Below are 288,358 nucleotides of genomic sequence, written 5' to 3'. Positions count from 1 at the left end.
CAGCAGCTCCTGACCCACAATGATCGGAGGAACACACATTAGCGTGCTCCTGCTCACCTCCTACGGACCTCCTACGGATAAGTATTGCGAGCAACCCCCATATACCCTATACTTTAACTTGGGAGGTTTCTAATTTAGAAACCCAGGAAGTCTATAATACTACCACAGCAGACGATACTCCCCTAAATGCCTGGTGGCCTGATCTATATTTTAACCTAGAGGACGTAGCCATAACCATGGGGGTACTTCCCCCCAATGGAAGCCGCCAGCGTCCTAATCCGTCATGGACCGGAACCCCAGAAAATGAAAAAGAACGTATAAGATCTAGTGGGTTTTATGCATGTCCCGGGTTCAGAACAGGAGCAATGAAAAAAACCTGTGGAGGAATCGAATCCCTCTACTGTAAGGCTTGGAGTTGTGTCACTACCAATGATGGAAGCTGGAAATGGGAGGTAAAACCCCATTATATTGACATGAAATTTGCCAGCCCCTGTCCCAAGCAAACCCGTGCCTGTAACCTTATTCGTATCAAATTCCTAGAGGACGGAAAAAAGGAGACGAGATGAATTACGGGACTAAATTGGGGAATTTACCTGTATCGGGGACCGCCTTACTTTGCAACTGTTATTCAGATAAGATTAAAAATAAAACCCAAAGCCTCACCAACACTAATAGGGCCAAACCAGTCAGTATGGCCCACAAGTAAGCCTAATACTACCCCGCGGTCCACAAATAAGGGTACTAATCCTCCGGCCACTCAGGTGGTCACTGTAACCGGGACTACTCCAAGAAAACCCCCAAAAATTCAAACCCCATTCAAAGATGACCCCTTATGGGTAATGATGAATACCACTTATAAGGCCTTAAACCATACTAAACCCAATGAAACAGAAGCTTGTTGGCTGTGCTATTCCACAAAGCCTCCATTTTACGAGTCAGTAGCAATAGTAGGAAATTATAGCACTGCAAACAACTCAGACGCTTGCAGTTGGGGACAGAGAAGACCCGGCCTCACACTACCAGTGCTTACGGGAAATGGGACATGTATAGGAACAGTGCCAACAAAATATAGCCACTTATGCATAAGTAACAGAAATATAGTCAATACTTCAGAAAACTGGATTATTCCACCAAATAACTCATGGTGGCTTTGTTCTTATGCGGGATTAACCCCTTGCCTCTACAAGGATATGTTCGATCAGTCAGAGTTCTGTGTAATGGTAATTGTGTTCCCAAAAATCATATACCACACAACTGAGTATGTAGACCAGATGTGGATAGCACCCAAAAGAGTAACTAAGAGAGCACTCATTACTGCAGGGGCTCTAACTCTAGCCACCATATTCGGACTCGGGGCCATCAGAACAGGGACAGGGATCTCGGCCTTAACTATACAAAACAAGGGATTTAGTATACTTAGAGAAGCGGTTGACAAAGATATGGAAAGAATTGAAACTGCCATCACTTCGCTTGAAAAGTCCCTAACCTCCCTCTCGGAAGTAGTTTTACAAAATAGGAGAGGATTAGACCTGCTGTTCCTACAGCAAGGTGGTCTCTGTGCAGCACTAGGAGAAGAATGTTGTTTCTATGCTGACCACACAGGAATAGTAAGAGATTCTATGGCCAAGGTCCGAGAAGGGCTAAATAAACGGAAAAAGGAAAAAGAACAGGAGGCTGGATGGTTTGAATCCTGGTTCAGTGCGTCCCCATGGTTAACTACCCTGCTCTCCGCTTTACTCGGGCCTCTAGCCATCCTACTTCTCGCTCTCACATTAGGCCCCTGCATCATAAACAAAATTATTAATTTTGTCCAAGACAGGTTCAATGCTGTACAATTAATGGTCTTACGAACTCAGTACCTACCGCTCGAGACATTACAAACAGAGGCTTAAAAGACCCAAGATTGGCTCTTTAGGCACAAGAAAAAGGGGGGAATGAAAGGAACAATCCAAATGACAGCCCTGCCTTAGTTTAAAGCTAGGTTCTCTTTTCTGCTTCTTATGGATCTTTGATAAGAAATACAATTGCTGAGAAGTCTGTTTTGCTTGCTGTTTGTTACGAGCATTGTGAGGCCTTTCCTGCATGTAACCCGCTGTGTAGTAGAATGGGTTGTAAACCTCCCTAAATGTAGTCTGATATGTAATGGAATGAGTGATTATACATAAACTAACCGGCATTTCTCGCTTCTGTAAACCTGCTTGCTTAGCACATTCCCCACCTACCCTACCCCCTTCCCCCTTCCCCCTTTTTTTCCTCCCGCCACAAGTAACGGACAAAGCCTTCCCGCCAAAGGACAGACAAAGGACGCCCAATCAGAGAACAACAAATGTCCTTACTTTAAAATCAACTAATCAGGCCCCTCATAATTTGAAACCTCCCCTGTGCTATTTGTCTCTGTCTATAAAAACGCTGTACCAACCCTGATCGTGGCCTCTTGCGTCACCGGCGACGAGTGCGCAGAGGACCAGGTTCGAACCTGCAATAAACAACCCTTGCCGCTTGGCTTTGACTTACGACTCTGGTGGACTTTTGTGGGAGGTTTCGGAACTTCGGGCATTACAGTCTACCTTGGATCGGCTGCCTTTGCCTTCAATAACTCCTATGTATAAATTCCCCAACTGACCAATGGGGTAGGGACCTCTCTACGCCCCTATTCAGCAGGAAGAAGTTACAGAGGACATTCCACCCTCAATCACCTTAAAGATTTAAGGGTCAAAATTGTAGGGAGGGGGCATGAACTGGAGAACGAAGGCAAAAAGAAATGCAGATAACATTAAATTTCCTCATAATCTGCAGCCCATTGATAAATACTTGAGGCTGGCCGAGTACGACAGGACCCCAGAACTCCCAGCTGTTGAATGCTAATGCTTTCTTAGAGGGAAAAACTACCTTAGCTTGGCAATAGCTAGCCCTCCAGGATCCTGTGAGTCTTCTTTAGCATATGAAAGTCCTCTTGGAAACTTCCTTTGTCTTTACCTCCCTCCTCAACTGAGTATAGAATCGGTCACTCCTCACAACGCCTGTGCGGCTTTCTGCCCACTGGGTCCTGTTCCCGTGCGTTAATAGCAAAAACCTTTTTGCACCAAAAAGTCTCAAAAATTCTTTCTTGGCCTTGGCTCTGAACCCCAACATTTCCACATCAAAAGGACCTCGGGTGTGCAAGATCTCAGCATCCTCTGCAACGAAAGGCCACAATGGGTGTGTTGCTGGAGCTCCGTGAGGTGCAGAGGGTGGCCCCCCACAAGGTCTGTAAGGCTGGTCGGGCCCTGGTCACACAGGGTCTTGCGAACAGGGTGTGGAGCTCAGGTCTTATTCTGAAAGCACCAGGAAGCTGGGGAAGAGCTATAAGCAAGAGGGTTGATGGGATCCGGTTTATGTTTAAAGACCATGTGTTGCTCTGAATAAAGGGGGATGGGACAGGATGGGAGAGAGAGAGGCAGCAGGGTGACTGGTTAGGGGGCTGTAGGGGCCCGTGGTCAGGATGGGAGGTGATGCCATTTGCCTAGGGGCATGCACCTCGTGGAAGAGAGCTTTGGGTGGTAGAAATGACAGGGCTTGCTGAGGGGGCGGAGGACTGTGGGGACAGGGAGGCACAAGGATGGCTCCCAGGGGAAACGTAGTAAGACTGGGGAGGGGCAGATGAAATGCTCAGCTTCAGTTGAGTTAAGCAAGCGAAGCCGTTAAACATCCAAGGGGAGATGTTGAGGAAGCAGCTGAATGTTCACAGCAAGGACAATAATCGTGGGGATCCTATTTGATTCGTGCTCCTATTTTCCTGTGTGCCTGGTGTGCTCCGAGAGGCAGGGGCTGAGCCTGGTTTTTCTTCTAAACCTGCTCTCAGCCTTGAATCCAGTGCTGCCGGAGGTGGGAGCTCAATACCATTTGTCAAATAAACAACTGAATGGACAGAGGGCGCTGGGTATGCAGATGAGGCTGGAAACTGGGGCCCCGGGGACAGACCGTGCCTAAGCCACCATCCGGGCTGGCCCCCTGGGAAACTCAGTCCTGGGCTCCTGCTTTCCCAGCTCTCCCTTAGCTCCCCTCCTCTCCCTCCCCACCCCCGCTTCCGGGCAGGAAGCACAGCCCCCAGGCATAAATCATTAACTACAATCACCTCTTACATTGGAGCTGCACTTAGTTCTCAAAACACTTTGCCTTCCATTATCTTGAATGATCCTTGAAGCTAGACTTGGAGGGGGGCAGACACAGCCCCTGCCCACCCTCCGCTGCCCCTGACAGGAAATGAGGGAAGAAGCTTTCAGCATGGGGCTGGCAAAATCAGAAAGGGAGCATAGACCTCTGTCTCGCTGCTTTCACAAGAATCCTCCAGGAGTCTTGCACTTAGGAGAGCAGAGAAGCCCTTCAAAGGAGGGAGTGTTAATGGTGGCCTTGTAGGTCTTGTGACATCCGGCCAGGGAGAGGGCAAGGCAGGGGAAAGTCTTGGGCACCAGCGGGCCAAGCCCAGGGACCTCTCCACACACAGCCCCTACATGCTTTTGAATAGGATTCCGTGGGAAAGCCAGCCTCCCTCACATTGTTTTCTGTTCCACAGCGTTCCATGATCCAGGCTCACCCTCTACCCGACAACAACTCCCACTAGCTCTGGCAGAGGGGGTTCTGTGGAGGACTGGAAAGAACTTGCTGTGCTGCCTTGGCCAACTCCCTTTCTCTCCCTGGGCCTCAGTTTCCCCATCTGACAAATAGGGAGTTGCAAGTAATTGGACAGGTCCCCCTTCCCTCTGTGCAGTTCTCTGAGTCTCTCTAATTTGAAGGCCCCTGGACCCCAGCTCTAAGCCTCTCCCAGGAGTTTCTAAAGGCTGTGGATCTGAATGCCCACCCCCAGCCCTCTCTCTGGTGGCTACAGGGGCCCTTGGTCATTTCCCAGCAGTCACTGCTCAGTCTAGCAGACGCTCACCACCTGCTCTTCACATCTGAGTCCTGTGGGCCCAGGCTTGGAGAAATCACCCTCTGTTGGGCAAGGCTGTGACAGGAAAGGGACAGGACCTGACCTCTGCTTGGAAAACCAATTGTGCAACCCAGCCCTGTGAAGGAGAGGCACGTGGCCGACGGGAAAGGCCGCCCGAAGGAGCCAGGGCCTTCTTTGAAATGAATATCTTGGCAAGATACACACAGAAATGTCCTTTTGGACACCAATAACTCTGGGTCACTGCTAATTTATTCAGAGCCTGGCTGCAGTGTCGTGTCCCGGCAGCATCCCTAAATACAGAGGCTTGCTGGGTCATTGTCAAGGACGGGTGGCATTTCAGTGGCCTCACTTCTGGCTTCTGTGCTCCCAAACCTCTTGCTTGTACTTAGAGGAGGTCTAAGCCTACATACAGTACACTCATCTGGGCATCCTCTCCCGAGGCAAGCAAGTGACGTAGTTTCAGTCACAAGTAAAAAGTCATTTTCTATCAAGTCTAATAAATAAAGCAGATAATGTTTTTTGGGGGAGGGGCGGTAGGGGCAGAGGTGGAGGAGAGATTTTAATGGCAAGGCTCTACAGAGCATTTTTTTTCTTAGACTGTTATGTGGTTCTGAAGATGACGAAATATTTTCATTGTTGTTTAGAATAGTGCATAATAATAGTCATGTGTGGGGGCGCCTGGGTGGCACAGTCGGTTAAGCGTCCGACTTCAGCCAGGTCACGATCTCGCGGTCCGGGAGTTCGAGCCCCGCGTCAGGCTCTGGGCTGATGGCTCAGAGCCTGGAGCCTGTTTCCCATTCTGTGTCTCCCTCTCTCTCTGGCCCTCCCCCGTTCATGCTCTGTCTCTCTCTCTGTCCCAAAAATAAATAAACGTTGAAAAAAATAATAGTCATGTGTGTTAGATACCTGCCATGTGCCAGAAACAGGGCTGGGAATTTTATACATGTTCTGTCTCTTTCCCTCAACTTCTCAGTAAGGCAGATTTTTTAAAGAAATCTCTTTAATTGCTTTAAGACTACTAAAGTGTTCTATCTCTTCTTAAATCTTCTTGAGAAACAATTTATGTCTCCCACAGAATTTTTTGTATCCAAAATTCCAGTTGTACTGGCATTACATTCCCTCTCTCATCAATGTCTGTAGGGTCTCTAGTTATGTCCACTCCTTCAGTCCTGATATTGGTGATTTGCGTTCTCCCTTCCCCTCAGTGCCACGGAAGAGACGATGGAGGTTCTGCATGATTATAGAAACCGTGAAGCCACGGTTAGTGGTGCAGGGGCTGCCATCCGCCCAGGTCTGTCTGACGCTCCCTGCCCCGACCAGCCCCCCACGATTATTTTTAAGATCAACAACATTTCAGGCGTGATTCACCGAAGTGACCCTGGCAGAGTACCTCCATCTCTCAGTGTGTTCTTTCAAAAGTTACTCGTGTTCCTTCATGACCTCAGTCAACAGCATTCTCCGTGTATTCCCTCCCACCTGGCCGCCCTCAGCACCTGCCTGGCCCCTGCACATGGGCCCCTCCCACCTCCCCCAAGCCTGGCTCCTCTCTCCCTGCACTTGGGTCTCCTCAGAGAGACCTCCCTGCCCCCATCTGACAGAACTCCCCAGCCCCTGTCACACTCGTCTGTGCTTCCCTTCCCTTCTTCACAGTGGTGATCAACACCTAAAGGGATCCTCGTGTGTGTTTGGTGGTCATCTGTCTTCCCACTAGAAGGTACAGGAATGAAGGCAAGGACTAAGTCCCGCATACCGGGCACACAGTAGGTGCTCAATGGGTATTTATAGAAGCATTGATAAATAAAAGCAATGAACTTCTTTTTTTCTTAACAATGTTCTTAACTCAAACTTGGCCTTCTGCTTCTCTTTAATTAATTCCAAGTAATTGGAATTAATTTTGTTTTGCCAGGAGCACCTTTATTTACAACCCCTTAACCAAAGCTCTTCTATCTGCCTTCTCAAGCAAGTCCCTTGAGAGCCTGGAGGAGAGGACATAAGATCACTTCCATGGAGGGATGGAGGGATGGAGGGATGGCGAGCAAGAGACTGTGGGTGGAGGCCGCACTGCTAGCTCAGACCCCCTTAACGCAGAGGGCCTGCCCCCTCACCCTCCGCGGCCAGCCTCCTGTGGCAGAGAATGCCTTGGAAGAGAACCTCCTCCCAGCATCCCATCCCCTCCTGGGTAGCATCCCGTCCCCTCTTGGGTCCCCTCCTGGGCTGACAAAGGAAAGGCCTGCCCTGGGCCCCACTTGGAACAGCACTGCAAGGCCATCCCATCCTCAGAGTGACCTGGGCTCTGGGCGAGAGGTCAGCTGTGCTGCAACCCACTGCTCCCTCTCTTCTCTTCCTCCCATGGCATGGGTCCCCAAGGCCCCCTTTAATTATGGCCCTGTATACATATCTCCTTGTGAGAGCTGACTCCCGGGCACCTAGCCCACAACAGGAGGAAGGACTTCCAGGACCCCTGGCTCCCAGGTCCCCATGAGAGCGTTGGGCTACGGGGTGAATGTTGGGGACTTTCTGCTCAGAGGATGCATCTTTATTTCCTCCCCCACGTGAGAGTCACACACACACACACACACACACACACACACACACACCAATAAAGAAAGTGGATAAAGTGGCAATAAGTTGTATGAAGAAAAGTTTAGCAATGGGCAGAAGTGGTCAGGAGGGTCTGGGGTGGGGAGGTAGGTTAGACTGGGGGCCCTGGGAAGGCATCCGGGAGGGAGATGAAAGGCAAGGACAAGGTGAGCTGAAGGTCCGGCGCAGTGCACAGCCCTCCACAGCTCAGGCTCTGTCACCCTGCAAACTAGGAAGGGGGCATGTTGGCATGCCCTGCAGGCCCCCCAACCCTCCCCACCATGCTCTAGTGAGCTATGTCACCAAAGCCTTGTCAGCAAGTGGGTTCTGCCTACTCCACACCCTTAAAGTCACAAACAGACCAAACCCCAACGCCTGCCTCTCCCCTTGCAGGTCTTTCCAGGGGATGTTTGGAATGGAATTGGAAAAAGAAAAGCAGACTGTGAAGATCCCCCCGCCCCCACCACAGGGAGAGGGTGCAGCAGAAGGGGATGGGCAGAAGGAAGCCAGCCTGGCCTCAGAATCCCACCCCAGACTGCTAGCGAGCACAGGCACCAGCCACCCTTCCCCATCCAGGCATTCTGCCAAGATGTCCCGGGAGGAGGCTCGTGAGCAGAGGGTCTCTAGGGTTTAGCTTTCTGGGCTGGCCTCCCGGAGCTCAGAAGCCAAACTACCCAGCATAAGAGCCAGACAGATGAATGGCTTCCTACGAAACACCCAGGGATGCTGGGGTGGTAGGAAGGAGTCGTTGACTAAAATTGGGAGGGGCATATATAACGTTGTGCTGGGAGAAAGTGGTTTTCCTTTAATGTATAAGCATTGATCAAAAATGCCCCTATAAGCAGGATTATTTTAAGTGATGAAAGCTCACAAAAATAGTACCTGCACCATAAGGTGAGGGTATGAAACTGTTACTATCAAGGAAGAACAGAAAGTACAAAGATTAACAGGGGTGGTACACAGGTGACTTTCTCTTTTTGTTCTTTTCTACTTTTTTCGGTATTTTGTATTTCTCATATTTTTTATGATGAGCAAATATTTCTCTTTTTTTTTAATGTTTTACTTATTTTTGAGAGAGAGAGAGAGAGAGCAGGAGAGAGGCCAGAGAGAGAGACACAGAATCCAAAGCAGGTCTAGCTCTGATCTGTCAGCACAGAGCCCAACGCAGGGCTCAAACTCATGAACTGTGAGATCATGACCTAAGGCAAAGTCAGACACCTAACCCACTGAGCCACCCAGGAGCTCTGCAGATACTTCTTTTATTATTAGACCCAAAGCATGTGGATTTTAAAAGAGATGGCAGTAAGTGGGGTGGTCTCAACTGGTCGTGCCAAAAGCTTCCTTTTCAGGGAGTTAGGGTTAGTCATGTGAGAACATTCTAAGAAACGGCTTCTTTGTACCAACCAGCGTATAGAACATAGATCAAATACAGGACACACAAGGTGAGTCTAAAGCTTCTCTGAGTAACTGCAGCTTTTTTCCCTGGGATAAAAGGCCAGGATTGCCACATCCAGGACCCCTGCCCCAGCCCCCCCAGAAGATGTGTTAGGCTTGAATGTGATAGAAACCCTGAGCAATTTTACTTTGGCCAGCTATAAACCACCCAGAACCTGTGTGTGAGGGTCCTCCTTGGTCCTTTATCCAGATTTAAGGGAAAGCAATTGGAAAGATTCCTTACCTGGAAACCATAACAACAATAATTAGTACCAAAAGGCTTTCCTAATGAAACCCCAGATCACAGTGTCCCCCACTGAGGGTTAAAGCGGGGCCAGATAGTTAAAAGAATGAAAACTTCTTACCAGACCAGCTGACCTTGGAGAACAGGAGGGGCTCAGAGCTGGCAGAAGAGCAGTCCTTCCTTTTATTGGTGAAAACCCCACCTTCTCCACCAGGAAGTTATATTCATTCTAGGTTTCGGGATTTTTTTTTTGGTTTTTTTTAGGCATTAAGTGGACAGTGTTTCATCAACCCCAGTGAGCACTGTCTCAAGCACAAAGAAAAAAACAAGTTTCCCCACCTCAAAAGGATGGGGTGGTGAGAGATAAGGTGACTCCCTGTCCAGGTGGGAACAAAATACATCTGTAGGTACGGGCAAAGGTACCTTGGCAGTGGGGAGGCTGAGGAGGGAGCTTCTGGGCCCCTTGCCCCCACCACCCTGCCAGGACCTCAGAAGAGCCTCTGTTACACAGCGATCTGTGTGAGCTTATAGTATCAATTCAAGATTTTTCTTCTAACCATATTTCATGAGTGCCTTACAAAAACACTTGACAAAATGGCAGTCCAAGGACAGATCTCGATCGTCTCGGGCTGGACCTTCCTAGAGGCAAGTAAAGGAGAGATCCTTCCATCCAGTGACACGTGCATCGTTATTATTGCCATCAGGATGGGGCATATGCTACATGTTGTATGCAAATGATGTCATTTGTTACCCAGAACAACCCTAAGAACATTATCCTCCCCATCTTACAACGGAGGAAAATGAAGCTCAGAGACATGAAGTGACTTGCCTAAGGTCACACAGCTGGTGAGCGGTGAGGTCAAGATTCAAACCCAGTCAATTTGGCTACACAACTGCAGACTGCTGTTATATTGAGAGAGACAGAGATGTCTCCAGACAATCCTGGTAAGTTCCTTAGGCAGGATACCCAGTATATTCCTTCCCGATTGTTGCTGCAAAAAATCACACCAACTTGGTGGCTTGAAACAACACAAATGTATCATCTTAGAATTTGGAAGGAGGTCAGAAGTCTACAATAGGTCTCACTGGGCTAAAGTCAAGGTGCTGGCACAGCTGCCTTCCTTTCAGGAGGCTTAAGGGAAAATCCACTTCCTAATCCTTTCTGCCTTCCAGAGCTGCCCTGTCCTGGGCTGGTGGCCTCCACCAGCATCTACAAAGCGAGCAAAGGCCAATGGTGTCTTTACACGATGCCTGTTCCTTGGTTCTCATTCTTCTGCTCCCCTTTTCCCATGTCAAGACCCTGCCGTTACATTGGGCTATTTAGGTAATCCAGGATAATCTCTTTATTTTGAAGTCATCTGATTAGCATCCTTACTCCCATCTGCAGCCTTAATTCCCCTTTGTCATGGAACAGAACATATTCTTCACAGGCTCTGGGGATAAGGTCCTGGACATTTGGTTGAAGGGGGTACATTACTCTGCCTACCACGCTTAGGGAGGCAGTGACTTCAAGGAGCCACCAAACTCGGGGTCTGGTTTTCACCCACCCAGTGGAGAAACTGACTCATCCTGACGAAAATGCCCAAGAGACTGATTCCTAGGCCAGGAACATCAATGATCTGTCACAGTTGGAAGCATGCCTGTCCTGGTCCTGATAGGTCAGAAAGACCCAGCATGAGGATTATTTACCCAAAGCTATTTATGGTTACTCTACAAAAGTAGTATCTGCTCACGCAAAATAAACATTATAGAAGCATGTGACTGCAATGCACCGTAATGCATTCATTGGAACAAGCCTCACAGTCTCAGCAGGCACACAGCTGGTCCTCTTTTCCCAATCTTCCCTGTAGTCCTGTGTGGCCATGTGACATGTTCTGGCCAATGAGGACACACAGGGGTGAAGGCCACTGCTTGCAAGCCTGGCCCCGGGAAGCCTCCTCCTGGGACACCCTATACGGAAAATGGCAGCACTCGGGATGCATCTGGAATTCTGCATCACTGCTTGGAGGAGAGAAGTGCATGGGTCAGGACACCTGCTTTTGACTCGGAGCCAGAGATGAAGTTCTACTGTGTAGACTTTGCCAGACCTGCCAGTTTTTCATACTAGCTACTATTAACAAATACTCAGACATTTAAGTTTCGTTAAATCTTTCAGAATGACTTATACTGGGCAAATATAAAGCATATACCTTTGGGACAAATACTGAAATCGTACCTTGATATAAATGCTATTTTGTAACCTGTTCTTTTCACTTAGCAGTACACCGAGGGCATCTTTCAGTACATGTAGATCTACTTAGTTGTGTGTGTGTGTGTTTTTTAACAGCTTTATTACAGTAAAATTGATATACAAAGAACTGCACATATTTAAAGTGTACAATTTGAGGAGTTTGGAAACATGCAAACACCTGTGTAACAATCAAAGTAATAGACATACCCAGCACCTCCCAGAGTTCCCTTTGTCGCGCGCACGCGCGCGCGCGTGTGTGTGTGTGTGTGTGTGTGTACCTGACATGAGATCTACCCTGTTAACAAATTGTGAAGTGGACAAAGCTGTGCTGTTAATTCTAGACACTATTGCTTCTCAGACGTTTGGTTAAGAATAAGTGTATCTACTTAGTTTTTTTTAATGGCATCAAATTTCTTGGTGTAGGGCTGCCCTGGAATGTACTTTGCCAATCCCCCACCCATGGATATTTCAAATGATTATAGCTATTTGATATTATGAATAACACACTACAGACTTTGCTGCACATACATCTTTGCACAGCCTCGTGCGGCTCTCCGGAGGCGATGTTCCTACAAGGAGAGCTGCCAGGATCAAAGACCGGCTCATATACCCATTGTGAAGGGTTATCATCAAATTGCCTTCCCCCAAGTTTGTACCAGCGTCAACTCTAATGAATAGTGAATGGAGGTGCCTGTTTTATCAAACCCTTGCCAATACTATGTGCCATCAAGCAGTTTCACCTCTGCCAACTTGTCAGATAAGAAATGGCAGCTTATTTCTCTTGGCATGCCTTACAGTGCCTCGTTTGAAATAAGATGTATTGGTGGTTTGTATTTCTGCTTTCCTCATGAGGCATTTTGGTGAGCACAGTATCAATGTGGGGAATGGGGTGGCCCTGAGGGACATCCATGCCATGAAACACTCAAAGGACTATTCCTAACACAGCATGGAGCCCACATCTGGTGGCAACATGTTCATGGATGCTTACAGAAGGGTAAAGAATGCCACATCCTCCCTTTGGGCTTGTGACACCAATTAACGAATAATTATTAAATGCCTATCATATACTTAGCACTGGTTATGCGCTGGGGATACAGAGGAGACTAAGAAATAGCCATTTCTTCACTCCTTCCTTTCTTACATGATGATTTTGTTCATCCTTCATGCAGCACTGTGCTGGGTCCTTCCCCATCCCGCAGGGGGTGGGTCCCTGACTGTTCTGTGTATTCAGCATAATCTCATTCCCCAGGCCACGTGACTAGCTGGGGTATGAACACGTGATGTAATTCCAGCCAATGGAACGTCTGGGGATATCTGATAGGGGGCTTTTGAGGAGGTTTTCTTTGTGCCTAAAAAGACACCTAAGGCTCCATCCTGCCTGGAGCTGCTGCAAGCATCTTGGCACCATGAGGGGAGCGAGGCCAAAAGGATGAGCTGACTGCCCGAATATAGCGGAGGGGAAAGAGGAAGGTTTTTTGGGACTTAGATGCCATTCCTGAGTCACTGAATTAACCAGTCCTCAACATCTGTGATGAGACAATAAACAGTCCCTCCTAATCAATCACTGTGTATTGATTCTTCTGTTACTTGCAACTGAAAACAAACTTTATAGCAGTTAAACCCTCATGCAGTGAGCCAAGGATTCAAAGGGCAGACTTGGACTCTGAAGGATGAGTTGGAATCCGCCCCAAGAAGAGGGTTCCAGCACACAGAGTTGTAGGCACCTGTGCATGATGTGTTTCACGACTCAGAAGAGGCTGAATCCAGCTGGCAAGAGGATTGCTAAGAGATGGGAGTGGAGGTAGGATAGGGTTGGCATGAAGGGTTGTGTGAACCGTCGTAAAAAGCTTGAATTTTATTAGGGGTGCCTGGGTGGCTCAGTCGGTTGAGTGTCCGACTTCAGCTCAGGTCATGATCTCACAGTTTGTGGGTTCAAGCCCCGCATTAGGCTCTGTGCTGACCGCTTGCTCAGAGCCTGGAGCCTGCTTCAGATTCTGTGTCTCCCTCTCTCTGCCCCTCCCCTGCTCATGCTTTGTCTCACTCTGTTTCTCAAAAATAAATAAATGTAAAAAAAAAATTTTTTTTAAAGCTTGAACTTTATCCTGAGGATACTAGGGAGCTGTTGAAGGTTCTGACGTGGCCATCTTTGCATTCGCTACAGCTGGAAGGAGGGATGGGAGGACTAAGGGTAGAAGCCGTGGGGGCCAGTCAAAAAGCTGCTTTCACCCACTTTGCCTTGGATTTCCCTGGCTTCCTTCTCAGCGTGGTGGTGGCCTCTCTCGCCTTCTGCGCTCATGTTGCTGGAGAAAAGCTCTCCAACTCAGAAGGACTGACATTGCCTCCTGGGTGCCAGGCTCTGCCAGGAGACCCAATCTTGCTCCTCCAGACATTCAAAGACCAGTAGATGCAACCCAAGTGTCTGTCCACCAACAGACGAATGGATAAACAAAACGTGGTGAACACATACAGTGAGAAAGGGCATTCTGACACCGGCTACAGCCTGGATGAATCCTGAAGGCATTACGCTAACTGAAGCCAGTCACAAAAGGACAAATACTGTATGAATCCTCTAGTATAAAGTTCCTAGAGTTGTCAAATTTATGAAAATAGAATAGTGGCTGCTAGAGGCTGAAGGGAGAGGAGGGAATGGAGAGTTAGTGTTTAATAGGTACAGAGTTTCAATTTGGGGACATGAAAAAATTCTAGAGATGGCTGGTGGTGATGAATGCACAATGTGAATACACTTAATGCCATTGAATGGTATACTTAAAAGAGTTAAAGGGTAACTTTCATGTTATGTATATTTTACCACAATAAAAAATGATTTTTAAAGCCAATAGAGTAGGCTAAATCAAGTAGCAACGGCTACCACATAAATGATGACAGAGAAGAAAGGAAAGTTTCCAGTGAGAAAAATACCAACAAGGAAAAGGAAACAATGGTCGATAAGTGTAGATTTTGAAAGGAGAAATGGTTCAGCAGATGTGGGGAAGGTGAACTCATGTTGACTGAACAACTGCACACCAGGCTCTGGGCTGTTCCCAGATGTTCTCTAGATGTTCTCTAGATGTCCCTAGATGTTCTCTCATGGATAACATGGATTCCTCACCAAGAAGTTTCGGTTCTATTTTATTCCCATTTTACAGATGAGGACACAGAGGTTCAGAGACTTGAAGTGGCTTTCCCAAGATCCTCCTGTGAACAGACAGTGGCCTTGGCATTGGAATTCAGGAGGCAGAAGGCATGCCTCTACGCCAGCCTCTAGAGAGCCAGTGGTCTGGCTTGGTGAGAGCACAGAGCTGTGGTAGAAAGTAGCGAAGAGGCTGGAAAGGCAGATTCGGAGTCTTGAATGCCAGGGTAGGTGTCTGTACCGAATTCGGCAGACAATTTGGGAATGGTTGAAGGTTTGGATCCAGAAAGCTGCACTGAATTAATTAGGACTTACATCATTTTTATTTTTAATTTTTTAATTTTTTTTAGGACTTGCATCTTTAGGTTAAGTGCTGATCTTCCCTATTAAATACAGGGAAGCTGGCTGAAAAGGTAAGCTTTTTAAGAACTGGCACTCTACCGACCTGTTGCTAAAGATGCACGTATTTAAACTATTATTTATTATTAGAGTGGGGGGGGGGAGGGGAGAGGGGCAGAAGGAGAGAGAGTACTAAGCAGGCTCCACGCTCAGCACAACCCTGGGATCATGACCTGAGCCGAAATCACGAGTTGGACCCTCAACCGACTATGCCACCCAGGCGCTCCTAGAGATGCACGCATTTAGAAGACCCTTTGAGGGGCTCAGCCAGTGGCTGCTTTACGTTTTGTCTGCAGCACTTGGCCCCCTTCCTCTCCAATACCGCTTTTGTGCCTCCTCCCCGCACTCCTTGTTTCTCTTGGCAGGCAAAGCAAGCCCAATGAAGCAGAGCTGGCCCAGGCAAGCCTTGGCCTTAGAGGCCCTTAAACCGTAGGCTGATGCTGAAAGGGAGGAGGAAGCTGAGAGAAGGTATGGAGCCCAGCTCTGCTTAATGCACTAAGGCCTGGCTTGGGTTGGAACAGGTCAAAACAGCCTTTTGGGATGACAGCCCCTGCCCTCTGCCAAAGCCTGCCGAAACAAGTTAGGTGTGACCAAGGGACTTCGAAATACCACCCATCATCTATAGCTAAGGCAGGATTGACACACACAAAAGGCATCTCCCTGCTGTCCGTGCAATTCATGCTGCCTTCCCACCCAGACACACGCCCGCCTTACTTAAAAGCAGCCACCAGCTTGAGAATGACTCACTGGAGTATAACAACCTTCCCTTTGGAGGTGACTCAAGGAGATCCACGAGATTAGTAACCTGAGCCAGAGTTGATACCAAATACCGCCTGTGAACTGGAAGCACATCTGGGCATTGCAGTATCTACCAGATCATTTTGTTCCTTTAAAAAAAAAAAAAATGACTTCTGACTCTTAATTCTGCATCATTTCAAAGATACAGAAAATAGGAAAAACAGCAACCTCCACACCCCACCACCTGGATGAAACAGATTGAACATTTTTATTATAGGAAGAAAGCAGTATAAATACAGTTAAAAGCTCACCCCTACTTTGACCTCTCGCACCTCCATCTGGTGCCAAGACACATACCCACACATAAATTAGTCTTTCACTTCCAGTGTGCAGACACATACTAATAAATAGCATCCTCTGCGATTCTGTGGATCTACGTGTGCTGGAGGCATCCATTTGTGTCTCAATCACTCCATGTAATGTATTTGCAGTGTATCCATGTGGAAATGTACATCCAGCTCGAACTCATTCACTTTTGACTACTGATTAGCTCTTTGTTCTGTGATTGTGATGATAGTCATGTTACATGATGCAACCTTTGACAAAGGTTTGAGCCACTGAAGGGTGACAGGGTTGTCTTCATCTTGTTTTGTTTTGTTTTGTTTTGTTCCCTTACTTCTATAGCATGCAATCCACATCTTGTATGTGTTTCTTTACGTACTGGTGAGCAAGTTTCTCCACGGACACCGAAGAATAGAATTGTTAGGTCATAGTGCAACAACCATTTTCAATTTTAGCAGGTATTACAAAATTCTCTCTGAAATGAGTGCACCCATTTATAGACTCACCTGCAACTGTTATTAGAATATTTTGGCTACCCTGATGGATGTGAAATTTCATTGTTGTTGTAATTTGCCTGTTTTGATTTCTAGTGAGGTCAAGCATCTTTTCAGTAAAGTTGCCAGATAAAACACAGGAAGCCCAGGACATATGCGGTGCATCTTTTAACTTGATATATGAGATATCTTTTGGGTTTTTAAAAATTTCAATATAGTCATAAAGACATAAAGACATTTCTTCTATGTTTTCTGCTAAAAAAAGGTCTTAAATCTGTCTGAAATTTATAACTACATGTGGTGTGAGTTAGTAACTTAGCTTTATGTTTTTCCATATGGATAGCCATTTTCTCCAACAGAATATATTAAATTGCCCATACTTTCCTCACTGATTTGTAATGTCTCCCTACTGATTCTCTACTCCCATACTTATGTGGGTCTGTTTCTAGGTCCTCAATTCCATTCCCCTAAAAGACAGTGCTTAGCAATTTTTGCTTTAATAAATACTAGTATAGGATTATTTCTCCATTTTTCTCCAAAATTATCTTTGCTCTTCTAAGCCAGTTACTCTTCAATATGAGTTTTTCTCCAACCTGATAGCAAAGATTCATTTACAGATATAAAAATATTATCAGTGCACCCGAAAGCCTCTTTCTTTTGTTTCCAGAGTGTGGTAAGGACCACGAAGTGCCCTTCTGGCACAGAGGCTCAGAAACTAGACTGTATGTTTCAGTTCTCGCCTCTGTCCCTTTCTAGTCTCTGACTTTGAACTTAATGTGTTTGCCCTGTTTCCACATCTTAAAATGGGGATGAAAAATGGAATCTATCTCATAGGGTCATTATGAGGGTTAAATAAGTTAACACATCTACAGAGCTTTACTTATCATTAGGTAATTAGTAAGCACAGAATTAATGTAACTAAAGGCTTAGGCTTTGATGGCAGGCTGCCTGGGATGGAATCACTCTCATCATTCATTCATCAACAAAACAAAAACTAACTCTTGGGTGCAATACAACACAGAGAGGAATTAAAGCAAAGGTACATTGTGTCCTATGTACAACAGTTATAAAGCAAACACCCATAAGATCACTATTCAGCAGAGAGATTGACCACTGTTGGCAACCGTTAAGTCCCCCGACCAGTCCTTATGGCAGCCCCTCTTTTCATCTATCCCAGAAATGAGCACCTGCGGCCTGCTACTGTAATCAAGATGGTGATCCTTCTTTTTTTTAAAAAAAAAAATCTTATTTTAGTTTTGAGAGAGAGCGAGAGCGAGCGCGTGCGTGGGGGAGGGGCAGAGAGAGAGGGAAATACAGGATCTGACGTGCACTCGGCATGCTGAGAGGAGCCCCATGTGGAGCTTCAACCCACCAACCGGGAGATCATGATCTGAGCCCAGGAGCCGAAGTGGTTGCTCAATAGACTGAGCCACCCAGGTGCCCCAAGATGGTGATCCTTCTTTTAACTGCCATCTGGATTTCTATTAGTTAGTCTCTGCTTTTTGTTTTAAAACCTACTTTAGGGGCGCCTGGGTGGCGCAGTCGGTTGAGCGTCCGACTTCAGCCAGGTCACGATCTTGCGGTCCGTGAGTTCGAGCCCCGCGTCAGGCTCTGGGCTGATGGCTCAGAGCCTGGAGCCTGTTTCCCATTCTGTGTCTCCCTCTCTCTCTGCCCCTCCCCCCGTTCATGCTCTGTCTCTCTCTGTCCCAAAAATAAATAAAAAACGTTGAAAAAAAAATTTTTTTTTAAAAACCTACTTTATCTGATAGTCATATAACCATGCCCACTATTCTTTATCTTTTAGTTCTTTACATGGGATTGTTTTTTATTCTTTTAGTTTCAAAGGATACATTAAATATTTGGTATTAGAGGTTTCTCATGCCAGGGCATATCATGTAGTCTTTTCTCTATGACACTGGGCTTCAACGACTAGTGTGAGTCAGTGTTCCTTTGGGTGGATGGACACTTGTGAAAGAGAAAAACTCATTTTAGAGGTTGTGACTTAGCATTATTGAGGTAGAGCCCACGAGTCTGCATTAACCAGCTCCCTCAGTGATTCTGCTCCAGAGAAACCCCCCTCATGGGTATTCTCCTCCTGGTCCTGACTCATTGCTTGGGTTTTAATTGACTTTTTTCTTTGAATTGATATTCACCCTTTATTTGGCCCTGTTGGTAAACCTGATACAGAAACTCCTTTCTTGTGCCCGTCAGTGACAGCACATCACCTGTGCCCTAGGGTATGTCTCCTCCTCTGCTGGGTTTAGTCTCAATCTTCTATTACCAGCTGGGTCTGGACTTCATGGGAGGCATAAGACAGTCTTCCCAGAAAGGTCTCTTGTGGTCACCTGCAGAATTGCGCAGCCAAGGATAGCTGTCAATTTTAGATGGCTTCTAAGGCCCCTCCTGGTATCACCATGACTCACCAGAAACACCTCAATTATGTAAATTTCAAAACCAAGTATTAGAAATATAAATAGCTCCATTTTCCTGAGAACGAAATACTACCCAGAGTCCTTCTGTGTGGGTTTCCAGAAGCCCAGAGCTACTTCCTTGGGACTGGGAATCTGAACACTGAGGTAAAGGGCAGTGGGGGACACAAGTCACAAAGGTGGAATGGGCCTGGGTCCTAGCTCTGTTCCTTGCCTGGTGTGGGCTTCTGGAAACAGGTCCTTTCTTTCTCTGAACCATCAAAAGTGCCCTCATTCTTTCTTTATTTTATTTTTTATTTGAGAGAGAGAGAGAAGAGAGAGGGTGCAAGTTGGGGAGGGGCAGAGGGCGAGAGAGAGCCGATCTTAAGCAGGCTCCCTGCCCAGCACAGAACCCAACTCGGGGCTCAATCCTATGCCTGGGATCATGACCTGAGCTGAAATCAAGAGTCAGCTGTTCAACAGACTAAGCTCCCCAGGTGCACCCCCACTTTTTTTAATGTTAGAAGAGTACCTTCATTCTCTATAGCTGAGGACATTCTCTATTGCAGGACTCTGGGGGAGAGTCAGGAGAAGAGTAGATGAGAGAGGAAAAGGCTGTAGTCATTCATACCTTTGACATGTATTTACTGAGCATCTACTATCTGTCAGATTGGCCCAGCAGACACAATGACAACCCTTGTTTTCAGGGGGCTTACAGTTTATCAGGGTAGACAGACATGAACTGACTAATCAAATAAATAACTGAGGCTGTGACAGTGATCGGTGCTAAGAAGCAGAAGGTCCAGCAGTCAAAGTCATGGACGCATGTAGGCACAGGGAGCTCACTGTCCAGGAGCACTGGCGAGGGCTAGGACCCAGAGCTGCTGCCTGTGAGGCGCTGCCTGGTTGGGGGAAGGCAGCGGTAGCAGGATTGGAGGAAGGCAGTACAGAGGCTGGAAGGGTGAGGATAGAAAAGGACCGCTCGGGTCCACAAGGTGACGCCCAGGGAGCCAGGTGGGAAGGACTCCTCAGGGTCTGGACCTTCACACCTTGCACGATGCCATCAGTGTGACATCCCTTTTCATCCTCGATCTGTTGCAACCCTTTCCGTTATGACTTCATCAGTGTACCTGCCTCACTCTCATGACAGGTGTAAGGGGGCAACACGTCACAGTGGTCGGAGCTCAGGCTCTGGAGCAAACTGACTCAGTTTCAGTCTTGCATCTATTGCGTATCGCCTGTGCGACCTTGGGCAAGATGCTCTGTCTCTCTCAGCCTTGGTTTCCTCTTTTGTGGAATAAGGAAAGAGTACTCCTTACCTCACAGGATCAGTATAATGAATTAACGCGTGTCAAAGTTTGTAGAACGGGGTAAGTGGGGAACAAATATCAGCTATTAATGTTAATGGTGCTCTAAGCACTTCGTGTGCAATAGCTCAACTTACTTCTTGCAAAAACCCTACAATAGTTACTATTATTACTGACACTTTATACATAAGCGTTCTATCATTCGTTAAAAAAATGTTAAGTTTAGAGAACAGATGGTTCCAGGGGAGATGGGTGAAATATGTGAAGAGGCTTAAGAGTCCACTTACCACAGCGAGCACTGAGCAGTGTAGACACTTGTTGAATCACTATGTTGTACACCTAAAGCTAATATAACACTGCCTGTTAACTATACTAGAATCAAAATAAGAGAACAAAAATATGTTAGGTGCTGTGCTAGGAGCTAGGATTGGCAATGAGCAAAACAAACAGAGGCCCTGCTCTTTGATGCCAGAAGAACAGTTAATATGCCAGTGGGCTCCCGCGGACCAGGCCTGGGACAGTTTGAGCCCCCACATAAATGACAGTAACAATTATAAGAAGTTGAATAAAACAGAGATTCATGAGTGCATACTGATACAAATGCATGCGTGCACAAATAAAGGTGTGTGGGGGGGATTCTTTGTTATGTTAGAATAGCAACTAATGAATGCAGAGGAAATGGCGGAGTTTTTGTTTTTTGTCTTTGTTTTTGTCTTTTTTTTTTTTTTGGCAAATATCATAGTAGAAACTGATTCAGGTAAGAATTGTTAATGAATGCTAAAACCACAGGGTGAAGTTTGATGAGGAATGAGGTATTTACCTGCTCTCAAAATAGTTATTAATTACAATGAAGAACATTCTTTTCTTTCTAAGTAAACTGAAGCTTTATTTTATTTTTTTAGTTTTTATGTAAATTCCAGTTAGCGGGACGTCTGGCTGGCTCCCTCGGTCGGTAGAGCATGTGACTCTTAATCTTGGGGTTGTGGGTTCCAGACCCCCCATGTTGGGTGTACAGATTACTTAAAAATAAAATCTCGGGCGCCTGGGTGGCTCAGTTGGTTAAGCGTCCAGTTCTTGATTTCGGCTCGGGTCATGATCTCACAGTTTGTGAGATCGAGACCTGCTTGGGATTCTCTCCCTCCCTCTCTCTATCTGCCCCACCCCCACTCGCACTTTCGCATGCTCTCACGTGCTCTCTCTCACAAAATAAATAAACTCTAAAAAAAAAAAAAAAATCTTTGAAAACATTTAATTCCAGTTACTTCACATACAGTGTAATATTAGTTTCAGGTGTACAATGTAGTGATTCAACACTCTCTTTTTTCCTCCCATGCTCATTTGTCTTCAAATCTTGTCTTTATAGTAGAAAATCCTGGCTGACGCCACCTTAACCAAGAGATTAAAGTTAACATCACCAGTGAGGGACAAACCGCCACCGCGTGCCTCCTGGTGTGATGTGCTGAGAAGGACACAGTATCTCCTTTGTGGTATTCCCGCCACATATGCATAACTGGGAATTTAATCATGAAGGAACCGCAGACAAACTCGGATTTAGGGACATTCTACAACATAACCGGTTTATACTCTTCAAAGATGTTAAGATCATGAAAGACAAAGGCAGACTGAAGAACTTATTCCATCCAGGTAAGAAACCTGACAACTAAGTGCTACGTGCAATTCTGGATCTGGGACAAAAAAAAAAAAAAAGTTTCTCTTTTTTGCTATAAAGGACATTATTGGGACAACTGGAAAAAATATGAATGTCTATCAATTACATCATAGTATCACATTTATATTAATTTCCTGAATTTGAGAACTGCATGGGAGTCATGAAAGACAATGTCCTTGTTTTTAGGTACACACACAAAAAGGCACTATAGGGTGAAGGAACTCCATATTTGCATCTCTCATACGGTCCAGAAAATAATAATAGTAATGTGTGTGTGTGCGTGTGTGTGTGTGTGTGTGTGTGTACAGATAGATAGATAAATCAATTGATAAAGTGATAAAGGAAATGTAAAATGTGGACACTTGGGGAATCTGGGTTAAGGACATACAGAAGTTCTTTGTACTATTTTTACATCCTTTTTCCCCCAAATATGAAATTATTCAAAAATGAAAAGCTATCAAAAAATCAAGGAAAACTTCACCCCTGCCCCATGTCTGTTTTGGGGAGGGGTGAGGGGGTGGAGGGGAGGGGAGGGAGATGAGACCCAGTGGGCAGAACAGGCTAATCTGCCCAGGTGGCTGTGCCCCTCTGTAGACAGAGCTGTTTCCGGCTGGCTGGGGAAGGTGCTGACAGCCAGAAACATTATTCCTGGCTCTTGTCCAGTGCGGGGAGGAAAAAGTGAGAGGAAACAGTGAAAGCTCCGGAGGGCTGAGGGGCTGGCGCCAGGAGCAGAGGCGTGGGGCAGGAGGTGGGGTCCTGGCGGGATCTGTGAGCCAGCAGGGCTTGCTGGGGACCAGGGATTTGCTGCCCCAGGGCTCTCTCCCACCGCAGGGGAAGGGTAAGGAGGGACTGGAAAGAAGAGAAACAACTAACCTTCTCGAGGCAACCAACCTACTATCTGCCAAGCACTGTTCTGGGTGGTTTACGTTTATTACCTCACTAATCCTCGCGGAAAGTTTTAACATAACCTTTGTTATTATTCCCATGTTAGAGATGAGGAAATAGAGGCTCAGAGAGGTAAGGACAGAGATTCTGTTTAGGGTAGGACGGTGGCATAGAGATGGTTTCTGATTTTTGTGCTGAGCAACAACAACAACAACAACAACAAAGCTGGTTAAAATAAGACTTTAAAAAATTAAATGGGTGCCTGGGTAGCTCAGTCGGTTAAGTGCCAACTTTGGCTCAGGTCATGATCTCGTGGTCGGTGAGTTTAGAGAGCCCCACACTGGGCTCTCTGCTGTCAGCACAAGAGCCTGCTTTGGATCTTTTGTCTCCCTTTCTCTTTGCTCCTTCCCTGCTGGTTCTCTCTCTCTCCCTCTCTCTCTCTCTCTCTTCTAAATAATGAAATAAACTTAAAAAATTGTTAAAAAAATTAATCAATGATCTGGCAAGAAAGTATAGAACACTCAGAAGCCAAAATACAGGTGAAATCAGGCACCCAGAGAGGTGGGCAGGGAAGGAGGTCGCCTTTCACCTTGAGAGCATTTGTCTGATCATGTGAACCTTGGCTTTGTTTCTTACGGGCTGATAAAGATGAGAAACAGGGGCCAGTCCAAGGTGGAAGACTAATGGAAGACCCAGCCCCACACAAAGCTGACCTCCATCCGGAGAAGGGGAACCAGGAGCAAACTGCACCCTTCCCCCATCATCACCACCAAAACCTACAAAGGGATCTTAGCACTGAGTTAAGGGAAAAAGCATTTTCCTTAAGAATTCATAACCCCTTGGGGCACCTGGGTGGCTCAGTTGGTTAATCGACCGACTTCGACTCAGGTCACGATCACTGTTCATGAATTCGAGCCCCGTGTTGCTCTATGCTGACAGCTCCGAGTCTGGAGCCTGTTTCAGATTCTGTGTCTCCCTCTCTCTCTCTGCCCCTCCCTTGTTCACACACACACACACACTCTCTCTCTGTCTCAAAATAAACAGTAGAAAATTAAAAAAAAAAAAAAAGAATTCAATACCCCAAATGGGCTATCGGTGGTTTTGAAGCCTGAATTCACATTCCCCGGTTAAACTAAAACATCTCAAGCTCAAATTCTAGATATAAGTATCCCCCCCTCCAGGGATTTTGGGATGGACTTAACAGCAGGAAGCATCAAATTTCCTCTTCTTTCCCGGACGTTCAACAAGCGAAAAGGTAAACAGAAAAAATAATGCCATCTCCATTATATAAACCACATATTCAAAAATACACAAAGACTGGCGAAAATAAAGATTTCACACCCAAGCCATGAGAGTGAAGTACAACAGGAATTGGTTGGTGGGGACTGGGGGGGAGGTGAATAAATAGCAGGTTAGCCCAGGAGTGGTCAATTTCAAAGAACTCTGGCCAAAATACTTTACCTTTAGCCAAAGGCTCAGTCTAAAAGATGAGTCACTCAACCTCAGCACTGCTGGCACTTGGGGTCCATAATTCTTTGTTGTAGGGTGTTCAGCAGCATCCCTGGGTTCTACCCACTAGAGGCCAGTACCATCAAGACCCACTCTAGACTGTGGAACCAAAAATGTCTTCAGACATTGCTAAATGTCCCTTAAGGGGGGAAATTGCCCTTAGTTGAGGACCAGTGACCTAAAAAAATGAACCCAGGTCCCCTGTATACAGCATGGGCTACAGATCTGAGAAGCAAGGGTAGAGATGGAAAAGCCTCACTGTAGGCGGTGGGAGGTGGGGTGAGGCAACTAGCGTGCAGAGCAAATAGTACAATAGCCCAATGGCGGCAGATGTCAGAAAGAGCCAGCAAAATTACACTCCCTGGAAGAACCTTCCACAAATATCTGGGGCATGAAAATCCAACTCATTTCATGGCACATGATTTTTTAAATGGAGTTAGCCCAAAATCAATGCAAAGGTGCTAAGAAAAAGGGTGGGAAAGGTCAGCAAAGCTTAGCAGATGGAGTTACCACAGACCAGATGAAAGTCTGAGGGCCCCTGGGGGGCTCAGTTGGTTGCGTGTTTGACTTCGGCGCAGGTCACGATCTCACGGTTCATGAGCTCAAGCCCTGCTCTGTGCTGACAGCCTGGTTCGAATTCTGTATCTTCCTCTCTCTCTGCCCCTCCCCCACTTGTGCTCTGTCTCTGTCTCTCTCTCAAAAATAAAAAAATATTTAAAAAATAATAAAAAAAAAGAATAGATGAAAAGTCTGACCAAAGTCTTCTATGAATGAACAAATTTTACTAAAACGATTACCTCTGAGGGAAGATCAGGAAGCAGAAATAGAACGACTCAAGGAAGAGACAGCTATGCAGTGGGAGGAGACGAAATGAGAACTGGAAGAAGGGAGAGATAAGAGAAAACAAAATAATTTCAGAAATGAGGATGCAGATGGGAGGAGGGCTTAGACACAACACGATAAAAATGGAGGACAGACCTAGGAACGTGAATAAAATGAGACAAAATGGAAAAAAGTGTGTGTTTTAAATTAGAGAGAAAATGATAGATATTATAAAAAGACAAAAGAGAGCCAATATATGCATAATTGGAGCCTCTGGACATGAAAAACAAAGCAATGAAATACAATGAATACTTAATAGAAATGAGGGAAACGTTCTTGAAATAAAATATTTGAATCTAGGTGAAGGATACTATGTGTGTTAGAGAAACTGGACTGAGGACAGTCAATTCCAAGACTCTCCTGGTAAAATTATCAGACTTTAGAGATAAAGAAAATAGCCTTTGAGCAGCCAGGCCAAACAAACAAACAAAAATCAAAAACCAAATCTGGTCACTCACACAGGGATAAAATTGGGCCAGCCCCACCAATACTCAAGGGCAAACACTCATGGGATATAAGGAAAAAAAGTGTCAGCCAAAGGATTTGCTATGCCATTAAGCTGTCCCTCAAGTATAAAAGCTACAAACAAACATTGTTAGACATGCAAGAACTCAGGGAGTAATGTGTGCACGGACCCTTCTTGAGAAAACTACCAGAGAACCAATTTAGATCACCAAGAGGTGACTGGGGAACCCACAGCAAAAGGAGGGCCAGGAGAAAGCGCTGAAGATACTAAAATGTAGAGCAAAGACAAAAGCAGATGTGGACATCTGAGTGTAAATTTGTACAGGCTGGGATCATGTAAACACATCTAATACAAAGTGAGAGGGTAAAGTAGAAAGAAGACGACACAAGAGAACGTCCCTAGACAGCCCTGTCTGTCTGTGGTAGTTAGGAGTTAAAGAACACCATCAAAAGCTGAGAAATAAAACAATAGAAGTATATTTAATATAGCATATTTAATAATACAAAGTTAAACATGTGTAGAGCTCATTTTGCATCGTGTTGAAGAAAGGGATGGGGGGATGGGAAAACGTGTGCCAATTTTTCATTGCTCGTTCCTGGACGTTATTAGAGACTGTCTAGTCAAGTAGGGAACTGAGGTCGCTATACAATGTTATAATTATAATGGTAAACACGAGAAAAATAGAAAGAAGCCTTTCTACATAAGAATCTTCATTGCTCTGGCTAGGACTTTCAGTGCAATGTTGAATGGAAGTGGCGGGAGGAGGCACTCCTGTCTTGTTCCTGATCTCAGGGTAAACTTCCATTCTAGACCGTTAGGTATGGTGTTAGCTGTGGGTTTTCCATAAATGTCTCATATCATGTTGAGGAAGTTCCTTTTATTCCTAGTTGCTAAGTGTTCTTAGCATGAAAATACGTAGGATTGGTTGAACCACCCTTGCATTCCTGAGATATATTTCATTTGGTCATGGTGTATAATTCTTTCAATATGCCGCTGGATTCTGTTTGCTAGCATTTTGTTGAGGATTTTTGCATCTATATTCATAAGGGATACTGGTATGTAGTCTTCTTTTCTCATGGTTTCTTTGTCTGGCTTTAGTAGCAAAGTAATACAGGCCTCATCAAATGAGTTAGGAAGTGTTCTTTTGTCTTCTAATTTTTGGAAGATTTTGAGCAGTATTGGTGTTAACTCTTTAAATGTTTGGTAGAATTCACCAGTGAAGCCATCTGGCCCGAGACTTTTCTTTGTTGGACAGTTTCTGATTAGTGATTCAATCTCTTTATTTGTTATAGGTCTGTATTTAACTAATTTTAAATAAATAAATATATATATATATATATATATATATATATATATTTCTTCAGATTAAATCTCAAAATAAAATCCAACTCTCCATGGTGTGCAAGAGGCATACCTAATACAAACTCAAGAGGCTGAAACTGGAAGACAAGCAAAGGCAAACCAGGCAAATAAAAAATAATAATAATGATTAGCAGAAGTCATGATTTAAGTAGCCAGCAGGTGCAATTCAGTCTAAAGAGAATTAAGCACAGTGAAAAGCAGCTGTTATGTGCCACTCAAATGCAGCTATAACTACGAATATCTGTGTAGCAGACAACCCAGTAGCTACATTCACCAGAATTAATCACAGCACGGCAAGGAAAATCAGAGCACGTGAGTAGCAGGAGATTTGAACTCATCTCTCACGGCGGATCAATGGACCAAAGAGCAAGGGTAGTGTGATAAGTAAGAGAGCTCTGCTGTAATACAAAAGACCTACAGCACGGTACCTGAGAGAAGAAAGAACTTTATTTTCTCTCCTGGAACAGTCCAGGATGGTAAATAGCTCTGCTCATGCAGTGGTTCAGGGACCTAAGTTCCTTCCCAGCTGTGGCTCCATCATCCCCGAAGATCATGCCATCTTTTGCTTGCTGGACGCTAACCACCACTATGGACCCAGTTTGATCCTAGCGGGAGGAAGGAGAGATTATAGAGCTAGTACACCCATAATCTCAGGCCTGGGTTCTGAAGCGGCAAATATTACTCGCACTCACGTTTTATTGGAGAAAATCTGTCACTGGACAAAACTAAATCCAAGGAATGAGGTGGGCTGGGAGTGACCTAGCCTCATGCCTAGGACAGAGGATGGAACGGCTCCTAGGGCATCACTGCCAATGTATGGCCACTAAACACCTGAGTGTGCTCATTCCCTCACGGGTGGGACACACTCAACCTGTCTCCATGAGGGACACTCAAAGTTACTGTACCTTTGAGTGATGCACAGACCTCTCTGCCGGGTTCAGATGTGGTTCCTTGTGGTCTAATGACCTGTAGGCTAAAAGACAATTCACTTGTTCCACCGACCTGACCAATAGACAAGAGTGGAGCAGAGAAAAATAAGACTGCAATACATACTGGCTACAGAAGACAGAGCATGGGCAATACACAGCAGTCCTGGGCAGGAACTGTGATGACCCTGCCCTGGGAGTGGAAGTGCAAGCCGCTCTGGTTTTGTCCTCTGGAAGATTCTCCCTTGTCTTCCATCCTCATCGGAAGTGGGTGTCAGAAAATACATCTTCCGTGGGGTTGTTTTGGGGCCTAAGCAATTATGGGCTTTTAAAAAGATATTTATTGGGGCGCCTGGGTGGCTCAGTCGGTTGGGCGGCCGACTTCGGCTCAGGTCATGATCTCGCGGTCCGTGAGTTCAAGCCCCGCGTCAGGCTCTGTGCTGACCGCTCAGAGCCTGGAGCCTGTTTCAGATTCTGTGTCTCCCTCTCTCTCTGACCCTCCCCCGTTCATGCTCTGTCTCTCTCTGTCTCAAAAATAAATAAACGTTAAAAAAAAAAAAAGAATTAAAAAGATATTTATTTTTGAAGATGGGAGAAGGGCAGAGAGAGAGGGCGTGAGAGAGAATCTCAAGCAGGCTCCACACCATCAGCACAGAGCCCAACATGGGGCTCAAACCCACAAAGTGTGAGATCATGACTTGAGCCGAAACCAAGAGTCCAACGCTTAAGTGACTGAGCTACCCAGGCGCCTCAACGATTATGGGCTTTTGTGATTTCTTTGGAAAAACAATTCCCTGGATGATTTATTAGGGATCAAAGTTTATTTGCTTCCTGTCCCGTTCCTGAGCCACTCCCATCCTCCCCCACCCCCACTGCTGGAACACATTTGGGGTGGGAAGCTGATGTCCCCACCCCAGTCAGGAGAATGGAACATTTTTCTGGGTCCGATTAGTGAAGAACACCCTCTTACTCTGCTGCGGGTTGAGAGTGAGGCCTCGCTGATACGAAGAGACCCAGCAGGAATGCAACGGTTTAAGGAAGACAGGAGTTCCTTTCTCTCTCAGCTAACGGTCCTTCTTGAGTCTACATTTCACCTCCACGGGCAGCTCAGTGTCATGAGGTTCCCAGGCCTTATGCTCATGCGTGGTCAACGGCGGCCTGCAGGCATGCCTACATTCTTCTGGGAAGAACAAGAGGGCCATGCCCACAGTCCGAAAGCCTAGGCCTAGCATGGTATGCATTGCTTGTCTGCTTATTCCAGAAAACTTGGGCACGTGGCCACACTCATTGCAAAGGAGGACAAGAGATTTGTCTCTTGTCCTCCTTTGCAATGAGTGTGTTCCCACAATAGAACACACTGCCCCCTTTCCAAGGAGGTCAATTCCAAACTCCAAACTCCATCTGGCTACACTCCAGGTCAAAGTGCAGTTTATCTTGGAGAAGGGAAGTCCTCTCCAGAGTGACATATGGTTCCTCATGGCCCAGGGAGATGTAAACTGCAAGATAGCTCCCCTGTCCCCCCAACTACCACCCCAGCTGCCCCCTCCCCACACACCCAAATACAGTGGTGGACAGGAATGGGGAAACCACAATAAAAACTCCCACGTGGAGGCACCTGGGTGGCTCAGTCGGTTAAGCGTCCGACTTTGGCTCAGGTCATGATCTCAGGGTTTGTGGGTTTGAGCCCCACGTTAGGCTCTGTGCTGACCGCTGAGAGCAAGGAGGCTGCTTCAGATTCTGTGTCTCCCCCTCTCTCTGTTCCTCCCCTGTTCACACTCTCTTTCTCGCGCGCGCGCAAAAATAAATAAACATTAAAAAAAAACCTTCCATGTAGAAAAAGGAAGAGAAACACTCAAAAGTCATTAGTCCATACATGAAGATGCTCAATATCACTCATCATCAGGGGAATGCAAATTAAAAATCAAAAATCAAAATCACATCTGTCAGAATGGCTAAAATCAAAACACAAGAAACAGTAAGTATTGGCGAGGATATGGAGTAAAAGGAATCCTCTCGCACAGCTGGTGGGAATGCAAACTGCTGCAGCCAATGTGGAAAACAGTATGGAGGTTCCCTAAAAAATTAAAAATAGAACTACCCTAGGATCCAGTAATTGCACTACTGAACATTTACTTAAAAAATGCAAAAACGCTAATTCAAAGGGATACACATATCCCTACCTTTATAGCAGCATTATTTACAATAGCCAAGATAAGGAAGCAGTCCTAGTGTCCATCAACTGATGAACGGATAAAGGAGAGGTGGTACATGTAGACAATGGAATATTACTCAGTCGTTAAAAAAAGAATGAAATCTGGCCATTTGCAAGAAAATGGAGAGAGCTAGAAAGTATAATGCTAAGTGAAATAAGTCAGTCAGAGAAAGACAAATACCATACGATTTCACTCATATGTGCAATTTAAGAAACAAAACAAATAAGCAAAGGAAAAAGAGAGAGAAACCAAGAAACAGACTCTTTTTTTTTTTAATGTTTATTCTTTTTTCGAGAAACAGAGAGAGGGGCAGAGAGAGGGAGACACCGAATCCAAAGCAGGCTCCAGGCTCTGAGCTGTCAGCACAGATCCTGATGCGGGGCTCGAACCCACAAACCGTGAGATCGTGACCTGAGCCGAAGTCAGACGCTTAACTGACTGAGCCACTCAGGCCCCCCAAGAAACAGACTCTTAACTATAGAAGAACACACTGGTGGTTACAGAGGGGAGGTGGGGGGATGAGTGAAATAGGTGATGGGGTTAAGGAGTGCACTTGTGATGATCCCCGGGTGATGTATGGAATTGCTGAATCACTACATTGTATGCTTGAATCCAACATAACACTGTATGTTAACTCTACTGGAATTAAAATTAAAAAAAAGAAGTCACTGGTTCACTGCAAATTGTTTTGACAACTGGTGAGGACTTGCTCTGACAGATGAAGCTAATCTGGTCAACCCAGTTCTGGAAAATTCTCCTTTCCCCATCATCCTCTGTGGCCACTTCTGAAGTGAGGATTAAAAGGTCTGACATCCTTGGGGCTCAAACAATCCTAATCACCAGTCAAATCCTACTTTCCTTGGCAATTTCCTCAAAAGATTTCTGGTCTAGGTGCTTCTAGCTAGTTCCAGGTGCCAATAACCACACCCCAAGATGTTTTCTCAGCAGTGTTCTGAAGGCTGCTTTATTACTTTGTTTCCTGCTCTGCCCCAGCTCACTTTCATTTGGGCTACACAGGGGGATTCTAAAACAATAAGTCTGAGTGGGAAGACAATACCCTTAACCTAACCTCGCTTCAGGGCTGGATCCTGTTCTGGGGCTCCTGGGTAGTGTTCCAGAAAGACTCTGAGCTACAACAACTTATCTCCTTTTATGAAGGTTACAGAGGGTGGTGGATTTCACCTCTCAGGCACCACGTTTTTAGATACTCTCTATTCCTTTCCATTCTCCTGTGTCTTTCTTTTCTTTCTTTCTTTCTTTCTTTCTTTCTTTCTTTCTTTCTTTCTCTCTTTCTTTCTATGTTTATTTTTGAAGGAGAGAGAGACAGAGTGTGAGGGGGGAAGTGACAGAGAGAGAGGGAGACACAGAATCCTAAGCAGGCTCCAAGCTCTGAGCTGTCAGCACAGAGCCAAATGTGGGGCTTGAACTCACGGGCTATGAGATCATGATCTGAGCTGAAGTCGGACGCTTAACCGACTGAGCCACCCAGGTGCCCCTCTCACGTCTTTCTTTAATAATTTGCTGAAAGCCACAAAGAACAACAACCAACATCTACTAATATTCCACTTCTTTCCAACCACCTTCTCTAGAGCTGTGGGCTCAGCCAATATATGTCCAAAGCATCATAAAAACTATTTTATCAGATGCTTTCCCAAGGTATAACAAGAGTCTCCAACTTTCCAGCGTGCAATACCTGTACCCTTCCCACCTGCAGCAAAACCATGAGGTCAATGACTCATATTTTAGGGCTTCTGTTAAAACAGTAATAATAAACTGCCAGTAATGTTTTTTGTTTTTGTTTTTGTTTTTTTTATTCAGGGTAAGGGAAGGCTGCTATAATAATGAGATCCAATAATCATTTAGTGGCTCAAAGAAGAGAGAAATGTGTTTCTTTCACACGTAATAGTCTATGATGACCATTCCAGATTGGCAGGCTGTTGGTTTCCACAAGGTCATCCAGGAGCCTGGGGTGTTTCTCTGCCATCCTGTAGGCCATTGGCCTTGGCAACTTGATCACCACTGGGTTACAGACACATCCATGTCCCTACTTGTGGGAAGGGGAAGGGAAGGCACGGGGGTGGTGGGAGAATACGTCTTAAGGCCAAGGCCTGGGAGAAACACACTTCTGCTCCCAATATACGCCATTGGCAAAAACGGAATCACATGGAGAGACCTATGTGCACGAGCGTCTGGGACAAGGAGTTTGGCCGTGTGTCCTGGAGGAAGGGGAAAATCAGTATTGGTGGACACTTAGCAGTCTCTGCCAGGGGCCTGGGAGTTGAATGGGCAGGTGGTCATTATGAGTCACGTGGCCTTAAGTATAAGCTGAGAGGACATTTGTCTCTGTGGGAGGCCCTGGCCCTCCTGCCCCGGGCACAGGCCACAACATGCCCATTGCCAATCCAGAACACTGGGCCAGCAGACCACCATGACGCACGTTTGCTTGGGAAATTTGGCCATATCTAAAATGTACTCTACGCTACTCTCTAAAATGACGCCCACCATCCTGTGCCAGTAGGTGCCTGAGAGACGCATGGCAGCCTCAGGAACCTGCTGGGGGATGGAAGGGTGTGCTAGCCTGGGGGTCTCCAAGAAGCAGACATCAAGGTGTGAGATTGAGTGTGCAATGATGTCATTAGGAGACACGCATGTGTGAAATGGACTGGAGAGGGAGACAGAGAAGGCCTGGGGGAGTCAGCAGGGCAGGCAGAGGACGTATGGAAAGGTAACTATGGCCATCTAAGAAAGCCTCAGTAGAGCCACTGGGAAATCATTGAGCCAAAGTCGGCCAACAAAGAGATCGTGTCTGCTGGGAACCATTCTGCCCCAGTGCCCAGGTGCACACGGTCATTGGTGGGGAGCCGCTCGTGGGGGGCATGGGATGGATTTCAAAGCCAGGGCTGCCCTGCACAGGTCATTTACACCCCCTGTCATAGGATGTCTGACAAGGCCCATTCTCAGGGATGCCACAGGGGAGTGGGGGCTACAGAAAGAACTAGGATTCACATTCTAGTCAGAGCACAACATTTAAAAATTCTGGAATGAAAAAAAATATATGTACATACACACATATCTATCTATCTATCTATCCCGGATTGAAACCATGCTCACCACTGATAAGCTGTGTGGCATTGGGCAAGAAACTTAATTCCTCTGATCCTTATTAGTTTCCTCATCTGTAACATGCCTGGGAAATGTTATCAGCATGAGAGTAGAGAACCCACAGGAGATGCTCACTAAATGGTGGCCTTTATCCCCTCCCCATTTGCCCAGAGCTCAGCGGATCTAGGGGCTATTCCACATGCACTCCCTGAGGGAGGAATCCCAAGTCCCGATGCTGACCTTGATTCCCTGGGACAGAAGACAGCCCTTCCCTCCAAACCCCATACCGAATGGGCCCAGAGTTAGCACGGAGTGGGCTGCAGAGGCCAAGCTGGCTTATAAACCAATCCAAGAAGCACTCTGATAGGTATCTCCCCCAAGGCCAAAGAGAAATATCTAGAAGAGACTGAGGGCCAGGGCTGGGATGGCCACTTGTTACCTCCTCGGGGCTCTGGCTTGTTTGAAAACTCATCCCTCAGGCTAGGACTGTGGGCTGAGGCCCAGGTGGGGAAGGGAAGGAAGGAGGCGGCTCCTTGGACAGGCCTGTAAATCCCAGCGGTAGACGGCAGGCACATGCCTGCTCTGCAGGTCCGGAAAGGCTCCCGCTCTCTGGTTTCTCTCCTTCAGTGCCCGCTCTCCAGAGCACTTTCTCTCTTGCCTTCCCTCCCTCCTACTCTCTGTGGTGCCCCTCTCCTGCTTTCTTCTCCCTGTCCAGTGGTGGCTCTGATTCTTCTCCATCTCTTGACACCTTCGGGGTCCTGAGTTTATACCTCTCTGTACATCCCCCTCTCTCTGGGTCTCTGAGTTTCCCTGTCTCCCCCAGGGGCCTCATTCCTCTCTTTCTGTTTCTCATGCTCTCTTGTTCCCTCAGCCCTGGTCTCTCCCTCTCTTTCCTCCTCTTCCACCCTTTGGCCTCCCAGCCCAGCCACTTCCTTGGAGCTGTGTGCTGCCTTGGAATGCCTTCAAGGCACAAGGAGCAGCTGAGCTCCCGAAGTTCCATAGGGACCTTGGAATCGGACCCCTATCTCCCATCTGCCCTCTTTCTTCCTCTGTGCAGGGTAGACATGTTCAGAACGAGACAGTGCCCCCAGTGCAGCCCAGGGGCCACGGCACCCCAGACCCAGCCTGCTCCCTCTAATAACACAGCATCTCAACCTCCCCCTCCCTCACCCACCCCTCTCTGTATCACTGCCTCTTCCAAACTTCTCTCTATATTCAACCCTTAGAGCTCACTGCTAGTTACAGGCAATACTAAGAAACTGGGACAAACAGGACATCATTTTTATACCAGAGTGAGAAATTGGCTTAATTAAATGTGGAGTATCTATTCAACAGAACTTTATAAAAACCATGATGTAGACCCATATATACTGATATTATTATTATTATTATTATTATTATTATTATTTTAATTTAGGGTTTAAAGCATTTTTAAATTTTATTTTTATTTTTTAGAGAGGGAGAGAGAGTATGAGCCAGTGGGGGAGAGGGACAGAGGGACAGAGGGAGGGAGAGAGAGAGAAAGAGACAGAGAAAAAGAGAGAGAGAGAGAGAGAGAGAGAGAATCTCAAGCAGGCTCCACGCTCAGCATGGAGCCCCACACCGGGGGCTAGATCTCAAGACTGTGGGATCATGACCTGGGCCAAAATCAAGAGTCAGTGGCTCAACCAAGCCACCGAGGCACCACATACATACATACTGATATTAAATACAAATCCAGGTAAGCCAAAAGCAGATTTAAAATAGTATTTAGGGGGCACCTGGGTGACTCAGTTGGGTAAGCGTCCAACTTGGACTCAGGTCATGATCTCACGGTTTGTGAGTTCGAGCCCCACAATGGGCTCTGTGCTGACAGCTCAGAGCCGGAAGCCTGCTTGGGACTCTGCGTCTCCCTTTCTCTCTGCCCCTCCCCGGCTCATGCTGGCTCTTTCTCTCTCTCTCTCTCAAAAACAAATAAACATTAACAAAAATAGTATTTAGGACATAAACTCATTTTGTAGAAGAAAATACATATGCATAATGTCCAAAATAACATATTTATTTCAGGGTGGTGGCAGTGGCTTGTTTTGTATTGTAATGAACAAATAAAACGAACCGGGATTTAGGCAAGATGGGTGCCAATCTTCCTCACTGCCTCTTCATTGGTTTTAAGCCAACAAATATTTCTGAAGAGCAGAGACTAGGGCGATCCGATATGCAACAGATCCTACAACAACCCCACACATTGACCAGGGTGACCCAAGGAGACCCTTCAGGTAGGTCTTCAGCTCAGGCAGGGGTTGAAGGCGAACAGAAGAGGCTCCCTGTGGCAAAGTTACTGGAGCTGCCTAGCTAGGATCTCAAGCCTGAAGGGTATGAACCGCACCCAGGAAGGCTTGGGGCACTCACCACTGGAAGAGCAAAACAGGACCTACTGCTAAACACCTAAGATAAGATGGGGGAGGAGGATGAGGACACAGAATAGGGTCCCGTGTGGGTGTGGTTCTAAGCTTCAGCCACCCTCCCCCCACCCCAAGGAGCTCAAACCAGCTTAGCCATGACAGCTGCAGCGACTGGAATAAAAGCCTGGCTACCTCCCCAGGTTGAGGCCTTTGAAGTTAAGGAACCCCAGCACAGTGAAACTGTGGCTGAGGACTGCAATAGGCCATGTGTTCCCATGGGTCAGGCACCTCCAAAGACCCCAGCCCCCAACGTCCTGAGCAGGCTTCCTCCCTCTGAGCCAGATGGGAGGGCATTCTTCCAGGCCCTTTGGGTTCTATTTTTGTTTGTTTCATTTCCTCTTTTCTTTTCTTTTCTTTTCTTCTCTTTTCTTCTCTTTTCTTTTCTTTTCCTCCCTCCCTCTCTCCCCCCCTCCCCCCCTTCCTCCCTTCCTCCCTTCCTTCCTCTCTCATTTTCTGCAGAGTTCAATGCTAGGGAGAGATACGCACTTCAAAATGCCCTGCGGGGCCGAGCTGAGCATCAGCCCCCACCACCAGAGGGCCCCCGAGCACAGAAACTGGCAATCTCCAGAGAGAGGGGTAGGAACAGCACTCAAACTCTCTGCGTGTCTCTGAACTGCTCTGCCTAGGGTTTGGCCATGGTGGGTCAGCTCTGAAGTAACCCTGGAGGGGTTGACTGGGTGGGGGCCCCAAGCGTGGGGGCCTGCCCTTCTCAACTGAATGTTGTTTATTACACAGATCGCCACCTACTGCCAGGTGATAGTGTTATATGCTGCTAACCCAGAGGGTTCAGGGTGTACACAGAAGCGCAGGGCAGCTGCTGGAGAGCACTGGAAAGGGACTCAGTGTGATAGAAAGAGCACCGGACGCGGAGCCCAGACAGAGGACTGCGACGCCACTACTTTCCATGTGACCTCTCCCTCTCCGCTAAGTTTGTTTTCTCTTCTGTAGACAGAGCGGGTGCGGTGGTACCCAAGCGCCCTTCAGACTCGGACCAAAGCCATGCCCCACCCTCCTTGAGGAACGCTGAAGAGGGCATAGGACGCTGGAGAAAGGGACCAAGGAACCGAAACGGCCGCGGGTGGCTGGGACAGTGCTGGGGTGCCCGGCACTGCGCTGAATCAGCGCGGGGGACGCGAGGCCTCCCCTGGGCGCTCTCGCCCAGCCCCGGCGTTACGCGCAGCACTCTGTCGGTCCCACCACCCAAATATCCCAGCCTAGGTCTCCCACTGATGGCTCGGGCATGTCCCCACCCGTCGCCCGGAAGGGGAACCGAGTGAGCGGGGTCTCCTTCGGTGAATGCGGGCCGATGACCCTTGCCCCCGGCCTCGCTGAGTGGTCAACTGCACCAAGGAAGGTTCTCTCTGTCCTCACAGCGCTGACCTTCGCCGAGCCAGCGGCTACACTCCATCCCGGACGCCGGCGACCGAGAACAGACCAGGGAGGCAGCGGCGCTCTGGGCCAGGTGTGGATCGACTTGGGGAGGCGGGTAACGGCCCGAGGCACCGTGGGCGAGACCTCGTTCCGGCGACTGAAGCTTGTGGGGCTACCTCCACCGGGGATCCCTGCCCCCCCCCATTCCAGCCACATCCTTCTCCCACCTCCCCCAGTCTTGGGAGCCTGGTCCCCGAAGGTTCAAGAAGTCAAGAGCCTGGAGAAATGCACTGTGCAAATATATTGACTTTATTTGTCTCCGTTCGGGAGCCTCACAGACATATCCAAGTAAAAAGATCGTTAAATAAACGCCGTCAGCCATCGCAATGCAAAAATAAATATCCATCCTCCGGCCGCAGCAGCAGCTGCGCTGCGCCCCAAGTCCCATCGGCCGCGCCTAACAATTATAAAAGTGTTCAGCGAGAGTGTGTTGGCGTGAGTGTGAACGGGTGTGCGCTGGGGGGCACGGTGGAGCGGCGTGCAAAATCGGAGTTGCAAACCATCGGACAAGGGCGTGGAGCGGCCCTCCGGGAAGCCCTGGCGACCCGGGGTCGACTCAGCGCGGGCGCGCCTCCCGCACACACTCACAGCAGAGTCCGTACTGGGAAGAGTTAAAAAATAAACATTTACAAGGGCAAAGAAAGCAGCCCCCCTCCCCGGCACCCCCGCGTGCTCGGGCCCCGGACGAGCGCAGCGCGGGGCGCACCGAGCAGTTCGCGGCCGCGCGAGAGGTCCCGGTCCTCGCGGGTCCCCGGAGTGCGGGGCCCCGGTCCTCTGGGGCTTCGCTCTCGGTCCCCGGGCGGGCGGCGCCCCTCACAGGGCCGAGTCGGAGTCGCTGGAGTCCAGGCTGTTCCTCAGTTTGCAGCTGCTGAGCTGCTCCCTCTGCAGCGACAGGCTCTGCGTGCTGCGGCGCAGGCACTCCAGGCTCTGCAGGAACGACTTCTTGGCCTTTTCCTCCTCCATGGGGGACACCCCTTCCTCCTCCACCTCCTGGATCTCGTCGAAGGTCACCGGCTGCGTCTTGAAGCGGGACTGGCGCGGCCGCCGCAGCCGGCCCTTGCCCTTGGACAGCTTGGCGGGCCGCACGGGCTGCGGGAACTCGTCCGCCAGGCACACGAAGTGCGGCATCACCGCCTGGTAGCTGGAGCAGATGCCCATCAGCTCGCCGGGCTTGGCGGCCGCCATGGCGCCGCCCGCGTCTCCGGGGCCGGGCGGCGGCGGGGCGCCGGGGCTCTCGGGGGGCGGCCGCTGCGCCGGGGCCCCCCGGGAGGCAGCAGCCTGGGGCTCGCCGGGCGGGGGATCCAAATCTGCTGCGGGGTGGCGGCGGCCCTCGCGGGCCCGGGTCAGCGTTCCTCGGGAGGGCGGGCGGGCGGGCCCGTCGGGGGGCGCGGGGCTCGGCGCGCGCTGCTGGGCTGCGCTCCCGGGCGCTCGCCGCCGCGGCTGTCACCGTCTGCCCCGCGGCGGCCCGGCCCGCCGCTTATATAGCCCGCTCCTGCCCACACGGCCGCGAGCTCGGATGACAGCGAATGCCATTTAAAGCGTGCGCGCCCCGCGCCCTTCCGCCTGACGTCGCCCCGCCGCTCTGGGAAAGTAACGGCCCTTTCCCCGGCGCCGCCCGCCCCCAGCCAACCCGGCTCCGGAAGGCAGGCCCCGCCCGCGGGGTTCCGGGAGCATCCGAGGCCCCGGGAGCACGCGGCTGGGCGGGGTGGCCGGAGAGCAGGCAGGAGCCCTCGGATCGGCCCCGCTGGGCTGCCACTGGCCGTCCCGGGATCCCCAAGTTCGTGCCGACAGTGGTGGCCGCGGCGGCGCAGGTGCCCATCCCCCTCTGTGATCCCAAACGCACACACTCAGAGACGCTAATGATTCCGCCGCGGGTTCTGTGTTGGGCGCATGGTGGAGGCAGTTCCCAGCCCTCCTCGCAGCTGGGAGAGAGCCGGGCGCAGAGAGCCGGGCGCGGGGAGCGCCCGGGCGCCTGGTTCCCCAGAACTGAGTTCGGAAAACGGGTTGGGTTTCTTCTCTGGATCCTTGCCACCCCCTGCCCAGACAGACACAAATGCATACACACACAAACACGCAGGGAGGCATTCACGTAGAAAAGTACACCCTGATGATCCCATTCCAGTTCTTCCCTTCCCTAGCTGTCTTCTGTCTCCTCACAACCCCACCCCCAAGTCCCTCGGGCACCAGCCCCCTATTCATGCTCAGAAGAATGACACTTGCATAGGCACTAATAACAGCGATAATAACTACAATCCGGAGAGCTTCACTCCAAGCCAGCCAGTGAGCTTCGTTTTACATATATTATCCTATTTAATCTTCATAATAGCCCTGTGCGGTAATTGGTATTCTCCCAACTTTACATATGAGATAGTGGAGGCACAGAGAGGGTAAGTAACTGGTCCTCTAGTAACTGATGGAACCAGGCAGCACGGACTGCACAGTCCATACTAATATAGACCCTTGCTAAAGGAGAGTACCCACCTGTGCCCCCTAGGGCTTCTGAGAGCAAGTCCCCTAGTTTTCCTGACTCCCAAGAAGAAACTGAGCACTGCCCCAGACTACATGGGCCTCAAGTATGGCAGGCACAGAGCAGAGCTCCCCATCACCATCTTCCCCACAGGCGCCCAGCAAGGCTCACAGGGCCGCTGGGAAAGGAGGGAACCCATGGCGTTGGTCTCCATTCCTTCTACAGCCATTCAACAAAGATTCACTAAGGACCTCCTGTGTACCAGCTCAGGGTAGTCCGTGTCCTCACGAAAGTTACATTCCAGGGGGAGGGACAGACAATAAACACCTCAACCGGAACATGTACTTGGGTGGTGTGATAGGGACGCAGATGGAGAAATGTGCAGAAGGGGTGGCCAGGAAAGGCTTCTCAGAGTGGGTGATATTTAAGGTGACCCTAAGGGACAATAATAACACTGCTAATGTGCTTAATATGTGCCGTGCTCTGAGTACTTTTTACGCATTAACACATTTAATGTGTTTAAGTACTGTATTTAATCCTCTCAACAACCTTGGATAACAAGCACTTTTCTTATTGCCATTTACAGATAGAAAAACTTACCCAAGGTCACGCAGCTAGTAAGCAGCAGATTTGAGATTCAAACTCAGGTGACTTAGCTCCTAAGCCCTCACTCCTATCTTACACGGAAGCCCTTTGCCCTGTGGCATACGAAGAAGGAACCAGAGTGTGACCAAGTGAGAGGAGAGCGTTTCAGGCAAAGGGACCCCTAGTGCAAAGGCACTAACTAGGGCAGGAAAGAGCTTGGCTTATTCAGGGAACAGTGAGAAAGCCCCACGTGGCTAAAGCAGAGTGGGTGAGGGCAATGAGAAGAAGGGATGGTCACAGAAGGCCTGGACAGCCATGTTAAGGTTAAGGAGACAACATTTTCTTCTTCTTTTTTTTTTTTTTTTTTAAACAGCATTTTATTCTAAGGGTAATGGTAAGGCACTGAAGAGTTTGGGGCAGGCAAGCTACATACTCCATGTTTTTTTTTTAATTTCACGTTTATTTGTTTTTAAGGGAGAGAGAGACAGAGTGTGAGTGGGGGAAGGACAGAGAGACAGGGAGACACAGAATCCCAAGCAGGCTCCAGGGTCTGAGCTGCCGGCACAGAGCCCGACACAGGGCTCGAACCCACAAACCGCAAGATCATGACCTGAGCCAAAGTCGGACACTCAACCCAATGAGCCACCCAGGTGCCCCTCCAATTCATGTTATTAAAAGCTCATTCTGGCTGCCATGTAAAGTGTGGACTGGAGAGGGGTGGGGAAGAAGCAGGGAGCCCACTTACAAGATTGTTACATCACCCCCAGATACAGACACCGAAGACATGGATTGGGTGAAGACAGTGGACATGTAGGGAACCGGTCAGATTGGGGATTTGTCTGAGGAGAGGATGAGAGTACTTGCTGATGGATTAGATGGGACAGTGGGAGGGATCAAGGTTGACTTTAATGGATTTGGCCTGAGCAATGCTCATATCAGAACTGTATTATGTGAGAGAAAAGTCAATTTATATAATCTTAAGGCCACTATATCTGGGATTTGCTTTTAACAGCAACTTAGCAGTATACTCTAATACAGAAACTAGTAACAGGAATGCAAAGCTGCCGTGTGTGAAAACCCTAAAATATGTGGCACTGGCTCAGCCAACAGGTGGTAAGCAATACGGAAACAATTAGTGAGGATGGAACGTTGGTGACCCTTTTTACACTATGACAAAACATTTATTGAACACATTACCTGTGCTAATTTGGAAGACGGACCACATGCCTGCTGAGCCTGTATTTCTAGAAAAATAGTTGGAAAGAGCTAAAAACATTGGCACATGTTGGCTGCCCAGTGATGCTTTGAGCAAGATGCTACAGGAAAGAGATGGGCTCATTTGCGAGAAGAGATGAACAGAGGAGCAAATAATACAGAAAACTTCTGTTGTCAGGGTTGGGAAAACCAGCTGTTGTTGTCCAAGGAGCAGGAGATCAGACTGTTGTGGCTTGCAGCCTCTCTTAAAGCCTGTCTGTTAGGCCGAACGCTAGGCCCGGCAAAGGGATCAGCCCTGTAGCGAAGTATTACGTTAGCACTGTTGCCTTGTCATTCAAGTCTATTACTTCAGATGCCCTTAGGATAACTTTCATTTAAAATGAGAAAGAGATGAGTTGGGCAAGGCAGACAGACTTAATAACTCTGACAAGAAAGGAGCTCTAAGGTGTGGTTGCTGGCCCATGGAACTGACTAGAAGCAGACAGACGTCCTAAGTTTTTGAAGGAATTATTATTACCAACAAAGTTACAAGGCTGGACTTCAAAAGCCCTTGATTGTTACAGCCCAGATATGTGCTCAAAGAAAACAGACTTTCAATACTGTCGGGTGGTAGTGAAGAGTAATAAACAAGAAGGAACTTGCTAGGGGCAAAGCCAAGGACCAGGGAGACACTGGACTTGGGTATTGCCCCAGAGAACCTCCTCCACCACCAAGACAGGGAAGTGCTCACAGTTCTAGAAGGGACTGTGGCAGAGACTGCTAGCTGTCCACCCGGCTGGGTCACATTTCCCAGCTTCCCTTCCAGCTGAGGCGGGGCCAAGTGTCTAAACTCTCAAGTGTGGAATGTGAGCAGAAGTCAACTTCTGCCCCAATTTGCGTAAGAGGAGAATCCTGCCCCGCGCTTCCATGTTTTTCCGCACACAGACTGGAAGACTAATCACCAGACAGACCCTGGATGCTTCGTGTTAGTCTAGATCCCTAATGACCCTGTCAGGCACAGCTATCTACCAACCTGAAACACTTCCCTTGGAGCTATTATATGAGAAAGCAGTCAACTGAATATTTTTAAACTTCTCTAATTTCAGGTCTCTATTATATCGACTCAGCATTGTCTTAACCAAGACAGCCATTAGACATCCAAGTGGAGAGGTCAAGCGGGACACTGGGAGAACTCAGGGGAGAGGTGAGGGATGGAGGGGACAGTTTGGGAGTCTTCAGGGGACAGATGGGAAAGTGTGGGAAAGCCCACTTTCCAGAGAAAGAAGGGTTGGGACCAGTCAAGGGCTCAGAGAAGCAATGTCCAGCAGTGTAAAAGGGAAACCAGGAGAACATGTCAAAATGCAAGAGAAGGATGTTTCTAGAAGGAGGGAGAAGATTACAATGGGAGTCCAGAGACAGGTCCTAGCCTGGCTCTACCTGAACTTCCTGTGTGGCCTTGGGCAAGCCACTGTGTGCTCTGCACTGCAGAGGCCTCAGCTCAAAGCTGCCTCGTCAGAGCAGCCTTCCCTGGCCACCCTATTTAAGGTTGTCCCTCAGTCACTCTACACCACTAACTAAAAGGCCTTCTCACTTGTTTGTCCCCCTCATCAGCATGGTCTGCCTTCCCCGCTGGACTAGACTGCCAGTCTCTGTCTTTCCCCAGCAGCCAGGCCAGTGCTCCAGGTTCCTCCTGAGTGGACCACCACCCTGTTCCTCTTCTCCTCATGACCTCTGCTCCCACGGCTCCTGGCAATCAGCAAGGGGGCAACGTCATCTCCACCAGGGCTTCTTCCCAACACACACACAGTTCCTCCAGACCCCAAATTCCCATGCCAGGGACTGGGGTACCCTAGGTCACTCCTCTCAGCTTCCCTGGATAGAAGACTCCCCTAGCCCCAGCCCCAGGGAGGTTAAAGTAGGAAAGGAGGCCTGTGCTTCACAGCAATGGTCCCGGGTTAACAACGACATCAGCCCTCTTTGCTTCCACTCTGTCTGGCAGTCTGGCTTTGGGCCCTGCTCACAGGGGGCTTCCAGGAAGAGAAAGGAGGGTGGAGAGATGGTCCTCCCCCCAAGGATGGAATCTGGGCTCCCACATGACCTAGATTCCTCTGTTCTACCACTGAACCCCTGCCTCCCCCATCCACCGCTCTCTACCTCTCAGGATGTCTTGAGGACCAACCCCAGGCCTCGGTGGCCTTTTCAGATGTTCTGTGTCCTTCTAGATCCATAGGAGTCAGCCAAGGGCCACTGTCAGGTCAGGAGAACACAAAACTAGATACTAACCCCACTCCGCCCTGAGCTCCTTCTGTGACCTTGAGCAGGTCACACTCTCTGAGACGCCTTTATTTGCACCTCGACGCATAAGCAACGCTGCTGGGAGTCCACAATTAGTGTATGGAAAGCACCTAGCACAGTGCCCACCCATCCTGTCTTAAGCATGAAATACAAGTTGCTTTTGTTTTCATTATCTCACACTCAAACCTCCCCAGCCCCCAACATGATTGAGAAGAGGAGGGAAAGACACCACGGAGCTCCTGCTCCAGAGGGCATGTGAGGGTTTGAGTGACTTATGCTCTCTGCCTGACTCACAATGTCAAGGGGAAAGCCAGACAGAGCAATGGCAAGCTCTATGTAACTAAGCAACGTCTCCACTGTCAGGTGTTACTGCCAGTGCCCAAAGGTGGCCCTAGGGTGTTATCTGGGGATATCGGCCTCTTTCAACAGAACCTCCACCCCCTATCCACCTTCCTCCAATGATGCATGGGGTGCATGGGGTGCACGGGGTGAGAGAACCAGTGAGACCTGCATGTGTGAAGGAGGGGTGTGCAGATCTGGGGGTCCTGGAGGCCTGCCCAGGAATCAGGGCCTGGGGTCTGTTGCCCTCTGGGCCTTGCTGAGTTTGCTGAGTCAGTGTTGGCTTTCCAGGACAATCTAAATTACCTCCCCCTGGCTCAGTGGGGCAGAGGGTAGTCATTAAAGGGGATGAAGGATGGTTCCTCTTCTTGGTAGGCCTGTAGACCTGGGATTACAGAGGGACATAGAAATGTCACCTGTTGAACATTTACAGATGTGTAATTTACAGAACGTGTCTGGCATTCTGTCAATGGTGCTTTGCAAGAGCCTTACCTAAATCATGCCCATGGCGTCCTTTAAGGGGGAGCCTAGTTATCATCCCCATTTTACAGATGAGGACTCAGGGTGCTTTGTAGCTTGCCAGGGTCCCGCTCAGCGCTAAGTCGGGTCGACTCAAAGTCGGGTCTGCCTGACCTAGAAATCAGCGCTCATCATTTGGACCACCGCATCTCACTGTCCCCCTGATGTGATGTGAGCAGCACTGGACCAGTCAGACGCGTGGGATGTGGTATCAGCTCCATCACCCATGTACTGTGGCCTTGAACCAGTTGCTTCCCACCTCCCACCTTAATTTCCCTATCTGTGAAGTGAGGAAGCAGACTCATTGACGGGGGGGCCCGTCCAGTTGTGACATTTTAGAATCCTCCAGGGGATCAGGGATGAGGTGACCCATTCAGAAGAAGGAGATGCTTCCTCTTGAGCCAGAGAGTGGCAAACGGCCCAGGCTAAGGCTGCGGGGGAAGGCTCTCTTCCATGGTGGGGGTTGCCGGGGGAGCAGATGGGGCAGGAAGATGGTAGCAGACGGGGGAGGGGCTTCTGCCACCACCTCCTCCACCATCCCCGCCCACACTTTGGCTTTTGGGCAGAGCCCGGGTTTAAAAAAAGCAACCACCAGTTCTTCAGCTATTAACAGGGCTTTGTTTCCAAGGGAGCCTGCAGTACCCCAGCCCGGGTCAGATGGGAGCAGGGATGCCAAGTCTGGCTGGGGATGCAGAGAGGCAGAGCAAAGCGGAAAGAACCAGCTTGGGGCAGTTCTGTTCACAGATGCTCCTCTGCTTCCTGGGGTTCAGGGGACAAGAGGGTCAGGCCCCTTCCTGTGACTGGTTTGCCACCCTGGCACAGACCGATTGCCAGCTAGAAGCCTCGGTCAGGTGGCTCTCCCCCTACACTCACACAGAAGTCTGCCCAGAGTTGATCTCAGTCCTCCAAGGGCTGAATGAGGTGATATTATCTCAGATGTTGCTGTTTGGGTCAATCTGCGCTATGGGTGTATTCGGCCCAGCCACTCTGTGTGTGTGTGTGTGTACAAACGTGTGTGCGTGCATCCAGGTGTGGGTAGGTGGGGGAAGGGTCAACAAAAACACAACCTCTGTGGCAGGGCCTTTCTTGCCTCCTGACCCCACCCCTCACCTCTAGCTAGTGCCCATTCTGCCCCCCAGCAAGCCTTCCATACAAAGCGTGTGACTTCAGCATCCTACCAACTGCTTCTGCCTCACTCAGAATTAGCACTTCGTCTGGTACGAGTGTGAGCATAAAAGTGTTTTGATAATTTTGCTGGAGGGTTGCCATGACAATCCCCAGCGAGCTCCAAGAGGGGGTGTCAGTGTGCACGGGAGGGAGGGAGAGAGAGAGGGAGAGAAAGAGAGCCTGAGAGACACGGAGAGGGAGAGACAGAGAGAGCAGGGAGAGGATCCAGGGAGACCCCCCAGTGAGATCCCCAAGTCAGACCTTCAGCCTTCAGCACCCACACCCCAGTGGCCCCCTTCATGCCACAATGAGCTCACGATCTAAATCTGGGCCTCACTGTAGACAGTGCAATGGGATACCAGCTGCCGGCAGGCAGGCTGCCAGAGCTGGCAGGGCAGGGCTGGTCCCACTGGTCCCACCGCGCGAGGCACCCCGGCACCCTCCACTCCCGGGATGAGCCCCCGGGAATAGCAGGTTGGAGTGGAGGCAGGGAGACACTGCCTCAGGGACTCAGAGCCCAGGGAAGTCTCCCAAGAATCACGGCCAGCCTGTGGGCCTGGCTCTGCTGAGATGGGTAATGGGAGCACACTTCCCTGCCAGGGCCTGCTTCCTGGCACAGCTTGGACGGTCCAGAGTCTGTGGCTCTTTCTCGTGTGCTTTCTCGGAGGCCTGAGTGTCCCTCTCCAAGGACCACTGGTCTGAGAACCACTACATGGGTAAGGATGAAATCCCACACAATCTGTGGCCCTTTAGCTTTGCAGAGCAGTTTTTTCCTCCCTGTGGCTAAGGCAGGGATATTTCTGCTATCTCTTGAGATGAGGTCATAGAGACCCAGAAAGGGGCGGGAACTAGACCAAGTGCACATAGCAAGTAGCAACGTGGAGGCAGAGTCAGGACGGAACCCAGTCCTGGACTTTACCTAGCCTCACCGTCCTCAGGGAAGACAGGTTTTCTGGAATGGGTCTCTTTGGCATTATCCCTTCACATATGGACTGGGAAACTGAGGCCCAGAGACATCCCCAGCTAGTAAGCATAAAGCCAGAGCTTGCAGCCTCAGATCCTAGGAAGTTTCACTGCCTCTAGTGAACCACGAGCCAGCCCCATGCACTGTCTAAAATAAGCCTCAGGGACTCACTTATGTTCCAAGGTTAAAGTGCCAGCCTCTGCCTTGGAAGGAGAGTCTTCTGGTTATTGCCAAAACAGAGCAGAGGGCAGCGGGAGCTGGCCAGGAACACAGAGGCCAGGAGGTCAGAGGTTCTCCCAGGCACCATCAAGACCCAGCTGCATAAGGAAGTCTTGCGAAGGGCCTCCCATCCTCTGCTGTTGGAGCCGTGCAGCCTTGGGCAAGTCACTTTGGCTGTCGGAGCCCCAGTTTCTGTAGCTATCGAGAGCCAAGGTGCACAGGAGCCCTCAAAGGAACTGCTTTCCAAGCTCTGGGAACTGCAGTCTCAGATGACAGAGGTATCCTGATGCCTGTCTCCAGCCTGGCTTAAAGCTACTTTTCAATTATTTACCAGCATGGAGGGAGGGGTTGGGCACCAAGAAAGTGCTGTGGGCTCTGAAGACACCCTGCAAAGATGACTTTCCTGCAGCCTTGGTAATAGGCAACAGCATGCAAATAAGCCAACAGCTTCTCAAGACTTCTCAAAACTACCCTCGTTCTGCTATTTGCTAGCAAGTTCTTCTCACTACTCTGTGATAGTGGAAGCCTCGTGCCTGCCCCATCCTTCTCCCTGACCAAACTAGATGATTTATTAAAACATACTGAGGTTAAACTAGCCCTGTAGGAGGGTGAATTTTTAAACAGATTCCAAGAAATCAGTGTTGAAAAGATGCCCTTCCGTGTAATGTGTTTTGAGCCTGGCCTTGAGACAGGGCACACCATCAGCCTTGTAAACAGCTGCTGGCCCATTCTGGGGGCCCAGAGAGTCTGTTGTCCTCAAGCCCTGCCTATCTTCTTCTTCAGACACTGCCTCAGGCTTCCCAGTGGACACGAGATGCCTGCGGGGCGCCAGTCTCTTTGCATACTTTGAACATGTCACAAACACAAACCTCATGCTTATCCTCTGAGATAGGTGTTATTATCTCCAAGCTTCAGATGAGGCAACAGGCTCAGAGATGTTCAGGAACTTTCCCAAGGCCACACAGCCAGGCAGAGATAGAGCTGGGATTTGCTCCCAGGTCTATCAGTTGCTAAAGCTCTTCTCATCTATCAGTCATTCCCATGACAGTGGCTCCTGAACGTGACCAGGGAGGGGCTCAGTGGGAGGAGGGCCAGGGTGAAGAGGGTTGGGCCCAGAGAAGAGCCTGGTACTCTAACTGGGACAGGCTCTACTCCCCAACATTTGGTGTCCTGTGGGCCAAGCAGTAGAGCTGGGTGGGGGAAGGAGGGGAGGGTGGGTGACATCCAAACCCCCTCCTTTCCTGTGGAGATGCAGAAGGCCTGGGAGCCCCTCCCCACTCACGATGCCCCAGCATGTGAGACAGAGCGGTGGTGCACAGGCAGACAGCGGATGAGCCAGGACCTCACGCGGTGAACTCAGGTGGGAGGCTGCCCAGAGCAGCACACTCCAGCACCACAGCCTCACGACGACGCCTGCAAAGATGACTTTCCTGCATCTCTTGATGACGCCAGTCAAGAGTCTCTGGCACCCGAGACTTGAAACCACTGTTCGCAGATACAGAGAAGAAAACCACAAAGGCTCGGCTGATGAGGGTCGTGAGGCCAGAGGAAATGGAACAGAACTGCAGGCTGCCAGAGGAGAAAGGAATCTTCCAGATGAACTGGGGCAGTGTTTTGAGACCAAGAGGCGTGACTCATTGGTGGGCCATGCCAACAGCTAGAGGGCCATGACCAGTATTTAAAAAAAAAATTTTTTTTAATGTTTTTACTTACTTACTTACTTACTTACTTACTTTATTTATTTATTTACTTACTTACTTACTTACTTACTTTATTTATTTATTTATTTATTTATTTATTTATTTATTTATTTATTTTTTAAAGTTTATTTTTGACACAGAGAGCAAGCGAGCGTGAGCTAGGGAGGGGCAGAGAGAGAGGGAGACACAGAATCTGAAGCAGGCTCCAAACTCCGAGCTGTCAGCACAGAGCCTGATGCAGGGCTTGCACTCACGAGACGTGAGATCATGACCTGGGCTGAAGTTGGACGCTTAACCAACCAACTGAGCCACACAGGCACCCCTGTTTTTATTTATTTTTGAGAGACAGAGAGAGAAAGAGGCAGACATAGAATCCAAAGCAGGCTCCCAGGCTCCAAGCTGTCAGCACAGAGCCCAATGCGGGGCTCAAACCCATAAACCATAAGATCATGACCTGAGCCAAAGTTGGACGCTTACCCGACTGAGCCACCAAGGTGCCCCCAAGACCAGCATTTTTTAATGATATACAACAGAACAAAAAACATCAGAGTAAACACATGTAATAAAGTACTGTTTCATGAAGCTTTAGTTTTTAAACAGGGAGTGTGTGTGTGTGTGTGTGTGTGTGTGTGTGTGTGTGTGTGTGTGCGCGCGCGCACTTTTTTTTTTTTACCATGGGCTTTGGTCAAAAAGCTATAAAAAACATTGTTGGTTCAATCCCTGTATTCTGCAGATGGGAAAGTGGGGCCAAGGGTAGGAAAAGGCTTGGCCCAGGGGCCAGAGACAGGACGGGAACCCAGTCTCCTGACAGTTGGACGCTACTTGCCCAGTACCCACAGGCTGTCTGTCCAAGGCCTGATTCCTTGCTCGTCTTTCAACCTTAGACACCCTCTGCCTTGGCCACTCTTATCCTATGTTGTTCCCAGGCTAGAGTAGGAAGAATCCGTGGCTTCATGTGGGAGTGCTGTGACAGGACATCCTCAGGCTCTCCTTCCTCTAGGCTGGTCCTACTCTGGCTCTTTCCCTGCCTCCTTTCATCCCCCAACTATCCCTCTGTGGGAACACTCCAGAACCAGGGCCCTTTCCACACTCTCTCTCACCTGCCTCCACAGAGACCCCTAAGCAGCCGTCACCCCAGTCTCTCTTGGCCATGCTGGGCCTGTCGCCCCCGAGGCCTTGTCCTAGACCCGTCTACACGTAAGTCATTCTACCTCCACTGGCAGTGAGATCTGCCCCAAGCCCACTGCGAGCCCCTGCCCACCCCACCCCCGGGGTGAAGGACTCTCCTTCACATCTATACACTATTTGGGAATAGTTGCCCTAGAGATACACATCACACTCAGTTCTTACAACAATCCTGTTTTATAGGTGGAAAAACTCAGGCCAAGAGACTTGCCGAAGATCACACAGCTGTCTGTGGAGGAGCCTGCTCTAGAAGCAGGTCTGTATGACACCAAAATGTACACCTTTGGCACTACCCTGCCTGGCTGATTCCTGGCGGACTGTCCCCCAGAGCATCCCGGGTTGAGGGGAAGACGGCAGCAAGGGGATACGGGAAGTATCTCTCACCTCACACTGCAATGAGGAAAGGCAGCATCCACGCTTCTCCTGACCCCCTTCCTTTCCCCAGGAGGGTGGCAGGGACTTCTCTGATAGGGAAGCTCAGAGGAAGGAAATGGGGAATCTCCTTCCTTGCAGGCTTGGGGAGGGTGGGGGGAGGTGGCAGCTGGCAGGGACAGCCTGATGTACTGTTTCCCGAACAGGGTGCCCCAAGTGCCCAGGGTGCCCCTAGACTTGGTGAAGGAGTAGCAAGAAGTCTGCCCATCAAGGTCTCCCATCTAGCTTTCTCAGTTAAGAATGCTGCTATTTTGACCTCACAGCTGAGTCCTCTGTTTCTCTTTTGCTTCAGCACTCATGGCGAGAAAGGGTGTTATCAGCACCAGAAAACCCAACGTCTTTTCTCCTCACCACTCCCAGGGGTACCCACCAGGCCACACACGTCAATCTCTCTGCTTGGGCTCCTGCCCCACAGGTCTTCCCACCTCCGGCCCCATGCTCTCACTCCCTCCTGGTAAATGCAATTTTTCCCAGCCCTCCATGGCTCCCAGGCCTCTCTCACTGTCTCTCCTCCAGCTCACACTCCAGCTAGATAAGCCCTGGACACAAGCTACCTAGGAACCCTAGGGCACCCCCACCCCTGCTCAAGAGCCTTCAGGCTGTCAATTCACAGTCCTCCTTCCCATCCTGCAAGTGCTCCCCCTCCACTGGGCAGCCCTTCCTGACCACCACCCCAAATTACATCTCGTGCTCCTCCAAGCCCTGCAGTACTCATTGTCAGGGCCCCTTGTTTTGCACTGTCACTGAGGTTTTCCAGGTGTGTGTCATGTTTTCTCAACAAACGACACAAAATATAACCTTGATGCTAATGCTGGCTACGATGTACTGAGTGCTCGCTTGCTCTGTGCAGGGCACAGACGGCTTCTCTTTCGGGGAGAGAAGCTCTATAGGATACTGAGTGCAGGGCCTGGCACATTACTGGTGCTCAAAGCAAAGCATGAGCTCAGATATGCTCCAACACCAATGGCAGGAGGAGAAGTTGGTGTAACCTTTGTGGAAAGCCATTTACATTATAGATTCAAGGCCTTAAAAATATGCACAGCCTTCCAAATCCCAGCCAGGACGCCACTTTTAGGAATGTATTCTAAGAAACAATAATAGATGTGCACAAAGGTTTAGCCACAGGACAGAAGCGTAAGTGGAGGGGTGGTGCTTCTGTTTCCTGAATTGTTAAATGGGGATAAAAATAGTTCCTAGTCCATGGGCTGCTGTGAGGGTTAATAAATCATGAGTTAATATACATAAAGCATTTAATACAGTGCCTGGCACCATACTTAGGCTCTATAAAAATGTTACCTGTTCTTTTTTATTTGAATTGAGGTCTGAATGAGGCCAAATCCTGGGCTCTTAGCTACACCACCACCCTGCCTCCCACCATCCACTCTCCTGATTTCCAAAACCAATAGAACAGTTACTAATACTAGCAAAAACCACCCCAACACCAACAACAATCTAAATATCCAACATAGTGGGTCTGGTTACATAATACCACAAGCACATACAATACTATGCAGCCATTCAAAACCATGTTATGGAACAGTAATTAATGTCATGCACTAATGTTCATCTTAGATAGGGGAAGGCTAATGGTGAGTTCGGTATGAAGCTTTTTTTCTTAAAGTATACAAATATGTGGAAAAAATACACTGCAAAACGTGAAGAGCTGTTCTCTCTGGTCGTAAAGTTAATAATGATTTTCCTTTTTCTTTTTATCTTTTCTTTTCAATTTCTTGCAAACAACACATATTCCTTCAGGAATAAAAACTAATTCTGAGGAAGAAATTCAAAGCCCTGCCGGCTTACTTCTATCTGGAATGGAAGGGATTGTGTCCTCCTTTTATATACTCCCCACTGCATCTAATACACAATCTGTGGACATAAAAGCCCTAGTCTTGAACAGAATCCCAAACTGGCAATCTTGTTTAATCTTCCAGGCCGAGGCGTTCTGTACGGAATTTAGAAACTGCCAGCGAGGACAAGATAACAATGTGACCGGCGGGGTGCGTCTGGGCCTGGTTGGTGACCCGCTCGCTGGGCTGGGAAAGCTCAAACGCTGCCCCAGGGGGAAGAGGTGGTGGAATCGGGCTGGGGGCCGGGGACGGTGCATTAGGAGACCAGTCACCCGGGGAGCATGTGGTGGGGCTGCAGAGAGTGAGCAGAGCCTTGATGGGAGGCCACTCTGGCATCTGGGAGCTCTCGTCAGCTTGGTCTAAAGAACTTCCCAGGAGACACTTAAGTGCAGCTGCCTCGCTCACAGACCATTTCACGTCGCCACTCCTCCCAAGCAGGGCCTCTGGGCCTCCCCTGGCTGACTGCAACAGAGGTGTGGGCACCCAGGGAGCCTGCTGAGAGGAAGGGAGGGACCACAGGGCCACTGGGCAGCCACCCCACGCCAGGGTCAGGGCTGGGCTGAACGTTCTACTTAAGACAATTACATTACTGAGCACACTACTGTCAGGAGTGTTGCATTCATGATCTCGGCCCTCACGAGACCTGGCAGAGGTGGTCTTCTGTGTCTGCTGCGCCACTGAGGGAACTGAGGCTTGGGGGCTCACTGACTGGTCCGAGGCGTCTCAGCTATAAAGGGGAGAGTGACACTCAAGCGGAGGCTCTCTGGCGGCAATTCCGACAGATGTGGAGGCTGCGGCAGGAGTGGGGGTGTCGCGGCTGCTCTCTAATTCCCCCCACCCCTGCAGGCAGCGCTGTAAGTGGAGGCACACCCCTTTGCAAGGCCAGATCCAGGCCGGTCTCACTGGAAGTTGCCCTCAGCACTTGGTGCAGAGCTCGGCTCGCAGTATTTTCGGCAGGAGGAGGCTCCCTGAAGCTGCAGCAGGGATCCTTGCCACGAACCGAGCCACCTGGCTGGTGCGGCACCGACACCGCCAGGACCACTCCTCGGAGGGCTGAGCCCAACGGGCACTGTGACTTTCTGGGCTGTCTGTGCCCATGTTCCCTCTTGTCACCAGGTGCTGCTTTTAGCTAGAAATCTCAGAGAAGGCCACAGAACCTCTGAGTGGTAGAAAAACAACGGCCTACGCACTTGATACGTCTTCGTGCCTGTTCTGCCTCACTCCCTGGGTGCCTCTGGGATGAGCACCTCTGCAACTTAGTTTCCTCATCTGTCCAACGGGGAGAGCAGCTCCTAACTTACAGCCTCGGAGTACTCTGGGAGACGGAGGGCAAGGCGTGCATGTGAGCTCACTTGCTCTCCTCTCTGGCCACCTGCACCCAGCGCAGGGCAGGAGGCTGCAGGCAGAGGCAGACTGGGGGAGAGGGAGGGCAGTGAGAGGGAAGCCACACACCCACACTCCCCCGTGATTTCTACCTCTAGGCTAGCTGTCTTCCTTTCCCCTTCACTGCAGGTGAATGGAGACTAAAAGCTATCAGAGAGAGGGTGCAGGGAAGAAACTGGGGGTTAATCTCTTAGACAAGTTCAGAGGAAACATTCCAGGAGAGTTTTCTCTAACCAACAAGGGTGCAGGAAGACACTTCTGAGTCCTGCCTGGGTGGTCTGCAGCCTGAATACCCCTGGGCCAGAATTTGCGAAGCACCCCCCATCCCCATGGCATCCTTCATCCACCCATACCAGAAACATTCTTTAGGCAGGGAGGATACAGCCCTCAAACCACAATTGTTTTTGGAGGGTGTGGATTCCCATCCTAGGGCCCCACCCATGCCCATTCTCAAGTACAGACAAGAAAGGCAGGACAAGAGCCACTGTTGTGGACAAACTTGGTCATCACAGCACCTGCAGAAGGGCCTGGGGCATGCCTTCTCAGGGCGAGGCAGCCCTACAGTCTCTGCCACTTGCTGCAGCAGGAAACCTTCGGGCCACATCTAGCAGGAGGGTGCGTGCATCCTGATGGCCTTTCCAGGGGCATCTGGATCATCACAGAGGCGCTGTGTGGCAGGTGCTTGTCACAGTGCGTTTGCCCACGCCTTTCCTGCCGTAGGCGGCTAATTGCAACCTGATCACCCAGCCCCTCTTGAGAGCCCCATGCTGGCCCACACTTCCTCCTGGCATCTCTACAGTGCTTCCAGGTGAAGGCACCAAGAAAGCCCCAGCCCCAGGAGACATTGACTGCGGCTCTTCCCCCCATGCCTGGAGCCAGGGTCGAGGTGGAGGAAGCCCAAAGACAACACAGAAGGCTAGCTGACAATTAGCCCTGCAGGCCTTTTCCAGCCCACCCTGGGACACCAGGTATCAGGATCTGACCAATCTTCTAGGTACACTTTTCCCTATCTGGTTAAAAAACAAAACCACCACCTCATTAGGATTGCATTTAGGAAGAAATCAGAATTAGGGACGTAGTAGGCCCAACACAGTATATACACATACACGCACACATACACATACAGTCTGCACACTCCCTTCTGGGTTTCACCTTTCAACTTTCCTTCCCATTCAGAAACTTATAATTTGTGTCCAGAGTTAAAAGCTAGTGGGGTCAGAGGCCAGGGTCCTGCCTGAACATGCCCACAAATTCTGGAGGCCCACGAGAAGAGGGACCGTCCCTGGTGTTCAGGGGGTGTGACATCACCCGTACGATGAGGGGGAGTGACAGCACAGACATAACTGTAATGACAACGCTGTCACACATACGTTGGTCGGCTCTGAGTCGGCTTATCTAAGAAAGCAATCTTTCTGGTGATGCAGGCTACAAATGTCCTGCCTAACTTGTCCTGTTTTCCTACACGGCTCTCTGACACTGGGCTCCTCGCCCAGCTCTAACACTAAAAAAATAGCCCAACATGGGGCTCTGTTCGTTCACAGGCTGGAAGTGCAGTTCTAAATGGGCGTAGCAACTAAGCCAGCTGGAAAAGGCACCCTCAGTCTGTGTTCTGCTCTAATAAACAAACATCGATGCCATTTCCCCAATGACCCTCAGATACGGGAATCACCATATTTAAGAATGGATTCCAGGAGCACAAAACTGACAGGGATCTCCTGTGAGAGTTCTTTCCAAAGAGATAATGGGGAGGAACGATGGGGACAGCTGCAGACTAAGTCCTCCTGAGGAGAGCATGTGGGTGGAACCAGGTAGAGGTTACGATTTAAACAAACAGAATGCATCACTATTGAAACATCCGGCTTTTTCGAAGGCATTGTTAAGAAAAATAAAGCCATGGAGACTTTAGATTCAACAGTTTACAAGTACTATGACCAGAAAAGGCAAAGCGGGTCTTAGATAATCTGCAGCCAAGTAAAAGCTGCCAAAATTCAAAAAAGAAATATTCCCAGCAGGGCAGGCACCCATCATGTGTCAGGGACTTCTCTCAAGTCCCCCAACCGGGGCATTCTGCTCAGTGCAGAACCCACTCAGCTCTTGAGGGGTTTGCCATGACACAGTTCAGGAGACGGTGCCACACACTGACCAGGCCCAGAGAGACCTGCCACGCACGAGGACAAGGTCATATCAGCCATGGAGGCCGCAGAATGCGAGCACCACGAGGAAATGTCAGGTTTGTGAGCCGTGATCCGAACTTACGAGCAACAGTCAATGCCGTTTGAGTTAGTGGCTTAGTCAACAATGCGGATAGCGATTTCAGTACTAAGGATACCATCTGAGGCTGGGGGTACAGTGTTCTGAGGCAAGTTCTGTGCTCTGAGGCAAGCTGCCTGTTGTGAAGACATCTTTATATTTTATTTTTATTTTTTGAAGTTTATTTATTTTGAGAGAGAGAGAGAGCGAGCATGAGCAGGGGAGGGGCAGAGAGAGAGAGAGAGAGAGAGCGTGAGCATGAGCAGGGGAGGGGCAGAGAGAAAGAGAGAGAGAGAGAGAGAGAGGATCCTAAGCAGGCTCCACACTGCCAGCGCAGAGCCCAGCAAGGGCTTTGAACTCACAAACCATGAGATAACAACCTGAGCCGAAACCAAGAGTCGGCCACTTAATTGACTGAACCACCCAGGCGGGAGCCCCCTGTCAAGACATTTTTAGTGTACAACCCGACCCGTTTCTTTGGGCTGTCTGCTGACTGGAGTACGGCTGTCGGGAAGCATCATGAAGAAGCCTGATGCTGAGTTTGGGCATCATTCAGAGCCCTCAGCTGGACTCACAGGTTAGAGTGAAGAGTGGAAGGGACCATGCATCTACCTCAAGAGAGTTTCCTGGGATACGACCAAGAAACATTGTTCTGGGTCACTTGGCAGGAAGGCTGGATGAGAATTTACCTAAATTGCCAGAAATTGGGTTCTGTCCCCCCAAAAAGAGCTTCCCTAGTTAAATGGCCAATCATTAGTCCAGTTGGCAGGACGGTTTCTGACCAGGAGCTGCTAGTAGTGAAGAGAGATGAGCTACAGATGCCTGCCTTCACGTACCGGAATGCCAGAGGACAAACAGGGTGGCCTGGCAGTCAGCTCTGCCAGCAGGGGACCAGGGCGAGCTGGGTGGCCAGCTGTGCAGGGGCAAGCCCTGAGGCTCCGGCTCCCAGGGATGCACAGTAAACTATTCAGCCTAAGTTCATGACGGCACAGGAAGAAGCACACAGTTTAAGGATTCACCTGTGGTTGGAATTCTGCTTCTGCTGCTTACAAGTCCTATTAAATCACTTAACCCTTCTTGGGGGCTCAGCTGCCTGGTCTCTACAATGGAAATAGTGTGTCTTTCTTGCAGGGCCGTGGGGAGGATTAGGGATTATGTATAAAAAGCTCCCAGGACAGTGCCTAGCAGGTTATTAAAGCTCAAAAAAAGGGAAGCAAAAAACTCAAGCTGTTTTTCTTCATGCCATGTTGTTACATTTGCTTCCTCTTGCTTTATAAGTAATGTCGGCAAAGTAGTTTTCCCCCTAATTCCTAGTTAAGATCTACGGCCAGGAAAATACAGCAACAAGTTGGTACAGTGACTGAGCAACCTTTGCCAGGTTCTGGAATTCCCGTCCCAGTCCTAAACCCTATACTTTAACTCTACGGCAAGTACCTACCTTCTCATTTCAAAAGGGACATTATCTTAGTGGTAAAAAAAAAAACAAAAAACAAAAAACAAAAGGCAGTTCTAGCACTCTAGCACTGGACAGCAAGCAAAAGTTAAGGCTGCTGCTCTCAGATGAAGAAGCCCAGGTGGTGGCCCAGGCTGTCAGCTGTCGAGTAGGAATTCATTTCCCTGACAGACATGGCAGCGATGAGTGAAGAGATCAAATCTGCAGCTGACGCAAGGGGAGATCATGACCCATTAGGAGGGATGCCGTAAGGCTGGGAACCATCTGCCAGTTCTTTCGTTTGTGGGAATGGAAGAGGAATTTCCCAATGTCATGCATCAAACTCAAAACCAAAGCTGGCTGTACCACCCTGGCCAGATTTTGTTTAATAAGAAAAAAGGTAGGAGGGGCGCCTGGGTGGCTCAGTCGGTTGAGTGTCCGACTTCGGCTCAGGTCATGATCTCTCGGTCTGTGAGTTTGAGCCTCGCGTCGGGCTCTGTGCTGACAGCTGAGCCTGGAGCCTGCTTCAGATTCTGTGTCTCCCTCTCTCTCTGCCCCTCCCCTGCTCATGCTCTTTCTCTCTGTTCAAAATAAATAAACATTAAAAAAAAATTTTTTTTTAAGAAAAAAGCTAGGGGGGCGCCTGGGTGGCGCAGTCGGTTAAGCGTCCGACTTCAGCCAGGTCATGATCTCGCGGTCCATGAGTTCGAGCCCCGCGTCGGGCTCTGGGCTGATGGCTCAGAGCCTGGAGCCTGTTTCCGATTCTGTGTCTCCCTCTCTCTCTACCCCTCCCCCGTTCATGCTCTGTCTCTCTCTGTCCCAAAAATAAATAAAAAAAAAGTTGAAAAAAAATTTTTTTAAAAAAAGAAAAAAGCTAGGGATCAGAGGTTTTATTTTATTTTTAAGGTGATTTGTATTTCCCTCACTGAAAAGTGCGTTATAATGCCCAGATTTTATAAAGCACTTAGTGTTTTTTACAAAAAGGAGCCATCCACATGTGAAACATTTAAAAAATGGGGTGGGGAGAACCCCAACGCAAGAAGCCAGAAAGACTGTCAAAGAACAGGGCCTGGCCAGGCCCGGTATTACATCTGAGTTCGGGGGAAGAGCCTGCCCAGCCTTTGGCACTTCACCAAAATCACAGAGGCCATAAATCTTGGAAACAAGATCAAAAGCAAGAAGGCTCTGTAAATTTTCCCCACAGGCAGCTAGGGAAACTCTAATTCTCTTGCCCTGTTTTCATCCATTTTCTTTCTCTCAAGTATCTCTCCATATCTTGGTTTGGAATCAGTCTGGCACAGTGCTCCTAAGTCAACAGGTCAAGAAGACATGTGACTTTATGATGCAATAAAGGGCAGCCACTCTGTTCTGTTTGGGGAACCTGGTGACATCATGGACTAAGCGCTGAATCTCGGGAACTTGTGTCTAAGACAGCACTGAGTCAGAAGAAAATTTTCATCACAGGGCCCCTGGAACTCAAAGTAAAGACAACTATTAGGTAACTGAGTCTATCCCCGTAGGACGGCTCCCGCTTCTATCTGGCTTCAAATGACTCAAGTTATTCTCTAGGGGAAATTCATCTATGTGGGACAGCTGTCACCAGCAGGACATTTGCTGTTCTTCAGCCTAAATTTCTCATGACATCACTCACCTACTTCCGCCTTTGAGGGACAGTTTTCTCTCATGTGACAAGTACCCAGGCGGCTGCCTGAAGATGGCTGGGCGAGAGAACATGGCCTCCACTCTTTGTTCAGAGGCCAGTAACCTGTCTGTGTCCCAGGAAAGAGACTCAACTAAATAAAGTGCTCCCAGAGCAGGCAGCTTTCCATGACAAAAGCACACAAGCCAAGATGCTGAGGAGTCAGGGCAGCCTTCCACAAAGCTCTGAGAAGCCACCTCTGCTCGGGTCTCAGCAGCTGTGGGCCTGCGGGGGCTCCGGAGTCGCTGACACATATTTGTGGCTCTATTTCACCAAGTCACAAGGAATGAACACGTGCGGATTTACTCTGGAGGCAAAGCACATTCACGTTTCTTCCAGTGAAGCAGGGAGGGCAAGAGAAAAACTGCTTATGGACAAAATCACTCGTGAGCACAGCCACAGCAGTTTTTAATTTGCCTAAAGAACATATCATGTACGATTTCAGGATGTGAGCAGGGAGCACTGTCCCCACAGTATGCATACTGTGAATGGGAGAGGCCAGCTGTCGTTTAACAGGACTCCAAGCTGGGAAGCAACCCACACCCTCACCCTCCAAGCAGCTGCACCACGAGATCAGCTGGACCAGCCTCTGGAAGTCTCTTCAGGGTGGGAGTCTCAGCTCAGTCTCAGCAGAGCTCCTCACAAAGACCGCCCGTCACCAGCGCGCCCCTCTGGGGTCTGGATAAACTGTCCGAAAGGTCAGGTTTATTCTCGGTTCTCTGGAGTGGTATTCTTTGGGCACTCGATGCTAAATGGAAACACAGACAACTCTGACATAAACACATTTATGAGGAGACGGACCCCCGTCCCGCGACCCCCGTAAGTACCAATGAGCTCTTGGAAGTCTTGTGGAGAAAGGTTTTCTTCTTTGAAGAACACTTCCCCCACCACCATTGCTCTGATTGGCCAGCGCCCTCGCAGTGAAGTATTTTCACCTCTTCTACCTGTTCTTCCTCTCAGCTTCCTGCCATTTCCCCCAACCTCCTAAAACAGCATGTAAACGGCTGAGACCAAAGACAGGCGTGAAATTCCACTCTTGTGCCAAGTGCTCTTACGTGAACCTGCACACCTTAAACATGACCTTGCTTTACGGTCTGGCCTGAGCCGTGGAGCTGTGCGGCCCAAGGTGATGTGCTAGCCACTGGCTACCTGATGCTATTCAAACTTAAGTCCTTCCACACACTAGCCACATTTCAAGAGATGAAGAATAGTCGTGTGTGTCTAGAGGCTACTACATGGGGACTTAAGAGATGCAGAACTTTTCTGCTGTCACAGAAGTTCTGCTGCACGTTGCTGCCGCAGAGGTCCGTTCTGATTGTCAGTAGCATCAAAACTCCTTGATAATGACATCACTCTACCGCCTCTCGCTCACAATAAAAGCACCTTGCTTTTCACCACATCTGTTACAGAAATTAACAATCACAAGCTGTCAGGACACTGCCTCCATAGGAGTGAATCCAAGTCACTTGCATGTTCTCACCTGCCAGTCAGCTTGTGTAGCTCCTTCCATGATTAACAAGGTCCCATGATCCAAGGGTATCTTCACTCTTTCCACATAGGTGTAGTCTCCATTCTCTTCCTAGAAAACAGCATTCATTGCACTACATTTTTTGTGGTGTGATCAAGACGCAACAGAAGCTGACGATGGTCAAGAAATGCAAACCTCTACTCAGCTAGACTATAGGGGCTCGTATACTGGTTCTGTCACTTGGCAGCTGTTTGGCCTTAGGCAAGCTGCGTCACCGTCGGTACCTTAATTTACTCATCTGTAGAATGGGGATGATGACAGGACCTGCCACACAGGGCTGTTATGAGCCTCCACCGATCGAATACGTGTAAATTCCTTGAAGACTGGCACATATTAAGTACAGTATAAGTGCCAGCTATTATTATCAGCATCTAAAATGCAGAACAGCCCATTCTGACCTGTGAAGAAATTAAGTCATTCATACGAGAACTCCTTACATCTGCTTTATGCCATGCTCTGTGTTCTGACATAGTGTGGAAAACAAGGCTTTTAAACAAGAGGTGGTGTGATGAGTTCTCACTGCTTTTTCAGAAGTTATGATAATTCATTAATTGGTACCTATGTTAAACTAGTCACAACTCTTCCTATAGCTCCTCTGGTGTCTTGGAGATCCGTTCTTGTTTCTTTCCAGAATAGTCAGCAGCAGGATTTTCTTAAAGAAGGGAGCTCTGGCTTGACCAGAACAGTGTTGCAAACTGAGACTGGCTATTTAAGCCTGAGAGCATAGATCACAACACTTCGGATACAAATGCCTTGTATTCACATTGCCCCTCTCTTCCAGAGAGCTCAAAGTCCATTCATGTCCAGTCCTCTGATGGAAGCTTCACAGAGTGGCCTGTGAAACAGCCAACAGGTGGGGGTCACTCTTCCTTCGCAGCCGACAAAGGGGTGCGTTTAACAACTTCCGTGCTCACAGCAACGAAGAGCTATCAAGAGCTGAGACCCAACCTTCCTGATCTTTCCACTTCCGTTCTGGGCAGATCCACCCATTCATCTGCTTCACTTCGGATGCAAGGGACTGCATTTAGGTTACTGCAGGATTGATTTCACTGCAATACTGTGTTTATGTTTATTATTGCAGGAGTGCTTCGGAGAATGTAACTATTTACAATGATTTCCTTCAGGAAAATCAAAATCAAAACAATAATGAACTTGCATAAACAGTTTAAGTTCTAGGTCCCAACCCTTGGCAGTGACTTTGTCGAGCACAGTCATAACTTTTCCAGGCAGAAGATAAAAGCAATGTTTAAACATAACTTTTGGTTTCAGTGATTGATTTTAATTGTGCCTGCCACCTTTTCTTTTTCAGTAGCAAGTAAGCGTGAAGCATTAACCTCTGACCCGTCAGCCAATCAGAGAGCAGTGGGAAGGTGACCCTGTTCTCGGGTGGCCCAGCTGCATCTCAGAAAAGCTGAGCGGCTCTCTATAAAAAAGGATTCCAACCACAAATGTATGTCCTACTGGAGAAAAGGTATCAGAAGGGAGTGCATCGGCCATGAGATTAGAGGGCTCAGGGCTCCTTCACTGGGGCTGTAAAGTCAGTTGCCAAATCAAGATTCAACACAGCTAGGAGCAGACCTCTTGCCCTGTACAGGAGGAGTGCCCTACACTCAGGGAGTGCAGCAGCATCTTCGTCTATAACTCAAGCACAGACACAAGGACAGGGCAGAAAAATGAAGTAGAGAGGAAAGACACTGAGCCAGACACAAAGACAATTCTGAGACGAAGATCTCTTAGAACAGTAAAAACATTATTAGGGAAGAGGGAGTACCAAGGCCAATGGAAGAGACGGGGTGAGCACTGTAATTCTGCCTGGAAACATGCACCAGGAATAGACGTAACAAGTGAGAGAGAATTCCGGATGCAAGGGGAAAATACCAGCACTGATAGAAAGTGATATTCAACAGAGCCACGTTTCACTTAATGTTCCTAAGATCTGAATTTTTCAAATGAGAAAAAGCCTCAAGTTGATTTTAAATACACTACCTCCAATATAACCTTTAGTTGTACATAAAAGCAGAAGGGGGTGATCCTTCACTTGCGATGGAGCTACTCTTTTTTTTTGTAATGTTTGTTTATTTTGAGAGATTGAGAGTGCGAGCAGTGGAGGGGCAGAGAGAGAGAGAGAGAGAGAGAGAGAGAGAGAGAGAGAGAGAGAGGGAGACAGAGAATCCCAAGCAGGCTCTGCACTGTCTGTACTGAGCCTGACACAGGGCTTGATCTCAAGACCGTGAGATCAGGACCCAAACCGACATCAACGACATCAAGAGTCAGCTGCTTAACCGACTGAGTCACCCAGGTGTCCCGGGGATGGAGTTACTCTTTTTTTTTTTTTAATGTTTACTTTTTGAGAGAGACAGACAGAGTGTGAGTGGGGGAGGGGCAGAGAGAGAGGGAGACACAGAATCTGAAGCAGGCTCCAGGCTCTGAGCCGTCAGCACAGAGCCCGACACGGGGCTCGAACTCACAGACCGCGAGATCACGACCTGAGCTGAAGTCGGACGCTCAACCAACTGAGCCACCCAGGCGCCCCATGGAGCTACTCTTAATCAGTCTCTGAAAGAGACAATGATACCCAGTGCACCCAGTGAAAGAGGTGATGTCATTACTTTGCTGGTTGTTATTTATTCCTTCCAATCCCTTGGCTCAGAAAACACATTCCTAATTTGCGGAAGGAGATAGAAAAAAGGGCAAGGGGTTCTACCAAAGCAACACAGAGCTCACAAATGCTTTCTTCTTTTCTTGAGGCCAGAGTGCCAACAGACCCCAGAGCCACTCTTTAACTTAACCAAGACACGCAGAGACTTCTTCCAGTCAGGAAGCACGTAAAAGGCCAGTGGAGCTCACGTGGCAGTGAATAAAGGCACAAAGTGATAAATGGATGAGCAATACTGGAAGCACCAGTCAGACTGTTTAGACCATTAGGCATGGTAAAGTTACCAAAACAATGGTTCTGTAACCCGTTTGATTTACTTAGGTCTTTTTTCGAGACAAAAGAAAAAAAAAAAAAAAAAAGAAAACACCCCTAAAAAAACCATGGCATAGGATAAAATTTTCCATCCCTGACCCTGGTGAAAAGAGGCTTTTTAGAGGCGCTGGCTGGCTCAGTCAGTAGAGTATGCGACTCTTGAACTCAGGGTTGTGAGTTCAAGCCCCACATTGGACACAGAGCTTACTTAAAAAAAGAGGCGTTTAGGGTTATAATCAGTCTACAAGGTGGGTTTTGTTGTTGATGATTTGGTTTTCCACACACTCAAAACTTCACAAGCAGATAAAGCAAAAAATATATACTTCTATATTAATTATGATCAACACTCTCCCTCCATCCTTGCCAAGCACAGCCAGTTTATCTGAACACTTGATTAGGATTCCCAAGGTCTTCTGGGCCCTCCCAAAGTTCTACAATCTCACCTCCACCTCCTGACACAAGCCTCCCTAGTTTCCTTTAGAAAAATGGTATTTAGGGGAAAAAATCTGGGTGTATTGATCATTCTATCATTACTAACTATCCAACAGACAGGAAACCGCAACATTTTTTTTTCCACTGGAAAGGTTAAGTTCACATTTTACAAGCTCTATATAGAGTTTTCATGGAATCGCTCCTTTCTCATCCTAATTAGAAATTATAAGCAACCATCAATGCTTGAAAATCAGCAGCAGCATAGTTTTTCTTCCTATTGTAAGAGTAACACAAGTTCACTGAAGTAAACGACACACTTGTGAATTACTGGTTCAATGTCTGCCTTCCTACTCTCTGATAAGTTCTATAAGGAGGATTATGTGGTCTTGCCCTTTTGAAATATATTATCACACATATCAATAAATATGGGAATGACTGAGGAAAAGTACCAGGAAAACATAATCCTATTATCCAGAATTCATGCAATGAATGCCCAGGAATCACTGTATAAATATAATTACGCACTTTACATTTTTATCATTATATTGTGAGCATGTGTTTACATCTTAAAGGTACAGTATTCGCAAATGTGGTTCTATAATATTCCTTTATATGAACATATCTTTCCTTCTTCAAACTCACAAATATTTTTTGACCACCTATATTATGTCAGGCACTGTGCCTAATGCTAAGAATATAGCAGTAAGGAACATACTATTAGACACTGAGATTTTAATATGCCGGTACTGATAAGAAAAAAAAAAAGAGAAAAGAAAGGGAGAGAAAGAAAGGAAAGAAGGATGGATGGATGGATGGATGGAAGGAAGGAAGGGAGGAAGGAAGGAAGGGAGGGAGGGAGGAAGGAAAGAAGGAAGGAAGGAAAGAAGGGAGGGAAGAAGGGAGGGAAGGAGGTAGGCAGGAAGGCAGGCTACTGCAAGTAGATCCTGGGCAAAACACTTCTGGGTGTTTTTCTAAGGATATATTGCCAAAAGTGGAATTACTGGATCCTTAAAGCAGTTTGATTTGTTGTACCAAAATGCTTTCTTAAGAAGGTTGTGGAAATTTCTAATTCCATCAGGAAAATACGGCAGTACTTATCCTCCCCTAAAAAATTTAGGGGGAAAATGACAACTCATTATTCAAACAGAGAGTTCTTTAATTACTAACCTAGTCCAACACTTTTTCACATGTCTATTTGCTGTTTGCATTTATTCTGTTGTGAACTCTCTGCTCATGTTCTTTGTCCATTGTTCTACAGGATGTTGTATTTTTCTTACTGATCTGTAACCACAGATAGTGAGATATTTACCCTTTGTCATAGTTTCTGCAAATATTTTTTTCATTTGCTATTTGTCCCTTAACTGTGTTTATGATATTTAACGTAGAGTAGCTCAAAAACTTTTAGAGTCAACTCTGACCTTTCTTTGGCTCTCCTTCATGGTTTTTATGCTTAGAAAGTCTTTTCTCATCCTGAGGGAAGTTAAACATACAACTACATTTCCTTTTTGGTTAATAAAAAAAAAAAAAAGTCTACATTTTTTTAGATTTAACTCTTTAATCTATCTGGAATTTGGTGCTTTTATTTCCCCCAGGCTTCTTTTTATAAGTTTCCAAATACTTTTGGATAGGATCAACCACAGTGTATGCTGCCCAGGGGCCAGGCATGTCAGGAACTATGTGTACGTCATTGCTAACGCTCATTACAGCCCTGTGAAGGAGGTGATATTGCCCATTTTATCGTAAGCAAAAGGAGCTAGAGGGAAAGCACATCTCTAAGGCAGAAGACTGACAGGAGGCAGGCAGGGCTAGTATTTGAATTTAGATCTGCTGGACTCTAAAGCTTCTATTCCTTCCACTGTGCTCTCCGAAGTGATCTCTACTCCTTTTGGAATTCTGTAATATCTCCCGTTCTAATTACAAGGCACGGGACTGAACCGCAAGGGTCACAAACAGCAGCAGGCAGCATAAATGAGGAGTGGCGGTAGGACACAAGACAGTGGGGAGTGGGGAGCGGGGGCCACGGAGAACCGGAGAGCACGGGCCTGCACACAGGTGTAGCCACTCCGCAGCTCCAGCTCACCATTGCCTCAGGGTTGTCTGATTTTCTGGGTTTTCCAGGGAAGATGAGAAATGGGATTTTTTATGAAAAATCTCCCGAGTTATAAATTTTGGCAAGTAATACAATTTCTTTTCAAACGCTGGGCAGCATAAGCAAGTCTGAGAACCAGATTCACCTCAGGAGCGGCCCAGCCGTGCTGCTGGTGGGACCCATCGCCTGACCCCTTTTATGCCCACATCTCGTCATTCTACCTAGCCTGGAAGCTCCCGAGCAAGGCCAGTTATGATCTGCTGGGCTTCTTTGATCCTGCTTCGCCATTCCACACGGTAGTGCTTGACAGAAAGCTCAGGACACACATGTCACTTCAGGCACACATTCTTAATTTCAGCGACCCAACTCAAGGAGAAAAGGCCCTTGAAAGCAGAATATAGTTCCGAGTTAGTGGTCTGAGTCTACAGTGAGACCCCTTTGATTCTTCAAGTGATCCCGATCCTGGTAAGTCGATGAGCTACTTATGTGAAAATTTTCCATCATTTTACCAAGAAGATGCTGATAAAACCAAACGCAAATGAGCAGAAAGGACAAAGTGGGGGCCCGCAACCTGTTTCTCATTTTCCGAGCTCTCAGGAAGCCCTTGACATGCAGTAACTATGATTAGTTTCTGCACTGGAGGCTTCAAGGCTACAGTGGGCCCTTGAATCCTGGAGAGGAGCACATTAATGAGAAGGCAGAGAGCGAGCGCAAGGGAGAGCAGAGAGATGACCTCGCACAATGGGGCGATCACACAGGGAACAGCAAGACACCAGGGCAGACTGGGCACAGATTATGTAAAGATTTGACAGTCTGGCTAAGGAACTGACATTTTATCTTTTGTTCCAGTAGGAGCAAATAAAGGCTTCTGAGTTGGAAAACAAAGCGATGAAAGCAGTGAGCTCAATCTTGGCTCTCTGCTCTCCTTTTGCTCTGAATGATGACGTGCAATTCCATAGTTTTCCATATTATCTACATTACTAGTTCTAACTCAATTCAACGGTTGTCTGAGCCACACTGACTAAGTGATTTAACAGGATGCTTCAGCCACCTCATCTGTACAACAGGGATAATAGTGGTATCGACTCCATGGGATTCCTGGAAGATTGACTATAAAGCACTTAGAACAGGGCCAGGCACAGAGTCAACCCTACACATTTGTTATTTATCATCATCACTTTCCTGTTGTTATTCTGACAATTTCCAGATGACGTCTCCAGCACAGGCCTGTCATCTGAACCACAGACCTATACAGCCAATGGCCTACTTCCCACTGGAAGTCTCAGGCTTCTTCAACCTAGCATGTAGAAGAAGAACTCTTAACTCCATTTATGAATCCTCCTTCAACAAGACCACAATCAAATGCAAAAGTCCCTGCTCCTCCTCCTCCGAGGAGCTACCCACCAACTGCTCAAGCCATGAACCTGGGAGTCACTCTCGATTCTTACCCTTACCTCTAAAGTAGAAATGCAAGTTTTATTGGTTCACCTTCAAAATCATGCCTCAAGTTCATCCTCTTCTCTTCATCCCCACTGCCACCACCTTAGTCCAAACCAGCAGTACCACAGAGTCTCCCACCTTCTATTTAAGTTGTGATCGTTGCTCTTTGTTCATTTGATTGTAGTCTAGCTCCTATGACCTCCATGAGAAAGGCCCCATACTTGTCATATTCACTGCTATATCCCCAGATTTGAGCATAGCACCTGACACATAGTAGGTGCTCAGTTAGTAATTGTGGGACAGAGAAGAGAGGAGATAGAGAGAGAGAGTGACCTATTCCTGAAAATAGCTGTCATCTGGGCATCAAATAGAACTGGGAGAGAAAAGATTGAAATTAAAAGACATTTCAGTACCCTAGGTATGTGGTAAAAAGAGCCTGGGATAAAGATGGCCACTAGGAGAGGGATTCAAGAACAAATTAAGAAGATCTGGGAATTAAAACAATTAAGAGAACAGGAAAGAACTAAAAATAACTTACACGTGAACCTGACCAAGAGAACAGTGATATCGTGAACATAAATGAACTTATTAGCAGATGGAACTGTGGAGTTTTCTGAGAGAACAATAAATCTGATTTTACATTTTCAGGTCAAGTCACATGTGCTATTATAGGTGGCAATGTCCTGTGAATATGTACATGTGATCCCTAAGTGAGATAAAAGTCAAAGCTGGAGATAAGAGATTCAGAAGTCACTCCACCAAAGAAGGAACAGTTGAAGCCATAAGAGCAAGTGAAATCTTGTTTATTAACTTATATAACCAACACACACACAATGCTAAATCCTGGAGACATAATAAGACAGAAACTGACCTTGCCCATATGGCATTTACAATCTATTGCCAGTTTATAATCTCCTAAAAACTCATATAAACAAAGATAACAGAATCAAAGATAATCTTGAATATCCACACTTTAGAGGCTGAATGTAAAGGAAAAACCTTTAAAAAGGTATGGAAATAGCAATGAGAAAAGTGTGAGATTAGGAAAGGAAAAGGGAGCTAAGAAATGGCCGAGTTTCCAGCAGTGAGGTGATGGATACGGTATTACAAGGAAGAACAGAATGACAATCGGGAAAAGGCTTTTTTGGACAATGGTATCTGTATATTAGCAAAGTGGTGGGGTGGATCTATAGAACAGGTGTTTTAAGAGTTAAGGGGCGCCTGGGTGGCTCAGTCGGTTAAGCGTCCGACTTCAGCTCAGGTCACGATCTCACGTTCGAGCCCCGTGTCGGGCTCTGGGCTGATGGCTCGGAGCCTGGAGCCTGCTTCCGATTCTGTGTCTCCCTCTCTCTCTGCCCCTCCCCCGTTCATGCTCTGTTTCTCTCTGTCTCAAAAATAAATAAACGATAAAAAAAAAAAAAAAAAAAAGAGTGAGTTAAGTTGTAAGGAAAGGGAAACTGCAGACATAGAAAACTTACTCCCGAATTTGTACTTCAAAAGCAAGTAAACAAACCCAAAACCACCCCAGGTGTAAGTAAGAATGCCTGCAGAGTCAAGCACAGTGTTTTCTCAAGATGGTAACAGATATAAAGAGATTTCCCCAGCCTTCTGGTCCAAGGATCAGATACATGGTAGAACTGATTGACAAGTATGATTAAGGCTTTTTTGCAGACTGAAATGATTATTGAAAACTGAATGTTAGCCCATGTTACAGCCGCTTAACCTGCTGAGGGCCAGCTGTCCATTTACTTGCCCTATCTCCCAACTTACGACTATGCCAATAAAGTTTCCCTCTCTGCTTTTTTAAAGATTTTTTTTCAGCTTGTTTTCCCAATCAAATTGTGGTGTTCCCTTGCCTTTGAGAACCTGGCTGGCTTCTAGACTGCTTCACGGATCACCTAAACTTGCAGCTGTATTTGGAATACGAAACTGTTCCTACAGTGTTGATACAAGAACACAGCTGGACTTACTGTTCACAGTGGTAACATTTTTTAATATTATTTTTTATGGAAAGAGAATAAAGCTAGGACCCGACAATGTCATCTCTAGTTATTCTGCTGACTCAAACCACGCTTTAAATGATGGCATCCTCAATATTGATCTGAAATACATTACTTTAAAAAGAAAAGCAGCTCTTTCTGAAATAAGATCTGCTACAAGTAAAAGGCTGCTGGAAGAGCATAGATCTGAAATTGCCAAGGTTATCTATTCAAAACCGGTTTTAAACTCCTTTGCCAGATACAAATCTTTGGGTGTTTACCCAACTCTTTCCTGATTTTTGGTACTGATTTACCATGGAAGGTTCTGATGAGGTGAGTGAGAATACGAAGTAAGCATGAGGGACTGGTATGGGCAATCAATCACCCTATACCAGAGATGACCAGTGATCTCAATAGTTCAATAAGACCTCCCGACCTCTTGCTGGGGAGGTCTGGGCAATTGTTCAATGCAACGGAGGCTCTCTCTGCAGGCATCTAAAACTTAGCACTGTACATCAGCCTAGCATGAGAACTTCTTGCCTTTCCTTCTGGACTGGACACACTGAAAGGCAAATGGAGTGAAATGCCTGCTGACAGCGTTTGTTGTTCAGCTTTGTTGTTGACATTGTACTGGGGGGGTAGCATGGGGGCAAGAAGGTACTGAATTTCGGCAAAAATAAACATGGCTTTACACTTACTGTTACAGTCATTCTAGAGACACTGAATGTGCATTTAAAATCAGAAGACTTCATGAAATGATGATTCCGTTCTTGGTAATATATTTCCAAGAAATGCAACTTAAACTATTATCTTGAAAGAGCTCCCCCACCCCCAAGACTGTAGAAACAGAAACTAATGTTCTCCTTCCTCTAAGAGCATATGAGGACAAATTCCACCATGTCTGACATCCAGCTGACCTCAGTCACTAGCAAAAGTGCAGGGTTCTCTAGTCATCCATTAAAACAAGACAACTCATTCCCAACCCGTTCCTGGATATCACCTGATCAGACACAACTCCCCCTTTCCCACCGCCTCCCCAAACTCTCTCCTTCCTGCCCCTGTGCACTATGTCCTCTGGTCCTTCCTGCCCCTGTGCACTATGTCCTCTGGAATTCCCAGTCAGTGATGAGCAAACACCCTTAGATCCCCAACCTCATGTGCTCTGAACGTTCCCTTGACTTGCCTGTCTTAATTGAAACCTAGCCATCTCTAGGATTTCAAATCTCTGAAGACTTCTCATGTGGAAAGTGATCTTGTCTGTCCCATCCAGAGAGCCAGGAGATAATCCACATTAACACTTTCAGACCACTATTGCTATACCTCTCTTAAAAATCCCTGCTCCAGGGGCGACTGCGGGGCTCAATAGGTTGAGCGTCCGACTTTGGCTCAGGTCATGATCTCGCGGTTTGTGAATTAGAGCCCTGCGTTGGGCTCTGTACTGACAGCTCGGAGCCTGGAGCCCGCTTCGGATTCTGTGTTTCCTTCTCTCTCTGCCCATCCCCTGCTTGTGTTCTGTCTCTGTCTCTCAAAAATAAATAAATAAGTAAATGTAAAAAAAAAAAAAAAAAAAAAAAAAAATCCCTGTTCCTCTGAGCTCATGTCATTGACCTGGCCACCTCTGTCCTTCTCTGCCTTGGTCCCAGGTATGCACAAAGTATCAAAAGTTCTTAACTGGTCTCCTGGCTTCCACTCTTGCTCCTTTTTAGTCCAGGCTCCGCACAGCAGCAACTTACTTTTATAAAATTGTCCATCAGATCATGTCATTCTTCTGCTTAACACGTTTCCATGGCTTCCTGATGTACTTAAAATCTGCTCCTTCCTGAGGCTCCTGAGCCTCTGCATGATCTGGCCCCTGTCTGCTCTCCCCATCTTATCACCTGCTCTGCTCCTCGCTTGCTCACTCTGCTCTGGTGTGGGGCCTCCTTCTCCTTCCTCAAACTCACTAAGCTCTCTTCTGCCCAGCTAAGCAGTCATCTACCATGAAAACTGCACCTGGGAAAGAGGAGAACATCACCAGAAGGGTTAGGAATAGTTTTTATGAGTATGGCAAAGGGAGGACAAAATTCTCACATTGGGACACTGTTTTAAAAAGACAAGTTTGGAAGCAGACCCCATTCCTAATCACATGCAAATCTGATGAATCACTTTGGAAAAGGTTGTTCTCCCAAGACTAAAAGGACCATTGGTGGCACTATAAAACTAGATGGTCCTTGGCAAAAAGTGAATTCTTCCCAGTGGCAGTGAGGGTATGGATTCCAACTGAGACAAGGCCCCAAGGCAGCAAATGATGATTCCAACTCTTATGGGATTTCAAGTCTGAAGATAATTCAGTCTTACTAAAACTACTTAGCTTTATCTGCTCAAACATGCACATTTTCATTTACCCACCCACTCACTCACTCTCTCCAAACCACTAACTAGCCCTAGAGATAGCAGCTCAAAAACTCAGTCACCATTCCCGTTCCACAGGCCACTTCACCCTCTGCGAGTCTCCCTTCTACTCCATTTCACAGGCCAAGGGAATCTTGGGATTTTGGTTTCACTACTACTCATTTCCTTTTCCAATTTTCCACATCTGAAAAGTCACTGTGGCATCTACTATTCTTAATAGCTTAAAAATGCACTGATTATTGCAAAAACTTTCATAGTGCCTTTCATGGGGTAACTTTTCTATTGCTCCGATAAAGTAGCTACCAATCATCACCCCATTTGCAAAAAAAAAGAGATATAAATGAGGAAGATAGGTGCTTTTTACCATCAGTGACAGATACAAAAAATAAAAACTGACTTTCTAGACTTCATTTAGGGATATATTGAAAGAACAATGATTATTAACAATTTCTTTCCAGTATTTCTTGTAACTCCTCAGAATAGATGCTGTAATCCGAAGAGGGGCTGATTAAGAAATATGGATGACTGGGGGCACCTGGGTGGCTCAGTGGATTGACTGTCCGACTCTTGATATCGGCTCAGGTCATGACCTTACGGTTTGTGGGCGCGAGTACCGCATGGGGTTCCATGCTGAGCACGGAGCCTGCTTGAGATTCTCTGTCTCTCTCTGTCCTTTCCCCATTTGTATTCTCGCTCTCTCACTCTCAAAATAAATAAAGTTAAAAAAAAAAAAAAAAGCAATATGGATGACTGGGCCAGCAGCAGTGGGGTGCTAAAGCGGAGGTTCAGTTACTGCTCCATCAAATACTGCACAGTGTAATTTAGTCACCTTTCAAATTTAAGCTAGTCAGTATTACAGTATGTTGGATTCTAAGATCTTCATTTCTTCTGAGGTTCTGGAAAAATATCAGTATTTATGACCAAACTGACCTTTTCATACTCCACTCTTCCCAGTAGTGGGCAAAAAATCAATTAGCAAGATAGGTAGTAGGAACTCCAATTCACTGGGGACTCTCAGAGCCTCCACCATAGGAAGTGGTTTTACAACCATCTCTTCTGGTGCTACAAATAAGGTTCACATTCTTCAGAAGGTGTTAGAGAGAGAAGTGGCTACAGAAATGCTGAACTTGCCTCAACTCAATCACCCTGAGGTGGATATTTTTTAGGATTCGGCTGATCAAAGACGGAGCTTATCCATACATAATGTGCTACAAAAACAAGGCTTTTGGCATCTAAACCTCCAGCACATCACAAACTTCCTGCTATTATCTAATATCCCCCCAACTCAGCCATCACTGTTTCCATGGTAACCGACAGAGAAATAGCAGCCTGCCAAATGGCTTTTGTGGTTCCTTTTCTGGCTTGTTTTTCAGTATAGAATTAAAGCTAGCTGGGAAAAGAACGAGACTAATCTTTACAGCAGGGACACGATGCATTTTGGAAAGTACAACTAGGTTTGGGACAAGGAGTGTAGACAAACTTTAATGAGCCCAGCTTGATAGAATAAAAAAAGGTTCTTGGTTTCTAAAAAATGTCTACTCAAGTATATTTGGTAAGCTTTCTGTCTTGAGATAGTATATCCTGATATTGTCTGGAAGACAGATATGGTGCCATCCACTCTGTCTTTAACTGAATTAACAAAAGAAGGGATGGGATGAATGGAACGGCAAGATCAAGCAAGTCTACCATGCCCCCAGGTACCTTGTTACCATTAAAGGAAATGTAAGTTACTCTGAAATCGAACTGAACGGGCAGGAGTTGCCTGCTTGGACTAGAGAACAGTGAAGAAGGATCTCTTAGGGGAGAGAAATGTCTGTCCTGGGGATGATGCATGCATGAAGCTGACTGAGCCAACTGTATGAATCAGAGGGGCCCTCATACTTAGGAAAACAAAGATCTCCTCACCATCTCGGCACAGGGAGAAATTGTGAGGAATGCAATGTGTAGAACTGGGGCAGCTTTCAGAAGAGCAGCAGCTACAGAGATCTGCCTAAAGTGCCAGACTGCACAACAAACAGCTGCTGCAGGGGTGGAGGAGACTGAATGTTTAAAAAAAAAAAAAAGAAAAAGTGGCCCAAAACATATGCTTTTCTGTCTCAAAACTGCATACTTGAATAAAGTACACAAAAATCTTATGATTCTTCTATGTCACTTCCAGATGAGAAACTCTGACTCAAGTCAAACAGGTATTTAGATTCCCTTCTGATAGGTTAAAACGAACTGGATTTTGACAAGAGATGCCCTCCCACAACCTCTAACATTCCGAATGTCTTGTTGACAGACATGAAAATTACAACCCACAGTGGCATACTAAGTTAGGTTCCTAAGAGTTTCCTGACAGAAAGTCAGACTCCTACAAATTCTACACAGAAGACTAACGTAATTTATGCTTTTTAATTTATGCTTTTACCTTGAGTTGTATGAATCATGAGTCATGTTCTCAGAGCTCTCACTGGAGTTTAGAAAGAAAAGTAGACACAGATTTGCAATAACCACTTCCTTTCAATCCTTCAGAAAAGAGATCATTATAATAAGATAAAGATGATGCACCCTAAGGCTGTCAACTCAAAGAAAGGCTTCTGTGCACTTCTAGTTTAGCTAGATTTGTGGAGCCCTGAATTTTTTGAAATCTATGTTAAAAAACTTGAACAAGTCTTTCCAAAAGTTTAAACTTGGGTCTTGTTTACCCAAGAATGGAACTTACAGGTTCTGGGGGATAAAAGCCATTTTTAAATAAACTGGGTTCAGTAATGCATGATTATAATTCCCAATATATTAACCTTCAATTTTCCCATTAAAAAAACCTTTTTTTAAATTTTTTATTTATTTTTGAAGGAGAGAGAGATAGAGCATGAGCGGGGGAGGAGCAGAGAGAGAGGGAGACCCAGAATCCAAAGCAGGCTCCAGGCTCTGAGCTGTCAGCACAGAGCCTGATGCGGGGCTTGAACTCACGAACTGTGAGATCATGACCTGAGCTGAAGTCGGACACTTAACTGACTGAGCCACTCAGGCACCCTTCAATTTTCCCATTAAAAAAAATTTTTTTTAAATATTTATTTATTTTGGACAGAGAGAGACAGAGCATGAGCAGGGGAGAGGCAAAGAGAGAGGGAGACAGAATCTGAAGCAGGCTCCAGGCTCTGAGCTGTCAGCACAGAGCCTGACACGGGGCTCAAATTCAGACCGCGAGATCATGACCTAAGCTGAAGTCGGATGCTCAACCTACTGAGCCACCCAGGCGCCCCCCCGCAACCTTTAAAAAAAATTTTTTTTAATATGTATTCAATTTTCCTATTTTAAACAAAAGCCAGAATTGAAAGGACATGCAATTACTTCAAAATTAATCATAATTACGATGACGCAGGAAGCCAAAACTGATTACAGTCAATAGTCTGAGGTGAGGCATTGACACCTTTATATTTCTTCCCAAATCTGTTTTCTCAGCCAACTTTAAGATCTCAGACGAATTTTCTTACTTACTAGGTCTATATTTTTGTCAAATCTGCCATCATGAGTGTAGTGCAGATTCCCTTGCTACTAGCAGACAATTACAGGGACTTTACCACATCTTTAGTATTTCATGACCTGTGCTTTCACTACACTCATCAAAATAAACTGTAAGACTTCAGAAGATAAACCTTCAGTATGGGCCATCTCCCTCAAATAGAGATCTTTATTCCAAATGGTTGCTTTCGGACACAAGGCTGTGTGGTAGTTGTATTACCCATCTACTCTTTAACCTATAACGTAAGTGAGGTTTATTACCAAGAAATAGCTCTTGATGGCCACGAATAATGTTTTTATATGCGAAAATGAAGACCTTCAGTTGCCTGGAGGGGAAATGGAATGGGAATATTCTGGGCACAAGAACACTGCTAATGCTTAATGACTGGAAACTGCTTCTACAGTAAAACTAATTATCCAGAAAGCATGCTTTGGGAATCCTTAAGCTTCAAATCTGTAAATAGGCCACAAGTGTTTTTAAGAAAGGGGTGGTGTGTATGTGTATGTGACTGTATGTGTGTAAAGAAACAGTGATTGGACAAGTAACTACCTGGCAACAAAGAAAATACCTGTAAGGCTGCAAGTGAGGATTATCCCAAACATCGTGCTGGCTCTACCAGCGGACGTGCCACTTGGAGAGATGGAAGGGTGACTTCCATAGGAAGGCACAGCACCAGGAGGGAAAAGATGACTTCATCTTACTGAATTACTGCTACAGCCAGATCCCAGGACCAGGCTTGACAAAAAGTTGGTGTGGTTATGTCCGGCTTGAGAAGAGGATCTGAACTTAAAAATGAAACATGTGGTGTTCCTCTGCTATTCACATAACAGGAGCCTTACCAAGGGCAGGATGAATTATTCATGTAATTTATCTGACTGGGTTTTCACCGAGTAGAAGGCCGCATATAAAAGCATAACCATATCCAAAGAGAGTATGGCAAAGGTTGGGTCGTCTGCTTCTCAAGTGGTACTCCCCCTGGTACAGGAGAAGGCTAATCAATCACCAATGAAACTGGGAAGGCCAGTCAAACTGCTCAGAAGCAAGTTCACTCAATACATCACTGGCAATTGACAATCCCCTGCTAGCACAGACCAAAGAAACAAAGCAAAGAAAACCTAATCAAGGGAAATTATACCAACAAAAGCTGCCTAATGGCATAAATGCAAAATAACACAATATGCTTCAAAATACCATGCTTGGAAACCGAAATACATGTCAGGAAAGCAGCCCAGTCCATTAACTATGTTCTTAGAGGAAGCATATCTGATGAAAAACAGACATGAGCACTGGCAGGCTAATAATTATTTGGTCTGGATTAGGTCATATTCTAAACACAGCCTTATAAGCCTTTCCACACTGACTGGCTCTGGTTTACTGTTATAAACTAAATGACTGGGAACCTTGGTAAGAGAAAGACACAAAGATAATAAGATCATTTGGTAGAGGTTTGCTCTTTTCTTTGAGTTTCTACTACCTTTCTACCTATCTTAATCCTAGGGTCTTATACTTTTTTGATTTAAGAAAGTCAAAACTCCTAGTGTCCCTGAAATATCCTATAACATACGTAAAACCCAGGACGGAAAACTAAAGTTATTATGTTTAGTTACTGCTTCTCTCCCTGAATTTGGACAACCATCTCTGAGAATTTGGCTTGAACTTCATCTTTCTGAGAGAATTACAGGTTCATCCGTATTTCAGAAGATGGCTAAGAAGGCAATGAGGATGCTCACGATGTTCCCTTCCAGAAAGGTGGCAACACTGCCATGGAGAAGACTTACAATGAAGCCTTCCTCAGGGGTGTCTTCCTCATGCTTTCTTCCTTTCCAGTCTTGTACCTCCCAGCTCGAGTCTTCCCTTTATAACCCCTCCTTCACAGCACTTATCATAATTTCAGTCATTTCAGTAATTAGTAACATCTGTCTATCCCCTGTATCCATGAGGACAGGAGCTATCTCTGTTCTTTCCACCAAAGGAAATGAGCCCCCGAAGCCTGGCACATGGCAAGCAATTTCTGTTGGATAAGTGAATGAATGAATAAATGGCCACTCTGGGAGACAAAAGGTAACCATGGGGTAGGCGATCAGTTGAACAGGTTTCAACAACAAAACATGTACTCTTACCCTCTAAACCTGAAAACAGCAGCTTTTAAGAACTCTACTTTTTTCACAGAATATTAGAAGGCAGGAAGAACATGAAAAAAAAAAAAAAAAGAGAGAATACTCACTGGTGGGGGCTTCCTTCTCATCTCAAAAGTGCGTGTGGCACCAAAACTCAGCGAAGCAATGATGGGACATCTCCCTAGCGACGGTTCATCGTCACTATGCCAGTCGACACTGTCTTTCTCATTTCGGTAAAGGTTGCAGAGCAAGGAGTTGAAGGTGTGGCCAGTGTTCTTTTCAATCTGGTCCTTCAGCGTGAGCAGCACAGGATGCCACTGCAATCATCAGGCCAAGAGAAGGGACAGCCACATGTAAAACAGAAAGTGCAAAGTCAGTCTTAAATCAACAGGGCCATGGAACAAGCAAAACACACTTGGAATGCAATAACCAATGGCAAGAGGAATAGTTTAATTCCCTCCCATTATTTCTATTTTGAAGCAAATTGACCTCTATCATTTTATTAAGGTACTAAAATTTGGTACAGCACTATCATGAGGACCAAGCCTTTCTACCCATCTCAACTGTTCTGTGTTAAATACATGACCCCACAAAGAAGCAAGTGTCATTATATTCAGGGCAGTCACTTCAGTGAGTCATTAAGAAGGTGAATGGAATAGTCTGGGCTCTGCCGCCATGGCTGATGGGTTGCCAGGTAGTTGGCAGATACAGACCGAAGTCTGAGGAATCAAACAACTTTTCTGCTGGGTGGCTCTCTGTTCATTCGATTTCTATTTTATCATGAATGACAGAATTGCTTTTAAAAAAGGTATTTAATATTTCCAGAGTGGCTATCTTCCTAAAAATAGAACCTAGAAGGAAAAAACATTGTACAGAATGGAATCATGACGTGGCCTTGATAAATACATGGGCTGTGAACTACATACAGTTTAAACAGATTCCACAGCCCTGTCTCCTGAGCACCCAGTTCTTGTATGTAGTTTATATTTGGAACACAGTCTTGCCACATATACTACAGGAAGCTATGACCCCTGACCTTACGCTGTACTTGGGGAGTTACAATCAGCATGGCTGTATTAGTTGTTAGAATTCTGTCCTTTCTCTTGGGGCGCCTGGGTGGCGCAGTCGGTTAAGCGTCCGACTTCAGCCAGGTCACGATCTCGCGGTCCGTGAGTTCGAGCCCCGCGTCGGGCTCTGGGCTGATGATGGCCCAGAGCCTGGAGCCTGCTTCCGATTCTGTGTCTCCCTCTCTCTTTGCCCCTCCCCCGTTCATGCTCTGTCTCTCTCTGTCCCAAAAATAAATAAACGTTGAAAAAAAAAAATTAAAAAAAAAAAAAAAAAAAAAAAAGAATTCTGTCCTTTCTCCAAGAAACCCCAAGTGCATTACAGAGCTTCCTTTATGACAGTGGTTCTCACACCACTATCAAAAATGATTGAGGACCCCCAAAGAACCTGTTTATATGGGCTGCAGCTATGATGTTTATCATGTTAAAAATTAAAACTAAAAAAATTAAACTATTGGTTAATTCATTAAAAAAAATACAAACCCATTATATGTTAATACAAATATTATCTTATGAAAAATAACTGTATCTTCCAATACAAAAAAAAAATGGCAGGAAAAGTGGCACTGTTTTGCATATATCTTTAATGTTTGTTTCAAGAGAGTTGATTCTCCTATCTGCTTCTGCATTCAATCTGTTACAATATGTTGTTTTTGTTGAAGTATATGAAGAAAATTGGCTTCACACGGATATGTAGTTAGAAAATGGAGGAGTCTTTTCCAGCCTTTCCAAATAATTGTGGATATTCTTTGATATTACACCAAAACTCAACAAGTACTGATTTCTTAAAGGTTAGTTACAGTGTGGAATCTGAAACCATATCAATAAACTTCTCATATTCTCTTACATTTAAATCCACTGGGCCAGACTGCACTTTGAGTGAGTCTTTTAATCTTGCATGATTCTGTAATATCAAGTATTGGTCATGTGGAAAATATTGATCCAATGAGTAATGCAGATCTCCTGCTGACACATTTCATTATACGATATAAAAAATCATATCCATTAATATTACCAATGATCTCATCAGAAAAGTCTAAGTAATAGGAAGAGGTCAGGCTCAAAGTGACAGATATGACTTTTTCCAAATTAGTAATTTTGCTTGGAAACTCAACTTTTATAAGTAACAAATCATATCTACTGTTCCCCTTGAAGTGACAGTCACTTCATTCATTTACGTCTGCCAAATATTCAAGTCTGAATAACTACAGTTTGTCTGTCAGTTGTTCTTCCAAATAAATGTGGTCCATGATAAAAGCAGATAGTTCAGCTATAGCTTAAACAATCACACAAGTGTTTTTCCTTGACAACCATTATACTTGGCTTTGTAGCAGGAGTGCTTTATGCATACCTTCCATTTCATCAAACTATTAAAAAGAGATGAACTCAAATATTGAGACTTAATAAAAGTAGTAATGTTTACTGCTTCGAGGAACATTCTTAAATGAAATCAGCTTTTTTTTCTTAAACTGGAAGTGCATGGTGGGGAAGAACACTGTGATTACTCATAATAGTCTGGCAACAACACCCTGATTCATGCTAAGATACCAACAGTTCTATCCACCGTTACTTTTGTATCGTCAACACAAATTAGGCACAGTGAAAGTGTCACGTATCATATAGTTTTAGTATTATTACAGAGATAGTTTTGACCTGTGGACTCCCCAAAAGGATTTAGTGGACCCTTCCAGGTATCCACAGAGTCTACTTTAAAAACTCTACTTTAAAGAATCCCTTCAAAGTCATGTTCAATGTATTGCAGTGAAGGAATACATCTTCAGCAAGGCAAGCATAATATTCTAAGTATATCCCATGGCTACTGTCAGGTAAAACTGCCACGGAATCACTCAGCTTTGCTGTGATGTAGAAATTGTGGTAAACTGGGGTTCCTTATTATGGATATGAACATTACATTCTACGCAGAGGATTTTTTAAAATAAACAATGACAACAACAAACCAAACTCACATCAGTGAAACATAAATGTTATTAAACTAACCTATGTTCAAGAGAATAAATGTCAAAGTGAAATTCCATAATAATGTTAGCAAGCTGTATTTCCTATTTGTTTTATGGCTATTATCTTCACGGAGATAAAGATCAGATGCTAGAATTATACACTTAGCAAGAAAAACAAGAAAGTAAAAGAGGAAGATAGCTTTTCTGCAATGTGACTGGGAAACTAATTAGCACTTCCCTGACTTGCTTAGGGACTGAGCACTGTGATAACTCCAAGTTTGCATTATGTTTCTAAGTGGGTATATATTTTTACTGGCTATTTTTGGTGGTGAAGTAAGGAGAAAAAAGGGGATAATGAACTAGAGGATTAATTTAGACTCTCCAACCAATACTCTATATACAGATCCCTCAGAACTGAATGTCTAAATTAAAATTCAGCATCATCTCACCGTTCAGTGAAGGCATTCTATCCTTAAAAGACATTTGAGGAAAAGAGTATGAGAAAATATGAATCACAGAAGTAAAAGGACCTATTCAGTGGATTTCAAAGTGTTTTGCACAGTCCTAGGTACCACAGAGGTGTCTCTCTGGGATTATGGGAGGACAGAAGAAGGGTCAAGCTGGGGGGACCCCAGCCAGTCAAGGCACTCCTTGGTTTTCACACATCAGGTTCATATAAGATTTAGGTCAAAAAAGACTAAAGGAAGTTTAATAACCTCTGACTGAATTTGCCTCTGTGCTTTGGGTTATTAAGCTTGAGGTAATAATAATTTTTAAAGTTAAAATTAAACAAGAACCCCGAACACACACATATACCCTTAAAAAAACCTATGAAAGAGGCATCTCTTTTGATTTTGTTCAAGATGGGATATAAACAAACTAAATCTGTTAGCAGTAAATACAAAGTTATAAGCCAGCCAAATTCAAATTAAAGAATTCTAATTTGACAACCTTAACATCTAACAAAAAAGCTTGCTTCAATAAATTAGGGTATGTACACGTAGATTATGGAATATTATGTAGCTATTAATATGATGTAAAAGACTATTCAATGATATATGTTAAGGATATAGTTAAATGAAATGCAGTGTACCTAATTGTTATTTTTATAGAAAAACTCTATATATTTACCTAAAAAAAAAAAAAAAGACTGGAGCCAAACATTAGGTGGAAGAATTATCCAAAATTTTAATATTCTTCATGCTTATCTATAGTTTCTAAATTTCCAATAATAAATTCATATTACATACATTGTAAGAAAAAGACTGTCATTAAAAAATTCTTTTGAAGGGTTGTCAAAAAGTCCTCAAAGCGTAAACAGCCATTCTATCAGGATATCTCATGTGCCTTATGTTTATTCTAAAGCAGTGGTTCTCAGCCAAGGGTAATTCTGCCCCCCTCTCCACCCGCCCCCAGCAGATGCCTGGCAATGTTTAGAGTCATTTCTGTTGTCACAACTGGGTGAAGAGTGCTTCTGGCATCTACCGGGTACACGTCATGGATACTGCTAAACATCCCACGACGTACAGGACAGCCCAACAACAAAGAATTACCCAGCCCAAAATGTCAGTAACACCAAGGTTGAGAAATCCTGTTTTAAAAGATGAGCTAAAATGATGACAAAGAACTTCTTCCCTAGAGCCTGTTTAATCCTCAACTTCTCTGCTATGGCTGTTGACAAGAAGGTAAATTAATTCTGACAGAAATGTGGCCAGCCATCTGTTGGATTGATCTAATTTCGTTCTCTTCATGTTTCCAAATCAACCTCAGATATAAAGGGTCTCAGCCTTTCCCTGGGTCACATTCTAAATGCAGCCCTACAAACAAAAGCATGCAGCTATCTCCTTATGTGAAAAAGCCATGTCCCCACTCCCATCCCCATCAATATTCTGTCCCTGAACATGTTAGTAAAGTGGTAGTTTATTACAACAAATTACTAGAAGCTCTAAAATGTGTCATATTTCTATGTATCCCAAAGCCATTAAGCAAAACTCCGTTTTCTTCAAAGTCTCTTTCAATAAAGCATAAAATTATTTGCCAAAGGGCAAGATTCCAGGAACTAAACAGGGAGCTATTTCTTGGACCTTAACTCTATCCTTTGGACAAGCTTAATTTATATACTAGAATCTCTTTGTCTACTGTCATGGAAACTTTTAAAAACAAAAGATGTGAAATAAGAAATAAGCCAAAGCAATGATAAGATGGAAGTCTAAGAACTACAGCCACAGAATGAGTACAAAGTCAACAAGAAAAATACCAGATTTTTTCACAAATGGCAAAAGAGCCTGAGAAATGGAAGGAGATGTTCTGACCTCACTGGCCAGTCATAAGAACTTGGCTCCACAGCAAACGTGTACAAGGGTGTACACAGAAGGCTATGGCCAGAAAAGCTGGGGGAAGGAAGGGATGTGAAGAAATGGTTCCTCTTCCTGAAATCCTTGAGTCTGGTTCCAGTTTATTCTAGTTCCAATTTTTTTCTCATCCTCAGAGTTTATCTCTAGATCAAAAAGCACATTAAGAGTGACAAGCACAAAAACTCAGTGTTTGAACCCAGAGGATTTTTTAAACTAGGAACCATCATGCAACTCTGCAAGCTATTTTATAGTACTGTTATTTTATAGTACTCTACATTTATAGTACACAGTCCATAAAACCATACCAACAACATTCCAACATACGTGAGCATTTGGTTCCATAGTGATTCTTGAATAAGTGTAAGGAAGTTCTCCATACCATGCTGTAAGTCTTGGTTGCTTGTAAGTTACATCTGAGAAAGAAAATACAGGGCCTTTGAAATGGTTTAACGCTATTTAAGGTGTACCTACTGAGCACCATGCAATGTGCAAGAAGCTATGAGAAATACAAAGGCAGAGTAAAGATGGGCTCTGACCCACGGTTCCACCTTGAGGACATGGGATTTCAGGAGAAGAATGGGTAAGAGCTCAAAGAAAGAAGACAAGAGAAGGTATGTTGGCAGAAACCGTATTGGCAAAGCTCTGAGAGTACATGTGACTCGTTTGCATCAGTGATGACATAAACAAGGGCGGAGTCGCACTTCAGAAAGGTTCAGATTAGAGAAGGTCTAAAAAGCAGGATATGGAGTCTGAACCCTCATTGGCAGGAATCTGTGGCACCAACATCCATATAAGAAACAAGATAAACTGTTCATCCATGTGCCACCTTTTGATTTTGATGAAGAAAAAAGTGCTCTGACCAACCATAGCATGTAGCTGACTGTAGTCAGAAGTTTTTGATGTTCAATATATTTAGTAGGGGGTTATCCACAATCTACTATTTTTTCCCACAATTGATATCAACTGCTACAATAAGAACAATAATTATAAAGGCAGCTAACATTCACTGAAGGCTTACTTGTATGCACCAGTCATTCTACTAAGCACTTATCATGCATTACCTCCCTTAATCATCACAAGATAGGTATTATCATTAGTCCATTTTACAGACCAGAAAACCAAGAATTGGAAAACTATGTAACTGTAATTTGCCTAAAATTAACAATTAGTTTGAATGACAAAGCCAGCAATCAAAGCCAAGTCTGCCACTGCTGTGGAATCTCTGGGAGTTAGGAGAAAAAGCAGACTCCTATTCTGACTTCCAAGTCCCACAAATGAAGCCAGTATACTCTGCCTCTTTCTTTACAGAAAATCTGAATTCACACAACGTGCCCGACAGGAAATTTTACGCTAGGGCATAGACGCCCTCCAGTGGACACCTCTGGTCCAGCAGCTGTGCTGCTTGTGGGTGACCACGGAGGAGCAGGCTCCGAGTCCTGTCATCTTTGCAAGTTCAGGAGAGTACAAATGCTGAAATGGAAAGACACTGGACTCTTCTACTGAAACTAAAATGAGGATAAAAAGCTGGCAATAAGGATCATACAAGAACGTATGCCGAACAGATTTGGAAAAAAGAAAGCTCTGGAGGTTTCTATGAAGAAAGAGGTAAGCTGTCACTATTTGAAGTAATAATGGTAGCAAACAAACTCAAAAAGATAGAAGTATGTCAAGCACAGGTCAGCCAAACCACATATCCTCTGGTTCCTTGAACTGCCACCTCCTGGCTCCTGCCCTGTTCTCTGACCTCTGGGCCTTCCACCTGCTCTTTCATCTGCCTGGAACACTCTTCCCTGTCCCTTTTGGCTGGCAAATCCCTACTCTTCTGTTTAATTAAGACTGGCCGTGGTGAAAGAAGCAACGGTGTCTCTAGAGAGACCAAGTGGCAACAAGTGCCATCTCAGACACGTGCTTACCCTCTCTGATGCCGGTCCTCTGTTTCCAGGGAACAACCTCACAAAGTTGTTCCAATACCCAGTCGGCTTCTTTCAGGTCAACAAAGCCAGGATATAAACACACCCTTGATGAAGAAAGAACCATTATTAACTAAAGAACACAGAAAAGATGGGCTAGTCTCTAACCATTAGTGAAGTCAGTTAATTTGGATGCTTCCTTTCATGGGTAGATGAACTCATCTTGCCATACCTCCCCTGGCAAGCAGGACATGATGTTCCAGATGTGAAACAAACTTTCACGTTAAGACAAATAAGAGGCAATAAAGGAAAAAGAACGCATGAGGGCTTTTACAGACACACTTCAAATACTGCTCCCCTACCACTTGCTGTGAAACTTTGGGTAAATTACGTAACTTCTATGAAGGCTGGTTTTTCTTACCTGTAACACAAAAATGATATCCCCCTCACAGGCTCACTGTGAAAAGCAAACTAACAAAATGCCTGGCCCTGTGTTATTCTAACAATTGGTTGTCTTCTGAGACTATGTCAGTTGTAGGGAAAACGACCATTTATGACTGTATCAAAATAAACACTTCCAAATGAGGGTTCTTTCTGTCACTGAATATATACTTATTTCATTAATGCCAAGTCAGCTCAAAATCATTTTGGATATCCTTCTTTGTTCTGAAAGCCCTTGGAACATTCTGTCAAACTTCACTCTTTGAAGGTATCTTTGATTTTTTCAGAGCCAAAACGCACCTGAAGCCATACCTGTTTAACAATGAGATGCGACCAAAATAATGCAACTGGTTTTCCTGTGTGACTGTTAAACTTGCTTTAAAAGAGATTCTGAAGCTCTTGCTAAGCAATTCATTTAGATATGCAAGTTCTGATATATTTATTTTAAATGGCCATTTAAAATAAATTATTTTATAGTGACTTAGCAAACTCATGCATTAAGGGGATGCTTCCAAAATTTTCATTTTAATAATGATTAATGCCTACTATACCCTAAATTGCACATGCTTTAACTTTAATGAAATCTACCTTAATGTAGATTAAGGTATTAACTTACTCATGTAGATTAAAGATTAACATAATGTAACACATATAAAAATATATGTAGTAATATGATTAATGCGATAATAAATGAAATGATATATATAATGTAATATAATAGTAATAAAATGGAGCATTCAAAGAACAGAAGTAGAGGCTAGGTCACCTGTAATTTTAAGTTACTATGTGGTACTAGGAGAAAGTACTTAATCTCCCTGGGTCTCATTTTCTCACCTGAAAAATTGCAGAATAGTTACTACACCTGACAGAGAGGCTATGAAAATGTTTTGGAGTCAGAAATGTTATATAAAAAGAGGTATTACCAAAGTCTCACTCCCCAAGATTTTCAGAGGCAGAAGTTACCTATCTCAAGTAAGGGAGTAGAACATTTTAAGAGACTATTAACTGAAAAATAATTATGAACTTTCCAGGGAGGATTCACTTACCTAGATACACCTGTGGGTGACACGCTGATATCATACACACCTTCTCTGCTACATAAATCAAGAAAACAGACTCATTGGTATCAGGCAAAATAATACACTCCACCCAGTGGAAGGGCTGTGCTTTGCAGTTTCCAAACTCCTGATCACCAGAATGATTTCACAACGAGGGTGCACTATGAGGGAGGCCTAACCCCACCTTCTTCCACCAGCGAGACGAAGAGTAAGATGGTGGCAGACCACTGATGTCACTGGGAATTGAATCCTGATGGAATCAGGCCATGGAGACAAAAACTGAGATAAAATAAATTCTGATTCTACCCCTCTGTACGTCATCCACAATTGAGGCTGCTATGGTCCAGAAATCTATCACACGAAGGGGTACCAAACAGCACATCCCTTTGGAGACCCTGGAATAGGTGCATTTAACAGGAAGCAAGTCCATCTCAGGGCTATGAGCTGCTGTTGCTTTCAGATACATGTCTAATGAGGTTCCTGCCTGATTAAAAAAGGTTCCCCACCAACTTTTCAAGGGTCCCATGATGTGGCTCCACTCCCTGACAGCTCCCACCCACTCATGATCCTCCCATTGCTATTTGGAATCTCCTGAATACACTACCGTATTTCTAATCCTGCTTTTCTACAAGCTGGAATACCCCCTCGCCCTCCTCCGTCATCTGGCACCCGCAATCCAACCCACCCGAGCTTTGGTCCCACAGAAAATTCTAATTCATCCTTCAAAATCTCAGCTCAGTCTCACCTCCTGTAGCGCTTTCCTGACCATTAATCCACCCAAATAATGTTAACCATCTCATTCTCCATGCTACCAGTAGACCTTACTATAAGTCTACTGTTTCAAGATATACACTACTGCAATTTACCTTATTACATGTCTATTTCATTTACAAGACTGTGGGCTACTGACGGGCAAGCAATGGGTTACCGTTGTTTCCCAGTGCCTAGAACATAGTAGATGGGCAGTAAAAAGCTTAGAATTTAACCAAATGTGCAAAAGTACAAAACTGCTCCAGATGTGCAAGGTGGTGAGGTCCACAGTGAGAAAACAGACACCCAGACTGCATAGGTTCCTATGCCAGAATAATGGTGTCAGATCCTCCCAGACAGGGGTAAGTTACAGAAAATAATATAAAGGGACAGTGTTCACATCACCCTCTGTCATGCGAGCCAGAAGTTCATGATCTGTGAGCTGGGCTCTCAGGCAGATTGTGCAAGCCCCTCTGAGCCAAAATGTAGGCAGGGCTATTGTCACATACATTTATCATGTCTCTAAATGAGCGGCCTATAGTTTCCCATAGTGTGAACACAATGTTTCAGTGTGATATATTTTGGGCCACATTAAGAAACTGGCTCAGTTCAAATGTGGGTGACATTTCTGGTTATTAAATAAAAATCTAACAGAGCTAACTTTACATAACCAGAATTAACAAATGCTGGGATCAAACAGGAAGTTTTGTCATTTTGCTATGACCTGAATATTCACAACTGCCCATTTTTTCAGCCTGAATGTCCCACATGTACCTCGTAATAGGTTTCATGGTTTTGTTTCTTCTCTTTATCACCAATGGAGGCAATGTCACACAGGTACTTACAAACAATCAAAGAGTGTTAGAGCTACCACACTCTGCCTTAAGTGACTATGTGGTCCAAATCCTAATATCACAGACAAGGAAACTAAAGTCCTGAGAAATGGCCTTAACTTACCTAAGGACTCGTTACATAGCTAACTAGTGGTAAGGCCACAACTTTGATACCCTCTTTCAAAGTATGATGACCTCGTGTTAGTTTCACATTTTTCTAAGCTATACAAGTCGACCTGCAAATAGCCAAACAGACTAACAGATTGTTCATGAGCAATAACATGCAAACGCTAATTTGTTAAAATAAAAGGATGCTTGGGGCACCTGGATGGCTCAGTCGGTTAAGCGTCCGACTTTGGCTCAGGTCACAATCTCGCAGTCTGTGAGTATGAGTCCCACGTTGGGCTCTGTGCTGACAGCTCAGAGCCTGGAACCTGCTTCGGATTCTGCGTCTCCCTCTCTCTCTGTCCCTTCCCCACTCACACTGTCTCTCTTCCTCAAAAATAAATAAACATTAAAATAAATAAATAAATAAATAAATAAATAAATAAATAAAAGGATGCTTTCTACTGGCAATTTATGTACATCAGATGGAAACTGAAAAGCAGGAAAAGAGAAGTCAAAGCATCTTTCGTTAATTTTGGAAAAGAATGTTTTATATGCTGCTCAGTATAAGAGGAATTATAAATTAAAGAGGTTATTTTATATACAGATCAATTTAAGAATTTAAACTGCTCTGGAACAAGTAAGTAAACATTTAAAGCCCTCTAGATTTCTAACAGCTTTCATAAGCATTGCTAGTCAAACAGTACCTAACTAAAGTCTTCTCAAATATCCAGGTTTTAAGGACTAGGAAAAAACCTCCCTGTCTTTTTTTTCTTTTTTTAAGTAGGCTCCACACCCAGCGTGGAGCCCAACATGGGGCTTGAACTCACGAACCTGAGATCAAGACCTGAGCTGAGATCAAGAGGTGGACACTCAACCAACGGAACCATCCAGCTGCCCCCACTCTGTCTTTACCTAGGAGATATTTTCACTTACTGTCTGCAGATATCTTAGTGAAACAGGGTCAAGAAACCTACACAAGTCAGAGATCAACGTACAGGCATCTTATGGCATTTTCCACACCATTAACAAATTGTGAAAGGTTTCCCAAAAGACCAAGTTTAAAGATGTCTAAGATACAAATACCCCAGCCTAAAATTAAGACAGTAATTGGGCCATTAGCTTCCTTCCAGCTGGAAAAAAACTGGGTGAGTTATCTGGGCTCTCCATTTTACTGCGGGCAAAAAATACAGTATGGCAGCAAATTACTTACTCAATCACTCGTGGCTCTGGGGCTCTGCGTACTACCTGCAAGGAACAGGCAGATTTTACTTCTGGAATGATCCCTAATCCTCAGGAAGACTTATCTGCAGGATTATCATATCCTCTCATTACTGGTAAAAATAAATCAAGTTTAAAACTATCCTTTTTTATTCCAAGCTCTTACTATGCCACTAGAGACCCGTGTCTGCTTTTCTTAGAACTACTTCACAGTTACTAGTGGGGCAAGAAAAAATAATAAAAGTAGAATCAATCCATTTTCCAAGCACCCAGTAATTCTGGAAAAATCTTTCCAGGAGATTTTTTTTTTTAATGTTTATTTATTTTTGAGAGAGAGAGAGAGAGAGAGAGACATGGCATAAGTGGGGGAGGGGCAGAGAGAGAGGGAGACACAGAATCTGAAGCAGGCTCCAGGCTCTGAGCTGTCAGCACAGAGCCCAACATGGGGCACGAACTCATGAGCTGTGAGATCATGACCTGAGCTGAAGTCGGACGCTCAACCGACTGAGCCACCAGGCGGCCCAGGATATTTTTAAAAATAGAAGATACATGAAGAAATAAGTCTTAATCGTTATTTTTACAAGCACTACTAAAGCAAAATGCCTGATTTTTAATAACATGTTCCCATGCTATTAAAAAACAGTGAATCTTCACTATTTCCTACAACTTTTCCCCCATGGGGAAAAAACGCTAAAAAATCAGGCATTGTAGTAGTTGAAAACTTCAATCCAATTCCAGAGACACCTGCTACACTAGTACTAAAGACAGCAAGGGTTTAGGACTGTTAGAACTCAGATAACCAGGGCGCATGGGTGGCTCGTTCAGTTGAGCGTCTGACTTCAGCCAAGGTCACGATTTCACAGTTGGTAGGTTTGAGTCCCCTGCCGGGCTTTGCACTGACTATGCAGAGCCTGCTTAGGATTCTGTCTCCCTCTCTCTCTCTCTGCTTATTCCTTGCTCATGCATACGCATTCATTCTCTCTCTCTCTCTCTCTCTCTCTCAAAAATAAACATTAAAAAAAAAAAGGGGGCCCCTCGGTGGTTCAGTTGGTTAAGCATCTGATTCTGGATTTTGGCTCAGGTCATGATCTCCCAGTTCGTGGGATCAAGCCCCACAGAGCCTGCTTGGGGTTCTCTCCCTCTCTCCCTCTCTCTACACCTCTCCCTGCTCACTCTCTCTCTCAAAATAAATAAATAAACATTTAAAAAAAAAGTACTCCGATAACCAATGTAAGCACTAGTCATGTAAGCACTAGTCATGGTATAACCTCCTTGCCCCCAAAGTGGGAACTTTATACAGCCATGAGTTGGGAGCAGACTAGAAAGAAATCTTCAGATACACTAAGGAGCTGATAGTCCGCATTTCATTATTATTATTATATCCCTTGCATGCTCCTTTTATTAGCGAATGTATTCAGTCACTATTTGAGGATCTACTGTGTGACTACAGCTTTTACAAGCAAACCTCTTAGTGTTGTGAGAGAAAAAGAATTTACCTCCTGGGGTTCTCTGAATACGAACTGTCTATCCAAAAGATGATGCTCCTTGTTTGTCCAGGTCTGACCAGGCCTCTGGTGGAGATGGCTCTTAGCAGTGGTAGCTACAGTAAGGCAAGAACAGACTCAAACCAGACTCCAAAATGTCTGCTCTACTGAGCAAGAGCCAATAGAGTCTACTTGAAGATAATGTACATTACATCTAGAAATTAATTAGTAAAGTCTGTCGAAGACCCCAAAACACACACTGTAAGGTTTGAGAGCAGGCACTAAATATGAGGAATACTAAATATCAACCCTCAGTAAAAGATCGCCATCAAGAAAATCAAAGTACCAGCTACGTTTTAAATAATTCCTTAACATCTACTGAAATGCAGGTGCATTCACACAAGGTCCCCACAGGTTCTTGCCTGGCTGAGCAGTGGCCTGGCTCTTAGCAGGGCCAGCCCAGGCTCCCTGCACTCGGGCTCGCCGTCTTTTGTCTTCCATGTTGACCAAAAAGGCTTCTGCTCTTAGCTTTCAGAACATTTCATTCCTGATTAAAACCACCCAATGGTATCTGTTTAAAAAAAAAAAAAAAAAAAAAGGAAACTGCATTTAGTTAGGATTATGAGAGCGTAGACTACCTAAGGGAGTAATTATAATCCTTTCAAGCTCAATAGCATTCAGAGATTCTACATCAAAAACCACTTTTTTGGCATTTTTGCCAATGAAATTTTAGCTCACAGCCCACATACAGGAGCACAGGTACAAAAAGACAAAAACGGGGCGATTCACAGCACATGTTCTGAACCTATGATCCATTTCTTTACTGATCTAAGAAGGCTTCACATCTCAAGTTCTCAAATGTTACCAGCTCATCTTATGGCTTATTTAGCCCACCAATTTCCAGACCTTCCCAGATCTTCCGAGCTGAGATGGGCCCAGGAATCTGTACATTTAACAAATTTCCCCAGGTGGGTAAGGGCGTGTAGCTCCTTCTCATTTAATAGGTGGGGAGACGACGGAGACTGCCATCTGCCCAAAAAGAGTTCATGGCAGAGTCAAATACTAACCCTCCACTCCCACCAGATGTGTAGAGGAAGTTTGTATTTTCTCTCAACTGAGACCATAAAAGCTCTTAACACGACCATTGCTCTGGTCACAGGGGAGTAATATTATGTGCCAGGGGACAGCTGTTGAAAATAACAGATTTCGGGGCCTCCCCCTAGACCCAATGATTTTGTGGCGTCCCAGAAACTGTTTAACTAACCCCACCTTCCACCCTGGGATTCTTTACCCCATACAAAGCTTGAGAACCCTGCAGAAGGCAAACAAACAAACAAACAAACAAAAAAACCAAAACACGAGGGCTCTGGCGCCAGCCTGGCTCGCTCTGAACCTAAATCTATCAGTTCCCAGCTGCATGACCTGTGTCAGATGACTTCACCTTTCCGCGCCTCAGTTTCTTCCTCTGTTAAGAGGGGAACCAATACCTCTCTCACCACTGAAAAAGGCTGGTCCTCAAGAAGAGTGCGCAACTTTCCCTATTATTAGACTCTTCTCTTCCAGGAGCCCCGGGATGCGGTCCCAGAGGTAGGCCGGGAAGGGTCCTCGGGGGACGGTCCCCACACCCCCAGGCACCGAGCGGGGGGCCGGGTCGCCACAGCAGCAGCGGAGCCGGGCGCGCAGGTACAAACCTGCTCGGTCCCGAGGCGAACCCCGCCGTCCCGGAGCCGCTCCGCCGCCTGCGCTTGGGGAACCTTTAGGGTGCAGCACCGACTCCAACAGCTCGCAACCACGGGCCGCGGCGTCAGGCATTTCCTCCTGACGTCACGCGCCGCCACCGCCGCCGCTTCCGGCGCCACCCTCCAGAGTCCGGGCAGCTCCGCGATCCCTGCGCAGGGAGGGCCGGGTCGCTAAAGGCGCCGGTGGGCGGGCCGGGATTGGACCCGAGCACAGATTGAAGGTGGTGTGGAGCCGGGTGAGGAGTGGGGCGTGGCGAGGGTGGGAAAGAAGGCGTGTTTGCCAGGCCCAGGTACCGCTGGACATAGTCCCCCCTTCACCCCCGCCTCCCGCCTCCGAAAGCCAAACTGCAGAAGTCTAAGCTCCAGCATCGTTGGTCTATACGGAGTGACAGGGTACCTGCGGGGCTGGTGGAAGGGCGACAGGGTTGGGAAACCAGGTAGTGACGTGCTAAGTAGAAGGATTTGAATTCTACCCTGAAAGCTCTGGAGAATGTAATATGCACTTCCTTTGTGCCCCCATTGCAGCCTGTGCACACTTCCATCAATAACACAAAGAGTCATGGGACCACACCTTCTCCGTGGCTCTCCACTGCTAACCAAATTTTGCTTGAGTGAACAGACCTCAGTTTCAGTCCAGACGACACCATTTACTAGATGTATAATCTAGGGCGAATTCTCCATTTCTTTATGAAATTGGCATAGCTCTTGTTGGGAGGGCTAAATGCGGTAATGCATTTAAAGAATTTAGCAGGATGCTTGAAACACAATAGAAATTCAATTGATACTAAGAGTGTCTTCTCTTCACCCCATCTGAGTTTTTAAGAAGCATCTTTAAACTGGCCATGTTAAACCATGTGTCTTACACTGTGAAAATAGCAAACGTAGCACTGAACTGCCTGTTTTGTGTGGCTTATTCTCTAAGACCTACCAAATAGTAGTCACTGTGGAAGTCTTTGAAATAAGACTTGTATTATATACTGCTTACCTAGAGAAGTTCAGTGTACCCCACCAATCTAATCTTCACAGCACCCATCATTCTTTGTTATACTTTGTGACAATGAAGGAAAATGATTTATCCTAGAACTGAAAGGAGAGAAAAGTGGTAAGGCCAGACTATAATTTTTGCCTTTTTTTTTTTTTTTTTTGGTCCCCATCAACTAGTAATTTGTCAGTGTCTGTTTCTGGTTCAGGAACCTTGGCTGTGTCTTCTAAAGAATGCCATTCTTTCTTTTCAATGATTATGGTTTTGGAACAGGAACAAAGAAGTTTGGATTGAGGACTCCCTAAAAGTAGTGATTAACACATCTTCAGCCTCCAAGTAGAACATTTCTCAAAAATCAATCTACGGCCTGCTTGCTTCCAAAATAACTGCATTTTTAACAATCACCTGCATTTTTACCAAGTGCTCAAGGTGATTCGAATGCAGAGAAAGTTTAGAAACCTTTAGGATGCATGTCAGTTGACAAATCATTCCCGTTTGTCTGACACTAAGAGGTGTTCCAGGAGATAGGACTTTAAGTGCTAAAGGCAGGACAGTACCAGGCAACTGAGATGGCTGGTTACCCTAAATACGTGAGATTATATAGCATTAAAAAGATGTTCTTTTGAGTCTTACTCCCTGGGTTTCCCCCATTTCTATTTGCAGTATTTGTGTTTTCATCAGGGGGTGGTGGTGGAGACCGTGGGAGAGGGAATGAAAGCGAGGTGCGATGCCAGTTATCAGCCCACTCATTCTCAGCTCCAAACCCATCCTCCAGAACCCTGCTTGCAATCCTGGAACATTTCTCCCTTGCAGTTTGGTCTGACGTTAAGCGTCAACAGTAGAGGGTGCTGGAGGGACATTAGAGGAGGAAGTGGTTCTTCCTGATTCCAGAGTGCTCCTCCCAGATGGCTGGGCAATGCAGAGCAGCCAACGGTGTTTGGCATCTCTTTGTGGGCTGGACTGGAATGTTAGTGGCATTTACAGCCTTGTTAAGTTCCTCTTGTGAAGTTAAGGCACCGATTGGGAAGGAATGGGATCCCCAAATCTGAAATAGTGACATCTACTTGGACTGACATTCTTGAACACCCAAGTCACCCTGAACCTCCCTGGGCAGGGGCAGTAGCTTGCTCTCCTGTGTCTGAGGAGACTTTTGCTTGAAAACCCTGTGAAACGCTCACCTGGAGCAGATAACTTGAAAAATGCAGCCTAGATCTGAACTTCCTAACAGGTGGAGGGTGCTTCCACAGTTGTGCCTTCCTTGGTGGTTGTGTGTGTGTGTGTTGTGTGTTGTGTGTTGTGCACGCACACCTGCCCGGACCTAGATGTGGTAGTGGCTTTTCCCTATATCTACTGTTTTCTGTATTCTTATTATTTTCCTTTCCCCTTGTAGGTGATACCCTATAACGATTATTTTTTCCCCTGAATTATACTGTATAGTTTCTGTCTCCCATTCGATTCCTAACTGTTACAGTGCGGTTGTGATATCAGGGGTTGGGAGCAATAGCGGGCAAGTGGCTGGCTCCAGAGTTGGTCTCGAACTGTAAGTAATCATTTTGGCTCTCATTTGGTCTCCCTTGCTCTCCCTGGCCCTTTACTCTTGTGCTGCTCTCGTTTCCCTTCACCTGAGACAGGCTTCCCAAAATTGCAGATCGGTTGTGCCGATCTGGTCGCCTTGCCTCTACTCTGAAACCAGCATTTCAGAGTATGGTTGGAAGACCATCTGCATCAGAGTTGCTAAGGGATGCTTGTTAAAAATGAAGATAGGGGTGCCTGGGTGGCTCAGTCGGTTAAGCGGCCAACTTCGGCTCAGGTCATGATCTCGCGGTCCGTGAGTTCGAGCCCCACGTCGGGCTCTGTGCTGACAGCTCAGAGCCTGGAGCCTATTTCAGATTCTGTGTCTCCCTCTCTCTGACCCTCCCCCGTTCATGTTCTGTCTCTCTCTGTCTCAAAAATAAATAAATGTTAAAAAAAATGAAGATAAAAGGGGCACCTGGGTGGCTCAGTTGGTTGAGCATCTGCCTTCAGCTCAGGTCATGATCTCACGGTTCATGAGTTCGAGCCCCACATCAGGCTCTGTGCTGACAGCTCAGAGCCTGTAGCCTGCTTCGGATTCTGTGTCTCCCTCTCTCTCTGCTCCCCCCTACTTGCGCTGTCTCTCTCTCGAAAATAAACATTTAAAAAAAAATTTTAAGTGAAGATTCCAGGCTGCCTATCAAGATTGTGGGTTAGGTCTGGGGCAGGGCCTAGCACCTTGCATATTTAACAGTGCCTTGTTTCATTTTCCAAGAACCTGCCAGAGCTCAGCCTTTCCTAACTGCCTGCTTTCTGCAGGTGACCACTTTTCACTCAACAGATACCTCATCCCTTGGATGGCAAAACTGATAGATGCTTTAAGTGCTGGTAGCTCTTACCAGAATGATTCTGAGCGAGCTACACACTGCACCTATTTTCAGTCGCTGATTTTCACACCAGACTCTTGCCAAACATTGCCTGTTTCGATCATATGCTGCTCGTGGAGTGCCTGCTGAGAATTCCGGAGAAAATCCAATCCAAGGAAAATAACGGCACATCATGCTAATAGCTCTCAGCGAAGGTACTGTGTAGAGAAATTCCCGGCCCGTGTCTCACTGCCAGAGGCTTAGCGGTTCCCAGCTGGAGGGAGGAAGGTGGGGCAGGACCTGCCAACTGCAGCGTGGTGGCTTGGAGGCTTTCAAGTCTCCACCAACTCTAAACAATGTTGAGGAAGACAGGATGCTTCCCCAGACTCTACACAGGAACTGCTCCCATTTGACGCCCAGCACAAGAGCAGATGCTGCTCGAGATAAAATCTTCCAGTAAGCCATAGTGTATGCTGTGAGGAACAATTAAAGAACAATATAATTGGAGGGGAAATTGTGGAGAGCGGACAACAATCCGGGACAGGAGAGGTCACTAGAGGTTACAGTCGTCAGTGAAGGCTTTAAGGCAAATAGGGAGTTATGTCAGAAGTTTTGTTTGTTTGGGGCGCCTGGGTGGCTCAGTTGGTTAAGTGTCTGACTTCGACTCAGGCCATGATCTCAAAGTTCATGAGTTTGAGTCCTGTCGGGCTCTGTGCTGACAGCTTGGAGCCTGGAGCCTGCTTCGGATTCTCCCTGTCTCTCTGCCCCTCCCCCACTCGCACTCTGTGTGTGTGTCTCTCTCAAAAATAAATATTAAAAAAATTTAACAAAAAATGTTTTGTTTGTTTTTTAGTTTATTTACTGATTTTTGAGAGACAGAGTGTGAGTGGGGGAGGGACAGAGAGAGAGAGGGAGAAAGAGAATCCTAAGCAGGCTCCGTTTTGTAAGTGCAGAGCCTGATATGGGGCTCAATCTCAGGAACCTTGAGATCATGACATGCGCTGAACTCAAGAGCCGGATGCTTAACCAATTGAGCCACCCAGGCGCCCCATGTCAGTCTCACACAGTATGGAGCATTCCGTGGCTGAAAGATAGTGATAGTCCTATTAATCCTAAAAAGAGTAGTGGATTTTCTTTCTAAAAAGAAATCATTTTACACATCTGATTTCTAAGTAATAGCATATAATATTAACACTTCCTGAGGGCATGTCAAGGGATACTGTAGTTATATGCATACACTGATCCAATTTTCTATTAGTCTCATTGACAAAGGAAAAAACTGAACCATATGCTACGTGAGGCCACGATGCCACTTCTCTGCAAATACGTGGCAGAAGGAAAGCCAAATTAGGAAAGACAGGACTATTCCTGGAATGATATATGGAGCCATTTCCTGGGGCCTAATAGCTGGGTTCTTTTAGAGACTTTAAAAGTGAAGGACTGGTAGCAATGTAATCCATCAGACCCTAGATTTTAAATTGTTCTTGATGACTTTATCTAGATGGTTTAGCAGATTCTCCTTTAGCGTCACGGAGTTCTCCGAGCCATGTGAACCACATTATTTCAAGTGTATGAACTGTGATGTCAGGTAAGGCTTTATTCAAATGTCAGCCTCACTACTTCCTTGGTGGGTAACTTCAGATATCTGGGTCATATCAAGACACAAATGTAGGGGCATCTGGGTGGCTCCATCGGTTAAGTGGCCGACTTTGGCTCAGGTCATGATCTCGCAGTTGATGAGTTCGAGCCCCGCATCGGGCTCTGTGCTGACAGCTCAGAGCCTGGAGCCTGCTTCAGATTCTGTGTCTCCCTCTCTCTCTGCTCCGCCCCCCCCCAAATAAACAAACATTAAAAAAAAATACACAATGGTTACTGTTGTCATATTTGATACAAGACTCTCATGGTAACTTAACCTAGTGGAGTAATCTCCCTATTGTGTGCCGAGTCTTGTGTTGGCTGGGAGTTCTGACTTGGATTTGATTCAGCTGGTGCATCAGCAGCTGGTGGTTGGCTGATCTAGACTGGCCTAGACCCCGTGTGCTGTCTCATCCATGAATAAGCTCACCAGGCATGTTCCAACGGTGCTGTCAGGGGAGGTGTGGACAAACACACAAGACCTCTTAAGGTCTAGGCTTCGAAGTGGCACAAAACCACATTTATTGGCCAAAGCAAGCTAGCCCAGGTTCAAGGAGAGGGGAAATAGACCTCACCTCTTGAGGGAGTTGTTGCAAAGTCACGTTGCAAAGAGCGTGGATACTGGGAGTAGACTATTGGAGTGACTTTTGCAATCACTCTACCACACTAAGTGAAGGGGTGCACTGGCGAGACTGAAAGAGGGCTCCTGTGGGAATAGAGAAAGAGGGGTGCTTTGCAATGGAGTAGAAAGAAGTCAGACCAGGCAGGCCTTGAGAGGCATAATAAGCATTCAATGTTTGTATATGGTGTGAAGCCTAGGATCAACATTTACATTCCTTCTCTTCCTTTCCATCTTACAGAACACTTTGGAACTGTTGAGTCCACTTGTTTTTCGTGTGTGCCTAAGGCGGGGATTGTTTTCTTTCAAGTGATCAGGATGCTGATAAGCAAATATGCAACAAAAGCATATTTCTAAAATAATTTAAAAGCACCTGAAATAATAAGTTAATGACCAGTGGAGTCTTTCCCCTCATGCCTTAGAAATAAATGATCCACTTTTTAGAAGCAAATTCATTATGTAGAAAAAGCACAAAAACTAAACTGATGGGTCTAGGTTGTCCTTTGCTCTGAAAGAACCAAAGACAGCATAGCTGTTAAAAAAAAAAAAAAAAAAAAGTATTCATCTGAGGTTCTCCTTAAAGCTTTTCCTTAGGTTATGTAGTGCTTGGTGGTCAAATGCAGCCAACATCTGCACCAGGGTGGGTGCATGGATGAAAAACATAATAAACCCAAGTTATTCTCATGCATGGAATAACACTAGATAAATGGGCATGTTAAAAAGTGGTCTTAGGGGCGCCTGGGTGGCGCAGTCGGTTAAGCGTCCGACTTCAGTCAGGTCACGATCTCGCGGTCCGTGAGTTCGAGCCCCGCGTCGGGCTCTGGGCTGATGGCTCGGAGCCTGGAGCCTGTTTCCGATTCTGTGTCTCCCTCTCTATCTGCCCCTCCCCCGTTCATGCTGTGTGTCTCTCTCTGTCCCAAAAAAAAATAAATAAATAAACGTTGAAAAAAAAAAAAAGTGGTCTTAAATCTTTCAGACATCTAAAACCACTTGCTAGGAAGCACATTTTTAAGGTGGAGTTTGAAAGGATTTTTCCATGCTTGCCCTATTGTTCTCCTAGGGGCAGAACAGTGGCTTTGCAGAAATGATCTAGTCAGTGGTACAGTAGGTAGGAGACGGACTCAATGTATTAAAAGCACATAGAGTTTCCATTTCTAGAAATCAGGTTGGAGATCCTAAAGGCTGTTTGCCACAAAATACTTACAAATGAAAGATAAATCACTCTTTTCAGGGGCGCTTGGGTGGCTCCTAAGAGTTCGACTTCAGCTCAGGTTATGATCTTGATATCACGGTGGGTGAGTTCGAGCCCCACATCGGTCTCTCCGCTGTCAGCGCAGAGCCCACTTGGCATCCTGTCTCCCTCTTTCTCTCCCCTTCCCCAGAGCACATGCTCTCTCTCTCTCAAAAATAAACATTAAAACACACACACACACACACACACACACACACACACACACACACACTCTTCAATAAATGAATTTGCCTGCCTGTGTGAAAGAAATTTCCTCTGAGACCAGGAATAATGTGGGAACCAGAGTCCAGAGTAAGCTGGGACACATACATCTTCTTCCTGGTGGCCTTAACTGCTTGGATATTCCTGGGAGAGGAGGGTAGATGGCTTGGGACAGAATGGTGACAAAGCTGGTTGAAGGGGAGTGTAGCAGAGACCTTCTGCATAAAGCAGGACCCAGGGAGGACTCCATACTCAGAGAAAGGATGAACTGGGGCTGTGGGGTGTGACAGAAGAGAAATCTCACAGAGGCCAACAACAAGAAAACTTTTTTTGTTTTGGCCTTAACTCAGGATGGAAAAAAGTCACCCCTGAGAATTCAAGGCCACTAGCCTAACTTTACATAGGGGCTGAATTAACACCATTTACACAAACCCCCTGGCCTTTTCCCCAAACCCAAGAACAACAAAAACCCCAAAACTGCACAAAGTAGGAATTTTAAGGCAGATGAAAACTGGTAGCGCCCCCATGTCTAATGCAAACACAAATCCCGTCAGGCAAATTTACACTCAATAAGGCCTTGAATAATTCCCATACAGTTCTAGTGACCATAAACACACGTGTACACACACACACACACACACCATGGAAAATACAGGGAACTAAAGCACCATTAGCAAGAGTCAGCAGAAACAGTAGAAATATCTACCAAAAAATTGTTGGATTATTGGGAACTATTAGATACACAATATAAGGATGCTTAACGTTTAAATAAATAAAAGTATTCAAGCATTAATTCAAAATCATCAAAAAAATGCAAAGCTATTTTTGAAGAACCAAATGTAACAACGAAAACTAAAACCTCAGTGAAGACGCTACTTTGCGGGGGCGGGGGGGCATGTTAGTAGCAAGCAATTACTCCATTGTACATAGAAAATAAACAAGTAAATGAGTTTTGTTTTTCTTTGAAGACTCTAGAGATCTGTGATACAATGGGCTTAACTAAAATGATAACCCTGGCCAAGTACGTTGGCCATGTTTTTCTCCGGGGACATTTTCTGAGTGCAAGAGCTGAGGATTGGGCTTGCTAAAGGCAGTGGCATTTCTATGAGGCGAAGGAGAACCCAACAGACCTTTTGGCAGCCATCAGGATGGCATGATGGCTTGGAATCTGGAGGAACCCCCAAATGCAAGAGTTTGCCCTTTGAGACATTTGCTGAGTATTAGAACAACAGAAGGGAGAGGAAGGAACTGAGAAGACAAGGTGAAACCTTCTATAGTCTTACTGTGCTTAAAAAATAAAGTTCTGAGGAGGAAGAGCCCACAAGAAGCATGTGACAGGTTTCATCCCGCTGACATTTGGAACTTCAGGGGCACTGAGTCTAATAAAGAGGCAACCTAGCCCTAGCTCAGGCTCAATACCTGTTTGGATTGGAGTGATCAGTTCTCACCCTATCCAACAGGGAAGAGGCAAACCCTCTCTGGAGAATAACACTGACTTCAGTCTTAATGGTTCTTTTATATGGAATGTCTGGCATACAAAAAAAAAGAAAAAATTACGGGACCTGCAAGGAGGCAGAAAAATGTGACTGATCATCAAAAGAAAAAAATAAGTAGACCCATGGGTGATCCACATGCAGGAGGAAGCAGATAAGAACTTTAAAACTATTATGAAGACCTTATAAAAACAGAGGAAAGGAAGGTGAAAAAGGTAGATTTTCAACAGATAATTGGAATTTACATGAAAGATACATAGAAAAATAGTAAAATGATTGAAAACTAAATACTACTAAATACTAACCAAAATAAAGCAGAGAGAGCTAGTTGGGTACTGCAGGAAACAGGCTTTAAGGCAAAAAGCATTAGTAATGAGATTGTCACTACATGACCAAAAAAGAGTTCAACTCACCAGAAAGGCATGATTCTAACTTTATTCATGTAACAAGATAGCCTCAAAATGTATGAAGCAAGAGCTGATAAAGCAGGGGGATCTGACAATCCATCATTACAGTGAGGGAATTCAAAACACTTGTCTCAGCTATTGACAGGTCAGGCAAACAAACGTTAGCAAAGATGTGGAAGATTTGGATTCAGTTAACAAGCTTAACTTAATGGACATATATAGAAGATAACAATTAGTAAATAAACATTTTTCTAAAGCACGTATGGTACGTTTTAAAAATTGGCCATAGACATAAAATACATCTCATAAAATTTCTGAGAATAGTAATAAAAAGTTGACATTTTTATTGGTTTTCTATGGCTGCTGGAACATTACCATAAACTCGGTGGCTTAAAACAAGATTACTCCCTCACAGTTCTGGAGGCCAGAAGTCCAAAGCCAGGTGCTAGGCCAAAATCAAAATGTTGGCTGGACCCTGAATGCTCCAGAACCTCTGGGGAATAATCCATTCCTGGCCTCTAACAGTTTCTGGTGGCCAGTGGCATTCCTTGACTTGTGGCTGCAACATTGCAATCTCTGCCTCTGGGGTCACACTGCTGTCTCCTCTTCTGTGTGTTATCTTCCTTCTACTAAGGATATCTAGGATTCCATGGGGCCCATCTGGATAATCTCATCTCATCTCAAGATCCTCCATTAACCTGCAAAGACCTCTTTCCACATAAGATAATAGCATTTACAGGGTACAGGGATTTGGACCTGGTTATCTTTGGGGACCATTATTCAGCCACTACAACAGGTGTGTGTGTGTGTGTGTGTGTGTGTGTGTGTGTGTGTGTGTATGTGTATGTGTATGTGTATATATATATATATGTAAAATATGCCAGGCTAGATTCTGAGTACTTTAAAAATATGAAATCATGCTCACCAACAATCCACAAGATAGGTGCTGTTACTATTCCGTTTTCAGAAGGCAAAACTGAAGTCGAGAATGGTTCCGACTTGCCCAAGCTGTGTCGTACTCACATGTTCTTTGACCACAATGCAATTATTTAGAAATGAGCAACAAAAATTTAACTTTTGTATTCTGAAACAATTTCAGATTTATAGGAAATCTGCAAAGCAGTACAAAGAATTCCCAATACTACCTTTCACCTAGATTCTTTCAACGTTAACATTTTAACACATTTGCTTTATCGTTTTCTGTATACATGATTTTTTATGAACCTTTTAAGATTGCAAATATAATGTTCCATTATCCCTAAATACTCTAGTGTGTATTTTCTTTTTTTTTTTAATGGTTTATTTATTTTTGAGAGACAGAGAGAGAGAGAGAGAGAGAGAGAGAGAGAGTGCGTGAGTGGGGGAGGGGCAGAGAGAGAGGGAGACACAGCATCCGAAGCAGGCTCCATGCTGAGCTGTCAGCACAGAGTCTGAAGTGGGGCTTGAACCCACGAACCGTGAGATCATGACCTGAGCTGAAGTCAGATGCTTAACCGACTGAGCCACCCAGGCTCCCATCTAGTGTGCATTTTCTTAAAAACCAAGGGCTTTTCCTTGAATAACCACAGTACAATGATCAAACTCAGGAAATTCACATTGATACAATGCTATTATATATTCTACAGACCTTACTTAAACCTCACCCATTGTCTCAAAAATTTCTTAAGATTCAATCCAAGATCATGTAACATTTACTTGTGACATTTCTTCAATCTTCTTTAATCTGAAGGTTTTGACAAATATAAGCTGGTTATATTGTGAAATATCCTTCAATTTTTCTGATATTTCTACTTGATTAGGTTCAGATTATAAATTTTTGGCAGGAATACCACATAAGTGACATAGTATCTTCAGTCCATGATATCACAATGCACAAAATGTAAAGTTGTCTTATTAATGATGATACCAACACAAGCTCTTCAAAAAGGAAATAGCATTTATAAAAACTTGAATTTGTGCTTTTAAAAACATTTCTAGGGGCGCCTGGGCGGCTCAGTCAGTTAAGCGTTCAACTTCGGCTCATGTCTTGATCTCGCTGTTCGTGAGTTCAAGCCCCACGTCAGGCTCTGTGCTGACAGCTCAGAGCCTGGAGCCTGCTTCGGATTCTGTGTCTCCTTCTCACTCTCTGCCCCTCTCCCACTCGCACTCAGTCTCTCTCTCTCTCTCTCTCTCAAGAATAAACATTAAAAAGTAAAAATAAAAACATTTCTAAACAATTCATAGGTCAAAGAAGTCTTAATGTAAATTTCAATATTAGCACTCAAAAAAAGTGTATATACATGTTTATGTATACACACACACACACAAATTGTGGAATGTAGCAAAAGATAATTAAACCTGGAACAGTAGATGTTTATGTCAGAATAGAAAAAAATATTAAACCTGAATGAAATGTTCAATTTATGAAATAAGAAAAATAACAGAATAAACTGCCAAAAATCAGGAGACCATAAAGTGAAAAGGGCAGAGAGGATCAACAAAGCCAAAAGATAGTTCTTTAAAAACTAATAAAGGGGGTGCCTGGGTAGCTTAGTCAGTTAAGCATCTGACTTTGGCTCGGGTCATGATCTCACAGTTCATGGGCTGAGTTCAAGCCCCACATTGGGCTCTCTGCACTGACAGTGCGGAGCCTGCTTGGGATTCTCTGTCTCTCCTTCTCTCTCTGTTCCTCCCCTGCTCACATGCTCACTCTCTCTCAAAAGTTAATAAACATTAAAAAAACTAATAAAGGAGACAAATTTCTAGCAAAATGGTCAAGGAAAAGAAAATGAGAGGACACAAAGATTATTGGTAAAGGAAAGAGAAAGCTTAAAAAATACAAAGATACCTTGAATTACATTATGTTAATAAATCTGGGGGGGAAATATGAGTAAATGTTTAGAAATAATTTTTTTTTCAAAATTAACTCAAGAAAAAGTATAAAGCTTGAGTTGTCTTATTTACCATTAAAGCAACATAATCGGTAGTTAAGAATCTTCCCACAAATAAATACTAGGGCCAGATGGTTTTATAAGCTTCGACGGAAAAAGATCGCTTCAATCTTTTACAGAGTCTTCCAGGGCATAGTAAAATAAGCAACACGTCCCAGCTCATTTAATGAACTTATAACACTGATATGAAAGCCAGACAAGTAGGAGAAAGATTGCAAACCAATGTTCTCAATAGAGATGCAAAAATTCCAAATAAAATACCAGCAAATTGAATTCAGCAATACAAAGATCGTGAATTATAACCAAGAACGAAAAGGTGATTTTATGGTAGAAAGTCGTAACTAACCTAGATCTCTGAAATCTTCAAGGAAGAGTTCACCTAGCATACACTTTGAGTATATGTATGCACTCCTAGCTATTCTTGGAACATACCAGGCACACGCTCTCCTTGGGTTCTTTGCACAGGCTGGTCTGCCTGATATGCCCTTCTCCCACATAGCTGAAAGGCTTCCCCAGGACTGTTCAAATGCCACCTTTCTCCACGGCCTACCATGAGTACCTTATTTAAATTCACAAGCCTCCCACCCTTACCCTACATACGTGGATTCCCCCTCCTCCTTACCTTGCTTCATGTTCCCCCCATAGCATACAGGACTTATACTATGTTATTATTTTTCTTTATTTGCTTGTTTTTTCACCTGTCTCCCTAATTTGCTCGCCTCCCCTTCCCCCCGTTCACATGGAAGCTCTACAGGGGCAAGAGTTTTTGTCTGCTTTGTTCACTATAGTTTCTCTGGCATCCAGAAGAGCACATGGTTAGTGCTCAATAAACGCACACAACAGTATGTCTAGAAACTTTTGTAATTAGGAAGACAAGCCTGCCTTACATCCTTTTGTCCTACCCATTTTGCTTGCTTTTCAGTGACGCATGTAAAAAGGAGAGTGAACAAGCTGTAATATGCCATCATCACATCAACATTGATGTAATATGTTTATGTACATGCTACACAGTGTTCCATTACTAGATGTCTCCATATGATCCTCAACAGAAATACATTACACAAGGGAACTTAAATTCTGTCCACATTTATAAGTTTTCATCATGAGAGGAGTATCAAAGTACAAAGTAGTGAGTCCTTAAAAAATTTTTTTAAATTGAATTAGTTTCCAACATATTCAATAAAAAGCTCTGATGATTTCTTTTGATGCTGGTAAACTCCAGAGAAGGTAGCAGAACCCAGGACCATCTCAACCTCAGGTAATTTTTGGTGTCAACAGACTTAAACACTTAGAGTGCTACTTAAAGTTCATTTCATTGTCATCACAATAAAGCTCTCTCACACCACATAGACACCGTCTGTGTGGTGTCGCACTAATGTTCGCGCCCTAGAAAATTCAGTGCTATCGGATTTTCTTGCACCAAGTATCAAATGAGACGGCCTCCTTCATTTAGGACAGGACCACATCTGAGGAAGTTGAGAATGATCAGAACATCTGTATTCATTCCCAGTGCACGTGGGATGAGCACAAAGACAAATGAGAATGGCAACGTCATCATGTGTGTAGGGCAGTTCCTCCCGTTCCCCCCGCCCCGCCCCCGTGCTACCACGTGGGAACAATGGAAGAACAGGAAATGAAAATCTGGCTCACTGTGTTGTGAGGTGAGCTGATTCTATCTGAATCTACAGGTCTCTTTTATTCTCCTTTTTTCGGGTTCAGACCTTACCTGGCACATATCAGACTATAATATCAAGTTGATATAAAGTTAGGTCTAAAAATTGTGCTCTGCTATTTTGAAAGTTTGGACTACAGTGGTTTCTCTTTTCATGAGCTTTTTCTTTCCATGTGCCTGGAAACAGACTTTCATGCACTTATCTGCAAACCTGAGTGTCAAATGTAAGAGATACCAGTTGCCAAGTTGAAGTAGCAAAAGCTATAGCTTCAGAAGTTTTGAGATTGCTAAGGGATTTCCTAATCAGAATGCAACTATTTTCTAACTCGGACAGAAGAGGAAGTATTTTGCACGCTTGTAAATCAATCCCTTTCCGGTTCTACAACTCTCCACTGAAAGCTATCACCTGCAACCATTAACCAACCAATGTGTAAAATAAAATATTGCCCAGGTCACTGTGGCTTCACCTTTCTACAACAAAATGAGAGCAAAAAAGGCAGTGTGTTTTTCATAAAATTAAGTTAATTCAATTTAAATGATTCTGAGATTATGTTCTTACTTTTTTTGGTACTAAAATGCCTTTTCAACTATATAATGATGCTAACAGCAGATAGTACTTTGGATCTTCCTGTTTTTATTTTGCGTCCTCAGCTGGCAAAATTAAAAGCTAGAAACGCCTAAACACTGCAATTTACTTTTTTTTTTTTTTTTTGGACAAATCTCCTAGTGCTTAAAACTCAGAGCCTAAGAACCACAGCCTTGGTAAAGACCTATCTTCTGTATTGCATGTTTCACAATATTGAATTATTTCTTGATGATTTCCTTCAAACAAGTTATGGAGCAGGACAAAAGTAAGTCTCAATTTATATTAAGCCAGTGTAAAAACAGCCTTAATTTCGAGTACGAAAGAAATACATTTTTTCAATCAACACCATGGTTATATCACCTTTTATTAAAACTAGTCATATTGCTATCAATAGGGTATCAGTTTAAAACTACAAGGCCACTTCTCTGTTATCATTACTGTTGTGGGAATAGCGTGTGGTCACATATGTGAGCAGTATTGGTGCAGTGCAGAAACAGAAGAGGCTGGGGACTGAGCAAGCCACTTTCCTGGATAACGGTTTTAGTGACACCATAAGCGGCTGCCCATCTCAGTGTACTTTCTGGTCCATTTACCTTTATAAATCATACCATATAGCCTTCAGTATTTACATGCATTTAAACTGAAAAGAAATATGTATCAGAGGAAAGCATATTTTAGCAGGCTTCATGTGTCAAAAAGAACTCCATATTTCATGTCTTATTTTTATGTGATCAGCTACCTTTGAGCATAAAAAGTTCCATATAAATGTACAAGCCGGGACATACTTTTAGAAAACCTTCTAGTGATGTATATTGCAATATGTCCTCCCATAAGTGAATCAATTCAGCTCCACTCCCCCAAAAGTGTTTAAAAAAAAAATGGGGGGTGGGGGGAGCTGGCCATTACTTTTTAAAGTATATTTCAGAGAAAATACAAAGATCATCATCGTTGGCATTTTGGCCAGACGAAACCACTGAAGCATTACGTCTGTCTCTGTCGTTCTGTGATTTGCTACAATCATGTTCCTTCCCATTACACTGTTCTTGCTAGTATTAGTTCTATGTCCATTTGATATGAGCATTTATATTAAACTTCAAAATAAACTCCTGGTAGTATCCAGAATATATGTCTGGAATTCCTGAAAGCAACTTCTGCTCTCTTCCCAATTATGACAACATTTAGCCTTATTAGTAATTGATAAATGACAACCGCAGATTTTGGAGAGGGGGGTGTCTTGCCGTAATCCTGTGTAGGTTGGTGCACCCAGCCAAGCTACTCAGTGCAGTTATCGATGCTTAATTCTTCTTGGCTTTCTTCAGATAGCGAGCCCGTGTGGATTTGCCCATATTCGTGGTTATTTTAAAATACAGCCAGGTAGGCATGACTGAAATTATCGAGCCCTAGGGAAAGAAATGGGAGATAGGTAATTACAGCCTATAATTTGAGCTAACTTAAAGCATCTGATCTTATGTTTTACTTTATTGTTGTTTTCTTTGTAGGTAACTTCTAAAATAAAACCACGCTGACAGCATGGAACCTGCTTGGGATTCTCTCTCTCCCCGCTCTCTCTCTCTGCACCTCCCTGGCTTGTGCACACACCCACACCCACACACACTCTCTCTATCTCTCAAAATAAATAAACTTAAAAACAAAACACAACACAGATGCCTTGTTAGTAAGTCTAGACAATGCATATATGCTAATACATCACATGCTATTTTGTGACTCAGTGGGAATGAAAACCCCACAGCAAACTACTGATTTGAGACTTGAAAATCTACATACCATAAGAGAATGGATCAGGTATCCAGTGGTTCGGGACTGCAAGCCCACCGTTTTAATCGCAGACTTCACGAAGGTCTCTGCAGAGGGCGTATCCAGAGTGGGCTTTCGGATTTTAGACAGCTTTGTAGCTATGAAGAATGGCAGGACACTCTAGAAAGGCAACAGCCCCCGCCCCCCCAAAAAAACACACTGGTAATTAGGAAAGCAACTAATCCAGAATCTAATGACGCCTGATTGCTCTCAGTGGCACAAACGCAGACACCTTTTGGTGAAATCTAAAGTGTGTATCTTGAGAGAGAGAAGCACATGGAAAGCCAGCTTGAGAGGATACATGACAGATAAAGTAAACTGTAACAAGGCAATGTATCAATGAAACAATATGAGACTGAAAAAGTATTAAATATAAGCAGAAGTAAACGTCTGTGAACCTTTCAAAAGAAGGCAATGAACAAATCTAGAGGGCAGAGATTCCAGATAGGATACTCTTTCTACTCTGAATTGAGCACCATTACAAAACCACCACGTAGATTTTTGACATCTGATCCTCCTCAAGAGATGATGCTAATTGTCTTCACAATTTGTGGTTCATTAAGATGGTTCTACCAGCTTTGGTCCCTCTAAACTAAGCATTTCCCTTTCTCAGCCTTTGACAACCACTCTTCTTCCCTAGTTTATTATCATTCTGCATCTGAGCTTTATAAACTTTGCTACTAATAAGATAGGGCCACCTCGCCTTTTCTTTCTTTTGTTCTTTGTGGGGGAGACACTATGACCATATGGCAACAGCTTGGGTAAGCAAGGGACACTTGATGGGGGTGGTGTGGGATGACAAGTCTGAACACTACCTGTTAGAAGAACTTAACTAGTGTCAGGTTCTCTACTGCTTATGTTTGATACATTAGGACAGGATCCAACATAGAATATAAAGGAACCCTATTACAATGGTACTGAGTCATGATGCAAAAGGACCCTTCTAGCTTGAAGTAACTTGGGCTTGTCTCTTCACCAAAGAGGGAATGTATTCTGTTTATCACACATGCATGAGAGGAAAGAGTACAAATTACAATGATATTTCTATTAAACAAAAGGATCCAACACCTGGCGGTCAAAATAAAAAACTTTACTAGAGGTACAGAAGTAAAATTGAGATGTGCACTAAGTAAACTAACGTCCCCAAAGTACCTCCATACCTGGGCAGACTTTGATTAGGTGACTCTTGGTTTTTGAGAATTTGTTTGTCACTATCCACCTATCTCCCACTTACGGAGCAAAAATATTTGGTCAAAAAGGCCTTTACTTTTAAAGCCATATTGCAGCAAGGATACAGTATATGAGAGCACAAACCGAAGAGAGATCTCAGACTAACACAGTATGAAATGTTTGCTGAGGCTCATACAATGGATAAGGAAAGAAAACGTTGTTCACCAAGCTGAGTAGCAAAAGCAAAGCCAAAGAAAGCATATGCACTGTGCTCTGTCTCAAATAATGAAGGTGCATAAGCAAGCCGTGTCACATCTCTGTCTCGGGTTTCCTGGTTACAGAAAAGTAAAGATCAAAAACACGTTCCCATTTACAGATCACAAGCCTGCCAAGGATACCATAAAGTTTTAAGTGCCTCAGGATGAATATGGTCTGATAATCATACCTCCCGATTACACAATGAGATTATCACCCTCCCTCTCTCTGTAGATACATGGCAGAAATCGGACTAGTTTGATCTTGCAGGAGAATTAAGTCGCACTGCCTGGCTGAACCACTTGATGGCAGCACAAGTTAGCTCACCATTCAGCTAACCCATCCAGATAGCCTAGGGAGCCTCCCAGCTCCAGAGGTGGAGACAGGAGACACATGCCTAGGAATCCCAACTTAATCAATGTTCTTCCAGTAAAGAAATGCCAATCCAATTCTGGAAAGGGTATTTATTAATTTCTGACAGTGGTTTAAAGTCAAGGCAATTAACGTGGGCTGGCAGAAGATGCAAAGGATTCAGAGATGAAATAACTTTAGAGCTCCGTCTTAAATAAAGTGGAGGAGTTTGCCAGGTAAACAAACAAGTGGAGAATGTTTCGGGTACTGAGAATAGCAGGGGCAGAGAAAAGGAGAGAGAGAGAGAGAGAAAATGAGCGTGATGTTCTCAGGGAGCTGGGAGCTGTGCAGTGTGGTTCAAGTGTTGGAATTGTGTGAGGCAGGGGCAGGAGGAAAGCTACACTCAACAGAAAACTAAACCCAAGCACTGGACAGTAGTGATTTCTAGAGCACAAACCCTAAGAAAACATGGCGTTAATCACCACTCTATTGCCAGTACTTAGAGCAGACCTAGCACACAGGAGGGGCGCACAGATTTCCTGAGTGACTTAGCAACAGAATACCTCAGTGTGCACAGCACTGAAGAACTGTAGTGGGGTCCCCTTCCACTGCTGCAGTCCAGAAAATTAATTATACCAGTAAGTTGACAGTGTTAATATGAGAGGTTAGACCAAAATTTTAGATATTCCGAAGCTTAAGCAAGATCATCTATCTAAACCAAGATAAATATATAGGTCTCGTTACTTGCCAAGAATTTAAAAAGGATATTTCAAAATGCTCAGCATCACTCATCATCAGGGAAATACAAATCAAAACCACAATGGGATACCACCTCACACCTGGCAGAATGGCTAACATTAACAACTCAGGCAACAACAGATGTTGGCGAGGATGCGGAGAAAGAGGATCTCTTTTGCACTGATGGTGGCAACGCAAGCTGGCGCAGCCACTCTGGAAACCAGTATGGAGGTTCCTCAAAAAGTTGAAAATAGAACTACCCTATGACCCAGCAATTGCACAACTAGGTATTTATCCAAGGGATACAGGTATGCTGTTTCGAAAGGGTACATGCACCCCAATGTTTATAGCAGCACTATCGACAATAGCCAAAGTATGGAAAGAGCCCGAATGTCCATCGATGGATGAATGGATAAAAAAGATGTGGTGTATATATATACAATGGAGTATTACTCAGCAATCAAAAAGAATGAAATCTTGCCGTTTGCAACCACATGGATGGAACTAGAGGGTATTGTGCTAAGCAAAATTAGTCAGAGAAAGACAAATATATGACTTCACTCATATGAGGAATTTAAGATACAAAACAGATGAACACAAGGGAAGGGAAGCAAAAATAATATAAAAACAGGGAGGGAGACAAAACATAAGAGACTCTTAAATACGGAGAATAAACAGAGGGTTACAGGAGGGGTTGTGGGAAGGGCGATGGGCTAAACGGGTAAGGGGCATTAAGGAATCTACTCCTGAAATCATTGTTGCACTATACACTAACTAACTTGGATGTAAATTTAAAAAATAAATTAAATTTAAAAAATAAAAAGGATATTTCAAGTTATTGTAAAAGAAATGTAACTCAAAATGTCATCTAGGTCCCTCCTTAAAAACTTCAACAAAAACACAATAAACAAGGGAGCGCATGGGTGGCTAAGTTGGTTAAACATTCAACTTCAGCTCAGGTCATGATCTCGCAGTTCATGAGTTTGAGCCCCACGTCGGAGTCTGTGCTGACAGCTGGGAGCCTGGAGCCTGCTTCGGATTCTGTGTCTCCCTCTTTCTCTGCCCCTCCCCCGTTCACATTCCCTCTCTCCCTCTCTCTCTCTCTCTTAAAACAACAACAACAGCAACAACAAAAACAAAAGAAACCCCAAACAATAATTAATCCATTTTCCTGTCTACTCATGCAAACATTACAGTGAACTGGTCGAGTGTACTCACCCTTCTATAGTTAGTATTTTGGGCAGAACAAATTTTACAATTTGCTTAAGCTCAAAACTTTGCCACTATAAACACTACTCCTTGGAAACAACCTGGGTCTTCATTCACAGCCATAGGTGCAGGCAAGTGCCCTGGTCTTCCAACTTAGAATCCCAAAGTGAAAATAACTAACTAGGCCATAAAGCAAAGCTGTTGATGTTTTGTCCTTATTCAGCCTGTTTACAAGAAAAAAAAAAAATCCCTGAAGACAACCTGGTATCCCTTTTCTCATGCACTGGAGTAGCTTGCTTAGGTAATTTGGTCTTTACAAGACAATTTAGGGGGCCTTGCTCAGAATAGGAAGGAAGGCCACTGGAACTTCATATCATGGAGTAATGGAAAGATGGAGCCCAACACTGTGTGGCAGATATTCAAGAATCAACTACTGAACCTTGTAATTTCAGGTGATAAAATATCTCTCATACCGTCACCCGTGTACTAAACACGTCTTCTTGAATTTAAAAATGACCAGAACAGGGGCACCTGGGTGGCTCAGTCGGTTAAGCATCTGACTTTGGTTCAGGTCATGATCTCATGGTTTGTGGGTTCAAGCCCCGCGTCGGGCTCTGTGCTGAGAGCTCAGAGCCTGGAGCCTGCTTCAGCCTCTGTGTCTCCCTCTCTCTTTGCAGCCTCCCTGCTCGTGCTCTGCCTCACCGGGCTCCAGTCTATTTGCACAATATGGAATTCTAGACACGATGTCTCATCTGCCTTTTAGGAGTATTACGTTCGACAGTGTGACTGGCTCACATTCTTAAGGCAGAGGCTGTGGCTCCTATGAGGCATTTTAGAGAATCTTTTCTCCTTACATCTGTGTATTCATCTTCCATTTCAGGATCTGATATCCTCCAGAAGATCTAACTCTATACTTAGATCCTAGCTTTGGAGTTTGTGTTATTTTACTTGCAGACCATGAGATGAGCATTTCCACAAAAAGGCTGTTGCTTTTTACCTGGACTTCCTAGAAAATGTTTGGGAAAAGGAATCACTCTGATGATGCAGAGATCCCTGACTATATGGCATTGAGCGAAGGCCTCACGGTAACATTACCTATAAACCTTAACACCTAAGCCCCATATGAAGGTGTTCAAATGTTGTATGTTCTGTACAAAGAAAATCCTCCCCCTTTTTTTTAAAGTTTATTTATTTTGAAAGAGAGAGAGAGCAAGCAGGAGAGGGACAGAAAGAGAGGTGGTGGGGGGAGGGAGGGAGGGAGGGAGGGAGGGAGGGAGAGAGAGAGAGAGAGAGAGAGAGAGAGAGAAGATCAAGCAGGCTCTGCACTCTTAGCATGGAGCCCAATGCAGGGCTCGAACTTGTAAACTGTGTGATCATGACCTGAGCCGAAACCAAGAGTTGGACCTTAACTGACTGAGCCACCCAGGTGCCCCTGTACAAAGAAAATAACTTGATAAACACTGACTGATAATCTTACAAATGGCCTATTTCTGAATATGTGGAATTTATATGTTAACATTCATAGAACAAAAGGAGAAACAGAGTAATATCACAAAAAGCATTTATTTAACAACAAATATTTCCTGAGCACCTGGTAGGACACTGTTTTAGGCAGTGGAATATGGTTGTGAACAAAAGGAAAGTCCCTAATCTTACAGAGCTTACATCTGGGGTGGGGGTGGGGGCCCACAGACTACAAACAGCAAAAAATGTATGCTATATTGGGAGGCAATAATAAAAAGGAAAAAGAAAAGTAAACCTGAGTAGCGACAGAGGTGACAGCAGCTGTTCCTGCAGGTGACCAAGAAAGACCTCTCTGATGTGGTGACAAAGATGTCAATCTTTGCTTATATGAGCTAGCAAAAGGCTATCTGGGTAAAGATCCTTTTAGACTGCAAGAACAGCAAGTGCAAAGGCCCTGAGGTGGACATGTGCTTGGAGTGTTTGAGGAACTTCAAGGGGACCAGAGATATAGCGGCGGGGGGAGGGACTGGGAGGGGGCGAGATAATGTGGAACGTCTGAAATCAGAACATGGTAGGTCCTAAGAATTCATGCTTTTACTCTGAAAGAAATGAAAAGCCACGGGAGAATTTTTTTTAGTAGAGAGGTAAAATGTCCTTGATTTAGCTTTAAAGAGATGACTGTGACTGCTGGGAGCAGACTGGGGCTACAGGCAAGGATGGGAGTAGGGAAGCTGAGGAGGAAGGGACTGCAGAATGTCTAGGGCAAGAGATCGTGACAGCTTAAATTACTGGTAGCAGTGGTGGTCACAAGAAGTTGTCAGATAGTGGATAAACCGAAGTTGGTAGGATTTCCCAATGGAATGAATTTGAAATATGAGAGAAAGAGGCAGCGGGGTATGAGGTGGGAGAATGTCAGTGTTGAAATCAGACAGCCTTGACCACATACCAGGTGTCTGATCTGACCAAAATACTGAGATTCAGTTTCTTCCTTTGCAACTGGGGGAGACAGCATCTTCCTTACTGTGCTATTGTGAGGATTAAATAAAATACTGTCAGGTAAAGAATGTGGAATTTGAACCCTGGTATGTATTTGCAATTACTTTCTAAGTTTTAGAATATGTATATTTTTCAGGATAAATTTAGAAAGAAAAACTTGGCTGAATTTTTATAGCTTGTAAGGATGCCGTATTTATAAAGAATGACTATTGAGATAACCACCTGGATGTGTCATTTGTTTCTGGACTTACTACCTCTCACGCTTTAAAATTATTGCCCCTTAAGTTTTTACTTCTTGTGGGGCAACACTGTTTTAAGGGGCCAAGCAAAAAAGATGTTACCGATGACAAACATGGAGAGTCACCTGGCTGGAAGGGACTGGAGACCACGGATCCCAACAGGATTAATGTTACTGTTCTTAAGCCATTTCTCAAAGTTGGTGCAATTGACCAGATATGATTATCTCCTGGGAGAATTATATTGCTTTATAGTTCTATTTAGATTCCATCTGCACTAACAAAGACACACTCCATTACCTTCTTTTATTGGCATTGGCAATTAAAAAGAAGAATGGATGAAGAATCCTGTTTTCAATCCCAATAGCCACTTCTTAGTATTTGGCTTGCTAGCTCTTTGAAGCCCAGTAGATCCATATGATTACTCTAAGCTATAAAATATTTAACAAAATATAAAAGAGGAAATATCTTCTTTCATTTAAAAAAAAACTTGAATTTTGTCTTCTCCCTCATCTCTATGTGTCTTATTTATTTTCTAAATTTATTCTGATTACTACATTTAGCTGAATTAACAAAGCCACCAACTCTCATCACCCAAGAGGACCAAAGCACTGGAAGGTGGTAACTTAAGAGAAGGGGGCCAGGTGAATGTCCCCATTATGGTTAAGTTCACCTCGAAACGGAGTATTCTTCGGCAATTTCCTGCTAAAAAAAAAAAAGGAAAGAAAGAAAACCCATTTCATTTTCAGGCCTGCTGAAACCTGCAACTGTCTTCTCTGGGTTTAGTGGTCTCAACCTGTGTCCTCGTCTGTCCTCTGATAACGAGCCAGGTAAACTGAACCCTAAGGGATGGCTTCCCAGGAGGAGAACTGTATGGTGCAGAGAAACAGAAAGAACACAGACTCCAGAGTGATTCGAACCCAGGCTACAAATCCAGAGCTCAGTAAATTCCCCGCACTCGCCAACGTTCTTGAACACGTCACCCTTCTCTAGTTTCTTCGTAGCGCTCATCACTCCGCAAGGTCATCCCATTCATGTATTTGTTTACTTGTTTATTGTCTGTCTCCCCACTAAACCTAAGTTCTACCACACCCATCTCTCTCTTTTTGCCACTGTGTCCCCAATTACCAGACTACCAGGCACACTCTAAATATTTCTTGATTGAAGAAACGTGGCACACAATATATACCTCTAGTTTTTGACCTGCTATCCCTCGTCTTTGTAATGTGCTTTCACGATCTGTCTTCTCGTTGTGTGTGTGCCTTGAGCCTTGAGGACAGGGTGTGTCTGATTGACCTTTGCTGCCTCCCTGCCTAGCTAAGGATCTGTCAAATAGCAGGCATTCGCTGTCTGACAAACTGGACTGACCTTAGGCGAGTGACATGACTCCTCTTGATTCTTAGTTTCCTACTTAGTTTCCTACTTGTCAAATGGACCTAGGTTAATGTCCACTTCAAATAAGATAACAAAATGGTTGAAAACTTGGAGCATATTGTAGATATTCAAAACATGCAAATGTCTTTCTTCTTCACACTTGTGTGTCATTTTAGTTTCCAGTGTTCTTACATATGCCCCATCCTTTGTCCCCATTTGCCAGAAGGGGAGGCTAAGGCTCAAAGTAATGAAGCAGCTTTCTGTAGGTCAGATGACCACTGACTGGCGATATCAGAACTGAAACCTTGGTTTGCTGATGCCAAGCCCAGCGTCCCTTCCTCACTGCCCTTAAGCATACCAGTCAGTAATTAACGTGGTCTGCATAAAACCATGGCCTGGGGCACCTGGATGGCTCAGTCGGTGAAGCGTCCGACTTCGGCTCAGGTCATGATCTCAGGGTTCCTGAGTTTGAGCCCTGCATCTGTCCTCCTCTTGCACTCTCTCTCTCAAAGTAAATAAAAAACATTAAAAAAAACAAAACAAAACCAACAAACAAAAAACCATGGCTTGGATTGAGGAAGCTGTGACTTCTTGCTTCGAAATGACCAAATATCCAGACAGGGCTTCATGAATTCCTTAGCATCAAAAACCCCTTTCATACGGCAGGTTTGCGAGGCATCACCACAGGATGCTAACTCTAGGGGCAACTGTGATAGGGTGCAGGGTATCTGCGTGGTCTTACAGTGTCTCCCCACAGGTTGCCTATCAGTGCAAGGGAAAAAGACAGTAACTATACAGCAGAGAAAGTGGGTAACACCTTGACTGAAGCAACAAAATCAACACCAGCGGTGAAGCACAGATGGATATTGTGTGTCCCTAGATGTGGATCCCCGAGAAAGATACAAACTCACATGTATAATTTTGGCTAGGAGAGCATAACGTGAATCCAGCCATGAGGAAACATCAGATACATGCCAAATAAGGAATGTTCGATCAAAAAGAGCAGGAGGAATACGGTGCTCTTCAAAAACGTCAACGTCACAAAGGCAAAGAAAGGCCGTGGACATATTCCAGATTCAAGGAAACTAAGGAGACAGAACAACTATGTACTATGTCATACCCGATAATGTAGACGGAATTCTTTACTGGAGGATAAAAAATGCTATGAGGATTATTAAGGAGTCAAAAACTGGAATACAGATGGAAGATTAGATAAAAATGTTACATCCGTGTTAACTCTGAAGTGGATAACTGCGTTGTGCTTACACAAAAGGATATCCTTATTCTCTGGAAATGCACACTAAAGTATTCAGAGGTAAAGAACCATGATGCATGCAACTTACCTTTCAATAATAAAGCAAACAGTAAAATGCGTAACGTTAAGTGACTCTGGGTAAAGGGGATTGGAGTGTCCTTTGTATTATTCTCTGACAACTTTTCTGTAGATTTGAAATTATTTCTGAATAGAAAGTTTTCAAAAAAACAAGGTTTGTGAAGGTTTTCCAGAAGAAGAGTTCAAGAAGGTGGCTGTCCTTGTCTTAGCTATTTCTTACACTTTTTCAGCATCCATGGCTAGTTGGTACATGGCATACAGAAGGAGCTGGTCCTGGGGCCCATCAACTAGCCGGTCAGATCACTTTGGATTTTGCCCTTTGAAAGAGTTAAGCATAATTCTGACTGGGCTTTAATTACAGGACAATAATGAGAACAGATAGTCCTCACCAACAGAGCACGCTTTTGATATGGTTGACTCAAGAATGAACTTCTTACCTTCAATTCAAAACTCAAAAGCACAGATGGAATTTATCAGGTCCCAAATTCACCTTTTTTTCATTTATTGTCTCTACTGTTCATTTGCCTTTCCAGAAAATGCTTATTTAATGGCAAGTCTGAATTCATGGAAGGAAATGTTAAATGCTCTCACAAAATTATAGGAAAGAAAAAAGCAAAAAATATGAATAAGGAATTAATATAAAAAAGCTAAATTCAAAAAACAGACTCTCTTCCTCTCCCTAAAGAACAATCTAATACATATTCACACAGAGGTAGACCTGAAAAGACAGCTTTCCTCCCAAGGATTAGAAGAAACTGAAATTTGGCAACATGGCATTAGCCCGGAAACCCTCTAGATACAGAGGTTGACAATTCAAGACCAGAGGCATATGGCAGCAAGAGAAGAAGCTCAAAAAAGCCCTTAAAATGAATGTCTGTGTATCGCAAAGCATGGCCATGTACAACCAGAGTCTCCCGTGATACCAAGCAAAAGGCAGGTCCCTAGTATGCCCCTAATTACATGTGCCATTAGCAACACAGAGGCAAACAAACAAAAATCCAGATCTCAAGAATACATTGAAGCAGGAGGGCGGGGGGGGGGGGGGGGGAGAGCAGGAGGGGGCCAGAGCGTATCAGGCTGAAGTATATAATAAAAAATAGGAGGGCAGAAGGAAAGGCACGTCGCATGCTGACATTTGCTTTCCCAGGGCTGGTGAAGTGTGGCCTGAGCCCTGAACGACGGATACGGGTCACAGGCTCTGGGAGATGGGGAGATGGGGCATGAAGAGGGAAAGGCGTGCCTGCAGAGAAGGCAGTCCTGGACCCTGCTGAGGGCAGAGCAGGTACCGGGCAGCACAACGTCCACTCTGGCGATGGCCCCGTGGAGCCTGGGTTCAATCCTGAACCTTGCGGGCAGCCACGGGAGGACTATGAAGGAAGCAACATTGCCTGCCTAGGATTTTAGCAAGATCACCCAGCAAACAGTACGTGGGATGGAGTGGAAGAGGAAATCGTTGATAAATACTCCTGGGCCAAAAAAATGTGCAGACATAAAACACCACCGATGAAAAACCAACAATTTTTAACTCAGCTTCATTTAGACCAGATGTCTTTGTCCCTTTGGTCAGAACGAGTACAAGATTCTGTTCTATCTACTTTAGCATTCTGATGTGCTCGCACAGAAATGACAACTCTACTTTTTCTCACAAACATGTGAGTTTTTATTTTTTTACCAGATTCACACTGCATTTAAACCTTGATTGAATCTATTTGAAGGAAGACAATGATCAATGAAATTACATAATTGATATTCATTCCGGGGGAAAAACAAGTTTATCAAAGTTAAATATTTCAAAAAACAAATGCTAATGTGTTTTTCCAGTAGCTTCTAGACACAGCAGATTAATAGGCAGAGAATATGGAGAAAAGATCTTTGAGGCAAGCAAGCTGTGGGAATGAGAGAGGAGGCAGTCTTGTCTGTTCAGAGAATTTTAGAAACCGCTCATCTGTGCTCACAGAGTGGAATATTCCCTTTTGTCATTCAAACACTTCCAGCTTCCGGCCTTGCTGCCTGATGGTCACCCGCCAATGGATCTGTAAGATTTCTGCTTAGTCTCAGTAGGTGTTTAAAAATTACTAAATTAATAACTTGATGACAACCGATTCCTCAGAATGAGAAAATGGCACAACACTGTGTGGCATGTGGCACCTTACCTCCCATGGATGCTCTACTGGTTTCCTTGTTACCAAAATATACCATATTCTACACAGCAGATTTCAGCTATGAGCACTGACATGACAGGGTCAAGGGGGGAAGAGGGAGTATGGCAGTTGGGTATAAAATTCAGGATTCTCGAAAACCCTGTCTTCCTCCTCAGTGTACCCTACATTTATGGGAAGCTGCAAATCAAAATAACACCACAGGGCTAGGACATCTAAGGACTACTTGGGCGAGACCCCAGGTCAGGGTATAGAAGTAGCAGACTGTAAGATGGTCCCGGAAGATGAGGAAACATTCATCTAACCTTCCCTTAACTACCACTCCCTCTCACTGTGGGTGACTGAGCTACTATATCCACTCATAGAAGAAAAGGGTTTAGAAGCTAGATTCAGACAACACTTTAGGGATCTTTTTTTTTTCTTTAATATGAAATTTCTTGTCAAATTGGTTTCCATACAACACCCAGTGCTCATCCCAACAGGTGCCCTCCTCAATGCCTATCACCCACCCTTCCCTCCCTCCCACCCATCACTTAGGGATCCTGACTGTCTAAAGATCCAAGGGAGCAAATGGAACTAGGCAGCCAATCACATTCTGATTCCATAACTCCCTGAGCATAGAAGGATCCAATGTGTTCAATGCTGTCCTAAAGGCTTCGAGTAAGGAGGCCAGTGATGAAGAACAAAGGCTTTGGTGCCAAACAGACTTGGATTTGAGTCCTGGTTCAACATGGATGAGTGGCTTAACCTCTCTAACTCCAATTTCCATAAATTTAAAGAAGATGATAATCACACCACCTTATGAAGTCGTTATGAGATGAAATGAAATAAATGGATGCATATAAAGGGCTCAGCCCTGTGCCTGAAAGTAACGCCTCAACTACTAGCTATTAGATGTTTGATCATCTGGGGCTTTGGAATGCAAAAATCTAAATACTAGGCTTGCAGTAAGGAAGCCATGAAGAACAATGGGGTGTGTGAACCAGTAGGGGCAGGTCGTGGGCAGGAGCAGGAAAGGGGGAAGAATTGCAAGCCTCTCCCAGGACATTGTTGAAAACGTGCCTAAGCATGGAAATACTGTGAGCCATTATTTCTTTGTGTTGAACGATAGCTGATTGGAGACAGATACTCATGAAAACTCCTACATTTGCTTCCTTTCATATTTTGTATTGTATCTTCACAGCTCTGTATCTGTTAGCTATATGATCAAATCAAAGGTCTCTACAAAAATTAAGTCAAATTGGATCAAAGGCCTATATGCAAAAGCTAAAACTATAAAACTCTTAAAACAAAACACAGGGGGAAGCTTCATGACATGGGATTTGGCAATGATTTCTTGGATAGGACACCAAAAGCACAGGCAATGAAGGAAAAAATGGATAAACTGACTACATCACAAAAACTTTTGTGCATCAAAGGACACTATCCATAGAGTGAAAAGGCAACCCACAGAGTGGAAGAAAATATCTACAATCCATATATCTAATAAAGGATTAATATCCAGAATATATCAAGTACTCCTACAATTCAAAAATAAAAAGCAAGCAACCCAATTAAAAAAGGGTGAAAGACTTGAATAGCCGTTTCTCCAAAGAATATATAAAATGGCCAATAAGCGGCTGAAAAGGTGCTCAACGTCACTCGTCATTGGGGAAATGCAAATCAAAACCACAGTGAAAGACCACTTCCTACCCATTAGGACCTCTATTATTTAAAAACAAAAACAAAACAGAAAATAAGTATTGGCAAGGATATGAAAAAATTGGGAGCCCTGGGGCATTGCTGTGGGAGTATAAAATATGTAAGCTACTATGGAAAAAAGGCAGTTCAGAGAATAGAAATATAGATATAAATAAAATTACCACCTGATCCAGTGACTCCACCTCTGGGGACATATGTACAAGAACTGAAAGCAGGGTCTCAAAAAGATAGGCGTACCCCTCACGTTCACAGCCACATTATTCACAGCAGCCAAAAGGTGAGCGCAAGCTGAATGTCCAACAACATATGAATGAACAAACACAATGTGGTGTATACATACCGTGTAATTTTATTCAGCCTTAAAAAGGAAGGAAAGTCTGACACATGCTCTACAACATGGATGAACCCTGAAGATGTTACACGAAGTGCGATAAGCCAGACATAGAAAGACAAATACTGTACGATTCCACCCATAAGAGGTACCTACGCTAGTCTGATTCAGAGAGACAGAGAGTAGGACGGAGGTTGTCCAGGGCTGGGAGAGGGGGAAGTGAGGCGTGACTGTTTAATAAACACGTTATTTCAGTTTTGGAAGATGAAAAGTTCTGGAGAGGATGGTGCTAACGGCCGCACAACAATGTGAATGTACTTGATGCCACTGAAACAAATACCTGAACGTGATTGAAATGGTATTTTCTGTTATGGACTTTTACCACAATTTAAAAAAAAAAGTTAAAACTCACTACCACACCTAAGGCATCCTGGTACACGCGGTCGTCCTTCCTCTGCACAGAGTGAGTTTTACTCAGCCCTCCACCTTCCCCCGTGGTTATTACCCAGTGGCTCTGGGAACACAGTCACCACACGCCTTGAACACCTGGCAGCTAAGAGATACGGATGGTCTAATTTTCTCAAAATAAAACTGTAAAAAAATAAAACCGTGCGTTTAGTTCTACTTTAAGTACCCCTACTTAAGAATTCTAGGGGATAACTTTTTAAAAATCTAGACTTAAAGTGCATAAAAGAAAAAGAAATCATGTCTTTAATGGTGTGCTAACGTCACACTTTCCTTAGGAATGTGATTTTCTTTCGTTGCCAAGACAGCAACAGTTGCTGTGGAAACCACACAAAAACAGGGATATGCAACTGAAACATACCCCACTCACCTGCACAAAGATGCCCTTGCTCCTGTACTCCTCATGGAGGCACTGAGAGAAGAAATCCACAAAAGCCTGGGATGGGGTGGGAGTGGGAAGGAAACACACATATTACATCAATTGGCCTGATTTGTAGCCATGGCAACAAAAATAACAAACTAACCATTTAACACTCGAGTTCCTAATCATTCTTTTTATTTCACATACAGAAGAGACCTTAAAAAAAACACCTCAAAACCTCAAGTCGTTTTTATCTGCCACTAAATTAAGTATTCTCTTACCAACTAGAGTCTCCAGATCAAATTGTGACTTAACCAGAAAAGAGTCTTCTCTTCCCTTTTTTCAGAAAATGACTTTCCAAGAAGAAATATTTTATTATATAACAAAGGACACATTCCTCCTCCCCACTTGCCATTCAAACAGAAACACAATATGAATTCCGTTCAACTCTCCTCTATAGGGATTTTGTTGTCAGTAAAGAAAAGAAAAGAGCAAGCTTCCTCTTGGTCCTTGGGGATGGCAAGATCCAAGAAGCGTATGGATGAATGTGACAGCCCATCTTCTTCTGCTAGTACAACTTTAAATCTATTTGTAAAATATAATGTACCATTTTTCAAGTACGGACTCAACCTCAGGCTTAAAATGCCAAGTATCAATGATGACTCTTCGAGGCTCCCAACTAATAACAGTCTTGTGGCCACATGGAGCAGAACAGGTGAGAAGCTAGAGTTCAACAATCACTTCACAAAACAGGGTGTTCATTTGAAACCTCCCTCCTGTATGTTTCAGATACAGGAAGCAAGTAGATTGCAGGAGTGGGCGTGGAGCCAAGCTTTTTCAAAACAGTAGTCACTGTTCATGATTTTCCCGTGGACAAAGGGCCAAATGAAAAAGAAAGCAGGAGTTTTGCTCTGTTCCTTCTCTGACATATCGCAAGTTCTTAGAGTATTAGATCGTGCTCATTTTTCCCTAAAAGCTAGTTTAACTTGAGCGTCTCAATGGTCATTTTCATTTCAGGGATGTATCCTGTGCCTCAACAATGTATATAAAGATGCTATGGACCTGGAGGCAGCAGGAAATGTATTCTAAATGATTTTTCCTACTAGTAATGTGAACAGGTGAATGGTGATAGTGTATAAAATTATGACATCTTACAGAGAGTTCTAGAAAATTCTTGTCTCACTCCAGAAGTGACAATTCATATCTATGAATTCTGAATAATGTGGCAAAATGCTCACACTCTCATCCAGGTTTATCTTGCACCTACTGTGTGTATTTCTATCCTGACCGGCTGCAAATTCTTCCACTAAGCTCCGCAGAGTGGCAACTTTTGCTGGATGGAGTGGACTCTCATTCATGGACCAAATCCCCAATCATTAACATCGTGTTCTGATCAACTGATCTAACTGGCCCAGACCAGCTCTCTCTCTCTGGGACGTACAAACACAGGCATACCGCACTTCCTTGCATTTCACTTTACTGTACTTCACAAGTGCCGTATTCTTTATAAAATCGAAGGTTTATGGCAACCCTGCCTCAAGCAAATCATTGGCACCACCTTTCCAACAGCATCTGCTCACTTCCTGTCTTTGTGTCATATTTTGGTAGTTCTCCTAATATTTCAGTCTTTTCTTTATTATTGTATGTGTTATGGTGATCTGTGTTCAGTGATTACCACATGTTGAAAGCTCAGATGACGTCATTTTCTAGCAATAAAGTATTTTTAATTAAAATATGTGCACTGCTTCTCTAGACATAACGCTATCGCACACTTAATAGACTACAGTATAAATGTAGCTTTTTTTTTTTACCTTGACCCTAGTGTAAACATAATTTTTATATACACTGGAAAATTAAAACACTCATTTGACTTGCTTTATTGTGATGATTCACTCTATTATGGGGGTCGGGAACCAAGCTGGTAATAACTCTGAGGTATGCCTGTACCAGTTTCAAAACCAGTCGACTACTAGGAGAAAAAAGCATCTGTGGATCTGAGATCACGGTGCCCCATTCCTTTTCTTCCCAGTCCATTTGAAAACAGCCAAGAACAGAACTTCAAGAAGCTTCCATGCTTATTTCTCAGACCGAAAAGTATTCCTCATTCTCATTCTGACATGATTCACTAAAAAATTGTTCACCTTGGTCGCAGAGTACATGGCCAACAGTGGAACAGGGACTAGGCCGCTGGCAGAGGAGATGTTCAGAATGGCCCCTTTCGATCTAAAAAGGAAAATGCACCAAGTCAACAGAATGAAATCATACACGCAACCATTTGTAAATTACAGATTGAGATACAGAACTACCTGAAACAGAAGAACATAGCTGTTTTTCTAGCACACATCACTCCTTCCTTGCCTTTCATCAGCACATGATACACTCAGTCAGTGAATGAGGCATAACTCAATCAACTAAAAATAGCTCCTGTTTGCAATTAGCTCATTTCTGTTTTAGCAATGCAGGGCATGACCAGATCAGAGCTACAGTCTCCTCGAGTTAATCTCTCCTGTCTGAGGTCTTCTCTGGCCACATCACCAAGAATCCTCCTTCTTGGAAATGCTCTCAATATTCTGATGCCTTTATTCTGGTTTATCATCCATCACATACTACCTTACTGTAGTATTTAATCACTGTATGTGTATACACGCTTTTCTCCCTCAACAAAACCATAAGCTTCTGGACACCATAGCCCTTGTCTTACACTCTTCCTCAAAACCTCCTGCACAGTCATGAGCATGTAACAGGTACTTAACGAAACCTCCTGGCAATGAGTGAACAGTTATGTGCTGCCCTCCTACTTCCTCTAGGTTGTAGATATTCAGGCACTAAACAAAGAGCTGACTGAAAAATCATGTGACTCTACAGGAGATCAAACCATATTCTCTGCCAAAGGGCAAAGGGCAATTCTACAGTAACTCCTAGAGATTACTGAAAACTAAAAGTCAGAAAGTTACCAGGAATTACTAATTTCATTAATGAATGAATATTAATCGGAGAAAAGCAATGCTGTAAATACACTAGTTGTTAGCAAGTACATAAGGGTTGGGTAACATGTGGAATTAGGGTTTTAGGAATTTTAAACAGAATTAACAACCAACTCCTCCCCTCCAAACACATTCCTCCCAGAGGAGGGAACGGGGGTGGGGGGGGTGGGGGGGGTGGGGCACGCTGCCAGTCCCCTCCAGCCACTGCAAACAACCCTACCTACTTCCTATCCTCCCAGTGAGGTTCCTTTTCTTCCACACAGATTCTCACTGTTCTCTGTCTGAATTTACCTCCCCCAAGATCTATTTTTTCAGTATTTTTTTTAAAAAAGGACTATACAGACCCTTTTTATGCAAAATAATAAAAGAAACATGATTAAATGGCATCTAAGTTATTTTAGACGCAAATCTGAAAAGAAATAATCCCCAAAGGTCACCCAGTCCATCTGCCAGCCTCTAGGCGAGATGCCACTTCAACCATCAAACAGAAGTCTGGACCCTCCGTTTACTGTGTCACTGGAAACAAGGTGTCTTTGGTTTTAGATTTTGAACTGAAGTGCTTATTAGTAATATTCCTAAGCAATGAAATCCGCTCACATTTTGGTCACAGAAATCAAATCTCAAATCTAAAAATGTTATATTAGGGTTTTAAAGAAAGTTGGAAATATTTAGTCATTGTATTGGTTGTATCATTCTTGTGTGTTTTGCTTGTGTCTCAGAGACAGAAAAAGCCTTTTCATTTTAAATATTGATAAGAGAGTAAGAGTGTCTATCAGGAGTTAGAACCCTATCACCCGAAGATAAAAAACCAGTAATTAGCAACGACTATCTAAGATTTTGATTTTATCTATATTTGTGAGAAACTCCTTTGATCAAATTTGACTAAAAGCCACTTTGGTTACTGGAGACTTTTAATGGAGTATTAATTTATGATGTTTAGAACATCTTTATCTTTTCAGGGTGTTAAAAATGTTCTCAAATTAGATTCTGGTGACAGTTGCACAGCTCTGTGAACATACTAGAAACCACCAAATTGTATACGTTAAGTGGGTGGGTTTTAGGGTATGTGAAACGTATCTCAATAAATCTGTAAAAGAAAAAGAGAGAGAGAAGTCTCTTTATGATATATTGTAATGTGTCACCTTTAAACTCAGAGAGTGTCCCAATCAAGTGCATGCTAAGAGAGCTATGGTATCTTATACATCCCAGAATGCTTCCTGAGAAGTAACCCCAGATCCCAACAAGTTGCACCCCCTTCCTGAGCCCTATGCATCCTTCTAGCTTTTAGGTAGCATTTTCCTTTAACTTCTCATACAACCAGGAACTGCTACGGCCTCACTCATTCGGAGCAAATGAAGAAAGAAGCTAGTTGCAGATGATGTTGTTTTTCACCAAAGCTGTAGTATATCACTGTTGTTTTCACCTGGATTATGTGCTCCCTTATACTTAGATTGGCTGGAGCGATTACATGTGCCCTTGAACAAAAATCTTGTATTTTTTTTATTTCGTTCCTCACAAATGAGGTACAACCTAAAAGTCTTCCAAAATTAAAGTTTAACGTTATCAAATATATTTTAAAAATTAAATCTGGATCTCATCAAAACACACTCTTAAGACTTCACTCAACAAAGCCATGATTTCAATCCAGGAAAATGTGTTTAAAGACAGTAAAAACTTCTTTCCCATTTTCAAAAATAATAGACTAATAGTCAAATATGTCACAATTGTGCAGGGATGCTCCTTTAATTGTTTACTCCTTGAGGCAACTAACATCTTTGTTTTGCCAATAATATACACTGATTAAAATTTCTGGGAGGTAGAGTTAGTTTGAATTCATGAAAAGTCAGAATTTGAGGGAACGTTAATTCAAAACAAAGTATTTGCACTCTAGCATATATTAAACAACCCCAAGACCAACAAAGTCTCGAGCAAGAATGCACTAGACCTCAGGAAATACAATGATGGCATTTATAATTGTATCATAATGACAGCAGTGAGACACCTCTCTACGAAAACTCTGTGCTAACGAGAAGCACACGTGTTTGTCTAGCAAAAACCTTCCTCCCACACCCACACCCACAACAGCACAGAATTCTCTCTTTCTCTCCAAGGGTAATAATATTCAACTGAGTTTTGTCTGAATCATAAACAACACGCGGGTGGAGCCGTCTTAATCCTTGTACTGTATACAGTATCTATCCTTCATGCAGAGATGGGGATGAACATTTGGGGCTGCGAGGCACAAAGGACTCGTCTTTAAAATCAACTACTTTGTCTGGCTCTAATCCTCCATCTAAGCAGAATTAGTGACGTCAAACCAGTTTCCATGGCACAGGCCGACTCACGACAGCTCTGTTATATCAAGCAGAAGGACAAAATGGGCTGCGCTTAATTGCACACGAAAACAAACATAAAACTGAACCTTAGTTAATCTCTCATTTTCCGGGGACTTGGGGAACAATTCTAAGATTGGAAGGTACATTAACAATATTTGCTGAAGTTCCATAATGAAGACTCATGTTGCTCATACTTCATACTTTCCAGTTTGTTATGACAAACATCCAAATAAACAAGTCAAGTAATATTTTCTGTGATATAACATTCTTCATTCATCACACTGCTTACTTGCTAACAGCCACACGATGGTGTCTCAGTGGTACAAATTACTGAGGGCCCACCAGAACTAAAATACTGCAAAAACAAAGCAGAAACACCACTACTGATAAGGAAGCACCTTTTCATAGAAGTATATTCTCTTCAATTACTAGCCCTTTCACAAGCCAAACATTAAATGCACCCAACCCTATAAAATTCAGCATCTTGTAATTACAGCTTCCTGCAGCTATGCTGTCTGGTAGAATTCCCTCAGACCTGTGAAAGCCCCATCCTAATACTCTCCTTCATTGTCACTTGGATAAAAAAAATTGCCAAGCAGTGGCACCTGGGTGGCTCAGTCAGTTAAAAGTCCAACTTTGGCTCAGGTCATGATCTCATGGTTCGTGGGTTCAACCCCTGCATCGGACTCTGTGCTGACCTTGTGGAATCTGCTTGGGACTCTCCCGCTCCCTCTCTCTGCCCTCCCCTGCTCTCTCTCTCTCTCTCTCTCTCTCTCAAAATATATAAACTTAAAAAAACAATTGCCAAGCCTTTATTTTCCTATAAATGCTCCACTACTCCATCAGACTGTTGCAGTATCCTTGTCTACAGCTCTATGAAACTACTACTGCCATAGAGGAAGTGATAGGTCTCCTTTGAATAAGTCACTGATTTCCACCTTCCTCAGGTACCTTCTGCTCCGCAATGCAGGGGAGAGAGATAGGGAGGTGTTACGTGCTACCATGAAGAACTGGGACACGGGGTTGACTCCAATGGAGGGAACTAACTGTACTCAGAGAGTTTGACGACAGGCAAGGGAGATTGTGCAAAAAAGACTCCATGACGCTTCTTCCTATTTCCATTTCTTATCAAGGAGTGCATAAATGTACTCAGGAGAGCCATAATTTTTTTTTTTTTTAAAGCTTAAACACAACACTGAAATTGGTAAAGACAATTCACTAAGAGACTCTCAAGAAGACTAAGAAACATATCAAAACAGAGTCCTTGGTCAGAAAAGAATCCTGGAACAGAGGGGTCAGACATATAATTAGAACCAGCAATCCAAATACATTATACAAATCCTGCTTTGCTGGAGAAAGTTTGCAAACATTTACCACATGAAAGAGAACTGCCTGCCCTAAAACACCATAACATGTCATAATTCCACCTTAAGCAATACAGTATGAAAGGGGCTATTTTTAGCTTTTCCATGGTTGTTATGGCAACCACCTCCTGGCTCCAGCTATACACAATGTTTATAATTCCAGAGAAGTGGAAAGAGCAAGTTTCCTCTATAATGTAATTATGCACTTTCTACTTCTATGGTAATAATACCTTAGTTTAATTATAGATACTCGTTTAGTGATAGTCAGCTGGCCCTAGGCTATAGTTCTAGAGGGTTTGGAAAATCTCATACATCAGAGGTAGAATCAGTGAAAGGGGAAAACAACAACAACAACAAAGGATCTTTATAAAGGACTCTGCTGTTACTGAATGGAAATAAGAATCCCATGGAAACCAACCATAGGAAATATGCCATTTGAGGCTGGTGTAAAGGGCAGGGTATAATAAAATCATTTATATTGTGTAAGTAAGAAGGCTTTCAGATGATTGTTTACCTTGGAGTTACTCCTCTCCTCTTGGGCACACGGCTAACAACATTTCTGGCCTCCTCTGCAGTTAGCTGTAGCCGGTGACTGAGTTGTGGGCAACGGGATGTTGGCGGAAGGGATGGACACTACTTCCAGGCCTGGCCCATGAAACCTCCCGTAAAATCACCCTTATTCTCTCTTCCTTCGTCTGCTGGCTGGATGCAGAAAACGCAGTGGAGAACTGCAAGACCCAAGGGAAGAGCAGCCCTGCGTGGAAGGAGCCTGAGATAATGCCTGGGTAGAGCACAGCCCCAACCCCTGATACACACCGGCTGTGTATGAGAGCGATGGACTCTTACAGCCTGCCCTAATTAATACAACTAGTAACTCCTTGAGTTCAAGGGGACAGAGCTATTCCCTCTCCTAACCAAAACTAGTGATTCATAAAGTCCACTTACGTTTCTTACTAGTTCTTAGCAAGTGCCACATTCACCCTATGGTGTCGGTTTCAGCCCATAGACTACGATGGCTTTCCACCAGATCATTTCTCAACCTTGGCGTAAAATCCACTTGATTTCCTAAAGGCAAAGATCCAGTTCATCTTCTGTACACGCCATGATACACTTTACTCAGGTCCTCTTCTTTGCATTGTTTTTATCTAATGCTTCAGCTGTAAATGTGGTCATGGCTGCCTAGGTCTATAAAGATAGGGGTGAAGTTCCTAGCACCCTATGTCTGTATCTGGTACTAATTATGAAGGTTCACAGCACTCAATCTCTTTGGGACTCACTTTCTATCTATCAAATAAGGGTGGCTGGTTTCAATTCACTTAGAGTACTAAAATTCCATGACTATATAAATCCATTGTGATCTGCAAAATTATTTCACAACCATTATCTTTTTTTTTAATGTTTATTTATTTTTGAGAGAGAGAGTGGGGCATGGAGTGCCAAAGAGAGAGGGGGACAGAGGATCTGAAGCAAGCTCTATGTCGACAGCAGAGCCTGATGGAGGGCTTGAATTCAGACTGTGAGATCATGACCTGAGCCGAAGTTGGACACTTAACTGACTGAAACACCAAGGTGCCTCCACTATCTCTTTTCATACAGATGTCACCAAAATCCTTAATTCCTTAAAAATTCCTTTTATAACACTACTGTGGTTTCTAAGTATTTCGTTCTTAAAGCATGGACTTATTATCCTAAACTAATGTCAACTCACTTGCAGATGTCAAAAGTGCATTAAGATGATGGCCGAAATTCATCCCTCCTTCGTCCTACTCTGTCGATCCCAATTCTCTGCCATCTCCTAAGGTTTTGTCTGGTTTGACTACTGCCTGTCACTTCCATATCTGACCATTAGGGGCACACTCCCACTGTCAATCAACACAAAGCAGTCTGAAGGTTTTAAAGAGAATTTTTACTAAAGGAATTAAAACACACCAAACCTCAAGGGCGCCTGGGTGACTTGGGCGGTTAAGCTTCCAACTCTTGGTTTCAGTTCAGGTCATGATCTCACGGTTTGTGAGAGGGAGCCCCATGTCGGGCCATGAGCTGACAGTGCAGAGCCTGCTTGGGATCCTCTCTCCCCCTCTCTCCAAATAAATAAACATTAAAAAATATATGTACCAAATCTCATATAAAATGGAGTTACAAAAAAACCCTGCTAAGACACAGTTTCTCAACCAGCCTCTGTAGATGCCAAACAAAATGGATTCCTAACCTTGTTTCCTCCTTCATACAACAGGAGGTTATCAAAGTTAAATGAGTTAACACTTCCTCAGCACAACACTTGGCATACAATAGGTGCTCAATAAACAGTAGCTGTAAACCCTGCTGGCAGTTGGTCATAGAGTTTCTTCACAGAAATAGGGTCTTTGGGCTCTGCCCTTTTCCAAGCCGTGATTCCTTTGGATCTCTTCCAAACTCAAAGCTCTTTTGCAGAGGAAGGATGACTGTGAAGTCCTAAATTTAGCAAATGATCAAGCTTGCTCAAGATGCAAGCCCAGATCTTTTCAACGGGTTTTCTTTGAAAGCCTAGACATCATTCAGGCTTTTCCAAGGGAGAGACAGAGCTTAATTACAATTTTACACTTCCTGCTATTTCAAGAAGAACTCTACAACACATTTCTCAATGAAAATGAAGACACCTAGCATATCCTACTGGAACTCGACTCAAACTAGGACACAGATGGGGCTCCAAGGTGTGGGTTTCTGCTCCAAGGTGGGTCTGATATCTTATAACCATTTTATAACATGCCTAAGTTCCCTATATATCCTTTCACCCATTAAGAACTAAAAAACCAGGAGATGGGGTCTTGATTTGTGAAACTCCTCTGATTTTAGTTCTGAGAGCATATAGCTTTAAGAAGGCATTCCCGGGAATACCCCAGGAATTCTATCCACCCCCTCAGAATAGCAGGCAATTGAGTTAGTGATGGTGACTCAGGCAGACTTTTTAATCCTGATCTAAAGGAACCACCACAACCCTGGAGAGGGAAATAAAAAGGGAATCGAGTGGAAAAGGCCTCCACCACCAGATGACTCATGCTCCACCGTGTGACTCGCCCAGCACGTTACTCTGTTGCTAAGACATGGGGGACAGGTTCATTAGTCACTTTAATGAATTTTGCAAAGAAAGGATTCTCCCTATAAATAATCATGAGCTCTGTCTCTCTGGTGCTTGTGTGTGAGCTTGTGACTCACCTTTCCACCATGCCAGGCAGCACCAATCGTGTCATCTGCAAAAGAGAAAACAAAACCTTCGTGATGGCTGAGGATGCAAGCAACAGATAAAGAGTGAAGGAAGCTTCGCCCTCAAAACAGAAGGGGATCACTAAACCACGCCCCACTCGACAGACAGCAATTTATTTTATACGCTCTATATAATTTGGCTGTGGTAACAGTACATAAAAAGGAAATCAGATGAAATTACTGGAGATAACACTGGGAATACTTTCAGTAAACTTGGCGAAAATGGGCCTTGCCTGAAAAGGAACACTGGCACAGAGATCTTCAAATAATTAAGGGCCTGTGGTGAAATCAGGACTCCCAAAACGCACTCCTGGAAAAAAACATCCGTTATGGAAAGAAATATCTGCCAACCAAGATTACTGAAGATTTCTAACTTAAAAGCTCAAATGACCTTTTCCTATCAAAAAAGCGTTTAGAAGAATGCTGTCAACTGAAGGCAAATGTTAAGTGTATCCTCACATTCATTCCCCTTGTTGGTCTAGCTAGTTGTGAGGAAAACTCATCCTTAACAACAACAAAAAAAAAGACACCTGCATTTTTAAAGGGTGTCATAATTGTTGATTAAATACATATAATATGAGAGAGAAGCTACTTCTAAACTGTGTTTTAAGATATTATGAACTGGGGTGCCTGGGTGGCTCAGTCGGTTAAGCGTCCGACTTCAGCTCAGGTCATGATCTCATGGTTAACAGGTTCGAGCCCCACATCGGGCTCTGGGCTGACAGCTCAGAGCCTGGAGCCTGCTTCAGATTCTGTGTCTCCCTCTCTCTCTGCCCCTCGCCCACTCATGCTCTGTCTCTCATCCTCTCTCTCTCTCTCTCTCAAAAATAAATACATTAAAAAAAATTCTTTTTTAAGGTATTATTAACTAGGGGCGCCTGGGTGGCTCACTCGGTTAAGCGTCCGACTTCAGCTCAGGTCATGATCTCACGGTTCGTGAGTTCGAGCGACGCGCTGGCAGCTCGGAGCCTGGAGCCTGCTTCGGGTTCTGTGTCTCCCTGTCTCTCTGCCCCTCCCCTGCTCATGTTCTGTCTCTCTCTCTGTCAAAAATAAATAAACATTAAAAAAAAATTTTTTTAAAGATATTATTAACTAAGAAAAGTTAAGACATCCACTGGGTTGGTCAAGGCCACGTCACAGTTTAAGACTGAGGTTAGAACGTGAATTCTGGATTCCCAGATAACATCAAATTTCTTTTTTTTTATTTTAAATCTTTATTTGAGAGAGAGAGAGAGAGAGAGAGAGAGAGAGAGTATGAATGGGAGATGGGCAGAGACAGAGGGAGACACAGAATCTGAAGCAGGCTCCATAGCTGCTGTCAGCACAGAGCCTGACGCAGGGCTTGAACCCATGAACTGCGAAACCATGACCTGAGCCGAAGTCAGATGCTTCACCGACTGAGCCACCCAGGTGCCCAGGACGTCATCAATTTTCTAAGAAACAAACGCTGCTTTGTCACATGCTTTGCATGCATGCCAAACACAGGAATTTTAAGCTTTTTATCTTGAATACTCCTATGTCTTAACGAAAACAGTACTTCGATGAGAAAGTAAATTTTTTCCTAGCAATATTTTGAAGAAAGGAAATGTATTCAGCTTTACAAAGGTAAAATCTGCAGCACTCCCAACCCAGATGTCAGGCCGGGAGCCTGCTGCATATACTTTCCCAGGAAAACTGAGTTCAAACTGACACTGTATCACGAAAGACAGACTGACACAGCGCCAACTTTGAAACAAAAAAGTGCTGGGGCGCCTGGGTGGCGCAGTCGGTTAAGCGTCCGACTTCAGCCAGGTCACGATCTCGCGGTCCGTGAGTTCGAGCCCCGCGTCGGGCTCTGGGCTAATGGCTCAGAGCCTGGAGCCTGTTTCCGATTCTGTGTCTCCCTCTCTCTCTGCCCCTCCCCCGTTCATGCTCTGTCTCTCTCTGTCCCAAAAAATAAATAAACGTTGAAAAAAAAAAATTAAAAAAAAAAAAAAAAAAAAAGAAGTGTCTTCAAAGCCTAGGGGAATCATTTTGACAGAAGGTTTTGGATTTGGCCGAATCTTCTGGCCCAGATAAAAAAAGAAATGCTAAAAAAGAGTTTGGTCTAAAGCATTCCACATCTCCCTCCTTCTTACATACAAGTCTACGTTTTTCGTATTAAACTTGTCTTGATAAAATGGGGGGGGGGGGATGTGCCCAGTGACTACATCCTATAGAACAAGATGTGACTAGAAGTAACATATGCAACTTCTTGGTCATGCCCTTAAAGTAAAGAAAACTACACGTCCTCCTCCTTGTCCTCCTCCTTACCGGTTCCTCCTCTTGAGGGTTAGAATGTTGATGTGGTGGGAGGAGCCAAAAGAACCCATTTGAACCTCAAAATGAGAGCTGTGTGATAACGGTGGCAGAGCAAAGAGATAAAGAGGCAGAACCCCTGATGCCTGGAGAACTACGATGCCCTACCTTGATTACCTATCCAGCTTTTTATCTGAGAGAAAAATAAATTTCTATCTTGTTTAGGCCACTATAAGGACTCTGTTACAGCGGCCAAGCCCTATTCTAATTCATAAAGTTGACCACTTATGTTGATAGAGACCAAGCAGTGTTAACATTTTAAGACTTAAAGATGAAACAATCCCCTTGGGCACCTGGGTGGCTCAGTCAGTTAAGCAGTTAAGCATCTGACTTCAGCTCAGGTCATGATCTCACAGTTCATGAGTTCAAGCCCCACACTGGGCTCCATGCTGACAGCCCAGAGCCTGGAGCCTACTGTGGATACTGCGTCTCTCTCTCTCTCTCTCTCTCTCTCTCTGCCCCTCACCTATTCACACACTCTCTCTCTCTTTCAAAAATAAATAAACCTTGAAGAAATTTTTATAAAAAGATGAAACAATTCCCAAAGCAAACTCACCCAGAGATTATGCTGAGCCCAAATGGCCTCCGCTACTTTGTAATTTTTACAACACAGTCCTGTTTGTTCCCTTTTCTAGGTTTGCTGACCCAACTGAGGGTATGCCCACGGGGCCTCAAACCAAACTGGATGGGGCCAAGTCAAAAAAACGCTGATTTCAGAGTTGATCTTTTCCACAGGTGATCTTTACTCACCTCCTCTCTTTTCAGATTAAACGACTCTTCCAACTTGCTTACACGTTTCCTAAGATTTCTCTTTTTATGGTACCCCATAGTAATTGCTCAAAATACAGCTACTGAACGTTTAGGCCAAATGTGCTACAAGTCAGGCCCAAGTTCATATCCCAGCCCTTTCACTTAACTAGCAGTGTGACGTCAAATTAGCTTCCTTCTCGTCTGCGGAGTCCATATGTATTATTAAATAAAGAAGGCATCTCCATTACAGGTTATTATATTCTGAATCTCAAATGAGGTAATGTATATAATGGACCTGGCACAGAGCTCAGCACAGAGCAAGCCTCTGAAGAGAAATCAGCATCCCTTATTGCCAGCATGCACTATTCTTTCATGATGCAGCACCACTAAGTATCGGGGCCTCCTTTAAGCATGTGGTGCCCTACACAGTTCAAAGCCACAAACAGTGACCCATTTTGAGGTCATCAAATTCAACCCACGACACAAGTTTCCAGATAGTTCTGTCAGTATTTAAAAATACTTCTGTCAGGATCCTCTTGGAATTGTTCTAAAATTGGATTTAGTGACAACTGCACAACTCTGTGAATTCATTTACCATTCAATTGTACACTTAAAGTCAGTGAATTATATGGCTTATAAAATTATCCCTCAATAAGGCTTTGAAAAGAATCTTCATCTTATGGATAAGAGTTAAAGATATGGAATCACAAAATACACTGGATGTTACTTTATCAAACCCAGGAGAAAAAAAGAGCTCCTAAAATGTTCTATGCATATCAACTTATGGTCTGAGCAACATGAAGTAATAAAGAGACATTCTCCTACTTAGTCGAGGCCATGTTCTTTACTCAAACCTGGGGCTGGCCAATAGGGGTGCACTACCTAGGAGGAGCACAGATACACATATAAACAAATCATTACAAGACGCACTCTGAGTGTAAGGACAGAGGGCATTAATGCTTAGGAGCAAGACTCATCATGTCTGGGGTATCAGGTCGAGCTTCCCAGATTACATTTCAGTTAAGTTCTGAAAGAATAAACAGGAATTCATCAGGAGGAAAAAATATTCTAGCCGAAGGAATAGAATACAAAAAGGCAAACGGCTGTAAGAAACTACAATCTTTGCTATAGACCTGAGGCCTTCAAAAAAGCCTTTTGTTGAATGGAGCTTTTTATAGAGGAAAACATGCACATCCAACATGTTATATATGTCATTCAATCTGCATATTATACCACATCATGGACAGCTTCCCATGCTAGTATAAATGGATGTTCTTCAGGCATATTAACAGTTGTGGAGTATTTTGTGATAAGGGTTGATTATACGCATTTCTAGCAACATCTGAAAACATTTATTTAGCACATTTCATCAGGGACCATAACGCTTAGCTAATGTAAGAGGTCCCCCAAGCAGTCTGTGGAGAGAAGCTATCATTCAGTCCTCTAAGTCCTGAGACCACCAGAATAGGAACGAGGAAGAAGACTGATAATAAACACGCTCCCACCCAAGGGCATGAATATATGTGTGTGTGCATGTGCACACATCTATGTAACAGGAAATGAGACCTGTTAACTGAAGAGTAGCTAAGTGGAGTTCAGTTCATAGGGGTAGCCACTGACTGTTTAGCCGACACAAAAGGAGAGAAGAAGGGATAGGATTTGTGGGCAGTGATCTACCCAGAAAACTACCAGGAAAAGTCTACAAAATCTGTGGATGGATTCTTTTATTCTGACCAGGGATCTCAGAACCATGACTATTACCTAGTGGTTGTGCAGAGTTTTATAGTTCAATTAAGATTTTTTTTCTATGACATAAATTTATACTCTTAAATATAATCCAATAAGAAATACCACTTTGGCTGGGATATTAAAGAAATATAAATGCGTGCATTGGGAGCTATTTTTTTCCTTACACTATGTATATGTCATACATTAAATGTTTTCTTTCTGAATGGCAATAGTTATCCATAATTGGAGACCAAATAAAACCCCATTTGATAGAATCTTACTTACAAAACCACATTAATAGCTAAACACTAAATGTTTTCTGGATGGTCTTCAATGTATGGACACATTCAAAATATACCCTCCCACTCCCAGCTTTATTAAGATAGAACGGACAGAGAACATTGTATTAGTTTAAGCTGTACAACATTAACAATTTGATAGATGTAGATACTGCAAAAGGATTACTGCAATAAGTTACCATCAAAATTATGGAACGCTGCAAGCATTTCTGGGTCACCTTGCATATGGGCCATGCTGATCTTCTCCACATCATTCCAACTTTAGGATTTGTGCTGCCGAAGACAGCTCCAAAATGTATTCTTTAAAGATGTGAGCTAACACTCAACAAGTTTAAATAATTTAGCACAAAGACAAAGGAAAAAACAGTGTGTTCGATGTCTAGCTATTAAAGGGCCAGAAATATTTGTTGGATGCTCAATGACCAAATAATCCCTCAGGTCCTCTCGGGAAAAAGTTCAGTTCTTTTTAGAAAAATTCTTTTGCATTGTTCGTTGGCTTCTCCTTTTAAATTCTGGCTCTAAACTATTTCTCCTTGCCACACAATGGACCAGCTTTTTGACCTGCCAAATAGTAACAACCCTGAAAAGCTTGAGAAAAGTTAACTTGAAATCTGCATGCTTTTATAGCACTGACTAACACCTCGTTCTATACTTAAATTCTCTTCTAATCAGATTATAAGTCATGATAAATTCAACGTCAAGCCTTCTTTGGCTGCATATGTGTACACAAATAACAATACAAATAAGCAGAGAAGCTTCCCTATGTTCACAACAAATTGCATTCTCTTTGACATCAAGTTTTACATAGGATATTTTAACTAAGCTATTAGTACTCTCATTTTACTTTGTATGCATCAATTGGTATCTTGATATCTGGTTATTTATACCATGTACCAGCGTTTCTGTGAAATCTCACTATCTATCTGAACTCCATTTCACAGCTCACAAGCTGTTTCTGGAGTTAACTCAATATGCTAATTTTAGGCCATCTGCAGGTGATAATTGCTGTACCAGGAAATTTTTTTGTTCCTCTTAAGATATTGCTTAAATAAGGTTACCATAACTTGTGTGTTCAGTGGTTAAGAATATAAGAAAAGTAGCAGTAAACATGATTTTTGGACTTGTTTGCGTCTGGGTTGAAGTTATTTCCAAAAGTATACAGCAAACAATTTAAATTTAATTTTTGTCTAAAAAGTGGCAAAAGTTGCTGCAGTAGTACCTCTACAGCAATGAAAGCTTCAAATCTTTGCGGAAAAAACAAGCATTTCCTATTTATATATATATTTTTAGTGACAGTTTCATTAATCCTCACCACAAAAAAAAAAGTCCCAGAAGCCTAAAGTCAAAGGAAGAAAGGTCAATATATATTATATGGCACCTAGATATTGCATCACTCTGTGTGCCAGCTGCCCATAGAGTATACAAATACACAAAGATACACAAAGATACACAAAGAAAAGTTAAGATAAATGAAAAGTCTTTAGCAATGCCAGCTCAATTTAGAATTCCTTCTGGGCATACCACATATTCATTTTCAAGATGAGCACTGGGTGTTGTATGTAAGCCAACTGGACAATAAATTGTATCTTCAAAAAAAGAGTGAAATATTTATTGTACTTATTACCACAGCTATGTATATTCTGGCCGGGAAATAAATAAGAGGCTGATTTAGCTTATAAACCATCAAAATCTGTTTCATTAGATCATTTAGTTGAGATACCTGACTTAAAAATGCATTGGCGGGCCTAAAAAAAAAAAATTTTCTGAAAATGTTACATTAAAATATAACCATCTTAGTGTTATAAATACTGCTCACATTTTTGGCAATTACGTGCACTGCTTTTGTAATTAGAAAAGCCCCTACAATTAATACTATTTCTAAAAGAAATTAAAATGAATAATTTTTTCTTCTCTTTCACTTCTCTGGCATCAGTAATCAAGAGCTTATATAAGGAACTTTATTTTATACGCAATAGTCAATTTAGGTTTTCCTGCGTTTTAGTTTATCATGAAAACTTGTAACACAGCAAATTACACAAATCATGCAAATTCTCTTACAAGCAAGTGATTTATTTTTACAATCAAATAATTTTTGTCTCATGTAACCTCTGGCATTCAGTCAGTTTCTACAGAGAACAGTACAAAGAAAATACTACCGCATTATGCTCAAAAAAGACAACCAAAAACCCAAATGGAAAGGTTAAAGTTCAAGATAACTTCGTAAAATAAGACAACAAATACTGTCACTTGTACCCACCATTATATATAAATAGAATTTAAAGTGTAACAACTTAACCCTAGAATCTGGGCAAAGTCCCAAGAATCCAGGCTATTCGTATAAATAATTAGGACACCACAGATAGCCACTCTGTCCACATCTGCCCATCTTCTTACCCCAGAGACACCTGCTTGGAGTAAACAGGATCTAAGTTCAAGCAAGTGAAACATGAACCCATAAAATTAGAAGGAAGCAGATACAAATGCCTTATACAAGTTTTCAACTGGAATCATTAACAGCAGTTTACAAAATCCATAGTCTGATCGTGAAAAGAACCACATAAAGTAACAATAATGTTATGCCAGCCCTCTTTGGGAGAAATGAGGGTGACTCACTGGAAGTCATGCTGGCGTGGCACGGCACAGTTTTCCTTTAGAAGCTGTCATGTGAGCTCTGTCATACTGAGAATACAACTTCATTAGAAATTCTTTGAATCTCACCTATATGGCTAATGGAATATTTACTGCACAGGGGGTGAAAAGCTTAATTAGGTAAAAATTTTCAAGTGCTTTGAGATCTCCAAGTATTGTTTGATTTTCCTCTTTGGTAATGTTTTAAATCTTTGTGGAAGGGTAGGTAAGAGCCCTCCTTGCCATTCTCCCGCCCCCACCACATACTACTTAGCCTGAAATTCAACCCCCATTTTTCCTTTTGTAGTCAATTGTTTTGATACATGTTAAAATTATGGAACTAAAGAAAAATAAAAGAACTTTCCAGAACAGAGGGGTGCATGCCAATGGATAATAACATAATCAAAAGCCATAATCTACAAATGCTGAAAAAATTAAAAAGCACATATACACAGCATACACTGCTTTTCCAAGTTGGGCATGTTACAATTTGCTAAGAGTTTCCATTCCTTAAAATTTCGCCCAAATAAGCTGACTTCTCAAAAAGTGACAATTTTAGGAGAAAATAATTTCTAAAGTTCTCAAAGAGATTTTTTAAAAAGATTTTATTTTTAAAGTATCTCTACAGCTAACGTGGGGCTCAAACTCACAACCCTGAGATCAAGAGTTGCACACTCCACTGACTGAGCCAGCCAGGCACCCATTCAAGGAGATTTTTACATTTTTAGCCCAAAATAAGGCATTTCTCCCATAAACCAGCTTTGCTTTGAACTGGAAAGAACCTTAGAAACAATCTACAACTACTCGCTTTTCACACAAAGAGTGGTCCTCATGCAGTTAGGCAAAACCATCATTTTGCAGTTATGCTCAAAGCAGCCTGTTACCAGGAGACCCTAAGAGCCAAATGTACCCAATTATTTGAAAATTGTTAGGAGCATAATGACAGCAGCTCTCAAAATGGATGAAAAGACTCTAGGCACTAACTTGGAATGTCTTCATCTAGAAAAGCCCCAAGTGGGGGGGTCAGAGCTGAGAGTCATACTCTTCTTTCCTACAAGTTATTAATTTCCCAATGTTGTTAACTTAAATTCTTGGGGCTGGGTGGAGGAATACATTCTTAACATAATGCCTAAATTAAATACAATTAGATGGCTGCACAGAGATTCCTCTTCTCCAGGATTTCCAGATTAACAGAGGGCTCCCTCTACTGGTACCATGTCACACGCCAAAGGCAAATCCAGGTAAGGAAAAGAAAACCAACGCTTCTGTGCTTCTCATCCATCCAAACATTTATTATCTACACCGTGGGCCGGGCACAGCACTATACCCTCCTGGCTGAGCCACATACAGTGAATATATACTGGCATTAACAGGAAAAAAACAGCTTTTCAAAAGCAGGCAAAGCACACCAAGTGCTCTGATTTCAGATAATCATAGGGATGGAAGAGACCGATTTAGTTAAAACCGTTCTAATCCTTCAAGTCCATGAAGCAGGTTTTCAGTTGGAGTAGACTGAATATCTGGGGTTGCCTGTACAGGGGGGTACAAACTCAAATGCCTGGAAGGATTGGGCAACATATACGAGCACAGTGAGTCAGGGAGCAGGGCCGGGTGGGGACGGTGGCGATCTGGAGAGGGCAGGCCTCATTACCCAGCAAACTCACCTGTTGGCCACTCTGCCCTCCCCACTTATACTGTCATGCCACACTTCAGGTCTGCGTTACCTCATCTTCAGAGTTTCCCCCAAGAATAGCTAGAAATGTGGGTGTGAAATGTCCCAATTAAAAAAAAAATTTTTTTTAACGTCTATTTAATTTTGAGAGGGAGAGACAGAGCAGGAGTGGGGAGGGGCAGAGAAAGAGGTGGGGACACAGAATCCAAAGCAGGCTGCAGGCTCTAAACTGTCAGCACAGAGTCTGATGCAGGGCTCGAACTTACAAACTGCGAGACCATGCCTTGAGCCTAAGTCAGCTGCTTTACCAACTGAGCCACCCAGGTGCCCCTGAATTGTCCCAATTTTGAAACGTGCGCTAAGTGAAATACGTTGGTAGGGCATGTGCAGTCGAGACTACTGGTTTGAGCCTTCGGCCTAGAATCAGAAGGGAACTCCCTTTTTGCCCATTCCACTGCTGGTGGGTCCAAAGGGTGTAAAGTTCTCATGATTTCCTTCAGTATAAATATCCATAATTGATCTACGTCCAGCCTTTTAGGGCCACATACAGTAAGTGGGTTGCTTATTCCCAAAGAAAGAAGATTTTCACTTTTTAACTCACTCACTTATTCAAAAGCATTTGCTGCACACCTGCCATAGGTGAGGCCCAGGGCTAGGGAACAGCAGAGAACAAAAAGAACACGGTACCAACACTCATGGGGCTCACAAATTGCAGAGAGGCACTACACCGAAAATGAGCTGCTGAGGGAAGGGAAGATGTGCTGTGCGCAGTGAAACTGTGTGGCCGGGAGACCAGGCCTAGTCTCGAAGGCTCCCTACCAGCTCCCGAGGACAGAACACTGTGGGGGCGAACTGAAGGATGAGTAGCATAAGTGGGAGATGAGGGAGCTTCCACGGACAGGGAACTGCCTGAAGGGACATGAGGTGCAAGAGACTCAAGGTGCTTTGACCTGAACGCAGGGAAGTAGAGGGAGACAGACCAGAGGTGGAACTGGAGAGGTGGGCAGCATCCACATCAAGTAGGTCCTTCCCTATAGGTCACACCAAGGAGTTAGGACTTGAGGGAAAGAAATCACTGAAGGACCTCACAGTGGTGTGATATGTCCTAATGCAAAGTAACACTCTGGTTGGGGTACGGAGACTGGACTAGAGGGAGACAAGCTGTTTCGAAAAGGCTGGTGGGGCTATTCTAGTAGTTCCCAATGAAAGGGGTAGGGGCTTGGAATTTGGAAGGCATCACTGGGCATGAAAAGAAGTGAGCTGATTTGCGAAATACTAAGGAGGTAGAATTAACTGGCATTGGGGTGTGTGTGTGTGTGTGTGTGTGTGTGTGTGTGTGTGATGTCATGCTTCCTTTCTCCATGCTAAACATCTCTAATTCTTTCAGCCACTCCTAATAAGACATGATTTCAAGCCCCCTCTTTGGTTGAGTGAAGGAAAAACTAAATTCTGATGCCCTGCTTAAGACTTCTCCCCTCATCTTGGAGTGCCTGGGTGGCTCAGTCAGTTAACATCCGATTCCGGCTCAGGTCATGATCTCGTGGTTTGTGATTCGAGCCCCACGTTGGGCTCTGTGCTGACAGCTCAGAGCTGGAGGCTACTTTGGATTCTGTGTCTCCCTCTCTCTCTGCCCCTCCTCCACTCATGCTCTGTCTCTGCCTCTCAAAAATAAATAAAAACATTAAAAATTTTATTAAAAAAAAAAAGGACTTCTCCCCAACCCCAAATAAAACAAACAAAAGTTACTGTATAATTTCTCACTGTAAGTAGAGGTTGTTAATAAATTCTATTCTGGGTCACACCCCACCCACTTTCTTCTTTGCTTTAAAAGAGGTAGTAATAAAGAAGGTTGAAATGTCCTCTCCACTTGTCAGAATGGTAGACTGGAAATTTCCAAAGGGATTGAGGTATAGGCAGGGCCCCTACCTACTGTCCACCTTCTTCACAAATGCCAGTGGCAGCTTCAGGACCCACTACCATCTGAAGAAATGGTTTTCCCACCCTTAGGTAAGAACTGCAAGTAGTTTAGGGAATACTGTTTGGGTAGTGTTCATCTGAAAAGGAGTAAAAAGTGTCTTGAGGTCCTAAAACTGTCATTAAAGGCATCAAAAAACTGTCAGGCCTACAGAAGGAAGGGAACTCCAAATCAAACAAGTGATCTCAAATCAGAAACAAACAATGCGAGCAAGATCTGCTTTAGAACTGGTCTTTGAATTGTGGGGAGCTCGGTGTCCTGCCTGTTTGAAATCGGGCTCATACTGATCTGTCTCTGGAGTTGCGGGACTTCTCCCGTTTCCTATTATTTCCCCCAGAGTAATCAACAGTACTACAACAATTTCATGTGCAAACTCTCAGTATTCAGAGATGGAAAGCCCTCCAGGCACAAAACTGCAACTGTTTTAGAAGAGTTTGGTTCAATGTCTGGAGGCTTAATTATCTCTAAACTTGGCGATTTCTGGTCCGAAGGTCATCGTTCTGGAGGAGAAATAAGACTTATCCTAGATTTTAGTCACAGCGCATCTCAAATCACAAAAGGAAAAGCCCCAGCTAGTAGGACCTCTCTTCCGAGCTCTTGAGGCTGATCTACCTGCCATGTTGGTCAATTAGATAGAACTTCCACACCACTGCCCTCCTCGCCTTGGCACTTACCCGCTCTGCGGAGAACAAGGACAGGACTAAATTTACCCCTGAAGGATGTGAAGCAAAACTGTAAGGCAAGCAACAAGCCTCCTAAACACCTCTTGGGTGACCTCAACTAACAGTTTTATGTCTGGTGAAGGGAAAGTCGAGTTAAGCAGGACTTAGACAATGGCCTAAGAGAGGTGACTGGACTCTATGATTACACATCAAGGGTCTATAGTCAAAAGTATTCTGGCCCAGTTATTCTTCTGGGCCACTCACCACTACTGCATCTGGTGATGACCCGTAATTTCTCTGGTCAGGATATTTCACTTCTCTTATTCCTCTGTCGGGATGTGGAACTTATGTGACTTTTTATAATCATCTGACCTACTAACACAGGAGCACACAGACCACATGATAATCCCGGACCTGACGCATCCAGGTCATTCAATGCCTGTGAGGTGGCACAGGACCTACAACAAGATGCTGGGGCCTCACCCAACAAACATCTCCAGATTAGGGGAACAAACCCAGGGTCACAGGGGTATACTGATTTCATTCCTCTTTCCTGGCATGCTTCTCAAGTCAGGCGTCCCTATCGAGAGGTTTGGCGAGGAGGCAAAACTTGGACCAGTACTGATGATGAGAAGAAGCTGTTTTCTTTCTGGTATAAACTATTTTCAATACATTTATTATGACATTAGGCAGCAGACACCCATGCCCTAGTTCCCCTGATGTCCAGCCACCATAAAATCTTCGAAGATTCTACAGCCAGACCAATTTTCATCTTCTTTTAAGTTACCCCGGGGCTCCGAACATAGTTACATTTCTACAGGAAATGTAGCCCTGGCCCTGGCAACATAACACAGTCAACTAAAGCGCAATAGGCCCAATTCATCAAAATACACCATAGGGCAAATCACAGCAGCATGGAAGAACACTGAGCCTGGGAGCCTCACACAGAAAACCTTATCCAGGTGAATGCCCTTTCCTCAGTAGACAGAAAATCAACTCATATACCATAAACACATATGGCCACTCTGCCCCTAGAACCACCTTTCTAAAACGTGCATCAGATGACACCTTACTTTTCTGCTCAAAGGCTCTCCATCCCTCTTAGCCCACTGCCCAAGCTCGTGCACAATCATGTCCTAACTCGTCTTTCTGGCCGCTGACTGGTTACCCAGTGCACACCACTCGCCTCTGCCTCCTCGAGTCAAACCATTCTCACACCTGAACACTCACTAGTCATCTATGCAACAGAGATGCCAACCACACGGATCCTGTCTGCAGCACAACAAAGACCACTTGGCTACCCTCCAGATGCTATTCATTCCGTGGTGAATAAAGCAAGAGTTTTGAACTGTTTTTCCACTAAAAGTGCACATCACAAAGGTACAGGAAGGTTCGTATTTACTCTAAAGATAAAATAAAGGATGACTATTCAGCTTAATGTACAAGTGTTTTAAAAATTTTTTTAATGTTTATTTATTTCAGAGAGAGAGACAGACAGATAGAAAGAACACAAAAGGAAGAGGGGCAGAGAGAGAGAGGGAGACACAGAATCCAAAACAGATTCCAGGCTCTGAGCTGTCAGCGCAGAGCCCAACGCAGGACTTGAACCCACAAGCCGCAAGATCATGACCTGAATCGAGGTTGGACGCTCAACCGACTGAGCCACCCAGGCGCTCCAGTGTTTTGAATAGCAAACGCCCTTAGTGCTTTGTAAATGGGATGTGATTTGCAAAAATCAGGCTTACAGACATGGTAAGCCTAAACCCAGTTCCTGTGGCGGTGACACTTCCCACCAATATGGTTCACCATATGATATGCTATGACATGTTTAATAAGTTAGCATTTGTCTCCCTGACTCATTTCGTGGTTGAACAAGTACGTATGCCAATGTGGAAAGACAAAGTAGAAGAGGAAGAAGGAAGAAGGAAGAAGAGGGAGAAGCATTTCATAATCTGTCGAGATGTTAGGACTGGTGCCGCACATTCTTATTTCACAGTTATTTAAAAAAACCTGAGAGGTACTCTACAGTGCTGTTGGATTTGTGCTGCTCTTTTGGCACTGACCCCCTGCCTACTTGTCTTCAAGCAGGGCATGAGGTGACCACCACCACACGTGTTGCTCTGGCTCAGAAGCTGCTTGAAGGATGCAGTGTGTGGCCGTAAAACACAGCAAGCTGACTGGTTCTCACAGGTCAAGGTCAAGACCCTGGGCTTTTACCGTTAGTATTCAGTAGACTGCCAGCCAAAAATGCATGTCTTGGGAGACAGAGGAGGCCGTGTTTTTTTAATATCAAGGCATATAAACATGGAAGCACTGACAAGCAGAAGGCTACAGGAGAAAATACTACTGTATCTAGAGTAAAAATTATATATGGCTTATCTGACAAAGGGGTTAAAATTTTCAGGAGACTGGGGTGCCTGGGTGGCTCAGTCGCTTAAGCAAGACTTTGGCTCAGGTCATGATCTCGCCGTTCCCAAGTTCGAGCCCCACATTGGTCTCTGTGCTGACAGCTCAGAGCCAGGAGACTGTTTCAGATTCTGTGTCTCCCTCTCTCTTTCTTTCTTTTAAAAAAAAAATTTTTTTTTAATGTTTATTTATTATTGAGAGACAGAGAGAGATAGAGCATGAGCATGGGAGGCGCAGAGAGAGGAGGAGACACTGAATCCGAAGCAGGCTCCAGGCTCTGAGCTGTCAGCACAGAGCCCAACTCAGGGCTCAAACTCACAAACTGTGAGATCATGACCTGAACTGACGTCAGACGCTTAACCGACTGACCCACCCAGGCGCCCCTCCCTGTCTCTTTCTGCCCCTTCCCCACTCACACTCCGTCTCTCTCAAAAATAAACATTAAAAAATTTTTTCATAAAAAAAAAATATCAGGACATTAATTTGTAGCTAATATTAACACTTCTATAAAATAAAATTTAAACACTTCAATATACTTTTCATCATTAACTCATTAAAATATATTAGGAAACACATGTACACAGTTGTAACAACTCATTATTTTTAGGCATTTGGCCAAATGTGCTAGAAAACATTATCAAAACAATAGCACACAACAGTCATTTCAAGAGGCAAAACCACAAAGTATATTAATTACAGACCAGAATGTTAGTTTTGATCAAAAAACTTTGCCTACGGGGGCGCCTGGATGGCTCAGTTGGTTAAGCATCCGACTTCAGCTCAGGTCATGATCTCACAGTCGGTGAGTTCGAGCCCTGCGTCGGGCTCTGTGCTGACCGCTCAGAGCCTGGAGCCTGTTTCAGATTCTGTGTCTCCCTCTCTCTCTGACCCTCCCCCGTGCATGCTCTGTCTCTCTCTGTCTCAAAAATAAATAAACGTTAAAAAAAAAAATTAAAAAAAAAAAAGCTTTGCCTACTAACGAATAAACTCAGAGTTGCACACAGATACTAAACATCTTTATCAGCTCTGAGAATAATAGTAACATTCTTGAAGGCCCTCACTAGGAGCTGGGTACATTACCTTATTTAATTCCCAAAACAACTCTGTGAGGTAAAGAGATTAACACCCTCAATTTTACACACAAAAAATGGAAGCACAGCGGGCAAGTAATCTGTTCCGGGTCAAACAACTAGTAAACTGTAGAGTTATTTAATTGACTTGAAACCTCATACAGATTATTGTCCAACGACAACATTTATACAGGTATGCCAAGAGAAATAGCCTTAAAACTATACAGATATATTCATATCAACCATGGTTTAAAAGCATCCGTTTTGTGTCTGGGGGGTTCTTGCTCCAAATCTACTTAAAAATTGTTAGTAGTTTACCTCACTTAAACTGAATCTTAAGTAAGAAAACAACTCTGGCTAAAAACGATAATGGAAAAGATACACTGATTATTTTCTTTTATAAAATTATTTGTCATATTATAATATAATTCAGATGAGGTGCCTTTAAGTAGCAAGCTACCAAATGTTACACGGTACGTATGCAGGGATGATGAAGGTTTTGTTTTGGTAACTGGTTTACATGAACCAACATGTTGTTCAAATCATATAAAACCACACAATAACTGAATTAACTAAGTACTTGAAATGCAACACGTGTAGTATCCAGGGAGAAGCACAGCCATACGTGAAGAGGTGGACAAGGCATAAGATTTTAGGGCCCTTGGACTTGAAATCAAGCACGCAACAGACATCACTTCTCAGGGCATGAAGACATAAAGAGAGTTTTTCTTTAAACATTCACAACAGAGAAAATGATCAAGACTGTGCCATCAGCTGAAAACTAGTAATTAAGTTCTTATTTATATTTATCTGGTTAACTCTAATAGATTTGAGTAAAATATTTTTTTATTTCCTTAAACTCGAAGAGTTACTAAACACGGGTTTGGCTTTTCTGTCAGTACAACGGTCCCCCTCACCTGTGGTTTCCACCTTCCAAGGTTTCAGTTGCCCAGAGTCAACCGAGGTCAACTGTGGTCTGCAAGCAGATGATCCTCCTTCAGACACAATGTCAGAAGGTCAAGAGCAGCCTAACACCCGGTCACAGTGCCTACGTCCTTCCCCTCAGTTCATCGCAGCATGTGGGCATTTTATCATTCTACGTCCTCACCAGAAGGGTGAGTACAGCACAGTAAGATATTCTGGGAGAGACCACACTCACCTAACTTTAATTACAGCATTATCATTATAATCGTTCTATTTTATTGTTAGTTATTGTTAACCTCTTACTGAGCCTAATTTAGAGATGAAACTTTATCAGGGGTATGTACGGATAGCAAAAAACAGTGTATATAGGGTTCGATGGCATCTGGGGCTTCAGGCATCTGCCGGAAGTCTTGGAACATATCCCCAGTGGATAAGAGGGACACTGCTGTGTGTTCAAATCTGAAGCTTCTGACGTTGCCTATGCAAATTCTGTCTCGGGCAATGTTTTTTGCTAGGCTAGTGTGCGGAGTCAATGGTATCAGTGACTGCTAACATATAAGGAAAAGTAGTGCTCAGATGCTCATATTTGCTACTTATTCCCCGCCTCCCACTTTTTTTTTTTCTTTGCTGCCTGTTCTTCCTTTTAGCACATATTAGCTATGGTGTCTTTTCTAGGCACATACAAGTAACACGACTTTAATGCATGCCTACCAACTAGAAGCCAGAGTAATTTTTATGTGTGGCTAATAAAAATCGTTCCCATTACTTTTAGCCCCATACTGCCACACAATGCTTTCCCACAACATTTCATTCACCTGCTTACAATGTGTTACAGGGGATACGAAAATGGAAATAATTTATCAGTGAAGAACCGTGTGTAGATGCAAACTTTGTAAAAATCCATCTTCAGCCTAAGTTCATTTGTGTAGTCCCAGGGCCTACTGCACTGTTTGCACAGAGGAGGCATTTCATAAATGTTCAATTGTTCAAAAGCAAAATTACACAGAAACTTGTTTGGTCTTCAGCTCTTTCTACACCCCCAAAACATAAGGAAATAAGACCGCCTTCATCAGGGATACGTATTTACATGGAAAGAAGAGATGACTAATGTGAACAAACTGGTCGTGAGTTTTTAAATAGAATGAACCAAAAAAGGATGACATATTTGTAAAAAAGCTGCTTACCTTACAAACAGAAAGAACATTAACATTTATCAGTTTCTTGATGGTCTGTAAAACAAATATGGACAATTTTATATACCTCTGATCGTGGAAGTAACCATATTAGATACATACATACGTGATCTAGCAAACCACAGAAAGTTTCCCCAGATACAGTAGAGACACAGGAAAATGGCAGGAGTTGGGGTACAAAGGCAGATTTTGTTTTATTCTCAGTGCTACAACACTTCTACCAAAAGTAACAATTCATGCTAAAATGCAAAATCCAAGGTAGACGTGTAAGAAAAATCTGGAAGCAAAAGACACTAAATCTAAAAGAAATATGCTATTTTCTTTCTGCTAATATTGAAAGGAGAAATTATTGAATCTAAGATTTTCAACAATTCTTTTTAATTCACATATTCCTTCAAGGATATGCTTTTCTAATTTTTATTAAAAAATTATGCACGGCGGTGCCTGGGTGGCTCAGTTGGTTAAGCGTCCAACTCTTGATTTCAGCTCCGGTCATGATCTCACGGTTTGTGAGTTTGAGTCCCACATCAGGCTCTGCGCTGACAGTGCGGAGCCTGTTTGGGATTTTCTCTCTCCCTCTGTCTCTGCCTCTCCACCTCCCCCAGACACGTGCTCTCTCGCTCTCAAAAATAAACAAACATAAAAAAAAAAAAGATTTATGCCTGCCTCAAGAATATAGCTTTCATTTTGGTAAGTTTACCTGAATCAACCATATTGCTATATATTAACATATTTATGATTTCTAAATTGAAGTTTATAATCCTGATACTTAAAACAGAGCTATTTTGATATAATAAATATAGAAATAAGGGTAACAAGATGAGCTACTACTGAACTTTGTACTATACTAACGAGGTTATAAACATCTTCTCGTTCAATCCTTCTAAGATCCCTATGAAGGCACCTATTTTGTGGATGTGGGAATGGACATCCATCTTGTGGATGTGGGATGGTGGGATCACCCCCAAGGTAACTCAGGGAACAAGAAGACAAGCCACAGTGCAAACCCTGGGCAGCTGGACTCAAGTGCTCACAGTGTGAACCATTATACCATACTGCCTTGCCAATATTCACATGCTCTCCTTTTGTTACCATACTATTAAAAAAAAAAAAAAAAAAAAAAGGACTTACATTGTCCAAGTCAGGAACGTCCAGAAAGTATTCAGGATACTCATATGACACTCCCACATTGTTCACTGAAATAAGACAAGATCATTAGCTGGCTAACGTAAACTACATTTTATACATTTATTGAAATAAGGAGATTAATAATATCAAGACTAAAGTGATACATACAATGAAATCAAATACTGTTTATGACTGGAGTAATGTTTCCCACACTTTTCCACCCAAAATCTATTGGTATTTGTATAGTTCAAATGTCTTCCTCATTAAGCCCTTCCTGAACCTACCATCCAACCCCCCCTATAAAGGGACTTTCTCTTTGCTTTAATTTCCATAGCCCCTTGGAGTGTGTATTCTGCCTCTGTGATAGTTATTTGTAGATATCGCTTGATCCCTCTCTAGACTTACATTTTCATAATGGAGTAGAAAGAGTGAAGGGTATTGCAGCGTAGGGGACCAGAAACCTGCATTCTACTAGAAACGGAAAACGTGTGACTAGGGATAAGTCACATATGAGACGCATCTCAGTTTCTTCATCTCTAACATGAGAGCTTGTTTAATCATTCAACAAATATTTGCCATATGCCTACATACAAGACATGCACTAGAAACTAGAAACACCAGAAAGAAAAAGGCAATCTTTGGCATCATGGTGCATACTGTGTTGTAGGAAGAGAAAGACACTGAACAAAAAGAATAAAACATTTATTTCATTACAAAGTACGGGGTCTGACATCATTCAGGGAGTGAGGGAAGACTTCTTCGTGGAGGCCGAGAGTAGGTTCAGACTAAATGTCTCCAATGAACCATCCATCCCTACCAGACCATAAGCCCTGAAAATCAAGATCATGTCCTTGTCTTTCTATATCCTCCCTCCTCAGTCACCTCACCTAAGGCTGGGACTACAGGACAACTGAGAAGCCAAGAAGAAATTTATATACAATTAGGTACATGACTAATACTCAGATATCCTATGGTTCTCCCTAGCTCTGGAAAGACAAACCCAGAATAAGGAACGTTTGTAGGAATACATAAAATATCTCGGAATTTATTTTAATTAATAATGAAGTGGATAATCTCTATCTACATTTAATCACTACAACAACCCTACTAGGCAGTTCCTATTACTATCTCCCTTTTACATAGTAGGAAACCAAAGTTCACAGCGGTTAAATAATTTGCCATAGGACATAGAGCAAAGTAAGACTGGGACTCCAACTCTGGAAATTTGACTTCAGAGGCTGGGCTCTTAACCAGCATATTAAAGCTGCATATGCCTTCACCCAGTATTCAGTTCAGAAAAAAATATCAGCAGTAATTGGGTAAAAAAAGAAATCTGGTAGCCATGTTTAATAAAACTGGAGTATTAGAAAAGAAAGGTTTTGGTAGTAAAAAGATGGTGAAATTACGATCCGTCTGCTAAAACTCAGAAGGCATTGTGCCAAATAAACCTGGTAACAGTAGCAGTAACTCTTTCAGTAGACTAACAAAATTAGTGGTGTGAAATAACTCAATAAGGGTTCTATAGTTAGCAGTAAGCCAGTCACTTGAGGCTGTGAGTCTCAAGATTCTACCTGCACAACTTGGTCGGGATGGACTAAACAAAATCACTGAAAATTATCTGAAAATCAGAAAGCAAAGAACAGCGGCAAAGCAAATTGTACATAATTACAATGTATGCTCTTGTGAACAAGGATTATATCTAAACATAATTAATAACCACAGGTCCAAATCTATTTGTAATTTATTCAACAGGTTCTCTACCCACCAGAGGTTCAAGGAATCGATTTTATACAGACCTTTAACAATTAAGGCTAAACTAGTTAAAGGTGAGGCATTATGTGCCCTTGACTTTGCTTTACCCATGGATAGAATCATAAAGGATGAATAACTCACAGCCTAAGAGAAACAACTAAAGTATCTGTTAAAATGCTACAAATAAACAAAACATTTGTTACAAAGTCAGCTTAAAATAGACTCTTCAAAGAAAGGTTTTGCCAAATTGTAATGTTCTTCAGGATTGAAGAAAAATTCTGACACTCACAGCCAACTCCATTTCCCCTCACTCTCCTGGATCTAGAATACCTTTTTTAGTTTTCTTTGTAGCCAATGGAAATACTAATACTCCAGTTCAAAGTGCTGAAGAAAACTGGATAGTGTAATTATAAATGTTTTACTCACATTTTTTTAAAGACTTGATGCTTTTTTAGGAGTTCATTTATTTTGAGACAGTGTGCGTGCACAAGAAAGGGAGAGGCAGAGAGAGGGAAACAGAGAATCTCAAGCAGGTTCCACACTGTCAGTGCGGAGCCTGATGTGGGCTCAATCTCTCGAACCATGAGATCACGACCTGAGCTGAAACCAAGAGTCGGATGCTTAACCAACTGAGCCACGCTGGCACCCCCCAAATTTTTTAAAATCCAGATTGTGTGTGTGTGTGTGGGTGTTGTGTGTGTGTGTGTGTGTTGTGTGTGTGTGTTTAATCTGGGAACTCCATAAACAGTACACTTGATTTAGTAATTTCAACATGTACTGCACATACAAAGTTGAGCTAAGGAAGCCCACAAAAAACTAAGCAAGCAGGGCAATGTCACTCTGATTAAGGCACTAACAATGGACAATCTTCCGATCTGTTTCTAATTGAGCAAAGGGAGCCATCAAAACTACATACTCACACAATGAAAATGTGAACATCTATTTAATATAGTTCTAAAAAAAAAAAAAACATGTTCAACACTTTAGCCCAAAGAAATAGAATCATGTATAAGGGCCATGTTATTATAACCAAAAACATACACAGCAAAAAAAATGTTAAAGCTGGAATAGATCTTTCAGAGCATCAAGCCCAATTTTATGAGGGGAAGTACATTACAAGGTCAGACTGGCAATTTGTCCTATTCCAGGGCCTAGGACTCTAAAATCCCTTCCTGTTTTGTTAGTTGCGCCTTTTGCTTGTGAAATATTCACTACCCGTAATCTCTCCACGGTTGGTAATCACTTTAGAGTGCTATTATTTAAGAGTACAGAGAAAAACAACTGTTGCTCTCAAATAGCTATTTCCATAAACTGCACAATAGTGCACATCTTTTGAAAAAGGCAACCCCGCTGCAATTTTATTTTGAGACATTAGGTGGCAGCAATAACCAAAGGGCGGGCGGAAAGCTTTAAGGGAATTGGAAAAGGAAGAAAACAGGCTTTGGGTAGGAGTGAAGGATGGAAATATTTCCATTATAATGTAATCTCGTTAAGAATCGGTGCGTGCAATGCCAATATTACAGAATTCATTATAGAATTCACCAAACTAAACAGTGCCACAAGTGGTTCCAAAAGTATTCAGATAGTTGAAAATCGCTTCTAAACGGTAGCATTTTAAGTTGGCATTAAATATTTGTTTATTAGTCAGGGTCGCTTTTTTTTTTTTTTAATTTCCTCAAGTAAGACACGAGAGACAAATTTTAAATTTTTTACTCAGTGACCCACAAAAACCTTTCACTCGCATCAAAGACACTGTGTCTTTCCAAAAACAAAGGATGCCCATGTCATCTCAGAATTCCAACCAGGACTTCAACAATCACCACAGGATCATGAACAGATAGGCAATCTTTCCTGTCAGCTTCTCATTGGAGTGCTAAGATAAGAAAAGTTCAAGAGAAGAGATGAGGCAAACAGAGAGCAGAGGTCACAAAAGACCAAGAACAAGGGCAGGGTAATTGGAAAAAGAAGGACGCGGTGGTGAAAGGAGCAATTTTAAAAGAGCTGGCCCTCGCTGGAAAGAACAGTCAATGCCTGGTGCTCAGCAGTGCCCTCCCACACCCCCATGCAGAACTTCTGAAAACACCAATACTGATAAAGTATTGTATTATAAAGACTCAAAATCCAGAGTAATTCTGAAATGTTATGTAGATATTCTGTATCATATGACTGCTAAAAATCACTTCCACATCTCTCATACTTAAAAAGAACATACACAAGATTTCTGTTTCTTCTAAATTCATTTGCCGCTGTTTCTGACCTTACCAAACTTCGAATCATTTATTAAAACCATGTGCTTTTGAGATAGTGATGTCATTAGAAAACCAGATATTTGGTATCTGGGTTGGGCATGAGGGAGGAAAATACACTAAGTTACTAGAAAATGAAAATCTACTTGAAGAAACAGTGATAACCGACACAGGGGACCACACACAAAACACCTTCAATCTGCTTTTTTTAGATTAATCAGAGGCTTAAGAAATTAAGGTAATATAAAAATACATCATCTAATGGTTGGGCTTCCCAGTAGATGTCAAATAATGTAAAGTATTCCCGATTTCCCACTCATCATATCAAAGTACAGATGTTAAGGTAATTTCAGTCACATTTATAGTGATACAGACTAATCCAGTCCAAGCACTCAAATTAAAGACTAGAGAAATGGAAAACCTATTATAGTTCATTAATAAAATGGATTCGAAAAAAAAAATGCTGCCATTTCATCCCTTTTCAAAACAAACTGAGTTTTTTTGAATGCAGACTTCAGGAATAGCGTATAAGCCAAAAGCAGGTAGAAACTTCTCCCGTCTTAAGCTTTTGAACTCACAGGGTCCAACAGACCCACGTTTCAGTCCTAGCTCTACTACTACGAGCTCCTGACAAGAGGCAAGTGATTTCACCCCAGTGAGCCTCGGTTTTCTCAATGTCCTTATATATAAAACAGGGCTAATAATTTAAGAAATGATAGGCATCAAATCTTTAACCCAATTCCTGGAACATATCAGTATGTTAATCAGTGGAAGAGGAAGAGTGTTTATTTTTGGGTGATCATTTCTCCTCCTCCTCCTTCTTCTTCTTCTTCTTCTTCTTCTTCTTCTTTAGTTTATTTATTTTGAGAGAGACAGCAAGCAGGGAAGGGGCAGAGAGAGAGAGAGAGAGAGAATCCCAAGCAAGCTCTGCACTGTCAGTGCAGAGCCCAATGCAGAGCTCACACTCACAAACTATGAGATCACGGCCTGAGCCAAAATCAAGAGTTGGACACATAACCGACTGAGCCACCCAGATGCCCCTGTGTGGTCATTAATTCAACAGGTAGTTCCTGAACCACTCTGTACCCAACACTATTCTAGGTGCTGGGATGCAGCAGGAGAGGCAAAGTCCCTGCTTTTATCATATGTGGACAGCAGCAAAGTGGAGAGATCCTGTGGAAACAGCCAGAATAACTGCTCGTACTGATTAAGGGTATCCCAGTTGTTCCTCTACCCTCTATTTCTTTCAAGTAGATCTAGTCTGACAGTCTATAGAGAGTTTGCAAAGTGAGGCAAAGAAAATTCCTTCTTTGCCTTATTTAACATATTGCTGTAGCTAGCACATGTTCATACTCTGACAGATGATATTTGGAACACCATGTAAAACATTTTGCAAACTTTACAGTTTTCATACACTTGTGAGTAGCAATTTCTAAATAAAAGAGAGTTTACAAGGCTTTAAATTTGCAGTGCCTTTAATCAGAAATTGAAAAGTTAAGACTGAGTCAGAAGCAACACAACAGAACACTTTATTTCTACTGTTTAATTATAAATTGCTATGTGATCCTCATTACAAAACTAGGTAAGATCTGCCATCCATAAACTCAGAAGAGAGGAGGAAAGAAGGATGACAGGAGGTTGGTGGTTAAATCTGAGCGAATGGGAGGAACATTCGTCAACTTCATGCATTAATGTTCTGTTTACATTTCTGAGATCACAGCTAATTACCCAGTTTTAAGTTAAAGGTTCTGCTTTAATTAATACCATTAGTGGTTTTCAAGTGAAAGGAGATACATTTGAATTCTAAGTCTTATTCTCACTTTAGAAATCCAATCTCATACAACACATCTAATGGAATTATACGGCACTATACTTAGTCTGATAATGTTGCTGATGAGTCTCCTAGTCTTAAAAAAAAAAAAAAAAATCCATGTATCTATTCCACTCGCTGTGATTGGCGACCCCAGGCTTTGGCCTCGTTCAACACAAAGGAGGGCACTGGTGCCAGGGATCCACAGGTCCACTTGAATCCCCACTTGGACTTCTCATAGCTCTCTCAAGCTTAACATATCCCAAAGTGAAATCATCATTTTCTTTACAGAATTTTCTCCTGATCTAGGGTTTCTTGTCTTAGGGAAACAGCACAGAGTTGCTCAAGTCAGAACCTGCAAATTGCAAACCACTACTTGTATAATCCTGGACAGTATTTAACCTCCTTAAGTCTGTTTCTTGTCCTAAAATGGGCACAAAAGCAGTAATGTCTACTTTATAGTACTGCTGAGGATTGCATGAGATTTGTTAGCATGGTGTCTGGCATATAAAAGCACTTGGGGATGTTGGCAATAATGATTGGACACACCAAACAACTGCTATTGTTATTAATCAGTGCTTCTATCAGACAAAACCTCTGATGAGGACCCTCTCTCAATAGACCCTGGTCCTGCTTCTACTTCCTAAACATCTCTGTAGTCAGGCTACTTCTAACCATTCCCAGTGCCTGCATCCTAATGTAACCACTGTCATCTTATGTGTCATTGCTGAAAGAAGCTTACTGGTTTCCTTTTATCAATTCCTACCCTCTTCCACTTGAAGTCAGAATAATCTCTCTAAAATGATGTCAATTTACTGCTTAAAACTCTACAATGTCTATACTGTCTTTCCAGTAGAGCCCAAACCTATTAACCTGATTTTCTAAGCCTTTCGTGAGCTGGCCCTGGTTATCTCCTGACTGGCCACTGTCCCCTTTGCAGTCCGTGCTATAGATTTACAGTTCTTCCATCAGTTCCTCCAACCTGTCAAGCACATTCACCTCCAGCCTTTTCTTCTACCTGGAAACCCTTCCCACATCTCTTCTCCCAGGGTTAATCAGCCTTTAGGGCTCACTTTAAATATTACTTTCTCAGAGACCATCTCTGACACCCTCAGCTTTCTCAGTAACATATTCTTTCATTACATTCACAGCTTGTTCAATAGCTGTCTTCCATAAAAGCAGAATGAGTATCAGTTTTATTTACTGCCGTATCTCTGGAATTTTACGTGTTGAATGAATTAGCACATGAATCAATCAACAAACAGAAAGGAAAGGTGCCCTATAATAAAGTATTTGTCTGGTCTTTGTCCCAGATTTCTGGGGTAGAGGTTCTAAACCCTTGCTATTTCCAAGATGATAGGAGTTTCTTTGTAATTCATGGTGGGCCTTTTTTTTTTTAAGCTTTATTTATTTAAGTAATCTCTACACTCAATGTAGGGCTTGAACTCATGACCCTGAGACCAAGAGTCACATGCTCTGCCTGCTCTACTGACTGAGCCAGCCAGGTTGGTTGGCCTTTGGATCACAACTGAGATTATGCTAATGAGATGAATCAGGATGGGGCTTGGTCACCAAAGAGACCAAACTGTGTGACTAGGAGGCTAAGGCCTTGAGCCAGCCCAACCTGCGAAAAGGGAGAGGGACTAGAAACTAAGTTCAGTCACATAGCCAAAGATTCAATTAATCATGTCTACATAATGAAACTCCAATAAAAATTCTGGACACTGAGCTTTCTGGTTGGTGAACATTAAGCACAGGGAGGGGGTTCACCTTAACCCCACAGAGAGGCACAGAGTTCAGAACCCTCTCAGATCTTGCCCTATGGGTCTCTTTATTTGGCTAGTATTAATTCCTATCCTTCATAATAAAACTCTACTTGTGAGTGTAGTGTTCTCCTAGTTCTGTAAGATGTTCTAGCAAATTATCAAACCTGAAGGGGTGATGGGAACCCCCAAATTTGTAGCCCGTTGGTCAGAAGTGCAGGTGGCCTGGAGACTGCTATATTTGAACTAAGGGCAGTCTTGTTGGGGACTATGCCCTGAACTTGTGGAGTGCACATTAACTCTGGGTGGTTAGGGACAAAATTGGATTGCATTACAAAAGGGAAGTTTTGGAAGTGTCTTAAACCCATAAATCATATCCTGATGTAATAGGCAAACGACCATCTGTGCTATCATCCCATCATGTTCCTATAAGCCTTTCCTATATACTTAAGCTAATAGCCTCTGCCCTTTCTTGGGCGTGAGCCATTTTATACCTGAGCTATGGGGGCAGGTGGTGGTATTTCCAAACATGAAAATTTATCTTTGGTACTCTCTCAACTAACTTTCTCTTGCCCTTCTATTCTTCCTCCCTTTCACAACACCCCACTGACCAACCTACCACTACAGTTTCCTCTTTTTTGTTTTTTTTTTTTAAGATTTAAAGTAATCTCTACAGTTGAACATGGGGCTTGAGGACTCAGGGGACCCTGAGATCAAGAGTCACACACTCTACTGACTAAGCCAGCTGTACCCTTCTACAGTTTCCTCTTTAAGTCTCTTCCTTTCCATTTCAAAATGATTTTTTCACGTCTTTCACTAACTACAACAGCCATTTCCTGCAGGTGACTAATCCATCAAGGTCATAAACTAAATGTACTAATCCCAATAAGATGTAAATGAAGATGTCACTGGCCCTTTCAGAGACATTTTAAAAGTCAACTTAAAGCTAATTTCTAATTGGTAAAGTTCCTGAAGAGAGCAAGAAGTTAAGAAGTAGCTTTATAAATTTCTAAATCCTCTGAAGAAGCAAGACTCTTCTACTTGTAACTTCCTTAGTCAGCTGGGACTGGGAAGCTACACAACTCTTAACAAGTTCCTTCCTTCCCAGCGGTCCTGAAGAATTTTCCACAACCCAGTTCCTACAGGCCTTGGCTCTCTCTCCTCAGCCTATACCTATTTCTCTTCCTTTGATATATTGGGGACTTATATTGAACTATAAGGAAGTCACCTCTGGATTCCAACCCAAATAACCTAGGAGTTTGCCATTTGGAAGCTAACTGGCCCTTTCCCTGACTAGTGAATAATATTCTTGGGCCTTCTGTTGAGAAGCTTTAAAGACTTAAGTATAAACAGAGATAGAGTAGACTGATCTTAACTATTCATCTCTGCTCAAACCATATTTGAGGATAAATATTCTCAACATTTGACCATTCTCTATCGTATAACATTCTGGAAAATACTAGGTTTTAGAGGAGAAAAATGGAACACATGCCTCCAAAGCATTACCCATAAACTATAAGGTTGCATGGGCAAAGATAACAAAAAGATATCTTTGCATTTGGCTGAGGAGAAAGGAAGGACACAAATTAAAAGAAAATATCCCATCAAATATATAAGCGGAGCAAGTATTCACTTAAAATGGCATGGGAAGAAAAAGATGAGTAAGTTCTATTCTAGCTTTTGCAGTCAATAATTTTTGCAATTAATTGACTTTTATTATCTATACTATTGTTGGCTACATACTATTATCTATACTGTTATTTATACTATTGCTATTGTCTATACTATGTCTATACTATTTTTAATATTACACTATTAAAATGATGCCTCTTCAGAAAATTATGGCACTGCATGCACATAGGAAAAGGTCAATAGGTAATAAACACTCCTGAATACACTAAGCCAGCACAGTGTCACATCAGCCTGTACCAACTAATTCTCTTGATTCTGCAACTTACACAAAGCATGACAGTATGCATGGAGAAGACCTTGATAGCGTTTGGCATGGTGAGATTCTTGGTCTAGGACGCATTAAGAGCTTGAATAAAGCTGTGATTGATTTTTTTTAATGATTCACAAATGAAGTAGCTGTTTTTTCCATGAAGACCTTTTTATTTTTTCTTCTAGGACAAAGAATGTCACTTTTTAAAGGTTAAAAAAAAGTCATAGTAGTGGAATTTGAAAACAGTGTTGTCTGTGGCATACTTCAAATCCAAGGCTACTCTTTTGGCCTTGGTAAATTACGCCTCCTGCGATGTGTTATGCCAAGTCCTCCAAACCAACAGTGGAGCACACATGAGAATCTCTCCTGAGGAAGCAAGCAAGTAAGCATTGTAGCATTTGCATTTTGTTAACCCGATTGTTTGCTTATTCAAAGCAGTATTGATGTCATTTTCTCTAAATAGTTGAAGTTTTTTAAGCTTTCTCAAATCTGTGTTTCTTGGCATTTGCCTGAAAGAAGACAGCAGATGCTTACTTATTTTACATAACAGAGTTAAGAATCCAACTTCTCAACCTTAAGCATTTATAGTCTATCAAGTTACTGTGACCTTTCAGTATAAATTCAAACAATTCATGGCCATTTTCTTCCCACTTATCTTACCGAAAACTTGATGTTTCTTTCATGACAAAGGGCTTTAGCATTTTCCTTTGAAATTCTGACAATGCTAATTTTCTTTATTAAGCACTGACTATATACTTTGGTGGTTAATGCTATTCAAACAAATGGAGTATACCTTGGTGATTTATTTTTCCTTTTATCATTCCCAGTTTCATTAATACTCAGTAGAAAAAATTCCTTTCTACGTCTTCATATAGATTGCTAGGTCTTACCAGAAATCCATCTACATGTTTATTATTTTAGCAAATGTAAGAAAGGTGAGGCCATGACATTACACGAAGGAGGAAGGAGAATAAATGAGATTATTTCCTCCTTATGAGACAGAGGTTAGGGTATGTGGGATCTGGGTGGGGAGGAAAGAGGGAGGAAGGTGAAGAAGATACATACCCAGGGAATTATAAAAAAAAAAAAAAAAGGAAACGGGGGCACCTGGGTGGCTCAGTTGGTTAAGCGTCTGACTTCGGCCCAGGTCACGATCTCGCGGTTCATGGGTTCAAGATCTGTGTTGGGCTCTGTGCTGACAGCTCGGAGCCTGGAGCCTGCTTCAGATTCTGTGTCTCCCTCTCTCTCTACCCCTCCCCCGCTCACACTGTGTGTGTGTGTGTGTGTGTGTGTGTGTGTGTGTGTGTGTCTCTCTCTTTCCAAAATAAACATTTAAAAATATTTTTTAAAAGAAAAAAATACATAAAAAGAAAACATAAACATTAGATTCCTCCCCCAACAACAGGTTCTACAATACAACCTGTTCTACACTAGAGAACGAACTGTAAGATTAGAGTTGAAATATGACCTAGTGATAAAATGTAGCTCATAAAGTGTTTTATATTTATATTTATATTTATATTTATATTTATATTTATATTTATATTTATATTTATATGGTGTTTTAGTAGTTCCCTCCAAAACCTTGACAAAATTACGATGCAATATAAGTCTATCTGCTAATAATTGTCAATAATTATGTACACCTTATGATTAAGGAGACAGTTGTAATAGAGTAGGAAGAAAACGAAACACTCAGCCAGTTAATAAGATAATGTACGTGAAGATGGTGCTATAGACTTGAAAGGATTATGCAAACATAAGCTACAATTATTTTTATCATCGATTTGTCACCAAATAGAAATTTATGCATGTAAGTTGTGTGTGTGTGTGTGTGTATGCCAATAAGTAATCAATCAGTTTAATTGCAGTGTAACTTTAAAGCGGGGTTTCTCAGCCTCAGCACTACTAAGATTTTAGGTGATGTCCTTGCTGTGGGAGAGTCTGTCCGTGTGTTGTAGGATGTTTAGCAGCTTCCCTGACCCGCTAGACCTGACCCACTAGGGGCTACTAGAAATTCTTTCACCTCCTCCCTCAATTAGTCACCATTAGAAATGTCTCTGGACAATGCCAGACAATGCAAAATTGCTCCTGGCTGAAAACCCTGTTAAAGCCTAAGAGAAATGTAAAAATTATGGCTCACCCACACAAACTGAGGATGAGAGACAGCCAGTATGAACTGGAAGCAAAGATGTCCCTCACTGGGCACAATATGGCTACTGAACACTTAAAACGTGGCTAATCAGAAATGAGAAATGTTGCAAGCGTAACATATGTAGGAAAGGAAGACGTAGTAGGAGAAAAAGAATGCAAACGATTTCAATAACTTTTTACATGGATTACACGCTAAGGTGATATTTTGGATATGGAGGGCTAAAATAAAATACATTACCAAAATGAACTTTATCTGTTACTGTTTACTTTTTTTAAATGTGGCTACTAGAGAAGCTAAAATGACACACTGGCTCATGTTATATTTCTATATTTCTATCAGACAAGGGCTGAACTTGAGCGAAAACTATCCCTCCTTCACACTAATATTCTAAGCAGCCTTTCTTTGATGACAGGGAAGGGAACTCAAAAGAGCTCTGTCCTCAGTTTTTTCCTTACATTCTCTATATTTGCCTTGGATGAGCTCTAGTCTCAATGTTTCAATGAGATTACTATTTACAGATAACTAATCTCCAAACTCTATCTCCTGTTCATAGCTCAACTAAAACCTAGATCCAGGGCACCTGGCTGGCTAAGTTGATAGAGCATGGGACTCCTGATGTCAGCATCATGAATTTGGGCCCCACATTAGCTGTAGACATTATTTAAAAAATAAATAAACTTTAAAAAAAAAAAAAAGAGAGAGACAGAGAGAACCCTACTTTAAATAAATAAGTAAATAAATAAATCAATCCTAGATCCATATATCCAACTATCAACTTAACAACCCCACTTGGGCATCCTGGATGAACCCCAAACTTAAATGATCCTCATCCCAAACAAGATTCCTTCAGGATTCCTCATTTTAGTAAATGGCCCCATTGACCAGGTTCTCAGGCCAGAAACCTGAAAGTCATCCATGAGTGCTCTCTTCTTCATCCCCCTTGCAATCTCTCACAAAATTCTGCTTCATTTACTTCCTAATATTTCTGGAATCCTCCTTTCTCCCACCCCACGGCCTAGGCCAAGTCACCATTACTGTGCCCTATATCAACTCCCTCTTCCCCTTTATACTCTTACTACACCATACCCTGCCCTTCTCAAAAGTGCTGTCTTTCCTACTAGAACATCATACTACATGAAGTCAGGTGCTTTCTTGTTTGTTGCTATGTCTCTGGTACTTTGACGAAAAAATGAATGAAAGCATAAAGAGGGTACAAACTGCTACCTTACAGGTTGCAATTTACTAAGGAGCTGGACTGTAAGAACAAGGGTTCCATTAGCATATGAGGCCTGGAAAATATCAGTCTTTATGTCTAAATACAGACTTAGGTGTAGACACAAGACCTAGGGTTCCAGAAGTGGGGAAATGTGCTTGGGCACCACATGCCCTGTACTCTCATCCTTCACAGATCTCTCTACTGTGCCTAAACTCACACTGTAAACTCTCTATATGTTGGGTCAGGAAAGAACAGCTGAGAGTGCCTTTTAAAATCCTCCAGCCCTCCGGGAAAATGATGCCTGACATTTCCCATCTTCAGCACCATTGTCTCAGAGTATCTATAGTTTCAAAGTTACCCAGTGAAAAGCAGCTAAAAGTTATACAAAGCTTTAAACAATCATGAACTATTTCTGAAAGAAAATTATTCTCCAAGAATAGAAGTTCAAGACAAATCTCTTCTCATTAGGGATCCTCAATCTACCTCTGCGCCTAAGCCAGCCTTCATTCCCCTATCCATGTACAACTAGTTTGAAAGGGTGGAGAATGGACCATGGCCATGTCTATCCTAACTAGTAAGTTACAGCTGCTGCTGATTAGGAAGTTTGAAATGACAAGAATTTTATAGATGTTAGTGGTGTTCTGGGTATTCCAGAACTGGGCTAAGAAGGAGGAACTTGTAAAAGATTCCAGGCAATGTATGTATTTAGAGAAGAACATGTAGACACATGGGCAAAAACCACACCCATGTCTCCATTCACCTTTTGCCATGGGCTCTCCTATAAGTGGGAGAGTAGTGGTGTGGGTAGGCAGGGTGTGGTGTTATGTGATAGGGACCAGGCAGGAGCTGAATCACAGCACGTCAAGGCCAGGGTGAATTGCAGGTCCAAGGGCACTACATAGGCTACATATATGTAACTCTTTTCTTTTATTGTCTTATCCAGAAATTATATAAAAGACCACTCTTACAGTATGAGGAGGGGAAGTGGGGTCTCAACTAAAGAAAGGTTAGGAAACTTTTTTTTAAGTTTATTTATTTATTTATTTATTTATTTATTTATCTAGAGAGAGAGAGAGAGAGACAGAGAGAGAGTGAGAGAGAGCACAAGCACACATACAGGGCTGAGGGGCAGAGAGAGAGGGAGATAGAGAATCTCAAGCAGGCTCTGTGCTGTCAGCTCAGAGCCGGATGTGGGGCTCAATCAGAGCGTCTGACTCTTGATTTAGGCTCAGGTCATGATCTCATGGTTTGTGGAACTGAGCCATGAGTAGGGCTCTGAGCTGACAGCGTGGAGGCTGCTTGGGATTCTCTCTTTACCTCTCTCTCTGCCCCTCACCCCCGTGTGTGTGCTTGTGCTCTCTCTCTCTCAAAAATAAATAGACTTAAAAAAAATTTTTTAAATATTTATTTATTTATTTATTTATTTATTTATTTATTTATTAAATAGGAACACACCTTTTTATTTATTTTTGAGACAGAGAGAGACAGAGCATGAACAGGGGAGGGGCAGACAGAGCATGAACGGGGGAGGGGCAGACAGAGAGGGAGACACAGAATCGGAAGCAGGCTCCAGGCTCTGAGCCATCAGCCCAGAGCCCAACGCGGGGCTCGAACCCACGGACCGCGAGATCGTGACCTGAGCTGAAGTCGGACGCTTAACCGACTGAGCCATCCAGGCGCCCCAATGTTTATTTATTTTTGAGAGAGAGAGAAACAGAGTGTGAGCAGGAGAGGGGCAGAGAGAGAGAGAGGGAGACACAGAATCTGAAGCAGGCTCCAGGCTCCAACCTGTCACAACAGAGCCCAACATGGGGCTCAAACTCATGAGCTGTGAGATCATGACCTGAGCCGAAGTCAGCTACCCAACCGACTGAGCCACCTAGGCACCAAGACTTTTTTTTTTTTAATTATTTTCTCTTCATTTTTTTCTCCTCCGATAACCCCCAGAAGAAAATGATGACAATTACCAACCAGGCTCACACCAATTTAGGCAGTGGGATAAAGAAATTTGGCAAAGAAGCAAAGCTTTTCTGTACTAGATGTTCTGTGTCTTTCTGGAAATGACTCAAAAAGTGATGAGTACCTTCACAGAGCCCATTTTTTTCCCTTAAAATGTGGTGACTCTTTTCCATAATAATGTTCAACACTTGCCCTATCTTAGCAAAAGCATCTCTTTTTAGTAATCAATAAGAGCAAGGTAGCCAAGATATAACAAAATGAAGTAGCAGACTTGGAAAAAACAAATAGAGGGCAGAATCCTGACTTTACTACTTGGTCTTCACATGACCTTAGGCAAGACTCTCAGCCACATATTCTCAGCTGGGGTGATCCATCCCAATGGTACAAAAACTGGCTCAGGGAGTGGGTAGTTTAAGATCTTATTCTTTGTCTGTTAAGGCACAGATATACACACAGTACATAAATAAGACATACTTCATGAGAGGGAAGATTAGGAGAAAGTAATGTCTAAAAGGGCTCTTTGGGTGAGAGAAGGGTGGTAACAAACAAAAGGTTGAGAAACACTTTCCTTGGCCTCCATTTCCTCACCTGTCAAAATGGGTATTACCCACCCTAAAGAATTATTATGATAGAATCATATCTAAATACATACAGAGAATGAGAGACAGAAAATAGAGAAAACAAGCAAAATTGTAAAATAGTCATTAAAATAGAAAACACAAAGACCTAAATGTATATAGATTAATGCCATCTAATAATCAATTGTATAACAAGACCGTTTTCTTCTCACTACTCATTTTACCAACTGAATACCTAATCCAAAAAGAAAATGTACAATCATAGTAAAAGTCAATTAGTAAATGTAAGAAGAATCTATAAATGCGACAAAGATACAAACCTAAAACACCAATTTTCAGGCCTGCCAAGCTTGTTTTAATTTTATCATAAATATCTTCTGATGCAAAGTCAACAGCAATGGTCATTGTTTCCACCTTGAATTTTTCTCCTAGGGAAAAAAAAACACAAATGGAGAGAGAGAGGGAGAATTACAACATGACAATTAAGATGAAAACAACTGATGATATTATCTTTTCAAACCCTTTTCCCTGTCCAATTCGATATGAAATTTAGACCAGGATAATTTTAAGCAATCATGAGACCATCTAAGAGATGATACAGAGTCAACACAATAATTCTGCAATAAAAATTCCAATGTTGTTACAGAGCTGGCTGACTGCTCCTTAATCAGTTCTTCCTCTATAAATCAGTAATGACTCCTTTTTAGACCTGTAGGTACAAATAATAAAACATGTAGGGCACCTGGGTGGCTCAGTCGGTTGGGCGGCCGACTATAGCTCAGGTCATGATCTTGTGGTCTGTGAGTTCAAGCCCCGCATCGGGGTTTGTGCTGAGAGCTCAGAGCCTGGAGCCTGCTTCCGAATCTGTGTCTCCCCCTCGCTCTGCCCCTTCCCTGCTTGCTCTCTGTCTCTGTCTCTCAAAATTAATAAACAATAAAAAAATAAAAAACAAATAATAAAACATGATTCGTATCATAATGTTATATACTGTTTAAATACCACTGGTTTGGGGCGCCTGGGTGGCTCAGTCGGTTAAGCATCCGACTTCAACTCAGGTCACGATCTCACGGTCCGTGAGTTCGAGCCCCACGTCGGGCTAGGGGCTGATGATGGCCCAGAGCCTGGAGCCTGCTTCCGATTCTGTGTCTCCCTCTCTCTCTGACCCTCCCCTGTTCATGCTCTGCCTCTCTCTGTCTCAAAAATAAATAAACGTTAAAAAAAAACAATTTTAAATACCACTGGTTTTGTGATTTTAATTGCAAGCAATGCTTCATAATTTCAGGAAGAAGGATTTATATTCCAAAATGTTTTAAAGTGTGATATATAAAAGTCCATCTTATTAGGGCACCTGGTGGCTCAGTTGGTTATTAGGGCACATGGTGGCTCAGTCGGTTAAGCATCTGACTTTGGCCCAGGTCCTGTCTCGTGGTTCATGAGTTTGAGCCCCTCATTGGACTTTCTGATGACAGCTCAGAGCCTGGAGTGTGATTTGGATTCTGTATCTCCTCTCTCTGCCCCTCCTCTGCTTGCTCTCTCTTTCGAAAATAAATAAACATTAAAAAAAAAAAAGTACATCTTCTTAAAATGGAAATAAAATTAATATGATCGTAATGGAATTTAGAGGCTTGGTTAATAGTTAATAGCCACTACATTAAAGAATCCACACAAAACGCACAGTAATACAGCTGCAAAGTGACATAAGAAAAGACCTCACTCAGTTTTCTACTTTGTACAGGACTACTGAGGTACAAACAGAGCTAATGAAAATAACAGATTGAGAAATGAGACTCTGGAGAAACTGATCTTACTGAGGTAATGCAGAATTTTACTTCTGCCCTCACTCATGAGCCCATTTGAGAAGATGGCATGGACTGTGAGGTCCCCCAGGCACGGGTACCAATTTTACTTTCATACATATTTGCTAAATGGCTTTGAGCCATTTGCTAAATGGCTTTGCAAGTCACATTTCCTCCATGAGCCTCACTCAGCAACCTCTCCCGAAAATGAAGGTGAGGCTACCCAGCTTAAGATTCGAGGCTCATGTGGTATCTAGTGATATACAAGAGGCACTCCATAAATGTTGGTCCCCTCTCTCCTCCACTAACCCTGTTCTCACTTCACTTAGTGAAGTTCAGGTAACCGAGAATGTTTACTCTTTGGAACTTGATGAGAATCCAAAAGAATTTAAAAATCCTGCTTCCAAAAAAATAGATTTTTCTTCATTTGAAGTTGATGCTGGCTCATCACAGAGTATGCAACACTGATCCACACAGGTCACCGTTCTTGATCCACCACTAAAGAGCTGGTTCACGAGAGATCAGTTTCTTAGTCTCAAGGAAGTATTGACCTTAGGTAGGAACCCATGAACGAACTAGAGATGAGAATATCTGACCTACAAAATATCGTATCTGGTGTTAAAGGCACACTTACTATTCCAATATAAATGAGTTATTATATGTGTTCATGTAATGGAGAGCCACATACACAGTTGTCATTTTATAATAGCTGGTTCAACAGGTCTTATTATAAATGGTTCCCAGGATTTATCACCAGAAAGTAAAGAACACTGCCCTTATTAGAGCCACAGATTCACAAGAAAAAAAGAGCCAAATCAAAAGGCTGAAGGATACCTTTTATTAAATGTAAAACTTTATTCAGGAATAAAATAAGATAAACTTATCTATTTATTTTGAGAAAAGCAAAGTATGTTTCCACACCAGTGCTATATACTGACATTTAGGAAAATTCTCTCCAGTAATAAAAGCCACCTCACAACCCCTGAATCAAATTTACTCTTTTAAATCTCACAGGATTTGGGGAATGTCTTATAACATAGAGTCTTATTATAGATGGGCTGCTAAAAATATTCAGAGACCCTTTTGGAAAGAATGTCATTTTATTTAATAAGAACCCTCAAGTAAGCTTTTCTTTGTACTCACGTTAGGATAAGCAAAATGGCTTCTGATGCAAGTTTTTCAAGGTAAATACAATTTTGAACTTGACCCTGAATTACCCTGAATCATGTCCTACTCCAGTTAACACTGCTGTTCTTCTCCTGGGCTCCACTGCCTACATCATGAGCTTCTTCTGCAAAGTAGGTCTGCTCACATCTCCCCACCCCCCCACCCCACCCCCACCAAACCCCCAGAGCTCCAGCTGGCTTACAAACCTTACAGTGAGCGTCACAGTCAGCCGCGATAGCCTAACACTGCTTTGAACTCACCTCCACCTCCCTATTCTCCTGGGTGTCCCCAGTTCTAGCTGCACAGGCCCCGAGCAAGTCTTTAAACTCCCCAAACACACTCAGGGCTTTTGCACTTACGGTTCCCTCTGCCTAGAATGCTCTTCTGCATCCCTGTGTCTGTTGGATCTTTAGGCAAATGTTACCTCTTCATGGAAACCCTCCTTGACTACCTTTAAAAAAAATGCAACCACTCCTCCACTAGCACCCCCGGTCCCCCTTCCCAGCTTTATTTCATTCCATGGCACTTAACCACCCATCCTCTAATATACTATGTATCTTAATAATACCTGTATTTGCTATCATCTCTCCCCCTCCCCCCAGCCCCACATTAAGCTTTGTAAAGACAAGAACTTGGGTCTATTTTGTTCAGTTGCTCAACAGTATCACAAAGGATCCAGGGTCTTTCCTCCCTCCTCTCTTATTCCCTTAGGCTGGCTCCCCTCCTGGTTTCACGAAAGCCACTGCCCTTCCAAACATCCCATACAGACAGCAACGTGCAGTGGCAGAAATGCGACATCCTGTTACATGTCCCTTCTAGAGAGTGAGGAAAATTTCCCGAGTCCAGCAAACTCCCCTCACATTTCCTTTCCAGGATTATGAGATATGCATGCTCTTGACCGGGCCCATGGACAGGCTTTAAGGATTCCATGCACTGTCCCCACTACCACCGCCAAGTTGTGTTGGAGAGAAAGAGCAGCATGCACATAAGAATAGGACGGGACGGGGGTCCAGGCAATCAGAAGAGAATTATGAGGAGTATTCTAAAAGCTGAGGTGGGAGGTAACTGGCTTCCTGAAGGAACTGGGGAACTAAATCTAGGCATCTTCCCCCTTCCCATCACCTAACAGCCCTCATCTGACCCCGCCAACAGAAATCACACAGATGAACAAACATCCTCTAATTTGAGGAGGTAATAAAGCACCTGGAACAGACGTGGGTACCATATACACATAATACAACCTTCATTTCCTCCTTCACCACCTCCCTAAACCCAGGCTCTTCATAAGACCACCAGTCCACACCACTCAGCAACAGCCCACTGCTAGGGAAGAATAAGAACTTTATCAAAGCCTCTGGAGAGGTACTTGTGAGTACTCTGATCCTCAGCCACCACAAAGGCACAAGGGATGACAGCTGGGTAATAAGTTAAAATGAATACCCTATAAGTGTAGGATAAAGGTACACAAACAAATGAATTTGGATGTTGCAATGGAAAGACATAGGCACTCAACTGCCCCTTCCAGGAAATTCTGGTTGCCCTTGGCTATTGGAGTATCATCAGCAGAGAGCTTTCAGGTGTCAGCCCCTTTAGGGATTAACTCGGCTTCACAGAGCTGCCTGGACTGAGATCATGCCTTTCCCATGATGTCCACATATGACTGATCGAGGTGGGAGTATAAAGCCATTGGACCACTTGTACACATCAGCTTCTGACTCCAAAATCATAGTCTGTTTATTGTCCTATTTTCTATTCTTTCATAATGCCCTAGTTATAATTATACTAACTTTAAAACAAGGTTTAATATTTCTAGTGGTACAATGCTCCTTCATTACTATTCTTTTTCAAAAGTTTATTGGTTATCCTTACTTGTTTAGTCAGTTTTCACTGGGGTTACATAAAATGTTTCAATTAAATTTATGAAGGATGACAATGTGGCATTCCCTCCAGGCCCTCCATTTACTCAGTGTCTCACAGTAAAATCTTGTGGTTGTAAATTGTTAAAGAAATTAAAGAACTAAAGAATGCCATTATTAGAATATTACACACCGTTATGCAAAGATACTCAATACTGTTGATAATTCCTACTGTCAAACCACTTGGTATTTCAAACTGGGTAGGCTGGCATCCTGCCACTTACAATTGTGGCCACATACAATCATGCCCTCCTCCCTTTTTTCAGATTGGAATGATTCTGGGATGGTCTTGGCCCACTATTTCTCAGCCTAGTGGCAGAGACCAAAAACTAAAAAGCAAAAAGCTGACAAGTGGTATGAGCTGCTCAAGGCAGTCAACTCACCAGAAATGGAGGCTGAAAATCAGCTCTGGCTTGTGGGAAATGAAGCTAAGAAATAGCTGGGTTGATAACATTATTCCCTTTTTATTTACCAGTCCACCGAAAGTCATCCAACCACAATTGTGGAATCAGAGAAAAAAATATTGCTTGTAACTACAAACCTATATAATAATGAGCGTCCTCACTGTCTGAAACCGTTCCGTTACTTCCAAGCATGGGTGCCGTGCTCCTCCAGTCACATGGTTATTCAGAGGACTGTAAATTAGTGTAGGGTCAAGTCCGGAATTGACAGAGAAGGAACTGCACATATAAGTAGTCTCAAGATGCTGCTAAACCCTCTCAATATTAAAACTATCACATTATTAGGTTCACATCTTAAAAGGTCACGAAACATATTCAGAATAGTCTTAGTTTAAAATCCTTCTAAGTCTGGCCATCATTATTTTCATTTTGCTCAACAGATTCACATCTCCTAAATAATCTTTCCCTAAGGATAATTGTATAGGTCTCAGAAAGACTGCTCTTGGGGCGCCTGGGTGGCTCAGTTGGTTAAGCATCCAAATCCTGGTTTCAGATCAGGTCCTGATCCCTCGATTCATGACATGGAGCCCTGCGTGGGCTCTGCAGTGATAGTGTGGAACCTGCTTAGGAGTCTCTCTCTCCCCCTCTTTCTGCTCCTCCCCTGCTCACGGTCTATTTCTCTCTCTTTCTCAAAATAAATAAATAAACATTTAAAAAAAAAAAAAAAAAGAGGGGCGCCTGGGTGGCGCAGTTGGTTAAGCGTCCGACTTCAGCCAGGTCACGATCTCGCGGTCCGTGAGTTCGAGCCCCGCGTCGGGCTCTGGGCGGATGGCTCGGAGCCTGGAGCCTGTTTCCGATTCTGTGTCCCCCTCTCTCTCTGCCCCTCGCCCGTTCATGCTCTGTCTCTCTCTGTCCCAAAAATAAACGTTGAAAAAAAAATTTTTTTTTTAAATAAAAAAAAAAAAAGGAAAGACTTGTCTCATTTTTCCCCTGGGTATCGGGATAGTGGGTCTGAGAATGCTAGCAAAGAGGTCTAATCTACATAAACTCATGTATTATTTATAATTTTTTCTATTAATAAAACCAAAAATAATATATTGGTTCTCTTTTGTCCCTACATCTGCTCCAAATAAACAATCTGCTATTCTCCTAAGTTTCAGGTACTTTCCATTATGAAACTCTTGTTGCATTCACCCTTCCCCATCTTTTCCATATTATAAATTTCATCATTTAAGATTCCAGTTGTGGGGCATCTGGGTGGCTCAGTCAGTTGAGCGTGGGACACTTGACCTCAGCTCAGGTCATGAGCTCGCAGTTGTGGGATCCAGCCCTGCAGCATCAGGCTCCACACTAAGCAAGCAGTCTGTTTCAGATTCTCTCTCTCCCTTGCTCTCTGCCCCCCTCCCCTCGCACACGCATGCACACTCATTCGCATGCTCTCTCTCTCTCTCTCTCTCTCTCTCTCTCTCACAAAATAAATAAACATAAAAAAAAAAAAGACTCAAGTTGTGCCACCAGCCCTGTGTACTGTCTTTTCATGATTCCCATTTCTTCCAAGGTAAAGCCATTTACTCTCTCAGCTGTGTTCCTAAAGACCTTCTAAACTTAGTAAACTTAGCATAATGTATTGTGCAAACAGTCTATTTCCTAACAAACATGGATCATTCTCTGTCACCTTTGTATATACAGCACCTAGCACAATGCCTGGAGCATAACAGAGGTGACTCAAATGTTTGCTGAGTGAGTAAATACATCCAGGCTGATACAGCTGGTTTATTAAAATCACGGGGTGCCTGGGTGGCTCAGTTGGTTAAGTGGCCAACTTCGGCTCAGGTCATGATCTCGCAGTTTGTGAGTTCGAGTCCCACGTCGGGCCCTGTGCTGACAGCTCAAAGCCTGGAGCCTGCTTCGGATTCTGTGTCTCCCTCTCTCTTTGCCCTTCCCCAGCTCACACTGTCTCTGTCTCTCTTGAAAATAAATGTTAAAAAAAATTTTTTTTTTTAAATAAAATCATCTTTTCAGTACTTCTTAAACTCTTCCCTATAGAAATAAAACTGTAGGGTGGTAAGAGATGTCCATTATGAGACATAATAACATACAGTACTTACTATTAGGCATTATAAAGCATTAAGATAAATTGAGAAACAAGTCCATTCCTCTGTCCTGCATGGGTCGGATTATAATTCTCATAGAGACAGAAACATTTTAGAGTTGTATGAAACCATCCAGTCCCATCTAAAAAAAAAAAAAAAGTACTTCCGGGAGCTTAACTCAGGGCACAGAGATGAAGGTTGAAGATATTTTAGTCATGGACCACTCTCCCTATCCCGTCCTCAAAAAGATAATTAGGGGAGAGGAGCGACTCTTGGGGAAATAGTACTATATTCAATGACTACCAATTTTAGCTCCTTAAATCTAAATTCATTAAATGCAGTTTATAACCATAAAAATACACTCCATGTTTTGAAGAACCTCTCCATTTTCACATAAAATGTTTTAGAGTAGTTAGAAATGTAAAAAGTACCAGAAGTCTTTTGTACTTTCTGAATTTGAAGGGGAAAACAAAGAACAAAATGTCCCCTAAATTGTACTTCCCTCCTTTTGCTATTTTCCTTTCTTCCCCCAGGCCTTATCATCTCCCTCTTCCCTTACCCCTCAGGGTGAGATATCTCCCCACAGAGAAAGCCTCCCTTAGGTAGCTATGGAGAAAAGGTGATAGTGCCTTAGAAGGGAATAATTCATCTGACTCCATTTTTAAAGACCCACTTAATTATAATTATCAGAGATGTTACACAAATAATGGTACAATTCTTTTTTTCATTGTCCTTGAAAACATTCTCAAGATCATTTTAATCTCATAAGAAGAGACCCACTTTGAGTCAAATAAAAAAAATTCATCATAGCATCATCAGGATTCCATCCCAAACCAAGTATTTCTTTATTTTAAGCCAAGGTTATTATATTTTATTCATTATAGCCTATTTAACTAGAACAACCATCTGTAATAAATAAAAACCGTATATCATGCAAATTTATTTTATTGATAGCACATGAATAGATCCCATTCTTTTGAAAGCTCTGAGTTCTACACTTGGTTCAAATATTGTAGACCCTTGGACAAGGCACCTTTGAAGACATTTTCAAATAAGGATGTTTATTTTCCACACTCAAGGAAAAGAAAAAGGCCTGCCAATGGAAACATCTGAATTTTATGTTTTGAGGTGAGAAAAATGCAAAAGATATTCCTAACATTACTAAAGATTCCCAGATGATGTAGCCAATACTATGTAAGCAGAGTGTCATGGGCTGCAGGTTTGTGCCCCCAAATTCATATGTTGAAGGCCTACCTCCCAGTGCGATGGCATCTGGAGGTAGGACCTTTGGCAGGTAACTAACTAGGTTTAGGTGAGGTCTTGAGGGTGAGGTTCTCATGATGGGAGTAGAGTCCTCATTAAGAAGAGGAAGACAGAGGGGTGCCTGGGTGGCTCAGTCAGTTAAGCGTCTGACTTCAGCTCAGGTCATGATCTTGCAGTCCATTTGTTCAAGCCCCACATTGGGTCTGTGCTGAAGCTTGGAGCCTGGAGCCTGCTTCGGATTCTGTGTCTTCCTCTCTCTAAAGCTTGTGCTTTGTCTCTCTCAAAAATAACACAATTTTAAAAAAAGAAGAGGAAGACAGAGAGCTCTCTCCCCACATGCATGCACCAAGGAAAGGCCATGTGGGGACACAGTGAGAGGGCAGCCATCTAACAAGCCAAGAAGCAGGCCCTCACCAGGAACCGAAACTGCCAGGACCTTGATCTTGGACTTCCCAGCCTTTAGAATTGTGAGAAATAAATGCACGTTGTTTGAGATACCCAGACTATTAGGGGTGCCTGGGTGGCTGAGTCAGTTAAACGTCCAATTTCGGCTCGGGTCATGATCTCACGGTTCATGGGTTTGAGCCCGGTGTCAGGCTCTGTGCTGACAGCTCAGAGCCTGGAGCCTGCTTCGGATTTTGTGTCTCCTTCTCTTTCTGCCCCTCCCCCACTCATGCTCTTGTCTTTCTCGCTCAAGAATAAACATTAAAAAAAAATACACACATACACACACACACAGACTATGATATTTTGTTATGGCGGCCTGAGCTGACCAAAACAGAATTTGTTCAACAAAGCATGGGATGCAGTTAGAAGCTCTGGACCTGAGAACCACCTCAGCCACTTGTTGGCTGAGGGCCCTTCACTCAAGCCTTTTAACCTGCAGGAATTCCCTTTCCTACAAGAAATAACACTCACCCTGCAGAGTTCTTGCGAGTACATGAGAATGTGTTTTACAAACCTGTAAAGTCTACAAATGTTATCTTTTTTTATATCTGCCAACATTGACAAAGACAACCACATCACATACAGTTGTTTTCCCTAAATGGCATAGGCTGCCATAGGCATTTTCTGTATCATTCATTTTTTCTCCTTTGCATCAGCTGCATAGCTGTTTTCAAACTGCACACGCACATCCCACCCTACTTTAAAAAGTGACTGAGTTATTAGCATATTATTCATGGAATCACTGGTCATGATACGCTATTTTTAGCAATGCCTTCGGTGCCCAAGTATTTCCTTGACCCAATCTGCCTGTAATTAACCTTTGAATTACGTTTTATCTGTTCCAAAATGCAGATTTTTACTCGTGTTTTGTCTTTGAAATCAAGATGCCATACGAGTTATGGCATGCCAGTTTAATCGGTGGTTTTTCTATCTTAATGCTTAGAAGCTGCACCATGGTTTCATGACCACTACCACATCAGATGTGATGAAAGAACCCTAGGACCCTGCTGACAATCCAGCCTTTCTGTAATGTCACAAAATGAACCAAGGATGGCTTCCAAAAGCAAGATCCTCTGGTATGCCTGTGCTTGTAACAATCCTCCACCACCACCACCAGTCAAGAAGGCAGGAGATTCCCCACTCTAAACTAAGACCCAAAAACCTTAGCACTCTGCTCATTCACGTGGTCAGGGGCCATAAGCATTTGCCATCAGACAACTCCTCTCACTCCCTACGTTGTCAGATAGGAGAGCAGCGTCCGTGTCTGGGATTTTCTTTGCCACCATATCCTCAGAACCCAACAACACCTGATTCACAATAGGTGCTGAACAGATACGTTTTGACTAAGTAAATTCATGAAGTACACCCTGAATAGTCTCCCCATGTCAGACTTTACTCCGAGTATAACAGATCCTCTCGAACAGGCTGTATTTGGCGCAAGAGATATGTGTGAACCCAACTGATGTTCTAATAAATAGGAACAAAGAGCAACAGAAGAAAGCAACTCACTCTTGCAGAGTGGGGCTTTAAACAGGACATTTGTGTTGAGTCCTTGTGTAGGAACTGGCCATGCAAAGAAGTGGGAGAAAGAAGCAGGCAGAGGTAGAAAGTGGAGGAAAGGAAAAGCATGTTTTCAGAACCCCTGTGGCTGGAGTATGTCATGCACAGGGAGAAGAGGAAAGAAAATACCCTGTAGAAGGAAGCTGGTAGAGGATTTATGTGCCAAGATAACAAACAGGACTAATGACATAATTTGTGGGGCCCCCTGTTCAAAAATTATTAAGAATTTCAAGATGGCAAGAGCAGAGCATTAAACCAAGTGTGGGCCCCTCTAAGGGGCAGGTAGGGGAGGTGCTATGAAAATGTAGAGGCCACACACCTATGAAGGCAGCCGTATAATAAGGCTATTAAACTGGAAAGTGACAAGATCACACTTGTAGCTCAGGAAGGAAATGCTAGTGGCAGAGGACAGGACACACAGCCTGCTATAAGAAAGTGGCAGGCGGCAAGGAGAGAACACAGCAGCTGGTGCTTTAGTCCCATGAGAAAGGAGGCCCCAAGGAGAGAGGCAGGCCGGCTAGGAGAGACTTCTGAGTTAGAGTCTGATTAGACACGCAGCTCTAGGGAGAGAGGACACAATGGTTTTATTCATTTGCTTTAGAAATCTGGTTAATAAACTATCCCACCTCAGAGCTAAAAGAGTCTTCATAGAGTTCCGTCAGAGGCACTGTCCTTGTAATTATGTCTCACCATTTTTTAAAATCATAAAAAAAAAAATGTTTATTTTTTAGTTAATCAAGTTTTTTCTTGAGGTAGCTTACTTCTCTTTGTTGGCTTGAAAAATGAAATTATTACCAATGAGATTTGGGCCAGAGTTGACCAATTTTCCATGCAGGACAGCTGTGAACTAAAAACCAAGTCGGCAAAGCAAGAGAGATATATGTGTAACCCACCACACATTCCTCCTTTCATCTTTCAAAAAGAAAGATCACGAAAATGAATTAGAAGTCAAATATCACACAGTACCTTTCTTCTAAAAATTCTGATTGAGCTACTGGGTTTTTTTTGTTTTTTTTTTTTTGTTTTTTTTTTTAAGTAACTACTTTTTATTTTAACCTGTCACTCTGTTCTCATGAGATTCCATTCTGGTTTTTTGAAATCGTGCCACAGGAAAAAAGTATTCTTTTCAAGATCTGGGTCTCTCATTTTGGTATTTAGAAAAAGGAAGCTTAACAGTTGCTTTTGTTTCTTAACAACAACAAAAAAAGAACTTTTGAAAAAATTACCATAAAATTTAAAATATCATCTATTGAAATGAATATTTACTTTATGGCAATTAACACTTTGAAGATAAATATAGTTCAACGACATTTTGCCAAGAGTAGAACCATCTTTTCTGTTCAACACACACACAAAAAAACCCCTCTTCATTTAAATTGTTAAAAGAACATAGTTTTCACATATTAAACCAAAATGAAAGCAAAAAATGCCTGATTTAGAGTCTCCTTTTAATACTAAGGATAAACACTTGGCACAGATCAGCCTGAGTCTAAGATGCCCTAAAGAACCCAAAGGTACCATGTAAAAAAATGCATAGGGTTGCAGTTCATATTCTACCAACTAAACAGGAGGAATAACTATTAGAGTTATCAATGACTGAACATCAGCTACCTGCCAAGAACTCCAAGTGGCATTACATCATTTAATCTGCATAAGAACGTACCGTTATACTGCCGAAACTTGCAAATGATTATTCCCATAAATTTCAGTTTTCAACATCCAAAAGGCAATTTTTAATTTTGAAGTAATTTCAAGCAGAGGAAAGTAGCAAACAGTGTACAAGTAAGTTTCTTCCCTGAACCATGTCAGATTCAGCTGCTAACAAGATGTAATCCATCACCCATAAATACTTCCATATAGTGGTTCTCAAAGCGTGGTCCATGATTTTATGGGTCCCTGAGAGTCAAAAATACTCAGACGTTAATTATCTGCAAGCTTCAGTGATGGCACAAAAGCAATGGTGGGTGAAAGTGCTAAAACCTTAACGTGAATTAAAGCAGTGACACCTCATGATATCCTTTACATACCTGTAGTAAGAAAGAAAAAGTCAGTTTTGTTTAAGAATGTCCCTTGAGGGGCACCTGGGTGGCACAGTCCCTTAAGCGACCAACATCGGCTCAGGTCATGATCTGCTTTGGATTCTATGTCTCTCTCTCTCTGTCCCTCCCCGACACACATGCGTGCATGAACTCTCTCTTTCTCTCTCTCTCTCAAAATAAACATTAAAAAAAAAAAAAAAGAATATACCTTAGCAGTAAAACCACTAATTTTATTAAATCTCTACCCTTGAGTACACATCTTTTTAATGTGTTGTGTGACAAAAAGTATGCATAACACATTTTCTCTGTGTACAGGTGTCTTGGGGAGAAGCATTTGTGCAATTGAGTCGTGCAAACTGAATCAGACCGTTTTCATACTATACCATTTTACATGAAAGAATGGACATAAAAACTATGCTTATTCAGATTTGGCAGACATTTTAAAAAATGAAGTGAGTTTGTCACTTTAAGAAAAACAACCAACAGGGGCATTATGGGTGGTTCGGTCAGTTAAGCGTCTCTTGAGTTCGGCTCAGGTCATGATTTCAAGTTTCTTGAGATCCAGCGCAAAGCCTGCTTGGGATTCTCTCTCTCTGCCCCTCCCCTGGCTCGTGCGTGATCTCTCTCTCAACATAAGTAAAAAAGAAAAGAAAAGAAAATCAACAGTATTTGTCGCCCATGATAAAATTTGAGCTTTTAAATGAAAATCAGAATTTTGGAAAACTTGTAGCTACCTTCATGTGCTTGAGAGAGACGATTTTAAGCGTAAGATTGGGATGGGAGTGAGATTAGTAGGTGTGATTTTTATTTGTGCTGGGTCAACATTTATGACATGTGTAAAACTCAGGAACCAGTTTTGTCTGATTTTGGTCACTACACACAGTTACTAAATCATAATAGATAAAAGATCTACTCAAAGTGCGAGGTAGACAAATGGATTTCAAAGTAACTGAGTCTGAAGATACATTGATATGTTTTCAGACTCCACATTGCAGCTAACTTTTAAGAAACCTCCACTTAAGGAGTTCTGATGTAGTATCAAAGAAGAATATCCAATATCTTTTTTAGATATCCAAAAAAGGATATCCAATTACCTCAAGAGGCTATTGAAATCACTTCCTATTTTCCAACTACATTACCATGTAAAGCCAGATTTTCTTCTACTTTAACCAAACTAACATCACAGCAGACTAAATGCAGGAGATATGCAAATGTAACTAACTCCTTTCTACTGTGCCACATATTAAAGAGATTTGCAAACATGTAAAACAACTCCACTCTGGTCACTGAATTTTGTTTTGTTTCAGAACATATAGTTATTTTTCCTGCTTAAAAATGTTATATGAATATGTAATGGGTTTACTGTTATTCTTACATGAATTAAATAATTTTTTAATTAGTCAGTTTGAATTTGTAGCATAACCAACATTGATAACTCTGTGCCACATAAACAAAAGCTCTTTGGGGCCCTCAATATATTAAGAGTGTAAAGGCGTCCTGAAACTAAGAAGTTTACGAACATTGCTTTAATATGTATTTCCTACAAAGATAGTCTCCTAAATAAGATAGCCATCAAAATCAGGAAATTAACATTGATGCATTACTGCCTTCTAGTCCTCAGAACCCAATCAAATTTTACCAACTGCTCCAACAATGTCCTTTACAGAAAAAGGATCCAAATCAGAATTAGTCGTCACATTTAGCTGCCATATCTGTTTAGCCTCTTCTAATCTGGAACAGTTTTTCAGTCTTCTCTTGACCTTTATTCATTCTCTTGACTGTGACACTTTGAAGATTACAGGCCAATTACTTTGTAGAGTATCCCTCAACTTAAGTGTGTGTTTCCGCACGATTAGATATAGACTATGCATCCTTGGCAGGACTATCACAGAAGTGAAGTTGTGTTTCCCAATGCATCCTATCAGGTGGTACACAGTTCTAATTGTCCCACTACTGATGAAGATAACTTTGATCTCTTATTAAGGTGGTGCCTGCCAGGCTCCTCCCCTGTAGAGTTACTATTTTTCCCTTTGTAATGAACAAGTATTTTGCTATTCTATAGGGAGATACCTTGAGAATATATAAAATCCCATTTATTCCTTTTTGTAAATTTAAATATAAGTTAACATACAGTGTTACATTAGTTTTAGGTTATAATATAATGATCCAACAATTCTGTACATTTCTCATTGCTCATCGAGATAGATATACTTTTTTTTTTTAAGTTTGTTTACTTATTTTGAGACAGAGACAGAACAAGCACAAGTAGGGGAGGGGCAGAGAGAGAGAGGGAGAGAGAGAATCCCAAGCCCCCTGGGGGGGCTCAATCTCATGAACCATGAGATCATGACCTGAGTGGAAATCAAGAGTCAAATGCTTAACCGAATGAGCCACTCAGGTGCCCCAAGATAAGTCTACTCTTAAGAGATACTCCAGACTCAGCTTCTATTCTCTCTGCCCCAGCCCTGAACTACTCATTTCTCCAAGGAGCCCTGGATCCTTTATTAAAAACCTATCTGGAAACCAAGATCTGGGTGCTGTGTTTGGTACAGTTGGGGTGGTGCTGCTCTCAGGAAAGACCATATATAAAGCCTAGGCAACCAACTTTGGCAGTGTAACAGGCACTGACTCTGAGTTGTCAGCACAGAGCCCAATGCAGGGCTTGAACCCCTGAGCCTTGAGACCATGACCTGAGCCCAAGTCAGATGCTCAACTGACTAAGCCACCCAGGCACCCCTGAGAGATACTTTTATACCGTAGCCAAAGATGAGGTAGGGAGGCCTTGGGGTTCCTCTCCAGAGTTCAGAACATTATAAATCATCTTAGATACTAAACACACAAATGTCTTTGACACATACCGTGTAATAAAGGCTGATAAAATACTATAAGTTAAGGTTCAGTTTCAGAAGGGATAGCTTTGTGGCCTTCACTTGGTAGCTAGAAATGTAAATAGTAAATAAATATCTGAGTTTTGTAGGGGCAAAACACGCTCTTAGTTACTTACTGAGCTTCATGCTAAACATACATAGACAACTCCGTACTTTGACCAAAGCACTTCCGGAAGGTGTGCCAAACAGATATTGAAAAGTAAAGCCGGTTTGTCTACAGAAACCATTCATAATTGGAATTTCTGTCACTAAAATCAATCATAGTTAAGACCAATAATATACTATATACATAAACATATAATACCACTGGCCTCTATAATAATTTAAAATGGTAAAATTATGTTCCCAAATACTGATTGTTTTGAGGACCCAATTTACTGTAAATTATGTGTATGTGTATATATGTATATGGGTGTGGATGGCACATAAAAATGTAATTCTCATATATATTTGGCCTTAAAAGACATTAGTCAGTCCCACTTATCTTAATATACAGTAAAACTGCCTTCTTAGGATTTAGGAGAATGATTTGGATAGCACACGTCTTTAAAAAAGAAGTTCAAGGAGGTATAACCAAAACCTCTCTTATATTAACAAATTTCCCTCTGGCTGACGGAAACAGTGTCCCTTCCACTGCCCTTACAGTGGCCTCAAAGTACTGCTGTAGGAGCTCAACAGACATCATTACAATGAAGGCAAAACTGAGGGGTTTCCTCGGTACTTACAGAAAAAAATGAACGAGGATTGATATTAATTAGACCGTAATGCCAATACACATTGGCTGGATGGGAGCAGTTATCAGAGGAGGCCCTGGATTCCCGAAAATCGTAGGCAGAATATTCTGTACGTACAGAGGCCCCTTGAACATGGGTTGAACAGCACAGGTCCATTTACACATGGATTTTTTATCACACTATAAATGCATTTTCTCTCCTTTATGACTTTCTGAATACCATTTTCCTTTCTCTAGCTTATTTTATTATAAAAACAGAGTATATAATGTATTTAACTTCCGGCCAAGAGGGGATCAGTTAAGTTTTTAAGGAGCCAAAAGCTACACATGAGTTTCTGATTGTGTGTGGGGTCAGCATCCTACACCACATTGTTCACTGGCCAACTGTATATACACATATTTTGATAGGGTAAGTTTTTTTATCATTTGGATTCACAAAAAGTTCCATGACCCTCAAAACAGTAAAAATTTGTGGTTTAACAACTCCTCAGAAATAACCACTCTAACTGGTCTGGGCTGTAATCCTGCAGACCTTTTTTGATGCATTATCTATATATGTTATATACACACAAAGCTGGTTCGTAAGTTTAGTATTTGTCGTATGTGGGGTTTTTGTTATCTATTTTTTTAAAAAAAATTTTTTTTTTCAACGTTTATTTATTTTTGGGACAGAGAGAGACAGAGCATGAACGGGGGAGGGGCAGAGAGAGAGGGAGACACAGAATCGGAAACAGGCTCCAGGCTCCGAGCCATCAGCCCAGAGCCTGACGCGGGGCTCGAACTCACGGACCGCGAGATCGTGACCTGGCTGAAGTCGGACGCTTAACCGACTGCACCACCCAGGCGCCCCTTATCTATTTTTTTTTTAATAAAAGAGCGCTTTCTCTAAATATGCTACTCTGCAACTTGTTTTTCACTAAAGATAGCCTTCCATGTCAATACGTAGAGGTAACTTTTTTTTTTTTTTAAGAGCACAAGCAGGGGAGGGGCAGAGAGAGACGGAGACACAGAATCTGAAGCAGGCTCCAGGCTCCCAGCCGTCAGCAGAGAGCCTGACGTGGGGCTTGAACTCATGAGCTGTGAGATCATGACCTGAGCTGAAGTTGGACACCCAACCAACTGAGCCACACAGGCACCCTGATAGACATTTTTAATTACACAGAATAGCTGGGCCATAATTTATTTAACCGGTCATTCAAAACACAGTACGAGCAGGCACAGATCAAAGGAAGAATTCATTGCACCAAAGAAGGGGAGTGTATCATGGTAAGTTATAAAGGAAATCCGGAATGCCAATGAATTCAGGAGAAATTTTATAGGTCACCAAGACCTTATTGAAAACAAAAAACAAACAAACAAAACATAATGAAAAAGACAAATAAGGATGGAGAAATTACAAGATGCTCATATGTTGCCACCAACACCAAAAGCAGTTTGACCAAAACCAGTTATGGGTGCAACTAAGACCATGCTCCTCACATATACTCCCTCTTCCAGGACCCCTCCCCGTGCCAAAGGTATGATAAGAGAAGAGGAACAAAACACATAATCAAAAAAAGTAAGCAAAATTAGTCATAATCCAAGGCAGGGCTCCATGTAGTCTAGTTAAGCCCCCCTTGGGGAAAGGTCTGGGGAAGAATCTGACAAAGGCTGTATTACAGGCAACAAAGACATAAAGTCACAAAAGGAGAGATTTGAGTAATGTATTAAAGAGCCATACTGAGCCAAAGCATTCAAGAGTATTTGTGGACACTGGTCACTATTTTACCCCCCAAATTATGGTCAAACAGGTGACAGATCACACGGCTGCAGTTTTAATCATCCATACCAAGGCCTGGAAGGAATCACTGACCAGGAAGAGAAGCTCACGTTCTCGACACCCTGTGAATAAGCTGATCTGATAACACAGAGCAATCATGCTCTTTCTATCTCCTGTGAGGCTTGGGCCCTATCTTTGCTCAAAGAGGACCCTGGAATAGGAGTCACTGACAGACATTCAAATAACTTCTCATTTTTCACTTCCATAAGCAACACTGTGAATGTCCTGCATATAAATCTTTGTGCAGTTACCAGAGTTCTTCTGTAGAATAAACTTCTAGAAGTAGAAAAGTCCGATCAAAGGATGTGTGTGTGTTTATAGATCGAGTACAGGAGAAAAAGGGAATCAACTTTCACTTTTTATACTTCTATACAGTTTAAATTTTTTTTTAATGTTTATTTGTTTTTGAGAGAGACAGAGACAGAGCTTGAGCCAGGGAGGGGCAGAGGGAGAGGGAGACACAGAATACGAAGCCGGCTCCAGGCTCCAAGCTGTCAGCACAGAGCCCAACGTGGGGCTCGAACCCACGGACAGTGAGTTCATGACTTGAGCCGAAGTCGGACGCCCAACCTACTGAGCCACCCAGGCGCCCCTACTTCTATACAGTTTAAATTAACTAGTTGATTAATTTCAGAAACTAAGTAGTACTTTTGTCCTTTGAGAAGAAAAAAATGCTTCCTTGGGTCAGGATCCCCTCCCAGGCCTAGAAGACCTATAAAGAGAGCCAGGCTGCACATAGCAAAATACATAAAGAAACAAAGTGCTGATCAGAAGCCAGAGAAGTTGCTGGAGAGACCTGGATGGAAGAAAAATGAGTCACTGAGGTAGGTCTTGCAAATGTTCATCCAAGAACTGGCTGGGGAACTGGCCAGAGGCATCAAATGCTTAGGTCTCCCCACAGGTTGCTCCTCTCCTGGAAATAAACACGCCAGACCCCCTCACGTGATACTCCTCACCACACATGCTCTCTGGCAATAGACGGCCTGCTCATGAGGGGAGCCTCTGGTTTTACTATGGTTTCCTTCATACATCTGCCACAGGGAGCAGTTATACTGGTAAGTATTGCAGCCTGCACCGCCATTACACTTCTTTTAAAAAAAAACACCCAGAACTGGGCATTCAGTTTTATCATCCTACTAAACTTGATTTCGGGCAAGTTTTGCCTTAAAAGGCATACTCACCCTTGAGCGTGCCAACAAAAGCAGGTTTCAGGGCCTGCAAATTCATATGTCAGTTCCTAAATCTTGGTCGGTTCTCCAGGAGTTCCCTTTTGAACATAATAGTGTGGAGTTTAAGCTTTTAGTCTTGGACACCGAGGTTCTTGGGCTCTCTCTCTGGCCCCCTCCCAAGACAGTGGCCTCTGGCAGCAATCGCTAACACATCACTACCAGCCACACAGGGTATGTGGTCCCCTCACGAGGCTGGCGGCCCTGCATTTAGATCCAAATTTTTGTGAGGAACAGAAAAATAAAATATTCAGTTTTAGAAATCACTCTTGCCTTGCTGAAGACTGCCACTACATTTATCTCATAAATTTACTTCTGAAACTCTCACTGTGTGAGTATCCAGCAACATGGCCGTGAACACTTTGATTCTGGCCAATCTCCTTTCGTTTACAAATAATTCAAATCTGGAGAGTCTCATAGACTCATAATGGTAAAAAGCATATCTTCCAAAGTTTGTTTTTAGAAGGCAGTTGATGCTACGGACATTCATTCCCTCACTAGACAAATTTTTAGTGAGTATTTGCTACTATGGGTCAGGCATTGTTAAAGGTACTGGGGACATCAGCCATTACCCAAACCAAGTTGCTAGCCTTGGAGCACAGAGTCTATCTGGGGGAGAAAGTAATGAAACAAGTAAAAATATAATGTGTCAGAGGGCGCTTGGTGGCTCACTGAGTTAAGCGTCCAACTTCGGCTCAGGTCATGATCTCGCAGTTACTGCGTTCGAGCCCCGTGTTGGGCTCTGTGCCGACAGCTCGGAGCCTGGAGCCTGCTTCCGATTCTGCGTCTCCCTTTCTCTCTGCACATTCCCTGCTCGCACTCTGTCTCTCTCTCTCTCAAACACAAATAAACATGAAAAAATTGTTTAAATATAATGTGTCAGATTTGGTAATAAATGCCATCAAGAAAATATGAAGCAAGGCAAGGGGGATAAGGAATGAAAGAACAACAATTCTTTAAAAAGGAATTTAAGCCTTTTTTGAAGCTAAAAAATGCCCATTTCAAATTGGTTAAACTGGTACATCATTCTGTTTAAATTCCTGTGTCAAATCCTAGTGTCCAACAAATCTGTCCTATCACAGGTAATTAAGGGATCAAATTACACAACTGATTAAATGCTGAGTCCTTAAGAGGTGAATTTTATTTATTTGCTTGTGCTATACTTTTCAATTATTTCTAAGCAAAAAAAAAAAAAGTGTTGAAAACTTTCAATTGAAAATGTCATAATTTAATGTAAAATATAAAACATAATGTGCCTATCTTAATAAACCCCATGTCTCTATATATGTATTTTCAGTCAAATTTTTAGGAAGTCTAACCAGTAGCCTTGAGGAAATCAATGGACAGATCCTTTAGGATTTGTCAGCCAACTTCTGGGGGTCATTGAACTGGTTTCTCAGAGAATAGCCTTCTTCAGTAACACAACATTTTACCTTTTAAAATTTGGTATGTATGTATTTATTTACTTACTCATTTAGTTAAGTAAGCTCTACGCCCAACATGGGGCTTGAACTCACGACCCTGAGATCAAGCGTCGCATGCTCTACCAACTGAGCTAGCCAGGTGCCCCATATCCATTTAACTTTATAAGCTTCAACAAAGACCACAGCATCACTGCCGTGAAAAATTACCTGGAAAAGTAAGGGCCAATGTCTTTTCTCTCCCTTTTTTACGCTCTTATTCCTTGTTATCAAATGCCATAAGCACACAAGAATTAAGAGCTTTGAAAGTACATCAGATTTCATTGGGAAGTCATGAAAAGTACTTCAGTGTAGAGAGTTTTGTTTAAAAAAAAAAAAAGCACTGGGTGTTCTACGTAAGTGATGAAAGGTTAAATCCTACACCTGAAACTAGTATTACACTGTATGTTAATTAACTGGAATTTAAATAAAAACTTGGAAGGAAAAAAAAAGCAGCAGAGAAGCATCTACCTCTTCCTTAGGAAGATTAAGACAATACATAAGATGATATCCTTATGTGTGATTATGTCATCTGTATGATGTGTACAAATGCAACATATAAGAATAGCACACACAGGAGATGATACCTTGCACAGCAGACGGTATATAAGGCAATGGAACACGGAGAAAAGGGAGTGAGGAGGGGACAGGGGAAAGGGAGCGAGTAGGTCACCTGTATCCTGCTACCGATATCTCCCATGAAACTACAGAGATGCTAACCTTTATTATGTTCTCAAACGTCTGAGTCAGCAAAATTATTCTGCAAATGTCAACGGATTCCAACAATTTTTAAAGTGGCAGCCAATCAGGATCAGAAAATTTTCTTTATCAGTAGGTACTAGAGGCCAGGATGATGAAAAACAGAAAGATGAACAAAATTCAGTAATTTGCCTCAAGCATCCTGCCCACAGGGAAAGCAGCAGTGGATCGTGGGGAAGACATTTTGTGGATTGCCCTGGGTAAAGAGCAGTTCAAGTTCTCATTTTGCCCCAAGAAAACAATTAACATATTCTATCTGGAAAGGCAAAGACTGAAAGTTAAGCTTTCCCCTACGTTCAAAAATGTCTCAAGTATATTACCTTGTTTGATCTTCAGAACTAACAGCTAAGTGATATAGAGCAGATATTATCACCATCACAGAGAGAAATATACCTGTCCTACACAGAGTACAACAGGCAACCAGGTGTCTCCAGTAACAAAGATTTTCAGTGGAAGACCCAAGATGGATCCAGGTCGCCTAATGACTGATCTACCCTCACAGCATCATGTTCTGGTAACAATTCTTGGTATTTAACAGGGCAGTCAAGATAAAAGCAATTCTGTCAGTTTATTTCACATTCTAAAATGGAACATTCTTTAAAAAGTCTGGATTCCAGCTCACGTAAGAAGCTTAATAATCCTTAATCATTCAGATCCATTAATTATTAATGTGTACAGGGGCACCTGGGTGGCTCAGTCAGTTGAGCGTCTGTCTGGCTCTTGATTTTGGCCCAGGTCATGATCTCACAGTTCGTGAGTGTGAGCCCCACATCAGGCTCTATGCTGACAGTGTGGAACCTGCTTGAGATTCTCTCTGTCCCTCCCTCTGCCCCCCTCCTCTCTCTCTCAAAATAAATAAATAAACATTAAAAAATTATTAATGCTTACAACAAAACTTAATAAATACCTATTAGTTTTTCCTTAGAGTTTTTAGTGCCCACAAAGATTATATACACTCCTGCTATGTCCTCCTCACTGCTTTAAGCAGCTCTCATTTGCCATCCACACATTTAAAAGTAGATAAAGGTAAAATGAAAAATAATAAATTCCATCTCATGATTGTGAATGTAAGGTAAACTGTAAATTCTGAAGGTTAAAAAGCTCAAGATGAATGTCATTAATTAAACTACCGAGTTTTAAAATATTCCATATCTTTTTAAAACTGAATCAAGAAAAATAAGCTTTCCACAATACTTCATGGAGCTTTCAGCAAATGCTTTATTTACAGACTCTAAAAACAATTTTACACCAAAGAGATTAGAAAAGGAACATTAATATTAGTTCACAATACAGGGGAAAAAATCTGCCTTTTTAATAAAACAAGTTTTAATATATATTATGTGAGTAATTGTTATATGTACATATAACTGTGTGGGGGTATGTATATACCTATCAGCTTTTTAATCTGGGGGAAAAGATAAAAAGAGAACTTGAAGAAATTAATTTCTGAGTTGCCCATAAAAGTGGATTTATGAAGCAGAACATCATAGTAGAATGTACACCTTGTGGTCATGTGGGACAGAAAAGAAGCTTTAAAAAAGCATCCATTCAATTACTTGTTCAAAGAGCCCTCTGGATAGGAGTGATCACACAAGGCAGTGTACTCTGTACCTGGGCTCCCTGGGGCCAAACCCCAGTTCTGTCACTCCTTAGCAATGTGACCCTATTAGTTTTCTATTGCTGCATCAAAAATTACCACGGACTTAGCTGTTTAAAACAACATACGTTCATCATCTCGGTTTCTGTAGGTCAAGAATGCAGTCTTGGTATTACCTGGGTCCTTTGCTCAGGGTCTCAGAAGGCTGCGATCTCATCTGAGGCTCAGGCTCCACTTTTAAACCCGATCGTTGTTTGCTGACAGGATTCTATTCCTTGCAGTTGTAAAACCGGGGACCTCTCTCCTCAAGGCCACCTGCCGCTCCCTGCGACACGCCCTCCCCACAACACAGCAGTGTGCTTCTTCAAGGCCAAAAGAAGACCATTTCTGATGCTTTGAATCTCTAACCTCAGGAAAGACTTGAGTAGGTTTCTAAAGAGCTCACCTGATTAGGTCAGCCGGCCAAAGATAATCTCCCTTTTGATGAACTCCAACTCAACTGATGACAGACCATACATGGTATCTGTAAACTCACTTCATCTTTGCCATATAATGTCACCTAACCACAAGAATGTCATCCATTATATCAACGAGTCCTGCCTACACTCAAGAGGAAGGGGATGCATGGGGTGTGTACACCATGGGGCAGGAATCTTCAGGAGCATCTTAGGATTTAATTCTGCTTACCGCAGACAATTACCCCTCTGTATCTTAGGTGTACCTTCTCTCAAATGAGGATAACAGAAGTTCCAGTCTCAGAGAGTTGTTCAATGATTCAATGAGTTGATTTCTACAAAGCTCTTAAGGCAGTCCCCAGCACATGTAATCATTTTAGAAATAATGGCTCAATAAAAATAAATAAATGAAAACAGTGGCCCATGAGTTGTTGGATCTTCAACTTTGGCCCCAATTAAGGCTAAGTTGAGGGGCGCCTGGGTGGCTCAGTCGGTTGAGTGTCTGACTTTGGCTCAGGTCATGATCTCACAGTTTGTGGGTTTGAGCCCCGCATCGGGCTCTGTGCTGACTACTTGCTCAGAACCTGGAGCCTGCTTCGGATTCTGTGTCTCCTTCGCTCTCTGCCCCTCCCCCCATTCAGGCTTTGTCTCACTCTGTTTCTCAAAAATAAAGAAATGTAAAAAAAATTAAAAAAATAAAGACTAAGTTGATATAAAATTGCAAAGTCTTCTATAAGTCATCTTAGTTTCCTTTTCAAATTCTTTTTTTTAATTAAAAAAATTTGTTATTGTTAATATTTATTTTTGAGAGGGAGTGAGTATATACGTGAGCATGAGCAGGGAAGGGGCAGAGAGAGAGGGAGACACAGAACCCGAAGCAGGGTCCAGGCTCTGAGCTGTCAGCACAGAGTCCAGTGTGGGGCTCACACCCACGAACCTGAGATCATGACCTAAGCTGAAGTCAGACGCCTAACCGACTGAGCCACCCAGGCGCCCCTCAAATTCTTTATCATTATTTTTTTGTTAAAAATTTTTTAAGTTTATTTATTTATTTTGAGAGACAGAGAGAGACAGCACAAGCGGGGTGAGGGCAGAAAGACAGAGACATCAAGAGGCTCTGTACTGTCAGCACAGAGCCCAATGTGGAGCTGAAGCTCACGAACTGTGAGACCATGACCTGAGCCAAGATCAAGAGTTGGAGGCTTAACCAACGGAGCCACCCAGGTGCCCCTCAAATCCTTTTCTAATTTTTTTTAATGTTTATTTATTTTTGAGAGAGAGAGAGAGAAAGACAGAGCTTGAGCGGGGGAGGGGCAGAGAGAGGGAGACAAGAATCTGAAGCAGGCTCCAGGCTCCGAGCTGTCAGCACAGAGCCCGACACGGGGATCAAACTCACGAACTGCAAGATCATGAAGATCATGACCTGAGCTGAAGTTGGACACTTAACCGACTGAGCCACTCAGGCACCCCTCAAATTCTTTTAATGTAACTGGAAAATACGGCACCCCAGGCTTGCACTGCCACACAAGCAGTAGCAGTAAGTTAGAGCTGCCATCTATACGTGGGGAGGAGTTCTTCAGTTCTCCAGACCTCACCACTCCTTCTTGCCTCACCCCAGCCTCCCTGACTCATTTCCATAGCTGCCTGGTCTCTATAAGCATATGCATTTCTGACTGGAAATCTAAACTGATCCCTTTCAGCCTATGCCAAGTGTACAAGATAAAGGCAGAAAAGACAGGCATATCGTAAAATAGGTTTTTTGAAAAATATTAAATGTTAAGCTTAAAAAAATAAAAGGACGAAGAGCAAAAAATACACTTCCCATGCCATTTTTTAAAAGCCAAAGGGGAATAAGCTAAGGAATCCAAATGCAGACATCAAAGAGAAACATTTTGTAGGCAACATGTAACAACAAAAGTTTGAGATTTAAACTTACTCCTTCCAGGAGTATGAACAACTTACACTGCATACGGATCTGGGGTGACAGTGGTATGTCATGACAGGTGCATCAGACAGAATAAAGGTACCACTCTGGATTCCGAGAGTTAGGGAAGCTGTGTGTATATGGGAAGTCTCTGTACCTTCTGTTCAATTTTGCTACAAACCTACAACTGCTCAAAAAAATAAAGTTTACTTTAAAAAATAGATAAATCAACTACAAAATACTTTTAAAATGTAGTGAGACAAAAAATTCCTCCTCAAAATAATGTCTTGAAAATATCTTCTTTCTCCCCAAATCATTCATAAGAATCTGACGATTTAAAATTCACTCACTAGAAGAGCAGAAACAGTTCACAGTCCCACAATGCTTTGTTCTATTCAAGAAAAAAAGTAACCATTCCTATGGATTTATTCTCCATTCACAGAGGATCACAAGCTAGTATGCAGGATATTTTACTTGCTTTCAAAAATGTGTTCATATCCCTAAAAGTCTGTACTACAATACTTGATTTCCTTCATTTACCACAAGCAGCTGCATTGTATAAAAGTCCCAGAGGCAATGCTGCCGTGTAAGATGATGCTGTAAGGAATATTAAGCCCTTCTTGTAGAAATCACCATGTAATTGTGCAGGAGAAAATTCAATTAATAACGCTTTAGCACTGTGTGCGAAAGGGTGACAGAAACAAGACCAAGCGAAAGAAATAACAAAAATATTTAAACTCACCGTTTGATTATGATGGTACAAGTTAACTTACATAAACACGCATATCTATTCTTATTCTTACATTTTCAAGAATGAACTTTTAAGAGAAAACGGGTGAACGGGGATCTTACAACTGCTTATTTTCCATTTAAGGCAGTATTTTTACAGCATAGTCTCCAATACCCTTAACATGATTTTTTAAATGTACTTTACACACTTGGAACTATGCCAACTGAGGGCAAACTGCCAGGTGAATGAACTTCTAAAATTTCTGCACGTTAAAAAATTTTATAGCAGTTATGTAAAAAGGTTGGACATTCAGCTTTCAAAGTATAGATACGTTTAGGTTTAAAATTCATACATCGTACCAAAAGCTATGACATAAAAATAGTCCGCAGTCTCTTTAGACAGTTTTTGTTTTGTTTGTGACATGGCAGTAACAGAAGGACATAAGGTCTAGGTACTAATTCCAAGTATTTGCAACATTATCTTAAGAAATGTATTTGTTAGAAACAGCAATGTTTTATGTATGACAAAGAGCCTCTCAGTATGTCTCAAGTCCACTTACAGGTAGAGATCCAAAAGAAATACTCAAAAACTGGAAACAACCCAAATGTCCATCAACAGTGGAACAGATAACGAAATTGTGGTATATTCACAAAGGAATGAAAATAAACGAACTACAGTTTTTTGCTATTTCCGTAATGTTACTTATGAAAATCCCGTCCAGGTCTTCAGAGCACATGTACGTGCATTTCTGTTGGATCTATATATTATATGCTGAACTGAAGAAGCCAAAACTCAAAAGAATACACAGTATGTTATGCAATGTATATAAAATCCAAAGGAGCCACTAAATTATAATATTAGACATTAGTTAATATTAGATAATATCAAAAATCTAGGTAAAATTAAAATTAAGAAATCCAGGGGGGAAAGAAGGAATAGTAATTCGGAGGGAACACTGTGATTTCCTCCATTTTGTATTTGCTCACTCACTGTATGTATATAGTTCTACATCCGTAAGTTTATATTGTATTAACATTGATAGGTATGTTTCTGAGACAAAACCAAAATTAATGGGGAATATTTATGAAATAGAAATATACCATACTAGAAGAAATTCATTTGACTGACAATGAGGCCTATCCATGTGACAAAAGGGTCTACATGTCCTGCAAGTGTTCTACAATGCCTTGCAAATGAAACAGAATTTCTCTCTAGAAGTGCTTAGAAAGACTGTGAAGGATAACAGAGGTAGCAAACTGAAATGTCTTTGGGGCCAAGCATGTTACTCAAGTTTGCAGAGAGCCTAATAAAAGTATATGTGCGTGCACTACGTGAGCGGGGACGGGCTGGGCCAAACTTGACAGCGCAGGCCCCACCTAAAAGGGCAAATGGTTCTCAGCACCAACTGAGTGCTGCCCAACATGAATGCTGGGCCCAGAGTTAACAGATCATTTGGAATTTCAAAAGAAGACATAAATTAAGATTTACGTGATCAAGTGAAATATGCTTATTTTGTAAAACAAAAAGCAGCCCCCTCCCCCCCAAAAAACGTGTCTAAAGGGTCCCTGTGAAAGACATCAGACAAAAATGTTATGGGAACAAGGCCTTAAGAACCAGCAAGAGACTGGTAACTGAGACATCAGCAAAACGTTGCTCTTGGAGAAGAGGACCTTTCTTTCTGTGAGGAGGATGAAAGGCTAGGCATCTGGAGACACATGCTGAGTAAAATAGCTCCTTTGTTAGAAGTGAACAGTAAGGAATGACCAAGAAGGTACAGGGAGAAATCTATAGCAATGGTTCTCAAACTTCACTGCAATAAACCCATTTATCAAAAGGATGCAAAACTCAACGTACAAAACTGATCAAAGGAGAATGGCCAACCCTGTAGCAGTAGGAAAGCCGGGTCCCACCTACCTGGCTGCTGGTCCAACATCCAGCCACACAAACCAGTACTAGAAGACACCCAAAGGATGAATAAAGGCCTTCCAGAATTGGGGAGTGACAGCACCGTCCCCCACGCAAGTCAGAAATGGGAACCAAAAACACCATTTTGAGGAATTCAAGACTGGAAAACAACGTGTACATTCAAGGCACCTTGGGATTCTGGATTAATACCATAAGGATAACTTGTGGGAGAGGGGCATGAATAATTAGAAAGAACACAAAGAAATACCACATAGCAGTAGAAGCAAAACTAGACCTGAGTAGATGACCTAAAACTGAAGATCAGTTTTATTGCCTACGGTGGAGTCTTAGGGAACCTAGCCAGCCTGTCCTCAGAATTGCTCTAAGGATCAACATTGGATACTTATTTCATCACTTATTTTTTTTTAATTTATTTATTTTGAAAGAGAGAGAGCACGCGCACAAGCAGAGGAGGCGCAGAGAGAAGAAGAGACAAAATCCCAAGCAGGCTCTGTGCCATCAGTGCAAAGCCCCATGTGGGTCTTGAACTCACGTACAGTGAGATGATGACCTGAGTCGAGATCAAGAGTCGGACACTTAACTGACTGAGCCACCCAGTCGCCCCTATTTCATCACTTATTACAGGAAATATCTCAACTATTATTGGAAGATTATTTGTTTTTTTTTAACTTTTTTTTTTAATGTTTATTCATTTCTGAGACAGAGAAAGCATAAGCAGGGGTGGGGCAGAGAGAGAGAGAGGGAGACACAGAATCTGAAGCAAGCTCCAGGCTCTGAGCTGTCAGCCCAGAGCCCGACGTGGGGCTCAAACTCACGAATGGTGAGATCATGACCTGAGCTGAAGTTGGACGCTTAACTCACTGAGCCACCCAGGCACCCCTGGAAAATTACTTGTTTTTAATCAAAGCTTGTGTTAGCATAAATAGACCATTTTATGTAGTCATGTTAGGATTTTACTAACTCCAAATCATCCTTAAGTATCCAGTTGAACATGGCTACGTCTTAAAAAGTGAAAAGGAATAAATATGCCCATTTTAATAAAAATGCTCACAAATCCTAAAATTGGTCCAATGATAATAACTGTAGTAAGTAACTGCATTTAAACACAGTCACGATGCAAGTTGAGTTTAGTTTGTTTTTTATTCCCTTGATGCTATATATGTAACTGTGATATAACGTTCTGGGGATGTTTACCTCCCCCCAAATTATCATTTAGTTCCCCAGCTACAATATTTAAAGCACAAATTAAGGGCATGGGGTAATAGAGAACATAGTAGAAGAAGCCAAGACTCTGTTCACGTCAGTCATTTACTAGGTATGACTTGGTTTTCAGACTTGGTTTCCATATTTAAAAAGTGAGGGGCTTAGTCTATCAGTTCCTGAACAGGAATGACCTTTAACATCATGTATGGTTTCTGGGTATGGGTATGGTTTCTGAACTACACATGTCTAAACATGATGCTAAGTGTTCCACAAAAATGAGTATACTTATTTGTGGCTTAATATTTATATCAGTTATTAGAGTGATTACATTTTAGATTTTACACAGCTCTGTAGCATTAAACAGAAGTACAATAAAAGCTGATTCTACATCAACATTTTTATTACTAGTAGCCTGCTGTCATTAGATATTAATTCTATTGGTTTTTCTTAACAGTAAAGGAATAGAGTAATTCAAAATTTATGAAATTTCTTGTTGGTTTTAATGGACTCCTCTTTGTTTCTACTATTAGATATAGCACGGAGTCATTTAAATTAGTGCTTTGTAGTTAAATATTTGTAAATGGTAGCATGTAACAAACTGTGCATTTAATCAGTAATGGTACAACAAGATTATCAAAACAGTGGAAACTGACAAGAAAATCTATAACTTTATTTGATGGAAGAATCAAGTTAAGTGAACCTTTTCCATAAAACTCTCAAAAGTACTTTCTCTCCATGATGAAAAGGGAAGCAATCCCTAAATAAAAGTACTGAAGAACTTAATAAATACATCCAAAGAATATGCCTTTCTATGAATTCTTTTATACTTTAAGTCTGTACCCCAAATTACAATTATCCACTTAGAATAACAACTAATAATCTGAAAGTGGGAGGAGAAACACTAATCATCTACTTAAATGGGACTCTTTTCCGAACACCTTGGTCCCACATTTCCTTAACCAAAAAAAAGGTTTGCTTTTTTTTTTTTTATATAGAAGTTACTGAACCATCAATAATCCAATTGGAAAGACCACTTACTGTTTTAAAGAAATCATGCAAACATAAGCCAATGTTTTAATTAAGAGGTAGAGCTAGTGTCTGGCCATGGTGCAGTACACTCCCACATGCCTAATGCCAGCTGTAGAACAGCAACACTCAAGCAGCTGCGGTAATTGGAGATGCAGACCAACACATGCTAATTTGGCTGGGCCAACTAATTGGTAGGTATGCTACATTTCTAACAAAATACCCACCCATATTACAGATGTTGTTCTCTATCAGCAAAAACGACTGGTAACAAACAGTAATGAAGTTGAAATAAGGTACACTTGGTGAAATCGTTTAGTTGGAAAGCTTTACGGCGGGATCCCACATTAGCTTAGAAAACCACTTGTGCCAAAATTGGAACAGAAACTAAATTTCAAAAGTATCTTTCAGTGCAAGATTATGAATATTAAGAGGTTTCACAATAGCTCTTCAGTCACCAAAATAACACTGGTTAGTGGACACATCCCCCTTAACCATGCCATGCCCAGTGCAGAAATGCAAAAATTTTAGTCCTGTTCTTTCTTTAAAGCCTAATGCAGACCAAACAACATTTATAGACATGTGCAAAGATAATAAGTACATTTACCAGGAAATCTATAATGGTAAAAAGGAGGGGGTACGGGGTTCTTCTGTTTCCAGCCATGATGGTGTAACAAAGACTAGATCTACTCCATCACCTTAAGTTAAAAAAAAAAGAAAAACAAAAAAAGGACAAAATATATGAAACAATGGTTTTCTGTCCCTGGAAGACAGATAGTTCAGGACAGCAATACTCAAGAGAAGGGAAACAAATGAGGTGAGCTCTAAGGCTGCCCTAACTTACTGCCTAGAGATTTTCTACACCAGAATAGAGATGAGCAGTTCCCCCCAGTTGAGGAAACAGATTTGAGCATGTGAGGAAGACAGAGCCCCTAGAATTTACCAGAGGACTGAGAGAGCATGAGCCAGACCAACAGCAAGAAAAACATGAGTAAAACAAGATCAAGAGTGGGGCTCCTGGCTGGTTGTGGGTTCGAGCCTCAAGTTGGGTGTAGAGATTACCTGGAAATAAAATCTTTAAAAAAATAAAAAACAAAGACAAACAACACAAGAGCACACTATATTCTGTAATCCTCCCTTATTCACAGTATTGCTTTCCATGGTTTGAGTTAGCCACAATCAACTATGGTCTGGAAGCAGATGATTCTCCTTCTTTTTTTTTTTTTTAAATTTTTTTTTTCAACGTTTATTTATTTTTGCGACAGAGAGAGAGACAGAGCATGAACGGGGGAGGGGCAGAGAGAGAGGGAGACACAGAATCGGAAACAGGTTCCAGGCTCTGAGCCGTCAGCCCAGAGCCCGACGCGGGGCTCGAACTCACGGACCGCGAGATCGTGACCTGGCTGAAGTCGGACGCTTAACCGACTGCGCCACCCAGGCGCCCCTCCTTCTGATGAATCGTCAAAAGGTCCATAGTAGCCTAATGCTAGGTCACAATGCCTACGCCATTATCTCATCTCATGCCATCTCATCATGTAGGCATTTTATCATCTCGGATTGTCACAAGAAGAGTGAGTCCAGTACAATAAAATATTTTGAGAGAAAGACTGCATTCATATAACTTCTGTTGTAATTATTCTACTTTATTATCTTTGTTGTAAATCTCTTATTGCACCTAATTTATAAATTCAACTTTATCATAAGTAAGTATATACAGAAAAAAACAGAGTATGTACTGAGTCCAGTATGATCTGTGGTTTCAGACATCCACTAGGGGTCTTGGAACATATCCACCACAAACAAGGGGGGCTGCCGTATGTTCAAAAAGGAACAGCATGAAAATTTTTTAAAGATATAAGGGAAATACAAAAATGCCCTAAAATTTTATATTGAGACAAAAATAATGTCTACATTAAAAAAAAAATAATCCTTGGGGCGCCTGGGTGGCGCAGTCGGTTAAGCGTCCGACTTCAGCCAGGTCACGATCTCGCGGTCCGTGAGTTCGAGCCCCGCGTCGGGCTCTGGGCTGATAGCTCAGAGCCTGGATCCTGCTTCCGATTCTGTGTCTCCCTCTCTCTCTGCGCCTCCCCCGTTCATGCTCTGTCTCTCTCTGTCCCAAAAATAAAAATAAAACGTTGAAAAAAAAATTAAAAAAAAAAAATAATAATAATCCTAACAGCAAGTTAGACACTAAACAAAGAAAGATTAGTGAATGTGAACACACAGCAATAGACACTGTCTAAAATGAAATACAAAGAGAAAAGAGACCAAAAACAAAAACAAAAAAAGAAATAAGACAACAATCAGTTAAGCTGATAGACAAGTTTAATCCATTTAATGTATGTATAAGTGGATTCCTACAAAGAGTGAAGGATAGAAAAAGTATTTGATGGCCCCAATTTCTCCAAATATAGTGAAAACTATAAACCCATAAATTTCAACTCAGTAAACTCCAAAAAGGATAAACATGAAGAAAAGTACACCAAGGGACAAATTACTTACAGCCAGTGATAAGAGAACAATCTTAAAAGTGAAAGACGAAAAAAAAAGAAGAAAGAAAGTGTCTTACATACAAAACAGATGAACATAAGGGAAGGGAAGCAAAAATAATAGAAAAACAGGGAGGGGGACAAAACATAAGAAACTCTTAAATATTGAGAAGAAACAGAAGGTTGCTGGAAGGGTTGTGGGAGGAGGATGGGCTAAATGGTTAAGGACCATTAAGGAATCTACTCCTGAAATCACTGTTGCACCATATTCTAACTAACTTGGGATATAAATTTAAAAATAAATTATTAATAATAAAAGTGTCTTACACAAGGTGGTAAAAAAGATAGGAGTGACAGCAGACTTCTCAAAAACATGACAGGCCAGAATGCAGCAAAGCAAAGTACTAAACGGGAAAAAAAGAATCGGTCATCTTAAGATTTTATACCCAGAGAAAATACATTTCAAAAATAAAGGTTTTTGTTCAGACTTACAAAAAGAATTCATCACTAGGAGACCAGTACTACAAGAAATATAAAAGGAGGTCTTTCAGACAGGGAAAAAACAAAACAAAAAAAAACCCCACAAGATTCTTGACTGAATTATGTATGTATACAAAGGAATGAGGAGCAGAAAATATTGTGTGTAAATACAGAACACTTTAAAAATAAATTTAATTCTCGTTAAAATATAGCTATTTATAGCAAAAATAATGTTACACAATTCATAACATACACAGAAATAAAACACAAAAGGGAATGAAAGTACACTGTCATTAGGTTCTCATGCTCTATATAAAGTAGTAGCTGATTGTGACAAGCTAAAGATACATACTACAAAGTCTAAAGCAATCACTCAAAACAAAGAGAAAAGATGCACAGCCAATAGCCAAAGAAGGAAATAATATGAAATGATAAAAAAACATACTATTAATTTAAACATAGGCAGAAAAAAACAAAACAAGGGAAAAAGAACAGACAAGATGACCAGAAAACAAAGAGTAAATGGGTAGATCTTAACCCAATCCTATCAACAATAACATCAGATGCAAATGGTCTGAGAACCCTGATTAATAAGTTATCAAATTGGATTTTTTTAAAAAGACCAAACCTACGCTGTCTACAAGAAACTTACTTTAAATAGAAAGCACATATTTGTTAAAAGTAAAGGCAGAAATATATACCATGCTAAAACTAATCAAAAGAAAAATAAAGTTGATTTCAGTGCAAATAATACTACCAAGAATAAAGAAGGTGATTCATAATGATAAAAGGAATGAATTCATCAAGAGAACATAACATCCTTAAATGTTAATGCATCTAAAAACAAAGAAATAGACACACAGAGACAGATAAATCCATAATTCTACTTGGAGATTTCAACTCCCCTTTCACAGTAACTGATAAGGGCAAGTAGACAGAAAAATCAATGGAGATACAGATTTGAACAATACTGTCAACCAAGAGTTCTATGTTTTAAAAAGCCTCTTCTGAGTAGCATACGGATACTAATCAGTGCTCCCTTAAATCTGAGAAGAGAAAATTCAAGAACTGCCAGACAAGGACAAAAACTTCTAATGCTTTAAGTGTGCTGGAAATTTCAGAAAAATCATTCTCACAGAAAAGGCTGGCTTGAGCAGTACAGTTAAAAAATTGAAACAGACACTTGGCTAGCAAGTAATAGTTATTTTTAAATGCTCTAATAAACTTTTAAGGTATTTTTAATAATTGGTAAATAAGAATTATATAAGAATCCAAGATGTATATAAAAGTCCTAATTAAGGTAAATCTTTGGCCAAATTAGAACTGGTTCTATCATTGTAATTTTTAAAGTGGCTATGTCTTCTCTCTGATCATATCACAGACTGAAACATAATGTCACTCTAACATTTCATTCATTGAACTTTTATATTTTCCACATAGGTTTTATCAGTTAGCTATATTATCACTGCTTCCACCAACTAAAATTATGAGAATTGGTGTCTTTTATGACTCTTCTAAACTTCAGACAATGCTGAAGTAACATCATTTGATGTTACTCTTCATGTCCCCTGTATAAAAGTTTCAAATGTCATCTCTCTGACGAACTTGGTATCAATAATGATCGTATTGTTCTGCATTGTCAACTTAAATATAACTTCTATGATTCTTAATTAATCCTAAGATACTATACTAATATAGTGAGTTAAAGAAAGAGGCATCTTTGTTACCTGGATCATTTCTAAAGACCAAAAAAAATTTTTTTTGGTTTATTTTTTTTAATATGAAATTTATTGTCACATTGGTTTCCACACAACACCCAGTGCTCCTCCTAAGAGGTGCCCTCCTCAATACCCATCACACACCCACCCCCTCACCCCCACTCCCCATCAACCCTCAGTTTATTCTCAGTTTTTAAGAGTCTAAAGACTAAAATTCTTAAAGAAGACTCCAATTAGGATGGCAAAGTCAAAGTGGTAAGTGAATTTTCTTATAATGTAATAACAGACATAAAGTTAATACATTTTAAGCTTCAGGTGAAAGTGTTAACTTTATATGTGTAAGTGTATAAAATGTATTAAAATCAACAAAGAAAGCTTATGAATTAAATAGTTTGAAACCAGTTGTTGAGAAGAAACTTGATCTTTGATAATATAGTCTTCTCTTAATGAGAAAGCTGTAAGAAAAAAAAAATTATTCTGTAACTCCAGTAGGCAGCCTAGCCAACATAGGTTCCTTATCTCCCTCAAACACTCTCACTTTCTAACAGCCTGTTAACTTTTTAAGCTTTTGTGTTGACTTTTGTCATGCCCTTGAATCGTTTTTTTTTTAAACAAAAGTTTCTCATTTCTAAAAAAGCTGAATTTCCTAATAATTATTGTTTCTTGTGGCTATGTTTTATTTTAATTCCTGCCACTCTAAACCAAGACTCTAATCATTTCTTATCTTGGACACCTATGACCTATACTTATATTCTGCTATAATCTCTAGGCTGCTGGCAACTCTTTATGCTACTACCTTCATAAATTTGGGCCACAAAATGAAACATAGTAAAACTGATTAAGACATAAGGTATATTTTATATACCAAAACTATCATTGGTATTTCCCAGATAGTCACTAGGTAGCACTACTGAGCAGAGAGGGTATTGGGAAAAAAAGTAAATTCTTCCTATCTTTAATTAGCTCAGCTGTCTTATGAGAGCTGCCCTGTTTATCAAGCCCAAAACATGGGCAGAGCCCAGATGTGACTAAAAATGAATATTATTCAACATGTATACTTGCCAGGATAGACAGAATCATATTCATGATCCTGTGTATACAGACTGGCCACACAACTATGAACAAAGTGATACCTAAGATTATGTTTCTTTTATTTTTTTATTTTTTAATGCTTTTATTTATTTTTGAGAGACAGAGAGATGGAGTGAGTAGGGGAAGGGCATAGAGAGAGAGAGAGAGAGAGACAAAGAATCTGAAGTAGGCTCCATGCTCTGAGTTCTCAGCACAGAGCCCAACACAGGGCTCAAACTAGCCGTGAGATCATGATCTGAGCTGAAATCAGATTCAACTGAGCCACTCAAGAGTCCCAAGATTATGTTTCTAAGTATAAAATATTCTTGCTAATTGGTGGCAATTTTAAAACATACTTTATAGATGTCCCTGGAGATTTATCGATGCCTTTAGTGTCCATCATTAGGGTCCTGCCTTAAGGAAAATCGTGGACTAAATCATCAATTAGCTCTATATTATACCAGAATAGTATTCTATTCTGTTACTGTTAATTACTGTAATAAATGAACCAGAGACCATCAGTCCTATTAACAGGTGGTTCCTACATTTCCTTCAAGTTTGCCAAAAGCTAGAGGCCCAGAAGCTGGAGGTCAGAAAATACAGTCTTTAGGAAGGAACATCCAAAGAATAATAGCCTCAGCAGAGGCCTTTTGAGTGCACCTGACTGTCACTGATGCCGTAAAAAAAAAAAATCAATTCCTGTGTCGGACTTCCTTCCCAGTGTAACCTGACACTGCCACCAAGCTCAGACTATGGAACAGATTATACCAGGAGATCGAGTCAGTACCTACAGAACTCTTTCATTTGAAAATCAGATACAAGCATGCTTTTGGCCCAAGGTCCAATAGAACAAGAATTAATTTTGCAGCTGAATGAAATAGTGGTTTTGAGAAAACAGCTTTCTTTCTTCATTTTTCATTACCCCTCTTTGGTGACTGGCTGTCCTTGGGCAAACGGGAATGAAACGAATGGTTTGAATGATATGTTGATGGTATTCAACTCTTGGAATGGTATGCTGCTCCTACTGATCCCTCAGAAATCAGGAAAAATATTCTCTGAAAAACCTTACTATAGTTCATAAACTGTAGCAGATTGTATTTTCCAGATCCAGATTTTATTTTCCAAAAATATCTCCCTTCCCACACGTTCTTTTCCAACATTACCTTGTCTCTCTTCCCTCAAGAGGTGGGGTCTATTCCTCTCACCTTGATTCTGGGCAGGCTCATGTCTGCTTTGACCAATAGAATATGGCAAAAAAAGTAATGCTGTATGAATTCTGAGAGTAGGTCACAAAAAGATATCAGCTTCTGCCTCATTGTCTTGGCACATTCACTGAGGGATGATAGTTCCCCTGTGGGGCGTCCAACTCCCCTGATCTGGCCATGCTAGAGAGGCTATGCAAAGGCACTTCAGTCAACAGTCCCAGCTGAATCTGGCTTTCCAGTCATTCCCCATCACGGCCCCAGCCTTGTGAGAGAAGCCATCTTAAATCTTTTGGACCAGCCTCTCCACTAGCTGAGTATCACTTAGGGAACTCAGTAATGCCATGAGAAGCAAAAGAATATGTCCCCCAAGGCCTGGTAAAACTGATCAGCAGAATTTTTGAGCACCTTAAAATGGTTATTATTTCACATTGGTAAGTTTGAGGTAATTGTTATGCAGCCATAGCAACTGCAACATAAACTATGTAATTGTTAGGTAAATTTAAAGATGGAAATTGTATAGAAGATACAACACATATTAATTGGCCCTGCCTGCAAAACTAATCAGAACAATGGTCAGAGAGTATACGTGTCTTTACCGAGTTGTTTCACCTTACACGGCAATGTAATTATTTGCATAGGCTCAGTAAGAATCTATCCTTCTGGGACGCCTGGGTAGCTCAGTCAGTTACGTGTCTGACTCTTGGTTTCAGCTCAGGTCATGATCTCGAGGTTCTTGAATTCAAGCCCCGCATCTGGCTCTGCAGTGGCAGCATGGAGCCTGCTTGGGATTCTCTCTCTCTCCTTCTCTGTCTGCCCCTCCCTCCCTCAACGCTAGCATGTGCACGAACTCTTTCTGATCTCAAAATAAATAAACTTAAAAAAAAAAAAAAAAGAATCTATCCTTCTTCCTGCAAGGATATAATTAGATGAGACAAATTTGTAACCATGACCATGCCAGAAATGTTTCATTTAACGGTAAATCTCATTTAATTAGGCATGACAAGCTCACTAGTAAGAACAATAATTACACTCCAATATGCAGAAACAATGCTTCGAAGCAACTATCCTGGTACCTGCTCGATGGCTTGTGGAATCTCAGTGTTATGGGTAGTAAAGAATGTCACTTTCTGCAAACGCTGATGAATTTGGGGATCTTGGAGTAGTAGGGTACCTCCACAATCATAAGTACCACAGGCAAAAACCAATGCAGGCAAACAGGCTGCTTTTGGGTTCCTAATGGTTCCTTAGCTTAGATTTTATGAACTGTAAGGGCAATAAAAATATTTCTGGTACTACAGAAGTGACAGAAAAATATATATGACTAGGGGCTATGTGCTAAGATTAACTCTCTGATCTTAACATCATGTGATTTTGGTTTAATTAAACATGGAAGTTAAAAAGGTTAACTAGTACCTTGTCCCTACAAAAATGAAATAAGCTAAATATAACAAAGCATCATATTAATAGTACTGCTAGTACATCAAGAAATTGTGAAACAAACATTTGGTGAAATCTACACTTCACTATACAGATTTGATCATAGGTAAGATATGAAAAAGTGAAACTGATATATTTTTTTTTTTACCTTACCCTATTCCTCTGTGACTACCGACCAGTAAGATTTACATTTCTAAAAGGTTTACATTTCAAGAGATCATGGAATTACATGGCAATCCCAAAGCTTTGCACCCTGACATAAGTTAACAAAAAAAAAGAGAAACACCGTATCTGGTGTTTTTTAATCAAAAACAGAGATGTGTGGTTTTTAAAACCTGAAGCTGATTAAACTGTACACAATCAGAATTACCAACTGCCACATAAGAATAGGAACTGTAAATATCACCATCTCTTTATTCTGTGAGCCACTAGGTTGTTCTGAAAGCTAGTCTTCTTTGCATTGTGCTTTACTGCAAATAAAAATTACCTCAGAGCTCAAAAATTAGGAGTTTTTTTTTCTTGGAGAAATCAAACTTGACAAAAATACTGATTATGTTAATAATCCTGGCCAACAAAGATAACAAAATAAGCTTATTATATATGTGTTAACTCTCAGCCTATATTAATTCAACGGGTGACAGGTATCCTTACAAAGAAGTGTAATTTCATCTAAGCAGTAGATCCTGAGAAAGCATTTACCCATTGTTGGCAAAACATTTAGTTCCCTACTAAATTATATATAACCCTTTGAAAATTTTTTCTGAACAACTCTGATACGTAGGCTGTCCTCCACACTCACAAGGAATTGCTTCTAAAGAAACAGGATCCCAGGGGCGCCTGGGTGGCTCAGTCGGTTGAGCATCCAACTTCGGCTCAGGTCATGACCTCGCGGTTTGTGAGTTCAGGCCCCACATCATGCTCTGTGCTGACAGCTTGGAGCCTGGAGCCTGCTTCAGATTCTGTGTCTCCTTCTCTCTCTGCCCCTCCCCCACTTGTGCTCTCTCTCTATCAAAAATAAATAAATGTAAAAAAAAATAATTTTTTTTTAAAAAAGAAACAGAATCCCCAAGTTTACATAACAACAGTGAAGAGTCAGAAGGTGATAGGAGCCCAGAAGAGGTCCCTAATTTTTCTCAATTGGTACATGGTTTCTTTTTCAATCTCCTCCTTTCCTCTTTTCTTCTTTCAATCACATAGGGAAGGAGGATGAGTTTAACCTCCTAGAGTGAATGTAAGAGTTGGACTAGAGAAGACAAGTTAGCCTAGTTAAACTAACTTGCTTGACTTAGGTTTCCTGATTGAAGTCAGACAGATGCAGAACTGGTATCAGGAGTGGGATCCCCAAAAACAGACTTCAAAGGACTTTGGTATTGGTTTGATTTGATCCATAATGCCACATCACCATTAATCAAATTAATGCTGGCTACGGATTATAACAAAGTATCCGCTGAAGAAATGCCTTAAGGGACCAAAGGGCTGTCACATTTGAGTTGGGCAGAAATGAGTACAAAGATTGTGGTATGGCATGGTTTCTGAACGCACTGAAGCACTCACTGAAAGAAAATGACAAGCTTGGGTCTTTAAACGTTCAGCTCCCATTTATGAACAGAGAACCAGAGAACTTCAATGGCAGCCCGAATAAAAACCTTGATGTCTTACAGCCACAGAGCTCACCTTGCTCACATCAGATTTAACTGTGCCAGTTGCACAATTACAATGTAAGCTGACCTCCAAAGACTCACCATGTCTCATGCATGAAAGTGAAAGCACTGAGCAAGACTTGGGATGGGGAAGCCAAGGATCTTGAACCCCCAAGCTATTCTGAGCCTCCCTTGCCAGTGGAAATAGAAATAGCCTGCTCTCCTGTGTCTGAAGAGATTACCTTTCCCCTGGGTTGAAGAACCTGCGCTTACCTCACGATAACTCTAAGGGCAGTTTCCTTGTAGAAGAATTCCTCTTCTCCTCACGATCAAGATCTCTACTGTTACTCATAACAGGGTAAACTCACAGCATTCTTTGGGGAGTAAGTATAAAGTCTGGTCCACAAAGTAATAACTTATACACAAAAATAATGGCAAAAGTTGGCTAATTTGTGTTGGTAGATACGTAGGAAATCTGTGTGAGAATGATTCTAAGAGTGTTAGATCAAGGAAAACGTAATATAATGCCAGATTGGGATATTTTTTAAAAAACAAATCACTTACCAGAGATTTAATGGTTATCATGTACAACTAGAAGGGGCTCTAAGAGTTAATTTTGCTGGCTGATTGAGACTTGGACCCATGACAGCCCTCCATTTAGTAAGACTGGGAAGCTGCAACTGCCCCGTCATAATGCCGAGGCAGAAACCCAATGGCTTAAGGAAACAGGTATGTTGGAGTGGATTTATCATGTGCAACTTGCACATACAACCCATCCACCATGATACTCTGTAAGAGGGCCCAGTGGATTCTCTGTTCACTAAGGCTCCAGCTTCATAACTGAAGTGCCATTATATGGGCAAAAGGTTATTAGTCTGGCCCTTTAACACCCCATCAGTCACAGAATTCACCACGTTGCTACAAAGGTAAGAACCTCTCCATTTTCTCCCCTTGGTTTCTTCTATGGCACTATTACAAACTCCAAGTATTTAATTTATTTGTCTGGTTTGTTTTGGTTTATTCGCTTTTTTACCTATTTTTTTTCCCTCTGTCTCCCCCTCTAGCACATAAGTTCCATGAAAGCAGGGCTGTCTCTATCATGTTCACCACTCTATGCTGACTGCCTAGCACAGTACCTGGTGCACTGGCATTCAATAAGGATGTGTTGAAGGCATAAATAGTTGGTCTTTGTCCACATTAAATTCTGGTCCTCCTTTCTCATGGAATAGATACGTTCACAAAAACACTATCCTCCCAAAGAGAAGATTTACATGCGAGTTAAAAACTAGCACAGGCATCTATAATCTCCTCTTTGTATTTCTTCAGCTTAGAACGGACGACCTGGTCTGCTGATACCACCGCTTTCATTAACTTATATGATGCCGAGAAAAACATAATAAAGGTCAATTCAGTGTGTCACCATCTGTCCCTTCATGAGAATGTTTGAACAGGATCCTGTCTTTATCCAGAACCACATCTCTGACCTCAGTCACATGTCACCTCATATCACAAGTTGATAAATTCCCAAATATCATTAAAGTATACTTCTGACTCATTGAGCAATTCTTGTACAGGCTGGAGCACTTTCTAAAAGACTGTCATGAGGTAGCTTTTACTTGTTTCAAGTAGATGATGGATTCATTCAGATCACAGCATTTCAAAATTCAACATGCCCTTTAATCGAAGGTTCTATTTTCCACCTATGAACCTTTACTTCCAGCATCCAGTAGATGCTTTCATTAGCAGCCAATTTTACCCACACACATGCACAAACACATTTTTATCACTACAAGAGTTAAGTATATACATGATCACAAGCAACTAAGAGAGAAACAGTATTAAGATCTAGGCAATATGTTAAGTTCAACTACTATCTAAATTAACTGCCTCTGGCTCATTAGTATCATGGCTTACTTCGAATTCACACCTTAGCAAAACTGCAAAATACTGTATGCCTTGGACCTTCAGGGTTGTGTTTACATAGTTCAAACCTTCAAAGTTAAAATCCTTAGATGCCAAAGATGTAAAGATCTGTGCTCCCAGCAGGGTTTAAAACAAACAAACAAACAAACAAACAAACAAAAAGATTAAAAAAAAAAAGATTTAACATACTTACACACAATGTTATACATCAATTATCTCAATAAAGCTGAAAAAAAAAATACAGCAGAATGCCTCTCTCATCTGAAAGAACTGGACCAGTTTGTTAGTTGGCTACTCACAGAAGTTAGTTAAAGCAGGAATCCTAGAGAATGATAAATATACATGTAACCATTTTATTTCATTTAAACTGTGTATAAATATAATTCATTCACCCATTCTCTGTGTAGGACCCCTGCCTTACATCTGAACTGAGATCTGCTGACTGGTATTCCAGTCTTTCCTGCAGAACCCATGCCGGTAATGCATCATTTATGACTGCAGTTTTCAGTTCCTTTAAAGTGCAGCAAAAATTTCAACACATATGAAACAATCGGAGAGCAAATTTCTTACTTTTCATCATTTTCCGCTAGTATTTTGCATTTGTCTTGTTCACTGCTAATTTGACAGGTAATTTTGGAAAGAACTCTCTTTTTCTCACTATTTTTCACAGCATTCAAATTAGTTTTCGTAGAAACAACTCCCCTTTTTAATACAAATATTGCATCAGTTTGCAGAACATTAAATAATAAATGTATCCTGCATAGTTTGTGGACAAACTCAGCTGACTCTTAAAGCAAATAATTTGACTTGTGGGGGTAAAAGTGCACCAGCATCACACTGAGAAGCCTATGGGCTACAAACAGCACACTGGGAACACCAGTCAGTATGTTCTCCCAAGGAAACGGACAGTACGGCTTAATCCACCTGCTTGGTTAATTAAACGTCAGTTTAGAATCTTTGCTATATGGTAATTCAGGTCTTAAGCATAGCTGGCTAAGAAGAAAGCTCCAAGGATTCCTTCCTATACGTAGACAGGCTGCCTTTTATATTTTTCTTCAATTATATACGATATACATTAGAGATAACAATGTCAAAGAGTAAAAAAAAAAAAAAAAAAGCACAAGAATACTGAAATAAAGCAACAGAAAAGGAATTCAGGTATTTAAGTAGAACATGATAAAATACTCAGAGATTCTGATTCCTAACAGCGACTAACTGAGTCAGTAAAACACGTTTTAAGGAAATTTTAACAGTCCCATATGAATTTGAAAAAAACTGATGACCCCATTTTAAAACATCCCTTCAACAACATAAGAAAAAAGCTTTCTGAGCTATAAATAAATGTCAGTGCTAGATACCTACATGAAAACATTCAACTTAGATTACTGTATTCCTTTTGTAAACATGAAAGCAGGAGAGGGTGTAAGGAGAAACTTACTTATTTCACTGGAAACTTGGTTCAGTTTATCTTGTGATCTGCTGATAAGGACAATCTTCATTCCATGTTTTGCTAACTGAAAACAATAAAAAAAAAAACACTGAAGAGTTGAATCACCTGTATATTTCATTAAAAGACAGAAATCATATATATTCTCATTTTAAGAAAACCTGATATCCTTTTGGGATGAGCACTGGGTGTTGTATGGAAACCAATTTGACAATAAATTTCATATATAAAATAAAAAAAAAAAAAAAAAAGAAAACCTGATAATATGATATACCTAACTAAAAAACCAATAAACCCAAGCTGTAATGAATGGACAAACCAAATGAAGACACTACAAAAGGATTCCCCACAGGGCTATCTTTCTAGATTAAAGCAAGTACATAAATGTCAAAGGATCTCAGAAGGAGTAGGACTTTTACTTTTCATTTTGCACCTACCTACACTGCTTTAAGTTTTTTAAAATCATAAATATCTATTACTTCTATAATTTAAAAGCTAGCTTTAAAAAAGATTTTGTTTTGGACTGGATACATAAAGATTGGAAGACTGGCAAAGAAAACTACAGTTAAAATGTTATAAATTCCTAAAACTAGAAGAAATTCTTAAAATTTTATTCAGGCATGATGTTTTGTGGACAACAAAGGTAAACTGAGGTAGTTGATTGGATAAAATAAAGTATTTCCTGAAAACACCTTCCGTGTGTATACACAGAACTATGTAAGTGCTATATAGAATGAGTAGGATTCATAGGAATGTGGTTTCTAAATAGACAAGCAGAGGAAAAATACACTGATACATACGAAATGTTTTAGTGAACTATTCCAAACCGTATATAAATGAGCAATAATTCAGATATTTAAACTAAAAGTAATTTAGTAAACTAATATTCCAGTCTTGAATCCTAAAGTCAGTTTTTATTAAGTAGTGAGCAGTTTTGCAAATGAGAAAATATGGAAAAACATTTTTTATTAAAATAACAAGGGTTAATAATAATTTGCTAAATTAATCTGCTATAAAACCACTAAAGAACCTGAGTCCATGCTTACAATTAAAAAAAAATTAACAAAGGAGGAAAGACAAATAAGAGCTCTTAATTATAGAAAAGAAGCATCTAGTAAATGTAGAAGGAAAGATATTATTACAAAAATTACCGATTTTTTCACAACCATGGTAATAACTAATTTAGGAAAAAACTGTCAATGGATGTTAAATCCACTGGACAAAAGACTGTTGGGAAACGGATATTTTTTTCATACAGTCTCAAAGTATCATCCCACAGATTCTATATTAATTACAAAGGGGAAGAAGTACCTTCATAACAGAGAATGGTGGTAGACAGCATCTTAATAAATGATTTATCTTAACATAATAATGGGACAAGAGAGTTCTTGTACCTCCTGATAAAATGAACTCAGAAAGATAAAATATCATCTGGGTAGCATTCCTGCTAAAAAATGTCTAACCTGAGCTAATCATGAGGAAACATCAGACAAACTGAGAAATCTGCAAAACAACTGGCCTGTATTTTTCAAAAATGCCATTGTTATAAAAAAAATTTTTTTTAAAGCTAGGAAACTCTTCTAGTCAAAAGACGTGACACCTAAATGCAATGTATGATCCTTAACTGAATCTTGAAACCAAAAAGAGCTATAAACCTGGCTGGTTCAATTGTAAGAGCATGTTAACTCTTGATCTCGGGGTCATGAGTTCAAGCCCCACATTGGGTGTAGAGAGTACTTAAATAAACAAATGAATAAATAAATAAAAAGAGCTATAAAGACCATTACTGAAACAATTTGGGAAACTTGCATATATAGGTTTTATATAATACCATATCAAGTTAAACTTCCTGTGTGTGACCATTGCACCGTGGTTATAAGGTTGAACGTTCCTAGTTCTTAGAAGATGCATGCTGAAATCTTTAAGGGTGAGTTGTTAGGATGTCTGCAACTCACAAATGGTCCCAGCAAACAATATTAACTTAAAAATATCCATAATAGTAAATGAAAGTTAAATGTGACAAAATGTTAATAACTGCTGAATGCAGGTGAAACATACAGGGTATTTGTTGTATTTTTCTTGCAACCTTCCTGGAGTTTTGACACTCGAAATAAAAACCTGGCACAACAAAAGGAGATTGGAAAAAAAAAAAAAAAAACTCTTTGGGAATGACAAATGAGAAATCCAGCGGATCTGCCAGGATCGTCATCACAACTGGGCCATATCATTAGCTTTGGGTGCCTTAGTGGAACTAGAAGGCAGGGAAGCTTGTCTTAAAAGAGTACAGTACTATCAACGCTCCTGCTTTGTACAGTCGTCCTCAGACTATCATGGTCCCTATCCTTTCATGACATTCAAGAGAACTTGAGAACTCTTTGCCTATATCTGTCAGTATCTTTCTGTCAATTACAGTCCTTATTAAAAAATGATGCCATGGGGGCACCTGGGTGGCTCAGTCGGTTGAGCATCAGACTTTGGCTCAGGTCATGATCTCTCAGTTCATGAGTTTGAGCCCCACGTTGGGCTCTGTGCTGACAGCTCGGAGCCTGGAGCCTGCTTTGGATTCTGTGTCTCCCTCTCCCTGTCTCTCTCTGACACTCCCCTGCTAATGCTCTGCCTCTCAAAATGAATAAACTTAAAAAAAAAAAAAATGATGCCATGGACTAGCCTAGAAATGAAACTACTCTATAATAGTAAATCCACCTATTGGAAAATAGTTCAAAACAACTGACTTTAAAACTAAGGACTGTCCAGGGCACCTGGGTGGCTCAGTCAGTTAAGTGACTGACTCTTGATTTCAGCTTAGGTCGTGATGCCACAGTTTGTGAGTTCAAGCCCTGCATCCGGCTCTGCACTCACAGGGCAGAGCCTGCTTGGGATTCTCTCTCTCCCCCTCTCCCTTTGCCCTCCCCAATGCTCTTTTTCTCTCAAAATAAATGAATAAACATTCTTTTAAAAAATAAACAAATAAAACTAAGGACTGTCCATAATCACGCAATATAAAATAAAATTACACTACATTTTTTCCAACATACTGGGATAGAAAGTTTTATACTCACTTTTGCACAAAAATTTATTTTAAAACTGTCTTTGCTTAAGCAAACATGGTGTTTCTGATTACAAAGTATATGTATTGTACTATGCAACATTATATTTGTTTTTAACTTCAAACATCAAAACTACTGTAAGAGACCATCCCATATTTGTTCTTATATTTTTAAGCCAAAAAGAAAGGTCTTGAAAATTACCTACCTCTTCTGCATATGACTTCCCAATTCCATCAGTACTACCTGTGACAACTGAGAAAAGAAAAAAACAGTTTAGGTGAAGAAGTACAACGAAGAACCAATCATCGTGAGGACCCATCAGTTACTTATACACAAGAAGACCTGTGTAATACTTTGATGTAAAAGATGCAGCCACACCAGTGGTTCAAATTTAAGACTGAATACCCACCACAATGGCTAAAATTTGAAAGACTGCAATACCAAGTATTGACATGGTTGTGCAGCAACTGGAACTTTCACATATTGTTGGTGGCACTGGAAACTGATACAATCATTCTGAGAAAAAAAATATTTGGCATTATGTCCAGAACTAAACATGTACCTACCCTATGACCTAGCAATTCCCAAGAGGTATGAATGCATCGTGTCTGCCAAAAGAATGCCCATGATCTCTTTATTTATGCATAACAGGTAAACATACCCAACTACTGATCTACAAGAGAGTAAGGAAGTAAACCGAGGTATGTTCATATAATGGGATACTAAATAGCAATAAAAAAGAACTATTGATTTACACGAAACATGCACAAACCTCCCACATATTATGTTAAGTGAAAAAAGTCTGACATAAAAGTATACAAACTGCTGTGATTCCATTTATTAAGGTTTGAAAAAAAAAAGGTAAAACTAATCTGTGATGACGAAAGTCAGAATATTGGTCACATCTGGGTAAGGGGGTAGATGACAAGAAAGGGGCATGAAGGGACCTCTAGGGTGGAGGATATATCCTGTATTTTGATTTGGGTACCTGAGTGTGTAAAAATTCACTTCAAAAATGTATACTTAAGCACATATTACTATCCCTGTTACACCTTAATAAACTCAATTTTTCAAAATTATGGGCAACCAAAAATTTGATTTCTTCTATGGGAAAGTATATTTCTCTTCATCATGGTATCTTCTCTCTGAAATACTGGAATGATGTTTGTTACAAATTCAGAGCATTGCCATCTACTCCAAAGTGTAGGGATGTGCCTCAATTGGTTTTCTTTTTTTTTTTTTTTGTATGTTTGTCTATTTATTTTAATGTTTATTTATTTTGAGAAAGAGGGAGAGAATGGGGGGGGAGGGGCAGAGAGAGAGGGAGACAGAGGATCCAAAGCTGGCTCTGTGCTGTCAGCACAGAGCCCGATATGGAGCTCAAACTCACTAACTGTGAGATCATAACCTGAGCCGAAGTTAGACGCTTAACCAACTGGGTCGCCCAGGCTCCCCTAAATGTTTATTTATTTTTTAGTGAGAGAGAGAACATGCTCTTGCACAAGCAGGGGAGGGATAGATTTTTAGCTGAAATATACATATTTCAAAAGAATACAGATGACAGTGGAGCGCATGTGTGTGTGCATACACAAGTGTATGTGTGCTTTTAAATTGCCAACCCCACACTTATCAAACCGGCATATCTATCATACTTTACTTTTTTTCAATGTTTATTTATTTGGGGGGGAGGGGCAGTGAGAGAGGGGGACAGAGGATCTGAAGCAGGCTCTGTGCTGACAGCAGAGAGCCTGATGCAGGGCTCGAACTCACAAACCATGAGATCATGACCTGAGCCGAAGTCGGACCCTTAACCAACTGAGCCACCCAGCTGGCCCTATCATACTTTAAAAGTCCTGGAAAGCCCAGAATATTGGAAGGACTAGAGATTATAAAATTTGCCTAATGGATATCAAGTCTTCCTTTTCCAGAGTCTCTGGTTTTGGAGTTTATAGTAGATACTGTTAGAGCACCAACCACATACCCCCCTTCCAGCACTAGGAGTGTTATCTGCTGAGTACCAACCAAGAACTGTCCTCAGACAAAGAGAGCTGCCTTGCCCAAGGTTATAGCCCCTCCCCTGGGCAGTATGTCTAATGACTGGTCCACACTTGGGGACAAAGGTCTGACTCCTTTACCTCACTCAGGCATCTCTGAAGGGCTACGCAAGGTTCAGAAATTCCCATGGGATCAGCTGTGACCTCTGCTACACTTGCGTCACAGTTGCACATCTGCCTGTCCTATTCTGCTTCTGGTGCTTCCGTACAGAGGTTACTCCTAAGTGTACCCCCCAATGCACCCCCGTGCACACACATTTCAATCAATGTCCGAGTGTTTCCTGATGAACCACTGAGCCTGCAGTCAAGCCTCTTCTTTTTTACATAATTGTATGTAGATTGAAGCAATACATGAACTTGGTTTGAAAAAGAAAATAGTTACAAAAGGTTTAAAGTGAAAAACAGCAGTACCTCACCCCACCCTTCTGCATCATAGCACCCCATTCTGCTCCAGCTCCAGAAGTAACCATTTTCATCCTTTCAGTTGGTTTTCCTTATGTTATCATCCTTGTTCTAAATCCTGTGCTCACACTGTTATCTCCTGATCCATTAATTTTTATATTACTTATTACAGTTGATGAGAACTCCCATTCCCCTTTGTTTTCCCCCTCCTTCCAATCAAGTTATATCACAAGGTTCTGTCAATAGTCAGTGTGCACATTATTATAATAATGCACCTCAATTCTGACATAAATCAGAGGACATGGGCCCTAGCAAAGCTGCCCACACTTTAGGCATCAGCCACAAGTTTAGACATCCCAACAGGCATCCATACTCTAACTAACTGACTATAAAATTAAGGGTTCCCACAACCCCTCAGGTTCAGTAATTCACTAAACAAGTCACAGAACTCAGGACAACTTCACAACTTGCAATTACAGTTTTTAAATAAAGGATACAAATCAGAACGAACCAAATGCATAGCCACATGGGGTGAGGTCTAGGAGGGTCCTGAATGTAGAGCTTCCATGCCTTGCCTGAATCAGGGCATTTTACCCTCACAGCACATCAATGTGTTCACCAGTTAGGAAGCTACATCAAACTTCAGTGTCCAGAGTTTTTATTGGGTTTCATTACAAAGGCATGGTTGACCGAATCACGGACCATGTCACTGAACTCAACTTCCACCCCCCCTTTCCCTTCCCAGAGGTTGGAAGGTTGAGCTGATATCATCAAATGACTCAAATCCCCAATCTTCTAATCAATGGTTGGTCTTTCTGGCATGACCAGCCCCCATCTTGAAGCTATCAAGGTCCTACCATGAGTCATCTCATTGGCATAAAGTATCAGGGCCAATTGTGAATAACAAAGACAATCCTATCATTCAGGAAATTCCAAGGATTTAGATTCTCCCCAGCAGAAACCAGGGATGAAGGCTTTTCATATTCTTTATTATACAACAATTACTGTGGTTAGATAAATATAATATTCACTACTGAAGCAAATAGTATAGTATAATTACCTTTCCCTTCTTGGTCAACATTTTTCTTTTCCTGTAGTTAAAATTGCCTTTTTCTTCCATTTCCATAGTTTTCTTTTTAAAATTTCCCCCATTTTCTAACAGTCTCTCGATACAATTTTCCACACAATCAATCCCATGAATGTGTTCCATTCTTTTTTTTCCCCTTAGAGATTACTTCCCTTGAGCCCTCCAGCTTTTATCCTGCTCCTCCTTGGAATGGCTACTCTGCTGCACAGCTATTATTCTAGAACCTAACCATGAGAATTCCCTTGGCCTCTCTCTCCAATATCGAAGCTCTTGTTTTCTAGATCTTGTTCTAGTCTCTCATTAGGAAGCACACCCACCAGAAGCTTTCCAACAATGGATACATGAAGACACGTTTTTGTAAACATTTTTGTAAATAAATTTTTTATTTTAGACTTACCAAAAAAAATGTGAAGATAATACAGGGTGATCCCTATACTCCAAGTCAGTTTCTCCTATTCCTAACATCTTATATTTGTCACAATTCATCAATGAATACTGGTACATTACAGTAGTCCCCTCTTTTCCACCAGGGATACATTCCAAGACCCCCAGTGATGCCTGAAACTGTGGATAATACCACATCCTATATATACTATGGTTTTTCCTATAAATACATACCTATGATAAAGTTCAACTTATGAATTGGGCATAGTAAGAGATTAAAAACTTAACAATAAAATAGAACAATTCTAACATACCATAATAACAGTTATACCAATGTGTTCTCTCTTTCACAATACCTTATTGTACTGTACCCACCCTTCTTCTTCTTGTGATATGTGAGATGATAAAAGGTCCACGTGATGAAGTGAGGTGAACGATGTAGGCATTAGGACATAGTGTCAAGCTACTACTGACCTTCTGACAATATGGCAGGAGGAGGATCACCTGCTTCCAGACCACAGTTGACGCAGGTATTTGACAGTGAAGAGCAAAATCTCAAATAAGAGGAGGGACAGGGTGCCTGTGTGGCTCAGTTGGTTAAGCTTCTGACTCTTGACTTCAGCTCAGGTCATGATCTCATGGTTTGTGGATTCGAGCCCTGAGTTGGGTTCTATGCAGACAGCAGACCCTGCATCAGATTCTCCCTTTCTCTCTGTCCCTCCCCTACTCACAATCTGTCTCTTTCAAAATACATACATACATATATACATAAAAGAAGGGGGGCTACTATATTATTAACAAAAGCCTGTATCTTTTTCAGATATTCTTGTTACTGAATGTCCTTCTGTTCTACAATGCCATCCAGAATATCCTATTTAGTTGTCATGTTTCTTCATGTGACAATTTAAGAGACAGTTTTTTGACAGTTTAGGAGAAACTTTCTGATTGTATCTTTTTTTTTTAAGTCTATATATTCTAACTTCACACATAATAGTTCAGCTGGGTATAAAATTCTCAGCAGGAAATAATTTTTAACAAAAATATTGAAGACAATTCTCCACTGTCTTCCAGCACCAATAATGTTTAATATGTGTTTCACTATTCTGAGTTCAGATCATTTGTAAGTACCAGCTTTTTTGTCATGGAGCTTTTAGAATTATCATTTAATCTTTAACACTCTGTCATGATAATGTATCTTTCAGTGTTTTTTTTTCCATTCATTGGTGCTAGATACTAGTGGGCCTTAAAATCCATGATCTTCAATTCTGGCAATTCTCTTCCATTAATTCTTGGATAATTTCTTCACCACTTCTCTTTCTACACCACTTCTCTTTCTACAATTCTTATTAATCAGGGGCACATGGGTGGCTCAGTCAGTTAAGTGTCGACTTCAGCTCAGGTCATGATCTCATGGTTCATATGTTCAAGCCCCACATCGGGCTCTGTGCTGACAACTTGGAGCCTGGAGCCTGCTTCAAATTCCCTCTCTCTCTGCCCCTCCCCCATTTGCCTCTGTTCTCAAAAATGAATATACACTAAAAAAAAAAAACGTATAATTCTTATTAATCAGAATTTAGATTTTTTAAAAATGTTTAGTTATTTATTTTTGACAGAGAGCACATGTCCACAGGTATGTGAGCAGGGGAGGGGCACAGAGAGGTTGAGAGAATCCCCAAGCAGGCTCCACAAGGAGCCTGACATGGGACTTAAACCTACAAACCATGAGATCATGACATGAGCTGAAATCAAGAGCCAGATGCTTAACCAATTGAGCCACCCAGGCGCCCCTAATAAGAATTTAGATTTAACAGTTTCTCTATTAATCATACTTTTCTTTTTGTCCTACTTTCTTGGAAATTTCTTCAGTTTTATCTTCCAAACTTTCTATTATATGACTTTTAAATTTTAGGGGTCAAATTTTTAATTTTGAAGAGCTCTCCTCTATTCTGATTGCTTGTACCTTTTTTTTTAAAGAGCATCTTGTTCTTATTATAAACCCATTATCTTCTCTTATCTCTGAGGATATTAATTATATTTTATTTATATACAGTTGGTCCTTAAACAACAGGGGTTTGAACTGCACAAGTTCACTTATATACAGATTTTTTTTATACAAAGACAGTATAATATGGTAAATGTATTTTCCTTTCCTTATGATTTTTTAAAATTTTTCTAGAGAGAGAGCATGCAAGCACTTGCATGCATGCAAGCAGGAGAGGGAGAGAGAATCTCAAGCAGGCTCCATGCCCAGCACAGAACCTGATGCAGGGCTCGATCCCATGAACCAAGAGATCATGACTTGAACCAAAATCCAGAGTCAGGTAATTAACCGATTGAGCCACCCAGGCACCCCCCGCCCATCCTTAAGATTTTCTTAAAAACATTATCTCCTCTCTAGCTGAGTGTAAGAATATAGTCAGCTAATCCACATAATATCAAAAATATGTTAATCAATTGTTGTTATCAGTAGGGCTGCCAGTCAACAGCAGGCTATTAGTAATTAAGTTACTGGGGAGTCAGAAGTTACACGCAGGCTCTCGACTGCACAGGGCCCCTAATTCCCACGTTGTTCAAGGGTCAACTACATTTATATTTTCTTCTACTCCTTATATTCTGTTTCCTCTACTTTCCTTTTGACTGATTTGGCTGTCTCATCTTGGAAGCATTAATATAGCAATTAGTGTGCACATGTGGGGTGATTACACTTTTAGCCTCACTCTAGGGTAATCAAAGGACAAACGACCTTTTTTATTAGGGATTCCAAAGAAGTATTTGTCTTTTTTTTTTTTTTTTTTTCCACGTTTATTTATTTTTGGGACAGAGAGAGACAGAGCATGAACGGGGGAGGGGCAGAGAGAGAGGGAGACACAGAATCGGAAACAGGCTCCAGGCTCTGAGCCATCAGCCCAGAGCCCGACGCGGGGCTCGAACTCACGGACCGCGAGATCGTGACCTGGCTGAAGTCGGACGCTTAACCGACTGCGCCACCCAGGCGCCCCAGAAGTATTTGTCTTTTTTGAGACCCTTCAATATCTCTTAAGAAGCATTTCCCAATTTAAATCTTTTGGCTGCTGGGTAGTTTGCAGATTTTTTACTCAACCCCTGTTCTCAGTCAGGTATCTCACCTCTGCCTTCTGTTGTGCCCAATTTTCCTGAGTCTCAAGCACATTTGGCTCAGTGCCCTTCCCCACCCCTGTCTTTTGAAGAACCTGACACTTCCAACTGCTGTGCTTTTCTGGCATCCAAAAGCAAATCTGTATGCTTCCTGCTTCCTAATGGTGGATGGTCTGTGAGCACTCTGTGGTCTCCGCTCTCTGAAGTCAGTTACTACTCTTCCACCTTCATTTGCGGTGACTGGGCAATGAGGGATTTCAGAAGTTCCCTAGTTTCATCAAAATGGAGCTCTCTTTTTCTCATTCTCCTAATTCTTAGAGAGGATTTCCAAGAAATAAAAGGCTAGAAATATAGCAATTTGGTCATTTTAAAACTGTAAGTTACCCAAGTTTCCTCTTAAACATATTATACTAAAAGTAGACTAACTTTAATTGAGAACAAGGTAGTAAACACTCTTCTCAAAAAAAATTTGGCTTTATGCTCCCAGCAAGAATTTTTTTCCTATCATCTTCGTCTATTGACTATCAAATTTAAATCAAATTAACAGTTTTTAGAAACTATTATGTGCACAGCTATAGAGACTACAACAATGTAGAAGATCCACTCTATTAGGTGTTCAATAAGTCATCCATTCCACAGTTAGGACTTCAAATATTAAGCAGAAACAATATGACTTTAAATAGTGCAAATATTAAAGACATAGCCTGATTTTTTAGATAGACGATAATATCATTTTTCTATATTCTAATAATTAAAATCAAATCTAGAGCTGCATAGTTATACATGAGCCAAATATGACCTCACAAGTACATTTTTTTTCTGAGAAAATTGTAAAGTATAAAAATCATTTTTATGGGCACAAAGAAGTAAAAAATAAAGTTGGAAATTCATAGGCTCCCTTAGTCATCCCGGTAAGCACCGCTATAGTTCTACAATAATCAGTCACCTACAATGGCCAGGCAATGGGGGATCAGCGATCATTTCTATCAAAGGAAATGACACATTCTTTAGTTCTCTATGTCATATGATAGGTAAGTGTTTGAACGACATACAAACATGACTCAGTCATGTCAAATTTCAATCATAAACATTTTATGCAATGCAAAAAGAGAACTTTTATTTATTTATTTAAGACACAGGCAATGGAGACAAGGATCATCCTGCTGCTTTTACTTTGAAAGATCCATTCTTAGCTTTAAAGCTACATATCTTCCAACAGTAGCAGCAGAGGTAGCCGCTGGTAGTTGGGACAGAAAAATCCCCTAATCGACTTCATTAATTTTTTACTTTTATAAAATAATAGTGTGATTCTCACTATTAAGATGATACCATATTGTCTGGGGAGTCAACTCATCATCATTAATTTTAGGAAGCTAATCAAAGCATACCATATCTTAAATCAAAAGTCTTTTAGCATTGCTTCTGGGGCATTGGGAAAAAAACATGAAATAGATTACTATTTTTTTATCCTTCTTATTGTTGGTATTTTTTGCCCATGTGCATGTCCTCCCTTTTTAACAAAGAAGTGCTTTCCCACCATGAATAGAAAGATGGTGTAAATTGAGAGAGCAGACTCTTTATCTATTCCAGTTTACCAAAAATCAGTGCAGCATTGCTTAACCCTACTTCCAAAGGTCACTTAACATGTGCTCACGCTCTATCTCCCAAAAATAAATAAATAAAATTTAAAAGATTAAAAAAAAACAAAAAAACAGATTTCTTAATAATAAAATTTAATCGAAAACTTACTTGATTACTATTTACTGAATTACTTGGTTATTGTAAAAGACCACCAGTTTCAATTAATATAAACAGAATATTAGTGTAAAATATGTATATACATAACTATTAAAATTTTTTTTTAGTTCATCAACGTAGTACCTAAGATCATCTTTTGGTCTATCTTTTGGGAAACATTTGATATAAGCACTAACCACCCTGAAATACCTACCACCTTGCAATGGAAACCAAAGAAGCAAAGAGCAACTCCCAAATCATTCATATTTGCAGTCTTGCTTGGGTTTTGTTGGGTTTCTTAAAATGAAAGCCACAATGAAATAAGGCACAAAGTAGAGAAACAACCCCAGGGACCCATCTTTCTCATGTGATATGCACATCTGGGCCAGAGTCCAGTTAGCAACGGTCTCCCCTTCCTTCTTTGCTAACATCTATGGCCTGGAATGTAGACCCTACTTCCCAAACTCCCCAGCAGCCAGGTGTGGGTGGCCATGTGATTAGATTCTGGAAATAAGATGCAAACAGGAATACGAGGGTCTTTGAGAAAGGCCGCTCATAGGAAGCTTACTCAGCAGGGAGAGGCCCCTTTTGACCTTCATCTGGCCAATTCCCAAGCAATGGCTGTAAGTCCGGCGGTCTTGAATCACAAGTAACTTTGAGGGTAGAAGACGGGCTAAGATGAAGGAACATACTCACAGGAATCAAGGTTCCTGAGGACTCCATGGTATTACCATGCCACTTTTTTTTTTTTAACTAATCATTTCCTTTTTTACTGCTTCCCACAGAGAATCAAACATACACAGAAATTCTAGTCTCCTTTAAACTGGGTGAAAAACTTCTGTCTTGTTAAAGTTACGATTATAGGCACAGAAAAGCAAGAGTAAGCTGTCAATAAAGTTAATTATTAAACCAAAATATTTATTATTCACATGATTACAAGAATATGTGCTCAAGGTACCTCATTCATATTCTCCAGTTAATTCTCACAATAGCTATCACCCCAACCTATCATCCCAACATATACAGACTCGTCCAACGACCCTTTCAGTCCTTTCTCACTCAATTCATACCCTACATAGTTAAGAATTCTCTTTCTCAAACACCATTTTTATGATCTCATTCTTCTGTCAAGAAGTGATAATGTTTCCCTATTGCCAATTATATAAAACCTGAAACACAAATCCATTCGCTTCTCCCCACTGCCACCACCCGGGGCTACCATCATTCATCTCTCACAATAACTACTCCAGCAGTCTACTAAATCATTCACCTGCTCCCATTCCTATTCCTCTTCCATTCACCGCAAAGTGATCCCTCCAAAGGGCAAATCTGACATCACTTCCCTGCCTAAAACTAGTCAATGGCTTCCCACTGTCCCTATTCTTCATAAGGTCTTCCATGGGTTTATCTTATGTCCACTACTTTCTTCCTACCACTCACTGCCCTGGACATGCTGAAATGTTTCCAGTTCCTCCAAGGTACCAAGCTCTCTCTCACAACTGTTGTTCTAGTCCCAATTTCACTTCAACCAGCATCTCCCTCCCATCCTTGAGGTCTTCACTTGAACACCTCCTCTCCCATTAAGCCTTCCTTCTACACTAACAGAATCTCATAGCTTTCTGCCCTCACAGCACTCGGTACTTCCCCCCTTCATGACATTCATCACAAAGGTTTACATAAGGGTCTGTCTGGGTCACCCAGTCTAACTGCTAGCACAGTGCCTGGCAACAAGTATATGATTAATGAGGTTTTGCTGGATGAATGAATGAGTGAATGAATGAAAAAAAATTATGAATGGAAAACCAGCCTCTTAGGATACTATCCACTGTTTTGTCAACTCTTTTTTTAGAAATAAGGTGGAATCGCCTACTATACACAACCCCATATACTCCATAGCACCTCTCAACATCAAGAATCAGTGATATAAAATGAAATTTAAGAAATTTAACAGAGAGAAATTTAACTTTATTTATGATGAATCTGTAGATACACATTTTCTGTAGATGAATCTGAGGCTGTCTTTGAAAAGAGATGATTTTCAATGGCAGAGAACTACTTCATTCATAATGTGCCAGAGGGGATAGGATGTGAACAAATCCAAAGCAGGATTAAGGGGGAGGGGAGATGAACCATTTTGGTTAAGTAAAAGGCATGGCAAATTACCAAAGTAGTGACAATTCACTGTTCTTGTCATTAAGATTTGCTTCTTCGATTAACACTGAATGTCCTCAGATTCCATTTTGCTATGGAGTGAGTGGCAAAGTTAGTTTGCAACAATACACAGAAAAAAGCTACAGGTATCGCCCATAACCCTTTTGCGAGAGTATGTATGATGGCCAGAACTGAGGTAGAGGAAGTAAAGAAGGGAGAGGGAAATGGGAGATTAAAAAAAAAGGTTTCTGTCTTCATATATAAATATAACACCAGAACCCAAATTTGCAAGCCTTTGTGAAGATGGAAACTGACAACTATAAAGAATATCCCAAGTTGGCATCCAGAAGTGTCTAGCTTGTTACAGATTATATAAAATACTGGCAACTGACCAGAACTCAGCTTCCAGATTTTATACAGTCAACAAAAATACTTTAGTTTGTGTAGGTTAAAAATATTCTACTCTTTTTGTCCTCAACTTGCTAAGAACAGATATTTTTAGTAAGAACCAAATCAACCTTATCAAAATCAAACATCAAAAATAGACTAGAGGAACACTGGAAGCAAATACGCTATTTTTAGCTCTTCTGACTATTCTCTGCCTCTACCCACCAAATTCTGACTGCACAGCCCATGCATAAGCACTTAGTTATTCTAGGCAGGTTCCTTCTCCTTACGCTTTTTTTTTTTTTCTCCCTGAACACCTGAATGCAGAAAACACTCAATTGATTAAAGATTAATACTGCCGCAAACCATGACAGCTGCCTTTCTTCTGAGTGCTTTTGGGGGATGGGAAGAAGAGAAAATGGCAGAGAGCTTGCATCAGTATTCCTCTTGGGGATCTATTACATGGAAAGAAAATTGCTATTTCAATTCCCTTTTGTTGCTAAAAATAGCAGTCTCAATTGATTCAAGCAAACCGGGAAGGGCTTAGCAGTGCTGAATTTAGAAACCACTGAAGTCCCAAAGAGCAAATGCTAACGTAGTCTAACACATGCCAGCTCATATTTAACAAAGAACAAAGAGAAGCATGCAGGCTGCAGGTTAATAAAACGGCGGCAACTTCCTGCATTTTTATCCAAGAGAGGCAGTAAGAGGGATGCAAAATAAGACAACTATAACTTAGTCTCCTAACCATGTTTTAATAAAAAATAATTTTACAGGAAAAATAATCAGATTATGCAGTAACCCAGATAGTGTGGGCATTTCCCACAACCCTGTGGGGCTCAATCTCCTGAACACAGAGTGCATTACTATAGAAAGAAAATGCACAGTTCCCAAAGGTGCTATCCCAATAGAGGAGCCCCTTTTCCCACTCAGTTGGCCCACCAGGGAGAGACGTCCTCTCTCACCCTTCCTTCCTCTTCCTATCTTGACCCAACCAGACACTGCAGACAGAGTTTATCACTTAAAAAACTAACAAACAGGAAAACCAAAATAAAACAACATTCAAAGCACCTTGGTTCAGGACACAGAAAAAGGAGAAACTGAAGCAAAATCTGGTTAAGGCAGCTAATCCCATGGGTGAACTTCCTGGCAAGGCCTTACTTACATCTCTTGTGGTGGCACCTCAACCCCAAAATATCTTCTGCCTGACTTTTGCACTTGCTTGGTTAACTGAAAACCTTTCCAGCTAATGATTCATTTCAGTTAATGTTACATCCTCTGTAAAAATGCAAACCCTTGTGTAAGAATTAAAAGGCTATTAATCCTTATGCCTCAGCGAATTAGTGCATTCAGAGGGCTTTGTGGTTTCCTTTGGGAATACCCAAAGTGGGAAGGGAACGTGGAAAGGGTATCATGAGTGTGGGAATTCTGACCGGGAACAGAGAAGTTACCACTCCTGGATCATAAACCTAGGAAGACACCACAGTGGGGTCCAGGCCAAGGGCAAGCTGCCCCCAAACGTGCCACTTTGGCATATTGATTATTTTTTAAAAAGTTACTGAAGAAACAGCTGGTGCAGGGACACTCAGACTCTTCCCTGTCCCTCTGAGAACAGGAAATAAATTTCCCACATGAAAGTTACCCTCCCTGCAAGAAGAAATAAAAAGACATCCTTATCACCAGACAGGAACTTTAAAACCAAGAAAGCTGTAGAAACAGACCTGTTACTTTTTTACTATCTCAGCCCAAATTCTGTTTACAATTCCATACTGGTTAAAGCTCCCAAACATGTTTTCTTTATCCCAACAATTCCTCACAAATATAATTGTCTCTTTGCCCAAAAAGTATAAACGCTGCCTGCCTTGGTCATTTCTTTGGGTCTCAATTTCAATCTGGGCCTCCAAGTACATGTAATAAAACACTGAGTTTTTTCTCCTGTTAAACTATCTCATGTAAATTTAATTATTAGCTCAGATGGAAGACCTCCAGGGTAGAACAATTTTTCCTTACCTACAGTGGAAGGACTTGAGACTTTTGCTATTTTCGTACAAAATCAGCATGTGAAGTGGTTAAGAACATGAGTGGGAGGAAGGGGGGCAGGCACCTGGGTGGCTCAGTCTTTAAGTGTGGGACTCTTGGTTTGGGCTCAGGTCATGATTTGTGAGATCAAGCCAGCCCCGCACTGGGCTCTGTGCTGCCAGCATGGAGTCTGCTTGGGATTCCCTCTCCCTCTCTCTTTCTCTCTCTCTCTCTGCCCTTTCCCCCACTCATGCATGCACTTGCTTTTTCTCTCTCTCTCTCAAAAAAAAAGAAAAAAAAAAGAACATGGGCAGAAAAATCAGACCACATTCAAAGTTCAAGTCCAGGTTCAAATCCCAACTCTGCTATCTATCAGAGGCTAGTCTCGATTTCTTTATTTGTAAAGTGAAAACAATGACTATGGGACAGATAGTATAGTACTGTAAAAAAGTAATAAAATAATCTTTATAATAGTACTCATCATTCAAGATTGTTTGAGAGTGAAACAGGATACATAATACAATGTACTTAACACACAACTTGAGACATACTAAATTCCCAATAAATGTTAGCAACAGACAAGAAACACTAGAAAGTGAAAGTATAGAAAGAAAACTAAATGAGCAACTAAGGTTAGCTATGACACTAAAAGTACAAACAACAAAAGAAAAATAGGCAAGGTGGACTTCATCAAAACTAAAACTTCTTAGGGGCTCAGTCCATGGAGTGTGTGACTTTTTTTTTTAATTTTTTTTTTAATGTTTATTTATTTCTGAGAGAGAGAGAGAGAGACAGTGTAAATGGAAGAGGGACAGAGAGGGAGACACAGAATCTGAAGCAGGCTCCAGGCTCTGAGCTGTCAGCACAGAGCCTGACGTGGGACTCAAACTCACAGACTGCAAGATCATGACCTGAGCTGAAGTTGGATGCCCAACTGACCCATTAACCAGGTGCCCCTGGAGTGTGTGACTCTTGATCTCAAGGTCCGGAGTTCAAGTCCCACGTTGGGTTCAGAGATTACTTAAAAATAAAATCTTAAAAAAAAAAACAAACACCTAAGACTTCTTGAACATCAAAGGACCATATCAAGAGAGTGAAAAGACAAACCAAAGAATGGGAGAATATGTAAATCATAGCTCTAATAAGGGTCCAGATTCAGAATATATAAAGAACTCCTAACTACTCAACAATAAGAAGACAACTCCATATTAAAATGGGCAAAGGATTTCCAGAGATATCTACCCAAAGAAGGTATACAAATGACCAACAAGCACAGGAAAAAATGTTCAGCATCATTAGGGAAATGCAAATCAAAACTATAATGACAAACTAGTTTAGCCATAATTATTTTAAAGTGAAAATGGAAAATAACAAGTGCTGGTGAGGATGTGGAAAAACTGGAGCCCTACTACCTGCTGTAGGAATGTAAAAAGGTGCGGTTGCTGAGGAAAACAGTTCAGTGGTTCTTCAAAAGGATAAACGTGGAGTTCCCATGTGACACCATACTTCCTCTTCTACATATATGGTCAAAAGAACTGAAATCAAGTATTCAAACAGAAACTTGTACATGAATGTTTGTAGCAGTGCTATTCACAATAGCCAAAAGGTGGAAATGATTAAATGTCCATCAACTGGTAAATGGATAAACCCCATGTGGTATACCCATATCATGAAATATTATTCAGCCATGAAAAGGAATTTAGTGCTGACACATGTTAAAATATGGATGAACCATATATATGAACATTATAGCAAGTGAAAGAAGCCAGGTACAAAGATCACAAGCTGTATGATTCCATTTATATGAAATATCCAGAATAGGTAAATCCACAGAGAAAGAAAGATTAGTGGTTACCAGGAACAGGAGAAAGAGGGACAGGGAGTGACTGCTCAATGGGTATGGTGTTTCCTTTCGATGTGATAAGAATGTCTTGAAACTAGGTAGAAGTGATGGTTGTACATTGTGAAGGTACTAAATCTCACTGAATTGTACATTTTAAAATGGTTCATGGTTCATTTTATGATATGAGAATTTTACCTCAATTAAAAAAAAAAAAAACCCTCTTTCAAAAGTTAGTAAAGATTAGCTTTTTACCACGGGCTAGACCAGAAAAACAAATTGCTATTTCTCTTGTTGTACCATCCCTTGAATTTAGGAAGCAAAACTCCAATCGGTACAGCATTCAATTTACACAACAGGATACAGAGGAACCTGAGTTTGGACTGCTCCTATGAGAACAGCCCCTTTCCATGTATCTAATACTGAGTACCTAATATGTGCCAAACACAGTAGCAAGCACTTTATAGACACTATCTGAATTGTCCCCAGCACTCTACTGAGCACAATTAGTAGCTGCCCCAGCAACTAAATGAGGGTTACAGTAAATAACAGCTTATTATAGCATCTAATTTTACAAATAAACCATCTCAAGAGAGCTTAAGTGACTTGCATATGGTCACACCACCCTAAGTCTAACTGCCAGAACATTAACCCACTATACAACAGAATGTGAATTATAAACCTGGAACTATCTACAACACTCACATTACCAATAATGCACGGTGCATACACAAATACTCCAAAGAGTCGTTCCTCATTAATCTGATCATGCAGAATCCAACTTTATTTTTCATTATTCCTTAACCAGCCTCTTAGCCCAAGCCCGTCTGCCTGATGTTTCCCAAAAAGAACATGCTATGGAGAATCAGCTCTATGTTGTGCCCAAGTCAACCCTCATATAGAGAATGGCAATTCTCTGCACTCCCCACTGCCATCAGCCACCTTTCAATCACCTGAGCTTCTAAGCCTTACAGACCACAACAGTCATTAAGTCTGGCTATGTGGCCTCTGGGATATCAAAACCCTGACCATTCTCCTATTAGTAGAAGCTAAATAATGTGTACAAGTTTAAAACAACTAGAAGCAGCAAAGAAACAGAACTAAAGTTCCCTGACTTTTTGGCCAGTTCTTAATTCTAATCATTAATCAGATCAAGGAAAAAGTTGATCCTATAGTTATGAGATTCTTATTTCTGATATGTTATGTAATCCGTGCTGTCAGCACAGAGCCGGATGTGGGGCTCATGCACTGCAAGATCATGACCTGAGCCAAAATCAAGACTCAGACACTTTCTGACTGAGCCACCCAGGTGCCCCATGGCTTTTTCTTTTTAATGTGGATGGACTAGCTAACATTCAAATGATAACTGCCCTGTCTATACAACTGTTTTATGTTTCAACATAAACCATCACATTCCCTTTACTCCCATGTAAGAAATTTACATCTCATAAATGCCTGTAGGCTTGAAGTTACTTAAACAAGTCCAAATTGGAACAGTCCTGTAGCTCAAAATAAGAAATATTAGCTTTTGCCATATCTTATGATTGTACACGTTCAACTGGTAGAGTAATAACTAAGTCCAACATTTCCTTAGCTTATAAACAGTATGCAAACACACTAGTAGGACAATAGCACTTAGAGTGTCCTTGAAATCTAGAACTCAGGCCTGATAAAAGTGAGAGTTGTAAGGAGATCTACTTGGTAATTCCAACAATTAACTTCTGAATGGTACAAATCTATACACACCTAGGTAGATAAGTATCCAGGGAGGGTGTAGATAAGTTGGCTTGTTTCAACTTAACTCATACAGTTTAAGCTTTTAACAATATTCTTCAGATAAGAAGTCAGCAAAATCCTTCAGAACAAAGAGACTTGGATTTCACTCACTCTGATGAATAAGTCCCTCCCCACTAAGAAGTTATGCTGCTTTTAAGCCACTAGGCTTATCACAGTAACACTACAATAAAGTCATAATTTGAGCCAGAGTCTCCTAGTGAATACTTTCTTCCTCAAGGCATTAAATACTTCCATAAAGGCCTAAACGGTAATGCTTCAGTCAAAGAAGCCTCACCACCTTCCTCGGTAGGTTATATGTAAGAGAAATCAAGTTCATCTACTTGTCATGCCTAACTTAGGTCTGGACAAGAACTTCAGAACAGCCACCCCAAAAGACAGTCTGATATATACCTTGAACTCACAACTTCAAGATCAAGAGTAGCATGCTCTACCGACTGAACCAGCCAAGCACTCCTCAACAACAAATTTGAGGAAGAAAATGAAGAAATCTAATCTATTCTCTCCAAGGTCTTTTTTTTTCCCCCTCATCCTGGAAGAGCCAAAACCATGGAAGCACAATTCCTGCCTGTCAGACAACATCTGGCTGATCCTCATTCTACTTTTTAGGAAAACCCAATGCTGCCAATGTAATTATGCTCAGCAACTCACGCCTATCACATTTTTCAAAATGAACACTCAACGAGATACATTTCCAACAGGATCTTTTAAAGGAGCTTTGTGCAATCCACTACTATTTTTCTCAGTTACAGAGATTAGATTCTACATAAAATAGTGGTGAGTTGACCAGCAGTTGGGAAACCTATGATCTAGTCCTGGCTCTGCTACCTAAGTGTCCCTGGACCAGTAAATAACACTTCTGAGCCTCACTTCCAGCATCTCTTAAAGTGTAGTAACATTAAATGAATGGCCAAGACTCTGATCCCATACCTATGATGAATATAAAGTTATAGTAGTAACTTCTCTCTCAACTTTAATTTCTGGAACAAACATCCAGAAACTTTAGAAACATTGTAAGTTGGGGCTCCTGGGTGACTCAGTCACTTAAGCATCCAACTCTTGATTCTGGCTCAGATCATGATTCCAGGGTCATGAGATCAAGCCACATGTTGGGTTCTATGCTGGGAACAGAGCCTGCTTAAGATTCTCTCTCTCCCTCTGCCCCTCCCTCACTTGCGTGCTCTCTCAAGAAAGAAAGAAAGAAAGAAAGAAAGAAAGAAAGAAAGAAAGAAAGAAAAGAAAAGAAAAGAAAAAGAAAGTATAAGTGAAGTCAGAGCTGTGATTTACTGAAAATAATTGAGGGATGCCTGGGTGGCTCAGTTGGTTAAGCATCCGGCTTCGCCTCAGGTCATGATCTCCCAGTCTTTGGGTTCCAGCCTCTTGTCTGGCTCTGTGCTAACAGTTCAAAGCCTGGAGCCTGCTTCAGATTCTGTGACTCCCTCTCTCTCTGCTCCTCCCCTGCTCACACTCTGTCTCTCTCTCTCTCTCTCTCAAAAATAAACATTAAAAAAAATTTTTTTTAAAAAGAAAATGATCAAATACACCTATAGCTAGCTCATTGTCAGAAATTCAAGGGAGAAAGAACATGAATTACTAAATTTAAAAAAAAAACTTTTTTTTTTTTTTTTTTTTTTTTAGAGAGAGTGTCCAAGCACGTGCAAGAGAGGGTCAGAAGGGGGGAAGGGGCGGGGGGAAGGATCTTAAGCAGGCTCTACACTCAGCACACAGCCCAATGTGGGGCTCAATCTCATGACTCTGAGATCATGACCTGGGCCAAAATCAAGTTTGTTGCTTAATGGGCTGAGCCACCCAGGCACACTCCCCCCAACAGTCTTTTAATTATTTTGAACTTTTCTTCCACAAATCTTTAACATGAAAGGTAGAAAACTTGAGGTCTGTTTCTAGAATTTGTATTTTACCTGTGAACCCCTGGGTGGGAGCTAAAAACTAGTGAAATAATTTTCTCCTTGCCATTTGAAGCCTACTTCATTCAAGTTCATGGATAACCTACTACTCTAGACATAGCTGACTGGAGCATTAAGGAATCAAAAGAAGCATACTCTCCTTCCTTCAAGATGCTACTTCTTAAAAACAGATCTTCCAGGGGCACCTGGGTGGCTCAGTTGGTTAAGCACCCAACTCTCAATCTCAGCTCAGGTCATTATCTCACATTTCATGAGACTGAGCCCAGCTTTAGGCTCTGTGCTGACAGCATGGAGCATGCTTGGGATTCTTTCTCTCCCTCTCTCTGCCCCTTCCCTGCTTGTGCATGCTCTTTAAATAAATACATATATGAACTTTAAAAAGAAAAAAAACCCCACTCATTGATAACTACATGGTTCTGAAAAAAAAACAAAAAACAACTCTAACAAAAATCTGATTGATCTAAAATGCAATCATATGTTCTTTCAATGGTCTTTATTCATTACTCACATCTCTTTTTATTCTAAAAAAGGAACTATAGAAAGTCACTGGTCTAGTTAAAGTTCCCATAACTTTTTCAAATGTAAATTATTTAACAGAGTTTGATTACCTGACCTAGACTGAAAGAATAAGGTGCCTGATGCCTTAGGTTAAAGTCATCTTGTTTACTGACCTACTCACCTACCTTGCAGGTATGCTGAAGGATAACACTACTCTGCTATTTAATGTTTTGAAAACACCTTCAATTCTTCATAAGATTAGGACACTGCTGAATTTATAAGTTTCAGTATTCTATTGGGTTTTATTAGATGTTTTGCTTAATTGGTTGTTGCTCCTTAAGATACAAGGGCATCTGAAGCAATTCTTTAAATGTCATGCGCCTTTCCATGCCATCTGCTGGCCCTTACTAACTTAATGCTCCAATGCCTTTCCTTTTCGGTTTTTCAGAATGAACGTGACATTTAAGATGCTGGTATACTGCAGCAATATTTGCAAGAGCAAAATTGAAACCATTCAACACCAAAGAACCACTAAATAAATTATAATACATAAAGAATATATATAGAGTGTATATAGTGTATATATAGTGTGTGTGTATATATATATATATATATATATATAGCATAAATGGTATATAATTACGGCATATATGGGAATATATAGTATACCTATATTCATATTATATGTAGAATATCTATATTATATATTATAGTACATCAATACAATGGAAACACAATGCAGCTATCAAACATTATAGCACCAAAGAACAGTTGACAGTAAAAGGTGTCTATAATATATTGTTTGGTGAGGACAAATTAGAGCAAAGTTGTATAGAGCAAAATTGACCATATTTGTTTTAACAATGTTTATTTCTCCTGAAGACCTTTAATTGGAATTTCTAATGACCATTAACTAATGATGAGCCAAAAGAATTTTGCCAAAAATCTAGCTTATAAATAAGCCAATTAACAGATGCAACAGGAGTAACAAGTCCAGTTACCATCTTTTGTATAAAAAAAAGATTTATATACACACATATGTGTATGTTTGTATGCACACCGGAGAAGGTCTAAAAAGTCTGAAAGCTCAAACATAGACCAAAACGTTGATGGGAGTTACTTCAGAGGTTAAGTAATTTTTCTTTACTTGGAGGCATTTCTATTTTTTAATAATAACTAACGGTATTTCTTAATTCTTTATAAAGTTTAAAATTAAAATAAAACTACATTCTGTAAATGCTAACTTAACCAGAATAAGGAAGCTCCTATATGGTAACCGCCACGGTGAGGTGGTATGTTTCACTAGTTAGCATTTAAAGCCGAGAACAGAAAAGCACTTGATAAGCTCAGGCTTTCCAGAAATGAAACAAACAAAAAAAAGCACTAGATCTACCCTACCACTTCTGCAAAAGTGGACAGCCACTGCCCACTGTACACGTACTGCCTGCTTCAATCCACCTCTCCTGACCGGAGAGTAAGAGGTACAAAACACAAAGCACAGAGAGACAGGACTGATCAAAGAAAGGATAAAAGGGCCGAAGGGGGAATTACTCTGGGTTTCTACTGCTTCACCCTAATAGCAAGTACTTGAAGAAAGAGTTGTAAAACAGAATTAAGAGATGGGGGTTTGTTCTATGAGGGTAAGTTATACCAACAAAGTGCCTTGTAATCATGAGTTACTCCTCTAGCATCCAAAAGATTCACATAGTCTCAAAGTTCACATAAAGTTCCTTCTAAACTGGGTCTTCACTGGAGTCTTCCAGTCAGGTTTTATTTAAATACAAAGGGTCACTTTGGGAGACTTAGCAGATACCATCTAAGAATATTCAGGGCAACATCTACTGAGAAATAATCAGGACCGCTGTAATATTTTACACTGAATCTGTTGTCTGATAGAATCTACTTATTCCTTCCAACAAGGGCTTCTCAATCCAACAGGACGAGCAAGGCCACCCTCGGCTTCAGCAGGACTCTTGGTCTGTAACAAGCCTCATATACTATCTGTCCCCTTCACTGAGAATGAGCATGATATTATATCATGACCAAGTCCTCAATGTAAAATATATTTAAGTAGGTTTACCCTCAAAGTAATAGCTGTGGCTTCACATTTATATACTTACTATATAAATAAAATCTGTTCTTTGAATCATTATGTAAAACAAATTCCCCTCACCCACCGATTAACTTACAACGCTAAAGAATCTTTGTAATGCAAACATCCCCCCACCCAACTTTAGTTATTTCTGTAAGTTTGTATTTTCCTTACACCAAGTTTTCTTAAGAGTGGACCACACCTGTATTCTGACAGGCTGGCAGCTTCTAATTTGGGACAGAATGTGTAGAAGAAACCAGATGGAAATTTTAATAGACAGGCCATGCATATCATAACATTTGTTCTTATAAGGGTTTTTCAGATACTACCTAAATGTGCTTAATCTTGGAAACTCAGTCCATCAGACTGCCAATAATGAAGCTGGGAAATTCCTCTTTCATTCAAAGGATAACCTAAAGTAGAGAATCAAACAAAAAAAGGATATCCTCTCCATGAGCAAAGGACTCTAATGGTACCTGTTGAGCAAGGTATATTCTTGGGCCTTAGCACTGGGAAGCCTGTGTCAGAAGCAGGACAGAGCTCTGGACCAAATTACATCCAAAAGTAAGCCTCAGTCAGAGCGGCAGAAAATCAGGGGAAAGTGTGTTTATATGAGCCATCACAGGCCGACACAGACTCTCAATTTCTCCTTTCTTCCTCTGCTCAGGCTTTGGGGATTCTGTCTGCTTCCACTTCTGTCAGTATTACTCCCACCTACCCCATCCCCTCTTGTCCTCACAGACAAATAACCCTGGTCTGAGTTACTTCACTAGCTCAATTCACTCATCCATAAAATGGCAACAATAAAAGTACCTAACTCACAGAGTAAGATGAAAGTATGGATATCAAATCCTTGCAACAGTTCCTGGCACACAATTAGCACGATGTTAAGTGTCAGCCATTGCGTGTTATTATTACTGTTGTTTAGAAGAGCATTGTATATTAGTATCCGTATTTGTTTTAACTATCCGGTTGCTAGTTGTAATATACAGCGAGAATAAAAACAACAACATGGGAAACTTTTTTAAATTTAGAAATCTTACACAAATCTTATCTTATATTCTTGGTTCCTGACTACTTTGCTGACTAACCGCACTCTCACCCCAAGTCCATTTTGAGGATGGCACCTCCATCCTTTCTCATATTTATACCTCTATTGTGCCTTTCTCCTACTGAGCTTTCATTTATTAAAACTCAATTGTTCTCTTGTGGCCTAATTAAATGGGTTCTCCTTTCCAAAGCTTTTTGAGGCCCACCATTTAATACACTAATAACTTACATTTTCGTTTTGTTTATTTTGCCTCTTCCCTCAATTAGAATATAAGCTTCCTGAGAATACGGACTGTTAAATTTTATTTATAGTTGAATCCCTGTGCCTAGAATGGTACCTGGCACATAGATTTTCAATATTGTTAAATGCTGACTGTTCAATCTGGCCTACCCCAAACTTATCAAATAAATCTGTTTAAATCACCATACTCAGGTGTTCTGCTACTTATGGCTGGATATATTCCTTTTTTTTCATTATTTTTTTTTGTTTATTTTAGAGAGAGAGAGAGAGAGAGACAGAACGCGATGGGTGGAGAGGCAGAGTGCGACAGAGACACAGAATCCCAAGCAGGGTCCCGGCTCTGACCTGTCAAGCACCCAAGAACTACGAGATCGTGACCTGAGCTGAAGTCCCACGGTTAACCAACTGAGCCACCAGGCTCCCCTTAAATGCTTTTTTTATGTAAGCTTATTTATTTTTGAGAGAGAGAGAGTACAAGTGGGGAAGGGGCAGAGAGATAGGAGACAGAGAATCTCGAGCAGGCTCTGCGCTGTCAGCACAGAGCCCGATGTGGAGCTCAAACTTGTGAACCACGAGATCATGACCTGAGCCAAAGTTGAGTCGGACCCTTAACCTATTGAGCCTCCCAGGCTCCCTGAATACATTCCTGACTGTTAAAGCACTATAGAATACCTGTAAAATATTTGTTACTATCCCTGCTAGTATTATTACTGTTATTATGAATTAACTAGTATGCATTACGTGCTTACTATGTTCTAGATATGATATTCCATATTTTTACATATTACTAAATAAGCATCATCTTTTTTAACCTTTACAGTAAGTTTTGAGGTACATACCAATTTTACAGATGAAGAAACTGAGGCTCAGAGAAGCTAAAACAACTTGCTCAAGGTAACACAGATAAGAAATGATGAGCACAAGTTGTAAACCCAAGTTTCTGGCACTACTTCTGGTAAAAAGTGCCTACACTTTTTACCTAGTACCATACTGCTAGGTCTGTGAAATATCCATAAATACGTCTTCTCCCCTTAAAATAACTAAGCTCTACAAGGTAGGAATCCTATTTTCCAAGCCCTGCCATCCACCAAAGCAATTAATGTGTTAGCCCCTTAAATATCTACTCTGCAAACATTTGTTTGCATGGACAAGTGAACACCAAACCTGCTTTGGAAAACTGAACCTTTATAAAAATGAGATGTAAATATATACTATTAAAAAATTAATTTACTATATTTATGAGTTGCCCCTTGCTTTCTTTTGATTGCAGGGATTCTCCTGTTGTGATTGTATTTGCCACTCAAGGATCTAGAATAAAAATAAGGGGAGTCTCCTAACTAATTAAGTGATTGGTGTTGTACGTATTTAGAGATAATGACAGATTTATTTCCAATGCAAGCCAGTAGGCTGTCTGCCACATGGTAACCTCTAGGCCCTTACGCAGCCATGGCTCATACAAAATAATGCCAGTCTCTAGCTGGGTGAGACACACACACACACACACACACACACACACGCCCTGCATACACATACATACATAAAACAGCATGTTTGGAGAAGCCAAAGCCAAAAGCTGAATGGACCCATGAAAAGAGCCTACAATGCATGTGTTTCTCTTTTCCTCACCTTCAACTCAGTGATCTACAACAGTTTCCCATGACAGACAATAAGTAGAGATGTGTAAGCAGCTGCAGATAGCTGAATGAATTGTGTGATGCTGAAAATCTGTGAATTGAAGTATCTAATACATGAACTGAACTAAAAAACATTCTCCTCCTCCAAATAGTTGTATGAACAAGTCAAAGGGAAAAGAAAGAAATTGGAAAGAGAATGAGACAAAGAACAAAATCTGGTCTGTGTGACACATTTATAAAACTGATGGCCTGTCAGCGAGACACTGATGAATATTTTTGCAGGATAAAAATGGCAACCCAGTGTCTAAAAATAAACCACTGTTCTGCAGACCTGTCTGGTTCAGCTACACCACTGGAATACAAACACTCTCACTCACTAGTACATTCTGACTCAAGGTTTCACAAAGAAAGAAAAACTGAACATTTTGTTAGCAAGAGAAGATATTTTACATGGTTTTAAATCAGTTACATTCTCTGTACAATATACATCTGAATTTAAGTTCAAATGATTTTCATTTACTAAAAAGAGGTAAAATAAATGGTAATAGCAATAAACCATTAACTCATCTTATATAAAAGATTTTCCTCCCAAGCCAATTACAGTAAAACAGAATGGTATTATAGCTATCTCGTGATAATATCCTAAAGTCACAATCTAAAAATAAAATTATAAATTATGTCTAAGCCAGGCTGGTTTGAATGGCAGATCTAGTCAAAATGCTATGTCCAAATGACTCTGGTGATGGGGTGAAAAGCTATTATCTCATTTTGCAGCTGAATTCTATAATGAAAAGCTGTGGGCTACAATGCAAAAGCAAATTTCTGTCCTTCCCAAGCAGCTCTTCAATTCATCAAGTCCATTCACCTTACTCCATCCTGCCTTATGTGCTATGATTCTGGTCTTAGCTAAATGGTAGTTTCAACTTTAAGAGTTACAAACCTCTGGGAAGCTCTCCCAGAACATTTAGATTACTATCATGCCACTATTTTTAATAGTAAAGATCAATTCATTCTCCATAACAATATGACATGAATAATATTTACACTCGATACTTGATAACCACACACACCCAGCTGGCATAAATAGGAAAACAAAAAACAAAAAAACAGATCAATATTTCAGGGACCAGTGACATTTTCACAACACAGTACCAACACCACCTAATTCTTAATGGTATTCAGTTGTCCTACTCATTGCACACTAAATAGTTACACATTGAATAAATACATCCTCCGGTACACATCCATGTACTCCCTCCATGGCAGTTCACATCTCAATCTAAATAAGAGCAAAGTTTCTTAATGAAAAAACATGCATGTATAACGAACCATAAAATAAAAACAATTTCAACTTCAGGAGTTTTCCTTATCATTGGTCTTATTGTCAGAGTAGGCATCACAAACTTAGTAATGGTCAAAATAAAACTCTTGATACTCATTTCAAGCTTGATTCTCTGTCGGAATTCCCCTTGGGCTCATCAATTCATTCCACTGATCAAGCCAAAAGCCTCATAGTCAGCTTTGAGTCCTTTCTTCCCCACATTCTGTAGCTAACCCATCCCCAAGACCTGTCTACTCTCTCTCAAGTACATACCATATACGAGCACTCCTCATTCCCTAAAGTACTGCTCCCTAGGTTCAATGCTCCATCATTCGTATCTAACCTAGATGACCGTAAGGCTCCTTAATGTCCACCCTAGGCCCCTATAGTTTATTCACCACACAGCAGCCAGAGTCATCTTTATAAAAAGTAAATGACATCACATCACTACCCCTCTTGAATTCCTCCAGTGACTTTCCATTACTCAGAATAAAATCCAAAGATCTTCCCACGTCCTACAGGATCTTTCATGATCTCATCCACACTCACTTCTTTTACTAACCATTTCCCCCCCTTGCACGCTGTCTACTTACTCATGTAGCTCAGCCAAAGGTCTTGCCTTTTATCAAACACATCAAGCCCAGTCCCACAGTGGGTCTTTTACTTCCTTTTCCCTGTCTAGAACCCTCTTAGCCCAGCACTTCAGAAGACTGGCTCCTTATCACTAAGTCCTCCACTCAACATGTCTTCAGAGAGGCCTCTGACTCACATACCAGTTACCTTCTATCCTCTTTATCCTTGCTTTATTCCACTAGAGCACATATCACCATTAGTGATTATGTTATGTATGGGTCTAGTTGATTATTGTCAATCTTCCCCTACTGTAAGTTCTGTATCTGTCTTATACATCACTGTATCCCCTAAAAATCTTAGTGTATAAATCAATCATCTACAGAACAGAGAATACAAACTCAAATACCTATAGAAGCCAGACAGATAATATGAATAAAGCAGGCAATTTCCAGCTAATGTGGAAATGCAGGCCTAATATAATTGCTTGCTATTTTTCAAGAGAGGTCAGATACACAAACTTCTAGATGAAATCTTCCAAATGTTTAACGTTGACAACTTATTGGGCCTTCTTTTTTTTAATTAAAACTCTGTACCAAATATTGCCAAATAAACCATGTCTGTAAACCAGATACATACAAAGGCCATCATTCTTAAATTTAGACTTATTCAATGTGACAGATTATTCTGAAGAACAGTCCCTCCCATTCTGCGTGTCCATTTACAAGGTACAATTGTCATTCCTCCTATCAACAGAGATAATCTATTTTCCCCTCTCTTTGGTTATATGGCTTGCTTTGATTTACTTGCTTTGTTTCTTCTGACCTAGGCCTTTGGAGGTCTTGCAGTCATGTAAGGAAGTCCAGCAATAACCACTAAAGGATGAGAGAGTATGTGGAGATCCAAGACCCCAAAGATGAGAGAGGCCATCTGAGATCCTTTAGTCTCCACCAATACTCCAAAAGCAGCACTAGACCCCGCACATGTGAGAACATATTTTGAATCCTCCTGCACCATCAAAGCCATCTACACTGACTCCATATGGTACCAAGGGGAGCCATCCCAGCTAGCCCTGCCCAAATTCCTGACTGACAAAATTGTGGGGAGAAATGAAATGATTGCTGTTTTTGGTGGGTTGTGTGTGTGTGTGTGTGTGTGTGTGTGTGTGTGTGTGTTTATGGGGTGGGGGAGGGGAGAGGAGCAGAAGGAGAGAGAGAGAGAGAAAGTGGGAAAGAAGGATAGAAGGGGAGAGACAGAGAGTGAGAGCAAGCAAGACAGAGAGAATGAATCTTAAGCAGGCTCCATGCTCAGAGCAGGGCCCCACACAGGACTCGATTCCACAAGCCTGGGATTATGACCTAAGCTGAAATCAAGAGTCAGACACTCAACTGACTGAGCCACCCAGGCGTCCCAAAATGACTGCTGTCTTAAGCAATTATATTTTGCAGTAGTTTCTCAGTAACAGCTGAGACAGAAATGGATACCCAAAAGTGAGGTGCCAAAAACAAAAACCTGAAATATGCAGCATTTGTTTGGGACCAAGTGGCAGGTGGAGGCTGGAAAAGTGGCATGTAGAGTGTCAGCCAGGTTATACAGCAGTGGGATGCTAGGCAAGGATGTTGCCCGCAATAATGTGAAAGACCGACTATTTACCTAACCAACTGGTGGATCTGACTAAAGATATCTCCAGGTAGAATGTTGTAAGTGCCAACTGGCTTCTTCTGAATGCATGTCATAAAATACAGGAAGAGAGAAATAAAGATCTGTGTAATTTTCAAGCAGAACCTAAAGATACAGAGGGCACGAGACAGTCTTGCCACCCAGCATAATATTCTCAAATTAAGAAATGGCCTCAGGGTAAATATCAAATCAAGAGTTTGTCCATAAAATCTTTTGTTGAGACCTTGGAAAGATTTAAGTATTGCCCAACAAACCCTCTCACCTGTATAAAGGTACTTCTAAGAATCTTGAGGACTTTATCTCATAACAGTCTAATTGCTCCAAAGCATAGAGAAGTCGGCCTTGGCACGGAATTATAGATGTTGCTTTGGGGGCATGGAATCAACCCCCAGTAAGATTCATAGAAAACTCTCGATGTTTTAAAGACAATGACAGTGTTAAAAGTACCACAAAGTTGGATTAAAAGAGACATAAGTCATTCAAAATGAAAAAAAAGTCTCTGAGGGGTTGCGACTTCACACAGACAAGAAGTAGGCTGAAAAGGTACTCAGCTGCAAAATGACTCATTTCTTATTTAAAAAAAGAAAAAAACAACAAAACAAAACAGCACAGAAGAGAGCCAAGAGCAGAGGGTACAACGCATGGCCTCAAGAAACAATACATTAGGAAATTAAGTCAAGAGCAAAACTCTCTTACTACTCTCATGATTCTCAGTGTGTGTCATAAAAGAACTGGTAACATATGTCCAGCTGGGTTTCAAAATTGCTATGGACCAGTGATGCCTACGTTCCTCGAGTATCTATTGCAGTATTCCCATCCCTGTCTCACCACTGGATGCTGGGTGTGGGCAGATGAGGTGGAAGGGTAGGCAACTTTGTCATTTGGTTCACGGATTTCTAGATCAGAAGCTGCCTAAGCATCTGTGCCTGAGAAACTTCATGTGCATCTGGACTTTACTTAAATGATACAATCCTGGACTTCAAGTTGATGCCATAATGAGATAAAACTTCTGGGGGAGGGGAAGTGTTTTCTGCGTGTGGAAGAGGTATGACTTGTTATATATACTCAGTGAGCTGGCTATAGTAGAATATTTCCAAAAGCAGCTGCAAAAATACCTCCCATCTTATGCCACCTTGCAACAGGAATATGCCATTTTTCCATCATAAGGCAGAATCTTTTCTCCTCTGCCCGATTCTGGGCTGCTCCTATGACTTGCTTTGACCAAAAGAATGTGGCAGAAGTGACACTGTATGACTTCCAGGTCAAGGCCTTAAGATATCCTGCAATTTCTGTTTTCACCTTCTCAGAACAACGTCCATGCCATGGAAGGACAGCTCAGTGACGTCTAGTGAATGACGAGTGACCCTATGGAGAGGCTACATGGAGAACTAAGGCTCCCCAGTCAACAACTAGTACCAAGACCCCATACAAGGAGGTGAAGTCATCTTGAATCTTCAAGCCACAGTGGGGCTGCCTCAGCCAACATCATGTGGAATAGAGAAAAACTGTCTCTACTGAGCCCTGCCCAAATTCCTGATCCACAAATCATTAGCAATAATATTTTTGGTTGTTTTTCTAAGCCACTGAGCTTTAGAACAGCTTATTGTATAGCAATAGATGACAGAAACATTGGGACAAAGGCCAGTCTGAAGTATGGAAATGTCTAAATGTTCCAGTTTTGAAAAAACACATGTTTAATACTTTTAAACATTCACAGTGACTTTTAAAATAACCTAGGATTCACTTCTTCATTCACCACAAATATTTACTGAGCATCTAGTATGTGTCAGGCACTGTTCTGGGCCCTGCAAAAAAAGCCATGAATTAAAGCCCCATAAAGCTTAGTGAGAACAAGAAGAGGCCTTTAGGGATCTGCTTTAATAACGAAAGTGATTTTTAATTAGCCCATCAATATTCTAAGTAAGTGTTTGCCAAATAACTAAATCTAGTTTTAACTTTCTCCTTGAAATTGTTACTTGAATGTTTTATCACTGTACCAGGAGCTATTTTTAGCCCAGCCCTTCTTCAGACTGAACTAGAAGAAAAACAAGGTCAAGATGATATAAGAACACGAGTAAATTTTGTGCACCTGAGTTTTCAGATATCTTCCGTGTACTAAATTTATTCCCTGACTTAGAACATTAGCACTTTCACACCTTTGCCCCTGCTGTCTCCTCTTCCTGGAGTGCCCTTCCCTTGCCTTCTCCACCTGGAGGAGTCCTGCTGCCCTCATCAATCACCCCCACCCCAGGTGCTTCTGCTCTCTCGATGCATCCCATGCATACATATAGTAGTCCCCAACACAGAGCCCCAGCAGATGCCTGAAACCACAGACTGTATCAAACCTTATACATACTGTATTTTTTCCTATATATCCATGCCTCTGATAACGTTTCATTTGTAAATTAGGCACATTAAGAGATTAACAATGATAACTAATAGTAAGATGGAACATTATAACAATATACTGTAATAATTTATGTGAATCTGGTCTCTCTCTCAAAATATCTTACTGTACTCACTCTTCCTGTGATGAGATGATAAAATGCCTACGTGATAAAGATGAAGTGTTTGACAGTTATATCCAAAGGAAAATCCTCTGCTTCCAGAACCACAATTGACCACAAGTAACTGAAACCAGAGAAAGCTATAGAATTGTACAGCATAGTATCAGGCACACCATATTATAATTTCTTGTGGTTTTTGTTTAATTGCCCCTGCTATAAATTCCCTGCTTCTCCAGGGAAGTGACTGTTCTTCCAGTCCCAACCTTGAAACTTACATGTAATAGTAAGCAATAAATGTCTGTTCAATGAATGAATGTTAAAACTTTGATGAAATCATTGTTCTCTCATCTGTAACAAGGGGCTAATAATCCAGGCACAAGATGAAATTGCAACTGCCTGGGGAACTCTAAAGCATTATTCAAATTTTTTATCATTATTTACCAGACATGAGCACAAATGTCCTCTTTCCAATCCTCAAGTTTACTCTCAAAATAGGAAGACTTGCCACACTTAAGGACGTTCAGAAAAGCATACCAACTCCCAGATAAAGTTCCTGCACAGGTACATATGAATTTTGGTTTGTTGTTTCTTTTTTTGTGTAATCAGTCACTCCATTTTGCAGTCACCTATTCTATCCTAGGTAGCTGTATTTTAATTCAAAAGCACCAGGAAAACAAAAACAAAAACAAACCTTTGGGTTTTGAGACACACCCAAAGGGCAAATGCAATTTAATTTGTGGGTTTTAAGAGCCACAAGATCTTAGACCTATTTAAGTCTATTTAGACTTACCAACTTCGTTTTCAGGACATAATTCCTCTTCTTTTCGCATATAGTTATTTGAAAGTAAGGTTACAGTATCCCACACAACATTATAAAAATGCAGAGGACCGAATGGCTATGCACACGTACTGTGAGAGTCATAATTCAAACCCTGATCCATCTATCACCTAGCAGAGGCACTTTAAATCGACACTGTCCAACACCATAGCCACTGGCCATACATGGCTGTTAATTTAACTTAAATTAAAAGTAGATAAAATTAAAAATTCAGTTCCTCAGTTGCACTAGCCATATTTCAAATGCCCAAAAGCCACATGTAGTTGGTGGCTGCCAAGGACGGCACAGACACAGAACATTTCCAGCATCACAGAAAGTTCTATTGGACAACACTGCCTTAAATGAAAGGAACACAGTTTCAAACCAAACTGCTGAGAGAAATCTTCCAATATGGCTTTCAGCTCCCAGTAATGAAAACAGTGTGATATTTCAGAAGAAATGTTAAACAGAGGGGCACAGTCTGGGGAAAAGGAAATACATCATTTTGTTCACAGGTTGAGAGGATGCAAAGTTTCCATTAAAATTCATCCTTTAAAATGACTAATATTCCAATTAAAGACAATTCATTTTGTTTAGTATACTACTCTCCTTGTAACACAGACCTTTTTCTTAACCTACATCTTCAACATCACCACCTCTAGAATTTGAATGAAGGGAGCCATACTCTAAAAGCCTTCCCATCCTGAAAGTCTGATCATTTTCTTCAAATTAATATACCACACTATAGTTTTAAAGTATTCTACCTGCTAAGAGATAGAAGGCATATGTTATTTGGGACCTTAACAGCTAAATGCTAATTCTCTGAAACCTAACGTTAGCATACACTTTTGAATGGTTTCTTTCTAAAGATAAAATAAACATCTCTGCAAATTTACCCAAAATCAAAAGATAACAAATTTATCCAGTAATAAAACTTACATTTCATAGTGATGAAATAGGTCTTTTCATTTGAAATATTAAACAAGCATTCAAAAGTGGGATCCAGGGCACCTGGATGGCTCAGTTGAGCGTCCGACTTCAGCTCAAGTCACAATCTCACAGTTTAACTTCAGCTCAAGTCATGATCTCACAGTTCGTGAGTTCGAGCCCCTAATTGGGCTTGCTGCTATCAGCACAGAGCCCACTTAGCATCCTCTATCTCGCTCTCTCTCTGCCCCACCCCCCGCTCATTCTCTCTCTCAAAAATAAATAAACACTAAAAAAAAAAATGGGATCCAAAGATAGTTTTGATAAAGTGCACAAATTCGGTGGAACTTTCGAAGAATTTCAAAGCACATGGTAAATTATTTACCCAACTAAACAACAACAACTAAGTATCTTTGCTTTGAAGTCTCCTGGGAAGCAAGCTATATGCCTATGTTCAAGTAACTATATTAAAACCCAGAGAAAACTCAATTTTAATGAGGATCATCAGTACAAACTGTCAGAAAGTGTTCGGTGCTCATCAGCACCCTCAAGAGTTCAGTTATTACAGTTACTACAGATCTTAAAACATAGTAATTCAGGGGCGCCTGGGTGGCGCAGTCGGTTAAGCGTCCGACTTCAGCCAGGTCACGCTCTCGCGGTCCGGGAGTTCGAGCCCCGCGTCAGGCTCTGGGCTGATGGCTCAGAGCCTGGAGCCTGTTTCCGATTCTGTGTCTCCCTCTCTCTCTGCTCCTCCCCCGTTCATGCTCTGTCTCTCTCTGTCCCAAAAATAAATAAACGTTGAAAAAAAAATTTTTTTAAAAAAAACATAGTAATTCATTATTTAAAATAAAAGTGATAAAATAGAGGTAAACAATTTTTAAGAAACATAAATCCACATTCATATTATTACCTTTTTAAACTTTTTTTAATGTTCATTTATTTATTTTGAGAGAGAGGGTGCAAAGGAGGGGCAGAGAGAGAGGGAGACACAGAATCCCAAGCAGGCTCTGCGCCTTCAGCACAGAGCCCAATGCAGGGCTCAAACTCATTAACTGTGAGATCAAGACTTGAGCCAAAATCAAGAGTCGGATGCTTAACCGGATGCTTAACCGACTGAGTCGCCCAGACGCCCCAATCACGTTCATATTATAATTTTCCTTCAAGTATTTCAAAATTCCCCTCTAAAAGTCCACATATCATGCTTTTATTTTTAATTTTTTTTAAATGTTTATTCATTTTTGAAAGACAGAGAGAGACAGAGTACAAGCAAGGGTGGGGCAGAGAGAGAGGGGGACACAGAATCTGAAGCAGGCTCCAGGCTCTGAGCTGTCAGCAGAGCCTGATGTGGGGCTCAGAACTCACGAACAGTGAGATCATGACCAGAGCCAAAACCAGACACTCAACCAACCGAGCCACCCAGGCGCCCCATATCATGCTTTTTTTTTTTAACTTCAGTTTGGCAGTATCTCTTTAAGAAACTTATGTTGTTCTGCAAGATGGTTCAAATGAAAGACACTATGCCTTTGAAACCTTACTATGCAAAGATCCTTGCTTAAAAGCTTATAAATTTATTAAGGTTTTTAATCATGTATTTTTATTTCTAATTGTCCTCCTTATGCCTAAATCTTAGGACCACTCTAAATATAGAAAGGTTTATATAATACATAGTCACTTAAAATAAGATAAAGAAAAAAGCTTCTATTTCTTGGATATATAGAAAAATTCAAATGACAACAATTTGTGGTAAGGACAATTGGCCCAAATTTTGTAAGTGTCAAGAAAAAGAAAGCCTGCGTTTACTGTTTCTCAGAGGTTACTCACTAAATTATTTTAGTGAAACAAACCTCCAATTTGCACCAAGCACAAAACTACTATCAAATGTTTTACATTCCTGCTTCAACTAAGTAATCTAGTTCTCCCTCCCTTCCGCTGACAGAGACAGAGGAAGCCTGCAGGCACAATGTGCACATCATCATGCAGCAAAATTCAGCACCCACTAACTCTGGTTCCAATGCCCAGCCCAGACCTGCACGTGTACCAGCCCGTGTTCTGAGCATGAGCCACTGCAACGCTCTCAGGGGCTCAGACGTGTGCAATCACCATTCTCATAGACACCAAGAGACCACAGAAGAGGCCAGGAGTCACAGCAAAGACAGCAGCCCTTTCTACTTAGAAAACAGGAAAGTAGTGGTCAATTTGCAATTTTCTGAGTGCTATAATCATTCACAGGTGCTGCATCAAAATGTTTCTTGTTTATACCCACTAAATTAATGTGGGATTTTCTTTTGTCTTCAAAAATTAAAAATATAAAAAGTCATCATCTGAGTTCATTCTAGGGGAAGAACAAAAAGCCAATTACTCCCTACTCTCAACTCTTACCAGACTTGCCGAACGTTTCACACACTGAATACGTCATTATGGAGGGCAAAAAACACAGCAACGCACTGAATCAGCTACTTTGTGAAAGGCAATTATGTCAAAGCACTGCTAATAAATCCCTCTATGGATCTTCAAAAAACTCACGGAGTACTCATGCATAATATTCTTGCTTATGGTGAGTGAAAACAACCTCTTTTATGTAGAAAATTGTTATGCAGCTTGGATCTTACCTGGATGCGTTACATCCTCTCCTCCCTGCTGCTTTTATTACTTGGGCTATTTCACTGCCCTGTGTTTTCTCCACTGGAGGGCACAGTTAGCTAAAAGAAAATTTGGTGAAACCTAATTTGGTCTGTTCTACAGTTCCAGAAAAAGTATAGGTGAGAAGAGGTTAAAGCTGCTCTCAAAAAGGATCTTTCAGTAATATATCTGAATTTCATTTATCTCTGTTCTCCTTGAAAACCATTATAAAAGATAATCACTAATTGGCTAACAGCAAAGACAGAAAAAAAACTTTGTTCCAAACACCACTACCTACAAAGTATACTTAAAAGATAAGATGGGCAGTAAAAAATGAATTTAAAAAAGAGTGGAAATGAGCCACTCTAGGTACAGAATAACCCAAAGAAAAAGTGCAAACAGAAATTCTCCTCTTCAACAAGAGTATGCACAGCTACTAGAGTCCCAACAAGGCATCGCCAAGGAAATGGAGTGTTGCATCACTTGGTTCTTTTGCTATAACATAAATCATATGCTCAGCAAAAATACTTGTTTTTATTTTCTATTTTTGCATTATCACTTTAGAGATAAGCCAATGGGAGATGCTATTTGGCAATTCATTCAAAGTACCCCCCCCTTTTTTTTTTACAAACGTAAGCAATCATACGGGTGTGGTGCAAAATATTTTCAAGACATTTAGAAAAAAGACTAGTAAAGAGACATATAAACACTGAACTTCTAGATAAAGTCAATAAATGTACAGTTTTCAGAGGAGCTCATAAAACTTTGGTCTTTTGTTGTTTTAACATTACTTGTGAATAAAACTGTTATTAAACTTCAACTTACCAGTAAGGTTTCTAAGCTTTTATTGTGTTGAAAGTATTGTGATAGAGGATACTCTACAGATATTACCCAGGGCATCATGTTTTATTATTAGGTCAACTGACAAAATATTTTAACTTTGTTTTTTCTTACAGTCCAAGTTAATTTTTTTTAAAGCAGCAAATGGGGCAAAATAACTTGGGTGGGTTTAAGTCTTCAAAAAGATCATCTAAAGATCACGGTTTTTTTTTCTTTTTAAAAAAATTTTTTAACGTTTCTTTATTATTGAAAAACAGAGAGAGACAGAGCCTGAGCTTGGAAGGGGCAGAAAGAAGGGGAGACAATGAATCCGAAGCACGCTCCAGGCTCGGAGCTGTCAGCGCAGAGCCAGATGTGGGGCTGGAACTCACAAATCATGACCTGAGCCGAAGTCGGGTCGCTCAACCAACTGAGCCACCCAGGTGCACCTAAAGATCACGTATTTTTTTTTATATGAAATTTATTGTCAAATTGGTTTCCATACAACACCCAGTGCTCATCCCAACAGGTGCCCTCCTCAATGCCCATCACCCACTTTCCCCTCCCTCCCACCCCCCATCAACCCTCAGTTTATTCTCAGTTTTTAAGAGTCTCTTATGGTTTGCCTCTCTCCCTAACTTTCTTTTTCCTCTTCCCCTCCCCCATGGTCTTCTGTTGAGTTTCTCAGGATCCACATAAGAGTGAAAACATATGTATCTGTCTTTCTCTGTATGACTTATTTCACTTAGCATCACACTCTCCAGTTCCATCCATGTTACTACAAAAGGCCATATTTCATTCTTTCTCATTGCCAAGTAGTATTCCATTGTATATATAAGCCACAACTTCTTTATCCATTCAAGATCACGTATTTTTAAACAAATTATTTATGTTATTTTGTTTTGTTTTGTTTTCAATATATGAAATTTATTGTCAAATTGGTTTCCATACAACACCCACTGCTCATCCCAAAAGATGCCCTCCTCAATACCCATCACCCACCCTCCCCTCCCTCCCACCCCCCATCAACCCTCAGTTTGTTCTCAGTTTTTAAGAGTCTCTTATGCTTTGGCTCTCTCCCACTCTAACCTGTTTTGTTTTTTTTTCCCTTCCCCTCCCCCATGGGTTTCCGCTAAGTTTCTCAGGATCCACATAAGAGTGAAAACATATGGTATCTGTCTTTCTCTGTATGGCTTATTTCACTTAGCATCACACTCTCCAGTTCCATCCACGTTGCTACAAAGGGCCATATTTCGTTCTTTCTCATTGCCACGTAGTACTCCATTGTGTATATAAACCACAATTTCTTTATCCATTCATCAGTTGATGGACATTTAGGCTCTTTCCATAATTTGGCTATGGTTGAGAGTGCTGCTATGAACATTGGGGTACAAGTGCCCCTGTGTATCAGTACTCCTGTATCCCTTGGGTAAATTCCTAGCAGTGCTATTGCTGGGTCATAGGGTAGGTCTCTTTTTAATTTTCTGAGGAACCTCCACACTGTTTTCCAGAGTGGCTGCACCAATTTGCATTCCCACCAACAGTGCAAGAGGGTTCCCGTTTCTCCACATCCTCTCCAGCATCTATAGTCTCCTGATTTGTTCATTTTGGCCACTCTGACTGGCGTGAGGTGATATCTGAGTGTGGTTTTGATTTGTATTTCCCTGATGAGGAGCGACATTGAGCATCTTTTCATGTGCCTGTTGGCCATCCGGATGTCTTCTTTAGAGAAGTGTCTATTCATGTTTTCTGCCCATTTCTTCACTGGGTTATTTGTTTTTCGGGTGTGGAGTTTGGTGAGCTTTTTATAGATTTTGGATACTAGCCCTTTGTCTGATATATCATTTGCAAATATCTTTTCCCATTCCGTTGGTTGCCTTTTAGTTTTGTTGGTTGTTTCCTTTGCTGTGCAGAAGCTTTTTATCTTCATAAGGTCCCAGTAATTCATTTTTGCTTTTAATTCCCTTGCCTTTGGGGATGTGTCGAGTAAGAGATTGCTACGGCTGAGGTCAGAGAGGTCTTTTTCTGCTTTCTCCTCTAGGGTTTTGATGGTTTCCTGTCTCACATTCAGGTCCTTTATCCATTTTGAGTTTATTTTTGTGAATGGTGTGAGAAAGTGGTCTAGTTTCAACCTTCTGCGTGTTGCTGTCCAGTTCTCCCAGCACCATTTGTTAAAGAGACTGTCTTTTTTCCATTGGATGTTCTTTCCTGCTTTGTCAAAGATGAGTTGGCCATACGTTTGTGGGTCTAGTTCTGGGGTTTCTATGCTATTCCATTGGTCTATGTGTCTGTTTTTGTGCCATATTTATGTTATTTTAAAAGTGACTCACCAAAAAAACAAAACAAAACAAAACAAAAGTCCCAGCTACGGTCTTCAACAGAATTCACTGGCAGCCAGACCTACCTCTGCAGTTCTAAGAGAAGAAGGAATTCCATTTGCCTTATAACACAGCTCCCAATCCTCCTCCCTATTTATTCAAATCACCACTATCCGTTAAAAAGAGTATTCTAGACAGAGGAATAAGTTAGTGCAAAGCTTGTGCTGGAGACGCACAAAGAACAGCAAGGAGGACATTACGGTTGGGTGAAAAGAGAAAATTCCATTCAGGTCTGAGTTCGAATGTCACCTTACTGGGAAAATCTTGCCTAACCCCCCTATGTAAGGGGACACAAACTTCCCTCCATCCTCCTCAGTAATGCTCTATTATCTACCTTGCTTTATTCTTCTTCTTAGTACATCTCTCACCACCAGACTTACCAAATATTTACTTGTGTATTGTTCATCTTTCCTATTCCAAGGCAAGCTCCATGAGAGCCAAGACTTTGCCCATTTTGTTCACTGCTATACCCCCTGCACATTGCAAAGTATCTGGCACACCAAAGGTGAACAAATATTTGTACATGAAAGGATAATTATGGGAATATTGAAAGAGCTCGAGAATAGAGGCTACAGTCTCCCTGATGGTATCTTATCCTTGATGATCTAACCACAAAATAGGTCATGATATAGATATAGATATAGATATAGATATATAGATATAGATACATAGATAGATAGATAGATAGATAGATAGATAGATATAGATAGATAGATATTGTGAGCCGAAGTTGGATGCTCAGCTGTTTGAGCCACCCAGGTGCCCTGAAAAATGGAATTTATTATCTCAAATTAACAGGAAGTATAAGGCACCTCCACAGTAAGTACATTCAGAAGCTCAGTGACAGCATCAAATCCCAGGTGCTTGCCATCTTTCTGTTCTGCAGTCCTCATGTGTTGGTTCTTTCCCCAGTTTGTACCCTCTGGTCCCAAGGATGGACACAGGCCTTCGCATCCTTATATAACACCTTTCCTTCTGCCTCTTTTTACTGAGGAGGAAAGCCTTCTCAGAAGCCCTCCTTCCGGCAGATCACCTCTTACATCTCACTGGCCAGAACCTCGTTACATGCCTATTCCTAAACCAACCTCCAGCAAGGGGAAAACAATCAGCAAGATAAGCTTAAATTACCCAAGACTGGGCCCCCGGGGCCGAGGAGGGAGCCAACCTCCCCTGAAGTATATGGTTATCCAGTATTTATACAAAATTAGGATTCCGTCAACAAGCAACGAACCACATCTGCCTCCAAGTCCTCCAAATGCTGTACTCACTCTGTACTGACCATGTGGAAACCATCTCCTATTCGCTAGATCAGAATTAAATTATGAAGAGATTAATGCATACTTTAACACAAACATAAACTCATGAGGTCCATTCAATATTTAGTCAGTCACCTGTATCTTTTTAATGTTAAAATACTGAAAACGGGCCAACACCTCAACCCCGAGAGGTGGCAGAGCCTCCACCCCCAACGGAAGATTACAACAGGCATCAACTTATGCCTCAGATTTGCCGTACTTCTTTTTATTTCTCCAGGAATTAGCTCCTTCTCTCTTTTCCTTGGGCTTATTTTGTTTTGTTTAAGGAGAAAGAAACCAAGAGTAACTAGTCTGATGGCAAATATGGCTAAGCTGGTGCCCCCTCTACTCTGGCAATACCAATGGAGCACACACTTCAAACGCATGTCTTTGCCCAAGGACTTAAGTGGCTGAAGCCAGCAACACCCAAGTGCACAGAAGACAGAAGTTCTATCAAATTAATGTTCCTCCCCACCAACGGCCCTCAACCAGTGACTAATGGCCATTGGTGTATAAATATCCGAGCTCCCTGGCCCTGCAGGTGAAGTAACTCTGAAACTTGAGTTCTGCACTAGCTCCAGAGTTCTGCAGTGGGATTAGGTTCTAGTTCACCACAGTGCTTGATAAAATGCCCCCTTTACTGGCTGTGTTCCCTTCCCTGTCTCACTCCCTATTGGGGTTCCTCGGGATCACCTTCCAAATAAACTGACTGCACCTGAGAATCCCTGTCCCTCAACATCTGCTTCTGAGACAACTCAAAGACAGGAGTGCAAAAGGAGAGAAAAGCGAATGTTTCCAGTTGTAGGAATATCAACAAATAAATTGTCAAAAAAATTAACTCACAATTTTCAAAGAAGCAATGTATTTCTGAAGCAAATATTATTAAAAGATTTGGATATTTATATATGGTCCTAAATTTTGCTATATTTTAAAAAATTAGATTCCAAGTACATTCTGGAAAATATGCCCTCATTTCAAAGATAATACCTTTGCTATAGAGATCTAAAAGGTACTGCTTTGTCATCAACCTTATAATTCATAAGAATCTAGCTGAAATAAAGATGAGAACAAAAGAAAATCTTTCACTGAAGAAAAAAGAACTCTCTAAATATCTTTAAGCCTAAGACAGGAACAGTGGGGTATTGAGTAAGAAATGACGGGAACTTATAATCACCTCTTATAATAATGCTTATAATACAAAAATGGGACTTTAAACAGTTATGTCAAGCTTGAAAGTCTTCCAATTATGTCACAGTTGAAATAACACTTTGCTACCAATAATTTAACTATATCCTTAATCCACTATAGTTAATCATAGCTTTTGTATATATTAAAAATATAGTTGAAGCTGAAGGTATTTCTTTAAAATTAACACAGTTCGTGGGGCGCCTGGGTGACTCAGTCAGTTAAGGGTCCAACTTTGGCTCAGGTCATGATCTCACTGTCTGTGAGTTCCAGCCCTGCATGGGGCTCCATGCTGACGGCTCAGAACCTGGAGCCTGCCTCAGATTCTGTGTCTCCCTCTCTGTCTGCCCCTCCCCTGCCCATGCTCTGTCTCTGTCTCTCTCTCAAAAATAAATAAACATTAAAAAAAAATTTAATAAAAGAAACTAACACAATTCGTGGTTAAATTAGTTTTACTTTTTAAAAAAAATGTTTTAAGTTTATTTATTTGAGAGAGAGAGAGAAACAGAGCACATGAGCGAGGGAGAGAATGAGAGAGAGAGAGGCCGGGGAGAGAGAGAATCCCAAGCAGGCTCTGAGCTGTCAGCACAGAAACTGATGTGGGGCTCAAACTCATGAACTGTGAGATCATGACCTGAGCCAAAGTCAAGAGCCAGATGCTTACCTGCCTGAGCCACCCAGGCTCCCACCCCAAATTAGTTTCACTTTAAATACAGAAACCAAGCTTATGTTCTAACAAAGTTGTAAAAAAATTTTTTTTGTTTTAGGTACATTCTAAAATTGACATATGTTAGATAATATTAGATAATCACATCAGAAGAGACTCAGGTGTTGATCACGACAAAGTTGCAATAAATCTCAAAATAAATCTCGGAAGCAACTTGAACCTCACACAAACAATTTAATCAACTTCTGGAGCAATTCTATTTCTAGATTCCTAATTGAAAATGGAAGAGGGAAAAAGGCCCAATGTCTAATATGTATAAAATGCTTTGTACTTTCTACAAAGAGGATTCAGAGAGAGATTCAACATCTCTGAACATAAAGTGGGTATTTTTAGACATATTTGAGAGATGAAATAGAATAGCTGACCCAAGATTCCACAGCCAGTAAGTGTCAAAGGTGAGAAGGTGGACTATGAACTCAGGTCTTCTGTTAAGTTTAATACACTGTCCACTACACTTCCCGGCTTTTCTGCTGAAAAGGAAACAGCCAACATTCACTGAACTAAGGCACAAAGTGCTACATGGGCCACACTCCCTCAAACCGTTCAAAAATACTATGCTACCTTTTCTAAGATATTACATGCTGAGTCTCCAAACTTTCCTATAGCACATACTTTGTGAAAACTATAGAATGACAGCTAAACCAAAGGACTTCAGTAAAGAACTCACAACATTAGGCTCAGCCTGGTCCTAATCTGTTGCCAGATTGCCTGACATCCACACAGAACCTGTAAGAAATCAACCTCATTATTCCCCCCTCAAAGTCTGCTCCTTCTCTTGTGTTTCCAACATCAGTGACTAGTGGCATCATCTGCCCAGAGTCCAGACGTGTCACAATCCTTCTGGACTTTGCCGTCTCCTTCTCCCCCACGACCTATTTATGGTGAAGGCCCGTGACTTGCACCTCCTCTCTCTGATTCCCTGTCTCAGTCCCTGCCCCCATTATCTTAACCCAAACCACCCCCACCACCAACAACAACAACAACCGGTCTCCTGCGGGTCTCCTACATCCTGAGTTGCTCCCTTCACATCCATTCTCCAAAATTTCAGCTGTCCAAACTACAAATTTGATCATGACACTCTACTGCTTGAAATCTTTCAATGACTTCCCAAGGCCCTTAGGATACTAAACCCTCACCAGAGCCTCAAGGTCCTTTATGACTTCTCCCCCCACCCCGCCCATTTCTCCAGCCTTACCTCTTGCCTCTCTCCTCCAGGACATTCGGCCCAAACTTCCTGAATGTTCAGTCCCTTGGCTGGCAAGGCTCCCTGGTCCTCCAGCCGCCCTCACCTGCTCATCTCTAATTCATCAGTGTAGTTTGCATAGTGGTTAACAGTAAGTTCAGGGGACAGTTCAAATCCTGGATCTTTCTCCACTTACTAGCTATGTGTCTTTGAGCAAATCGCTTTCCCTCTATTAACTTAGCTTTCTTTCAGTAAAATGGGGATATGAATAGGACCTACCTTATTGGATTATATGAGGATTAAGTAAGTTCGATGAGGTATTTAGAAAAGTATCTGGGGTTCCCCATAATGAGTTATGCGATTGTTAAAGTTACATTTTTTCTGTCATGGGCAGCTTTGAATTTACAGCTCTTAAAAACCCCTAAAAGGACACAAAAAAAAATTTAATGGGGAAAAAAAAGTATCTGGGACATAGATTTTTCGTAAGTATTATGTCTTATTACCATTATTAACATCATCGTCTTCCTTCTCTTTTTCTTCCATACTTTGGATTAAACATTATTTCTTCCAGAAAACCTTCTCTAAGCCCTTTCTGGAGCTGCTTATGTAATGATCTGTGTCCTCTGCTAGACCAATGGAGACAAAGACTACGGCATTCCTGATCACCACTATATTCCCATACTCAGTACTGAGTCTGGCCCATAGCCAACTAAAATGGAAATTCCTTCGATTAAACCTAAACCCATTTTCCTTCTTCATCATTTGAAGAACTTAACATTTTTTAAAAAGAGAAAAAAATAATTAGAACATCCTCTCTAGTCTCTTGGCCCTTTAAAACTCAATACTGGGGCACCTGGGCGGCTCAGTCAGTTGAGCATCTGACTCTTAATTTCGGCTCAGGTCATGATCTCACAGTTCATGGAATCATTCTTGGGATTCTCTCTGACCCTCCCTCCACTCACGCACGCGTGCCCTCTCTCTCTCTCAAAATAAATAAAGTTTTTAAAAAGGAACCATCAATATGTATCACTTACATTAATTTCATAGTAAAGATAATTTTTTTAAATCTACCTATAAAGAAAGAAAGCAGATTTAAAGGTTTCTTTTCTCTAAATGTTATAAAAATAAACTACAAAAAAGTCACTAAAAAATAGTATCACAAACAGAAAAAAAGAAAGTATTATTCTCTCAATTCTTTATAGTTAAGCTTCCAAAGTCTTCAGCTATCTTTCTATGATCCTACTTAAACCAAAAGCAAATTAAACTTCTATTATTTGCATCTACCAAAAAAGCATTCTTATTAACACTCCTATTCTCACCCCAAATCTCCAATTAGTAAAGACTGGGAAATTCTGAATGTGCTGCTTGTGGTTCTCATTGTATAGCAACATATTTAAGTTCCAAGTGTTTTATTTTTTTCCGAATCTATTTCAAATGCAGAAACACAGAAATAGCCTAAAATAGAATCTCTATTCACTGTCAAAACTATTAGTAAATATTTAGTACAGAAATTGCCGAAGTTTTAACACTATTATAAATCAAGCCCTGGTACGGAGAAAAGACATCTGGCTAAAAAGCCTGCGTGTCTAAGTCCCCTGTCTTCTTTTATGGCTAGCCTGACCATAGTCCAGTGTTTCCCGAAATGCACGATCTTAAGAATCCTCTTTATTTGTGGGGCGCCTGGGTGGCGCAGTCGGTTAAGCCTCCGACTTCAGCCAGGTCACGATCTCGCGGTCCGTGAGTTCCAGCCCCGCGTCAGGCTCTGGGCTGACGGCTCAGAGCCTGGAGCCTGTTTCCGATTCTGTGTCTCCCTCTCTCTCTGCCCCTCCCCCGTTCATGCTCTGTCTCTCTCTGTCCCAAAAATAAATAAACGTTGAAAAAAAAAAAAAAAAAGAATCCTCTTTATTTGTTAAAAATACATTTGCCCACATTCTTTTCTTAGAGATTTTGATTTAGTAGGTCTATAGCGAAGACCTACAGTCCTTATTTTTAACAAGCACATCCAGTTATTCTTGTGATCCATGGGAGTTTGGATACTACCGTGGCATAAACAGACCTTTCACGTTTAGACAACGTCTGAGGAAGTCTCCAACGTATAAGCTCTTGTACAGGTATTCCAACTTGCCTTAAAAATCATTATCAGGAACTTTGGCAGGCAAGTGGAAAGAACATGGAGGCTGGAGCCAGAAAACCTAGATTCAATTTCTTCTGTCATTGGCTGTAACCCTGATGTCGGTCACTGTATCTCCCCCTGATTCTGGCATATTATGCAGAAATAACAAAACCAACCCTAACCTGCTTTGCAGGGATGTTGTGGAAACCATCTGAGAATACTTGCAAAATCACTTTGCAAATTAATATGTCATCATTACAGTAAAATTTCATTAATTCAGCCTCCTCTAATTCAGAATGTGTGAACACTATTGTCTAACCCACTGTGGTTTTTTTTCACATTATCTATAAAGAGATCATCACCTCCTTTCACATGACAGGCAAAGAGAGGTATTGGAAAACACAGATAAGCAGCAGTTCCCTGTTCCATAGCAAAATTATTAGACTGAATGCGCAAGATTAGGAAAGCTTGTTTACTGCATTAGCTCTGTGTATGTGACAAGTCTGGAGGTTCAGCTATCATTAAAGCAAGATTGGCAATATTTCTACTGGAGTTAGCTTGGTCGTGAGCAGTTAATGCCAGTCATTACAATAAAACCAATCTGGAGAATGAGTTTTCTACATACTAGGAATGTTAAGGGAGCACTAAAACTGGCATTTAAACTTCTAAAAGATACTGCAGCCTTTCCTGGCCACCTTGAGGAACACATACTAAAACAATACAATATTTCCTTGGCAATTCAGTGTCATCAACATAATCTGTAGTTGGGGGTATAAGCACAGCTGAGACAGTAGGTAAGATATTTGGATCAACTCACTCAGCTTACACCATTGTATTTAATGAGAAAGTTACCCCAGTCTTAATGACTGTGAAAGGGTGTACCAAGAGCATGACATAATGGCACCCTTGATGGGTAGAGGTGCATGTCATTTCTTCAAGAGGTCGGGCACTTGGACAGTGAGGGCTGTTTTTGCCCCATACCAGTTGCTGAATATATAAAGAAGTCCAATTCTGCCCACATCCTTGTTGTCAGCACCGACCACCCTGACAAATCCCTTCTACTCTACATCTCTCCTGCCACTGTTTTAGCTCAGTCTACCATGGATGAGTCTGCCATTCTCTGCCCTTTGCCACTGACCTGCCTTGCCTGGCCATTCTCTAACTGGATGTATGATCTTGAGCAAGTCATTACCTCTTTCAGAACATTTCCCTAAGAGTTCAACTGAAGAGGTCACCCTCTTCAATAGCCCTTCTGGTTTCATCACTCCATCATTGTTCTCTTCTGCTTCCTGATGACATTCCAATTTTCTTAAGTTTCTCACAAAATGACTGACTAAAGTTTTGTAAAAATTATCAACCAACAGTCATATTCATTTCTTTCCATGAGGCAAATAAACTACATATCCAACACACTCTGTGGAACTTTCTAGAAGTTATTGGCTATACATATTTACCAATCAATGACTTTCCCACCCAAGAGGTTTTCCAGGGAATTTGGTTCAATGCCTCCAACAATTTAAAAAGTCTAAGTGTTTAGAAGGTTTGGGCACATTTTAGCAGGACTTCAAAATAACATATCCTAGAGTTCTTTTTTCACTAATTCACTCAACCTTACCAATTAGCAAGATTTTGCCAAAACTTTAATTGGAAAAGTCTTTCTTCCTAAAAGAAAATCTATTTCCAAGAATTCTGTAAAGATTTGGAGATGAACAATATATATATTATTAAAATTCCATTAATAGTTAAGTGTTTATTACATGTGGCAGAGTGGTTGGTTCCCTGTAACAATTTCCTAAAACCACAGATGAAAAAAGGTTAGCTTATTACCAATTCTACTTAAGGACATCTTTTTGATCTCACTGCATTTCACACTTTCAAATTGTTATCCAGGCCCTGCTGTAATATAATAATTCTATAACCATTCTTTATCTAACCAGCCTTGGTTTAATTTCAATCTAGATTTTTAGGTGTGTGTCACTTGAAATTTTAAAGCAAAAAAGAAAAATGGGGGTGCCTCAGTGGCTCAGTTGGTTAAGCGTCCAACTCTCGACTTTGTCTCAGGCCACGATCTCCTGAACTACGAGTTCGAGCCCTGTGTTGGGTTCTATGCTGACAGTCTTTGGATTCTCTCCCTCTCTTGCTGCCCCTCCCCTACTCACTACCTCACTATCTCTCTCAAAATAAATAAACTTAAAAAAAAATGGGGCACCTATTTTGGCTCAGTCGGTTAAGCATCTGACTTTGGCTCAGATCATGATCTGCCCCTCATCAGGTTCCGTGCTGACAGCTCAGAGCCTGGAACCTGATATGTTATATCAGATTCTGTCTCCCTCTGTCCCTCTCCCACTTGCACTCTGTCTCAAAAATAAACATTAAAAAAAATTTTTTTAAGCAAAAAACAAATATGGTATGCACATTTTGCAAAAAAAAATACAAAACCCAAGCAAAACACCCCACCCCCAACTGAAATACACCAGAACCTCAAGGAAAAAATATTCACTCACCAAATATTACTTACTGTGCACTATGCAGGGGCTTATAGTTCAGAACAAATGAGGTATTGCATATGCATGTGTGTGTATACACAAATGACTAATAAGGCAAAATGGGGAAAAGCCCACAAGATAGAAAACAAGCACTATCAGGGTTCCAAAAGTACACTTCCACCTGGGCAGCCAGAAAAATTCATAATCTGGCCTCTGAAAAGTGGGTAGAATTTCACACAGAGGAAGAGTGAGGAAGGGTGTGTAATAGGAAGAGAAAGAGCACTCCCAGCAGAGTGAGATCAACATTCAACAACCAATGAAACTACTACATGTCCCTGCACAAAGACACAGAAGCAGAAAGAATATTCAAGGACAGGCATGTCTAGGACACAGTAAGTCATTTGGAGATGCATCCAAGAAAAGATGCAGAAAGGGCCACATTATGAAATGAGACCAGAAATAGACATAAGAACATGATGAAAAAGGGCTAAGCAGCTTGGTATCTGTGTAGAAATTAGGTAACTTGAAGTTTTTGAGTAAGGTGTACCAGGTAACTTGTTTCAAGATTTTGGGGGAATGTGAAAGTTGCAAAACACCACCACAGGGAGGTGATACATCAAGGAACCTGGAGAAAAGTACGGATGGGAGAGAGCCTGTGCTGGTAGATTCCTCTCTCTCTCTCCTAGCTAGAGGAGGGAAAGGAGTGTGATGGCACTCTCCTAGCTAGAGGGGGAAAGGAGTGTGATTCTAAGATGTGAGGTGAAGGAGCAGGCTGGCCACTTGCTGCATTTGACCCCCTGGAGTAATTTACTTGGTCCACAGAGTACACTTGAGAAATGTGCCTCAGTCTGAAAAAATTAAGAAACTTTCCATTTGAAAATTGCTATCTGGGGCTTCTCAGGAAGAATCCAAGGGGACAGGGCCAATGTTACTGACAGGTAACAACTGGAGGAAGAGTCTATGCCATGACTGATCTCTGGGACGGTACCCACACACGCATTTACACCTGGTCCACTTCACTCATTTACTTAACCTGCTAGAGACATTTGAATTTGCCATCCTGATTTAGAGGCTGGGTGACTCTAAAATTAGCAAAAATAAGGATGTCCAGAACAAGCAAGACAGAGCAAAGAAGCTGAATTTTAGACATGCTAGGACTGAGATCTTTGATAACCATCCCGAAGGGAATATGCAGTAAATTATTATGAAAACTCTGGGAAAAAGGAGATGGATATAGATGGGAAGAAGAATTACCCCCACAAGTAAAAGTGACAGCTGATATAACAACAGTATCACCTAACATTTATATAGCATTTGGTAAATAAATGCCAAAGACTGTTCTAAGTATTTCACACCTATTAACTCATGTAATCATCATATCAAACCTATTATTATCCCGATTTGACAGAAGAAAAAACTGAGGCACACAGAAGTCAGCATGATGTAGTTTGTAACTGGCAGAGTTGGGGTTCAAAAGCAGGTTGTCTAATTCCAGAGTCTATATTGGGAGAACTTCTTCCTGAGATTATAATCTATATTTTGGTTTTATACTAAATAATCTCATTTTATGTCCATCAACTGATGAATGGATAAAGAAATTGTGGTTTATATACACAATGGAGTACTACGTGGCAATGAGAAAGAACGAAATATGGCCCTTTGTAGCAACGTGGATGGAACTGGAGAGTGTGATGCTAAGTGAAATAAGCCATACAGAGAAAGACAGATACCATATGTTTTCACTCTTATGTGGATCCTGAGAAACTTAACAGAAGACCATGGGGGAGAGGAAGGAGAAAAAAAAAAAAAAGAGGTTAGAGTGGGAGACAGCCAAAGCATAAGAGACTCTTAAAAACTGAGAACAAACTGTGGGTTGATGGGGGTGGGAGGGAGAGGAGGGTAGGTGATGGGCATTGAAGAGGGCATCTTTTGGGATGAGCACTGGGTGTTGTATGGAAACCAATTTGACAATAAACTTCATATATTAAAAACAAACAAATAAATAAATAAATAATTTCATTTTAGAGATTGGGAAACTGTTAATATTTCTTACATTTATAACTAATCACTTAAGAGAATAGAGAAAGAAAATATAATTCCCCCACCAAGTTCATTAACCCTCAGTCTCAACAATACTGGAAAACCTTACTTAATAGATATTTTTATCCATTCAATCAATATATATCAGCATTTACTATGTGTGGGCACTGTTCTAGGTGCTTGAGATACATAAGTGAACAAAAAAGACAGACTTTGGTCCTTCATGGCGCTTCCATTCAAAAAAGGGGTAGGCAAACAAGAAACATCATAAATGAGCAAAGTATACAACATGGGAGATAGTGACAAGTACTATGAAAAAGGACAAGGACAGCAGGGTAATGGGGATCAGAAGTGGGGTCAGGGACAGAGGATTGTGAGTTTAAAGGCAGGAGGAAGGTAAAAGTTAGCCATGTGGATATGGGCAGGGGCGGAGGGGTGGACATTCCAGGAGGAATGACTAACCAAAGGCTCTAAGGCAGCAGTGCCAAACGCATCCAAGGAAGTGAGTTCAAGGAAGCGTGTTCAAGCAGGAAGTGAAAGTGACTGGGAGGGAGACAGAGAGAGAGAGAGGAAAAGTAGGCAGAAATGAGGTCAGAGATAAAAGAAGCCAGAAGGCAGGTGGTTGAAAGCCTTGTCAACCACAGAAGTTTTTAATAGGAACAGGATGAAAAGCCAGGGGAGGGATCTGAGTACAGGATCACATGATTCAACATGAGCTTTTCAAGGATCACTCTGGCTGTTGTAGAAGAATCGACTGTAGGGGGATGCCAATGTTGGATTAGAGAGACAGGAGGCTGCTATTTTATCAAGATAAGAGATTTCAGTGGCTTACACCAGAGTGTAGAAGGGACTGGATTCTAGATATTCTTAAGTTAAAGTCAATGAGCTTTCCTAACAGACTGTACGTGGGGTGAGAGAAGAAGAGTCAAAGATAATTTTAAGGTCTTTACAAATTCAGTGGAAAAGTTGCACATAACTGAATCTTCCTAAACCTTCGTATCTGAGGTTCACTAAGGGGAGCCAGATTTCAAGGAAGCACTTGGTAAATCTTTTCACAAAGCCAGAAATCTTCCTCTCATGGCACTAATCTCCTCTTAACTGATCAGTTCATAACTTCATATTTCTAATAGTTTATCAGCTGAGTGAACTACATTATTCTTGGCTTCAATAATCCTTCTTCATCAAATAAGAGTAATGTATACAAATAAAAGATGTCACTAGAACCTCATTCACAACTCACTTCATTGTCATAATACTCCTGAAAAGTATCAGCCCCATTTGATAGATGAAGAAAGTTATTCTCAGAGGTTAACTATCTTTGCCCAATGTCAAACATTTTATTTATTTTTTAATGTTCATTTATTTTGAGAGAGAGGCACGTGTGTGAGCAGGGGAGAGGCAGAGAGCGGGAAAGAGAATTCCAAGCAGGGCTCCATGCTGTCAGCACAGTGCAATCTCCTGAACCGAACCAGGAGGTCAGACCTGAGCTGAAATCAAGAATTAGACGTTTAAAAATAAATAATTGTTAAAAAAAATTTTTTTTTTTTAAAAAGGGGGGGGCGCCTGGGTGGCTCAGTTGGTTGAGCGTCCGACTTAGCCTCAGGTCATGATCTCGTGATTTGTGAGTTCGGGCCCGTGTTGGGCTCTGTGCTGACAGCTCAGAGCCTGGAGCCTGCTTCAGATTCTGTGTCTCCCTCTCTCTCTGCTCCTCCCCTGCTCATACTCTGCCTCTCTCTGTCTCTCAAAAATAAATAAACGTTAAAAAAAATTAAAAAAAAAAAAGTTAGACGCTTAACCGACTGACCCACCCAGGCACCCCAACTTCAAACATTTTAGCCACTAGCAAAGCTTACCCTTGCTATTCTGATTCCAAAGCCAATGGTCCCCTTATCACTACTGTTAACCCATGTAATACTCTTGAGAGATAGTCATTGTTCTAAATCGTAAGTCTGCTAGCCTTTCCTCCCCTGCCCCACTGACTAGATCATTTAAATAGAAGTAACTTCACTTAATGGTGGTAAAGATGAACTCTGCAGAAACTGGATAGTCTCCCTGGAACTGCCAGTCAGAGACAGGGCAAACCCATTGTTTCACTAGACAAAATGAGTAAATAAAACACAGCATTCCCTCTGGTGCTGGATTTATGGCAGGCTTCTCAGCTAGCACACCATGGTTTTATGGACTGACCTCGAAAAAGCAGTAGCCCAGTTTCAGAGTTCATTCAACAACCCTATCACCCAGTCCCTGGTAAGAGCAGAACTTCCTACACCATGGTGATTAGATATTTTTCCCCCGGGGAAGAAATGGTCTCTGAAAGATGATAACCAGGAATGAATGGCACAAGAGTAGTCACCCACACTCTAAAGTATGAATTTGCATTTTGGGTTTGTTTGGGTTTTTTAAGGCAATTTTGACTGTGGTGATCTGAATAACTTGCACTGGTCCATCTCTATGGCAATGCAACAGTGTCAGGAAGGTCATAGAAACAAGGAATTCTGTTTAAAGTTGCAATCCACAACATTATCCTTGTGCTTAAAATCCCTTCAATTGTTCTCCCTGACCTTCGCCTAGATTCAGTAGCCCCGCTTGCCGGCCCAATCTCCCCCCCTCCACTCTTCATCTTGCATCGTGCCCACCCGTTCTCAGCTCTAGTCACTCAGGCCTTGTTTCATGCAAGCCGCCCAACATCCGGCCTCAGGAGCCAAACACCTGCTGTTCCTTCTGTTCCTGCTGCTACTCTTCCCTTCCCTTCAGATCTCAGCTCCCTCATCACGTCCCCAGGGCAGCTCTCTTGGGCCTCACTCACAAGTTCTCACAGAACCAAGCAGGTCTTCTTTATCACTTAACAGCACAATTTGTTCATCTGATTGCTGTTCACCAGCCCGTTGGTCTATTCCAAGGTCCATGGACAGCACTCAACAGTATTTGTGGTTGTGGATGGACAAATGAATATATCAAACTCTCCACCAAGCACAGTGAAGGCTCTGCTTACCCAGCCTCCCAACATTAACCTCCATCTATCCCAGAAGATGGATGAAAACTGCCAAATTTTTATTTTCACTAAATATGAGAAGAGAAATGGAATAAAGGATCCACTGTGCTATAGATTGAATTTGTGTGGTAAGGACCAAATTTATGTGGAAATCCTAATTCCCAATGTGATGGCATTAGGAAGGGGGGCCTTTGGGAGGTGAGTGGGTCATGAGGGTAAAGCCTAATGAATGGGATTAGTGCTCTTATAAGAGAGACTCTGGAGGATTCCCTGGCCCTTCTGCCATGTGATGACACAGTCTATGGTGTCTATAGATGCCATCTAGTCTACAGTATTTTTGTTACAGCAGCTCAAGTGAAAAAGATACGCTATTTTTATTTTTTTTATTTTTTGAGAGAGAGGGGGAGAGAGAGAGAGAGCAGGGGAGGGGCAGAGAGAGAGGGAGAGAGAACCCCAAGAAGGCTCTGTGCTATCAGCTCCAAGGAGCTGCAAGGCTCCAACTCACAAACTATGAGATCATGACCTGAGCCAAAATCAAGAGTCGAATGCTGAACTGACTAAGCCATCCAGGCACCCCAAGGTACACTATTTTTAAAAAGTGTTTTTTTAACTTATCCTTCTCTACAAATGGCATTTGATGGCATGGAAACTGATCTATTCAAATCCACTTACCCATGTATTCTAAACTTATAAATCTCATTATTTAAATCTTTCAGCATATTTTTTTCAGAAACTGAAAGAAATAAATTATCCTCAATTCAAACAAGCAAAACAATGAAAAAAAATAGTTTTGAAGCTCAATAATCTCAGTTGCAACAACAATGATAATCTTCTTTCTGAAGATTATCTTTCTGTGGTCACCCGGATATCAACTTTTTTTTTTTTAAGTTTATTTTGAAAGAGAGAGAGAGAGACAGAGAGACAGAGAACATGAGCAGGGGAGGGGCAGAGAGAAGGAAAGAGACAGAATCCCAAGCAAGCTCTGCATTGTCAGCGCAAAGCCCGACGCGGGGCTCAGTCTCAAGAATCGTGAGGTCATGACCTCAGCCTAAATCAAGAGTCAGACGCTTAACTGACTGAGCCATGCAGGCGCCCCAGATATTAACTTTTTCTTACCAAGACTTACCTTGTCAATTAGCTCAAGTAATTAGTACATAATGCTAGTGAGGCTAATAAGATTACTAATAATGTTATCAGCCTTTGTGTGTCAGGCACTGTACTATCTGTTTTACATAGAATAAGTATTCCCATTTACCCTTTAAAAGAATCCTATGAAACAGGCATGCACTATTATCCTCATTTTGCAGATGAGGAAAGTGAGGCTCAGAGACGTTTACTACCCTCCTCAATGTTACACACTGCTCGTGAGTAGAGAAGCTAAAATTCAAGTCTAGGTGTGAGCCTCCAAGGGTTCAGGTTTGACCTCTAAATAGGAAACTTTAACACTGCATAAAAAAGGGGGGGAGGGGGAGAAAGAAGGAAGAAAAAAAGAGGGGGGCAGGGGGATAGTGAGGGCTAATGGGAGGGTGTGGGGAAAAGATATTCTAGCTCAGAGTACAGAGGCTGAATTTCTAACTCCAGAAAACCTTCTTTGGTTTCTCCTCCAAGTAAGACCAAGGCATGCTCTCGGCCTGACTCTCCTCCGCCTCTGCTTCCTCTCACACAGCTCTAGCACAACGTCTTTAAGGCTGTCCTGCTAACTCCAATCTGGAAACCTTGTTCCATTTAGGCCCATGGACTCCCTTTTTGGAGCTAACTTGCAGAACGAACAAATACCTTCCAGAACTGTTATGTTGTTTCTCTGCCCTCCTTCACCTGCCCTGCTTTAAAACAAAAAACAAACAAAATTGGGTTCTCAAAAAACATGGCACGACTGTGAACAACATCAGCTCACCAGCAAGAACAGGTATACTCAAGTCTCCTTAATGTCAACAGGAAGCATATTACATGTATCAAGCTAGACTTCCAGGGCATCACTGAATCCATCGGAGAACACCAGAGTAATAAACAAAAAATAAACAGCATCTGAGGTCAGATCCACCCATAGTGATGGTAGTCAAACGCTTCGCTTTATTAAGGCGCCTGACTGCCTTTCCAGTGTTTTTTCATGGAGCAACAAGATTCATGGTTATAAATCTGAAGAAAATCCTGAGCTACTTGATTCCAAAACGTTCTACCCTAGTCTACAATGCTTCCAGACATACCAAGCATGTGCAAATTTGAAAGTGTGCCTTCAATTAAAAGCAATGTGTTCTGGGGTACCTGGCTGCCTCGGTCGGTAGAGCACGTGACTCTTGATCTCAGGGTCAAGATTACTTAAAAATAAAAGCTTCAAGAATTATTTAATAAAAAGAAATATATGTCTAGGATATAAAGGAAGCCACCCCCAAGTACTTACTCATGCAGTGTGTAAACCAATCACCAACACGCAAACACGTGCACTGCAGAATGGACAACTTGGCTTCAAATCCTGATCTTCTCTCACTAGCTATGAAACCATAGACAAGGGAAGTCATTCACCTAAGCCTCTGTTTCTTCCTCTGTACACCGGGGATAATAGAGCATAGCTCAGAGACAGATTAAATATAGACTATGTCAAGTGCCTGGAACACTTCAAGCATTCAATGGTATTTATTTTTTCCGGGCTTGCCAATCGAAATAATTAACATTTCATACATAATTCCTCAAATGATGTGATACCGCAAAGCCTAAGAAAGGGACCTACTGTCAACAGGCCCTAGTTACTCAAGCAGCCGTCAACCACTGGAGGTAACTAGACCAATCCTATGTAGTTATCCACTGTAAAAACAGAAATTATGCATCACACCTGATTTTCAGAATCCTTTGATTCTTGGAGCTTGGCTAAACAAAGCCAGTTTTGATGAATGGCTTTTCTACAAAAGAACCCCACCAACCCATAACCTTTCTAAGTCTTCACTGTCCACTAAATTAGGAAAACCTTGGAATATTACAGGGCCAAATGGAGTTCCATCAGCATCCAAAGCTGCAAAATCCCAGGGATCTGCTAATATAGATGTGCAGACAGCAAAATGCAGAGGTAAAAACCCTTTGCAAAATCTAAACTCACTCCACAGAATGGAATAGTATTCAGCAATGATAAGAAATGAAGCACTGAAATATGCCACAACATGGGTGAACCTTTAAAACACTGTGCTAGGGGCGCCTGGGTGGCGCAGTCGGTTAAGCGTCCGACATCAGCCAGGTCACGATCTCGCGGTCCGTGAGTTCGAGCCCCGCATCGGGCTCTGGGCTGATGGCTCGGAGCCTGGAGCCTGTTTCCGATTCTGTGTCTCCCTCTCTCTCTGCCCCTCCCCCGTTCATGCTCTGTCTCTCTCTGTCCCAAAAATAAATAAAAAACGTTGAAAAAAAAAAATTTAAAAAAAAAAAAAAAAGAAAGAAAAAAAAAACACTGTGCTAAATGAAAGGCAGTCACAAAATACTTCATATTGTAGGATCCCATTTATATGAAATATCCAGAATAAGTAAATGCATATAGACAGAAAGTAGATTAGTGGTTGACTAGGGCTTGAAGGGGTGAGGGTTGGGGGGTGATAGCTAACAGGTATAGGTTTTCTTTTAAGGAGGATGAAAACATTCCAATCTTAAATTATAATGGTTATATTCACAACCTGTGAATATAATAAAAATATTGAACTATACACTTTAAATGGGTAACTTGTATGGTATGAATTATATCTCAATGAAGTTATTTTTTAAATCTAACTGGTTAGTGGATCCTTTATTTTTTTTTTTTTCTTCTAATGTTTGTTTATTTTTGAGAGAGAAAGAGAGAGTGTAAACAGGGGAGGAGGAGAGAAGGAGGGAGACACAGATTCCGAAGCAGGCTCCAGGCTCCGAACTGTCAGCACAGAGCCTGATGCAGGGCTCAAACTCTCGAACCAGGAGATCATGACCTGAGCTGATATCGGCCGCTTAACCCACTGAGCCACCCAGGCGCCCTAGTGGATCCTTTATTCTTTGCTGCTTGCAGCAATATCCTCTCCATTAAAAACTAAACACAAGAGCTCAGAGTGTGGTCGTGGGTTGAAAGTTATGAAGTATCTTGGCTTCAGAAGTATACTTACCTTGCCTTTACATCTATCACCTCCACTTTATTTCAATATCAATCATTTTAGATGAATTGTACGATGAAAACTGCTTAAATAAATGCAAAATTTATCTATGCTTAAACCAAAGCCTACAGATTACATTCTTTATTTCTCCACAGCAACGACTGTTCTCTCCTTTATTTAGTACAAACTGACCACTTTTGTTAGCAATCTTCTTCTGATTATTTGCAACAGTGACCTTCCAACAACTAAAGCTCCACTTTCACAGGAGTTCTTTGTTCTCCTAAGAGATACAAGTATCGCATAACAATGACAGGCAATATTGGCAAAACCCTCTTCGCCCGGTCCTAGTGAAATCAGCACAATTCCTAACTCGGGTGGAAATGGTACTGGAAAAGAAGCAGGGAAAAGAGATGACCTAACTCACAAAGGAGATAGATTAGAGTGTGGGCCAAGTAATGGATGGTCTTAAGACCCTAACTAGGAATATGTGATCTGAAATATTTTTACTAATTGCAAAGAATACCTGCTTTCGAGTTTTTACAAACCTTCAGGGTTTGTTTATTTCTTGTTGAGATATAATGACATAAAACATTATATTAGTTTCAAGTATACAAATCACGATTTGACAGTTGTATATATTGTGAAATGATCACCACAATAAGTCTAGGTAACATCCATCACCATAATAGTTACAGAATTTTTTTCTTGTAGTGACAACTTTTTTTTTTTTTTAAGTAAGCTCTATGCCCAACGTGGGGCTTGAACTCATGACCCCAAGATCAAGAGTCACATGCTCTATCGACTGAGCCAGCCAGGCACCCCTTGTTGTGAGAACTTTCAAGATTTAATCTGTTGGCAACTTTCAGATTTCCAGGAAAGTATTATTAACTATAGTTGCCATGCTATACATACGATGTATTTATTTTTCCAAGCTTTTGTTTTTAAATTTAGAAAAGCTATGTGATCAATGCACCAGTTACTATAGGAAAAGACAAAAAAAAAAAAAAAATTGGGACCCACACTCCCTCCCCTTCAGATTCTAAAATCTGAGAAATTAAACATACTCACACGAAGGGACTTAAGAATAACAAGAATAAAAACATATTATCAACTCAGTGCACACTACTACATAACACTTAAAATATTTAATAGGTTATGGAGAGGAAGATGTTAAATGTTAGTACCAGAAAGTAGATAATGCCTCCATAATACGGCCTGCTAACACCACTTATTCGAAGAAGGCTGCACAGGATTAAGATACCCATTTTATAGGGGAAAAACTTATTAGTGCTATTTACGCACAAAAATTAATTCCAAAATCATAACTTTGGTTGAAAAAATTATCTAATTTTAATCTGTTTAACCCTAATTATTCAAGTGTCATCTCTGCTGCTTTCTTTGTCAAATTATTGCAGTTCATCCCTCCAACTGATACAAATAACCTGTTTAAGATGAGCTACTCTTAATTTTGTTTCTCAAAGATTCCCTGAATTTGGAGAGGTAAAGGAAATATTTTAAGATCCAGGCCACAACATACATGTAATGCTACAAATAATAACTTGATCATTTCTTCTGCATAAGTACTTGAAAAAGAGATTTTTCTAACAATCCAAGGTAGACTGAACTCAACAAAGTGTCACTTAGACACTGATCCTTTCAGTTATATCCCAGTGTTCTGGTTCAAATTTCACTTCTAAATCTTTTAAAAAAAATTTTTTTTTTCAACGTTTATTTATTTTTGGGACAGAGAGAGACAGAGCATGAACGGGGGAGGGGCAGAGAGAGAGGGAGACACAGAATCGGAAACAGGCTCCAGGCTCTGAGCCATCAGCCCAGAGCCCGACGCGAGGCTCGAACTCACGGACCGCGAGATCGTGACCTGGCTGAAGTCGGACGCTTAACCGACTGCGCCACCCAGGCGCCCCGTAAATCTTTTAAACATTTCCTTCAATTTATCAAATATCCTTCCTCTGGAACCAAATCTTTTCAATACTTTTACTGTAAACTCATATATAGATGACTTTGATCATTAGAATTATTAGACACCAGGGTCAATTTTAGTTAAAAAAAAAATTATTAACATTACTCTTTGCTTACAAATCACAAAACTTCATCTTGATATAGAATTTCCTAATGCATTGGAATCTTGTGTAACTATTTCAAAAGTTCACAAGCAAGTTTTCCAAACAACAATCAAGAAATTGGGCAAGTCAATTGCAAAATCATAAACTTTATTATAATCAACTTGAGCACTTCACTTGTTTTTCAAGGAATATCAAAAAACACTAAGTGATTTTTTAAAAAATAAGTACTATAATGTGAATAGCTGCTTCACATCATGGACAGAACTCATACAAATCCATTCCTACTTGAGATGTGTTCTGTTTATGTGGCTGTCCCAAAAGGTTAATTTCTTACATCTTATGTTTAAATGTTTTTGAATGAATAAAGACTATGTTGTTACATTATTTGTCTACCTTACTTGAGCCTAGTCTGAAGGCAAACCCTTAACTATCCCAAAATTCAATAAAATGCTCAGTCAAGTGAACATTCAATCATAAACCAGCAGAATAAATCATTACAGAGAACAACCATAGCACATTACTTGGTTTAAAAAAACAAAACAAAACCCAGAGGCGCCGCTGACTTGGCTGAGGGTCAGACTCTTCATGTCGGCTCAGGTCCTGATCCCAGAGTTGTGGCTCACAGGTTAGGATCAGACTCAGAGTCAGGCTCAGCGCTGGGTGTGTGGCCTGCTTAAGATTCTCTCTCCCTCCCTCTGCCCCTCCCCGCTCGTGCTCTCTTTTTCTAAAATAAATTTTAAAAAATTTTTTTAAAGTTTAAGCCCAAAGAAATGAAAAATACAGAAACAAAAAATATAGAAAAAAAAGCCAGTGCACAACTTCCCTGCAGGTAATTTTCCCAACTTCTCCAATCCGACCTTTCTCTTTCATTTTTAAAATCCTCCAACTGAATGGAACTAGATCCATGTGCTTAGCTCTTAGTGGGAATACTTTTTGCTACAAATGTTCTTCTGCAAAAAGTATTTCTGATTGCTAGAGAGCAAGTTACCGTTTTGCAGAAGCAATACTTATGTTGCACATTAAGACTCCAGAAAAGTTTAAGGAGAATTTTTTTTTTTAAATTGCAAATGATACGAAATAGGCCGAATCCAAGTAACTAGAGAGAGGTAAGGTTCCAAAAGGCAGAAAGACTTCTGAAATTCTATGTTCTTCTCGTCCACCCTGCCCCCCAAAAAAGTCAACAAAATGCTTTCATCGTCAGCACGGGGCCATTATTCAGGTCAAGCGAAAAACTTTACTTTAAAAACACTCATTAGGGGTTAACGAAGGTGCGTACACCGTGACTGGGGAGGCAGCAAGGTGACTGACTCCCGGCCATGAACCAGGAATGGCTTAAAGGACACAAGCCCCTGGCAGTTCCGGCCAGATTCCTCCCGCACCCACCAAGTGGCACTTCAGATTTCGCTGAGCTGGGCCAACAACGTATTAAGTATTTAAAACCTCTACAAGTCTAGGCAAGCCAGTAGCTGACTAATGGGGTCAGGGGCGTACGCGGGACGCAGGAGCTTCAGGAAGGACAGGGGACCTGGAAAGGGGAAGGCCCGGCGCTGGTCACCACCCGCCAGGCCCCGGCCCGGAGCAGCGCGAGCCGCCGCAGAGGCGAAGGGGCCGGCGGCGCTGGACTGCACTCACCTGCCCATTCTCCGAGCCCGGGTCCGACCCCTACCTCGTGACTCAAACCCCAGACCCGAAGGGCCGTGAAGAGCGAGCACGAGATGCGCAGGGCCAGGTAGGCCACGGTGCCTGCGCCCACCCAGTACAGGAAGCCAGCGGCAGGAAGAGCGCTCTCCATGGCTTTCAACTAGGCCTTACTACCTTCGTGAATGAAAAAAACGAATGAATGAATCCAGGAAGAAGCGCCTGCCCGTGACGGTGAGGACGACACTAACAGGCGCTTCTCTTGCGCCTCTTTCGGCCTAAACCCCGCCCACGGCGCCATATCCGTGCCGCCATTGGTGGTCTAGCGTTCCTTCTGTGCTTAGTGCGTCACCCATTGGCTGATTCCAGTTTCGCTACCCCGCCCATGTCCCCCCTGGCGTGTCCCCGGCCGCGTTTCCGTTCTAAGACTGCTGATCGTTCGCCTGCCAATCAAGCTTCAGCCCCGCCCAGCACGCCACCACGCCCCCAGGATTCCGCCAGAGGGCGGCGTGTCTCACCCCACCAATTCGCCCAGGTCTCTCATTGGCTGCAGCAGTCCTCACGACTACGGAAGACAGCGCTCCGATTGGCCAGTGAGACAGCCTCGTTTGAGCTCGGGATTTAGGAGGGAATGGGGTCTGAGAAGCCACGAGTGAATGGAAAGGTGGTAGTAAGAAGTGGGCGTGGAGTCATGGTTTTATTTTCACCTCTTTATTAAACACTTCTTTTTCATTGTTAAATGTGCCGTTATTGTTCCCATAAACTTTTCCGAATAAAGGCTTGCATCTCCCGTTTCTATGCCTTCCACCCAGCGCATCTTCCCTCAGGTTACAGGCACTTACTGTGGACCTTCTAAATGCTCCCTTCCGCCCTGAGCATTAAACAGCACAGTTCCCAAGGTCTTGGAGTTCAAAGCAAATAACTACATGGACTCAAACAACTATAATGCACAGTGGCAGAAGAGCTGTAAGATGAATGAAAAATGGAGGAACACAGCTTGATGAATAAGTAGTTTGAGGAAGGGACTCCTTGTTTAACTGGACCTTAAAGGACAATAGAGATGTTTCTTTTATTCTCTTTTTAATTTACATTTTCTGTGAGGAGAGATGGGTGCGAGGGGACACAAAAGTGTGCGGTCCTAGTAGAGATAAGAAAACTACCTCAGCAAAGTTAAGTATAAGAAATTGTGTAATGCAATAAAGAAATTGTGTAATGCAACTCTCATCGCCCCATCAAGAGTTGTTTCTTTTTCTGGCATGGATTTGAGTTCATGTAAGACACCTAAAATTTTTCCTAACCAGTAGAGACTGCTGATTCAAGACTGGAGATTTTCTTTTTTTAAAAAAAAGGCAGGAATTTAAGGGTAATACTTCTGAGGGTCAACGGTTAACTTGAAGCAAAGATCATAATTTTCTAATATTTAGTTTAAGAGCCTTCTCTCTCCCTGCCCAACCACACCCTCCCACTCTTTTTCTACTCTCTTATAAAAGTATAACCTTAAGGCTGCTACTGTTTTTTATAAACTGTCAACTGAATTCAGCCAAGGGATTTGAGCAGGCACATTTTATATTAATTGAATTTGATATCTTTGGCTGAGGCTGCCTGTCCAATTCAGTGAAATCCCACCATTCCTCCCCCTCAGCCTCTCCCTTTTGCCAAAGTCTTCATGTGCCATATAGCCGCAAATGTATATAGCCTGATTCATCATGGCTCATCTGCTAAGGGCCCTCCAAATATTCATGCTCCTTAGAATAGGGCAGAAGGGGGGCACCTGGGCAGATCAGTAGGTTTCAACTCGAGTCATGATCTCACAGTCTGTGAGGTGGAGCCCTGAGTCCAGCCCCACCTTGGGCTCTACGCTGGATTCTCTCTCCTTCTATCAAAATAAATAAACTTAAAAATTTTGTATTAAAAAATAGAATAGGCATTAGGAGGGAAAGAGAGGTATAAACTAATAATTCAGGGGCACATGGCTGGCTCAGTAGGAAGAGCGTGTGACTCTTTTTTTTTAATGTTTATTTTCGAGAGACAGTGAGCGTGGGGGAGGGGCAGAGAGAGAGGGAGACACAGAATCCAAAGCAGGCTCCAGGTTCCTAGCTGTCAGTCAGCACAGAGCCCGACACCGGGCTACAACTCACAAACCATGAGATCATAACCTGAGCTGAAGTCGGATGCTTCACCGGCTGAGCCCCCCGGGCGCGCCATGAGAGTGTGTGACTCTTGATCTCAGGGTTGGAAGTTTGAGCCCCACGTTGGGTATAGAGATTATTTTAAAATCTTAAAAAAATAAACTGACAATGTGTATTTTTGATGCATTTGTATGTCTGTCTATGACCTCCACTAGAACTTAAAATTATTGCGAACACGATGTTGTGAATCCATAGAATGTAGAACAGTGCCTGGATCCTAGAGACACTCTAGGATGTGTCAAATAAATGGAAGTGAAGATTCATTCATTCAACAAATATTATGTCCTTATGTACCGGAAACTGAGCTAGGTACTGGATATACAATAGTGAGCAAATGGTCAATTGTTAGTCCTCATCCTGCTCTACCATTCAACAATGGGTAACCACTGTTATCCTCAACAGCTGATCCTTCCCAGAATCCTTAAGTGGCCCCTCATCATGCTGGCCTCTATATGATGCAGTGCCCTTGGGCTCAGACCCCAGGTCTCTTTATTTCTCTCCGCAGTCTCCCTACATGATTTTATCCCATCCCTTGGTTTTAAATATCAACTGTAAGTTGATGAATTCCTAATGTCTCTAGGCAGGCTCAACTTCTGCTCAGAGGTGTATATAAACATGTAATCTCTACCTGCCTACTCAACATCTTCATTCAGAGTAAAATAAAAATAGACACCTCAGGGGCGCCTGGTTGGCTCAGTTGGTTAAGCATCCAACTTCAGCTCAGGTCATGATCTCACAGTTTGTGAGTTCAAGCCCTGCGTCGGGCTCTGTGCTGACAGCTGAGAGCCTGGAGCCTGCTTCGGATTCTATGTCTCTCTCTCTCCGCCCCTCCCCTGCCCACTCTCTGTCTCTTTCTCTCTCTCTCTCTCTCAAAAATAAATAAACATTGAAAAAAAAATTTTTTAAATAAACATCTCAAGGGAAACGTGTTCAAAGCGGAATCCATCCCCATCAAACACACACACACACACACACACACACACACACACATACACACACACACACACCTCGTCTTTTCTTCCAATCTGTTAAAGGCACCACTATTTACTGGCTTTCTAAGGTGTAAAACCTAGGGGTCAACCTAGATTTTTTTTCTTTGCATTTCATTCCCGTCTTCAATTCTTCAACAAGTCTTGTTCACACTATCTCCAAAATATATCTTGACTGATCACTACTCCCCACTTCTGTTACTAACAACCTAATCCAAACGACAAGCATTTCTTGCCTGGAATATGGGAATAGCCTCCTCCTAACTGGTCTCCCTGAATCTGTCGTGGGGTTTGTTCTCTGTGCAACTTGAGTGGGTTTTTTTCCCCCAGTAGATTAGATATCATTTCTTCTGCTCAAATCCCTTCAATGACTTTATAAATCAGATTAAAAACAAAATCCTCCAAGACTCGTTTCTCTGCCCTCACCTCTCCAGCAGCATCGATCATGCTCTCCTGTGTTCACTTGATTCCAGCCACACCTCTTGCATTTCCTCAAATAAGTCAAGTTCACTGCAGTCTCAGAGCAGTTCTATTTCCTGTTCTCTTCCCAGAACCTCTTACCCTCTATCTCCTAGAGCTCACTTCTTTATATTATTTGGGCTTCTGTTCACACGATCTCCCACTTAAAGTGGTTTTCTCTGATGGACCTACATGAATAGACCAAATAGCCTCCTCTCCTTTGCCCCCTCACTACTTATCTTTTTACCCTAATTTATTTTCCTTATAACACTTAATGCTTTCAAAGTGTTTGATTACTTGGGTTTTGTCCATCTTCCCAGTAACGTAAGATCATGAAGACAATAACCTTTTCTTGTTCACCACTGTATGTTCACCTAAGATGTGCATCTAAGAGTAACTGACACTTGGTAGGTATGCAATAAATACCCATGGAATGAATGAATGACGAATAAATGAAAATAGCTGGAGAGGCAGACATTAAGTACATTTCCAATTGATTATATGATAAAAATTGTAATGAGTACAAAGAAGAAAAGAATAGGGCTTAAGGAAAGAGGATAAAGGGAGGACCTAATTTTCATGGGAAGAGAAGACTGCCCAGAAAGGTCTAAGGAAGTGACTTTTGAGCTGGGATCTAAGGTTAAGTAGAAATAAACTTGGCAGAGGAAGGCCGGGTAGAGGAAAGGAGAGAGCAACAAATACCCACTAAGGGTTTGGTTGTGATTTTGAAGAACACACACATGTGCCTCCAGGACCTACCACAGCAACTGACATAAAAATAAACAGACAATAAAAAATAATTGTTGATTTTGGATTTTTTTTAATAAACAAGGACAGGTACCATAGAAATTGACTTTTGGGGCACCTGGCTTGCTCAATAAGTTAGGTGTCCAACTTGAGCTCGGGTCATGATCTCACAGTTGGTGAGTTCGAGCCCCGTGTCGGGCTCTGTGCTGACAGCTCAGGGCCTGGAGCCTGCTTTGGATTCTATGTCTCCCTTGCTCTCTGCCTCTCCACTGCTCACACTCTGTCTGTCTGTCTCTCTCTCAAAAATAAATTTAAAAAAGAAAAAAAAGTAAAAAAAGAAATTGACTTTCTACTGTTGTTAGAATTCATATTGAGTATGGTATTTTTACTGAGGGAATGTTGAAGACTGAAACCACCTCATTTTGGTAGCCATTTTTTTTCCTATAATGTCTGAGCAATTAACAGGAATAATCTTTATTAAAAATGCACACATTTATTCTGATTACCTCAGCCTTTTATGAATATTAACTATTCTATTGACTAGAAGAACAGTAGCACCACAGAGTGAAATGATCTATGCCAGAGTAAGCCCTTTGGGTTCCAGATGGTTATAGACTTTTGGAATTGAACAGCCGTCCTTTGTCTATGGATAAATTTTATGAACCACTTAAAAACCCTAATGCATACAGGAACCCTTAATGATGGTCTACTCCTATTCAGCAGTATTCTATGCTAAAATTTAATGTACAGACCAGGGTTTCCAGAGATTTGCAGAGCCATCCTAACCAAACATATGGAACCATTAATAACTTTCCAAAGAGGAAGGAGTACTATAAAACTTCAGGCTTTGGTGTCAGATAAACCTGGGACCAGATCCCAACTCCACCTCTAATTGGCTGTATGATCTTGTACAGATTTAGCTATTAAGCATTAAAATTTTACAACAGTAAAATGGGACAAGACCATATAAGCATTTAGCAGTGATTGGCAGAGAGGCATTAAGTGTTCAGTGAGGTAGGTACTATTCTTACCCCATTTTACAGATGAGGAAAATGAGGCCTAAAACATTTCAGTAACTTTCCTATGGACATATAGAGAGTAAGTGGCAGAATTGGGATTTCAGCTAAAAAGGTGTGGTTATGAAATTGTGTCTCAATACTAGCTCAGAGAAGGCAACATAAAAAAAATGATTAACAGAGAGTAGAAGAGTTTCTAGAAATAATTGGCCATTTTACAAGTAACATACTCAGACACAACCACATTAAATTTCAGTCTCATTTATTTCAAAGACTTAGAGTTCAGAACAGTCTTTAATCTGGAGAAAATGTGAATCAACAACATTGAATCATATTAGTATACAGATGGTCCCATTTAATTTTAAATTCATTTTCAGTATTTCTGTAAATTGAGTTTCAGATCAAATTTTCATGATGAAATCAGGAGTAGTTCAATACAATGAAAGAAAATTCCATAATTAGGGAATTTCATAGAAGCTAGGAATTTTTAAGAATACCATGACAACAAAGCTGAATCCTTCATTTGGCCATGTAATAAAACTTACGTATTTTTAACAGTTCTGTCTTCTATTTCATCTTCATTTAAGCATAGCTCAAAACATTGCACTTAATCTCTCCTTTAAATTCAGGTGAGAAGGTGTTCAATCCTAGAATTAAAAAAAAAAAGTGCATGATGAACTAACACATTTAAAAGAAACTGAATTTTGGGGGCACCTGGGTATCTCAGTTGATTGGATGACTGACTTCGGCCTAAGTCATGATCTCCCCATTCCCAAGTTCAAGCCCTGCATCGGGCTCTGTGCTGACAGCTCAGAGCCTAGAGCCTGTTTCAGATTCTGTGTCTCCCTCTCTCTCTCTGCCCTTCCCCCCATTCGTATTGTCTTGCTGTCTCAAAAATAAATAAACATTAAAATTTTGATAAAAGAAACTAAATTTTTTGGCATGAGAAATTGGGAGATTTCCAACAGGTTAAATATTTAATTTCTTTAAAAAATAATATTACCATAAGACATGCACATTCACATTTATTGTGCCGCAATACTGCATTAGCATTTTCAAACTTGACTTCACATACATTATTATCCCATTCGAATGTCATGGTAGCACTGCCATTTTCCAACAAGGAAAAAAAAACAGATGAAGATGAACTCTTGCCTAAAAAAACTAAAGCCAGTCATTTTGAAACAAGTGATTAAAACATATGTTTTAATGTTATTTTTTAGTTTCAAAAGCTCACAGAAGTATATAAAGTGAAAAAGTAGCCCACTCCATTTCTGATCCCCACAGATGGCACCTGGCAACTTGGAGTGCATTCTTCCATTTCTTTTTCTACGTAAATATAAAGCTATATGATATATACAACATACACACACTTTTAAAATTTTTTTAAGTTTATTTTGAGCGAGAGAGAGAGCACAAGCAGAGAAAGGGCAGAGAGAGAGAGAGAGAGAGAGAATCCCAAGTGAACTCTCTACTCTCAGCACAGAGCCTGACATGGGGTTCAAATTCACAAATGGTGAGATCATGACCTGAGCCCAAATCAAGAGTCAGATGCTTAACCAATTAAGCCACCTACATGCCCCTGCACACACGTTTTTTAAAGTAAAAACTGTGATCATACAAACATACTCCAACAACTTTCTTTCTCCACTCAATATACCATCAAAACTACCATGGTGAGTGGTGCCTAGCTGGCTCAGGCATAAAAACATGTGACTTTTTTTTTAATGTTTATTTATTTATTTTTAGAGAGAGAAAGTGTGAGCAGGGGGAGGCAGAGAGAGAGAGAGAGAGAGAGAGAGAGAGAGACAGAGCGAATTCCAAGCAGGCTCCACACTGTCAGCGCAGAGCCCAATAGAACCCAGAAGAGCCCTACGCAGGGCTCGATCTCATGAATTGTGAGATGATGACCTGAGCCAAACTCAAGCATCTGAGGCTTAACCCACTGAGCCACCCAGTTGTCCTATAAGCATGCAACTCTTGTTCTTGGAGTTGTGAGTTCCATCCCCACATTGGGTGTAGAGATTACTTAAATAAACAAATACACTTTAAAAAAAATACCGTGGTGAAAACTTGACATATCAATATTGTGCATTAACTGGATTTCTTTATTGCACCAACAGATCTATTAATCACTCCAACAACCTTACCCCCTCTTTCACTTAAAATAAATTAGTGACATGGTGAACAAATCAATTCAAAATTAAGTGAAAAGGAAAATAAACAATATACTTCATCAATATCATACTTTCAGCCAAAAATAACATAACATTAGATGGTAATACAAGCAAACTAAAGCAAAGAACATTAGGGAATTTCAGGGGAAGTTTTTCTTCCTCTGAATTCTTACTTTGCAATGGACTCAGGATTTGCTATCTTTACTCATGTTTTTTCTAAAATTTCTAGCTACTTTAATATTTATTACTTTTGCCTAGTTTTCTTTCTTCCTCTTATGATATTTGTAAATATATTTGACACAGGGGCGCCTGGCTGGCCCTGTCAGTAGAGCATGAAACTTTTGATCTTGGGGTCATGAGTTCAAGTCCCACATTGGGTGCAGAGATTACATACTTGATACATGCAAAAGATTACATGAAATACATAAGTTAGTTATAAATCATAATATAATGAAAAACTATAAACTCACCATCCAACTCAAGAACCAAAAAACTAAGAACATATATAGACATATACATACATGTAAATAATTTATCACAAAGTTATATGAATTAATAATATATTGTTCACTTTTGCTGATTTTTGAGATCTATTGAAAACCATAATACAGTAGGGTACGCAATCTTGATATCCCCTCCAGGACCAAGACATTTATTTGCAGAGTTCTGGTTGCTGAGTTCCAGTTGTGTTCCTCTATGGAATTGTTCTTGGCTGAAGGGAGCTTCTTTTCCCCTTTCACATGGGCAGGCTGCATCCAATGCCTAGTTAAAGCAGAAATACAAATGCCTGGCCCACTTATCCCAAATATGGACATCTGTGAGGCCATCCTACCTTCAGAGCCCTGTGTGGCATCATCCCAGGCTTCTGTTACTCCTGCGTCACAGTTCAACTTCTCCCTCAGCTTAATCCCCATTCCCTTCCTCCCTTACTGATGTTGTTTCCCAGAGTACTCCATAAATAAATCCCCTGCAAGCAAATCTCAGTCTCAGAGTCTGTTTCCTGGGAAACCTGACTATATGGGTTTGTGTCCCCCAAAACATATGCTGAAATCCTAACTCCCCTCACCCCCACCTATGAATGTGGCCTTATTTGGAAATAGGGTCTTGGCAGATGTAATCAAATTAAGATGAGGTGAGACTAAACTAGGATGGGCCTTAAATCCAATGACTGTATCCTTATGTGGACAGGGAGATTTGGAGTTACACAGAGAGACAGAGGAAAGAAGGTCCTATGAGCTGGAGAATGTAGTGGTATAGCCACAAACTGAAAAATGTTAAGGATTGCCAACAACCACCAGAAAACAGAAGAGGCAAGGAAGAATTCTTCCCTAGAGCCTTCAGAAGGAGTATGACCCTACCCATACCTTGATTTTAGACTTCTAGCCAACAGACTGAGAGAGAATTAATTTTTATTCTTTAAAGCCACCTAGTTTATCAATCTGCATTGTAGCCCTAAAGAAACTCATCTATAGACCTATGAACTGTACTTGGGTAGTCGTCTGGGACTTGCTTTTTTACTCAACATCACGTTTCTAAGAATTATCCATGTTGTTTACTATAGCTGTAGTTCTCGATTTCTTTTTTCTTCCATGTCAGTGGCAGTATCTCATCAGAGACATATTGATAATATATACATGAAAAACTATTCTTTCTAAAATGATTATGCTCCTGTTTCAGGGTCCAGTCTTTTTGTTTGTGTTCATTTTATTTATTTCCATTTTTTGAAATAATTTCTATATAAGTTTTAATATTCATTACATAACTACCTTTGTATGTGTAAGTGTGTGTTAGGCAAAACATCGATACTCCCCACACTTAAGGAGGTCCACATCCTAACTACTGGAACCTGTGAATGCTACTTTATAGGACAACGTATTGTGATGATATGACTAAGTTAAGGACCTCGAGATGGGGAGATTTTCCAGGTGAGCTTAACCTAAGAACATGGGTTCTTAAAATTGGAGAACCTGTCACAACTTTGGTCAGAAAAGGAGATACAGCCATGGGAGAATGGTCAGAGACCTGCAGTGATGCTGGCTGGAAGAAGGAGGAAGGGGTCAGTGACCCAAAGAATGTGGGCAGCCTCTAGAAGCTGAAAAGAAGCAAGGAGACAAACTCTTCCCTACAATCTCTGAAAGGAACGTTTTTAACTTTAGTCCAGTGAGTTCTTTCTGGTAATCCTAACCTAAAGAATTGTCAGATATTAAGTGTGTATTGCTTTAAGTCACTAATTTGTGGGAATTTGTAACAGCAACAATAGAAAACTAATACTGTGCATGGATATATCCTAAGGAAGCGTACCTGACTCTGGCTCCTGCCCTCTCTTGTTACTGAGCTCAAAGCCATAAGGGCCTACCCTATGGTCTTCAAAAGCACCAAAGTTCATCCTATGGCATCCATACTTAAAGCTCCATAAAGGTCTATTTTTTTCATTCACCAATGTAGTCCTGATAAATGTACAGTAGGCTCTCAATAAGCATTCATTAAGTGAACCAATGGATTATTGGGTTGTTTTGTTTTTGTTTTATTTTGTTTTGTTTTGTTTTGTTTTGTTTTGTTGAGAGAGAGAGAGGTGTGCGAGGGGGGTAGAGGGGCAGAGGGGGAGAGAGAGAGAGAGAGAGAGAGAGAATCTTAAGCACACTCTACACTTAGCATGGAGCTGAAACAGGGCTTGGTCCCACAACCTTGGGATCATGAATTGAGCTGAAATTGAGAGTTGGACACTCAATGGACTGAGCCGCCCAGGCACCCGTGAATGGATTACTGTTGAAGAAAAGAGTAAATATTAGTGGCAGGGAGCAATAACTTCCAGTTGAAAAAATCAGTCACCACTTAAAAAACTATATAGCTTGGAGTGCCTGGGTGGTTCAGTCGGTTAAGCATCTGACTTCAGCTCAGGTCATGATCTTGCAGATCACTAGTTCAAGCCCTGCGTCGGGCTCTGTGCTGACAGCTCAGAGTCTGGAAACTGCTTCGGATTCAGTGTCTCCCTCTCTCTCTTTCTGCCTGCCCCCTGCTCATGCTCTGTCTATCTCTCTCAAAATAATAATAATAATAATTTAAAAATTTTAAACTATATAGCTTGTCTGTTGGCTCTATTTTTCTCTTCAGTTATAACTCATGGAGTTTTCCTATATAGAACCAAGAACCGAAATTGTGAAACAATGGAAAGAGCCACGTTTTATTGTCCAGCTGTCCGAAACTAGTTTGTTTGCTGTCTGCAGTGGGAAAAGCAAGCTGTTAAAAGTAGCGAACTATCAGTTACTATTTGTCATCCCAGGTAGGCCATGTAGTAAGTCTCCAACTTCATTGCCACCTCTTACTCAAGAATGATGGGATCTTTGGAAAAGTATCTCATGTTACCCAGTTTATATATAGGACGTGGAAAAAAATCAGAATACCTGTTACACTTCTCTGAGATAGATATCGTTAGTGGCCTATGTTCACTTTATCTATATAGGGGATCTAAACAGATTTCCCTATCTCTAGTGCCCTTCTGGTTTTCTTTATTTTGCATTATGAGAATTTTAATAAGCTTCCTCAAGTCTTCTTTGAAACAAGGTAAAAAGGTGGAAAAATAAGCGGCCTGCCTTTCCTAACACCCCAGTATTGAGGGAACTGAGGGAGAAGCATGCCTAGTGTCTGTAGGGCTAAAGCACTAGCTGGACTGCTGTGTAAGAGCAGTAGGGAGGGGAGGGAGGTGACGCCTCAGGCAGCTGCTGGCTGCATGCAACCACAAAACCTCCTTGGTGTACAATGAACTACTTTTATTTCTCACTCCCAAGTCCGTGGGTAGACTAGGGTTTGGCTGATACAGGCTGGCATCAGCTGGGTTTTGCTCCCAGCCATGGGCTGGGCTTACGTCTGCTCTGTTTCTCAATCATCTGGGATCACCCAGGTCAGAAAATAACTCTGGAGAACTCATTATCATATATATTGCAAAATATTTCATCAACAGAATCTTCTTTTCCAGTAGTAGAAGGAAAAAAACAAGCCCTTAGTTGTGTGACCTTGGATAATTCTGGTATTTAGTAAGCTCACATGTAAAATGGGAATGACAAATAATGCCCACCCTTCAGAGAAGGTAGAGATGACAACCAAGAAATCCCTAGGGACCTACTGGATTTATCTGTCTACTAGTGAGTGGTAAATGGACTATTGCTTTACCTCATCCTCATCAATAGTAGTTATTGTTAAACTTTTTTCTCTGTCAATTCTACAAGTGAAAAAAAAAAGTTATCTCATTTCCAAATGTGTTTTCCACCACCACCAAGCAATTAAATGAACTCAATTTGGATGCTATGTGGTGATGGCATTAGGTCCCAGGAGACCACTCCCCATTCAGATACCAGTTCCAAGTCCAGGCTGTCCCCTGTGCTTCTGACCAACTGGCTGTAACTGGAGGTTCCCAAGACTCCCTCCTGGGGTTCTATTAATTTGTAGAACAGCTCACAGAACTCAGGAAAACAGTTTATTTACTAGGTTACCAGTTTATTAGGAAAGGATATAAGTCAGGAACAGCCGGGTGGAAAACACACATAGGGGAAGATAAGATATGTGGGAAGGGACGTGGTGCTTCAGTGCCCTCTCTAGACATGCCACCCTCCCAGCACATCCACATGGTCAGCAACCTGGAAGATCCCTGAACCCCATACTATTGGGTTTCTTATGAAAGTTTCATTACTTAGGCACAATTGATTAAACCATTGGCCATTGGCCATTGATTCAACCTCCAGCCCCTGTCTTCTCTCCAGAGGTAGGGTGAGGGATGGGACTGAAAGTTCCAACCCCCTAATGCCAGTTGGCTCCCCTGACAACTAGCCCCATTCCTAAGGGTTCTTCAAAACTCACCTCATTAACATAAACTTAGACGTGGCTGACAGGGCCTGTTATGAACAACAATACACTCCTTTCACCTTTATGACTATGGTGTTATTTCAGGAACTGATCACATAAGGCCAAATATTATGACAAAAGAGGCTCCCATTGCTCTTTTTCCTTAGGAAAGTCCAAGGGCTTGGGGAGCTCTGAGCCAATAAGAGTGGATAGAGACCGGGGCGCCTGGGTGGCTCAGTCGGTTGAGTGTCCGACTTCAGCTCAGGTCACGATCTCACGGTTCGTGAGTTCGAGCCCCGCGTCAGGCTCTGGGCTGATGACTCAGAGCCTGGAGCCTGCTTCCGATTCTGTGTCTCCCTCTCTCTCTCTGCTCCTCCCCCGTTCATGCTCTGTCTCTCTCTGTCTCAAAAATAAATAAACTTAAAAAAAAAAAGAGTGGATAGAGACCAAATATATGTTTCTCACCATAAATCACAATATTACACATTGTCCTAATTTGCATGTTTTTGAGACTGAAGTTTTCTTCATATGCTTTTTTGCCATTTATACATTTCTCTTGCACACTGCTTGTTCACATCTTTTGCTCACTTAGTATATTCCTCTTTTTCCTAGTGATTTATAAAAGCCTATTACAAGGTTATTTGTATAAGATTATTAAACCTTTTAGAAATGCATTTACCTTTTTGTTGCAGATAATTTCAAACATATAAAAATGTAGCCGGGATAATATAATAAACTCCTATGTATAATGAACTTTCATAACTATCAACTCATGCCCAATCTTGTTTATACAACTATCCACTTCTCCTTTCCTATATTATGTTTTAAAGTAATCTTATGCCCAATGTGGGGTTCAAACTCATGGCTCTGAGATCAAGAGTCGCATGCTCTGGGGTGCCTAGATGGCTCAGTCAGTTAAGTGTCCCACTCTTGATTCCGGCTCAGGTCGTGATCCGAAGGCTCATGAGTTCAAGCCCCACACTGTGAGTGTAGAGCCTGCTTGGATTCTCTCTTTCTCTGCCCCTCGCCCACTGGCACACTCTCTCCCTCTCTCAAAATTAAATAAACTTTCAAAAAAAAGAGTCACATGCTCCATCTACTGAGCCACTGGGGTGCCGACTCTCCTGAATTATTTTGAACCAAATCACAGAAAACATAATCATTTTACCTATAAATATTTCTGCATGTATCTCTTAAATTATAAGGGGCTCTTTAAAAAATTTATTTTTAATTAATTTATTTAAATTCAAGTTAGTTAACATAGAGTGTATTATTGGTTTCAAGAGTAGAACCCAGTGATTCATCACTTACATATAACACCGGATACTCATCCCAACAAGCATAAGGGGATCTTTTTTAAAAACAAAACTATAATACCATTATTCCACTTAAAAAATTAACAGTATTCTTACCATCAAATATTCCCAACTTTTTGTCTTATTAATGTCTTTTAAAATTATTTTGTTTATTTATTTAAGTTTGTTTATTTATTTTGAGAGAGACCAAGAGAGCGTGAGCAGGGGAGGAACAGAGAGAGGAGAGAGAATCCCAAACAGGCTTCTTGCTCAGTGCAGAGTAGGGTGTGGGGCTTGATCCTACAACCCTGAGATCATGCCCTGAGCCAAAATCAAGAGTTACACTTAACGACTAAACCACCCAGGTGCCCCACAAATAGACCTTTTTTAAAAAAAGACATTAAGGGGTGCCTGAGTGGCTCAGGTCAGTTAAGTGCCCGGCTCTTGATTTCGGCTCAGGTCACTACCTCTCGGTTTGTGGGTTCAAGCCCCACATTGAGCTCTGTGCTGACTGTGCGAAGCCTGCTTGGGATTCTCTCTCTCTCGCTCTCTCTCTGCCCCTTCCCCGCTTGCACTCTCACTCTCTCTCAAAATAAATAAACTATTTAAAAAATGGTCTGTTGGCAATTGTTAATATGACTAATGTGCTTTTGTTTGAGGTACCTCTAAATCATATATTCCTGAAATCACACACCACATACTTTTTTTACTCTTTCAAAGTTTCCAGCATATATCTGTGAAAATGAACAAAGGAGGGGCGCCGGGGGTGGCTCAGTCGGTTGAGCGGCCGACTTCGGCTCAGGTCATGATCTCCCGGTCCGTGAGTTCAAGCCCGGCGACAAGCTCTGTGCTGACAGCTCAGAGCCTGGAGCCTGTTTCAGATTCTGTGTCTCCCTCTCTGTGACCCTCCCCCGTTCATGCTCTGTCTCCCTCTGTCTCAAAAATAAATAAACGTTAAAAAAAATTTAATAAAAAAAAAGAAAATGAACAAAGGAAACCTCATTGACAATGGAGTTGGGACACCATGAAGGGGGAGCGCTCCCATGCACACCGCTGGTAGCTGCCTACACAAACATCAAGAAGGAAGGTCTCCTTCTGCCCCAGGAACAACACACTCCCCGCCCCTTGCAGCCAATGAGAAATCACCACAACCTCAAATTTGTGTTCTTCTCCAATGACCTTTCCTTCCTAACAACCCTCCTCAATTTCTTTGTAAAGCCTAATAAAAGCTTACCTTCCCTTTGTCTCTTTGGACTTGCCCCTGGTTTTTCCAGGTGCCTTGTCCCGAATTGCATGCAATTCCTTGACTACTCCCAAATAAACTCGTTTTGTTAACAACTGGCCATTTTATTTTTAAAGGTGACATACATGGAAGATTCATCAAGTTGAGAACATTATGATGGACAAGAAAAGCTAGCGAGAAAGTGGGATTCATGAAAAAGAAATACATGTTTGCTTTAAGCCAGCTGCAAAAATCAGTAGTTAG

At 42.1% G+C, this 288,358-nt stretch overlaps 3 protein-coding genes, 1 non-coding gene and 1 pseudogene across 5 annotated transcripts; 1 reads left to right on the top strand and 4 right to left on the bottom strand.

Moving 5' to 3' along the window:
• Positions 1-23, top strand: part of LOC124506023 (uncharacterized) — a 2,373-nt pseudogene extending 2,350 nt beyond the window's left edge.
• A 37,324-nt stretch (positions 24-37,347) lies between these two features.
• Positions 37,348-38,938, bottom strand: CUNH11orf96 (chromosome unknown C11orf96 homolog). Its single transcript, XM_047072037.1, has 2 exons — positions 38,750-38,938; positions 37,348-38,559 (listed from the first exon to the last, which is right to left on the bottom strand). The coding sequence occupies exons 1-2, from the start codon at positions 38,936-38,938 to the stop codon at positions 37,933-37,935; spliced, it is 816 nt and encodes a 271-aa protein (XP_046927993.1). The 3' UTR covers positions 37,348-37,932.
• Positions 38,939-59,183: 20,245 nt separating this feature from the next.
• ALKBH3 (alkB homolog 3, alpha-ketoglutarate dependent dioxygenase) lies at positions 59,184-92,207 on the bottom strand. 2 transcript variants are annotated; one of them, XM_047071883.1, is made up of 10 exons: positions 92,118-92,207; positions 90,849-90,997; positions 90,439-90,542; positions 88,935-88,969; positions 86,022-86,069; positions 84,538-84,641; positions 82,949-83,037; positions 77,356-77,565; positions 60,280-60,378; positions 59,184-59,547 (listed from the first exon to the last, which is right to left on the bottom strand). In XM_047071883.1, exons 2-10 carry the CDS (start codon positions 90,925-90,927, stop codon positions 59,455-59,457), a joined length of 861 nt encoding a protein of 286 aa, XP_046927839.1. In that variant the 5' UTR covers positions 90,928-90,997; positions 92,118-92,207; the 3' UTR covers positions 59,184-59,454. The 2 variants fall into 2 exon arrangements, with proteins under 2 accessions (XP_046927839.1, XP_046927840.1); XM_047071884.1 differs by lacking the exon at positions 92,118-92,207 and adding an exon at positions 91,778-92,063.
• A 14,458-nt stretch (positions 92,208-106,665) lies between these two features.
• Positions 106,666-273,430, bottom strand: HSD17B12 (hydroxysteroid 17-beta dehydrogenase 12). The gene is made up of 11 exons (XM_047071063.1): positions 273,159-273,430; positions 213,486-213,532; positions 210,225-210,300; positions 166,716-166,823; positions 150,978-151,042; positions 149,838-149,882; positions 132,155-132,189; positions 124,420-124,501; positions 122,288-122,353; positions 108,106-108,255; positions 106,666-107,720 (listed from the first exon to the last, which is right to left on the bottom strand). The coding sequence occupies exons 1-11, from the start codon at positions 273,316-273,318 to the stop codon at positions 107,616-107,618; spliced, it is 939 nt and encodes a 312-aa protein (XP_046927019.1). The 5' UTR covers positions 273,319-273,430; the 3' UTR covers positions 106,666-107,615.
• On the bottom strand, positions 137,500-137,603 carry LOC124506547 (U6 spliceosomal RNA). The gene has a single exon (XR_006960802.1). It is a non-coding gene; the product is annotated as a U6 spliceosomal RNA (small nuclear RNA).
• Positions 273,431-288,358: the final 14,928 nt, after the last annotated feature.

The sequence above is a fragment of the Lynx rufus genome, unplaced genomic scaffold (assembly GCF_022079265.1).
Source record: "Lynx rufus isolate CCGP_SWC_20201006 ecotype Redwood Valley unplaced genomic scaffold, mLynRuf1.p SCAF_9, whole genome shotgun sequence".
NCBI lineage: Eukaryota > Metazoa > Chordata > Mammalia > Carnivora > Felidae > Lynx > Lynx rufus.
Note: the sequence above shows the minus strand (reverse complement) of the source record. Positions and strands in the feature narration are given on the sequence as shown.

What these genes read in the sequence shown, in the direction of transcription:
- CUNH11orf96 (XM_047072037.1), bottom strand. Translation starts at nt 38,938, where the DNA reads ATGGGCACCTGCGCCGCCGCGGCCACCACTGTCGGCACGAACTTGGGG. An exon ending in GGCCTGCCTTCCGGAGCCGG is followed by an intron (nt 38,560 to 38,749) that starts GTTGGCTGGGGG and finishes AGACGGTGACAG; the next exon opens with CCGCGGCGGCGAGCGCCCGG.
- ALKBH3 (XM_047071883.1), bottom strand. Translation starts at nt 90,927, where the DNA reads ATGGAAGACAAAAGACGGCGAGCCCGAGTGCAGGGAGCCTGGGCTGGC. An exon ending in TATTCAGAGAACCCCAGGAG is followed by an intron (nt 88,970 to 90,438) that starts GTAAATTCTTTT and finishes TGTTCCTTGCAG; the next exon opens with GTAGTACGCAGAGCCCCAGA. An exon ending in TCACCCACAGGTGTATCTAG is followed by an intron (nt 84,642 to 86,021) that starts GTAAGTGAATCC and finishes TTCTTCATCAAG; the next exon opens with GGTGTGTTTATATCCTGGCT.
- HSD17B12 (XM_047071063.1), bottom strand. Translation starts at nt 273,318, where the DNA reads ATGGAGAGCGCTCTTCCTGCCGCTGGCTTCCTGTACTGGGTGGGCGCA. An exon ending in GGAAGTCATATGCAGAAGAG is followed by an intron (nt 210,301 to 213,485) that starts GTAGGTAATTTT and finishes TATTGTTTTCAG; the next exon opens with TTAGCAAAACATGGAATGAA. An exon ending in CTGCCTGGCATGGTGGAAAG is followed by an intron (nt 124,502 to 132,154) that starts GTGAGTCACAAG and finishes TTTCCTTTTTAG; the next exon opens with ATCGAAAGGGGCCATTCTGA.